The 288,358-nt window shown below is 38.9% G+C and overlaps 1 protein-coding gene and 1 long non-coding RNA gene across 5 annotated transcripts in view; one reads left to right on the top strand and one right to left on the bottom strand.

Annotated features, from left to right (window-relative positions):
* The window catches only part of LOC103350586 (uncharacterized), a 143,753-nt gene extending 32,092 nt beyond the window's left edge, over positions 1-111,661 (top strand). For both annotated transcript variants that reach the window (XR_007924709.2, XR_007924707.2), the window contains exons 2-5: positions 94,908-95,049; positions 97,771-97,942; positions 109,794-109,985; positions 110,886-111,661. This is a non-coding gene — a long non-coding RNA (uncharacterized lncRNA). The remainder of the gene's footprint in view (positions 1-94,907; positions 95,050-97,770; positions 97,943-109,793; positions 109,986-110,885) is intronic.
* A 6,326-nt stretch (positions 111,662-117,987) lies between these two features.
* SAMSN1 (SAM domain, SH3 domain and nuclear localization signals 1) lies at positions 117,988-287,862 on the bottom strand. 3 transcript variants are annotated; one of them, XM_070071919.1, is made up of 16 exons: positions 287,556-287,862; positions 279,459-279,590; positions 251,799-251,839; positions 248,647-248,684; positions 246,285-246,371; positions 236,410-236,480; positions 227,586-227,654; positions 215,234-215,360; positions 213,681-214,033; positions 155,469-155,540; positions 151,367-151,516; positions 146,669-146,798; positions 144,229-144,380; positions 141,966-142,172; positions 139,116-139,266; positions 117,988-118,873 (listed from the first exon to the last, which is right to left on the bottom strand). In XM_070071919.1, exons 1-16 carry the CDS (start codon positions 287,577-287,579, stop codon positions 118,671-118,673), a joined length of 2,007 nt encoding a protein of 668 aa, XP_069928020.1. In that variant the 5' UTR covers positions 287,580-287,862; the 3' UTR covers positions 117,988-118,670. The 3 variants fall into 3 exon arrangements, with proteins under 3 accessions (XP_069928020.1, XP_051715412.2, XP_051715413.2); XM_051859452.2 differs by lacking the exon at positions 287,556-287,862 and adding an exon at positions 283,712-283,996; XM_051859453.2 differs by lacking the exons at positions 213,681-214,033; positions 215,234-215,360; positions 227,586-227,654; ... (4 more) ...; positions 279,459-279,590; positions 287,556-287,862 and adding an exon at positions 175,688-175,876.
* Positions 287,863-288,358: the final 496 nt, after the last annotated feature.

Raw genomic sequence — 288,358 nt, 5'->3', positions numbered from 1 at the left:
TACATTAGCAAGTTACAAATATATTTCTAAGTAAATCACTGACCAAATTAAAATGAAAATATAAATTAGAAAATGTTTAGTATACAATAACAATGAGCATATTATACAATAACACTTACCATATACTAACAATATAGAAATAGGAAATTAATAGCCATAGCTGCATTTGAAAACAAAGTCAAAAAGTCAAAATGAAAAATAATAATTGAAATGTTCAACTAAAGAAATTAGAGAAAGTTATAGCAATAGAAGACAGAGAGAAGGGTATAATAAAGTTTAAAAATTAATGAAATGAAGCCGGCCCTGTGGCTCACTAGGCTAATCCTCCGCCTTGCGGCGCCAGCACACCGGGTTCTAGTCCCGGTCGGGGCACCGGATTCTGTCCCGCTTGCCCCTCTTCCAGGCCAGCTCTCTGCTGTGGCCAGGGAGTGCAGTGGAGGATGGCCCAAGTGCTTGGGCCCTGCACCCCATGGGAGACCAGGAGAAGCACCTGGCTCCTGCCATCGGATCAGCGCGGTGTGAGGGCTGCAGCGCGCCAGCCGTGGCGGCCATTGGAGGGTGAACCAACGGAAAGGAAGACCTTTCTCTCTCTCTCACCGTCCACTCTGCCTGTCCAAAAAAAAAAAAAAAAAAAAAAAAAAAATTAATGAAATGAAATAGAAAAACAAAGATCATCAAAACTCATCTACCAAGTTCTCAAATATAGGGAGGTGATTCTTTGTGCTCTGATGTCTGAAATTGTGTTCTTTCCTATCTCTCATGCTGTTTTAATTAGAAGACATTATTATAAAAGCTATTGTAATTAAAATAAAGAATGCATGCCAAATTGGAACAAGAAAGGACTGTTCAATAAATGGTGTTCTGATAAGTAGCTCTACCTCTGGAAATAAAGCTAGACACTTCACTTTCACTGTGTACAAAAATACATTCCAAGTAGGTAAGACATTAAATGCTAAAAGCAAATCTAAACATTTCAGAAGAAAATATATTTATACTATTAAAGTAGGAAGTAAGTTGCATGCTCTCCCTCCAACTACATCACCATGGTTTACTGAAGTCCAGTCTCACTTCAATCTCCAAGCCACCACAAAGCCCCCACCAAGCCGCCTCCCATTCCAGCTGTCAGCTGATGCAGCCATGTGTTGTGCTCGTATTCTTGCTGCACGTCCGCACCCTGCACACAGGTCCACAGTGTTCTCCCACTTGTAGGATTTCCAGTGTGCTTTTCCCTCCAATTCTCCCCTGGGAGCGCACTTACTATATTGTTTTTTTAAACTCTCCCTAGCCTAGCAGAGGATGCCATTCCCTAATCCACCATCTTGGAGTCCCTGGATTTTGTGATCTCATTGTTCTCTTAACACTGTATATATGAGATACATGAAATGTGTTCCCTTTATATAAATGAAAAGTTATAAAAAGACAAATCATGTATATAGTTTAAATATATGTAGTTTAAAAAAAGCTTAAAATGAAAAGACAAATGTAAAAAGGAATGATAATATGTGCAACCCATATAAATAACAAAAATATGTATCTGAACTCTATGAAAGATTAAATTAAAAAGAAAAATCTCACCATAAACAATTCAGGAAAAAATAGATCATGCACAAATAAGAAATTGTTAAAAGATGAAAATTCAAGGACGAACAAACAAAAAACAATTCAGACTTACTAGTACCTAACCAAGTGAAAATTAAGCCAAAATGAGATATCAGTGAGATGTAATTTCACATGCATTAGATGAGCAAAAGTAGTAAAGTAATACAAGTCTTGGCAAGATATCAATGTCTAGAAACTCTGAAATATTGGTGGTAGGTGCACGTACAGATATATTTCAGAGAGTGATTTGGCGATTCTAGGAAAACTGAAGAAGCAAATAGTCTACAGTCATTACTTTTATTTCTATGTTCATAATCTGGAAATATTTTCCAAAATTTCTGCCAGAAAACATGACAGAGTATAAAATGTTCACAATAGAATAAAATGCAGAAATAAACTGTTACCCAAATGGGAAATAAATATATTCTTTTTATAAAGTGTAATATAATTCCTTAATTAAAGGAAATAAGCATGTTATAAGAGTCTGTGGTTATTACAGCTCTTTTTCTCCACTGGGCTTATGTCTCATTTCCACAAAGAATGAGGAGCAGAATAAGTCTATGTAAAGCAAAGGTAGTTTATGGAAAGGAAGCAGGGAAGTTAAAACAAGAATGAGAGAACAAATTTCTTTTTTTTAACCTTTATTTTTTTTAAAACTTTTATTTAATGAATATAAATTTCCAAAGTACAGCTTATGGATTACAATGGCTTCCCCTCCCCCCATAACGTCCCTCCCACCCGCAACCCTCCCCTTTCCCACTCCCTCTCCCCTTCCATTCACATCAAGATTCATTTTCAATTCTCTTTATATACAGAAGATCAGTTTAGCATACATTAAGTAAAGATTTCAACTGTTTGCTCCCACACAGAAACATGAAGTGAAAAATACTGTTTGAGTACTAGTTATAGCATTAAATCTCAATGTACAGCACACTAAGGACAAAGATCCTACATGAGGAGTAAGTGCACAGTGACTCCTGTTGTTGACTTAACAAATTGACACTCTTGTTTATGGCATCAGTAATCACCCTAGGCTCTTGTCATGAGCTGCCAAGGCTATGGAAGCCCCCTGAGTTCACCGACTCTGATCATATTTAGACAAGGTCATAGTCAAAGTGGAAGTTCTCTCCTCCCTTCAGAGAAAGGTACCTCCTTCTCTGATGACCCATTCTTTCCACTGGGATCTCACTCGTGGAGATCTTTCATTTAGGTCCCCCCCCACAGAGTGTCTTGGCTTTCCATGCCTGAAATACTCTCATGGGCTTTTCAGCCAGATCCACATGCCTTAAGGGCTGATTCTGAGGCCAGAGTGCTGTTTAGGACATCTGCCATTCTATGGGTCTGCTGTGTATCTCACTTCCCATGTTGGATCCCTCTCCCTTTTTTATTCTATCAGCTAGTATTTTCAGACACTATTCTTGTTTATGTGATCCCTTTGGTTCTTAGTCCTATCATTATGATCAATTGTGAACTGAAATTGATCACTGGGACTAGTGAGATGGCATTGGTACATGCCACCTTGATGGGATTGAATTGGAATCCCTTGGTATGTTTCTAACTCTACCATTTGAGGTAAGTTAGCTTGAGCATGTCTAAATTGCACATCTCTTCCCTCTCTTATTCCCACTCTTATATTTAACAGTGATCACTTTTCAGTTAAGTTTCAGCACTTAAGAAGAATTGTGTATTGATTACAGTATTCAACCAAAAGTATTAAGTAGAACAAACAAAAAAAATACTAAGAGGGATAACATATCAAGTTGCTCATCAACAGTCAGGGTGAGGGCTGATCAAGTCACCATTTCTCATAGTGTTCATTTCACTTTAACAGGTTTCCTTTTTGGTGCTCAGTTAGTTGTCACCTATCAAGGAGAACAAGTGGTATTTGTCCCTTTGGGATTGGCTTATTTCACTCAGCATAATGTTTTCCAAATTCCTAACAGGGATCACTTTTCAGTTAAAATCTAAACACCTAAGAATAATTGTGTGTTAATTACAGAGTTCAACCAATGGTACTAGAACAAAAAAAAATACTAAAATGGATAAAGTATTACATTGTACATCAACCGTCAGGACAAGAGCTGATCAAGCCACTGTTTCTCATAGTGTCCATTTCATTTCAACAAGTTTCCCCTTTGGTGCTCAGTTAGTTGTCGCCGATTAGGGAGAACATATGATATTTGTCCTTTTGGGACTGGCTTAATTCACTCAGCATGATGAGAGAACAAATTTCCTTGCAACAGTGAGATGGTCCCTGAAAGAGTGAGCCCTTGAAGGCTGATTGCTTAGGAATTTTTACAGGTGGTAAAAAAAGGGGGCGGTTTTCGCGACTGGTCCAGGGGTTTTGATTGGTTAATTGGATGAAAGTTCCCACTGAGAGTGGATAGAGACAATAGAAAACACATGAGGCTTTCCTCCAAGATGCATACAGTTATACAGTTTTCATTACCTTGATAAGTTACACAGTACAGAAAAACCTTGATTGCTTGGACCAGCACATGACATCAACATCCGTCACAGAATATGGTTGCTTGACTTTCCTTGGGTACTCTTGAGACTCATCTCTAGATGCTGGGCACGGGCCTCCTTGATTCCTTTCTACCTAGCCAGGAGTCTATCTCTACCAATTCCTCCTCTGAAGAGGCAGCCCTGTGCCATTTGGGAGAAGGGCCAATGACTTCTCTGGCTACTTTGAAGAGGATAGTGGTAACCTTGAAGATAGCAGTCAGGGTTCCTCCTCCAGGGGTCTGTCCAGGGCCCCTAGTTGAAGGCCTGCATTGATGGTTCCATTTGCAGGACCTTCTGGAGTTGCATAGCCTCTAGACAAGGAGAGAGAAGCTATACAAGAAAGGAAGTGGGCGTTGCCATGAAAATGTCCCCTGAAATAAAGGGGATATTGGTAAGCCCTCACTGTGTTGCATCCAGTCAACAGTGTTAAAGCCAAGTAGAGTCTAGCCATGGTACTCTACTGTTCATGGAGGTAACAGGTGAACAAGAAGATGAAAAGAACCAGCACCCTGAATAGCAAGGCTATTCCCAGAATAACTGCAGCTTGATGATGGAGTTGAGGGATGCTGGGATTGAGCGAATGTGCATAACAGATTTATTTATCCTTTTTTTTTTTTTTTTTTTTTTTTTTTTTTAAAAAAAGGAGTTTGAGTTCTTCATTTTCTTGGCAGGAGTATTCCTTTCCTTGGAGGTGGCAAAGTCATCCTCTGGGATCTTATCTGAACTTGGTTTGGAAACCAAATCTTTCACTCAGGAATGGTGGTTCCAGGGAACCAATTTGGACATTTTTACTACACTGTTAGTAGAAAGAATTACAGTATATGGTCCCTCCAAACCCTACGGTAAAGAGGGACAGTGAGTTGGAAGGGCCTTGACTAAAAGTCTTCTTGGGTATACAAGGGCTTCCTCATCCCTTGCATTATGTCTCTGGGACATCTTCAATGGCCTGTTGGAATCTGGCAAGTGCTGTGCTAGATCTGATCATGGATGCAGTCCCACCGTTCATTAGCAGATCATTAGTTAGGAAATCATGACTACAGCTCACGCCTAATTTTGAGAGGGGTGTTTATGATATGCATTAAGGCTACGGGCAGGAGAGACAGCCAGGGAATGTGAGTCTCCTAGGACAGCTTCTTGATGTGCCTCTAGAGGATGTCATTACTTTTTTCTACTTTCCCTAATACCTGGGGCCTCCAGGCACAATGGAGATGATACTGTACAGCTAGTGTCTTAGAATCTCTCTGGGCAATGATTTTGTTGAAGGAGGGATTATTGTAACTTTGTAGGCTCTCAGGAAGTCTAAACCAAGGGACTATTTCAGAAATCACCACCTTTACTGCTTCAGCAACCTTCTCAGTTCTATAGGAAGACCTCCTGCCCAATTTGTGAAGGTATCAACCCTTACCAAGAGGTACTGGATATTTCTTGTTTTAGGCATGTGCGTAAAATACAGTTGCCAGTCCTCCCCTGGATAGCTTTCTTTTATTTGTACTCCAGGGGTAAGAAGGCTTTGATTAAACATGAAACACTTAAATATGCAAAACATAAATGTGGCACTATTTTTAACACAACAATGTATTTTAAAGTAACTAGGTAATTATTCCTCCCAATGAGGGCATTATTTTTTTTAACTTTTATTTAATGAATATAAATTTCCAAAGTACAGCTTATGGATTACAATGGCTTCCCCCCCCCACCCCCATAACTTCCCTCCCACCCGCAACCCTCCCCTTTCTTGCTCCCTCTCCCCTTCCATTCACATCAAGATTCATTTTCATTTCTCTTATATACAGAAGATCAGTTTAGTATATATTAAGTAAAGATTTCAACAGTTTGCACCCACATAGAAACACAAAGTGAAAAATACTGTTTGAGTACTAGTTATAGCATTAAATCACAATGTACAGCACATTAAGAGCCGAGATCCTAGGTGAGGAGTAAGTGCACAGTGACTCCTGTTGTTGACTTAACAATTGGACACTCTTGTTTATGGCATCAGTAATCTCCCTAGGCTCCAGTCATGAGTTGCCAAGGCTATGGAAGCCTTTTGAGTTCACCGACTCTGATCATATTTAGACAAGGTCATAGTCAAAGTGGAAGTTCTCTCCACCCTTCAGAGAAAGGTACCTCCTTCTTTGATGACCTATTCTTTCCACTGGGATCTCACTCAAAGATATCTTTCATTTAGGTTTTTTTTTTTTTTTTGCCAGAGTGCCTTGGCTTTCCATGCCTGAAATACTCTCATGGGCTTTTCAGCTGGATCTGAATGCCCTAAGGGCTGATTCTCAGGCCAGAGTGCTGTTTAGGACATCCGCCATTCTAGGAGTCTGCTGTGTATCCCACTTCCCATTTGGATCATTCTCTCCCTTTTTTGTTCTATCGGTTAGTATTTTCAGACACTATTCTTGTTTATGTGATCCCTTTGGTTCTTAGTCCTATCATTATGATCAATTGTGAACTGAGATTGATCATTGGGACTAGTGAGATGGCATTGGTACATGTCATCTTGATGGGATTGAATTGGAATCCCCTGGTATGTTTCTAACTCTACCATTTGGGGCAAGTCAGCTTGAGCATGTCCCAAATTGTACATCCCTTTCCTCTCTTATACCCACTCTTATATTTAACAGTGATCACTTTTCAGTTAAGTTTCAACACTTAAGAACAACTGTGTATTAATTACAGAATTCAACCAATAGTATTAAGTAGAACAGACAAAAACAAATACTAAGAGGGATAACTTATTAAGTTGTTCATCAACAGGGCAAGGGCTGATCAAGTCACCATTTCACATAGTGTCCATTTCACTGCAATAAGTTTCCTTTTTGGTGCTCGGTTAGTTGTCACCAAACAGGGAGAACATATGATATTTGTCCCTTTGGGACTGGCTTACTTCACTCAGCATAATGTTTTCCAGGTTCCTTCATTTTGTTGCAACTGACTGGATTTCATTGTTTTTGACTGCTGTATAGTATTCTATAGAGTACATATCCCATAATTTCTTTATCCAGTCTACTATTGATGGGCATTTAGGTTGATTCCAGGTCTTAGCTATTGTGAATTGAGCTGCAATAAACATTAAGGTGCAGACCGTTTTTTTTGTTTCCCAATTTAATTTCCTTTGGGTAAATTCCAAGGAGTGGGATGGCTGGGTTGAATGGTACGGTTATATTCAGGTTTCTGAGGAATCTCCAGACTGACTTCCATAGTGGCTTTACCAGTTTGCATCCACAGCAACAGTGGGTTAGTGTCCCTTTTCCCCCACATCCTCTCCAGTATCTGTTGTTGGTGGATTTCTGAATGTGAGCCATTCTAACCGGGGTGAGGTGAAACCTCATTGTGGTTTTGATTTGCATTTCCCTGATTGCTAGTGATCTTGAACATTTTTTCATGTGTCTGTTGGCCATTTGGATTTCCTCTTTTGAAAAATATCTATTGAGGTCCTTGGCCCATCTCTTAAGTGGGTTGTTTGTTTTGTTGTTGTGGAGTTTCTTAATCTCTTTGTAGACTCTGGTTATTAATCCTTTATCTGTAGCATAGTTTGCAAATATTTTTTCCCATTCTGTCGGTTGCCTCTTCACTTTCCTGACTGTTTCTTTTGAAGTACAGAAACTTCTCAATTTGATGCAATCCCAATAGTTAATTTTGGCTTTGATTGCCTGCACCTTCAGGGCCTTTCCCAGGAAGTCTTTGCCGATCCCAATATCTTGCAGGGTTTCTCCAATGTTCTTTAATAATTTGATGGTGTCAGGTCGTAGATTTAGATCTTTAATCCATGTTGAGTGGATTTTTGTGTAAGGTGTAAGGTAGGGGTCTTGCTTCATACTTCTGCATGTGGAAATTCAGCTTTTCCAGCACCATTTATTGAATAGACTGTCCTTGCTCCAGGAAATGGTTTTAGATCCTTGATCAAATATAAGTTGGCTATAGATGTTTGGGTTGATTTCTGGTGTTTCAATTCTGTTCCATTGGTCTATCCATCTGTTTCTGTACCAGTACCATGCTGTTTTGATTACAACTGCCCTGTAGTATGTCCTGAAATCTGGTGTTGTGATGCCTCCGGCTTTGTTTTTGTTGTACAAGATTGCTTTATCTATTCGAGGTCTCCTGCATTTTCATATGAATTTCAGCACCATTTTTTCCAGGTCTGAGAAGAATGTCTTTGGTATCTTGATCGATATCACATTGAATCTATAAATTGCTTTTGGGAGAATGGACATTTTGATGATGTTGATTCTTCCAATCCATGAGCATGGACGATTTTTCCATTTTTTGGTATCCTCTTCTATTTCTTTCTTTAAGGTTTTGTAATTCTCATGGTAGAGATCTTTAACATCCTTGGTTAAGTTTATTTCAAGGTATTTGATTGTTTTTGTAGCTATTGTGAATGGGATTGATCTTAGCAGTTCTTTCTTAGCAGTTCTTTCTCAGCCGTGGCATTGCTTGTGTATACAAAGGCTGTTGATTTTTGTGCATTGATTTTATATCCTGCTACTTTGCCAAACTCTTCTATGAGTTCCAATAGTCTCTTAGTCGAGTTCTTTGGATCCCCTAAATAAAGAATCATATCGTCTGCAAAGAGGGATAATTTGACTACTTCCTTCCCAATTTGTATTCCTTTCATTTCTTTTTCTTGCCTGATGGCTTTGGCTAAAACTTCCAGAACTATGTTGAATAGCAGTGGTGAGAGTGGGCATCCCTGTCTGGTACCAGATCTCAATGGAAATGCTTGCAACTTTTCCCCATTCAGTAGGATGGTGGCTGTGGGTTTTTCATAAATTGCTTTGATTATATTGAGGAATGTTCCTTCTATACCCAATTTGCTTAGAGTTTTCATCATGAAAGGGTGTTGAATTTTTTTTTTTTTTTTTTTTTTTTTTTTTGACAGGCAGTGTGGACAGTGAGAGAGAGAAACGTCTTCCTTTTGCCGTTGGTTCACCCTCCAATGGCCTCCAAGGTCGGCGCGCCACGCTATCCGATGGCAGGAGCCAGGCACTTATCCTGGTCTCCCATGGGGTGCAGGGCCCAAGCGCTTGGGCCATCCTCCACTGCACTCCCTGGCCACAGCAGAGAGCTGGCCTGGAAGAGGGGCAACCGGGACAGAATCCGGCACCCCGACCAGGACTAGAACCTGGTGTGCTGGCACTGCAAGGCGAAGGATTAGCATAGTGAGCCGTGGCGCCGGCCAAGGGTGTTGAATTTTATCAAAAGCTTTCTCTGCACCAATTGAGATAATCATATGGTTTTTCTTCTGCAGTCTTTTAATGTGGTCTATCACATTGATTGATTTGTGAACATTGGACCATCCCTGCATACCAGGGATAAATCCTACCTGGTCTGGGTGGATGATCTTTCTGATGTGTTGTTGTATTCAGTTGGCGAGAATTTTATTGAGGATTTTTGCGTCTATGTTCATCAGGGATATTGGTCTATAATTTTCTTTCATTTTTATTTTTATTTTTATTTTTTTTTTTATTTTTTGACAGACAGAGTGGACAGTGAGAGAGAGAGACAGAGAGAAAGGTCTTCCTTTGCCGTTGGATCACCCTCCAATGGCCGCCGCTGCAGCCGGCGCACCGCGCTGATCCGATGGCAGGAGCCAGGATCCAGGTGCTTTTCCTGGTCTCCCATGGGGTGCAGGGCCCAAGCACCTGGGCCATCCTCCACTGCACTCCCTGGCCATAGCAGAGAGCTGGCCTGGAAGAGGGGCAACCGGGACAGAATCCGGCGCCCCGACCGGGACTAGAACCCGGTGTGCCAGCGCCGCAAGGTGGAGGATTAGCCTAGTGAGCCACGGCGCCGGCTTATAATTTTCTTTCAATGTCCCATCTTTCTCTGGCTTAGGGATTAAGGTGATGCTGGCTTCATAGAAAGAATTTGGGAGGATTCCATCTTTTTCAATTGTTCTGAATAGTTTGAGAAGAATTGGAGTTAGTTCTTCTTTTAATGTCTGGTAGAATTCAGCAGTGCATCCATCTGGCCCTGGGCTTTTCTTTGTTGGGAGGGCCTTTATTACTGTTTCAATTTCTTTCTCGGTTATGGGTCTATTTAGGTTTTCTATGTCTTCCTGGTTCAATTTAGGTAGATTGCATGTGTCCAGGAATCTATCCATTTCAGATAGATTTCCCTGTTTGCTGGCATACAACTCTTTGTAGTAATTTCTGATGATTCTTTTTTATTTCTGTGGTGTCTGTTGTTACATTTCCTTTTTCATCTTTGATTTTTATTGATTTGGGTCTTTTCTTTTTTTAGTTAGTTGTGCCAATGGTGTGTCAATTTTATTTATTTTTTTCAAAGACCAGCTCTTCGCTTGGCTGATTTTTTGTAATTTTTTTTTATTCAATCCTGTTGATTTCTTCTCTGATTTTAATTATTTCTCTTCTCCTACTATATTTGGATCTGGTTTGTTGTAGTTTTTCTAGATCCTTGAGATGCGCTGAAAGCTCATTTATTTGGTGCCTTTCCAATCTCTTGATGTAGGCACCTATTGCTATAAACTTTCCTCTCAACACTGAGGGCATTATCTTTTGAGCATTCCAGGGATCCAGCTGGAAGCCTCAAGTTCAAAATACTCTGTTTAGAGCTTTAAATCTAAAGGATTAGAGGTTTAAATCTTTGGTCAAATTAAAAGTAATAATAATCCATTTAACCTGAGTATTTTAGCCAAAAGTGTTGGCCAGGTCTAATCAGAGTTATGGTAATCACTCAGACAATTAAAGGTAGGCAGATAATGCTTACTCCTCTAAGAATCAGTTATCCCAAGCAATAGATAATCAGATAATCCTGTTGTCAAGAGCTGAAAAAAGAAGTCATCAATAAAATGTAAACTGCAGAGAATGGAGAAAAATAATCTATCAGGTTGAAAGGTGTTAATGGATTAAAGTTTCTCTCTTCCTTGCTGAAGTGTGGAATCTGCACAGCAGTAGCCTGAGACATCCCCCGCCCTTTCCCTTCATGACATTTGAGACTGAGTAAAGAGGGATATGAAGGGGGGTGGGCAGGGAGGAGAGAGAGAAAGAAGTGCAGATTTTAGTCCAATACCTTAACAGGCAGACAGAGTCTGGATCTGACCAGGGAGCCTTCGGCTAACACCAGGGTGCCACCACAGCCAGAAGCCTTCGATTACTCCAGGACCTTACTCCTGTTGTGTGCATTAGGTAAATTTCCATGAAGGGAAACGGACAGATCAAGACCAACATTCCCAGCACCAAAAGTTGAAGGGGGATTAGTCAGATCTATCGCACCAAGCCCACCCTCTGTGTCTTTAAGACTGTCAGTGCTGCTAATCACTTTTAACTGGCTGGCAGAGTCCTGGTGTTTTTTTATTGATGGAGGACTATAGTGGAGATCAAAGATCTCCAAAATAAAAGGCAAAAGTGACCCATTTCACTCACCTCTCCAATGATCCTGGATAAGCTCCTAAGAAATGCTGCACGAGTCTGTGGTTATTACAGGTCATTCTCTCCGCCAGGTGTGTGTCTCACGTCCATGAAGAATGAGGAGCACGGACAGGGAAGAGTTTGTAAAACAGAGGTGTTTTATTGAAAGAAAGTGGAGACGTTAAAGCAGAAATAAAAGAAAAAGTTCCCGAGAATGCCAAGAGGGGTCCCTGAGAAGGAGACTGATTGTGTAGGAGGTTTTATACGTTATAAAAAGGGAAGTTTTCATGACTGGTCTGAGGCAGGGACAGTCTTGATTGCTTAACTGGCTGAAAGTTCCAGTGACTCAATAAAACAACAGAAAACACATGAGCTTTTCCTCCAAGACTCACAAAATTCTCATTACCTAGATTGGTTCCAGCAGCACAGAGAAACCTTGATGGTAAGGGCAAGCACATCAACGCTCTTCACAGATGGCAGTTTGACTTTTCTCAGGTTTGCAGACACACATCTCCAGATGGTAAGGGAGGGGTCCCCTGGTCCCTGTCTACCTAACCAGAAGTCTATCTCTATATCAAATATATCAACCAACATGCACATATATTCGCAAAAGCAATGTTAAGTAAAATTAATATGTAATGTCAATGATGTAAAATTTAAAACACACAAATAATTATAGTATAAATTGTTAATGTACATACACATATATAGTACAATTATGGAAAATATTCATGAGAATAATACACAGCAAAGTCGGGATAGTAGATGATGAATAGAAAGGGTTAGGATTTTTTTTTAACTTTTATTTAATGAATATAAATTTCCAAAGTACGGCTTATGGATTACAATGGCTTCCCCCCCATAACGTCCCTCCCACCCGCATCCCTCCCCTTTCCCACTCCCTCTCCCCTTCCGTTAATTTTTATTTTTAAAAATCTGTAATGAATATGTAGTATGTTCCAACTTGCATTTGTGTGAAGGATGTTATATTCTGAATGTTTCTGTACTTTCTAGCTACTTTATAATTAAAAATTTTAATTAGTCAAAAAGAAATGATGGGGCCAGCATTGTGACATAGTTGGTAAAGCCACCACCTATGATGCCAGCATCTCATACAGGTGCTGGTTTTCTGTTCCAACTGTTCTACTTCTGATCCAGCTTTCTGATAATGATCTGGGAAGAGCACCAGAGAATGGCCCAGGTTCTTGGGCCTCTGCTACCTGGATGCTACCAGGCCTCTGCTAGGAGACCCGGATGAAGCTCCTGGCTCCTGGCGTCAGCTTGGCTCAGCCCTGGCCATTGCAGCCATCTGGGAAGTGAACTAGCAGATGGGTGCTCTTTCTCTCTCTCTCATTTATTTTAAAAAAATCCTTTTTTTAGAAAAGAAATTATTATATTCTATACTTTGAATTTCCTATAAATTAACACCTTTTGGATTGATTACATACTCTAGCAGTTTTATAAAACATGAGCCATTAGAACTGTAAGAAATTTTCAGTGTCCTAAGCTATTACTTGTTTCTTGGTATTTTAATGTTAGTTTCTTGTTGAGACAATCCTGTGATGGTAAAACCTTACCAGGGAGAAGAAATTGGCTTCAAATTCCAAATTTTTATAATCCAGATGAATTGGCTTTTGTGTCTGTAAAATAATTAGTTTGGATTATATTATAGCTAAATTATATTCCCCCACAGATTAATATGTTGAATCTGTAGGCTCCAGTTCCTCAGACTTCAACTAGTCACGTTTGGAACAAGGCCTTTAAAGAGGTGATTATGTTAATTGGGGCTGTTGCGGTGGGCACTATCCCGATCTGACTAGTGTCTTTATAATAAGTGATAATTTGGACACACAAAGAAACATCAGAGATGCGCATTGCACAAAGGCTATGTGGGGACACAGTGAGAAGGCGGCCATCTCGAACCAAGGAGAGAGTCCTCAAAGGAAACCGAACCTGGGTCAGCACCTTGGTACAGCAGGTTAAGTCACTGCCCGTGTCGCTGATATCCCTTAGGAGTGCCAGTACGAGCCCCAGCTGCTATTGCTTCTGCCCCACCTCCCTGCTAATGCACCTGGGAAAGCAGTGGGCAATGAGCAAGCAATGAGCCACTGCTACGCATGTGGTAATCACAGGTAGTGTTCTTGGCTGCTGGCTTTGGCCTGGCCCAACCCTGACCCTTAGCACCATTTGGCAGTGAACCACCAGATGAAAGATCTCTCTCTCTCTCTCATGTGTGTGTGACTCTGCCTTTCAAATAAATGAATAAAGGAAACCAAACCTGCTGACATCTCTAGTCTTTAGTGCTGTGAGAAAACAAGTATAGGTTGTTAAAGCTGTTCAATATGTGGTATTTTGTTATGGCCGCCTAGCTAATTACCACACGCTGAATCACTGCTAATGTCCTGTCCAGGCTTAAAAACTTCTTTTGTTTTTAAAAGATGGCTTCTCTATTTTCTGATATCCCAAAATACATACAGATAATGCTAGTAATCTTGGGTGGTATAAAAGAGCATTTTGTGTTTTGCTTGCCTTTCTTCCTCTGCTTCTAGATACTTGCTCCAAATTGTTGGAATTCTATCAGCAAACAATATACAATACCATAGTAATATGCATGACATTTTTTTCTAACTTGGCTTTAATATATACACCTTCATTATCAGTATATTACATATTTCAACTCAGAACCATTTTTTAAGAATTAAAGGATGCAATTTATGACTTTTTTTCCAATAAGTAGTGGTGTTAAGTCTTCAAATGTCACAATTGCATATTACAATATTGATATCTTCATGTTTCCAATGCCTCGACTCTCAGAGACCTATCATTTCATACTTTTGCATAATGATTATAAATTATGATGACCTCAATGAATTTGTTTTATTATAGGTTAAATTATATAGTTGGGATATAAATATATATTGCATTACTTTCCTGATGTCACAGCAAAAGACAAAAAAACTTATGACAACCAAAACTTTTTTAGAGAAATGGTTTATTCTGAAGTCTAGGCAGAAAATATTCCAGATGAGCCTGGACCATTTTTGGTGTCAGAAAGTAAAGGGATGTCACAAAGACACCAAACCTATATGGGGATGTGTCAAAGGGATGTGGGAGCCAACCCCAAATCTCCCAATAACCAAAGCTGGAATAATTCAAGCAAGAGAAGAAAGTGAATTTATTTTTTAGAGATTTATTTATTTATGTGGATGGCAGTCTTAGGAGGAGGAGGAGGAGGAGGAGGAGGAGAGAGAGAGGGAGAGAGAGAGAGAGAGAGAATCTTCACTCCCCAAATGACTGCAACAGCTAGGACTGAGTCAGGCCAAAGCTAGGAGTCAGGAACCTCTTGTGGGTCTCCTACATGGGATCCAAGCACTTGGGCCATCTCGCTCTGTTTTCTTTTCTTTCTTTCTTTAAAAGATTTATTTATTGGGGCCAGTGCCATGGCACAGTAGGTTAATCCTCTGCCTGCTGCTCTGGCATCCCTTCTGGGCGCCGGTTCTAGTCGCAGCTGCTCCTCTTCCAATCTAGCTCTCTGCTGTGGCCTGGGAAAGCAGTGGAAGATGGCCCAAGTGCGTGGGCCCCTGCACTTATATGGGAGACGGGGAAGAAGCATCTGGCTCCTGGCTTCGGATCGGCGCAGCTCTGGCTGTTGCGGCCATGTGGGGAGTGAACCAACAGAAAGAAGACCTCTCTCTGTCTCTTCCTCTCACTGTCTGTAACTCTACTCTTTAAAAAAAGATTTTATTTATTTATTTGAAAGTCAGAGTTATACACACAAAGATCTTCCATCTGCTGGTTCACTCCCCAATTGGCCTCAACAGCTGGAGCTGCACCAATTTGAAGCCAGGAGCCAGGAGATTCTTCCCAGTCTCCCATGCGAGTGCAGGGGCCCAAGATCTTAGGCCATCATCTACTGCTTTCCCAGGCCATAGCAGAGAGCTGGATCAGAAGTGGAGCGGCTGGGAGAGGAACCAGTGCCCATATGGGATGCCGGCACTGCAGATGGTGGCTTTACCGCTATGCTACAGCGCTGGTCCCTCTGCTTTTCAATGCACATTAGCAGGGAGCTGGATTGAAAGTGGGGAAAAAGGGACTCAAATCAGTGGCCATAAAAGATGATAGCACTGCAGATTGGGGCTTTAACCCACTGAACCGTCGCACCAGCCCCAGAAAATATGTATTATTAAATAATAGCTCAAAGTATAAAGTACGTACCAATATAATAATATCAATAAATAAGTTACTAAATAAATAAATAAATTATAGGGAAGGGATAAATCTCACATGTAGGAAAATTCCAAATAGTGTTTAGATATACTCTACGCTCAAAGTGTGGGTACATTTTAAATCCTCACTCAGGTGTGGGTTGCACATAGTGACTTCCTTCCAAAGACTACAGTGTGGAAAGTAGGGCAAATTATAACTTTACAGTGAAGAAGGCTGATGAAATATAACTCACCAGAGTTCTCAAGGTCAACATCAACAGTCATAAATTGTGTTGAGAGGACCTAGCTTTGATATGCTGTGATGAAAATGCTAATTTATCTCTGTGATATTCTTCTCTCCAAAACCCAATAACTTTAATTAAAACACGAGAGAAACATCAACCACATTCAGTAGAGGGTCATCCTACAAATTACCTGCCCAAAACTTCTCTAAACTTTCAAGGATATCAAGTAAAAATGGAGCCCAAGGAACTGTTAGAGACAACAGGAGCTGAACAAGACAGACATAAAAGTTAAATGTAATGTGGCATCTTGGATGAGATCCTAGAAGAGGACATGGATATTGAACAAAAACCAAGGAAAGCTGAGCAAGTTACATACTTGAGTTAAAAAAGGTATATGTGTTGACTCATTATTTGCAACAAATATCTCATCTTAAAAATAGGAGAAATTGGGCATTGGTTAGAGGAGAACTCTGCATGGTATCTTCCCAATTTTCCTGGAGCTAAACCTGCTTAAAAATAAAATCTATTTAAAAAGAACTGAAATTAGACTTCAAATCCAGAGACTGTGACAACATTTTGAACTGAGTGCTTATAGTAATAGGAGAGAAAGGCTTAAAGACTTGAAAACTTTGTGAGAAATGCTATGGGCATATACTAATATATTTTAACTAGATTTTCAAAATAAAATTAAGTTTTTACTAAATAAATAAATAAAAAGCTCATCATGGAATCCTTTTTGAGCTTCCATACATAGCAAAACTTTTGCCTAAAATGATAAGTCTTGGTGAGATGGAATTTATTAAGGACATTTTATTTTTTTTCTCTTTTCTGCTTTGAAATTTGCCATTGCTAACAAGATCTAGTTACAGTAATTCTTCAAAGGCAGATGGGAAAGCCAGTGGAGAGATGTGCTCAATGTCACAATGCCCGTGGGAAGGAATCCAGACCCAGGCTTGGTTCCAGCTGAAGCTCCTTCCTACCACATCAGTAGTCCTCCAGAATCTTTACTGCACAAATTTATCAGTAAAATACTATAAGATGTGCCCCCAATGTGTGTTCATAAGTACATACATTAACTTTAAATCAATTTTGAGTAAATTATAAACCATACTCCACTATATTAAGATGATTGAAAGCAAATCTATCTATCTATCTATCTATCTTCTTCTACATGTTTTTTTTCTATATGCCAGTGATTTTGTATGTTCTTTGTATTCTCTTTGTAAAATACTGCTGAAGGGGCCAGCACTGTGGCGTAGTGGGTAAAGTTGCCACCTACAGTGCCAGCGTCCCATATGGGTCCCGGATATTCCACTTGTACCTGGGAAAGTAGCTGAAGTTTGTCCAAGTGTTTGGGCCCCTGCACCCACGTGGGAGATACGGAAGAAACTCCTGACTCCTGACTCCAGATCAGCTCAGTTCTGGTCACTGTGGCCATTTGGGTAGTGAACCAGTGGATGGAAGATCTCTCTCTCTCTCTCTCTGTATTCTGCCTTTCAAATAAATAAATAAATAAATCTTTAAAAAAAACACTGCTGAGTACAGGTTTCCAGGTGTTTATTGATGTGTGACAAACCATCTCAAAGCAAAAACATTTTGAGGCTTAATAAAAGCACACGTTCCGTCATTATCACCCACGGATCTGGGGTTGACTCGGCTTCTTGGGGAGGTTTGTCACTCAGAGTTTCTTGTACGGTTTCATTGATGGTGACTGGCCCAGAATCATCTCCAGGCTCGCTCAGTCATCTAACGCACCCTGATGGGGAAGGCTCAAGGAGCAGACCAGTTGGGGCTCCTCATGCATCTCCATCTAGCATCAGGGTCACTGACATTTGTTTCTGGGTCGCTCAGAGCTGTGTTATGTTCCAGGAGAAAGGGAACCAGGCTGATTCTTTTTTGTTTGTTTGTTTTTTCCTCTTTATTAACCTAGACTCAAAGTTTCTGTAGCATCACTGTTGATTCTATTATTTCAAGAATCAATAAGATCAGTACATAGCTAAGGCCTTTTGGGGGGAGGGGTGGGCCTATACACCGCTACATAATGGAAAGAAAATGGTAGAGATGTTTTAAAGCCCTCAAAACCAGAGAGTCTGAAACATGGTGCTTTTATTTTTTGAGATAAAGTCTTTACCCAAGAATCTGTTCTTTGGGAGTAAGAAACCAAGTGACGGCCGGCGCCGCGGCTCACTAGGCTAATCCTCCACCTTGCGGCGCCAGCACACCGGGTTCTACTCCCGGTCGGGGCGCCGGATTCTGTCCCGGTTGCCCCTCTTCCAGGCCAGCTCTCTGCTGTGGCCAGGGAGTGCAGTGGAGGATGGCCCAAGGCCTTGGGCCCTGCACCCCATGGGAGACCAGGAGAAGTACCTGGCTCCTGCCTTCAGATCAGCGCGGTGCGCCGGCCGCAGCGCACCAGCCGTGGCGGCCATTGGAGGGTGAACCAACGGCAAAAGGAAGACCTTTCTCTCTGTCTCTCTCTCTCACTATCCACTCTGCCTGTCAAAAAAAGAAACCAAGTGACATCCAGTCTGATTGTGGCTGTGCTCACAAATAATTCTGTCCTTTCTCTGGTCTGCAATTCATGGAGCTGGTGGGAGGGAACATGAGAGGAGAAACATTTGTATATATTTTACTTTTCAGCATTTTGGACTCTAGTGCTTTTGTCTTCCTCCTATTGATTTCACCTTTCTCATTACCAGATGTGCTGACAGTCTTTCCCACACTCAGAAGTTTCAGTATGAATAATTTTATATTAGAAGGTTTAAGGAAGAGTCTTTGGACTGTGTGATCATGGTGTTCTCCAAGTTCTTAGCAGTATAGCCAAATTTGGGAAGGGAAGAAAGAACGGAATAAAATAAGTTATAATCCCTGAGACACTAGATTCTTAGGAAAGAAAATGATACAGGATCAGGAGGCTCAATGGATACGACTGGAAGAAAGGAAATAGTGATCAGGAAGGGTAGCACTTAAGGAGGTCGACCTAGGGTGCCAAAGTGCAGAAGGAAGCAGGCTTCCTGGACCAACAATATTCTGCTGTCAATCAGCCCTGGACCATGTCAGTCACCGGCATAGTCCACTTAAGCTTTTATTTGTTTTCTCTTTCATGCATCGTGGAAGATGATGAGAATTCATAATCACTGCCAAGTTTTTTATGATGCTTGAAATTAATTTAAGGAGGGACAATTTTGTACCCAATTAGAAACAATGCTTATGTGTATATTCCCCACAAACTATTACAATAATTAGAATCATTCATACTAAAGTGTGAATGACTGATATAAAAATCAGTCTTTGAAATGACAAGTAAAGGAGAAAAAGATCACTGGGCTCTTGATGGGTGATGAGGTAGCACCAACATTTGGTTGAGAAATTGTCAGAAAGATGACCAGCTGCTTATTAATTTTTACCACAACCAACTTCAAATAATTAAAGCATTCTCTGAGATCTATGAAATTTTACATAGCTCATGCACCAGATTTTCTATCTCCGAAGTATATAGCAAAAGATACAAAGGGGAGGTGGAGGAGCCAGATACGCTGTGGACAGAAATTTTACTTCAAAAAGCACATGCGGTTGGTCAGCGACACTGGGATTGAGAAATGAGGTCTTGAGAATCATGAGAGAAGGGCTTTCAAGAGACCGGAGCCTCAGAGGGGCAACAGAACCCACAGCTTTCTCCCTCCAAAGGGCAAAACCTCCAAAACCGAACAGTTACACACCTGGGGCTTGGAACTCTTTTAAGGAAATACAGGGAGAAAAAATCCTGTCACAGTTCACATCACTTGGGGATTGACATTCTTTGCTTTATTTGTGTTTTATTTAGTGTTACTTGTGTTGGTAGAATGAATGTCAATTGGGAGGTCACTTCTTCGGTACGGGAGGAAAGCCGACACGAAGCAGCTATGTGGAAAATTCAGGAAGATTTGCCACTCACGAGTGCGTTAGCTTAGCCATTTCTTCCAGGAAGCTGCTAGGTTCGGGAACTGCCAGCGCTAAGAAAATGATTTGTAAATCATTTCTGAAATCATTCACGCTTTACCTCGGATTCTGTTACCTCCAGAATGTTCGCACTTATTAGTTCTCTTTTTATTCGCTCATAAAAAAGGGTTTCAAAAATGCCAGACTTTCTGTCTTCATTCAAATTCTACCTGTTTTCTTCTTAGCTTTGAGCCAGGCCTTTTCAGACACTGACTTAGCTTCCCGGAAAACCCAGCTGTCTCACGAGACATAGCACTTAGGTGGAGATCACCCTCTATGCTTACCCACCTCCCTGTCAGCGCTGCTCCTGGTGACCGGCAGCGCTCCCTGGGCACGGCACGCCGGCCCCGATTCCATCACAGGTGCCGTTGTGCAATGGCTTGTGCTGTGTTTCCTCGTAAGATGAGAGTACTCGTATGGATTGTAAGCCTCCCGAGGCACAATACTGAGAAGACTGACAGTGGTGAAAGCTGCAGGTGACATTTCATGGAGCCGTATCCGAAGCCCCTGCAACATTTTCCTGGGAAACTCTTGCCGCTCTTGTTAGCCAGGTGGAAGGGAAGACACTGTTCACTGTTTCTTTGTCTCGATGTGGTTTGGGGTTAACTTGAGAGAAGACGAGCTTCTCATCCTTCCTTTAAGATAAGACTACAGCTGCAAGCTTGGAAAAGACCTGGGGAATGTTTATGGCTTACTAACAAATCGACCATTCGGATGCGATGTCCAGGATGCTTAGCGGCCGGTCTCCCAGAATCATCCAGATAATCTCTTCAGGACTCCACTTCCTGTTACGAGAACCTGGCCTCTCACATTGCATCTATTTTGAAACTGACACCAAAGAGAACCAACAAGCCTGAGAATGACCATGGTAGAGAGAAGCATATGCGTTTTGCAAACAGCCGCCAGCAGCTTTGCTGAAAATCAGCAGAGTGAGAATTATGGTGGTGGGTTTACGTAACTGAGAAGATACAGGGTAGAGTAAATCTTGTTAGGACACCACGTTAAGGGCTCTGCTTGGTGAGCTTTGCTGCTTTTGGCCAATGGTTTAGTGACTCCAGTTAACAATAAAAAGCTTTCTGATCTGGAGAACCATCCAGGAAAGTAATTGTAAGGTTTCTTAAATTTTAGATTTTACAAGATAATAAAAAATATTTTGGGAGGAATAGTTGAGCTTTCTACATGCATAGTCTTTCTGCTACACTCAAAATGTCAAAATTATTCATACTATCAGTGTTTCTAATCACAAAGACCTTTTACCCATTCCTATCTCCTTTCAACTCTACTTTATTACAATCAGGTGTGTATAACACTCCAGATTTTTCATTCAACACCTTCCTTGCTGTTCTTTCGTTTTTTTGTTTTTGTTTTTTTTTTTTTTTAAAGATTTATTTACTTGTTTTGAAAGTCAGAGTTAGAGAAAGAGAGAGAGAGAGAGAGAGAGAGAGAGAGAGAGAGAGAGAGAAAATCTTCCATCTGCAGGTTCACTTGCCAGATGGCTACAAGGCCAGGGCAGGGCCTGGTCGAACCAGAGCCAGGAGCTTCCTCCAGGTCTCCCACATGGATGCAGGGGCCCGAACACTTGGGCCATCTTCTGCTGTTTTTCCAGCTGCATTAGCAGGGAGCTGTGTTGGAAGTGGAGCAGCCAGCATATGAACGGTGCCCATATGGGACGCTGACACACAGGCAGTGGTGTTACTTGCTAAGCCAAACACTGGTCCCACTTCCTCCTTATTCTCTGTAGCTTTTCCTTCTGGAAAATATGCTAGAAGGATGTGGGCCTCCTGAGAATCTTCCTGTCTCCTGATGATTCTTTTTCTCTCTTACAATTTTATCTATTCATGATGTGACCCAAGAAAATTCTCTCATCTTCCTCTTAACATCTCACTGAGTTTTCTTAAGTTGTGGCTATTCAGGCCGTACATTAAGGGGCTTTTATTCTATTTTTGTTTAATTTCATTAAACAGATACTGCTTTTTTTTCTTATAGTCTGGGATCCACATTTTCTAATATATGTTTTAATATATAATTTTAAGGAAAATTAAATTTTATTTTAAGAAATTTGCTGGTTGCTTAAGCAGTTATTTTTACTTAAGCATCAGTTCTTCTTGAATTTGTTGTTTGTTTAGTTTTTTTTTCTCCTGATGTTGAGTTTCTAAAAACACATCTACATAGCTCAAAATTTCTGCTGTCAGAATCACACTAAAAGGAAGGGTGGAGTTATATGACAGAGACTTATACTTTATAGCATTTTCAATTAGATTGAAGGAGTGGCAGTAATTGCTCAGAGACTGGTGTTCTGGTCTGAATACCTGTGCTGTCTTTCATGGGGTCATCACCCAGCTTGATCACTATCATGTTTCTCTGACCTGCAAACACTTTTCATTCCTGGAGAAAACCTCACTATAACTGGGTGACACACAGTGGTGAGGGCTGGAGATTGGCCAGTCTGAACACTCTGTAATCAGCCTATCAATGGAGCCATGTTCTACAGAAGAGTAGGACATTGCTTTTGGCATATAGTGATATATTCAGAAGCAGGCATTGCGGACCAGTGAATTAAGCTGATTCTTGGGACTCTTGCATCACATATTAGAGTCGTTTGTGTTTGAGACCCAGTTACCCCGCCTCCTATCCAGCCTCCTGCTAGTGTACCAGAGAGGCAACAGATGATGGCACAGGTATCTGTGTCTCTACCACCCACGTAGGAGACGCAGATGGAGTTCTGGGCTCCTGGTATCACTCTGACTGATCCCTGGATGTTGCAAGTGAATGAGTAGATGGAAGATTCCCTCTGTCTCTCTCAAATAAATAAACAAAGCACATTTATATATGTATATATATATATTTAATTACTTCAGGGCACACATTTTTTCATGTTATTTTTCCAATTCTTTTTAATGACTACATAGTATTTTATTCTATAACTCTATTATAATTTTGTTACTTACTCCCTAGTGGATTTCAAAGTTGTTTCTAGTATTATTGTAAACAATTTCTTTTTTAACTCAATATTCTTGCCATCCATCTCATAGAATAGATTCCTGGAAGTACAATAATTGGGTGATATTTTAACAATTTCTACTTCCATTAGTTATATAAGAGAGTGTGTTGTTTTTTCCACTGTAAATCAACCCTAATCATATTTTAATTATCAAGGTGATACATGAAGAATTTTTATTATTATTTTACATGTTTTTATTATACACTTTTTCTATATTTGTTTCTAGGGTGATTACAATTCTTGATTTTTACATTCACATTTCAAGTGATCTGCCACTTATTATATTACAGGTTGATACAAGGACCTACCTTCTTTTTTCACAGTACAACTATTTTTGTCTCAAAACTACTTATTGAATAAAAACATCCCTTCTGATGTGAAATGACAAATTTATCATTTATAGATTCTAATGATTCTTGGATCTTTTTCAGACTCCATTTTAATCCCACTGACCTATTTCTCTGTTCTTGTTTCTCTACTAGATTTTACTTTCACAATAATAATGAAATATTTAATTTAAATATCTGGCAGGCCACATATTTCTCATTACTCTTTTATAAAATATCCTAGCTTTTATGTGTACTTGTCATATTTCATTTTCTTTTGCCTAATATTTATGTATTTATTTGAAAGGCAGAGTTACAGAGAGAGGGGAGAGAGAGAGAGAGAGAGAGAGAGATCTTTCATTTGCTGGTTCACTCCCCAAATGGCTGCAACAGCCAGGACTGAGACAGGCTGACGCTAGGAGCTTTTTTCTGGGTTTCCCACATGGGTGGTAGGCTCCCAACACGTGGAAGCCTGCATTGCTTTCCCAGGTGCATTGGCAGGGAGTTGGATCAGAAGAGGAACAACTGGGACTTGAATCAGTGCCTATGTAGGTTGCTGGTGTCCCAGGTGATGACCTAACCCACTATGCCATGATGCCTGCCTCTGCTTACCATAGTTCAAGAAACAAAATGCCTCAAACTTATGTTTGAATTCTGTCACATGTATTTGGTTGTTAGGAAAGGTTTTATATCTGAATGGGGTTAAATTTTTCCATCTGAAAAAACGGTATATTTCTCTTTTTGTAAGGGTGGCTTTCTTATTCATTTCTTGTTAAATTCTCACTTAGATATTACCAAATTTTGTTGTTAATCTTAATTGGATATTTTCCTCATTTCACTTTGCAACTTTTTAAAGTTTTTTTTTTAATTTATAAGGGAAAATTTAATTTCTGTATTTTTATAGACAACCAGTTTAGAGAACCCATTAGTTCTAAAATTATTGTGGTTATTTATTTGAGATTACATAGGCATTAAATTACAATATCTACAAAACAGTTTTGTCACTTTTTTTTTCCAAAATATAATCAACCAGTGAACTCTTTTTCCATTGTATAGTTTCAACTCTCCAAACTACTGTTGACAGTCACTCATACCTGTCTTGTTCATGGATTTATTGAGGATAGACTTAGTATGTAACCTTTTCATATTTTTTGTTTCTTTGTATGTGTATATATATATATATATCAGAAATATATATCAAAATAAATAAAAACATATATAGGATGATTAGAAAATTATCTTTTTCCATGTCTATAGTGTGGTTTCAAAGTTTTATTTATTTATTTGAAAGAGTTACAAAAGGAGAGAGAGAAAGAGAGAGAGAGATCTTTCATTCACTGGTTCACTACCTAAATGGTCACCATGGGCAGAGTTGGGTCAGGCCAAAGCCAAGAGTCAAGAGCTCCATATAGGCGTCTTTCGTGGGCGAAGGGGCCCAACTACACAGATCACCCTCTGCTATCTTCCCAGGCCTCCAGCAGTGAGCTGGGTGGGGAGTGGAGCAGCCAGGACACAAATCTGCACCCACATGGGATGCAGGCATTGCAGGTAGCAGCTGTACCCACTCCGCCACAATGCCGACTCCAGAAGTAATTATTAGCTATGAATATCTGCCACATGTTTGCAAGTTTTTTCTCCCTGGGTGACTAGTAATGCATCCTACATCAGCTAAGGAAATGCATCTTGTCTAGTCTGGATGCTTTTTCTGTGTGTCTTGTATTTCTGTTATCCCAGTTGGCCTTCAGTAGAATGTCCGCTATTTCCTTTTTTATCATTATCTTTTATGCTTACATCCTTAACTGGAGTGTATAAAGTATTGAATCTTTCTCATCTGTTTCCCTTTAGAGGACTTGGTTTGGTTTGTAATCTTCCCAAATTCTCTCTGTGGCATTGTGATGCTGTGACTTTTCTTCTCTCAAGTCCGTATCTCCCATCAGGATCTGTGTTGTACTTGGTAACTATTCTCTTTGGTCCTAACAATGTCAGCAGAACCAGGGGAGGGGCAGACTATTACATCTTTTTTGAAAAGCAGGGATAAACACTTCCTGTGTGGAATCCACAATGAGAATAAATTACCCACCGTGTGGAATAATGTAAGTCACAATATTCCTGATGAGACACCATTACACAGTCTCTGAGCAGTCATGGTTTGGGTGTTACTGTTTACAACACAATAGGGGTTACATTTCCATGAGATTTTGAATAATTTGGCCATAAAATAAAAATTGTTTATTTTGTAATGTCTGACTTTCATTTGCACTGTTTACACTTCAGCATTTTATTAGTGTTGAGGGATGGCATCCAGGATATTTGCATCTTTATTTCTTCCATTCATGGAAAGAAAGGAAGAATGGAGGTGACTTGGGTGTATCAAGCAAGTTAGTTGGCCTGGGTGATTCATTAAGATTTTCAAGTTAGTTCTGTAAAAGGGGGACTTTCCGCATTCAGTTAAAGCTAGATAATTGACATGTCTCCGTGTGTTTCCCTTTGTAAAGATAGGTCCTACCAGCAAAAACTTTAATACACGATATTTTGTCCTTTGTTTGCTATGTTAAAGGAGTCTACATAAACTCAAACCTGAACGCTGAGGGCTTTTAAAATGCCAAGTAGGTCAGTTAAATTACCTCACTTGTTTTCACATGTGACATTCTTATTAGCACCTGTCCAATTCAGTGTTTATTTTTCTGGCAACAATATTCATCACTGACTCATCCTTTCTATCCCATCCTTATAATCTTGAGGGCAATTCATAATGAAGAGAAGATGATATTTAAATCGTGGGACAGATTGGCAGTCACAGAAAGGTGACAGTGTGGCTTCCTCAAACTTAGCAATTGCGATATTTGCTAGGCAAACAAATTGAGTATTATATCGACAATTATACCAAATTCAAATGCCACCGAGTCTCAGCAACAGTGCACATAGGATCACATTCAATACCCTTAGTACTGATGTTATAATTTTGATTTAGTCCCTGTAGACAGCTTTCTAGATTTTATCTTTATTCTTTCAATGAATCTCCTCATGTTATCTTTTCACTCTTAATCTAGACACAGGCCCATACTCCCTGATTAGAGTTCCAGAATTTTTTTCCTTAACACTTATAGTTTGAAAGAATACATGTGCATGATCTCACTTGATCTTACACTCTTACATAAGGGTGGACGGGAAAGAATTTCTGAGTTCCCTTTTACAGACGAAAAACAGAGTCTCAAATGACTTCAGCAGCCATCTAATTGGTTGACAAATACAGCAAATGTGACTACTCACAATAGCAGAACATGGGTGTGTTGCACAGGTCCTTTGACTCCTAGACTACTGCTCACTCAGGTACATAACTATAAGAGTTGTAGGGGCCAGTGCTGTGGCATGGAGGGAAAAGCTGTTGCCTGCGGTGCGAGCATCCTGTGTGGGTGCCGGTTCGAATCCCGGTGGCTCCACTTCCAACTCGGCTCTGGCGAGTTGGGCAGGCAGTATAAGATGGCTCAAGTCCTTGGGCCCCTGCACCTTCATGGGAGACCTGGAAGGGGCTCTTGGCCCCTGGCTTTGGATCGGCTGGGCTCTGTCGGCCATTGTATCTATCTGGGGAGTGAACCAGCTAATGGAAGACTTCTCACTCTCTCTCTCTCTCTCTCTCTCTCTCTCTCTCTCTCTGTGTCTCTGTCTCTCTGTAACTTTACCTTTCAAATAAATAAATAAATCATAAGGAAAAAGAGAAAAGCTTAGCAATTACTTTAACTGTTTCCTTATTGAGCTTAGACTAGCCCACAAAGTGTTGCTGGCAGTACTTAAGCGTAGAGGGAATGAGAGGTGGCTCCAAGATGGCGGAATAGGAATGAATATGAGACTCAGAAGTTAAGAGAAAGGAGTAAAGAAAGGAGGAGCTGCAGAAAATATCATGCAAATTATCCGTGGCCATCAGTAGTGCCACTGTCATAGATCACAAATACAAGTTTAATAATGAAATCTATCTCAGTCATTTAGTACACATCATGCCAAAGATGCCAGTGGAGATATATGTGGATATCTGCTATTTGCATAATTAATATTCCCAGTAAAGCATGTGATTTGTGTTTTTAATGATAAAATTAATCACTGCTACAACAAAACCTTCACTCTGCAATGCCCTGGACCTCAGAAATCACATCCATTTTATTCTCAGCAAGAGGTCAAGAGCCGGCCATACTCACTGTCACCAAGAGAGGTGCTTTCTCTCTAGGACTGGCTCATGCTCTGTTCTACAGCTGAGCTCTGGTCATGCAACTTCATTGCCCGATAGGCAACTTTCCTCTGTTGTCTTTCAATTGGCTATTGTTGCAACTTTGGGATCAAAAAGAAGGTCATGACTCTCATCTGGTATAATTCATGTTTTTAAAAGCATCTATTGGGGCCGACACTGTGGCGTAGCATATAAAACCGCTGCCTGCAGTACCTGCATCCCATATGGGTGCCAGTTTGAGTCCTGGCTGCTCCACTTATGATCCAGCTCCCTACTAATGCTCCTGGGAAAGCAGTGGAGGATGGCCCAAATCCTTGGGCCCCTGCACCTGCATGGGAAGTCCAGAAGAAGCTCCTGGCTCCTGGCTTCAGATGGGCCCAGCTCCGGCCATTGCGACCAACTGGGGAGTGAACCAGCTGATGGAAGACTTCTCTCCCTCTGCCTCTCCTTCTCTCTCTGTGTAACTCTGACTTTCAAATAAATAAAAATAATAAATCTTTTAAAAAAGAGCATCTATAGATTATTTAAAAGAATTGTAGTAGCCAACCTTGTGATATAATGTGTTTGGCCAGTACCTGCAATACTGGCATTTCACATGGGCTCACAACTGCCCCACTTTTGACCCAGCTCCCTGCTAATGTTCCCGGGAAAGCAGCAGCAGATGACCCAAGTTCTTGGGGTCCCTGAACCCATGTGGGAGACCAAGATGAAATGCCTGGTTCCTGGCTTCATCTTGGCCCAGGCTATTTAGGGAGTGAATCAGTGGAACCAGTGGACAGATGATTCTCTCTCTCTCTCTCTCTCTCTCTCTTCCCCCTCCTGTCTTGTTTTCTGCCTCTATAACTCTGCTTTTCAAATAAAATAAATACATCTTAGAAAAAGTAAAATACAGGGGTTTCCTAGAGGTATGTTTTAAAATCCAATAGTGGCCAGCGCCACGGCTCAATAAGGTTAATCCTCCACCTACCGGCGCCGGCACACCGGGTTCTAGTCCCGGTCGGGGCGCCGGATTCTGTCCCGGTTGCCCCTCTTCCAGGCCAGCTCTCTGCTGTGGCCAGGGAGTGCAGTGGAGGATGGCCCAGGTGCTTGGGCCCTGCACCCCATGGGAGACCAGGAGAAGCACCTGGCTCCTGCCTTCGGATCAGCGCGGTGCGCTGACCCCAGCGCGCCAGCCGTGGCAGCCATTGGAGGGTGAACCAACAGCAAAAAAGGAAGACCTTTCTCTCTGTCTCTCTCTCTCACTATCCACTCTGCCTGTCAAAAAAAAAAAAAAAAAAAATCCAATGGCAAAAGATCCAGATAATTGAGACTTTTCTCTCATTTCTGCCTGATGTTTGAATGTCTGAAGATTCTGTCCAAATAGTCCAGAATTGTCAGTTCATCTAACCCACATCTGCAGTGCTATCATTCTAGCTTTGAGGACATTAAGATTTTGGGACACGTTAGTGTAAGGGAAGAAATTATCCTTCATGTGCCATTCTAGATTCCATGACTGGCTCATTGCCACTCCCTCCTATGGCCAAGACCCAAAGTCCTGGGAACAGGAGAAACATACAATCAATTTTCATCATACTTATAATTTTGCCACTCTCAATGAAGAGTACTTGAAAAATAGCAAGGGAGTTAGCAGCCACTTTATTAAACTGGGGAAAAGGGAGACAAATTGGAATAGTATTCCTACTTTAAACCGATTCGGTTTAATTGAACACATTCTTTTTTTGAGGTAAACATCTCCAATTTTTATTAGGTTAATTTTCATTGGGTTAATTACATGCATGTGAGGTGAATAAGATAGGAAGAAGAGGCTGGGAAGAAAGCCGATGCTAGGGAATTTAGAGGAACTGTACTAGCTTGTTATTTCATCTCTATACCTCAGCATCGGGCACAATACCTGGTTCATAATCAATGTTCAACAAATCTATTGCACTGTAAATGCTAAGAAAAATAAAACATAGAACAGATCACCCGCTGCTTTAATATGAAATCTATACCCAAGTATACATTATGAGTCTTCAAAAAATTCAGAGGAAACACATATTGTGAAAAAGCTATGCACTGATTTAAATACGTTTTTGTACCCACATAAACTCATCTTTTAATTCCGTTTTCACTAAAGTTTTGAAGTATGTCTCTGTAGTACATGCAGCTACATTTTAACTTTTTTCTTTCCATTAATAGCACTTAAGTTTTTTTTTTCAAGGAAGCATGTTGTCTTTAGCCAGTGGTAGGTATTTTAGTCTTACTCATCTGTACTTTACATAAAAGAAGATATTTTCCATTTATTTAAAAATATAAAACACTATGGTCAATAGTAAAACTAAACAGTAATGGAACTGTTTCTTACAGTGCTATTAACTGGATGAACCTAAACTTCCATTACATTTAGTACTCTCATCACTAATTTTTATTGTTATTCACTTATTCCAACCAAAATTTCCTCCTTACACTTAGTTAGCATGCATTTGAAATGGATGACTGGAAGCTGGGAGCGCTTCTTGGTTCTCTATCATGCCAGGCAGCATGCAGTAAATATGCTGGGCTCCCTCCTGACTACCACTTGCAGCTAGTTCTTGGTCTCATGGATGTTTGTTTCGTATTGTTTTGGTTTGGTTTAAGATATATTTATTTAGTTGAAGGCAGAGTTACAGACAGGGAGGGAAAGGCAGAGAGAAAAAGAGAGAGAGAGAGAGAGAGAAAGAGAGAGAGAGAGAGAGAGAGAGATTTACCATCTGCTGGTTTACTCCCCAAATGGCTGCATTGAGCTGGGCTGGACCAGATCAAAGCCAGGGGTCAGGAGCTTCTTCCAGGTCTCCCACATGCATGCAGAGACCCAAGGACTTGGGCTATCTTCTTCCACTTTCCTGAGCACATCAGCAGAGAGCTGGCTAGGAAGCGGAGCCACTGGGACTGGAGCCAGCACCCATGTGGGATGCCAGCATTTCAGGGAGGAGGCTCAAGCCATTACACACAGCCGGTCCTCATTATTTTGCTTTTTTCTTTTGCTGAAGTAATTCTTTCCAGGTTTCTACTTACTTGTTTTTTCAGAATTCCCCTTTTCATCTTTTTGTACATCACAATGTAAAATAAAGTTGTTTAATTTTTTAATTAATTGACTAACTTTCATTTTACTCGAAAGGCAGAGAGACAGATACACAGAGATATCTTCCTTTTACTGCCTTACTCCACAAATGCCCACAGCAGCTAAGGCTGAGCTAGGTCAAAGCCAGAAGACCAGAGCTCCATTTAGGTCTTCCATATGGGTGTCAGGGACTCAAGTACTTGAAGCATCATTGTTGCCTCACAGCAGGTGCATCAGCAGGAAGTTAGATCGAAATCAGAGAATTTGGCATTGAACTATGCAATCCGATATGGAAAGTGGCAGTTCCAAGCAGTTACTTAACCCTTGTGCTAAATGCCAGGCCCTAAAAATAGCTTTTTTTTTTTAAATTTTAAAGTTGCTTTAATTTCTACATTTTCAATGAGTATTTCACCTTTGCTATTTATCTTTTTTACATGCAGTCATTTTTATTATAATTTTAATTAATTTTTTACCAGAGTCAGTGTGATTTGTGGATACAATTCTAAAAGCATGATATTCTCTCCCTCCCCTTTCTCCCTTCCACCCTCCTTCTTTCTCTGTTTCATTTTTTTTTTTTTTTAGTTTTTGGGAACTATTTTAAATTTACATTACAGTAAAAAGGCTTAATACTTCAACAAATAAGTTTAACAAGTAAAAAGCTAAAAGGCCCTAGACAATGCTATAAACAACAATTGAATCTAAAAATGACCATTTCACCCATATATAGTAAATTTTAAAGTAATCACAGATCACTAAAACTACGCAAGTATAACATTCTTAATCACTAGTTTGATTAAGGTACAAAACAAAGTTTTATTGATACACACGGGTTTTTCTTTTTTCAAATTTTTTTTAATTTTAACTTCCACACATAAGGAGGAACACACAGTATTTGTTTTTTTGAGTCCAGCTTATTTCATTCAACACTACGTGCTGTAATATTCATTTTGCTGCAAATGCTAGAATTTCGTTCTTTTTTTACATAGCTGAATACTATTCCATTGCGTATATATACCTCACTTTCATTATCCATTCTTCTCATGCTGAACACCTTGGTTGATTCTCAATTTTGGTTATTGTGAACTATGCTGCTGTAAACATGGTGGTGTAGGTATCTCTTTTATACATTATATTCAAGTCTTTTGGTATACACCCAATAGTGAGATTGCTGGATCATACGTCGAGTCTATTTCTTGTTTCTTTAAGAAATCTCCACACTGTTTTCCACAATGGCTGCGCTCATTTACCTTCCCACCAACAGCGTATACGTGCTCTTCTTTGTCCACATCCTCACTAGCATTTGTTACTCTCTGTGGGTGTTTTTGAAAGCTGGTAGAAATGAATAGGTACTTCTTCAGAAGAGGCAGATGATTGTAATAGTGATATTTTGTTGTATTTATAGATAAACAATCTGGTCGGGGAAACCATTGTGGAGAGATAAATGATTCATTAATCCCCATTTAATCTTTCAGCCCCTTTACTACTTCAGAAGGTGCATGGCAGTGCAAGTGTTCCCTAAACCTCTTAGGGACAATGGGACAACCTCTGGGAGTGCACTGTTCTAACACTCTTGCATTCATGGAACAACCAACAGGTAATGGCACTAAAGGCATCAAAGGTCTAACCCTTTTATGTTGTGAATTGACAAGGGACCACTTTGCTAGTTAGTAGAAAAATGTCGCTCCCCCTCTTCATGGAGGAACGACACTAAGCCCTGCCTAGGCTTCATATCCGAGTCACGGCACCAGTATGTCGCTCCCCCTCTTCATGGAGGAACGACACAGGACCCTGCGCTGTTCTTTTGTCTGCTCGGCCCTCCCCGGGTTTGCTGCTGGTTCTTCCCGGGTTGGCTGCCGTCCCTTCCACCTCCGTGGAAGGGCGGTTCCCCCTGGCCACTTTCCCCACTTCCGCGGGGGAGCGGCACACCGCCGGCCGGCTCTCTCGGGGGCTGCACAGGTGTTCCTTCAGATAGATGTTCCCCTTAGATGTTCCTGGTGCATGTTGTCTCTCTCCTCCTTTATAGTCCTCTTCCACCAATCCCAACTCTGCTACCCACACGCCGAGTACGCTGCTCTCCTCCAATCAGGAGCAGGTCCTGCTGCTTATTGGTTGAACTGGAGGCAGCTGCGTAGAAGCTGTTTCCTCCTCTCCCAGCGCCATATTGTGGGAGAGCAGATGCATAGAATAAGTCTTAATTCCAGTAACTTAGTCTAGTCCGAGTTGCTCCCCACAGAAAAACCACTAACACAAAGACTTTTTTATATCAGTAAAAAAAAAAAAAAGCCCTGCATTAAAAGCTGCCATGTAATAATATATCCTTTCAGACTAGGGAATATAGTAATTGGACAGAAAAGTTATTGAGATAATATTGTGGTATTGAACTGCATCAGGGATAGTAGTGTTGGTACACCCAAGAAGGATAATGTGAATAATAACCAATTAATTGTTGCAGGAATTTTGAAAATAAATCGATGAAAATTAGGGAGACATATTGAGGGACTCAATGTACCTGTTCAGGTTTTTTAGGAAATCCTACTGATTCCTCTGTGTTCAGGGTGAACAGATTATTTATTATTTGCCATTCTGCCTGACAAAGCCTTGAGAAATTCTCAGTTGTGAGTTACGTCTGGACTACTCAGAAGTACCTATGCATCTTTTTGCTTATTACTGAAATCTTAAATATAATAAGGCTAACAAGAGGTGGAGGATACCTCTAATAATCTCAGGGAAAATATCCTTCAAATTTTTTTTTTTCTGAGGAAATAATCAGAACACTCCAGTGATAAGGTGAAGGTCTGCCATTTTGGAAGTGTGTCCAGGAGATGTTCATTTTCCTAATCCCTGCACAGCACTTTTGGAATTTGCTTGTCCTTTTCTCAAGATGCAAATGCATTGACTTCTCTGACCTCTGTCTCCTGTCATGTTGGGAAAATGACATCTTTACAAAAGGTCAATTTTTGCTGTGTAAGAAAGCCCATTTCTCTGTCTCAGGATTATATCAAGTTATAGAATTTAGGTTACCAACATGCTTGTGTCAAGTTGGTTTATTCAAACCACAAGCAGTGTGTCCCATTACACATGCTTGGGATTACTATTTGGAGGTGAGTCCTTAATGAAACTTTTTGTTGTTTTTAATCTGTCATCTTTTCGAGTCCCTTTTTTGGCTTTTGAAAGTGACAGCCAGTCTCCTCCTGCTTGAAGTTGCCTTCAAGCTGTGGTGAAGTCATGAGCCAGTCATTCCAAATTAAATGGAAAATGACAACAGCTTTCAAGCACACATGTGCACCTAGGGGAAGAATCTGAGGTGCAGACTTAGTCGATTATTACCTCTCAATTTTTTTCACTCCAGCCTAAATATTGTCTTAGTGTCATTTGTTGTCATTATAACCAATTGCCTGAGAATGGGTACTTTATAAGGAAAGTGATATATCTAGTCGTGATTCTAATGACTAGGAAGTAAAAAAAAAGTATGATTCTGGCCTCTGGTAAAGGCGACCTCATTGCACTAAAACATGGTGGAGACATGGAAAGGGAACTGGCTGGTGAAAAGGCATCTCAGAACCTGATGTATCCTTGCTTTTTCTCAATTCATTCTTGGGAGAATCGTGAGACCTAACACACTCCTTTAACATAGCACTTTCTAGGAAATTTCAAATAATTTAAAAGTGTTTATTGTTGTATTTATGTTTATAATAACAACACCCTACACACGACGAATGCTTTCTATGTGTATTTGGCATTCATTGTCTTATTTAATCTCACTGTGATCCTGTGTGGTGGATATTTTTAAAATTATTTATTTGAGAGCCATAGTGCGCTGTGGCAGGGGGTTAGGGAGTAGAGAGACAAAGAGATCTTCCATCTCCTTGTCCATTCCCCAAATACCCACAAGAGTTGTGGCTCAGGTTGGGTCAGACCAATGCCAGGACCTCTGATCTCCATCAGGGTCTCACAGATAGGTAGTGGGGACTCAAGTAATTGGGCCATCATCTGTTGCCCTCCCAAGAGCATTAGCAGGAAGCTGGATGAGAAGCAGAGTAGCTAGGATTCAATCTGGCACTCTGAATTGGATATGGGTGTCCCAATCAGTAGCCTACATTGCTCTACAACACCCACATTGTGAATCTTCTTAAACCACACTTCTTACCAGTTCTACTTCAAGTGTACTATTCAAACAATCCACTTAGCTCCATATACTCCATATATGTACTCAATCCATTATCTATCTACATCAATCATCTGTGTACCTACCATCTATCTGTGTCATATGTACTGTCATTTTATTTACATGGCTATTTCAAGTCACCATCGTCTGTCACTCAGCCTTCAATAGTAACAACCACCCATCCAATCCACATCCACATAGTAGCCAGAATTATCTTGTAGAAACGCTTGTTGAGTCATATTTTTCCCCCATGTCTGAAAAGTGTGTGGGAGTTCACCACCATCCCCTGCCTGGTTTGACCTCACTGTCTCTTTCTCCAGTTACTATTACTACCTTCTGCCTGTTCACTCCACTTCAGGCTCACAGGGGTCTTTCATTCTAGAGCATGTGTACTTGTCTCACCTTAACATAAGCTGCTTAAACCCAACCTGTCTGAAAAACTCCCTCAGAATTTGCTTGCCTAATCCTCCTCATTTGGATCTCCTCTAAGAAATTGCTTTTCAAAGTTTTACCAACTCACTAATGTAAGCTAGGTTCTTTATGCTTTTATAGCATTATTTATATCTCTAACTCTACCTCTGACTCTCTCCGTCTCTATCTTTATTTCTGTCTCTATCTTTCATTTATCAATCCATTTTATCATCTGTGTATCATCTATCATATATATGTGTATATATATACATATATACATATGTATACATATATACATACACACACACTATCTCTTACCCACCTATATCCTGTATCATATCCACTGTCTTTTCATTTATTTTACATGAATAGAGTGTGGCTTAGGGTCTTGTTGATTAGTATTCAGACATGGACCTGTCATTTTTTTATGATAAGTTCAAAAGACTTAGCATTTAATTAAAGAAATACAACCATCTTGGTGGCACTTTTTAAGATTTGGAGATCAAAAGAAAGAACAATTTAGCATGTGATGCATGAGTTTTTTCTAATATCTTTGTCTACAAAATTCTGTGGGAATAAACTTCCTGAAATCTCTAATTGTTAGCACCCAAGACTTAAGGCCATTTTCATCTTAATTTTTATCACTACCTAAGCTCCAGTCAATGCAATGAGTGAATGACTTTATTTTTGGCATTCCAATTCCCAATTTCCTGGGGCAATACCACTTATTTCCCCCAATTCAAAATGCATAGCACTTATCTCTGGTCCAGCCTCTCCCACAGTCCTCCACCCATTCATTACGCCTTGGTCTTCACAAGACAATGCAGCCACCAGAACTGCTTAAAAATTGGGGTTACTGTCTGTTCCATTTTTGTTTGTAATCATTTGTTTAGTGTCTGTCTTCCCTTTAGAATATCAGAAACTGTCACTAATGTGTTCTTAGCTATACACCTGCACATAGTATAGTGCCTGGCTTATGAAAAACAAGAAATACATAGCTCTTGAATGGATAAAATAACTTCACAAGATTGTATTGCAGTAAATGGTAGAAGCAGAACAGAATTCCAAGATTTCAGTTAAGTTGGTCAATCATAAATCAAGTATATTAAAAGAGAGGGTGAGCATAGCGGTGAAGTGGGTAAGCTGCTATTTGAGACTCCCACATCCCATGTCAGAGAGCTGAGATTCAGATTCTGCCTCTGCTTCAAATCCACCTTCCCGCCAATGCACACTCTGGGAGGCAGCAGGTGACGGCTAAAGTACTTGAGTCCCTGCCATTGATGTACAATATTTGGATGGAATACCCGGATCCTGGCTTCAGCCTGGTCCAGTCCTGTTTTAGGCATTTGGGGAATGAGCCAGTGGATGGCAAAATCAATCTCTTTTTCATCCTATTGCTCTGCTTTTCAAATAAATGAAAGTAAATGTTTGAAAAAAATTAAAGGGAAAATTCCCCTATCCAAAGTTTTAATGAATGTACCATTCTGAACACAAATCACCTCATTTTAGCTCATCACATTAAGCATTACATCATCTCACATTACCATCATAAGAAGTACAAAAAGATGTTTTTGAGGGGACAGAACACACTCATATAACTTTATTATAGTATATTCTTACAATTTTTCTATTTGATAATTAATTTTTGTTAATCTTACTTTGCCTAATTTATAAGTTAAACTTTATCATAGGCATATGTGTACAAGAAAAAAGCATAGTTCTATATTTATAGGGAGATAATTATAGGTTGAGTAGGATTTGCCTATTCAAAACTCATTCAGATTGGGGTCCAGCATTGTGGAAGAGTGTCTTAAGTGCTGCCTGCAATTCCAGCACCCCTTTTGAACACTGTTAGGAGTCTCAGGCTGCTCCACTTCCAATCCAGCTCCCCGCTTATGAGCCTGGGAGAGCAGGGAAAGATGGACTGAATGCTTGAGTCTCTGACGCCCACGTGGGTGATGCTAATGGAGTTCCAGGTTCCTGGTTTCAGTCTAGCCAATCCCTGGCCATTTCAACCATTTGGGGAGTGAATCAGCAGATGGAAGATTCTCCTCTCTCTCTCTCTCTCTCTCTCTCTCTCTCTCCCTCTTTGCCATTCTGCCTATGAAATAAATAAAACGGCTCTTCAAAAAGTCAGCCAGATGTTTAATCTCTGTTTTCTTAATATTAATGGCTGATGGATTGAGCCTGGAGAATTGATCTAATCATGGAATCTGAGAGGTGGGTTTAGTAGGGAACTTTAAATCACTGGGGTTGTACCCTTGGAGGGTGGTTCTTGTGACAGGGTTGACTATTTGAGTTCAAGTTCTGTATAGTTGCTCTCTCTCCTTCCTCACTTACCATGTCATTCCTCCTCACCTTCCATGACCAGCCTCTATGGATGCCAGACAATAGGCCCACTAGATGCTGAACTGTAACCTTCAAACTATAAGCTGAAATAAACCTTTGCTTTTCCAAGAAATGCCTCTATAGATTCTTTATTTGTCATATGATCCATTGCTGTGCAAAATACATTTTGTGAATTCTGTATCTTGGAAACATTGCTTAAAATTCACTGATATCTAAAAGATGTGTCAGAAACCATTATGAAACTTGTAGATATGTTTTTGCTAAAAGAATACTGACCATTTATTATCCCAGCATCTGCCTCCTCTTATCACATTATCAAAATCTGGAGTGTGGAAGGACAGTCTGGGATGATAACACACAACAATCCCCAGTAAAATTTCGGTTTCAAGGAACTGAATGGCAACTCCTTGCCATAGCAAGAGAAGATTTAAAGATATGGATTTAGCCGGCGCCGTGGCTCAATAGGCTAATCCTCCACCTTGCGGCGCCGGCACACCGGGTTCTAGTCCCGGTTGGGGCGCCGGATTCTGTCCCGGTTGCCCCTCTTCCAGGCCAGCTCTCTGCTATGGCCAGGGAGTGCAGTGGAGGATGGCCCAGGTGCTTGGGCCCTGCACCCCATGGGAGACCAGGAAAAGCACCTGGCTCCTGGCTCCTGCCATCGGATCAGCGCGGTGCGCCGGTTGCAGCGGCGGCCATTGGAGGGTGAACCAACGGCAAAGGAAGACCTTTCTCTCTCTGTCTCTCTCTCTCACTGTCCACTCTGCCTGTCAAAAATAAAAAATAAAAAAAAAAAGATATGGATTTATGCAGATTCTTAGGGGCGTTGTCACATGGCCTCCAAGGTTCATCTGCAGTCTATATTAGAGGGTGAAGGAATCATTACAGTGCAATATGTGGCAGTGCTCTGGCTGAGTCACTGTGAAGAAGGATGTACCATAAGGCTCTCCGTGAATTTTCACAATGACTCATTTCATTCAGCACACAAGAGGGAGAACAGAGTCATTTTGTGAATTAGCTTTTGTTCTCAAGTTATTCATGGCAACTCAGTTATTTATTTACCTACATACTGGTAGATCAATCCAGACATCCTTTAATAAATCAAAAGCAATATAATTCTAAGTTATATTTGCCAAAGTGTTCAAAGTTTTTCTTTTGGTTGCAAACTTAATGTATGATAATTTAGAATATTTAGAAGGTACTGAAAAAGATAAAGATTATTTTTCAAAATCTGCAAACCCATCAATATACACAACTCAGATTTTGGTGTGTGGATGTATGTATGCCCATTGGCATTTCAGTTCTCACTCATTTATATTACACTATCAAAAAGTCTTGGAGTTTCCCTTTTTTATGGAACATAGAAACTTTTGAACACTAAGATGAAGGTTTCACAAGCCTGTTTTCCATGGCAAGTGCAATGCTCAATCTCTATGTTGAAAGCACCTGCACTTCTCTGAGTCTTCCATTAGATGGATGGAATTGTCATTGATTGAAGTGGTACCCTGCCCTGAAGCTGACTTTCCTAATTTAGTGATTGAGGGGGTGACAGAGAGGTTTTCCTTAGTACTTCCTTAGCAACTACCAGGCTAGTATCTAGAAAGGGGCTGTGGCAAAATAAAGTTATAATTTACTTTGGTGTCATTGAATGGTGGGGATAATTTCTAAAAGATTCATTCCCAGGTGATTTTGTCATTGTGTGAACATCATATAGGGTACTTGCTCAAACCTCAATGGTGGAGCCTACTATACACTCAGGTTATGTGGTACAGTCTATTGCTCCTAGTTTACAAACCTTCAGAGCATGCACTGTATTAAATCCTGGAGGCAATTATACCACAATAGCTATTAGTTTTGGATCTAAACATAGAAAATGTACAATAAAAATATAATACAAAAGATAAAAAAGTAGTATACCTGTGCAGAGTATTTGCCATTATCTAATGGAGTTTGCAGGACTGGAAGTTGTTCTGGCTGTTGCAGGGAGTGAGTAATGAAGGGACCCTGAAGGAGTGGACTACTGTACACTACTTCAAGCTTTATTAACACTGCAGGCTAAGACTGCATGGCAGTTATGAAAATATATCACCTTAACTAACCTTAACTTTTTTACTTTATAATTAATTTTGCTTTTAAATTAGAATCTTCTGTAAGAACACCTAGCTTAAAACACAGATTGTGCAGCTATACAATATTTTCTTTCTTTATAAGTTTCTTTCTGCTAATATATCTACTTTTAAAACTATTTTGTTAAATACCAAGACACAAATGCACACATTAGCCTAGATCTACCCAGAGTCAGAATCATCAGGATCACTGTCTTCCACCTACACATCTTGACTCACTGGAAGAACTCCAGAGGAAGCTACACACCGGGAGCAGTGATCTCTTCTAAGAACAATTATTTCAGCTGGAACAGCTCTTGAAGGTCCTGCCGAAGTCTGCTTTGCAAATACTGTTTTTTAAAAAAATTAGTTTATTTATTTGAGAGAGAGAGAGAGAGAGAGAGAGAGAGAGAGAGAATCTTCCATCTACTGGCTCATTCCCTAAATTGTCGCCACAACCAGGACTGTGCCAGGCCAAAGCTAGGAGTCAGGAGTTTCATCCAGGTCTCCCACATGGGTACAGGGGCCCAAGCACTTCGGCCATCTTCTACTGCTTTCCCAGGCACCTTAGAAGGGAGCCCGGATCAGAAGTGGAGCAGCCAGGGCACTAACTCACTCTCATATGGGATGCGGGTGTTGCAGATGGCAGCTTTACCTGTTACATCACAACACCATCCTCAGTATTTGTTTTTTAAAAGTAGAAGTACAATACTCAAAAGTAACCAAAATTATAGTAAATACATAAACCAGTAACATAGTCATTTATTATCTTTATCTAGTACTTTATACTTTGCATAATTATATGTATTACATGTTTATATGACTGGAAATGCAGATTTATTTACACTGCATCACCACAAACACATGAGATGCCATCTACAATGAAGTTAAGAATAATACAGTGTTACAATAGCTATAACATTGTGGTGTTTTTTAAGACATGTTTTATTTTAATTTTTAATTAGTTTTTAACAGATTCAATGTGATTTGTAGCTACAATTCAAAGAACATAATGATATTCCCTTCCTCATTCCCCTTTTTTCCTTACCACCCTCCTTCCTTACTCCTTTTCTTTTTTTTTAGTTTTTGAAATAACATGTTTTAAAATTATATTATGGTAAAAATAAGAAGTTTAACCAGAGACAAACAGAAAGACACTAGTTCAGTGGGAACATAGACAATGGTTATAAGCAATAATTGAATGTAAAAACGAACATTTCACAATGAATTTGAAAGTAATCGTAAATAATTAAAGCTATACTAGTATAGGGCCAGTGCCATGGCTCACTTGGCTAATCCTCCGCCTGCGGCGCTAGCACCCTGGGTTCTAGTCCCAGTTGAGGCACCGGGTACTAGTCCCCGTTGCTCCTCTTCCAGTCCAGCTCTCTGCTGTGGCCCGGGAGTGCAGTGGAGGATGGCCCAAGTGCTTGGGTCCCTGTACCCGCATGGGAGACCAGGAGGAAGCACCTGGCTCCTGGCTTTGGATTGGCGCAGCGCCAGCCTTTGCGGCCATTAGGGGAGTAAACCAATGGAAGGAAAACATTTCTCTCTGTCTCTCTCTCACTGTCTATAACTCCACCTGTCAAATAAAAAAAATAAAAAAAAAACTATACTAGTATATAACATTATCAACCATTGGTTTGACAATGGTATAAAGCAAAATTTTACAAAACTATATTTGCAGCAATGTTGATACACACGGACATTTCTTTTTGTTTGTTTTCTAAATTTTAGCTTCTACATATTAGGGAGAACATGTGGTATTTATCTTTCTGGGTCAAGCTTATTTCACTCAATATGATGTCCTTCAGCTGCCACAAATGGTAGAATTTCGTTCTTTTGTTATAGCTGAATAATATTCCACTGTATGCATATACCACGTTTTCTTTATCCATTCATCGGATGTTGAACACCTTGGTTGATTCTAAATTTTGGCTATTGTGAACAGTGCTGCTATAAACATGATGGTGGGCTGGCGCTGTGGCTCACTTGGCTAATCCTCCACCTGTGGTGCTGGCATCCCAAATGGGCGCTGGGTACTAGTCCCAGTTGCTCCTCTTCCAGTCTAGCTCTCTGCTGTGGCCCAGGAAGGCAGTGGAGGATGGCCCAAGTGCTTGGGCCCTGCACCCACATGGGAGACCAGGAAGAAGCACCTGGCTCCTGGCTTTGGATCGGCGCAGCGTGCTGTCCATAGCAGCCACTTGGGGGGTGAACCAATGGAAGGAAGACCTTTCTCTCTGTCTCTCTCACTGTCTAACTCTATCTGTCAAATAAACACACACACACACACACACACACATAATGGGGCAGGTATCTCTTTGTTACATTGTGTTCAAGTGTTATGGGTACATACCCAGTAGTGGAATTGCTGGATCATATGACAAATCTATTTCTAGTTTCTTTAAGAAACCTTCACGCTGTTTTCCATAGTGGCTGCACTAACTTACATTCCCACCAACAAGGTATAAGTGTTTCCCTTTGTCCACATCCTTATCAGCATTTGTTACTCTGTATTTTTTATTTTAGCCATTCTGATAGGGGTGAGGTGACATTGTGCTTTTCATTTTCATTTCCCTATTAGCTAGTGATGTTGAACATTTTTTTCATATATTCCTTGGCCTTTTGTATTTCTTCTTTTGACAACTGTCTATTGAAATCCTTTGCCCATTTCTCAACTGGATTGTTTTTTTTGTTTGTTTGTTTGCTTGCTTGCTTGCTTGTTGCTGAGTTTTTTAAGTTGCTGATATATTGAAGATATCAATCTTTTGTCAAATAGGAAGCTTCGAAATATTTTTTCCCATTCTACTGGATATCTCTTTACTTTATTGATCATTTGCTTGGATTGCAAAAGCTTCTGAGTTTGATGAAGTCCCATTTGTTTAGTTTAGCTTTCGTTTCCTGTGTTTTGGAGATGTTGTCCAAGAACTCTATTATATCAATGTATTGGAGTGTTTTCCCTGTTTTATTCCAGCAACTTCATAGTCTCAGGTCTTAGATTTATATTTTCAATTCATCTTTAGATGACTTTTATGTATGGTAAGAGGTATGGATCTAATTGTATTTTACTACATTTATACACAGTTTTGCCAGAGCCATCTGTTGACGTGATTATCCTTAATTCACTGTATGGTCTGAGCAATTTTGTCAAAAATCAGTTAGCTCTATCTATGTAGATTAATTTCTGAGCTCTCTGTTATCTTTCATTGATCCATGTATCATTTTTTATTTTAATTTTATGCTGTTTCAATTACTATAGCTTTGTAATATTCTTTGAAGTCCAATATTTTTCATGCTTCAGGTTGATTTTTCTTGTCCAGGATCACTTTGATAATTCTGGGTATTTTTCCATTCCATATGAATTTTAGGATTGATTTTTCTAATTCTGTAAAGAATGTCATTGATATTTTGATAGAGATTGCATTGAATCTGTAAATTGTTTTAGGTATTAAAGACATTTTAATGATATGTATTCTTCTAGCCATGAGAAAGAAATATCTTTCCACTTTTATGTGTCCGTGATTATTTCTTTCATCAATTTTTGGTAATTTTCATTGCAGGGGTCTTTCACTTTTTGGTTAAACTCATTTCTAAATATTAGATTTTTTGTGGCTATTGTGAATGGGAGGGATTTCTTTCTTGATTTATTTTTCTGTGTGTTCATTATTAACATGCAAAAAATTACTATTTTTGTGTTTATTTTGTAATCTGCATCTTTATTGAAATATCTTCGGGGCACCAGATTCTGTCCCGGTTGCCCCTCTTCCAGGCCAGCTCTCTGCTGTGGCCAGGGAGTGCAGTGGAGGATGGCTCAAGTGCTTGGGCCCTGCACCCCATGGGAGACCAGGATAAGTACCTGGCTCCTGCCATCAGATCAGCGAGGTGCGCTGGCTGCAGCACGCCAGCTGCGGCGCGCCAGCTGCGGTGGCCATTGGAGGGTGAACCAATGGCAAAAAGGAAGACCTTTATCTCTGTCTCTCTCTCTCACTGTCCACTTGGCCTGTCAAAAAATAAAAAATAATAAATAATAAGAAAAGAGAAATATCAATTTGTGTTAATTTGTTAAGTCAACAACAGGAGTCACTGTGCACTTATTCCTCATGTAGGAGCTCTGTCTTTAATGTGCTGTACATTGTGATTTAATGCTATAACTAGTACTCAAGCAGTATTTTTCACTTTGTGTTTCTATGTGGTTGCAATGTGTTGAAATCTTTACTTAGTATATGTTAAACTGATCTTCTGTATATAAAGAGAATTGAAAATGAATCTTGATATGAATGGAAGGGGAGAGGGAGCAGGAAAGGGGAGGGTTGTGGGTGGGAGGGAAGTTATGGGGGGGGGAGCCATTGTAATCCATAAGCTGTACTTTGGAAATTTATATTCATTAAATAAAAGTTAAAAAAAATAAAAAAATTTAAAAAAATAAAAAAAGAAATATCAGTTCTACCAGCTTTTTAATGGAATGTTTAGGTTTTTCCATGTGCAACATTATGTTGTCTGCAAACATGGATAATGTGACTATCTATTTTCCAATTTTGATGCCCTTTATTTCTTTCTCCGCCCTAATTTCTATTGCTAAATCTACAAATACTACATTGAATAAGACTGGCAAAAGTGGGCATCCTTGTTTTCTTGCACATCTCAGGGGAAATGCTTTCAGTTTTTCCCTATTCAGTGTGATATTCCCTGTCAGTTTATGATATATAGCCTTTGTAATTTGGAGAAATTTTCCTTGTATACCTAATTTGTGAGGGGTTGTTTATCATGAAGGATGTTGAATCTTATCAAATGCTTTCTCTGCATCTATTGAAATGACTATATATAGTTGTTTTCTTCATTGTATTGATGTGATTTATGACATTTATTGATTTGTGAATATTGAACCACCCTTGTATTTCTGGGATAAATCCCAATTGACCATGATGTATGACCTTTTTGTGTCATGTCTTTGTTTTGTTTTGATATAAAAGTAATGCTGGCCTCATAAAAAGAGTTTGGCAGAATTCCATCCTGTTCAATATTTTGGAATAGTTTGAAGAGTATTGGAGTTATTTCATCTTTGAATGTTTTGTAGAATTCAGTAGTAAAGCCATCAGCTCCTGGACTTTTCCTTGATGGAAGACTTTATATTACTGTTTTCATCTCATTTCTTGTTATGGGTCTGTTTAGGTTGTCTGTATCTTCTTGATTTAATCTTGGTAGGTTATATGAATTCAGGAACTTATCCATTTCGTTGAGGTTTTCAAGTTTATTAGCATATAATTCTTAATAGTAGTTTCTTATCATCATTTGTATTTCAGTGGGATGAAGAGTTAGACTGGTTAATGGGCAGCTAGGCTAGTCAAAAGGCAGTTAGTTCAGTTAAATGCACACAGTTTTACTAAAGCTAGACAGAATAGTAATCCCTGCCTTCTGATTAGCTGTTATTCTACTCCTCTCCTGATTGGTTAAATATAGGTTTGATTTTTAGAAAGGGGCCAATCAGAGAGAGCCACTTCACGCTTACAAAAGGCAGACACTAGTTAGCTACATTCACAGCTGCTCCATTGGAGCTCCCCTCCTGACTGCTGTAGCAAAAGGTTTCTCACTTTCAATGACTCTTGCATTGCTCATTGTTCCCGTCCATTTGGAAATTTTTCTTTGAAGTCTGACAAGAATTGAGATTGCCCTTGTCCTCATCCTCCCTCAATAGTGGGCTTGGTCGTAACATCTCCTTTTTCATCTCTAATGTTAGTTATTTGATTTTTTCTTTGTCAGTCTGGCTAGAAGTTTAACTATTTTGTTTATCTTCTCAAAAAACAACTTTTTGTTTTATTGATAAGTATTTTTTGTTTCAATTTCATTTATTTCTGCCCTGATCTTTATTTTTCTCATTTCCTGATTTTGGGTTTGGCTTGTTCTTGTATTTCTAAGTCTTCGAAGATGCATCATTAGATCTTTAATTTGAGACATTTTTCTTCTTTTAATGTAAGCACTTAATGCTATAAACATACCTCTTACTACTGCTTTTAATGTATCCCACAGGTTTTGCTATGCTGTGTTTTCATTTTCATTTATTTCAAGAAAGTTTTTTTGAATTCTTTTCTAATTGCTTCAATGAAACATTCATCATTCAGTAGCATGTTGTTTTATTTCCAAGTACTTATGAGGATTATCTTGTTCTTATTGTTGATTTCTGTTGCTCCCCGTCTTCGTGGAGGAACGACACAGGACCCTGCGCTGTTCTTTCGTCTGCTCGGCCCTTCCCGGGTTTGCTGCTGGTTCTTCCCGGGTTGGCTACCGTCCCTTCCACCTCCGTGGAAGGGCGGTTCCCCCTAGCCACTTTCCCCACTTCCGCGGGGGAGTGGCACACCGGCCGCCGGCTCTCTCGGGGGCTGCACAGGTGTTCCTTCAGATAGATGTTCCCCGTGCATGTTGTCTCTCTCCTCCTTTATAGTCCTCTTCCACCAATCCCAACTCTGCTACCCACACGCCGAGTACGCTGCTCTCCTCCCATCAGGAGCAGGTCCTGCTGTTTATTGGTTGAACTGGAGGCAGCTGAATAGAAGCTGTTTCCTCCTCTCCCAGCGCCATATTGTGGGAGAGCAGATGCATAGAATAAGTCTTAATTCCAGTAACTTAGTCTAGTCCGAGTTGCTCCCCACAGATTTCTAGTTTAATTTCTTCATGATCTGAGAAGATACATGGCATGATTTCAATCTTTTTAAATTTGTTGAGACTCAATTTGTGTCCTAATATGTGGTCTATCCTAGAAAATGTTCCAGGTGCTGATGAGAAGACAGTGTATTCTATAGCTGTTGGGTGAAATGTCCTGTAAAAGTCTGTTAGGTCCATTTGCTTGACAGTGTGTTTCAGTTCCAATATATCTTTGATTTCTGTCTGAATGATCTGTCCATTGATGAGAGTGAGGTGTTGAAGTCACCCACTATTATTGTATTGGAGTCTGTCCCTCCCTGTAGGTCTAACAGTACTTGCTGTATATATCTGTGTGGTTTTGTGTTGGGTGCATATAGTTTTACGATAGTTATGTCTTCTTGCTGAATTGAACCTTTTATCAAAAATATAATATCCTTCTTTATCTCTTTTTACAGTTTTTAAAAAGATTTATTTGTTTATTTGAAATGCAGAGTTACAGAGAGGCAGAGGCAGACAGAGAAAGAGGGAGAGAGAGAGAGAAAGAGAGTCTTCCTTATGCTGTTTTACTCCCCAAATGGCCACAAAGGCAGCAGCTGGGCTGATCTGAAACCAGGAACCTAGAGCTTCTTACAGGTTTCTCACACCGGTGCAGGGGCCCAAGGACTTGGGCCATCTTCTACTGCTTTCTCAGGCCATAGCAGAGAGCTGGATCAGAAGTAGAGCAGCCAGGACTCGAACCAGGGCATAAAGGATGCTGGCACTGCAGGAGGAAGCTATATCCATTATGCCACAGTGCCAGACCCTCAATTGTATTTTTTATTTCACTGATTGAAGAATTCATCTCCAAGATTTCTATTTGGTTCTTCTTCATGAGTTCTATCTCCTTAGTAATATTTTCATCATTTCACTCATTGATTTCCTCATTTCCTTAATCTATCTGTATTCTCTTAAATCCCATGGAGTTTCCTTACAATCATTATTTTGCTTTCTGTATCTGTCATTTCATAATTCCTTCAGTTCAGGATCCAATTCTGGAGGAATATTGGGTTTGTTTGGAGGCATCATGCTACCTTGCTTCTTCATGTGTCCTGTGATTCTATATTGATATCTGCAATTCTGGTCTATTTGTCCTTTCTTCTTTTTGCAGTAGGCTTTATTGTAAAAGAGTTTATGGTTTAGCTGGAATGCAGGGTATCACTTGACTTGTTGATTTGGCTTTGGTTCTAGGTGAGCCCAGCAGTGTAGTCTCTGCGTGATTTCTTTTGTCTTAATCACAGTCAGCTGGGTCTATATTGATACTGGTGACTAGTCTTCTGCAGTTCTTAGCTTTAGAAATGGGGCTTTGAGATGAATGTTTCCTTGGGTGCATATCTTTGGTCCACAGAGGGTTCAATGTCAGTCTTCCTTTTGAATATGATAGCCAGGGCCTTGTTCGTGGTGCTGGGGGAGACAAGGGGTGTTGCCCCTTCTCCTACTGGCAAGCTTGAGTGAAGCCAGGATTTGTGGCATCTAGGACTGTGTGATATGGATGAAGCCTTCATCAGGTCCTGCTAAGAGTCCAACTGGTGCTGCAGCTTATAATACCAACAGCCCTAGTCCTGGGACTAGAGGATGTGTAGAGAACCCTGTTCCAGTCCTACAAGGCGAGTACAAGGTGTACAGGAGATTTGATCTGGAGGTAGGTTCTTCCACTGAGTAGATTCCAATGGCACTGAGAAATTTAGACTGAATTGTTGCAGTCCTGGTGTTGCATGGTATAGTGGGGTTATTATTCAGATCTCCCAGAGTGGGGAGCAGATTTTTTTATGAGCAGCTTCTGGTGTTAGTCCCCAGAAGCTAAGGTGAATCCCCACTGCTCATGTAGAGTGTGTGAGCATAGCTCTAGCGGTAATGCCCCAAACTTCCCACAGTTGCAGGATGCAGGGGACCTGTCCATTGCCCCACACATTGCCCTGACTCTGACAATGATGCTGGTAGGAAAACAGAGGCACTGTGGGAGTTTTTACTGCCTCGTATGGCACTCTGCAAGAGTCAGGAAGGGGAAGGAAGCAAGGCGGCTTCCAGCTCCAAGCCTGGCACTTGCTCAGACCCCGGTCTGCTCCGAGTAAATGTCAGTAGGTGACCATGGAAGTCCCTCCCAGCTAAAACTGTGAATGGCAGGGCGTGCAGCTATTTCTTCCTACCTTGATGTGGTAAGATGGCAGCTCACAGCTGGCAGCTGCCTGTGCCACGTGGCTGGCTGCAGAGGTGTCTATGTATTCTCTCCTCTTTTTCCCACAGGTTCATGGTTGTTTATTTCCATGCCTTCACTGAAAATCTCTGTCAATCAAGCCCTTAGAAATGTATTCCTTCTTTGTTCTTTTCATATCTCAGAGCAGCTAAAGTTAGTGAGGTTATGTCCTATCTAGCCATCTTGGATTTCTGAGATTTATTTTTTTATTTGAAAGTCAGAGTGAAATGAGAGAGAGAGAGAGAGAGAGAGAGAGAGAGTCAGAGTCCATCCTCTGGTTCACTTCTCCTGTAGTGGGTTTTGATGGCCACCATGTCACTAAGTTTCAGGAATTGTTCAACTTCATTATAATCCCACGGAACCATTGTCCCATATGTGGTTGGTTTGTCATTGATGGAAGTGTTTTTATGCATTGTGTAATTATATTTTGCAGCCATAAGATTCTTCTTTACTCAAAATGATATACCTACCAAGAAGAACAAGAAGGTTTTTTCAACATGACTGGAACAAACAAGGGAATTTAGGCTACTGATATGAAGATGCTACTCAATTTCACAGTGCAGGCATGTAGCCTATTTCTCAAAATCTATTATTATTTTGCACACGAGGCTCATGGCAAATTCTCCTCCTTCTCTCTCAGAAAGTAGAGATAAAATAAATGCCTGTAATAATTTATAATAGACATTTATTCAAATTTAATTCTTATACCTTGATTGCATAGTTTATTGGTTTGCTTGGACTGTCATCACAAAGTGCCACCGAGTAAGTGGCTTAAACAACAGCAATGTATTTTCTCACAGTTCTGGAGGCTGAGAGTCTGAGATTTAGGTGTCTTGCAAGGTTGACTCCTGCCTGAGGCCTCTCTCCTTGGCTTATAGAAGATTATGTTCTCCCTGTATTTTTGCCTGGTCTTCCCTCTGTATGTGTTTGGGTTTTAACCTCCTCTTCCTATAAAGATTTCAGTCATATTGGTTTAGGGCCATACTAATGACCCCATTTTAAATTAATTACCTCTTTAAAGACCCTGTTTCAACATATCAGTTTTGGGGAGATAATTCAGTCTATAACTCATGGTGGTGAATTAAGGATCTGAAACAATAGCTTTTCTGACTCCAAAGACCAGCTTTTCCCATCAGACTAAAGCTGCTTGTATCATTAATTCTCTTCTCTATTGCCTTCATTCCGTCTCACTAATCAACTCCCCTTGTCCCCATCCCAAGGTGCTGCTAGTTCTAGCAAAATTTTGAAGGAATTAAAGTCCTTTCTCTCTTGAGAGGACAGAGTGAATGAGCTATAAAGACCAAAATGACAGTGAGTTAAATGTTTGAAATGTGAATTTTGAGGACTGTATAGTATGGATTATTTGCAAATAACTGCTAGCTTAATTGAAATTCTTCTTAACTATTGAGAGCTAGTTTAAGAGGAAGACAATAGAGAACCCCTTGGTCTATGGAGTCATTTCTTTTTTTTTAATATAGTCATTTCATTTGCTCTTCAGTCTAACCCTATTTTGTGGACAGATTTTTTTATTAATTTTTATTTTTTATTATTTTGCTATCATGTTAGAGAATAAGGAGTAGAAGCTCAAAGAGTTTGGGTAACTTGGCCAAGTCGTGGAACTAGGACTTCCATTTCTTTTGATTCTGAGTACAGTGATCTTTTTGCTTGTACTGGCTGCCTCCCCATTCAGCGTACCCACGGGATGCTGTGTGAAGTTCTGTAAGTAATTTGTAGATTCACCACAGGATGTGCTCTCAAAGAACTTCCTTTGTGAAAGATCAAACGGTCATACTCCTCACCCTCTTGACTCTGCCCCCACTGAAGCCCAAGGACTCACAAACGGATATGCATGCTCACATGCACAAAGTCCTATCTTGTGTAATACTGCTATGCATTTTCTGAGAGTGGGACTTAGAGGAGGACGGGCAAGTAACTGCAACACAGTGTGATTGGCAAGCTTGCAAGCACACAACTGCCCTAAAATATGTCTCCACTCATCTGCCAACATGCCATACCTTCTCCTCTCACGAGTCTAACACCTCATCTATCAGAGAGCTAGACTAAGTAGAAATATGGCTCGATTGTCTATAATTGTGCCTTCCACAAGAGAGTTGTGAAATCATTTTTGTCGGTCAAGACCAGCATACGAAGTAGAATAAAATAAAACAGAAAACATCAGACTGTCCTGCATGAAATTAAGGAAATGCTGTTTCATGCAACTTCTGTTTCTTTCTTTCTTTTTCTTTTTCTTTTGCTGTGTTCTGGAGCTCACATACTGAATTTCTATGAAAAATGTATTTCTTGATGGATGGCAGTGAAAAATGTTGAGAAAAAGTCTTTTCAAAATAACAACTCTTTATACTTTTTGATTTGAAGACAAGATGATAAAAGTTATAAAAAGTTAACTGTCAGGATAAAGACACACAAATTCCTACACCGATGTTTTGGGTACTTAGAGACAGTATGAATCTCACCCACGGAGTTCAAATTTAACGACACGGCCCACTTTCCCTGCAAAGGGAAGGATGGCCCCAGAGAATCCTCCTGGACTCTATTTTCTTTCAACGTGTAAATATTTTATTCTGAAGGCCTTTGGCATTTTAAAGCTTTAAGCTTAGCCTAAAAAGAATGAGAGAAGATGTTAGCAACATTTGTTTAATAACTTTTTACTGAATAAAATAAAGCTGGGCGTTCAACATCCTATTGCGGAGCTCTGCCAAGTTTACATTCTGAGGGAGAGCACAGAGATAATCAGCAACTAAGTAACAAATGAACAAGGTGCTTTCGGGGTGAGGTGTCATAAGGGGAATGACTGGTGCGCTGAAATAGGCATCTGGAGAGGAGGAGGGGATGGGTCATGGAAGGTTGTTTACTCTGGATTGACAGTGAAGGAGAGCTTCTCTTTTTATTAGATCGGATTGCTATACAAGTATCTGTGGTCTTGCCTCCCCTACCACATTATACCTCTCAGTGCTTTCAAGCACTCCATGAATATGCATTGATTGCTAGTTTGACTTAAGTTTTTCAGGATTGATGAAGCTGTCATGGCTGAGAGCGTAGGCTCTGGCATCAGACTGCCTGAGCTCAATCCTTGCTCTGTCCTTTACCACCGATGTGACTCTGAGCAGCTTCCTTCTTCTTGTGCATCTTGGCATTGCTTCAGGCTTCCCTCTGAAATGGGGAAGCAGCATTATTTACATGACTAGAATGGTATAAGGGTTAAGTGGGTGAATAAAGGTAACGAGACTGCACAGTACGTTTGCTGATGTCTACGCTAAAATTTAAGTGGCTTTGAAAAAACAAAACACTGTTTCATGATGTCTCGGAATTTTCTAGGTCGGAAATGTAGGCACAGATTTCAAAGGGACGATTCATTCTTCTGCTTCATCAACTGAAGTCACTTGGTGGCATTTAGCAAGCTGATGAGCTAGTTGGGAGGATCCAAGTGACTTCACTCACTTGTGTGTCCTGTGGTAGATAGACTGGAAGGCTAGAGAGGTTGACCAGATCTCCTCTTCAAGAGGGCCTCTCAGTATAATCATATTTATTATGTGAGCCCTCAGGATCCCCAAGAGTGTTCTAAGGGAGATGAAACAAGAGCTGACAGCTTGTTAGGGGCTGGGTCCAGAACTAACACAGACATATTTGACTGATCAGAGCAGAGAAACAGTAGTAAACGCCACCTTCCCATGAGAGGAATATCACAGAATTTCTACTCATCTTTACCTTGTCACACTATTCACAACACTTAGAAAGCACTAGATTAGTCTAAGCTATGATTATTATATCTTTGTTTTGCCTTTCAAAATTCTGGTTATGAGTTGCTTTCAGACTGACGTAGCAAAATCAAACATTAGCCTTGCTTTTTCTTTCTAGCACTTAAAAATAGCCATCATCAGTAGGTGGCAGTTGGAGATTTAAAAACAGGCACTTCTTACGCAAGCCATTGTGTACTAAATGTGCAAATTTAGCTCCTATGTTTACAGTGGCTTTTATCGATGTCATCTGTCATAGAGAACTTGGTTTCACTTTGTTCATGGGTAGCCCATAATCCCACTAATATGACAATACAGTTGTATGTGTTTTCCTTTCTACAGACCAAAGACTTGGAGAAAAGTTGATATCTGAGTACATTAAAATTCATAGTAAACATTAAGATTTTCTCTGATGCATATACCATTTGACTGAACCCCAGGCTATTATTTCTTTCTCTCCCCAGGACCAAAAATATCTTCAAACTAAAAGAGCAGAGAACACAAAGCCACATAAAAAGTTGGACAAGTTCACGTTTTAAAGTTTCTTGTAAAAGACTGATGCTGGCGTGACATTAATCTAAATAGACATTTCCTGTAACCACTTATGCCCTGGAAGGAGTGGGTGCCGCATTCTGATCTATCAGTTCGCCTGTCTCAATGAGTATTTATTTGTTTTGGCCAACTCTGCCTATCCTTCCATTTTATTAATTTATTTTTCCAGATTTAATGCTGTCCTGAGGTACACAAATGTTCTTTTTCGGTCTGTGAAGCTCAAGGTCAATTTAAAGGCAAGTCCCTGGAGAAGTGAGCGGTTGTGACTGGGTCATCTATTTCCCCGAATCTGTTACAGCTTTTGAGATGTATGTAAGGAGGAGAGAACAGATAAGCCAAATTGGTTTCTGAGACAAGGGGCACCTACAAATGGAATACTATTGACCATGAAAATGTAGCATAACCGTATTTATTTGGGGAAAAAATCCATTTGATCATTTTTTCCTTTGTACTGAAGCTAAATGTCTTTCTTTTATTAAAAATCTCATTAAACTATATGCCATCCTACCCCCACACCCCACCTCCCAGACCGACCACACTCTACCCAGCCTGTGCAGAATTTGTTATCTATTAAACCAATTCTGTTTTGAGGTCATTCTTCCCCACATGCTTCCCAGAATTACCACTCCCCCTCCCAAAACTGTTTTAATTTGTGTAGCAAGGCTCCTCCAGAAGGGATATTTGTTAGTGGGAGTATTGATTCGGTAATGGACTTGCAGTTCATTTGTGGTGACAAGAAGCTTGATTTTTTTTGTTGTTGTTGTTCTTGTTTAAGGATGATCAAGATATTTAGATTCCAGAGGGTAAAATTTGCAAATGAAATCACCTGATTTTACTTGTGCAGTGACTTTATCCTGTTGAAATAACACATTTGCTTTAGCTGTTTGCTGGAAATTCACACAAGCACACCTTTCAAGTGGAGTTCAGAAAGAAGTCTGTCATGTCCCACAATGCAATAGAAAAACTGCTTTCTCACAAGTGGGACGTGGATCTTCCTGGGAGACCACCAGTCTTCTCAGGGGTGACATTATTCGTGTTATCATATGGGGACTTGTACTCTTCCACACTGTCACAAGCAGAGTGTTGGGAAGGCACACGGCCTAGGAGCCCAGAAGCTCTGACTCTGATGCTCTCTTCTGCCTTCACTACTTGCTGGTGCTGAACCAAGCACTTAACCTTCCTGAGGGTAAGCAAATAGGAGGAACCATGGGGGTTATGGGTCCCCTTTTTTAAATATTTATTTATTTTAAAGGCAGAGTTAGAGAGAGAGAAAGATCTTCCATCTGCTGGTTCACTCCTCAAGTGGCTTCAATGGCCAGAGCTGGGTCAATCCAAAGCCAGGAGCCAAGAGCTCCTTCCAGGTCTGCCATGTGGGTGTGGGAGATTCTTCTGGGTCTCTCAAGCACTTTGGACCACCTTCCGCTGCTTTCCCAGGTGCATTAACAGGGAGCTGGTTCAGAAGTAGATCAGTCAGGACTCAAACCAGTGCCCATACGGGACACTGGTGTTGCAGGATGTGGCTTGATCTGTTATGCCACAATATCGGCCTCATAGGTCCCTTTCAATTACAAAAGTCAACCAAAGTTAATCAAGCTTAAAATATTTAGCTTTGCTCTAAATTTTGAATGAGCTATTAGTCTCAAAGGAAATACTTGAAACATTTTTAATACATTCCTCAATGTTGTTGATTTAAATAATTCATCTATTTCATCTTGGACTTTTGACCAAAAGCCAGTCCTATTCTGTTTATCTCTGCTGTTGAGATAGCCTGAGAACCTAGCCTTGGGAGTGAACGTGGGAAGCGTAGAGCGGATTTCTGGGCCTCCATCACCTTTACTGCACACAGCAGCATCTCCAATCAGACTGATGTTCACAGTTCTATTTCTGGGAGCAAATGCTTGGCCACAGGGTTTGTACAATTTCTCGTTTTTTCTCAACACAGCACTTTCCCAGTACATGTAAACTCTGTGTTAATTATTTTGGCTGTTAGCTGAGAAAGAAGAAAGCTCACATTTGCGAAATCCAGAATGACGGAGTGTATACAGAAGTGCTGTCTCTACAAAGTGGTTTACACTCTGCAGCTAATGCAGACTTGTGTTGCTCGCAAATATCGATTCATCATTTTTCTTTATTAGCTTACATCCTCTTGGTGGGATAATGCATTTGACTTTCCTTTTGTCTTCCCTGAGAGTGAGATGCTATAAACCTGGGCTAACCTGTCAGCAAAGGATTCCAGACATTTCTAGAAGTGGAGAGCAGATAATTAATGTTAGTCTCCTCCACTAAGAAATAAATATGAGAGAGAGGTGATACTTTTCCCCACATCCTTTAAAACCTTGTGCTATGAGTATAGGGCCACCGTGGAGAAACTGTGGAGACACCTTCCCGTTGCAAAAGTGTAATCCTCTTGTTACTTCCACAATGCTCCCTGGACACAGTTTTCTATGCCTGTTAAAGATGACCCACAGGCTTGTTCTAAGATGTACACAGAAACCAGAGACATAGAAGTGTCAAGGCAAAGAAGAGATACTAGCTGAGGTCTTTCCCACTAAGTACCTAAGGAGTATGTGTTTTTATGTACAAAGGAAAGAAATAAGCTGCCTTTTGGTGTCCCAGTTGATAAGCATAGTTTTACCAGTTATACCTTTTGGCCCCATGTATGAACATAAATTGAGTTAGCTTACACATGAAATGGAGACCTCATAAGACCAGCAACTGAAAAGTCCTGGCCCCAGGCATTATCTCCCACTGTATCCCTTTCCTTCTCACACTGCACACTGGCTCTTGCTGTTCAGTTAACATCATGGAGAAGAAGTCATTTCACAGGCCCAGAGATCACAATCTTTTTTTTTAAATATCTGTTTATTTATTTTGAAAGAGTTACAGAGAATGAGAGGAAGGCACACACACACACACAGAGCAAGAGCAACAGCAAGAGTGAGAGCATGAAAGAGCATGAGAGAGACAGAGAGAGAGAGAGAGAGAGAGAGAACAATCTTCCATCTGTTGGTTCACTCCCTAGATGGCTGTAACAGCTAATGTTGGGCCAGGTCAAAGCCAGGAGCCAGGAGTTTCATCCAGGTCTCCCACGTGGGCAGCTTGGGCACAAACACTTAGACCATCCTCTGGTACTTTTGTCAGGCCATTATCAGGGAGATGGATTGGTAGTGGAGCAGCCAGGACACTAGCTGGCACCCATGTGGGATGCCAGCGTCACAGGCAGCAAGTATAACTGCTATACCACAACATTGGTCCCAGATTACAGTAATCGTTCCAAAAAACAGAGCATGCCAAACTGAGGAACCTGTAGTCTCAATTCTAATCTCCGTTTAAGAGGATTGTATACACTCACTTCAAATAAAGACACTTCCTTGAGCTAACGGTGATAAGGAGATTTGGTAGGGAGACAGGTACCTGAGTGCCAGCAATACTTCCCACTGTGTCTCCATCACTACCACCATGAGGAATGGGGGAAGCCAGTCAAGTACCTTCACCTAAAGGACTTTGACCAAGGTCAAAGAACTTTTGTAGCTGAACTTTCAAAAATAAAACTCAATAGAGTTCTTAATTTGTCTGCATTTGCTGCACTTGTTTAGACATACCATCCCTTTGTACTAAAACAGGAAATAAGACCCAAAGCTGAAAGCAGGACATACTTATATCAGCATTTCTTTGAATTTTAAGCTCTATTTATTGACTTCCTACTGTTGAAGAGAGAAATTTTGTTCTCTTAGCACCCAATATTTCTGCTCATCAACACACATGCTCTCCACCCATGAGTATGTCAGAAAATGCATGGAAAATGGAAACTTCTGATGACTTTCCAGGGCAGTTGCATTTCATAAATGCACCCAACAGTCCAGAATGTTCTGGTTACGTATCAGTACCACTTCAGTAATAATCTCCAAGGCAAAGGTGAAATAGAATGGAGCAGACAATCCTGGGGCACCTCATCACTATAGACCAGAAGTGACGGTCACTGTTGCTCAAAGTTAAATTTCCCAAGGAAGTCACGTGTTCTTGTCTAACTGAAAGGATATTCGAATGTGGAAATCTGAGAAAAGACAAGACAATGAGGTACTAGTGATATCTACTCCCTGTGGGATTGGTGTCTCTTTTTATAAAAATTCTTTTTTTATAATTTCCTGAATATATACTACTCAATGGTTTTATTTGCTTAACTAAAATATGAGAATGATATCTCTTCTCCAGTATTTCACCAGCTCCATTCTGGACTGAGTTTTCACTATATCAATTTTAGGCTGCTTTCCTGGAATTCTTTTCAGATCTTACTTCGAGTTGATACCAAATATTCCACCTTCTTGGTTTTCATTCCTCATTGTTATGGAGCATATGCTTTATGGATTCTTGAGAAGGGGACATTGGAGGTTAACTGTTCAATAACTTGTGCTTCTAAACATGTCTTGGGAAGGCATTTAACCTGGTGGCATAGATGCTGGTTAAGATGTCATGGTCGATGTTTCATATGCAAGTGCCTGGATACCTGGCACTGGTCCCTGATTCCGACTTTCTGTTTGTACATATGCAGAAGCAGAAGGCGAATATTCAATTTATTGAGTTCCTGCCACATACATGGGAGACCTGCACTGAGTTCCCACCTCCCTAATTTGGTCCCCTGCTGAGCCCATTATAGGCATTTGGGGAGTGAGCCAGAAGATGGGAGCTTTCTCTTTCTGTCTCTCTCAATGTCTTTCTCTGTCTCTCTGCCTCTTAAATGCAACACATGAAACAAATATATTAAAATGAAAATGTCTTTTGCTTCATCTTTTTAACTAAAGAGATCTATTTTACTTTATTCTATTTTTACTTTGATATTTTGGCTAGATATACAAATTTAGTTTAGGTATAATCTTCTTACAGAATTTTATTTCTTTAATTTTACATTGCAGAAGATTTTATTTAAAAAGTGAAATGCAACCAAAAACCTCAGAATGATAAAAGACATTTTCAACATATATGACGGTAGGATAGTATGCACAATATATAAAGAATATCCAGGTGCTGGTGTTCTGAATCAGTGTGTTGAGACTGTGCTTAGGATGCCTGCATTCTACATCACAGCACCTGTTTGATTCCTGGCTCCTCCACTGCTGATCCAGCTTCCTGACAATGCAACCTGAGAGAAAGCAGATGATGGCTAGAGTTCTGGGGTCCCTGAAAACCCTGTGGGAGACCCAGATGGAGTTTTGTGCTCCTAGCTTTGACCTGGCCCAGCCCTGACCTCTGTGGGTGTTTGGGGCGTGAACCAGCAGATGAAACATCTCTCTGTTTCTCTGCCTCTCTCTGTTACTTTGCCTTCCTTTTATTTATTCTTTGAGGAATGTATTTATACATTAGATTCTGAGTTGCAGAAAATGCAGGACAATTACTACAACCCAGTGCTCATCAATTCTCACGTTAGTGCTTCACATAATTTTAAAAGGGACTATTGTTATGTTTTCTTGTAACTAATGCTTCTGTAGAGAAGTTTAAAACATTTTTATTCCAATTTTTCAGGATCATTTATTTTCCTCTGAAACTCTTATAGAATCTTTCCCTGTTTCCAGTATTTTGAAAGTTCACAATGATTAATTAATTAGTGTGACATCGCAATGACCCATTCAAATTAAATGATGCTTCAAATCAGGAAAGCTTATTGAAAAATATTTATTTTCTTCAGTAGCCTTGTAGTGTCTCCTATTTTGTGGATATTGTGTCTCCATTAGTGATTCTACAATTTTCCTGTCTTTTCTATTTTTTAACATGATTTATTTATTTTATTCAAAAGGCATAATTACAAAGAGGCAGAGGCAGAGAGAGAAAAGAGAGAGAGGGAGAGAGAGGTCTTCCATCCATGGGTTCACTCCCCAGATGGCCACAACGGCCAGAATTGTGCTGTTTTGAAGCCAGGAGCCAGGAGCTTCCTCCAGGTCTCCCACATGGGTGTTGGGGCCCAAGGACTTGGACCATCTTCCACTGTTTTCCCAGGCCATAGCAGGGAGCTGGATCGGAAGAGGAGCAGGTGGGACTCAAACCAGTGTCCTTATGGGATGCCGGCACTGTAGGCAACAGCTTACCTGCTATACCACAGCGCCAGTCCTGTCTTTTCTCTTTTAGATGGAGCTCTTAAAATATCTTTTCAAGGCCAGTATAGTGCATAGAGGGTAAAGCTACCGCCTGTTATACCAGCATTTCATTGGGGTGCCAGATCGAGTCCCACTGCTCCACTTCTGATAAAGCACCCTGCTAATTTGCCTGGGAAAGCAGCAGAAGATGGACTAAGTGGTTGGGTCACTGCCATCCATGGGGAGACCTGGGTGAACCTCCCAGCTCCTGGTTTAGAAAGAGCCAAGCTCTGGCCATTGCGGCCTTTTGGAGAGTGAACCAGTGGATGGAAGATCTCTCTTTTTTTCTCTCTCTCTGATAATTCTGCCTTTCATATAAATTGATAAATCTTTAAAATATATTGTTAACATTTTTAGTTAAGTTTTTATTTCCACTTTAATGTTTTGAATTTCAAAGGTCTCTTTCTTGTACAATGGCTATTCTTTTTGTAGAGCTGGCAATTCCTTTATTTATTTATTTGACAGGCAGAGTTAGACAGTGAGAGAGAGAAGGAGAGACAGAGAGAAAGGTCTTCCTTCCGTTGGTTCACCCCCCAAATGGCCACTACGGCTGGCACGCTGTGCCAATCCAAAGCCAGCAGCCAGGTGCTTCCTCCCAGTCTCCAATGCAGGTGCAGGGCCCAAGGACCTGGGCCATCCTCCACTGCCTTCCCGGGCCACAGCAGAGAGCTGGACTGGAAGAGGAGCAACAGGGACAGAACTGGTGCCCCAACTGGGACTAGAACCCGGGGTGCCAGCGCCGCAGGCTGAGGATTAGCCTAGTAAGCTGGGGCACCGGCCAAGCTGGCAATTCTTTCATGAATAGTTACATATTTTCTTCCCATATTCTTGCATAAGTTCTTAGTCCTTCAAGTTGTGTATTACTATTGACTTGTATGGATTTATCTTTCATGTAAGATACTTTCCTTAAATGTCTGCTAATATTTGGATATATGCTTAGATATTAATGTTAAGGACTAAAAACTGATAGTAATGCTTGTATAGTAGTGTGATTTATAAATTGTAGGTTAAATTGAAAAGGAGTCTTATCAGGCCATTCCCCTGGAGATCTCAAGTCAATATCTACATCTTTCTTTTGTGACTACCTTAGATTCTTCAGATAAAGAATCTCCTGCACAGGTGGTGTATGTCTGACTACAATATCCTTCAAGCTAGAAGGAAAAGAGAACTAGCAATTTCAATATAAATTGCATACATGTTTACTCAGTTTCCATGTTTTCAACACGGAATACTTGATTCTGAGGCCTTATGTGGGTATCTCTTAATTCAGAAATGCACTGTGGACCCCAGTAAAATCTGGTTTTCGGCACTTGTGAAAGGGGCACAGACTTTTGGCAGAGCATGTGAGAAGAAACCCAGAAGTCTAATTGCTTTTCAAATGGACGTTCAACCTGGCTTCCCATTGGTAGCTCGCATTCACTTGTCTTCTGCATGTGAATGATCTGCCCCATTCAGGAGTTTTTGGAGAGAATCTGAAAAATTGAATTATTTTTCAGATTTACTCACTTCAGGATTGGGATTTAGCTTCTGTAGTCTCTAAATAATTAACTACTCCTTCTGCTTTCCCAAATTTATGTCTATCATTTTCTATTTTTTGTGAGTTCAAATTTTGAAAGTTCTTATATCGGCACTTTACGTTTTTATTGTGAAAATGTTCATGGATGTCTGAAAGTAGTGCTGATAGTACAATAAGCCTCCTTGTGTGGGTCACTTAGCTCCAACAACTATCAACACATTGCCGATTCAGCTTCATCTACCTCTCCTCTAACCCAACTCTGCATGAGAATGTTTTAGAACAAATCTTTGACCCATATAATTTCTTTTTTTTTTTGACTTCTTTTTTTTTAAACTTTTATTTAATGAATATAAATTTCCAAAGTACGGCTTATGGATTACAATGGCTTCCCCTCCATAACGTCCCTCCCACAAGCTACCCTCCCCTTTCCCACTCCCTCTCCCCTTCCATTCACATCAAGATTCATTTTCGATTCTCTTTATATACAGAAGATCAGTTTAGCATACATTAAGTAAAGATTTCAACAGTTTGCTCCCACACAGAAACATAAAGTGAAAAATACTGTTTGAGTACTAGTTATAGCATTAAATCTCAATGTACAGCACACTAAGGACAAAGATCCTACATGAGGAGTAAGTGCACAGTGACTCCTGGTGTTGACTTAACAAATTGACACTCTTGTTTATGGCCTCAGTAATCACCCTAGGCTCTTGTCATGAGCTGCCAAGGCTATGGAAGCCCCCTGAGTTCACTGACTCTGATCATATTTAGACAAGGTTAAAGTGGAAGTTCTCTCCTCCCTTCAGAGAAAGGAACCTCCTTCTTTGATGACCCGTTCTTTCCACTGGGATCTCACTCGCCGAGATCTTTCATTTAGGTTTTTTTTTTTTCCCCCCCAGAGTGTCTTGGCTTTCCATGCCTGAAATACTCTCATGGGCTTTTCAGCCAGATCCGCATGCCTTAAGGGCTGATTCTGAGACCAGAGTGCTGTTTAGGACATCCACCATTCTATGGGTCTGCTGTGTATCTCACTTCCCATGTTGGATCATTCTCTCCCTTTTTGATTCTATCAGCTAGTATTTGCAGACACTAGTCTTGTTTATGTGATCCCTTTGGTTCTTAGTCCTATCATTATGATGAATTGTGAACAGAAATTGATCACTTGGACTAGTGAGATGGCATTGGTACATGCCACCTTGATGGGATTGAATTGGAATCCCCTGGTATGTTTCTAACTCTACCATTTGGGGCAAGCCCGATTGATCATGTCCCAAATTGCACATCTCTTCCCTCTCTTATTCCCACTCTTATATTTAACAGGGATCACTTTTCAGTTAAGTTTCAACACTTAAAATAACTGTTGGCCGGCGCCGCAGTCACTAGGCTAATCCTCTGCCTTGCGGCGCCGGCACACCGGGTTCTAGTCCTGGTCAGGGCGCCAGATTCTGTCCTGGTTGCCCCTCTTCCAGGCCGGCTCTCTGCTGTGGCCAAGGAGTGCAGTGGAGGATGGCCCAAGTACTTGGGCCCTGGACCCCATGGGAGACCAGGATAAGTACCTGGCTCCTGCCATCGGATCAGCACGGTGCACCGGCCGCAGCCACCAGCTGCCGCGGCCATTGGAGGGCGAACCAACGGCAAAGGAAGACCTTTCTCTCTGTCTCTCTCTCTCACTGTCCACTGTGCCTGTCAAAAAAAAAGAAAAAGAATAACTGTGTATTAATTACAGAATTCAACCAATAGTATTAAGTAGAACAAACAAAAAAAATACTAGGAGGGATAACGTATTAAGTTGTTCATCAACAGTCAGGGCAAGGGCTGATCAAGTCACCGTTTCTCATAGTGTCCATTTCACTTCAACAGGTTTTCTTTTTGGTGCTCGGTTAGTTGTCACTGAGCAGGGAGAACATATGATATTTGTCCCTTTGGGACTGGCTTATTTCACTCAGCATATTGTTTTCCAGATTCCTCCATTTTGTTGCAAATGACTGGATTTCATTGTTTTTTTACTGCTGTATAGTATTCTGTAGAGTACATATCCCATAATTTCTTTATCCAGTCTACTGTTGATGGGCATTTAGACTGATGAATATAATCTGAATATAACCCTACCATTCAACCCAGCCATCCCATTCCTTGGTATTTACCCAGAGGAAATTAAATTGGCAAACAAAAAGCTATCTGCACCTTAATGTTTATTGCAGCTCAATTCACAATAGCTAAGACCTGGAATCAACCTAAATGTCCCATATAATTTCATTTATAAATAATCTTCACATTAATGCAGCATAAGGATTCAGAAATATAATTGCAAAACAATATAACCAACAAAATTAATGATACATATTTAATATATTCTAATGCCCAAATCTATAACAAATTCTCCCTGATTATCACAAAAGTTGTCTGTTTCTCTTTCTTTTTTTTTAAAGATTTTTTTATTCATTTATTTGAGAGGTAGAGTTACGCACAGTGAGAGGGAGAAACATAGAGCAAGGTCTTCTGTCCATTGACTCACTCTCCAAATGGCTGCAACGGCTGGAGCTGTGCCAATCCGAAGCCAGGAGCCAGGTGCTTCTTCCCGGTCTCCCATGCAGGTGCAGTGGCCCAAGGCCTTGGTCCATCCTCTGCTGCTTTCCCAGGCCATAGCAGTGAGCTGGATCTGAAGTGGAGCAACCAGGACTAGAACCGGTCCCCATATCGGATGCTGGCACCGCCGGTGGAAGATTAACTTACTGTGCCATGGTGCCGGCCCCCTGTTTATTTTTCTTTCCTTTTTTAGTCAGACGCTTCCTTCTGTCCAATTGATTAGCAAGCAAGCATAGTTGATCAAATCATCGAACAGGAGGAAATATGATTGCTCCCTCTATATTCATATATGTGGAAAAATGGTGCTATAGATAGGCATAACTGCATGTCTATGATCACTTTATAAGTCTTAATTTAAAGGTTTAACTCTAGAACAATTATTAAAAGCCTCTCTGGTCATGTTCAAAACTATTCCAGTCTGCATGGGAAATTGGTCACTCTAGGCATAGGAGAAGGTTTTTCCAGAAGGAAGAAGACCACAGGACTCATAATCCTTTTCTTATTATTTTCGCTACATGTTTCTCTACATGTCTCACTTTCCTCCCATTCCACCTCCATATTTGGGGGAGGCATTAAATAGCCAGGGGACTCCCCTTTACGAATGCAGTGTTTTTGAAATATGGCTGAATTTCACTCCAAAACTTTGTCCTGGAAGCAGAATTCTCTGTTTACATCACTGTACTTGAGCTCTTCATCTTGGGTGCCAATGTGAGATTCGGTAACATGGGGATGCAGAAGAATCCTAGCACAGCTTATATTTTTTCTCATTATTTAACCATTGGCTTGGATAGCTCCTCACAGGCCAGCTCCGCCTCCCAAACTCTATGCCTTTTGTTCTTTGTGCGTGTTAGTGCTTGATAAACTCATCTATTTTGAGCCTTTGTCTGTATGGGCTTATATAGTTTCCTAGCCTTCTTAGGTTTCAGTGTCAATCTGTTCTCACTTGCTCTGTAATGTCTTCCAGGAATTCTTTGCTTTTCTGGTTTGTGGTAAGATACCACCTGGCTTTCAAGTGCTGTTGTGAATTAATTTTTATCATTTGTTTCTTGTATCATTAGCCAAAAAGATTTGAAGAAACAAGGAAGCTAAAGTAGAAGTGTTTGGTAAGCTACCTCAAGGGAGAGCTTCCATGCAGATTTTTCTTTGTATAGTATTCTTGAAAAATTTTCACTTTTTTTTTTTCAAATTTACTTTAAGGTAAACTTGCAGAGACAATTTTCCAGTGGAAAAATATATTAAATGAGACTACAACTGTACGTAACCACCACCTAATCTTTAACCACTGAAGTATCTCACGCATGGAAAAAGACAAGTTGTCCCCATAGGGAAAAGATTATTCTATAAGATTACAAGGAATAGTTCTACCAGAGAACTGGAGTTCTACTCTAAAAGCATTTAAATTTATATTATGTGAACAAGTTTCATGTATTCCTTATACACAGATTTAAGAGCATAATGATACTTCCTTCTCTGCTCTCCCTTCCACCCATTCTCCAACTCTCCCTCTTCTTTCCTTTCTTATTTTTTCCTTTAATTTTAACAATGGCATACTTTCAGTTTATTTTATAATCACAAGCTTAATCCTCTACTAAATAAGGAATTCAACGGGTAGTAAAGATAAAGCGGATGTAATTCAGAAAATTGCAAGCAAAAATAGCAAAAATGAGAAAGGCTGACATCACCATGTACTGAAAGGATGCAGAGCGTCTAGAACACCTTTACCGAATGGACGAAGTAAAAATTGTTAAAATTACTGGGGAAACAGGCATGACTCGGAAGCCCTATGACCCAGACGTTGTGATACTTATTCAATAGAAATACACAAAAAGGTACAACAAATGAAAGTTCATAGCAGTATGCTTTTCATCCAAACTGGGAACGACTTAATGCCCATTTATAGAAAATGGATACATAAATTATAAATAGCAATTATCTAGTATATTAGTAGATACAGATATAAATACTATGGAGCAAAAATAAATAAATAAATAATGAAAACTGCTGCTATATACAACAGAGACCAAACTCACAAAAGTTACATTGAAAAGGAGTCAAACAAGAGAGACTATGTTGTATAATATTATTTGAGAAAGTTTAAAAGGTGACAGAAGTTATCTATGACAAAAGCTGTCAGGACAGTGATAACTTTTGGGAAAGAGGAGGAGATTGAGGAATTGGAGTAAGAACAAAGAGAAACTTAAGATCCTGGCAACTTCTATTTCATGACCCAATGGGGATTTTATGGATGTGCTAACTTTTTGATAATTCATCAGTTGATGCACTGATTTGTGCAATTTTCAGTATAGACATAATACTTTAAAGAGTTTCAAAAGAATCTGAGCTGCCTAAAGTAAATAAATCTGATTATGTTGAATATACACAACCAACACGATCTCAACTTACTTTATTTCTATAAGAATAATATTAATATTCTTTATGTGTATGGTAGTCAACAATTGTTAGAGCTCTCCAAATTTTATATTTTAACCTGAGGGCATCAAATGAGGTATTCTGCAGTTAAGTTTACGCTTATCAAAAAACATGGAATAATTCTTTAGAAGGTTACCCTTTGCCATTTGTAGCAAGCAACAAGCTAGGACTGGAACACAAGGATACTGAATCTTTATTCACCTTTTTTTGAGGATTTATTTTATTTATTTGAAAGACAGATTTACAGAGAGAGGTGGAAACACAGAATGAAAAATCTTCCATCCACTGGTTCACTCACCAGATGGCCATAATGGCCAGAGCTGAGCCAATTTGAAGCCTGTAGCCAGGAACTTCTTCCTTGTCTCCCACATGGGTGCAGGGGCCAAGGACTTGGGTCTTTCTCTGCTGCTTTCCCAGGTGCAGTTGCATGGAACTGGATAGGAAGTGGAGCAGCTGGTACTGGAACTGGTGCTCATATGTGATGCCAGTGCTGGGGGCAGGGTTTTAACCCACTGAGCCACAGAGCAGGCCCATCAGCTTTTTCTTAGTATACTTGCTGGGCTGTATCCTGAGCCCCAGGACCTTGGACAGATACATTTTACATTTCATTTTCTTTTTTTTTTCAAGATTTATTTATTTATTTGAAAGTCAGAGTTACACAGAAAGAGGAGAGGCAAAGAGAGAGAGAGAGAGAGAGAGAGAGAGAGGTCTTCCATCCAATGGTTCACTCCCAATTGGTTGCAACGGCCGGAGCTGCACCGATCCGAAGCCAGGAGCCAGGAGCTTCTTCTGGGTCTCTCATGTGGGTGTAGGGGCCCAAGGACTTGGGCCATCTTCTACTGTTTTCCCGGGCCATAGCAGAGAGCTGGATTGGAAGTAGAGCAGCTGGGACTCAAAACGGCACCTATATGGGATGCCGGCGCTTCAGGACAGGGTGGTTGACCAGCTGCGCCACAGCGCCAGCCCCCCATTTCATTTTCTTAGAGTCTTTCTGTTTCACAGTTCTCCTAAGAAACCAATCTAGGTAACTTCTACTGCTTACATAAATTAATTACATTATGAAAGAAACTTTTTAGAATTATTCTCACCCATAGTGTTCATTTCACTTTATCAGCCCTCACCTTGACTGTTGATGAGCAGCTTAATATGTTATCCCTCTTAGTATTTTTTGTTTGTTTGTTCTACTTAATACTTTTGGTTGAATACTGTAATCAATACACAATTCTTCTTAAGTGCTGAAACTTAACTGAAAAGTGATTGCTGTTAAATATAAAAGTGGGAATAAGAGAGGGAAGAGATGTGCAATTCGGGACATGCTCAAGCTGACTTACCTCAAACGGTAGAGTTAGAAACATACCAGGGGATTCAAATTCAATCCCATCGAGGTGGCATGTACCAATGCCATCTCACTAGTCCCAGTGATCAATTTCTGTTCACAATTGATCCTAATGATAGGACTAAGAACCAAAGGGATCACATAAACAAGACTAGTGTCTGCAAATACTAGCTGATAGAATCAAAAAGGGAGAGAATGATCCAACATGGGAAGTGAGATACACAGCAGACCCATAGAATGGCAGATGTCCTAACAACACTCTGGCCTCAGAATCAGCCCTTAAGGCATGCGGATCTGGCTGAAAAGCCCATGAGAGTATTTCAGGCATGGAAAGCCAAGACACTCTGGGGGAAAAAAAAAACTAAATGAAAGATCTCCATGACTGAGATCCCAGTGGAAAGAATGGGTCATCAAAGAAGGAGGTACCTTTCTCTGAAGGGAGGAGAGAACTTCCACTTTGACCATGGCCTTGTCTAAAAATTATCAGAGTCAGTGAACTCAGGGGGCTTCCATAGCCTTGGCAACTCATGACAAGAGCCTAGGGTGATTACTGAGGCCATAAACAAGAGTGTCAATTTGTTAAGTCAACAACAGGAGTCACCGTTCACTTACTCATCATGTAGGATCTTTGTCCTTAGTGTGCTGTACATTGAGATCTAATGCTATAACTAGGACTCAAACAGTATTTTAGACTTTATGTTTCTGTGTGGGAGCAAACTGTTGAAATCTTTACTTAATGTATGCTAAACTGATCTTCTGTATATAAAGAGAATCGAAAATGAATCTTGATATGAATGGAAGGGGAGAGGGAGTGGATAAGGGGAGGGTTGCGGGTTGGAGGGACGTTATGGGGGGGAAGCCATTGTAATCAATATTCTGTAATTTGGAAATTTATATTCATTAAATAAAAGTTAAAAAAATTAAAAAAAAAAGAATTATTCTCACCCACAGGTGAGATCAGCACTATGGAAGTTTGATCATATATATTTGGAATACTTTGATTTTGCTAGTTTACTTTCAGCTTAGTGGCCTTAAGATCATTCTAGGCACGCTCATGTGTAGACTCAGGCTGGTTTGAGAGGAACACATCATCTGCACATGAATGTACTGATTACTCTGAATCCTACAGGTGTCCTGAATTCTTCCATGCCAAAAGCGCAAAGTGCGGGACAAGACAAGTGGAAACACATCCCACGTAAACACTGGCATCTCTAGCTATCCACCACTGGCATCTTTGGATCATGTGATAGTCTTATTTTTGTTTTTTGAAGAACCTCCCTACTGTTCATCATAATGACTGGTCAAATTTACATTACCAACAGTATATAAGAATTTCCCTTTCAGGCTTGCGCCAAGGCTCACTTGGTTAATCCTCCACCTGTGGTGCCAGCATCCCATATGGGCGTCAGGTTCTAGTCCTGGTTGCTCCTCTTCCAGTCCAGCTCTCTGCTGTGGCCTGGGAGGGCACTGGAAGGTGGCCCCAGTGCTTGGGCCCTGCACCCGCATGGGAGACTTAGAGGATGCTCCTGGCTTCTGGCTTCGGATCGGCATAGCTTTGGCCATGGCGGCCATTTGTGGGGTGAACCAATGGAAGGAAGACCTTTCTCTCTGTGTCTCTCTCTCTCACTGTCTAACTCTATCTGTCAAATAAAAAAAAAAGTTTCCCTTTCTATGTGTACTTGCCAGAATTTTTTTTTATTTTGTCTTTTTGATAAAAGTCATTTTAACTGGGGTGCTATGGCTTGGAACTTTTGACTGGGAACTTGTTCCCGAGGTTGGAGGTAATGGGAGGAAATGTGGAACCTTTAAGCACTGGAACCTAATAGGAGGTCCTCTGGTCACTCTGGGTGCTCTCAGTAGGGATTGAAGAAGTTCTTGTGTGACCCCGGGCCAGCTCTGGTGAGAGCGTTTGTATAAAATCCTGATCCAGGTCCCACTCAGCCTCTTCACTTCCCCCTTTGCCATGTAATCCTTGAACCTGTTTATGCTCCACTATTGCTGGCCACCATAAGATTATGCACCGAAAACCGGGATCCTTGCTGGATCTTAAGCCGGATTCTCTGGATTCTGAATCACCAAAATTGTGAACCAAATAAGCTTATTTTCTTAACAAAGTCAGACTAAATTGAGTGATTATAGTGATAAAAAATGGACTAATGCAAAGGATGAAATATCACATTGTAGTTTGGATTGGCATTTCCCTGATGATTAGTGATATGAAATATTCTTCAAATGTTTATTGCCCATTTGTGTATCTTTATTTATCAAAAACTGTCTATTCATCTTATTTGGTCCTTAAAAATATTTCTATTTATTTGAAAGGCAGGAAGAGAGACAGAAAGACACAGAGAAATCTTCATCTGCTGGTTAACTTTCCAAATTCCCACAAGGGACAAGGCTGGGTTAGGGCAAAACCAAGACCCTGGATCCCAATCCACATCACTGCTTCTTTCCAAGGTGCACATTGGCAGGGAGCTGGAAAAGGAAATGGACAGTGGACTTCAATCCTGGCACTCCAACATGAGATGCGGGCATCCCAAGTGGCACATTAACCACGGCACTAAACATCCACTCTCATTTCACCATTTTAAAATCAGAATATTAGTGTGTGTCCCTTGAGTTGTTTGGATTCCTTATATATCCTGGCTATATAATTGACCCATTGTCAAATTGACAGGTTATCTCTTAGCCTGCTAATTGTTTCTCTTGCTGTACAGAAGCTTCTGAGTTTGATATAATGCCATTTGTCTGTTTTTATTTCTGTTGCCTGTGCTTTTGGGTCTTATCCAAAACATGTACCTATATCAACGTCTTGAAAACATTTTCCTATTTTTTCCCTTGTAGTTTTATAGTTTTAGGTCAGATTTTCGAGTTGATTTTTGTATGGGGTATAAGGTAGAACACAAGTCTCATTCCTCTAAATATGAATATAGAATTTCTCAGTACCATTTATTAAAGACACTTTCTTTTCTCCAATTATGTTTTTGGCATTGTTGGGGAAATCTATTGACTGAACAGGTGTGGATTTATTTCTGGACTCTCAATTCTGTTCCATTTGTCTCTGTGTTGATTTTTATGCCAGCACCACACTGTTTTGAAGTCAGGTATTGTGATGCCTCCAGCCTTGTTCTTTTTGCTCAAGATTTCTTTGACTTTTTGGGGTCCTTTGTGGTTCCATATGAGTTGTTGATTGTTTTGTCTGGTTCTGTGAGGACCTCATTGGTATTCTCATGGAAATTGCTTTGAACCTCTAGACGACTTCGGATAACATGGAAAAAATTTTACCAATATTAATTATCCTAAGTCACGAAGATGGAATCTCTTTTCATATTTTGGTGTGTACCCTTTTCAGTTTCTTTTGTCAGTGATTTGTGATTTGAATAGTGGAGATTTTTCACTTCATTGGTAGAAATTTATTCTCAGATTTGTGAATGGGATTTCACTTTTCCAAATTTTTTTTCAGCAAGTTCAGTATTGACATATAGATTATTGTAGATATTTGTACAATTCTGTTGTATTTTGCAAATTTGCTGTTTGTTTAATCAGTAATAGCAGTATTTTGGTGAAGTCTTCAGGTTTTTCTGTATATAACATTGTGTCATCTAAAAACAGTGTTTGCGAATTCATTTAATTTATATGGAACCACAAAAGACCCAAATTCCTCTTTCCCACTTGGATGCCATTGTTAAAAATTTTTATTGTCTAACTGCTCTTGGTAACACCTTCAGTTATTGAAAGTGTTGCTTATGGGTGGTGTTGACCATGAGTTTGAAAGTGGATATTCTTGTTTTGTTCCAAATATCAGCTGAAATGCTTTCAGCCTCTCCCCAAGGAATATGATGTTGGAGGCAGGTGTACCCTTCATTATGTTGTTGTATGTTCCTTAGATTCTTGATTTTTGAGAGTTTTTATTGTTAACTGCTATTTAATCTTGTTAAATGCATTTTTCTGCATCTATGGAGATGATCCTACAGTTTTAGCCTTTTATTCTGTTGATAAGATATATTACATTTATTGATTTTTGTTTTTTGGAGCATCCTTGCATATTGGGCTAAATCACTTAGTCATGATGTTAATGTTTTGATGTGCTGTTAGATTTGATTTGCTGGTATTTTATCAAGAAGTTTTGCATCCATGCTTATTAGGGATACTGGGTTGCAATTTTCTTTTTTGTTGTGTTTTTTTTTCTGTTTTTTTTTTTTTAACTTTTATTTAATGAATATACATTTCCAAAGTACAGCTTATAGATTACAATGGCTTCCCCCCCATAACTTCCCTCCCACCCGCAATCCTCCCCTTTCCCGCTCCCTCTCCCCTTCCATTCACATCAAGATTCATTTTCAATTCTCTTTATATACAGAGGGTCAGTTTAGCATATATTAAGTAAAGATTTCAACAGATTGCAACCACATAGAAACACAAAGTGAAAAATACTGTTTGAGTACTAGTTATAGCATTAAATCTCAATGTACAACACACTAAGGACAGAGAACCTACATGAGGAGTAAGTGCACAGTGACTCCTGTTGTTGACTTAACAAATTGACACTCTTATGGCATCAGTAATCACCCTAGGCTCTTGTGATGAGCGGCCAAGGCTATGGAAGCCCCCTGAGTTCACTGATTCTGATCATATTTAGACAAGGCCATGGTCAAAGTGGAAGTCCTCTCCTCCCTTCAGAGAAAGGTGCCTCCTTCTTTGATGACCCATTCTTTCCACTGGGATCTCACTCGTGGAGATCTTTCATTTAGGTTTTTTGTTTTACCCAGAGTGTCTTGGCTCTCCATGCCTGAAAAACTCTCATGGGCTTTTCAGCCGGATCCGCATGCCTTAAGGGCTGATTCTGAGGCCAGAGTGCTGTTTAGGACATCTGCCACTCTATGGGTCTGCTGTGCATCTCACTTCCCATGTTGGATCGTTCTCTCCCTTTTTTATTCTATCAGCTAGTATTTGCAGACACTATTCTTGTTTATGTGATCCCTTTGGTTCTTAGTCCTATCATTAGGATCAATTGTGAACAGAAATTGATCACTGGGACTAGTGAGATGGCATTGGTACATGCCACCTCGATGGGATTGAATTTGAATCCCCTGGTATGTTTCTAACTCTACCGTTTGAGGTAAGTCAGCTTGAGCATGTCCCGAATTGCACATCTCTTCCCTCTCTTATTCCCACTCTTATATTTAACAGTGATCACTTTTCAGTTAAGTTTCAGCACTTAAGAAGAATTGTGTATTGATTACAGTATTCAACCAAAAGTATTAAGTAGAACAAAGAAAAAAAATACTAAGAGGGATAACATAATAAGCTGCTCATCAACAGTCAGGGTGAGGGCTGATCAAGTTACCGTTTCTCATGGTGTTCATTTCACTTTAACAGGTTTCCTTTTTGGTGCTCAGTTAGTTGTCACCTATCAGGGAGAACAAGTGGTATTTGTCCCTTTGGGACTGGCTTATTTCACTCAGCATAATGTTTTCCAAATTCCTAACAGGGATCACTTTTCAGTTAAAATTTAAACACCTAAGAATAATTGTGTGTTAATTACAGAGTTCAACCCATAGTACTAGAACAAAAAAAAATACTAAAATGGATAAAGTATTACATTGTACATCAACCGTCAGGACAAGAGCTGATCAAGTCACTGTTTCTCATAGTGTCCATTTTACTTCAACAAGTTTCCCCTTTGGTGCTCAGGTAGTTGTCGCCGATCAGGGAGAACATATGATAAATGTCCCTTTGAGACTGGCTTAATTCACTCAGCATGACCTTTTCCAAATTCCTCCATCTTGTTGCAAATGACCAGGTTTCATTGTTTTTGACTGCTGTATAGTATTCGATAGAGTACATGTCCCAAAATTTCTTTATCCAGTCTACTGTTGATGGGCATTTGGGTTGGTTCCAGGTCTTAGCTATTGTGAATTGAGCTGCAATAAACATTAATGTGCAGACCGCTTTTTTGTTGGCCAATTTAATTTCCTTTGGGTAAATTCCAAGGAGTGGGATGGCTGGGTTGAATGGTAGGGTTATCTTCAGGTTTCTGAGGAATCTCCAGACTGACTTCCATAGTGGCTTAACCAATTTGCATTCCCACCAACAGTGGGTTAGTGTCCCTTTTCCCCACATCCTCTCCAGCACCTGTTGTTGGTAGATCTCATTAGTCCCAGTGATCAATTTCTGTTCACAATTGATCATAATGGTAGGTCTAAGAACCAAAGGGTCACATAAACAACAATAGTGTCTGCAAATACTGGCTGATAGAATAAAAAAGGGAGAGAACGATCCAACATGGGAAGTGAGATGCACAGCAGACCCATAGAGTGGCAGATGTCCTAAACAGCACTCTGGCCTCAGAATCAGCCCTTAAGGCATGCGGATCTTGCTGAAAAGCCCATGAGAGTATTTCAAGCATGGAAAGCCAAGACACTCTGGAGGGAAAAGAAAAAAAAAAACTAAATGAAAGATCTCCGCGAGTAAGATCCCAGTGGAAAGAACAGGTGATCAAAGAAGGAGGTACCTTTCTCTGAAGGGAGGAGAGAACTTCCACTTTGACCATGGCCTTATCTAAATATGATCAGAGTCAGTGAACTCAGGGGGCTTCCATAACCTTGGCAGCTCATGACAAGTGCCTAGGGTGATTACTGATGCCATAAGCAAGAGTGTCAATTTGTTAAGTCAACAACAGGAGTCACTGTGCACTTACTCCTCATGTAGGATCTTTGTCCTTAGTGTGCTGTACATTGAGATTTAATGCTATAACTTGTACTCAAACAGTATTTTTCACTTTATGTTTCTGTGTGGGAGCAAACTGTTGAAATCTTTACTTAATGTGTGCTAAACTGATCTTCTGTATATAAAGAGAATCGAAAATGAATCTTGATATGAATGGAAGGGGAGAGGTAGTGGGAAAGGGGAGGGTTACAGGTGGGAGGGACGTTATGGGGGGTAAGCCATTGTAATCTATAAGGTGTACTTTGGAAATTTATATTCATTAAATAAAAGTTAAAAAAAAAAAAACCAACTACCTGAAAGGAGGGAGGGAGGACACAGAGAATACAAAGAGAGTTTAGAAACCTCATGGAAAAATAAGAATTAAAAATAAATTTATTTTGGTGCAAAATTTTGAAATCCATGCATAATTTTTCCATAATATGTATTTTATATGAACTTTTTAAAGACTCTTTACACATGTCCTAACTTAAGAATATGTCAGGAATACTTGCATAGGAGAAGAAGTATAAATAGAAATGAGGAGGCATCAAGGCCATTGTCACCTTTAAAAACCTGAGGTGTATATCATGCAAACAACCCTGGAATCCATGCATTGTGAATAAGGGAAGAATCATTATTTTTTCCTTTCTATTCCAACTTCCTGTTTGCTTAAACTAAATTGTTCCTCTGTGTTCCAATTTTTCCTGTAAGGTTTTCCTTTATTTTCCTCATCCATCATCATCATATGCATGATAACATTTTTTATTTAACTTCGGTTTCTGACCCTGGAAATCTCCAGGGAGGAGCTGAAAGACTATTAGGCTATAACTTAAAATTATCAAACAGTATAATTTAGCACTGGTTCGTTTTGTTTATGTTGTTCTGTTATCTAAAATTTTTTTGGAATCATGGTTTTACCAGCAGTTTTATAGTGCTTTCTGAATTTTGCAAACATGAAAGTCTTCTCAATGATAATACAATATAGTTCATAATATTCAGACTTAATGCCCATATGCCTCAGTCAGATTAATGATATAATCATGGGAATAGCACATCTCACTCTAAAATGAGTACTTGAACCTTATGTTACCCACAGCATAATTTTAACTGCTTTAATAAGGAACATTTTTCCCAATCAACATTTGCTACTCTGAAGATAAAATCATAATTTTTTGACTAAACAGTGTTTGAGCAATACAATGTTTATTCTCAAATACATATTTGAGTCTTACAATCTTTTTAGTTTCACTATGTATGTATGTATGTATTTCACTATGTATGTGTGTATGGATGGATAGATTTCTCATACTTAGCACTAGAAAAGGTAAACATGTAACTTTTTCTCCCCTCTCCCTCTATAATATATTCTACATTAGGGCATATGAAGTTAGTTAACTGTAACTTGTAAATGATGGTCATAATGACTCAAAGCATGAGAAATACAAATTACTCACTCAGTTCATTTCTATTCTGTTATAAATCAATTTTATTTTGGTATCATCTTTAGAGACTACAAAAGGAGGAGAGTGATGAAAAGTGAAACCCCCTGTGCTGTACCTACCCTGCAAAACTCTGCCAGTACTGATAGGTCCCATATTCTGATTTCTTTAGCTGTGTTCAGAATGACAAAGGGTTTTTATGCCTAATTCAAGACTGGCGTATAGAGGAAAAGAAAGGCGAGACAGCTAATTCTCATCTGTTTGAATCATAGGATAAAATCTCAGCAGGAATGATCAGTGGGGAAAATATTACACATCATTCATTAAAATTATTTTTGTTGTGAAATAATATACATTCACACAGAAAACACAAAACTATCTAAATAAGAGGGAAGAACCTTAGGAACCATAATCTCATGTCCTAGAGAAACACTGTTTTTGGTATCTGTGTAATTCCTGTGCAAATGCTCTCTTACTTACAAAGGAGTTATATCCTGTTAAACCATTGAAAATGTCTTGGATTGAAAATTCGCTTAAGATACCTAACCTACCCAACACCATAGCTTAGTAACAGAGTAGACAATAGAGTATCAGTTGCTTCCCCTCATGATCACTGGGGTGGCTGGGAGCCATAGCATTACCTAGTATTAAAAGAGTATTTTAGGGCCGGCGCCGCAGCTCAATAGGCTAATCCTCCGCCTTGCGGTGCTGGCACACCAGGTTCTAGTTCCGGTCGGGGCGCCGGATTCTGTCCCGGTTGCCCCTCTTCCAGGCCAGCCTGGAAAAAAAGTATTTTAGGGGCCGATGCTGTGGCATAGAAAGTTAAGCCTCTGCCTGCAGCCTCGACATCCCATATGGGCACTGGTTTGAGTCCCGACAGCTCCACTTCTGATCCAGCTCCCTGCAAGTGGCCTGGGAAAGCAGTGGAAGATGATCCAAGTGCTTGGGTCCCTATGTGGGAAACCCAGAGGAAGCTCCTGGCTCCTGCTCCTGGTTTCAGATCTTCCCAGCTCCTGCCATTGCGGCCATCTGGGGAGTGAACCAGTGGATGTAAAATCTCTCTCACTCTTCTCCGCATCCCCCGCCTCTGCCTCTCCGTAACTCTGCCTTTCAAATAAATATATAAATCTTAAAAAAAAGTTTTCTAAATGATATTTTATTGCACATCATTAGCTTAAGAAAAGATCTTCAACTGAATACTCTTGCATCATCCTATATTTGAATAATCCAGTCGAACTATAAGTCAGGGACTGTCTGTATACAATGTATATGTGTGCGTTTCTTATATACACATGTACACATAAATGCATACATACAAGAGTATACTGTGTTTTGTAATTGTATATATAGTGCATGTGTGTGTATAGTATTGAAAGGTACTCATCATTAATTACTATTGTATATATATATATATATGTATACTGAAAACAAACACACATGTTATCCATTTCCTTATTGCATATTTTTGGTTATTAAGCACTTGATATATGTGGGTTCTCCTCTCAGCGCTGGGGTTGCAATGTCTGCCCCAAAGAGCAGACAGCTTCTTAGAGAGAGTAAGCAGATAACTATGCAAAAATGAAAAGTTCTATAGTAGAAAATTTCCCAGGATGATATAGGAACACAGTGTAAGGAATTTAACCCATACCAGGGTATTCATGATGTCTTTTTTAAAAAGGTTACTATTTGAGCTGGTTTCTGAAAGGTGAGTAAGAATTTCAATAAAGGGAGTCAGATAAGGGAAGAGGGTTGTGGACTACTTGAAAACGTATGAAAGTAAAGAACTTTGGAAAAATTGAGAGGAGTCTCTCATCAGCAGAGAACTGGATCATAAGAGTGGAGGAATGATGAAAGATTGATGGAGAATTGATGAAAGATTGGAGCAATAGGCAGGAACAGATAATTTAAAATCAAAATAAATGTTAGACTTTTAATCAGGACATATTTGAGAGCCAGAGAAAGATTTTAAATTGGGGAATGGTATGACTAGATTTGCATTACAGAATGTTCTAACAGGCATTCTGGGGAATGAAGTGGAAGAGATCAAGTATGGAGCCATGGACTTTAGTTAGAATGCAACTGATAATGTTTCTGTGAAAGATGGGCACAAGCAAAGGCAGTGGCGATAACAGGGAAGAGGTAAACTTGAGAGGTAGCTTTTAACACTAATGTTGATGGGACTGAGTGACATCAAGTGAAGTATGAGGAAAAGGAAAGAGTTAAGAGCCTTTTTCAGATTTAGTTGGATTTGGAGTGGATGATGGAACACTGGTAGAGGATCAAGTTTTGGAAAGATGCTGATGAATTATTTTTTGAGCAGACTAGGTTTGAGATTCATGTGGCATGTTAAAAATAAGTCATTGGAAAGAAGAACTGGACTGAAAATTTAGAGTGGATAGCAAGACTAGAACTAGTGCTTTTCAACTTTGAAACTGATGAGAATCAGGAGTTAAAGAATTCTCTTGCTCAGACTGCATTACAGACCAATTAAATCAGAATCAGTGGGGCAGGACATAAGCACTGACATTTGAAAACCTCCCTAGGTGATTCCAGTGGGCATCCAAAATTGAGACCAGTAGGTTTCAAACTTCACTGCACAATAGAATTATTTGAAATGCTTTGAAAATTCTCAAAATTGTAGATCACATCCTGAAATAATTAAGTTAAAATATATTGAAATACAAGTCAATTGTTAATAGTTTTAATGCCAATATTATTGAGATAGTCACGCACTATAAAATTTATCTTTGAAAGTGTGAAATCCAAGGTCTTTAGTGTTTATGATTCATCTGAACAATTCATTTAAGTGGAATTATACAACCTATTATATCATATCTGGGTTCCTTCTTTTACTACAGTATTTTCATTCTTAATCCCTATTATGACATCAGCACTTGATTTCTTTTTATAGCCAAATGATTTTCATTGCAAGAATATGCCATTTTTTAATTCATCTATCAATGAACCTTTAGGACACTTCCACGTTTTGGGTATTATAAATAATATTACTTTTTAAAATTTATTTATTTTTATTTTTTATTTTTTTTGACAGGCAGGAATAATATTACTCTGAAACTCTTGTGCATGGAGAATTTTTTTTCAGTTTCCTTGGGTGCATATCATGTAGCAAAATTGCTGCATCATACAATAACTCTACCATTAGCACTAACGGAGCTCCTTTCATAGAATTATGCTATTTTCCAATGCAGCTGGATCATTTCAGTTCCTACTATACACAGGGTTTTAATTATTCCATGTTCTCAACAACACTGATGATCAACTGTCTTTTTGATTCTTTGCATCCCAGTTGGTGCTTATATGTTTTTGTGGTTTTTAATTGCATTTCCCTAGTGGCTACAGATATTGAGCAAGTTTCATGTACTTTTGGACCACTTATATATATTCTTCAGATAAATGTCTGTTCAAATCCTTTGCCTATTTTGAAATTTAGATTATCTTAATTTTCAGGAATTTTAAGAATATGTGTATTCTGTAGTTGTGTAGAACCCTGTGTGACTTTTTGGCCTAGTTTTATATGGTTATTGGAAGCTTATATTTATCTTCTGACTATTTGTTTAATTATTTAAGTATTCTTCCTTTTCTTTAATAACAGTATTTGTTTTAAAATACATTTGGGAAGAGATTCCAAGATGGCATGTCACTCCCCCTCTTCATGGAGGAACGACACTAAACCCTGCCTAGGATTCATATCCGAGTCACGGCACCATTATGTCGCTCCCCTTCTTCATGGAGGAACGACACAGGACCCTGCGCTGTTCTTTTGTCTGCTCGGCCCTCCCCGGGTTTGCTGCTGGTTCTTCCCGGGTTGGCTACTGACCCTTCCACCTCCGTGGAAGGGCGGTTCCCCCTGCCACTTTCCCCACTTCCGCGGGGGAGCGGCACACCGCCGGCCGGCTCTCTCGGGGGCTGCTCAGATGTTATCCAGATGTTCCCCTTAGATGTTCCTGGTGGATGTTGTCTCTCTCTCCTCCTTTATAGTCCTCTTCCACCAATCCCAACTCTGCTACCCACATGCCGAGTACGCTGCTCTCCTCCAATCAGGAGCAGGTCCTGCTGTTTATTGGTTGAACTGGAGGCAGCTGTGTAGAAGCTGTTTCCTCCTCTCCCAGCGCCATATTGTGGGAGAGCAGATGCATAGAATAAGTCTTAATTCGAGTAACAGTCTAGTCCGAGGTGCTCCCCACAATGGCAGAATAGGAGAGAGCTAGTTTAAAAAAAATATGGAGAGAATACAATCTCAGGGAAGAGCTAGGGAGAAAACTGTAGTGGAAATTCCACAGAAGGAAGAGTGGCATTGTGGATCTAAGTAGAGGGTGTGGACGGGCAGCCTGAGCATGACACGACACGGGACCCTAGCAGCTGGAGCCTCAGTGCCAGCTTTGGAGAGTGAGGTGAGACCAGAATTCAGCAGCCCAAGCCATTGGTGATATAGCTGCAGGGAGAGCTTGGTGTAAGTCTGACTAAAAATCCTGTGGGGGCAGGGTACCTGACAACCTAGAGGGAAAAAAAGGGTGAATTTCTCTCCCCCAAGCCCCCTGGCAATGGCACCCTGCAATTGTTTGAAAGAAAGCAGACATACCTAACAGCTGTGCTAGCCTGTGTCCATGCTCCTAGCAACCAAATGAGAGGAAACACCTTAGTCTGGCTGGGAGGATTGACAGGGGGCTGGACACCCACCTAGGACTGTGAGCTTCCCCAGACATCCCAACACATCAAAGGCTCTGGAGCTCAAACTGCCTCGGAGGAGAATCCATAGACCCCTGGCTTTGGGAGCATCTCTGCCTCTCTGTGGATGGGATGGACTTGCAAAGTGGAGTAGATAGTTGGTGCCCTGTGGCTGTGGGAGCATTTTGTGCTGGGACTGTGGGAAAACTGTGGCTGTATGAGAGGGTGTAGGGTGTATAGTCTCTGGGAACTCTCTGGGCAGCTCCACATGCTCAGAGCTCCCTGATTGCCTGGCATGGGTCATTGCTGTGGGATCCATGCTCACAATGAGGCCTGGATGGATCCTTTGTGTGGTTCTTAAGGCAGCACACATGAATATTGCACCCACTGGGGCTAGTGCCTTGAAAGAGAGGAGGTGAGGGTGAGACTATGCCAACAGAGCTGAACAAACTCTCCCCTCTGGTAAAAAAAAAAAAATCTACCACACTGAATCAGGGTGTTACATCCTGAGTACTCCTCTTACTCTGGAGTACTGAACAGAGTTCCCTGGCCACAGCTAGCACACACATCTGGGTATTCAATGAAAGAGCAGACACTCCACAAGGCCACAGAGGGATAGCTCAAAGATAAAAGCCATCAGAAGAAAAAAACAGTAAGTATCTCCACAAATGCCTACAAATAAAAGCAGAAATTCAAGAAACAAGAATAAGGAATATAATATGATTCCCCTAAAGGTACACAATATTTCAATACTAGAATGTGAAGATAAAGGGATTGATGAAATGCCTGGAAAGAAATTCAAGACATTAATCATAGGATTAATCAAAAGCAATCAGAAGCAAATCCACAAATTAAAGAAAACCATACATTACATGATAGAAATTTTTTCCCATGAAATTGATTTTAAAGGGAAATCAAAATGAAATGTTAGAAATAAAGAATTTAATAGATCAAATTAAAAATGCAATGTAAAGCTGAAACAATAGACTTGGTGAGGCATAAGAAAGAATATCTGAGTTAGAGGATGAATCTCTGGAAATTTTAGGTCAGACCACAAAAAGGAAGAAATTAGAAAACTTAAAAAACAGTGTTGGAGATTTATGGGGTACTATCAAACAACCCAATATATGGGATCTTATGTGTTCCTGAAGTGTGGAGAGAATGGATTAGAAGTCCTTTTTAGTGAAATAGTTACAGAAAACTTCCCCAATTTGGAGAAAGAAAGTGACATCAAAGTACAGGAAGCACATAGAACTCCTAATAGACACCACCAGAAAAGATCTTCACCATGACACACTGTAATCAAATGTTCTAAGGGAAAACATAAAGAAAATGTGCTGATGAGAAATGCCAGATTACTTTCAGAGGATCTCCATTTGAACTCACAACTGAATTCTCATCAGAAACCCTACAGGTTAGAAGAGAATGCTGAGACATCATCCAAGTCTTAAAAGAAAAAAACCCCTGACAACCTAGAATACTATATGCTGCAAAGCTCTCATTTATGAATGAAGGTGAAATAAAGACCTTCTATAACAAATGGAAATTAAAAGAATTTGTCACTTTTCATCCAGCCTTATAAAAGATGCTTAAGAAACAGAGAAATACAGTCATCACTATAAAAGAATGTGAAGGCAGAAATTCTCCCAGTAAAAGTGAAAAGGAAATCCAAAGTAAACAATAGGAATATTTATGAAAAAATGGCAAGGCCAAACCATTATTATCAATAATAACCTTGAAGGTAAATGGCCTCAAATCTCTAGTTAAAAGATACAGACTGGCCCAGTGGATTAAAAAACAAAACCATCTGTTTTCTGCTTACAAGAAACTGTCTTACCTACAAAGATACCTGCAGACTAAAAGTGAAAGGATGCAAAAAGATATTCCATGCTAACAGAAACCAAAAAAGTTCTCATGTAGCTTTGCTAATATCAGATAAAATAGACTTTAACACAAAAACTCAAAAGAGACAAAGAAGTGCAATATGTAATGATTACAGGATCAATTCAACAGGAATATGTGACTATAATAAATGTATATGTACCCACTTACAGGGCACCTGGCTACTGAAAAGAATCATTAATTGATTTAAAGGGAGACATAGACTCCAACACAATCATAATACTGGACTTCAACACCCTTCTTTCATCAATAGACGATCAACCAGAAAGAAAACCAGCAAAGAAACAACAGAGTCAATTGACACCATAGACCAAATGGACCTAACAGATATCTACAATCCCCCAGTGGCAGAATACACATTCTTCTCAGCAGTTCAGGAAACTTTCTCTAGGATCAACTACATACTAGGCCATAAAGCAAGTCAGCAAATTAAAAAACATCGAAATCATAGCATGCATCTTCTCTGACCACATGGAATGAAGCTGGAAATCAACAACTTAGAACATATGCAAACACATGGAGACTGAGCAACATGCTCCTGAATGAACAATGGCTCATAGAAGAAATCAAAAGAAAAATCAAAAAATTTCTGAAAACAAGACAACAACACAACATATTAAAACATTGGGATAGAGCAAAAGCAAAGTTAAGAGGGAAGTTTATAGTAATTGGTGCCTATATCAAGAAATTGGAAATGTACCAAATAAATGAGTTATCAATGCATCTCAAGGACCTAGAAAAATAACAACAAACCAAATCCAAAATTAATAGGAGGATAGAAACAATTAAAATTAGGGAATAAACAAAATTGAAACCAAAAAAATACAAAAATAAGTGAAATGAAGAGCTTTTTAAATTTTTTTATTTATTTATTTTTTTGACAGGCAGAGTTAGACAGTGAGAGAGAGAGACAGAGAGAAAGGTTTTCCTTCCATTGGTTCACCCCCCAAATGGCCACTATGGCCGGCGTGCTGCGCCGATCCAAAACCAGGAGCCAGGCACTTCCTCCTGCTCTCCCATGCAGGTGCATGGTCCAAGCACTTGGGCCATCCTCCACTGCACTCCAGAGATTTTTTTTTTTAAATAAGTAAAATTGATACCCCATTGGCTCTACTAATCAAAAAAAGAGATGACCCATACCAATAAAATCAGCGATGGAAAAGGATATGTAACGTAAGATACCACACAAATAAAAAGAATCACCGGGAAGTATTATCAAGAGCCATATGCCAATAAATTAGGAAACCTGGAAGAAAAGGAAAGATTCCTGGACAGATACAACTTATCAAAATTTTGCCATGAACACATAGGGAACCTAGACAGGCCAATAACCAAGATGGAGATTGAATCAGTAATGAAGACCCTCCCAACAAAGAAAAGCCCAGGACCAGATGGCTTTACTACTGAATTCTACCAGACATTTATTTTTTCTCTCCCAGAAACATTTTATTTAAGATACAGAAACTTGATGCATTTGATAAACACAACTTTAGGAGCATAGTGATTGTTCCCACCGTACCCACCCTTCAACCCACACTTGTACCCTTGTACCCTTGTACCCTTGTACCCTTGTTCTCCTTCCCTACCCTATTCTCATTCTTATTTAAAGAAGAACTAATTCCAATTCTTCTCAAGCTATTCAAAACAATTGGAATGGAGGGAATCCTCCTGCATCCCTTCAATGAAGCCAGCATGACCTTAATTCCTAACCAGAGAAAGATACAACAGAGAAAAGAGAATTATAGACCAATTTCCCTTATGAACATAGATGCAAAAATATTTAACAAAATACTAGCCAACTGAATCCAACAACACAGCTCCCAATTTCAGCTTCTTACTATTGTGCACCCTGGAAGGAGTAGTTATAGCTCAAGTAGTTGGGTCCCTGCCACCCTTGTGGGAGACCTGGGTTAAGATTCCAACTCACAGCTTTGGCCCCAGTGGCATCACTGCAGGCATTTAGGGTATGTGGCACCTGATGGCAGTGCGTGCTTTCTCTCAGCCTCCCAAATAAAGTTTTAATATTTAAAAATCTATCTTTTGACAGCCATCATTTAGTTTGTCGATTTAAATGCCTATATTTAACATCAAGTACCTGGAATTAATTCCCAATTCAGGCTCCTCATGCCAGCTCCCTGCTAAGGAAGACACTGGGCATAAAGGATTGTTCAACTAAATGGGTCCTTGCCACCTATGTAGGAGATCTGGATTGAATGTTCCTAGCTCTTGGCTTTGATCTGATGTAGCTCCCAAGATATGTAGACATTTGGGAAACAAATCAACATATAAGAGCTATATCTGTTTGTATCTCTCTCACACTACATGTCAAATAAATAAATAGCAAATTAAAAAATGTTTTGTATTTTCCTGATTACTAGAAATGTTGAGAAATTTTTCATTAGCCATTAGTATGTACTCCTTTGAGAAAACACTATTCACATCCTTTTCTGATGTTTAAATCATATTATTTGTTTTCTTGCTATTGAGTTGCTAACATCATACTCAATGGTGAAAAGTTAAAGATTTTTCTCTAAGATACAGGAGATGATTAAACACATCAGACCCTGGCAGTATATAACATTTCTATTTTTAAAATAATTTTGTTTTTAATTTTGTTACTGTTGCTGTTAAAGATTTATTTCATTTTTTTGACAGAATTACAGAGAGAGGGAGAGAGAGAGAGAGAGAGAGAGAAAGAAGAGAGACCTTATATCCACTGGTTCACTCTTCAGATAGTTGCAATGGCCAAGGCTGGTCCAGGCCAAAGTCAGATGCCAGGAACTTCTTCTGGGTCTGGACTTTCAGGGCTACTGTAATCCCATAAAATGCCTGCTTTATAAAAAACAAAAGGGGGGAATGTTAGTAAAATGGTACCATCTTATTTGTGGTGCCATCTATGCCCCGGACACCATCTTAGATCCTGGCCCCTGTCACCACATTGCACAGTAGGCTTTGATCCTAAACCTCATAGTCCAACCACCGGTGTCAGCTCCGACCCCACTAATGGAATTTGCTACCACTACTTCCCTGCCCACACCACCACCCCCCCAGCAAAGATTTAACAGGATCTGTTCCTGAACATGTCTCTCTTTCTCTCTCTTGATCTCTCTTTTTCTTTTTCACCCCTTCCCTCTGGTCTGTCAGGTTTCCCCCACCAGTAAACCTTTTCCTTTAAAAAAAAAAATAAATAAATGAATAATAAAAAAGTCCATGAACTGGAGGCCACACCCCCTTACCTCCACATGATCCGCCCACCTGTTAATCAGACTATGTAACCACTCCCATTTTGGAAGTGAATAAAAGGCTGGAGAGCACTGAGGCCCCCCACCCCCCTTCACTTGCCTGCTGCTCTTCCACCCGCGCACCCTCTTGCTTTTAAGCCTCTGGCCTGCCCCCTGGAAATGATTGGTATGGAACTCTCCATTTATTCTTTCTGACTCACTTTCCCTTAATAAAACTTTCATGTTCCTATGTATTTCTCTCACTCTCTAAGCAAATCTTAAACCTTACCATGTTACATGTCTCTCTTGAGGCAGTGCTTAGAATTCTTATCTAAGTAAATGGCAAGAGCTGAAATATTAAATTTTGGCTCAATCTAATCCATAACAACATGGCTTTAAATATAGAATATCCTAAATACTACCCCCAAAAAACTGTCAGAATTGGTAAACTCAGAAATATTGCAGAATAAAAAATTAACCTCCAAACTCAGAACATTTCTATGTACTAACAATAAACTTTCAGAAAAAGTTAAGAAAATCATATTTACAACAGCATAAAAATATTCCTTGGAATAAATTTAGCCAAGGAAGTGAAAGATGTTTACACTGAAAATAGAAAACATTGATAAAAAAAATTGAAGAAGACACAAATACATGGAAAAATATCTCATGTTCATGGATTGTAAGAGATTATATTGTAAACATGTCATCCCTAGTCAGTGTAATGTACAGAACTATGTAATCTCTATCAAAATTCCAATGGTACTTTTCATAGAAATTTTAAAAAAGTCCTAAAATTTGTATGGGACTAGAAAAGACTCCCAAATAGTCAATTCAATCTTGAGCAAAAAGAACAAAGGTGTAGGCTTCACACTCCCTTGCCTTCAACATATGTTGTAATGCTGTTGTAATCAAAACAGCATGGTACTGGTATAAAAATAGGAATCATATAAAATTGATTAGAATTGAAATACCAGAAATAAATCCAATAATTTTCAATATTTTTTGACCAAGGTGTCAAGAAACACAATAGGTGAAGAGCAATCTCTTCAATGATTGGTGTTGAGAAAGCTAGTTACTCACGTGTACAAGAATGAAATTGGACCTTATACCATTTACAAAAACCAATTTAAAATGGATAAGAGATTTCAACATAAGACCTGAAACTACAATTACTAGAGGAAAACATGGAGGAAAATTCCACAACATTGGTCTGGGAAGTGATTTCTTGGAAAGGACTACAAAAGCACAACAACACAAGCAAAAATGAACAGTCTTGAATAAAACTAGAGAGCTTCTACACAGCAGAGGATGATTAATGGAGTGAGGAAACAGCCCATGCACTGAGAGAAAATACTTGCAAATAAGGCACTGAAATCCAAAATATGTAAGGAACTCAGCAACTCAGTATACACTTATCTTTTAAATTAAATGGGAAAAAATTACAGAAAAAACATTTGCAGTTTTCTTGATATTTACCTACGCAATTGTCTTTACCAGTACTCTTATCTATTTTTCTTGAGTATTTCAGTTACTGTGTAGTGTCCCTCATTTCAACCTGAGAAATTTCATTCAATGTTTATTATAAAATAGATCTTTATAGTTTATTTTTTTAATGAAACTATACTACTTCTTCCATTTTTTATAGTATTGTTGTATATAGAATTCTTGATTGTCAGTATTTTTTAGCACACTGAACAATTCATATCACTGTTATCCAGAATACATGCTTTCTAAAGAGAAGTTCCCATCACTCTGAGGAAATTTTGCACATGATGGGTGTTTCCTTTGCTGATTACAGGGTTCTCTGTTCTTTGATTTTGACAATTACCGTTAATTGTACCTTTGCATGTATCTCATTGAGTTTATTATATGTTGAGTTTATGAAGTTTTGGGAGTGTACAGATTAATATTTTTCATAACATTTTGGAAAATCTGATCCCTATCTCTTCAAATAGTCTTTCTACTCAGTCTCTCCTCTCCTCCTTGAGCTCCCCCGGCTGTGTAAATGATGAGGGTGTGTTGCAGGTCTCTGCGGCACTGCTTATGTTTTTGAAGATTTATTTTATTTGGGGTTGACATTGTGACCCAGCAGGTAAAGCTGCCACCTGCAATGCCAGCATCCATATGGACACCAGCTGGTGTCCTGACTTCTCCACTTCTGATCCAGCTCTCTGCTAATGGCCTGGGGAAGGCAGTAGAAGATGGATCCAAGTGCTTGGGCTCCTGCCACCCACACAAGAGACCCGGATGAAGCTCTTGGCTTCAGCCTGGCCCATTGCTGGCTGTTTGGCTATCTAGGGCAGTGAGCCAGCAGTTGGAAGATCTCTCTCTGTCTCTCTCTGTCTCCCTCCCTCCTTCCCTCCCTCCTCCTCTGTGTCTCTCTTTTTTCCTGTAAGTCTGACTTTCAAAATAAATAAATAAATAAATCTTTTAAAAATTCCAAATTCATTTTATTTACTTGAAAGTCGGAGTTACAGAGACAGGAGAGATTTAGATCATTTTTTTGTTTTTTGTTTTTTTCTTTTTGGGACTCACCCTTAATAATTTAAGTAGATTCAGATTCAATGATTATGCAATTTTAAAATCAGCTATTGGATCATTCTAGTATTTTTTTATTTTAGGTTTTACACACCTTTCAAATCACAATTTTCTATTTGTATAATAGTTTTTCTTTACTAATAGTCATTACTTAGTGAGACATAATACTTTTTTTAAAGATTCACTTATTTATTATTTGAAAGGTAGAGTTACAGAGAGGCAGAGGCAGAGAGAGAGAGAGAGAGGAAGAGAAAGAGAGAGAGAGGTTTTCCATCTGCTGGTTCACTCTCCAAATGGCCACAATGGCCAGAGCTGGGCTGTTCTGAAGCCACGCATCAGGAGCTTCCTCTAGGTCTCCCACACAGGTGCAGGGGCCCCAGCATTCGGGCCATCCTCTACTGCCTTCCAAGGCTATAGCAGAGAGCTGGCTTGTAAGTGGAGCAGCCAGGACCCGAACCAGTGCCTGGATGGAATGCCGATACTGCATGTGGGGGCCTCACCCACTACACCACAGCAGCAGCTCGGGGATATAATACTTTTGACCTCTTCAAAGACAATTTCTAATGATAGTATAGGGCATAATTTCCTCTTTATTTTCATGTCAAAGCTTCTTGTATCTTGAAAACTAGATTTTTTTTTAAACCAGACATATCCGGCTCTGGAAGTCAGCTCCCTCCTAGGTTTTTATTGCTGCTGCTTTGTGTTATTATTTTGTTGCTATGGATAATTGTTACTGAGTTTCCTGGACAAAGTCGGTAGAGTCTGAACTTTTTGTCATAAATATCTCAACATCTCTGTCAGTGAACTTAAGAATTCAGCTAATGATTTCATGGAAATTTGCTTTGTTTTAATTTGAGAGGCAGTCAGGCAGAGAAACAGAGGGATGGACAGGAAGGTCCTGTTTGCTAATTCATTCCCCAGTGCCCAAAATGGTTACGGGTGGGCCTTACTGAAACCAGGAACTGGAAACTCAAACCACATCTCCCGATTTAGTGGCAGGGACTAAACTACTTGAGCCATTTACCTTCCATAGTCTGCATTAGCAGGAGCTGGGATCAGCAGCCAGAGCTGGGATTCCAACAGATACACTCTAGTTTGGGACATGGGCAGCTTGACCACTAGGCCAAATGCCCACCCTACATATACACCTTGTTCCATTTTTAGTTGATTTTTTATTGGGTGAGGAGTGTGTGTTTGTAAGTGGCTTTAAAGCTCCAGTATTCTACAGATGGATGTTTAGTTTCCCCAGCTCATTTATTAAAGAGACTCCTTTCTCTAATATTTGTTTTTGGTACTTTATCAAAGATCAGTTGGCTGTAGATATATAGATCAATTTCTGGGATCTATATTCCGTTCCATTGATCTGTGTTTCTGTTTTTTATGTCAGTACCATGCTGTTTTGCTTACAATACTTCTGTAGTATTGCTTCAGGTCTGGGATTTTGATGCTTCCTGCTTTGTTCATTTTGTTCAAGATGGCCTTGGCTATTCAAGATCTTTTGTACTTACATATACATTTTATGATTATTTTGTTTAGTTCAGTTTAGAATGATATTTTGATGAGGATTGTATTAAGTCTGTAAATTACTTTGGGTAATCTGAACATTTTAATTATATTAATTATTCCAATCCATGAACTGGGAAGCCATTCCATTTTTGTGTGTGTCTTCTTCAATTTATTTCATCAGTGTTTTTCATTTTCATTGTTGAGATCTTTCACATGTGTGGTTAAATTTACTCCAAGTTATTTCTGTTTTTTGAGGTTACTGTGAATGGGATTATTCTAATCATTTCTCTCTCAATGAGATTATTGGTGTAAGAAAATGCTATTGTTATTTTATGTTGATTTTATATCTGAGAATTGTGAATTTATTTATTAGTTCTAGTAATCTCTTAATGGAGTCTACATTTCTCCATATAGAGAATCATGTCATCCATAAACAGGAATAATGCGACATCCTCTTTTCCTTCATATATATGCCTTTTATTTCTTTCTCTGGCTAAAACTTCTTGCACTATGCTGAATAAAAGTGGTGAGAATGGACATCTTATCTGATTTTCTAGATCTCAGAGTAAATTCTTTCAACTTTTCACCATTTAATATGATGTTGATTCAATATGATGTTCATATGATGTTTAATATGATGATGGCGTTTCTTAAGCTGAGGTTTGTTCTTTCTATACCTAATTTTGTCAAGTTTTTCTTTTATTGTGAATGGATGGGAACATTTCAAAATATTGGAATGGGCAATTATTTTTTTAGATAAGCACAGGGGAAAAAAGCATAGGAAAAAAAACAAATGATATTATATTGAAGTAAAAAGTAGGTACATAGCAAAGCAAACAATCCATACAGCAGAGTGACAACTGACAGAGTGGGGGAAATATTTGCAAATTGTTCATCTGACAAATGGCTAATATGTAGAATATGTGAGAAGCAAAAAAAAAAAAAAAAAAAAAAACTCAACAACAACAATTGGAAGCAAACAATTCAATTAATGAATGGGCAAAGGATCTGAATTGTCATTTCTCAGAAGAAGAAATACAAATGATGAACAAATACATGAAAAATGCCCAGCACTACTAAGCAACCAGGAAATACAAATCAAAATCTCACTGAGGTATCATCTCCCTCTAGTTAGAATGTTTACTATCAAAAAACAAAAAAAAAAAATGACAAATACTGGAGAAGATGTAGAGAAAAGGATCCTTTTATACATTCTTGGTATGAATGAAAATTAGTACATCCACTATGATGAACAGTATGGAAGGAGCTCAAAAAACTCAAAATAGGTGTACCATAAACCTAGCTGTGCAAGTTGGGGGTATATATTCAAAGATAATGAATCAGCATATGAAAAAGATACCTGCATTCTCATATTCATTAAGCATTATTCACAATAACCAAGATACAAAGTCTACCCAGAAAGCCATCAATTGATGAGTGGATAAAGGAAACATGGGGTATATATCACATTGAAATATTATTCAGTCATAAAAAATAAAATCCTGACATTTGTAACAAAATGAATGTAACTGGAGGTCATTAAGTTAAGTATATTAAACCAGACACAAAAAGACAAAAATTATGTTTTCACTCATATATGGAAGTTTGGAAAAATTTGGTTGATCTGAACTAGATTAAGGATTATTAGAGGTTGAAAAGAGGTGGGAGCAGATAGAGGGAGATAGGATAGCAGATACCAAAACACAATCAGAGAGAAGACACAGGTTTTAGTATTCCATAGCACAGAGGAAACACTACAGTTCACAGAAGTATATTTTGTACTGTGTAAAGAGCCAAGAGAGGAGCTGGTAATCTTCAACTATAAGGAAAACATAAAGAAATGGAAAAGCTACTTAGCTGGTTTGATTGATTGGTGTAGTGTATTTGTGTTGAAATATTGCACTGTACCAAAACAATTTGCAAGTATTCAGGCTAATTTTCTAAATTAAATAAGACTAGAAGAAAATACATAGTAAAATTGTATCATTCCATAATTTTTTTAAATAAAGAGGAGTGCATTTTTAAAATGTTGTATTCTCCCAGTGTTATTTAGATGTCTATTTTGGCCTCTATGCTTGACCCTTAATGGCTTGGATTTAGGATGAGAAAAGTGACCCTCCTCCCATGGTATAGGAAAGGGATATGATCTTAGATTAAGAAATTGTATCACTAAACCAGTTCTCAATGAAACTGATAAATAATGACTGTGGTCAAGTTGAGATCTACATGAATCTGAGAAAACACATATTAAACCCACGTGCCACCATTCTGTTACTAGCTGTTAACACTGCAACCAAATTATTGGACCTATCGGAGCCTCATTTCTTCACTGAATGCTAATACTAATGATCCGAGTTTGTGGGTGGGTTGATTGGGATCTTGTCAGCTTGGCAGTAAGCAGGAGTCCCAGTCGGGCTCTTTCTTGCTGTATAGGGATTAGGAAAATAGCTATTTAATATCTCCATTTATCACCTATGAAGTAAAATGTTGGGTTATATAATCTCCATGTTCCCTTCCAGCTATAACCAAATGAGACACCAATCTGTTGGTTCAGTAAAATTCTGCAAGTTCTTTGTGATCTGGATACATACTTGGAGTAGGTCTGTGACTTAAACCATTCTGTAAAAGATAGCTTCCATTAAAACAGACATTCCAAAGTATTTACTTATAAATACATTTTAGAAGCTGCTCTGCCAAACTGACGAGCACTTTTAAATAGATAGGCTCATCCCAGGACATAGAACAGAGGGCTCATCAATGCATATTCTAGATCCTTTAGAAATGAGCTTTGTGGAGAGGCACAGCTTTGTGGAGAGGCACATCTGGCTTAAACCCAGATCCCAAAGAATGGGCTGTATGGTGGGAGCCCCTGAGTTGAGTGTTAAAAGAATTCTAAGTATTTACTACTGTCCCAGCTGCTAGTTTCAGGCGGTTGGGGAAACTTTGCAGCAGATAGGCACACAAAGCGGGGAGGCACGCTTGAGTTCCTAGCATGATCAGGTGAGAGGTAAAGAGGCAAAGCAAAAGTGAGTCATGGGAAAGGAGCCACAGAGCATAGAGAGACTGTGATTACATCAGGGACTCAGAGACACGGGAAAAGCGGCTGAGCTGGGCCACAGTGGCAAGAACAAGACAAACTGGATTTGTCTTCTCACAGACTGATTGCTTTTCCCCACTGGTGCTATCTTCTTGTTTTGTTAAATTCGCTTGATGTATGTTGGTGAAATTTTATTTGGGTAGATACAGTCAGTATATAGTTTCCTCTCCCATTCAGAACAAAAATTAAAGACTTCATCATTTTCTAATAGCAGGCTGATGCTTCAAAGATTAAGGCAGATACTCTTTCCATAGCACAGTGCTGTGACTGTAGGTCACAATAACATATATATATATATATGAAAAGATTGATTTTATTTATTTGAAAGGCAGAATTACATGAGCCACAGAGCGTATGTGTGTGTATGTGTGTGTGTGTGTGTGAGAGAGAGAGAGAGAGAGAGAGAATCTTCCATCCGCTGATTCACTCCCCAAATGTCCTCAGTGAAACACCATCCAGATCTGCCGTGTGGGTGGTAGGAGCCCAAGTACTTGGGCCATCTTCCACTGCTTTCCCAGCTGCATTAGCAGGGAACTGGATCAGAAGTGGAGCAACTGGGACAAAAACTGGTGTCCATAGGGGATACTAGTATTGCAGGCAGCAGCTTAACCTGCTATGCCACAATGCCAGCCCCAAACTATTATATATTTTATGAATTACTAGAAGAGAGAAATTCAGAGGCTCCAGAGATAAAGAAATGATCAGAGATAGAAATGCTAATTACCATGATTTGATCAGCACATACTGTATGTGTCTTGAAATATCATACTGTATTACATACATATATACTATTAAATGTTTATCAAAAATGAATGAAACTCTTAGAATGTGAAAAACATTCAAAATGTTATGGAAATATAACAGTAATTTAAAAATAGACAAAATGACTAGGAAATAAAACACTGAAAACCTGTATTGCATTCATTTCAATTGTGTTAAAAATCACTTTACACACATCTTCTAATACATCATGTCCTAAGGTTTAATTCTGTTTTCATTGTGAAAGAATTTCTATGTTGATTCTCTTTACTTTTCCAATTTATTCTCCCCAGGTGGCTGGGAACATAGATCTCAATTAAATTTTTTTTTTTTTGGACAGGAAGAGTTAGACAATGAGAGAGAGAGAGAGAGAGAGAGACAGAGACAGAGACAGAGAGAAAGGTCTTCCTTTTCCATTGGTTCACCCCCCCAAATGGCCGCATTGCGGCCGGAGTACCGCGCTGATCCCAAGCCAGGAGCAAAGTGCTTCTCCTGGTCTCCCATGGGGTGCAGGGCCCAAGCACTTGGGCCATCCTCCACTGCACTCCTGGGCCACAGCAGAGATCTGAACTGGAAGAGGAGCAACTGGGACAGAATCCGGTGCCCAGACTGGGACTAGAACCCTGGGTGCCGGTGCCACAGGCAGAGGATTAGCCTATTGAGCTGCGGCGCTGGCCTCAATTTAAAATTAAAAACAAAAAAGGTGTTTGGGCAATTCTCCTTTTAAGGCTGTTACAATTCCACACTACTTCGTGAGATAACTGGCACTGTCCAGGGTGGGCTGGGAATCTCCCGTCTACACTGCTTTCCTGGAGGCTTTGCATGCTCTCAAAAACACTTTGCTTGTGTGCGCTGTTTGGCAATCAAGCATGGCTGACATGTTACTGGATGGCCTCTTGTCTAAGTGGCCTCTTTAGATGGGAGTGTGATCACTGGGGACATTTTAGGCAGCCAGACAGCACTGTTGCCTTGGAGATCTTCCTCAGCAACCTACAAATGACACTAACATGATGAAAGATTTCTCCAAAGACAGACATTTTCAATTAGCCAAATTACTCTAGCAGGGCATAGCTCAGGAAGATTGAAGGCAGAGTTAGTTCTGTGCCAGCCGAGAAGACTGCTTTGCCAGTTGAAAGGCAAGCACATCCTGCCCCACCAGCTTGCAACGAATGCTTCTTGCAGTGCAGCAGATCTACCATGTATGTTTGATTTAAGGCCTTTGATTACCACACCTTTGTAATTATCATCAGGCAATGATAAGTCCTGGGGGGCTGGCGCCATGGCTCAGTTGGCTAATCCTCCACCTACGGCGCCGGCACCCTGGGTTCTAGTCCCGGTCTGGGCACCAGATTCTGTCCTGGTTGCTCCTCTTTCAGTCCAGCTCTCTGCTGTGGCCCGGGAAGGCAGTGGAGGATGGCCCAAGTGCTTAGGTCCTGCACCCGCATGGGAGACCAGGAGGAAGCACCTGGCTCCTTGCTTCGGATCAGTGCAGCACCAGCCGCAGCGGCCATTTGGGGGGTGAACCAACGGCAAAGGAAGACCTTTCTCTCTGTCTCTCTCTGTATCTCTCTCTCACTGTGTAACTCTGCCTGTCAAAAAAAAAAAAAAAAAAAAAGATAAGTCCTGGGGAAAAAAATGAATCCTAAATTTGAGGATCCAGAATCCTAATCAAAGTATAGAGAATGGAATGAATCTTTCTTACTGGTATTTTACTTCTTATCACCCAGTTGGTCTTGATTTGGTTAAAACCATAGCATATAGTGTTGCCAATTTTGACTTATTTTTACTTTGCTAATCAAAATGTTGTTTTACAAAGCTCTGATGGTATTCAACACACCTTATAGGAAGAATGATTTTTCTTTAAGTTGGCTGGCAGGAATCCTGTATTTCATATGAAGCTGCAAGAAATATTTCTAAAACTTTCTCTCAGAAGCGTAGTGCTGTCACAATGATTCTAAATCACAGATGTTACATTATAGATATTTTTAATTTTTGTTGCTACTTAAGATCAATGGGAGATAAAGTATTGTGACTTTACTTTTTTTTTCCTGCGTAGAAGTCATATGATACTTAGGAAACACAAATTGAGAAGATTTGTAATGGTGAACGAAGTTGCTTTTTCTTGCCAAACCCTAACTTCAATGATTAACATTTTGGAAAATACCAAAGTTTTTCCAATGTCATGTGTTCCACCTATAGCAAAAAAGCATGGAGTGAAGAAAAAAATGCTAGGGTTAATTCTAAGGATCTCAGTGAAATGTGAATTGCTCTTACTTGGAAACATGGCTGACAATGGATAAAGAGATGTCTTCCCCTCTCTAGGTCTCAGCTATCCCTACAATACGATAGCATTGGAAAAAGAGCCTCTCTTGGTCCCCTCTAATTTTGACATCTGATTCTATGAAGATGAGAGTACCACTCCCTTGAGGAATTAGAGGCATCCAAGTATCCAGTATATAATTTGGTAAGAACAGTTATTTATGAAACTTCTGTAACTAATGTTTAGGAACCCTCTTTCCTCCAAAATATCTTCCCTACCTATTTGGTATTATTGCAAATAATACAGATTTTGAAAATTTGAAATTAATAAGAGGATACATCAGTATCATTCCCAGGTTCATAAATCAGCATTAGGATGGGAATGGTTCCTTTTGGTTTGGGAATAGTGTAATTACTTACACATCTGTGTCTAATTAGCTCATTTAGCCTTTAATTCATGCCTACTTTTTATTATTGTATTACATATTCAGTTCTGACTTCCCAGCTAGATGGCAATGCTTTTCAGGTCTAAGGTCATATTTTGGAATTCTAACTTAGTATCTAACAGGTAGTCCCCAAATCAATCATTCCATAAGTTATCCATGAAGATTTCTCCTTTATTGGACAAAAAAGCCTTATAAAAATGTACAGGCTAGATGTTTCCTATTAATCACTGAAATGTAAATAATTTGTCGCAAAACTCAATGAGGGCCAGCGCCACGGCTCACTAGGCTAATCCTCTGCCTGCAGCGCCGGCACCCCGGGTTCTAGTCCTGGTTGGGGCGCTGGTTCTGTCCCGGTTGCTCCTCTTCCAGGCCAGCTCTCTGCTGTGACCCGAGAGTGCAGTGGAGGATGGCCCAGGTCCTTGGGCCCTGCACCTGCATGGGAGACTTGGAGGAAGCACCTGGCTTCTGGCTCCGGATTGGCGCAGTGCACCGGCCACAACGCGCCGGCCGTAGCGGTCACTTGGGGGGTGAACCAATGGAAAAAGGAAGACCTTTCTCTCTCTCTCTCTCTCTCTGTCTAACTCTGCCTGTCAAAAATAAATAAATAAATAAAATAAAATACAAAAAAACCTCAATGAAAATAGAATGTATAACTGAGTCATTTAGGTTAATATAGTGAAAGGAAATCCATTCTGATAGTGCGTCTGAATTTCTCTTTTGCTGACAATACTTCTACTAAGTTACATTGCATACAGTTAAATAGCTGCTTCTTCACGACTAGCTTATTCCATATATAATTTTCTACTAAGTATCTGTGTAGTGTCTTTCACTCTTTTAAAATTAGATCATGGAGAAAAACCATACAAAAATTGCACATTGGAAGCAAGAATATGTCATTTTAGAAGGCAAATATCCAAATCTCACAGCCTTTAAGGATGTGTTCCTCCCCTAACTCTGCAATTGCTTTACTCTACTGGTTTAGAACCATGACACTTCTTTTGCTAAAAGGTTAGGTTGCTATTCGCTGGTGTTTGTCCTGTCTTTCCAACTAGATTAAAGAAAGGATGAGAGAAAACACTATGTGTCTTATGTTTCTTTATTCCACACATCCGATGGAGTTTTATGTATCTAGAAAGTGTTCCATTAGTATTTTCTGGAAGGGGCAGTGCTGAATCACAACATGTTAACCTGCGGCCTGCTGTACTACTGAGCACCAGTTGGAGTCCTGGCTGCTATACTTCCAATCCAGATCCTTGCTAATGTGCCTGGGGAAGCAGGGGGAGATGGCCTAAGTACTTGAGCCCCTGCACCCATGTGGGAGACCTGGAAGAAATTACAGGCTTCTGGCTTTGCCTGGCACAGGCCTGGCTGTTGTGGCCATCTGAGGAGTGAACTAGTGGGTAGATGATCTCTGTCTCTCCTCTCTCTCTCTAATTCTACCTTTCAAAATAAATAAATAAATCTTTAAAAACTATTTTCTAGGGCAATAGATACCTTGTCTGTTGGAAGCTCACAATAAAATTAACAAATGTTATCTATTTCTGAAACTTTCTAATCCATGGAACAACCTTAATGCAGAAATAGGTATTTTGCTAGTATATTAAACTACACTAAATTGTGTTATCCAGTTTTTCAGTTATTGTCGGAAAGTTCAACCCAGGATATTAGGTAGGTGTTAGGACATTTCAAAATTTAAAATGAATGTAACGCATCTCAAATAACAAATTTATTAGATGACTAAATTTTTTCCTTTATAAAAATCGCAGTACATATTAACACATTAGGTACATTTAAAATTATTGAGCAAAGAAATTTTTATAAATAATAATGAATGTGATGTCTGATTCATACCAAGAAAACATAGTTTTAAAAAGCCATTAAAGGGGCCAGCACTGTGGCGCAGTGGGTTAAAGTCCTGACCTGAAGCGCCGGCATCCCATATGGGTGCCAGTTCTAGTCCTGGCTGCTCCTCTTCCAATCCAACTCTCTGGTGTGGCCTGGGAAAGCAGTGGGAGATGGCCCAAGTCCTTGGTCCCTGCACCCACATAGGAGACCCCGAAGAAGCTCCTGGCTCCTGGCTTTGGATCGGTGCAACTCTGCCCCGTTGCGGCCATCTGGGGAGTGAACCAGCGGATGGAAGACCTCTCTCTCTGTCTCTGCCTCTCTCTCTAACTCTGTCTTTCAAATAAATAAAATAAATCTTACAAAAAAAATTAAAATTATATCCCCTTACATTGAAGAATTTTGGGGCTTTCTTGTAAGGAAACCATCCTGGACCTCTCAAAGTACAGTAAATAAAACATTTACAGAGGTAATATAAATAGAAAAGGGCTATCCTAGATGAATCTATATAACTAAGGATCCCTGGAGTCCTTTTAAAGATTCAAAATGAAGAAGTAATTTCTCTCATTAAACTCCCTGGGTGTGAATATGATAGTTCAATATTTCATAAATATTTAATGAATTATCATTTCCTGCAGCTTATCCATGTTTGGACAATTGAAGCGTTGTTTGGAAGACGAGCCTATGTCTGGCTGTGAGGGAAGATGGCTGATGATGAATGCTTGACAATCTTCATCTTCAAGACATCTGAGTAAAAGAATTTCCTTGTTTTTCGGGATTCTTTATGACATAAACTTGAGAAAACCTGATGTAAGTGTTTTTTTTTTTTATTTTTTAATTCCTCTATGTAATGTAGGCATTAGCATCCTTTTATATTCAGATAATCTGGATCTTAGATGCTTAATAACCTGAAGCACCTATGTGCTAAGACTAGGTCTCATCCCAGATCTCACATTCCGAAGTTCATGGGCTGTCCCAACATCATGCTGATTGCCTGGGCTGCAGAAAAAGTTATTTTTCATTTTACTATCTACAGTGTAGGTAGTTCTTTGCATACTGGTTCTGGCATTGTCTCACACAGGAGCTTCCAATAACTGCCAGTCACATGATGACAATTATGCTTGATTACACAGATCCAGTAAGTACTCAATTGGTTTTTCCCATAAATGCTAACATTCCACAGCCAAAGAGAAAAGAACACTTGCCATTTTCTAAGCACACTGGCCATCTCATCTTGTCCCTGCAGAAAAAAAGGCAGGCTCAGGGATTCCTAGGACCAGTGTTGCCAGATTCTTAGTCTGAGTCCAGATTCTAAGATTTTCATTAAATACTGCCTTGAGTAATTTGAATTTCTAAAGTCTGCAAATCCTACTAGTAGATATATGAGGATTGGTGAAATTTGAGGGGATGCTTGGGAAAGGATCGTTGTTGCTGTTGATCACTGTATGTATGATAATTCATTGCCATGGGTTTTGAAATCTTCAGATAATTCTGGAATCCTCCAATAGTATGTATGAAAAAGTGCATTAAAGTTTATAAATGTACACTATGATGAGAGTGTAAACTTTCCTACTGGTTAATGCAAAGCTGTTGACTGGCACATTGTTTGATAGTCCACTGTAAAGTGGGGCTCAGCACTTTCTCAAAAGGTTGTCCAATGTCCATATGTGTCAGAATGATCCAACAAGCTTGATAACTCCTCTCAGGCCAAATCCCTGCCTCAGATTATTATACTCTCTAAGACAATAAGATATAATCTGTGTGGCACTTCACTATAGGTGAAACAGCAACCCTGAATGGTTCTGTTCCATATTCAGGGTCTTCCCCTGGAAGCTCCAATTTCAGAGTACCTTACTTCCAGCCATGTAAGTAGAGAAGTGAGGGGAGCCCACGAAAGAATAAGGAAAACGCGGTGAGGTGAGATTGTGGATCTCAAAGGACATCTTATGGGACAGGTGTTATCTTTGGGCAGAACTGGTCACATGGACTCAATCAAATGCACAAAGACTGGGAATATGCCCAGGAGGCTAATACACACAGTTTGATGAACACATAGCATTTTCTCTGCCTCATAAGCTGTGTGATTAAGGCTGAGTAGAACAGGGAAAAGCAAAATCAAGTAAGCATGACAAACTTTGATTATAAAAGAATTTTAATTGGGACCCAAGAATGCTTTTATACTTGATACAGGCCTATGAAAGGAATATATTATTATAATTTAACTTTTAGGCAGATTGTTGTCATTTTGCTATATATACAGTGTAGTCTTTGGGAAAATTCATACACAATGTATTGATAAGGAATATCTGAAGCCAGGGCTGGCTTTATGGCCACAGAAAAACCATGGTTGTGCTCTCACAAAGATCACATAAGGTTTTGTGTTATGCTATTGCTGCCTTAAAATCCTTGATAATTCTGAACAGAAGATTCAGCAATGTATTGTGCATTAGACCTTTCTAAGCATTCTGACTACTTGCCATCAAGTAGCTGGTCCTAACTGAAACTCATGGCTTATCAGTGGCTACAACTGGGGCTTCAAGGTTAAAATGAAAATAAAATCTTTATGATTCAATCCATGCTAATTGACCTTTTAAAGAGGTTACAACAGCAGAGCTTTCTTTGTGTGTGTGTGTGTGTGTGTGAAAGGGTGTGTGCATATGTGTGCCTGTGAGTATATGCCTATGTGGAAATGTGTATTTTTTAGGGCAAAGTGTATTAGGAGCAATTTGCTTTAATTTATATTCATTGGGCACCATTCCATTGTTTATTGTTAGCTACTCATGTGAAGAGTTGTTGATGTGGATAGCATAAACATTTGTTTCAGATAAATGGGTGTTTCAGTTGGGTAAGTTTTAATTAAGTAACCTTTATTGTAGAAGTAGTTGCTTTTGAAACTGTAAGAAAACTTCCATAATTTGCAAATTCTGTTCTCCAGAATATAAAGATGTTGAATATTGTCTGCACTATCCTTGAATACAATTCTCCCTATCAGTGTCTCAAATGTTTGACCACAAGAACAAAGAATACAAACCTTTACCGTGAAGCAGCTTAAATTCTGCTTCTACTACAAAATTTAGCTCCTGAATCTCACATATATGGACTCTGATTGCTGAAACTGGAAAGAAGGGAAACCAGTGTTTTTAACGTCCAGAATCATGTAGTTCTGAAATAATGTATTTGAAAATGCTGCTTCCACATGAGTTTCCTGTATCATCACTACAACATATTCCATGGGGATTTATTTACATGCACGCCAAAGAAGAACCGTGAACTCTAGCCCCTTGAGATCAGCTGCTACGTCTCACTCTTGGAAGATCTACCAGGCGCTTGGAAGATGCTGAAGAAATATTTGATGAAGAAATGAAGGAATACATGTCACTTATCCTCTGAAACCCACAGTTAGAGTTCTTATTTGTACATGTGTTGTATGAGTATGTTCAATCACCTCAATTTTTATTTCAACAGGACAGAATGCCCCTTCAATAAAATAGTGACATTATGATGACAGGAGTTAAGTGCACACTGTTTATAATCCTTCCCATACTTTTCATGTCCACGTAAGAGCATGCTTTTTTCTATCCCTATCTAGACCATAGTTGCTATAGGATTAAATAACATAATGGGAATTTGAAATCTTCTTGCAGAACAAAAACACGCTGATTTTGGCTTTATTAAGAGTGAAAGCTTTCTTAAAGGCCTAAAGTATATATTTTGTCACCCATTTTTTGTCTTTTTCTAGTTTTGCCGACATTTTTAAAATTTACATTATAGTAAAAAGGCTTAACACTTCACCAAATAAAAAGTTTAACAAGTAAAAAAGCAAAAAAAAAATAGTTTATTGGAAATGTAGACAATGGTTATAAATAAGAATCGAATGGAAAAAAATGACCATTTCATCACATACAGTACATTTTAAAGTAACCATAGATGACTAAAACTGTAATATTATAGCATTCTTAACAATTGGTTTGACAGTAGAATAAAACAAAGTTTCACAAAAGAATATATATAGCAAAACTGCAGAAATACCCAGGCCTTCCCTTCCAGTCCCTTCTCTCCCCTCCCCTCCCCTCCCCTCCCCTTTTCTTTTCTTTTTAAAAATTTTATCTCCCAAATATAAGGCAGAACATGTGCTATTCGTTGTTCTGGGCCCAGGTTATTTCATTCAACACAATGTTCTCCAATTATATCTGTTTTGCTGCAAATAGTAGAATTTTATATATATATATATATTATATATATATTTATATATATATATATATAATATATTCAGTTTTGCCAGTACCATTTGTTGAAGAGATTATCTTTATTCTGCTGTATGGTCTAACCATTTTTGTTTTAAAAAAATCAGTTGGCTGTATGTACATGGTTTAATCTCTAGTGTCTCTATTCTCTTCCATTGATCTATGTATCAGTTTTAATGTCAGTACCAAACTGTTTTAAGTACTACTTCTTCGAAGTTTTCTTTTAAATCAGGTATTGTGATGCTTCCAGCTTGATTTTTGTTTATCAGGATCACTTTGGCTATTCTGGGTCTTTTGTGTCTTTTAATGAATTTTAGGAATTTTTTCCTAATTATGTAAAGAATGTCACTATTATTTTGATGAGGTTTCATTGTAGATTGCTTTAGGTGGTGTAGACATTTTAATGGTATTGCTGCAATATATGAACAAGGAATAGCTTTCCATTTTTTTGTGTGTGCTTGATTATTTCTTTCATCAAAGATTGGTAATTTTCATTGTAGAGAACTTTCACTTCTTAGGTTAGATTTATTGTTGAATATTTGATTTTCTTTGTGTGTGATGTTGTGAATGGGATTTCTTTCTTGGTTTCTCTTTCAGTGAGTTCATCATTAGCATATAAAAAGCTACTGTTTTGCCTATGTTTATTTTGTAACCTGCAACTGAGCTGAACTAGTTCATCAATTCTTACAGCTTTTTGATGGAGTGTTTAGGTTTCTCCATGTGCAACATCATGTTAACTGCAAACATGGGTAATAAGACTTCCTGTTTCCTATTTTGATGCCCTTTATTTCTTTCTCATCATTTATATTGCTCTTGCTAAATCTTCCAGTACTATATTGAATAAGAATGGAGAAAGTAGACAGTTCCAGATCTCAGGGGAAGTGCTTTGAGCTTTTCCCCATTATGATATTAGCTGTTGGTTTGTCATATATAGCCTCTATAATTTTGAGGAATTCTTATTCTATTCCTAATTTGTCCATAATTTTTATCATGAAGTGGTGTTCAACCTTATCAAATGCTCTCTCTGAATCTGTTGAGTTGACCATAAGTTTTTGTTCTTCATTCTATTGATGTTATTTATGATAATTAGTGATTTGTGAATGCTAAACCACTCTTCAACTTCTGGGATAAATCCCATTTAATTGTCATATATGATCTTTTATGATGTAGTTTCAGATTGTATTTGCTGGTATTTTATTTAGAATATTTGCATCCATGTTCATTAAGGATACAGGTCAGTAGTTTTCTTTCCATGTCATGTCTTTGGGTTTGGTATCACAGTAATGCTGGCTTCATACAAAGAGTGTGGCAGAGAACCATCCTGTTCAATAGTTTGAATATTTTGAAAAATATTGGAGTTACTTCATTTTTTATTGTTTTTTAGAATTCAGTACTAAAATCATCAGGTCCTGGACTTTTCCTTGATGGGAAACTTGATTATTGCTTCAATCCCATTGTTTTTCATGGATCTGTTTAGGCTGTCTATATCTTTGTGACTTAATCTTGGTAGGTTATATGTATCCAGGAGTTTATCCACTTCTTTGAGGTTTTCCAATATATTAACTTTCAATCTTTTTAATTTGCTGATACTTGATTTGTGGCCTCATATGTTTTCTATCCTAGAGAAATGTTCCTTGTGCTGATGAGAAAAATGTGTATTCTGTAGCAAATGAATGAAATGTCCTGTACATGTCTGTTAGGTCCATTTGCCCAACAGTATGTTTCAACCTGAAAAATCTGTACATTGATGAGATTGGTGTTGAAGTCATCAACTGTTTAGGTTTAACAGTATTTGCTGTATATATCTGAGAAGTATTGTGTTGGGTACATATATATACTTATGATTATTATGTCTTCTTGCTGAATTGATCTTTTACCAAAATATCATGTCCTTCTTTATCTCTTTTCATAGTTTTTTGATTTAAAGTCTGTTTTATGTTACATCAGTGTAGCTACTTCTGCTAGTTTTTGGTTTCTATTTGCCTGGTATATCTTTTTCTATCCCTTCACTTTAAGTCTGTATATATATTTGTTTGTGAAGTGGACTTTCTTGTAGGCAACATATAGTGAGGCTTCAGTTTTTTAATCCATTCAGCCAAACTAAGTCTTCTTGTTGGAGAGTTTAATCCATTTACATTCAAGGTTAGTATTGATAGTTAAGAAATAAGACCTGCCATTTGTTAATTGGACAATGATTCTACCAGCTCTGTTAGTGAATTCAGTGGTTTCTGGTTTTTCTTGTTAAGTTGGTCTGATGGCGGTAAATTCTTTGTTTTTGTTTATCTGGAAAATACTTTAGTTCTCCTTTGTTTTTAAATGATAGCTTCACTAGATACAATATTCTTGGTTGGAAGTTTGTTTTTTTCTGTTTAAGACCTGGAATATATCATCTCCCTCTCTTCTGAAGGCCATATTTTCTAATCTGTCTTTATTTGTCTTCGAATTGCCTTTGTTTCTCTGTATTTCAAGTATGCTTGGATGGCTGCATAGGGAGAAGCCACACTGATCTCAGTCACAGAGCGATACCAGAAAAACAAAGGAAGAAACTCTTTTCCTGGGGTTCTGAAGGACAGAAAATGTCAGTGGAGAATGGACAAAAGAGACCAGAGAGGCCAGTGCCATGGTTCACTTGGTTAATCCTCCACCTGTGGCGTCTAGTCCGGGTTCTAGTCCTGGTTGCTCCTCTTTCAGTCCAGCTCTCTGCTATGTCCCGGGAGGGCAGTGGAGGATGGCCCAAGTGCTTGGGCCTTGCACCCCATAGCAGGCCAGGAGAAGCACCTGGCTCCTGGCTTCGGATCAGCGCAGCGTGCCGGCTGTAGTGGCCATTTGGGGGGTGAACCAACAGAGGGAAGACCTTTCTCTCTGTCTCTCTCTCTCACTGTCTAACTCTGTCAAATAAAAAAAAAATTATATATAAAAAAAGACCACAGACTCTGTGGAACAGTGAAAAGAGAGGACAGATATGCATCTGCAGGCCTCATGGTGCCAGCTACTGCTGTGTATACACAGCTGGTGCCTGGCTGGGAAGCACCATCTTCCCAGTCAAGTTGAGAGGAGGCTGCCATACCCCACCACTAGCAGCTTTGACAGAAGGAGAATTCCTTAGTCCTAACCGGCTTTGAATATGCACCCAATTCTAGGGCATCTCACTATTTAAAAGAAATGTTAATGGAGACAAAGACTCCAGAATCATAGTAATTTGGGACTTCAACACCGTACTTTCATCAATGGACAGATCAACTAGATAGAAATTTAACAAGGAAACAACAGAGCTAATTGACACAATGGACCAAATGGATGTCACTGATATCTACAGCAGTTTTCATCCCACAGTTGAAGAATGCACATTCTTCTCATCAGTGCATGACACTTTCTCTAAGATACACCTTATGCTAGGCCATAAAACAAGTCTCAGCAAATTAAAAAAAAAAAAGTCATAATCATACCTTGCGTCTTCTCTGACCACAAAGAAATGAAGCTGAAAAATAACAATTTAAGAAACCCGAGAACATAAGCAAACACTTGGTTACTGAATAACATGCTCCTGAATGAACATTGGGTCATAAAAGAAATAAAAAATTTGGGACTGGCACCGTGGCACAGTAGGTTAATCCTCCGCCTGTGGTGTCGGCATCCCATATGGGAGCCGGTTCTAGTCCAGGCTGTGCCTCTTCCAATCCAGCTCTCTGATATGGCCAGGGAAAGCAGTGGAGGATGGCCCTAGTCCTTGGGCCCCTGTACCCATGTGGGAGACCAGGAAGAAGCACCTGGCTTCTGGCTTTGGATTGGCTCAGCTCCAGCTGTTGCAGCCATTAGAGGAGTGAACCGACAGAAGGAAGATCTTTCTCTCTGTCTCTTCCTCTCACTGTCTGTAACTCTACCTCTCAAATAAAATAAACAAAATCTTAATAAATAATTCCTAGAAATGAATGAAGGTGACAACACAATATATTCAGAACTTATGGGATAGAGCCAAAGCAGTATTTAGAGGCATGTTTATAGTAATTAGAGCTTACATGAAGAAATTGGAACAGCATCATATGAATGATCTAATAATGCATCTCAAGGACTTAGGAAAACAAGAACAAACCAAAGCCAAAATTAGTAGGAGGAAAGAAATACTGAATATTATAGAATAAAGAAAATTAAAACCAAAAAATGATTTAAAAAATCAGTGAAATTAAGAGCTATTTTTTGAAAAAGGAAAAACTGATAGGCTCTTTGCCAAATTAACCAAAAAAAAAAAAAAAGGAAGAATACCCAAATCAATAAACCCAGAGATGAAAAAAGAGATGTTGCAACAGATACCACTGAAGTAAAAAGAATCATCAGAAATTACTACAAATAGCTATATGCCAATAAATTGGAAAATCTAGAAGAAATGGATAGTTTTCTGAACAAATACAGTCTACCAAATTTGAATCATGAAGACAGAAAACCTAAGATGGAGATTGAATCAGCAATAAAGACTGCCCCCCCCCCCGCCCCAAAAAGAAAAGTCTAGGACAGAATGAGTTCACTGATGAATTCTACCAAAGTTTTAAAGAACTAATTCCAAGCCTTTTCAAACTATTCTAAACACCTGAAAGAGAGGGAATCCTCCCAAACTCCTTTTATGAGGCCAAGCATCACCTTACTCCCCAAACCAGAAAAACATATAATAAGGAAGAGAACTATTAACAAATATCTCTTATGACCATAGATGCAAAAATCCTCAATAAAATGCTAGCTAGCTAATCAAACCCAACAATACTTCAGAAAGATCATTCACCTGGACCAAGTGAGATTTATCCCTGTGTTCAAGGATAGTTCAGCATTCACAAATCAATAAATGTGATACATGATATTAACAAATTGAATAATAAAATCCATATGTTATATCAATAGATGCAGAGAAAACATTTGATAAAATAGAAGATTCTTTCATGATGGAAACCATAAGCAAATTGGACATAAAATACATTTCTCAACACATTCAAGGCAATTTTGTATGACAAACTCACAACCAGCAACATATTGAATGGGGAACAGTTGGAAGCATTTCCACTAAGATCTAGACCCAGGCAAGGAGATTCACATTCACATTGCTATTCAGTATACTTCTGAAAGTTTTAGCCAGAGAAACTAAGCAAGAAGGAGAGAAACTATTTGCCAATAAAGGATTAATATCCAGAATATATATGGAACTCAAGAAACTCAACAATAACAAAACAAACAACCCAGCTAAAAAATGGACAAAGGACATGAACACGAGATTTTCAAAAGAGGAAATACAAATGGCCAACAAACACATAAAAAATGCTCAGGATCACCAGCCATCAGGGAAATGCAAATGAAAAGCACAATGAGATATCACCTCAGTGAATAGTTAGATGGTTACCTTTCAAAAATCAAAAAATAACAAATAATAGTTACGATGTGGAGAAAAAGTCCTGTAATACACTGTTGGTGGTCACATAATCTTGTATAATAATTACATAATACAGTATGGAATTTTTCAGAAACTAAAAATATATCTACCATAGGACCCAGTTATTCTACTCCTGGGACTATAGCCAAAGGAAATTAAAGCAGTGTGTTAAAGAATTACCTGCACTTCCATGTTTATAGATGCTCAATTCACACAAGCTAAAATATAGAATCAACCTAGATGCCTATCAACTTACTACTGGATAAAGAAAATGCCATACACACACACACACACACACAAATATGTATGTATATATATATATATATATATACACACATGATAGGATACTCAGACAAAAAAAGAATGAAACCCAACATTTGTGACAACATGGATGCAACTGAAGATCATTAGGGTAAGTGCAATAAACCAGACACACACAAAAAAACATATTTTTTCTTATTTGTGGCAGTAACATGTATATAGAGAAAACAAAAAATTGTATGGATGTCAGATCATTTGGTATATAGTTATAAATAGGGTTTCACTGAATCGTACTATGCAGGTGAGAATATACTTTTACTTCACATATTATTAAAAAAGAAATGGAGTCGGTGAAATAGTGAGGACTCTTGGGGTTCCAGTAATGGTTTGTTCTTGGGGTTCCAGTAATGGTTTGTTCTTAATTTAAGTGTTGGTTTTGAGAGTGATCAGATGACAAAAAACACATTGATCTATACACTTAAGTGCATTTATTGGGGTGTATACTGTTTTAATAAGATTTAAAAAAAAAAAAAAAACCACTACTTCTCTCTTTTTATGATTTCATTTAGGGTCCAATCACATAATCTGGGGGTAATTCCCTATCTTAAGATTCCAAACTCAATCACATCAGCAAAGACCCTTTACCCAAATCAAGTAAAATTTATGAGATTCCCTGATTTAGCGATTTTTGTCACTGGGGGCAATTATTCAGCCAAATAGTCGCTCTGTCCACTATTTGCATTATTGACTAAGTAGTGGGGTTTTAAGTGATGTATAATACTACAATTTTCTCCATGCTCACTGATGCAGGATTAAAGATTCTGTGTGATATGTGAGTGTTGGAGAACTATAAACTGAATAACACTCTACAGGAAAAGGTGCCAAAGAAGCAGGTCTTGGCAAGTAGGGCGCAGAGCAGGAGCTAGCTCATAACTTGGCGATAATACTTCACATAAATTAAAGTAATGTTAATTGTCTCCCTCAAAGCAAGGCCATTACGCAGCTTATTGCTCCTACCTTAAGAATTTATTTTGGTCTTTCTTGTGGTCCTACCTTTACAATGGTATTTTACTTTTTTACCCAGCGGGGATATAAACACCTCCCTGACAGATTTTTCTGATATATTTCATCTCTAAGTGTAACACGAGGAAGAAGTAACAGACCAAATGGGTCCCGACAAGCTCTGTTGCAGTCAAAGGCAAAGGGGCTTTAGCATGGCTTCAGCAGGTGGAGCTTCATTCTGAAACACAATGCCTCACAAATGCTGAGAAGGTGTGTGTGTCTACATTTCCTGGCCATGAACAACTTAGCTGTCCGTGACCTTGCCACTGACCAGGGAGGGATTTTTTACTTCACTTTCTTTCTTCATTGTATGGACTTGAGACCATCATAACTTTGAAAGAGGTGTTTCCCTCCTTAAACACATCTTTATTAATCGCTGACTGTGTGTCAGATACTGTGTGCAAAGCCCTGGCTAATACAGTTCCTTTCTTTCATTCTCTGTTAATACCGTTCCAGGAAATTTGTAAGTTTCTCAAAACGTTGCAAAGTCCTGTGCTTAGCCATTTAAAACTGAGCCAAGGTCACAGAAGGACAGCTTAGTTGGAGGGGGGTGGAAAGGAAAAAATAAGAATGCTAAGAAGTTACATAAATGTCCTCTAGCTCATTCCTGGTTCTGAGGCCTAATGTACTGTAGCAATTCATCAGTCATTCTAATAGTCTTTTAACTTCTGTCAGAAAGCCTACTAAATGCTAACATCTTAAATGTTTAATATTCTAAAACATATTTTCATTAATCATGCAAATTATCTGGGCATCCATATTTTACAATAACCTCTTTTTAGATTAAGAGGCCTAAAGCTTTGTGTGTGAAAGACCCATGTTATTGAGTGATATTGTAGGTGAAATATAACTTAGAATTCATGAATTTTGGAAGAGAAAAGTTACTAGTATGATTTCAGTATTGATGAGCTATTTCATATATATATACACTCTCCAAAAATACTATTTATTTATTTATTTTTAAATTTTTTGACAGGCAGAGTGGACAGTGAGAGAGAGAGACAGAGAGAAAGGTCTTCCTTTGCCGTTGGTTCACCCTCCAATGGCCACCGCGGCCGGCGCACCGCGCTGATCCGATGGCAGGAGCCAGGTGCTTATCCTGGTCTCCCATGGGGTGCAGGGCCCAAGCACTTGGGCCATCCTCCACGGCACTCCTGGGTCACAGCAGAGAGCTGGCCTGGAAGAGGGGCAACCGGGACAGAATCCGGTGTGCCGGCGCCACAAGGCGGAGGATTAGCCTAGTGGAGCCGCGGCGCCGGCCCAAAAATACTATTAATATCAAATATTCCTGATTAAGTAGTAAGCAGCTAAAATGTGCACTTGCTCTGTTCTATTTTGTTACATAGTTGGTAGATGACTATTAAATGTGGGTATTTGTGCGTTGTCCTGGTAGAAACGACCTGATATTTCCAAGCAAAGTAATTATGGGTTTTGTTACTGGTAAGGAAGAGAATATGTGTTCCTTGCAGTTAGGTTGGTCTGAATTATTCCATGGAAATCTCCATGTGGGCACTGGCAGTCATCCCAATTCCAGGAATTCTTAGTCACTTGGAAGGAAAACAAACACACTGTGGATGTGGACCCTGTGGAACAAATGAAGAAGGAACTGAAAGGTAGAGGAGGGACAAGGGTGCATTTTGGTGTTGGTGCACATGCTTCACTCTTTTCTCTTTTGTTCTTGAAGCTCCACGATTGTCAGCAGGGATGGAGGCTGGTCATGAAAGAGAAATACCATACTGTAGAGGTTTACAGAAACCGTTTAAATAACTATCCTGGAGTTGCGCAGCAGTGCTCACCACACCTGAAAAGTCACCTAAGTAACTGGACTCTAAGAGATGGCGATCAGTGTAGCAGCCTGGTTCTCTACGAGAAACAGGTGAGACAATCGGGTTAGCACAATTCAAGGAAGACTTATTGACAAAGGGTGGGAGTGGGTGGGGTAGAAAGCACTGAGTTAGCGAGGCATTAATGAATGCTGGCTCGAAAGGGGGGCTGTAGCTCCAGCGTGGTGAGTGAAGGGTGGGCCTTGGGAAAGCAGTGATAACCAGATTCTGAAGGAAAGTGTCGTGCAAGACATCCCCTTCAGAGGACTTTGACTAAGGGGGACAGGCAGCAGAGAGTGGCCTCCCAGAGAACACGTGCCCAACCCTCCCCCCCCACCCCACCCCCAACCCCCGCCACGCCAGGGTTCTGATAGGACTTCCCGCTCACAGAGCCCACACAAACCCTAAGGGCACGGATCCTCCATGGAGGCCACACAGCAAACCTCCCTGAGTGGATGGAGGGTTTCCCACGTGGACAGTGGGTTAGAGGGAGACACGGGGAGTGAGAAACCTGTCATTTTGGGGTGCATCCTTCTCCTTTGGTTATGCTACCAAAATCCACAACTGTCTTTTGAATGATGTTGTACTTTCTTGGAATTTAAAACTTTTTTATCATTTAATATCTTTTATTTTTTGGTGGTATTTTTCAATATTTCTGGCAGCACTGCTGTTTCATCAGTACACTGACATAAACCTCCTTAGCCTCTGTGTAATCATGTATTTTTTAAAAAAAATTGATAGCCACAGTTCAATCTGTTCACTCTTTCCCCCATACAATTTCTCAGTACAGCAGTGTGCATTTCAGTGTTTGAAAGGAACACTCAAGACCTCACTGTTTCACATGGTTTGCCTTCTGATTATATTTCTCTAGTAAAATATTTAACCATTGCTTCCTGAGTGGTGGATTCTAAGGTGCAATAAAAACCTAAAGGGAAATATATTTGTTTTTACAGGGAGAGACAGCTTTTCTCCCAGAGCGTCTTCAGTGATTGCTGCGAGAAAGAATGAGAAAAGGTTTGAAGAATAAAGAGTTGCAGAAAACCAACTTACTGTCATACATAAGCCATGCAGCCCCCAGGCATAGTACTTATGTATCTCCTTTTGTTGAGTTCTCTATTTTTTATGAATATGAATATTGAGGAAAAAACTCCCATCTGCTCTCTTTTAGCTGATTCTATCACATTTCTGAGTTGTGCATCATTATGGAGCTTCAGAGAAAGATGATCATTTACATTGCATATGGATATAAAGAAGAGAAAGAGTTGATGAATTGCAAACAAGTATCATTTATATGGACAAAATGTGCCAGAAGTGCTTTTCACCCCATTTTACTCAGCAAATGGAATGATTCCTGCCCATTCCCTTGGCCTGGTGCCCGAGAACTCTGCGAAAAACAATCCTGTTAGCTTTATGGATCAGGTTCACACTCCTACCCTGTGGGGCAGTGGTGTTCTGCCATGTACCCCGAAGGTCAAAAGAGACCACTGAAAATACTAATGCCATTTTTTTTACATTCTTGTCTCATGGCTTCTTAATTTATAATATACATCACACAGACCTACTGATATTCTGTTAGTCATTCAAATGTTGGAAGTTTGCAATGATGAAGAGGGAAGAAGGAAAGCTCCAATGATAAGTTCAGCCTCTTTTTACACTCTGATTTTCCAGAACAGATCATTTGCCTGAATGCCTACAGGCTTGATAAATATACAAATGTCTATCTACATTTAGGGAGCCTTTCAAGGGGCTTCTCTATTTCTTATATCTTAATCAGCTTCTACCCCAAAACACATAAGTGATTAGGGTCTAACATGTGTAGTAATAGCAATAGTATCCCCCATTCTCTTATTTATTCCTTCATTAATGTAGATCCACGGATATATTCAATCATTCATTCTTCAAAAATGATTACTCCTATCAGGTGTCAAGCACAAAGAATCCAAGCTAAATACTGCAGAGCCCCCTGGCTAAATGGACCAGGAGTAAACAAAGAAATATTCTGTCACCACAGTAAGGTTTTCTCTCTGAGAATTCTGTTAAAGTGGCTGACTCTCTGTCGTTGCTTCTGCCAACACAATGGTCCTGACCTTTAGACAATTTACGTCCTAAGAAATAATTACTGTAAGTTCATGCCTTCATTATGGTAGTGCATGCACTGCTTTCTTTTTATGTTCAGAGATCAGTGGGTGAAAATGAAGGCGCAGACAGAATAAAGGGAGTGGTTTTTATGTACATACTATATGCTCTGCATTGAGTGCTTTATGCACATCTGTCGCTCCCCCTCTTCATGGAGGAACGACACCAAACCCTGCCTAGGCTTCATATCCGAGTCACGGCACCATTATGTCGCTCCCCGTCTTCGTGGAGGAACGACACAGGACCCTGCGTTGTTCTTTCGTCTGCTCGGCCCTTCCCGGGTTTGCTGCTGGTTCTTCCCGGGTTGGCTACCGTCCCTTCCACCTCCGTGGAAGGGCGGTTCCCCCTGCCACTTTCCCCACTTCCGCGGGGGAGCGGCACACCGCCGGCCGGCTCTCTCGGGGGCTGCACAGGTGTTCCTTCAGATAGATGTTCCCAGTGCATGTTGTCTCTCTCCTCCTTTATAGTCCTCTTCCACCAATCCCAACTCTGCTACCCACACGCCGAGTACGCTGCTCTCCTCCAATCAGGAGCAGGTCCTGCTGTTTATTGGTTGAACTGGAGGCAGCTGTGTAGAAGCTGTTACTCCCTTCTCAGCGCCATATTGTGGGAGAGCAGATGCATAGAATAAGTCTTAATTCCAGTAACTTAGTCTAGTCCGAGTTGCTCCCAGTTGCTCCCCACACACATCATCTCCTTAATTGACACCATTTTGTAGATTAAACTTAAGAAGGGAAGCAGTGGTTAACATGCCACTTGACATGCCTGCATACCCTATCCGAGTGCCAAGATTCACGGCCTGACTCCACTTCCAATTCCAGCTTCCTGCTAATGTGTACACCCGGAGGCAGTGGATGATGGCTCAAGTGCTTGGCTTTCTACCACCCACGTGGGAGACCTGGACTGAGTTTCAGGCTCCTGGAGTGAGTCTGGCCCAGCCTTGGCTGGTGTGGGCATTTGGAGAAGTAAGCCAGTAGATGAGAGCTCTTTCTTTCTCTCCTCTCTGTCTCACTCTCCCTTTCAAATAGATCAAAATAAATAAATAAAATTTAAAAATAATAAACCTTGAAGATAAATACCTACCCAGTGTTAAACAGTTCTCAAACCAGATGGTCAACTCCATGACCTCAGTCTAGGTATTCAGTTAAACAGTGAAGAAGATCAGAGCAATTCAGCAGTCAATTAGGAGGTAGCATAGAATTAGGCTAACTTCTTTCTTATTTCTATAGCCAAAAAGCCCTAACCAAAATCAGAAGCTACTGTTCTTTTACCTGTAGTTAGTCCCTATTCATTCTCTGAACCTTCACATACTTTTAGCATAACTTCCCACTTTATGAAGAAGCACTTGAAATCGGCATGTAAATTCCTCACACAATCTTCTTTGGTGGTGAAGATTTGGAAATGTGTGCGTGCGGACTGATGGACTACCGAAAATTTCTTCACCTTATTTTTCTCAGAACTCAGACTTGCAACGGAAGTTTCTCAACATGAAATGTCATCAATTTGGTCTCACTCAGGAAGTGACAAGGCAGCTGACTGAAACCTCACTGAGGTGGCTTTTGTCTAAAACCTGAGTGTCTTTAGCTGCCTATCATATTAGAAGTTTTTAAACCTATCTAATTTCTTTACTATGCTCTTGACAATTTAGTTCCTCAAAAAGGAAAAAAAAATACATCATGGTGAAATATAATCATGTTTATGTTAAAAAAAATGGGAGAAAGCACAATTTAAAAGATATGATCTTTATTTTATAAGAAATATTTTATGAAGATTTTATTTATTTACCTAGAATAAAATTTCTCTAACCATGCCTAAGGTCACAACACATTTGAATTGGCAAATCTAGCAAATCTCTGGGATCAGATCATTTTTGCATACCAGGAAGGGTTCACAACTGTGTACAAACTAAAAGACTGACTTGGCTGTTTCCAGTGGGAAACTGGTGAAAATTATCTGGATCAAAGGACCTTACTGGCACAAGTGGTGGGTACCATGTATTGTTGAGTAAGTAAACAATCTCACTAGGTTTCAACCCAGAAACACAAAGTCAATATGATCATCAAGATGTCAATTCTCTAACTCACTCCTAGTCTTAAAGAGCTGAGAATCATGCCTGACTGGCAAGAAAAAGCAGCAAAATGCCCATTCCTTCAGCTTACTCCCAATCTTGGATGAGCTATAGTTTTACCTTTCTATTCCACTTTACTCAGCTTATATGGCCAAGAGAAATACCTATCTTCCGTCTGTGGATGCCCCTCTCCTGCACTGAGTAAGCTGAAGCTAGAGCCGCAGATATCCAGCAGGTAAAGAGAAGACAGCAGCACTCAGGTAGCCTTGCACACAGAGCGTGTCCAGCGATGGGGCCTCTTCCTGGCAACTTGAACTTCCTGGTGTATCCACTTCCCTCCTATCTCCCCTCATTGGGGGAATCCGCACTCCACTTCTGCTTCAGTCTCCTCAAGGACTCTGAAGCACATCTACTCAAAAGCGATTCCTAAGTCCTGAGTGTGTACCCCAATTCTACATTTTTAAGACTACAATTCTGGCTTAGTTTGCTCGCAGGGGATTTCCATCACTGTATAATCAACTAGTTCATTAGTGGCGTCCCTACCCAAAAGTCCCTGGAACCTCCACAAACAAACAGCACTCTTTTGAGTATCCGGAGGCAACAAGTTGATTAAATTTTTCTCTCTTTTTTTTTTAAGATTTTTATTGCTTTACTTGAAAGTCAGAGTTACACATAAAAAGAAGGAGAGGCAGAGAGAGAGAGAGAGAGAGAGGTCTTCCATCCGCTGGTTCACTCCCCAGATAGCCGCAACGGCTGGAGCTGCACTGATCTGAAGCCAAGAGCCAGGAGCTCCCTCCAGGCCTCCCACAGGGGTGCAAGGGCCCAAGGACTTGAGCCATCCTCTACTGCTTTCCCAGGCCATAGCAGAGAGCTGGATTGGAAGTGGAGCAGCCAGGACTTGAACCCGTGCCCATATGGGATGCTGGCACTGTACGTGCCGGCTTTATCTGCTACGCCACAGTGCTGACCCCTAAATTTTTCTTTTTCTTAAATAATTTTGGTCCCTAGAAGTGTTCTGTGCAAGGAACTCCTAGAATAATTTCTCATGAGTCGTCGCCATAGCAACAGTGGGGCTGTAATGGAGGTAGTATCTTGGATGTTTGAAATTGAAACACATAGAATGGAAGATGTCCTAAACAGCACTCTGGCCTCAGAATCAGCCCTTAAGGCATTCGGATCTGGCTGAAAAGCCCATGAGGGCATTTCAGGCATGGAAAGCCAAGACACTCTGGCAAAAAAAAAAAAAAAAAAAAAAAAAAAAAAAAAACAACACACACACACACACACAAAAAAAAAAACAAATGAAAGATCTCCACGAGTGACGAGTGAGATCCCAGTGGAAAGAATGGGTCATCAAAGAAGGAGGTACCTTTCTCTGAAGGGAGGAGAGAACTTCCACTTTGACCATGGCCTTGTCTAAATATGATCAGAGTCGGTCAACTCAGGGGGCTTCCATAGCCTTGGCAACTCATGACAAGAGCCTAGGGTGATTACTGAGGCCATAAACAAGAGTGTCAATTTGTTAAGTCAACACCAGGAATCACTGTGCACTTACTCCTCATGTAGGATCTCGGCTCTTAATGTGCTGTACATTGTGATTTAATGCTATAACTAGTACTCAAACAGTATTTTTCACTTTATGTTTCTGTGTGGGAGCAAACAGTTGAAATCTTTACTTAATGTATGCTAAACTGATCTTCTGTATATAAAGAGAATTGAAAATGAATCTTGATGTGAATGGAAGGGGAGAGGGAGTGGGAAAGGGGAGGGTTGCAGGTGGGAGGGAAGTTATAGAGGGGGAAAAGCCACTGTAATCCAAAAGCTGTACTTTGGAAATTTATATTCATTAAAGAAAAGTTAAAAAAAAATTAAATTGAAACACCAGCGGCTGGCGCCGTGGCTCATTTGGTTAATCCTCTGCCTGTGGCACCGGCATCCCATATGGGCGCTGGGTTCTAGTCTTGGTTGCTTCTCTTCCAGTCCATCTCTCTGCTGTGGCCTGGGAGTGCAGTGGAGGATGGCCCAAGTGCTTGGGTGCCTGCACCCGAATTGGAGACCAGGAGGAAGCACCTGGCTCCCGGCTTCGGATCAGTGCAGAGCCAGCTGTAGCGGCCATTTGGGGAGTGAACTTTCGGAAGGAAGACATTTCTCTCTCTCTCTCTCACTGTCTATTTCTCTACCTGTCAAATAAAAATAAAAAAAAAAAGAAATTGAAACACCATTTCCTGCTGTGAAAGGGGAAGAACAGAGGTAGGCATGTGTGTTTGCCTGACCTGAGTATAGCAAATGGGATTAAATCTCATGGATCTGGAAAAATATACTAGAGATTAGTATATTTTTGGAAGGTATTTACCTATAGGCTGAATATATTTTTGGAAGGTATTTACCTATAGGCTGAGTAGATGGTTTAAATATGAAGATGAAATCCGTTATATGGGAAGTAATCATCACATTCAATACACTCCAGCAAACATTTCCTCTGTGGCAGGCACTATGTTAGGTACCAGTGATTAACAAGGATAAACAAAATAATCTCTATCATGTAGGTCACAGTCTTGTGCAAGGGCACTTGTCACACAAATAGATAAAGTATAACATGACAAGCACTATAATCAATGACTTGCATGTAACCATGAAAGAAGAAACAGAGCACCAATGGGAATCATGAAAGGCTTCCCGGTGTCTTTGGTGGTGAGTTTAGAGACAGAGAAGAGAGAGGATTACAATGCAGAAAATAGCAGCAGCTACTCCAGGAAAATAAATAACATACGAAAGGTTACAAAGGAAATTGTGAATTTGGGGAGCTGCAAGCAAACTGTAATGGCAAGAGTGTAGACTTGGATGTAGATGAGAGTGATACCATGCACCTGGTAGGCAAAAAATAACTGAGAAAGACCTTATACATCTTGGAAGAAAGTTTAGATGTTATATTAAAGACAATATCCATTAAAAAAAAAACTTGAGCACGGGGTGGGTATTGTGTTATAGTATGCAAAATCACCACTTGCAATGCCTGCATCCCATATCACATCCCATATTGGATTGCCTGGATTTGAGACCTGCCTATGTTTCCAAACTAGCTTCCTGTTAATGTGCAGCCTGGGAAACAACAAATGATTGCTCAACTAGTGGGCCCTGAGTTCCTGGTTCCTGACTTTGGATTTGTCCAACTCTTCTTGTTGAGGGCATTTGGAAAGTGAACCAGCAGATGGAATCTCTCTCTCTCTCTCTCTCTCTCTCTGTGTGTGTGTGTGTGTGTGTGTGTGTGTCACTCTGCCTTTCAAATAAATCAATAAACATTAAAATTCTTCAAGTAGGGAAGTACTCGGTTTGATCTGAGGACTAGAAATATTTTTCTAGAGGCTGAGTAGAGGATGGATAGAAGGTAGAAGGTCAGGTGAAAGGCATTAAAAATTGCACCCATGAGATCATGGCATCCCAAAGCAAGATGGCAACCGGGGAAGTGGGGAGAATACCATGAATATGAAAATACTGCTAGTGGTAGGATTATAGGACTCGATTACTTATTGGACCTGTATGAGGATATAAATGAGATGAAGCAAGAAATGATTTTCTGCTTTGATGACAGCTGATTAGAGCCTACTGGTAGAGAAGTTGGGAATTTTTAAAAAAGAGAGGTAAATTTGTAGAAAAAAGTAAGAACTTGGGTGTGTTAACTTGAAGTTTCTTAGGGGTATTTAAGAAATTATATTATGTAGATCTGGGGAGATGAGTAGAAGTTGAAGTCATTTTTGAAATCTCTAACACTAAAAAACATGAAAACTGACCATAAAAATTTGTATGAAAAATTTTCTCTAAAAATTTAAATATTTAAAGAACAGTAGCCTAGATAAACAATATACACAGAGTTCTTTTTATTATTTATGGTAAGGTATATTAAAATTAAAAATATTTACACTTCAAGACAATATATGCAACTGGAAAAACTGGAAACCAGTTTTTCTAAATAAAGAGTGACAATTAGCTATAGTTTTATATTGGACAACAAAGTGAAAATTATCAACAAAAATATTTACTAAAACTCCATTATGGATAAGGATAAAATATCTCCAATATTAACCCACACTTTCCTGTAAGTACAAAAATGAGTACAGACATTATTTTGGACAGCTTAGTTCAACAGAAACACCTTCTACTACTATTCATTCAATAATAGATATCAATTCAAAACTGACAAGTATAAGAAAGTATGGGAGTTTTTTTTTGCTTATTTTTATCATTTTGTACTTGTAAAATAAAACCAAATAAAGTATATGTCACATAATCAAAAGTTTGTACTATATTTTTCTAATACAGGTAAGTAAAATATTAACACATAGCATTAAACATAAATATACATTTTATTTACAGTAATTTGGAATGTTAGAGATGTAAACTCTTACTTACTTTCATTCATATAAAACAATTTGGTTTTAGATCGTAATTACCAATATTTCTCTTTCTCTCCTACTTGATCTTTTAGCAGAAGAGTTAAAACGGGATGCATCTGTAGACAAATTGCGAGAATGTATGTTCAGACACTTGGCTCTGAGATGCTAATCTTCTGGACCATGTCAGGCAGGTTTTCAGACTCCAGATCTTCCTTGCCATTATCTGAATTTCCTGATGAGATATAGCAACCAGAGTCCCTCGGGCAATTGTCTAACTGTGACTTATTTAAGGAAATGTCTGGGCTTGAGGATAGTGGCACGGAGTCATTTTCTTGCTCTTGAATAGCTGTAAATGGAAAAGAGGGCAGGAGTTAAGGCAAAGCCAAAAATAGTTTCATGCATTTACTCTTCACTTTTAAGCATTCTTCTATTTCAGCTGTCTACTCTTGACTTCATTAAATAGAAATTTCGTCAAGTGAAATATATAATTATTTATGATAAAAGAGATATTTTCCCCCTCAAATATCCAAGCCACTATTTTCTTAGAAGAAAAAAATTGCCATTCGTTATTCACTTGAAGTTTCATGGAATACATGTGAATTCCTATGACCAATATGAATTCTCATTTTATATTAATAATAAGTTGCTAGAGAAAGGAGATTGCGCCCACAGTGTGACTGATGTCTTGTCCAAATACTCCTTAAAGTGTCATTTTTAAGCAACATGCTACTGAATGATTGAGTCACTGAAGAAATTAAAAATGAAATTAAAACTTTCTAGAAATAAATGGAAATGAAAGCACAACATAGTGAAACCTATGGGATACAGCAAAAGCAGTATTAAGAGGGAAGTTTGTACCATTAAATGCTTACATTAAAAAAAAAGAAATTTCTCAAATTAAAGATTTAATGATACATCTTAAAGACTTAGAAAAATAAGAACAAGCAAAACCCCACATCAGCAGTAGGCAAAAAATAATAAAAATCAGAGCATAATAAATGGAATTAAAACCAAAAATTGCAAAAAAAATCAACAAAACAAAAGCTATATTTTGAGAAGATAAATAAGATACATAAACCTCTGGCCAGATTAAGAAAAAAGAGAGAAACCTCAAATAAATAGAATTAGAGATGAAAAAGGAGATAGAACAACCTACACCACTGAAATACAAAGGATCATTAGACATTACTATGAAAAACTAGAAAATCTGGAAGAAATAGATAAAGTCCTGGATACATATAACCTACCAAGATTAGGTCAATAAGATATAGACAACCTAAATAGACTGACAGCAATGAAATTGAAGCAGTAATCAAAAGTCTTCCATCAAGAAAAATTCTGGAACTTGATGGCTTTACTTCTAAATACTACAAAATATTTAAAGAGGAAAATAGTTCCTATACTCTTCAACCTCTAGCAAATATTGAACAAGACTGAACTCTTGCAAACCCTTTTTAAAAATTTTATTTATGTTGTAAAAGCTTCATGTATGTCATCTGTACAGATTTAGGAGCATAGTGATACTTCCCATCCTACCCTCCTCTGCCCATGCTCCAATCTTTCTTCTTCCTTCCTCTCCCATTCCCACTCTTAATTTATACAACGGACAACTTTAAGTTTACTTAATGATCATAAGGTTAACCGTACACTAAATAAAAGAGTTCAACAAATAGTATGAAAAAAAAAAAAAAACACTTTCTATGAGGCCAAAATCAGTCTGATTTTAAAACTAAACAAAGGGTCTTTATTACTGATTCAATTTCCATCTTGGTAATGTGTTTGTTTAGGTTTTCTATGTCTTTATGGCTCAATTTAGGTAGATTGTAAGTTTTATCCAGAGCCATTAGGCAAGAAAAATAAATCAAAGGGATACAAAATGGGAAGGAAGAAGTCAAACCATCCCTCTTTGCAGATGATATGATTCTTTATTTAGGGGATCCAAAGAACTCCACCAAGAAACTATGGGAACTCACAGAAGAGTTTGATAAGGTAGCAGGATATAAAATCAATACACATAAAATAATAGCCTTTGTATACACAGATAATGCCACAGCTGAGGAAGAATTTCTAAGATCAAACCCATTTACAATAGCAAGAAAAAAATAAAATATTTTGGAATAAATTTAACCAAGGGTGTCAATCTCAATGATGAAAATTACAAAATATTAAAGAAAGAAACAGAAGATACAAAAATAAAGGAAAAATCTCCCATGTTCATGGATTGGAGGAATCAATGTCATCAAAATGACAATTCTTCCAAAAGCAATTTACAAATTCAATGCGATACCAATGAAAATACAAAAGACATTCTTCTCAGATTCAGAAAAAAAATGATGCTGAAATTCATATGGAAACATAGGAGACCTCGAATAGCTAAGGCAATATTATACAACAAAAACAAAGCTGGAGGCATGACAATACCATATTTCAAGACATATTTCAAAGCAGTTATAATCAAAAGAGCATGGCACTGGTACAAAACAGTTGGATGGACCAATGGAACAGAATAGAAACACCAGAAATGAATCCAAGCATCTACAACCAACTTATATTTGACCAAGAAGCTAAAACCAATCCCTGGAGCAAGGATAGCCTCTCCAACAAATGGTGCTGGGAAAACTGGATTTCCAAATGCAGAAGTATGAAGCAGGACCACTACCTTACACCTTACCCAAAAATCCATCTAAAAGGATTAAAGACCTAAATCTATGACCTGATACCTTCAAATTATGAGTGAACATTGGGGAAACCCTTAAAGATATTGGAACAGGCAAAGAGTTCTTAGAAAATACCCCAGAGGCATAGGCAATCAAAGCCCAAAGTAACATACAGGATTACATCAAACTGAGAAGCTTCTGTACTGCAACTTACAGAATGGGAGAAATCATTTGCAAACTATGCAATTGATAAAGAATTAATGACCAGAATATAGAATGAGATCAAGAAATTCCACAACAACAAAACAACCAACCCAGTTAAGACATGGGCAAAGGAATTAAACATACTTTTTTTTCAAAAGAGGAAATCCAAATGGCCAACAGACACATGAAAAAATGTTCAGGATCACTAGCCATCAGGGAAATGCAAATCAAAACCACAATGAGGTTTCACCTCACCCCAGTTAGAATGGCTTTCATAAAGAAATCAACAAACAACACATGCTGGCAAGGATGGGGGGGGGGGAGACTACTCTAATCCACTGTTGGTGAGAAGGCAAACTGGTAAAACCACTATGGAAGACAGTTTGGAGATACCTCAGAAATCTGAATATAGACAAACCAATGACTCAGCCATCCCACTCCTGGGAATTTACCCAAGGGAAATGGAATCAGCAAATAAAAGTGTTTTCTGCACTCCCATGTTTACAGAACTCAATTCACAATAGCTAAGACATGGATTCAACTTAAATGCCTGTCAGCTGAACACTGGATAAAAAAATTACGGGATATGTACTTTATGTAATACTACGTAGTGATAAAAAAATGAAATCCAGTCATTTGTAATAAATTAGATGAATCTGGAAAATATCACTTATTTCATTAGTGAAATAAGCCAGTCCCACAGGGACAAATACCATATGTTTTCTCTGATCTGTGATAACTAATATAGCACATACAGGAAATATGTAGAAGTTAAATTGACACTTTGAGAAGCAGTGACTTGCATAGCCCTTGTCATTACTATAGATGAACAGTTGTTTTTGTTTTCTTTATCTTGTTCATACTATTTATTAAACACTTTATTTAACATAGAGTTAAGCATATGTTTATAAAGACAATTGAAAGTAGATCTCAGTAAAAAAAAAAAAGAGTGGGAATAAGAGAGGAGGAGGTTTGTAATGGTAAAGCTGTATAGTTCTGCATATATTCCTACGGACTTACTTCTAAGGGTACAATTTAAAAACTTGCCATGGGACCCCAAAACCCATTAAGCTAGGTGGTAAAAATGACATCTTAAATGTTAAACTGAAAATATTAAGTGTTAAAGTGATTATAAAGATATGATTAAGTGTTAAAGGGATCATATAAATAAGATCAAGTGTTTGGTAATAATAATAGACTGAATTAAAAAGGAGAGAACGTTCCAACATGGGAAGCAGTCCACACAGCAGATTCATAGAATGACAATCATTTTAAATAGCACTCTGGCCTCTGAATCAGCCCTTAAGGCATTCTGGTCTGGCTGAAAAGCCCATGAGAGTATTTCAGGCATGTAAAGCCAAGACATTGTGGCAAAAAAAAAAGTCCTACATGAAGGATTTCTGTAACAGAGACCCCAATGGAAAGAAGTGGCCATCAAAGAAGGATATACTTTTCTCTGAAGGGAGGTGAGAACTTCCACTTTGTTTATGGCCTTGTCTAAATACTGACAGAGATTATGGATTCCAAAGGCTTCCACAGTCTTGGCAGCTCATGTCAAGAGCCTTGGTTGATCACTGGCATCATACATAAGAGTGTTAATTGTTAAATTAACAACATGAGTCACTGTGCACTTATTTCCCATGCAGGACTTCTGTCCTCAATGAGTTATAATGTGAGAATTAGCTGTAAAGTTGTTCTCAAACAGTTTTGTGTATGTGTGTGTGTGTATTTGTGCAAACTGTTGAAATCTTTACTTAGTATAGAGTTGATTTTCTGTGTATAAAGTTATTTGAAAATGAATCTTAATGGAGAATGGACTGGGAATTGGAGAAGGAGGAGGTTGGGTGGGAAGGCAGGTATGGTTGGAAGAATCACTATATTCCTAAAGTTATACTTATGAAATTTATACTAATTAAGTAAAAGGCTTCTTTGAGGAAAAAAAAAAAACTAAACAAAGGAGCAACACAGGGGCCAGCGCTGTGGTGCAGCAGGTTAACGCCCTGGCCTGAAGCACTGGCATCCCATATAGGCACCAGTTTGAAACCCAGCTACTCCACTTCCAATCTAGCTCTCTACTATGGCCTGGGAAAGCAATGGAAAATGGCCCAAATTCTTGGGCCCCTGCACCCACATGGGAGATCCAGAGGAAGATCTTGGCTCCTGACTTCAGATTGGTCCAGCTCTGGCCATTGAGCCAACTGGAGAGTGAACCATCGGATGGAAGCTCTCTCTCTCTCTCTCTCTCTCTCTCTACCTTGCCTCTCTCTGTGTAACTCCGACTTTCAAATAAGTAAATAAATCTTAAAAAAAGAAGCAACACAAAAAGAAAACTAGAGACCTGTATCTTTGATGAACATAGATGCAAAGATTTTCAACAAAATACTAGCAAACCAAATCCAAAGCTACATAAAAAAGATCATGCATCTCAACAAGTGGGATTTATCCCAGAGAAGCAAGAATGGTTCTGCATTCACAAATCAATAAATGTAATAAATGAAGAGCAAAACCCATATATTTTTATCAATAGATACTGAGAAAAAAATTGATCAGATTCAACACCCCTTCCCAAATTAGATACAGAAGGAACATACCTCAAAATTATAAAGGATCTTTTAATTTACATAGGATGAATAAATTTCATATATTTCATATATATAGATTTAGGAGGAAAGTGATACTTCCTGCCCTACCCTCTTCCTACCAACCCTCCTCTGACTTCCTTTCTTATTCTTTCAATTGTTACAATGACATACTTTTAGTTTATTTTATAATTATAAGCTTAACCCTCCACTAAGTAAATAATTCAATAAATACTAATAGGGAAAAAAACACTGTTCCTCAACAGTAGAGACAAGGGCTTTAAGCAATAATCAAATCACTGAATATCAGTTTCACTCATATACATTACATTATTTTGTACTGTATTAGTTACACATATCAGGGAAAACATATGATTTCATGTTTGGGGATTGGTTTATTTCACTATATGACAAACCAACATCTAATATCACCCAAAATGGGAAAAAGGTGAAAGCATTTCCCTTGAGTTGAGGATGTCAACTTTCACCACTGCTTTTCAATATAATACTGGAACTATTAGCAAGAGCAATTAGGGATTAGAAAGAAGTAAAGGGCATCAAAATTGGGAAAGAGGAAGTGAAATTATCCATGTTTGCAGATGAAATGATGTTTTACCTGAAAAACCCTAAACAATCCACCAAAAAACTGTTAGAACTGATAAACTAATTCAGTAATGTTACATGTTACAAAATAAGCATACAAACATAGCTTTTTATACACAATAATAAACTCACTAAAAGATAAAGCATAAAATTAATTCACAATTACTATAAAAATTTAAATATTTAGGAATAAAGTTAACCAAAGAAGTTAAAGATCTCTATAGTGTAAATTATCAAACATTGGTGAAACAAATTGTTAAGGATACAAAAAATGGAAGGATATTCTTTGCTCATGGATTAGAAGAATAAAAATCATTAAAATATCTATACTTCCTAAAGCAATCTATAGTTTCAATCTATAGTTTCAATGCAATCCCTATGAAAATACCAGTGACATTCTTTACAGAATTAGAAGGAACAATCATAAAATTCATACAAAATCACAGAAGATCTAGAATTGCCAAAGTTATGCTTAGAAAAAAAAACAAATCAAGTTGTATGCATCACAATACTGGACTTCAAAGTGTAATATACACTACGTCCCTCTTGAGAAGCTACCTTCTTCTGGAACCCTGTCTTGACTCCATCCCTTTTCAGCATGAAGCAGGCAGGATGTTCATCACCCAGTTTTCCTAACAGAAGTTAGGATCCATTCTTCTAGGGGAGGGAATGTGAGGAGTCAGATAGGTTAACAGGCCGTCAGGGTGGTTCTGGTGGAAACTGAGAGTGTAAAGTACTTTCTATCCCCTAAAAGTTACCTTTAGCAAGGTCAAAAGTGACTGCCCCATTCCTTAGGAATTACCAATTATACCATGAGAATAGCAAAGGAATAGTGATTCCATCCTCCTGAACTCACAGTTTATTGTGAAAATAAGTTACTTATTCCACCCTTCTGGATGGTTTGTTGTTGTTGTTGTTGTTGTTTTTTAGATGATCAAGCCTGGCAGGGAAAATACGATTGGAAAGCAGGTCTTTTGATGGGTTTTGTCCCTACATTGTAACTGGAAGTCAAGCTGATAAGTTTTTTTTTTCTTCCCAGAAATCATGCTTAAAAACCTCAGTACCATCAGCCCCTTTGGGTTTTACTTTAGGTAGAGGTTTAATCTACTATGCCACAGCCACAGCCATCATTGAGATTTTTTTAGAAAGTGGAAATAGACTTGTTTTATGAACCAGAAATCCCATTATTCAGGATATACCCAAAAAACATTACCACTTTGTTTCAAAGAAATAGCACCATGTTTATAGCAGCACTGTTCACAGTAGCCAATACATGGAATCAACAAAGATGTCCATCAAGAGATCAATGGATAAAAAAAGTGGTATATACACACACAATAAATTATTATTTAGCTATAAAAAGAATGAAATTCTACCATATGCATCAAAATGGATGAAACTGAAGGGCATATCTTGTTGAGTAAAATAATCTTGACACAGGAAGATGAATACTGTATGATCTCCCTTATGTGCGGGAGCTAAAATTTAAAAAGAAAAAAAATCAAAAAACAAAAAAGAAATACCTATGTTATCAATATTCCTGTAAATATAGTTTTGTAAAACTTTGTTTTATATCTTTGTTAAACTTATGGTTACCAATGTTATACTACTATAGTTTAAATGATCTGTGATTACTTTAAAATTTATTGTATATGGATAAAATGGTCATCTTTCCATTTGATGACTGTTTATATTCCTGGCCAAACTGATACTAAAGTAGGATCTTTTGGCTATTTATGGGTTGAACTCTTTATTTGGTGGAGAATTGAGCCCATGACTGTAGTGTAAATTAGAATATGTTATCTTAAAAAGTAGAACGAGAGAGAGAGACAGGAAGGAAGAAAGGAAAGAAAGAGGGATTAGAGAAAGAGAGAGAGAGAGAGAGAGAGAGAGAGAGAGAAAGAAAGAAAAAGAAAGAAAGAAAGAAAGAAAGAAAGAAAGAAAAGAAAAGAAAAGAAAAGAAAAGAAGGAAGGAAGGAAGGAAGGAAAGGAGATAGAGGCAGAGGAGAAATGCAGGAAGGGAAAATCATTTTATAATTGCATCAATGAATTAGATTGTTTCTGTTAAAAACTAGTAACTGTAAATAAATAAATAGTAAAAACAAATAAAATTTTAAAACTAGAAAAAGACATTTGTGCAAGCCAATTCAATAGTGATCTTTGTGAACAATTCCAGAATTCTGATAATGTGCATTCATGAAGAAAAGATCACTAAGGCAACCATGTACAGTAAGACTCAGAATTACCTGGATTACTTGTAACTTACCTAGCAAAACTGTAAGTATCTAAGATTTTCCTGTCTACATTCATCATAAAAATAGACACAAGAGACCCTGTTGCTTTTAGAGAGCAAAACACCAAAATTTTCATTGAATCTGCCTTTTGAATAGTTTGTGTTCCACATCTTTGTAGTTTTGATCAACAATCATTTATGTACATATTACTAATTCTTTGTCTATAAAAGCAGTGCTCTATTCCACAGGCATGATCTTTTAGAAGAAAAATTCAATAATGGAGCTGTAACAAGAGATTTCTGTAAAGACCCTAAGCAGACTTAAAATTAATCTTCTCTAGATTCCTGTTAGCATCAGCTTCTTCTTTGTGTAAGCAAAATTTCTTTGCCTGACCTAACATCAGTAGACAGGTGCCTCTCTGCTTAGTACTTCTGAGAAGGTATGGCTCTCTCTGCTGCCTCACAGCTGTGTTAGCGTGCCTTCCCCTTTCCCTCTAATCTCAGGGCTCTCCCACGCTACAGCCATTTGAGTAGTTCCATACTGGAAAAATTAAACACAAGCATTTAAGGTAGGAACAAAAACTCTGCCCCCACACACTTCAGGCCACCCCAGTGAGAACATGTAAATCTGAACTTCAAAATTTTGAGCAACTTGATATGTTATCCCTCTTAGTATTTTTTTTGTTTGTTCTACTTAATACCTTTGGTTGAATACTGTAATCAATACACAATTCTTCTTAAGTGCTGAAACTTAACTGAAAAGTGATCACTGTTAAATGTAAGAGTGGGAATAAGAGAGGGAAGAGATGTGCAATTTGGGACATGCTCAAGCTGACTTACCTCAAACGGTAGAGTTAGAAACATACCAGGGGATTCGAATTCAATCCCATCGAGGTGGCATGTACCAATGCCATCTCACTAGTCCAAGTGGTCAATTTCTGTTCACAATTGATCGTAATGATAGGACTAAGAACCAAAGGGATCACATAAACAAGAATAGTGTCTGCAAATACTAGCTGATAGAATCAAAAAGGGAGAGAATGATCCAACATGGGAAGTGAGATACACAGCAGAACCATAGAATGGCAGATGTCCTAAACAGCACTCTGGCCTCAGAATCAGCCCTTAAGGCATGTGGATCCGGCTGAAAAGCCCATGAGAGTATTTCAGGCATAGAAAGCCAAGACACTCTGGGGAAAAAAAAAAAAAACTAAATGAAAGATCTCTGCGAGTGAGATCCCAGTGGAAAGAATGGGTCATCAAAGAAGGAGGTACCTTTCTCTGAAGGGAGGAGAGAACTTCCACTTTGACCATGGCCTTGTCTAAATATGATCAGAGTCAGTGAACTCAGGGGGCTTCCATAGCCTTGGCAGCTCATGACTAGAGCCTAGGGTGATTACTGAGGCCATAAACAAGAGTGTCAATTTGTTAAGTCAACACCAGGAATCACTGTGCACTTACTCCTCATGTAGGATCTTTGTCCTTAGTGTGCTGTACATTGAGAGTTAATGCTATAACTAGTACTCAAACAGCATTTTTCACTTTATGTTTCTGTGTGGGAGCAAACTGTTGAAATCTTTACTTAATGCAAGCTAAACTGATCTTCTGTATATAAAGAGAAACGAAAATGAATCTTGATGTGAATGGAAGGGGAGAGGGAGTGGGAAAGGGGAGGGTTGCAGGTGGGAGGGACGTTATGGGGGGAAGCCATTGTAATCCATAAGCTGTACTTTGTAAATTTATATTCATGAAATAAAAGTTTGAAAGCAAAAAAAAATTAAAAAAAAAATTTTGGGAAGGAGAAAATTGTATAAGTCTATTCAATAGGCTAGAACTTGCTAATTAATTTATCTTTAGGAAATCCACTCTTTATCTTAAATGTCTTTTTCTGAGATCCAGATCTTGCCATTATTGATTATGCTTCACTGGGTATACAACTGTCATCAAACTTTCTCATCATCTCACTTGAGCCCTCCTGCCCCAAGGCACCATTGCATGTAATGAAGTAACTTCCTTTTAGGCTATCTAGAATGGTACTCGTTAGGCATTGTCATGGGAGAGCTCAAAAAATTATCACTTCATAAATTTTCTGCGTTCTGTGGTTTAGATAAAGAACAGTGGTTCAGAGAAACTGAAAAAAAAAAATGACCAGAATTGTTTCTTGGTCTACCCGTCGTTACAATGAATCATAGCACTTCTTTTAATCTTTCCCTCAAGGCTTTTATTTGCAACAGTAAACCACATTTATGCTATTTTTCTGAATCTTCTCCACATTTGTGGCAATTGTGTTCAACCGTGGATTTGAACATCGGGTATTCAAGAGTGGTGATGCTATAACTAGTTCTAGGTACGAGGGAGCTTCATTTTAATACCTCTTGTTATTTTTACATTTTAGCTACCTAGAAGCATTTTCTGTGTGTTAGTCATGGGTTTGGGGGCCTTACTTACTATTCTCTAGTTTTTATGAGTATCAGTCATTTACTCTTGTTTCCAAGCCCTTCTTTTATGGAAAGGCAGTACTGAAACGGGCCCTTATTCTCTGACGAATGGCATTCCGTCCTGCTTCATTTCTTCTATTTCACAGCCACTGAAATGAAATGAGCCAGCACTGTGTTCCATTACCCAAGTCTTTCTTGAAAAGGTCAGAAAAATGAGTGTTCCCGTATGTATCCCTCCATATCAGCATTGATCACCACTGACCCCCTTGGTCATGAAGGTTGTGGGAGTAAGTCCATACTTCCCCAGCTTACATTTGGGCCCATTTCCTTGGTGCATAATTAACAGAACTGAACCACTTCTCCTGATCGATACCCTTCACAAGACTTGGTATATTAAACCCTGTTTATTATCATTCTTCTGTTCCCTTCAGGTTGGCTCCCAAGTTGGGGGCTTCCTACAAGAAAGAAACCTTAGGATGAAGACCTCTTGTTTCCCAGATTAACCCTTTTTCTTTCAAAAATAGGTGTCTAGCTTCTTTTTGATCCATCGAAGCACTATACATCATCTCAAAGGGCAATTGAGGTAAACAGATAAATGAAAAACTGACTTCTTCAGAGAATATGGCATTGGTTAACATTAGCAATAAAAAATATATCTGCCTTTATTTCCTCTTGAGAAATGCTGCAGCACATTCTCTCAATGCTAGGAATCGGTTTGTTTCAAACATAGGTTACCTATGGTAGAAAGCTTTCCTTGGCATTTTTTATGGAAAAAGGAAACAGTTTCTCAGTATGGAAGTGAGGCAGCACAGTAATTCACAGAGCAGTGGTAATTTGCTAAATGATTTCCTAGTGAAAGGAAAACATGAGTATGCCTCCTCAACTGCTTCCCACCAGGCTCGCAATAATCTCGGGCAGGTGATCGGCTCGATCCCCTCTACAGTAACTACACGAAGAAGAGACAGGGCGTTGTGTTAGGTTGTGGAGATGAAAGTTTTTGTGTTTGGAGGGTCAACATTTCCTCATCTCACTGCTTTTCATCATCACACTAATGACAGAAATTGGCAGAAACCTGGGTCCTGTGCTGAAGTTCTTCCTGCTGAGAGGAAGAATTCACACTAATGCATCCACATTTTCTCCTATCATTTAGTCCTTTCATGTGGCCATGAAACAGAGGCAAGCTAACAGGCCTACATAGAAATTGAAATCGTAACCTTCGTCAGTTTTGTCCTGTGGCCCGATCGTTTGAGCTAACTAGGCAAGTAACACAGTGGAATAAAAAAAAAAAGAAAACAGTTTCCCTCCAAAATTACAGACTTCCCATAGGATATCAGAATGTATCTTTTATACTAAAATATCTATAACATGTTAGAAAAAGCAAACATAACTTATATATTACATACTTTTAATTATATAAAAAAGATACAGCCATAAATGTATTATTTACAATTAAAGTGTTCAAACTTTAGAGATTTTTCTCAGATTGTATACAGTGTTTATACTTAATTTTTAAAAAGTGAACACGTTAAAATGGCATAATTTTTCAATAAAGTCCCTGAATGGTTTTCAAATATCCTTTAAAATTCTGAGTATATTGAAGAATTGTTAAGTAACTTGAACATGGATCTCTCTCATGTTGCCAGCTAACAGCAGGCATAACAGGAACTCTAGAAAGCAGCACAGTTTTGTACTCTACATAATGAAGATAAAATACTAAAGCTAACAAGAATTATTTAGGAAAACTTTTATCTGGAAGGAATAATTTGAATATAAAATATTTCTTTTTCCTACCAAAATTGCTATGAAATTGTATGAAGCTCATGGATTAACATTTTGGGATAGTATCAATATTGAAAAACAGTGATGGTTAAAACAGACAACTATTATAATTATTCAGAAAATAATAATATTGGAATTGTGCCATTTAATTCATTAAGTCTAGGCCATCTCATTTATACTAAAAACAAGGAAAGCGTTAAGGAAACCAAAGCAGATCCCTATTCTGGGAGAAAGTTCTCGTTGTTTAAGGACTCAGATTCACATATTAGAGAATCAATGATTCAGTTTAAAAAAAAACTGATGTTTGCTTATTTTCCAGGTGTCTTTTACACAGTGCTTTCCTATGTTGACTTTATGTCAGATTTGCCTTAGGTCTGGAGCCTCTTTCTTTGGACCAAAATAAAATAATGCAGCCTAGAGGCACGAGAGAATGCCTGGCTAAAGAAAGTGTTCAGTAAACATATCATGTTGTTCATAAATAAAACATTTAGCTTAATTGAGGGAAATAAGAGCTAGAAAATATTAACTATTTAACTTTGCAGGAATTTGCATGAAGCTATCTCTCACCTATATGGCTTACCCTTTTTCTTTAGCCTGGTCCCTTCTGCAAAGAGGAAATATCAGGAGTATACATCTTAGGAAGGCTCAAAATCCAAAATTCATCTTTTTAAGTTTTTTTTTTTTAATTGTGTGTTTATTTGAGAGAGAAAGAGAGTATGTACTCCAAACCACTGGTTTATTTCTCAAATGCCTACAATGGCTAACGATGAGGCAGACCAAAGCTGGGAGCCAGGAAATTAATGCAGGTCTCCCATTTGGGTGGCAGGAACCCAATTACTTGAGTTATCACTGCTGCCTCCAAGGGTCTATATCAACAGGAAGCTGGAGTCAGGGGATAGAACTGGGTGGCAAACCCACCTATTCCAATTTAGGTATGGGCATCTTACCCATCTGGCCAAACTCTCACCGCACCCCTTTTCCCTCCCTCCCTCCCTCCCTCCCTTCCTTTCTTCCTTCCTTCCTTCCTTCCTTCATTCCTTCCTTCCTTCCTTCCTTCCTTCCTTTTGTATATGAGACTCAGAGAATGACAGAAAGAGAGCTCTTATCTGCTAGTTAACCATCCAAAGGCCTGCAATGGCCAGGACTGGACTGAGCCAAAGCCAAGAGCCAGGCATTCAATCTTGGTCTCCTGTATGGGTGGCAGGAACTCAGTTGAGTCATCACCAATGTTTCCCAGGGTTTGTACTGGCAGGAGGCCAGAGTCAGAGCCAGGCACTGAGTGTTCCAACTGCTAAGCTAAACGGTCGTCCTCAACCTCATACTTTGAGTCACTCAACCTAAAATCCAGCCATTCTCCAGGTGATTGTGCTGTATTTATTAGTCCAGAGGCACTGTCATCCGTGGAGGAAAACACAACAGATAATATGCACACTGTCAGTTATTTCCGATTTCATCTTAAGCACCTCATATTACCTAAACACTTTCCTTTTCTAATTATAATGGATATTTGTATTCACTTTTTGGAAAATGTTACTTTCTGGAAAAATATTCTGCTCTTTGGAAAAATAACAAAAAATGAAAGGCAGAAATTTATTTGTGTAAAAAATTGATTGGTTGCTGCTGATCCATTGAGGCCATGAGTGAATGCATAGTAGAAATGACTCCCTGTTCGCACACACCTATCTTTGCAGCCTGGCATCATAACCTATCCCCTAATGAGATATCATTGGGAAATAAATCTTTTCCATTTACACTCACAGCAATCATCACTTCCGCCATGCTGCGGACTTCAGGAGGGGCACTGAGTCACAGTAACTGAGCACCAATGTGTGCAGCCCCATTACGCTGCTATTCTACCCAACCACACATACGCAGACAGGCTTTGCTCCAACAAAATACTTATTCTCAGCTGAGGGATTTTCATTTTGAATTTTTTGATGATGTCCAAATGAGATAGAAAACTGTCATTATGTATTAAATGTGGCCTTGGGAAATCAATTCCATATTTCTTATAATTCATTAATTCTGTTTACCTGATGAAGGAATTAAGAACACGTCATCCCCAAAATATGCCATTCGGGCCCACTGACTATTTTGAGTTAGTGCCACTTGAAAACAGCAGTCGCAAGATCGCTCTGATCTTCCTCCTGCTTTCTAAAAGCAAGCGAGGAATTCCCATGTGAAAGATAGATGTTCTCTCTCTTCTAGAAGGAAAGTATCATTCTTATAAAGGATATGGCCACATTTTTGTAACTATTTGTCTAATTTAATAAGTGTTCAACTGCGAGTCTCTGAATCCTCATTCCCTTATAAAGCAGGAGAAATCTATACAGATCAACCATGTTAGAGTATATGTGAGGTGCAGGCAAGGCACTGGTTTTATGATCAGAAAAAAGTCTTGCATAACATTTGCCATTCCCTTCATCCTCTAGTCACCATGTATTCATTATATAAGCAGTTGCTACACATCCAGAGATGCAAAGCACAGGACATGGTAACTGAAGATTGCCATTGTTTGCCTTAGGTAATACTTACAGAGCAATGTCTAGCACACAGTCGGCACCATCAGAGCACAAGTATGGAAGTGCTCTCTATGTACAGACATTACAAAGATCCTAAGGTAAACAGGATGAAAATTGGTGAACCTTTGTTACTAGGAATTGTTCTCTGCTGACAGCATAAAAATACTTATATTTCATTTTTATGTTATATAGGATAAGTCATATGTCATAAGTAAAATATTAGGAATGCACATGGGATATTGCTTCCATCTCTATGTCTCTGCCTTTCAAATAAAAAAAGACAAAAGTAAATCTAAAGAAACTGAATTGCAGAAAGCAAAACAGCCATGACCAGAAACAGATATAAATACATAACTGTAAATACATAAAAATGCCAGAAGGTCTTCTTTATATATGTGGCCAGTTAATATATCTTTTCTTAAAAGCTGTACGTGTGTTGAATCTAGATTCAAATCATATGGCAAATGGGTTAGAAACCCCAGGTACACGTGTCAGGAGCTATGGCGCCAGGCTACCCTGGCACGCTGTTAGGCCAACTGCTGGACTGCTGCTTGGCAGAACTACAAATCTGCCTGCTGACAGCTCATGCTCCAGACTCCTGGCTGAGCCATGTCATTTGCCCTGTGTGGATTTGGGCAAGCAGACAGGCAAGAAGGCACAATTGGGAATGATTGAGCAGTGAGGGACTGCTGTGACCACAGCTGGTGCCAATGACCTGGCATACAACCCACCCTTCCCCTTCCTCCTCCTCTGGCACTGAAACTGGAGTTCGCAGGTACCTAAAATACATTGTATACAGATTCAGTAGTTTGCTTATTCTGTTACTTAATTTTTGTTTTAGTTTCAAATTTAATTATCCCTACATTTGAGGGAAAGTAAGACAGTCCCTTCACTCATTGTCCCCAAGGACAGCAGTACACAGTCTTGTAGATATAAATGTTTCTAAACGTGGCAAAGAAGGAATAAAAGAAGAATAAAGAAAATATTTACTGTAAACAGTATTCAACTATCCTGTTATTCTAAGCATTCACTTCTGAGTTAGGCAAGAGGGATTTGAAGTTGTGTTTATGGAACAACAAACATATACACACACATACTATTTTCTTTTTACTTGCTGGGAATACTTCCTCCCAGAGCAAACAAACCATTTTTAAATTCAAATGATACTGATTCTCTTATGATCACAACAAAAACTGATTCTGCTCTCCTGCTCCTTCAAGAGCTGAGTATCACCCTAATTTTTTTTTTCCCCTGGAACTTTACCTAGATTCCCAGTTGAGGGAGCCAATGACCTCCTTCTGCTCAGCTCTAATGCAAGACAGGAGAAAATTCTGAATCTGTCTGGTCTTGTTGGGATTGTAGAACCCCCAATTCATTATCCCCCTCCAGAAGTAGCCCTGTGATCTGCTCGAACACTCCTCACCAACGCTTCTATCAGCTTGTCGGAGAAGCATCCTTATATCCTGTCCAGCAGTGACCTAAAAATTTTAATCTGGTTAATATTTACAAGGTCAAAGTGGGGACACTATCTGTCTTGGACTAAGAGGAAAAGAAAACTGCTTGCTGTAAATATTGTACTGTTGTGTTGTTCCCTGTCTCATCCTCCAAGCTCTTGGTGCCCCTGGACACATAAAAGGCTCCCGTGAGAGTTGTGGTATTTCTAAATTATTTCAAAATTTTAGGTCATCCTCAAGATGTTGCCTGATTAGCTCAAGTTTTATACTGAATGATTAGCAAAGCAAAACTTTCCAAGTTCCCAAGCTGGAAAACAGCAAAACCCTAACCTAAGAATTGATTAAGCTTCCCCAACTTGACATTATTCTGTGGTTATAACAAAATGCATACATGAAGTCCTGGCAAATTTGCATAACTTATTCTTCAAAAAAATGCTGACTATTTCTAACCTATGATTGTGACATGCATTCAGTTCTAACATCTTAGTTTCCTATAACCAGATAGTCAAGGTCTTTATCATTCAATGTACATGAAGGTTGTGCATTTAATCTTCAGCATGGTTGTAGAAGATATGATTCACGGAGTAGAGAATAGATAAAAATAAGCATGCGGCAGCATGGTGCCAAATCATCAGAACTCACCATCTTATCAACAAATGGAAGTCATTCTTCTTTATTTCTTGAGCAAAGCAGTTTCATATAAGATAAATAGCTTTCAGTCAGCATAGCCTAACATGCAATATGCATCTTTTTGACATGTATATTCTCATACTACTTTAAACCCTAAGATTAAAATAAGGAAAAATCTCAGGCTTGGGTGTTGACAAGAAACACTTGTGGAATCTGCATTTTCCCCATTTTTCATCTCCTAGAAGTTATTGTGTATGAGTATGTGTGTGTGTGTGCGTGTGTGTGTATGTGTGCGTGTTTGTACAGCACTGGCTATTATTAAGTGATCAACTTCTAGTGACCTTCGGGTATCATTTTCTAAAGTTTTATGTAAGGGAATAATTTTTGAGACCTGTCCTTTTAAGTATCAAGCATTGAAAGTCACCTCATGCTATGCAAATAATTGTGGTTTGCTTTCAGAGATCAGGATATAACGGAACAAGTTTCTAATAGACTTAGGAGATACATGAGCCTGAGATAGCCACTCAGATACGCCAGTTTTAATTTTCCCATCTTGCAAAGGAAAAGTTTAGGTCAAATCTTTTTTTTTTAAGATTTATTTATTTGAAACTCAGAGTTACAGAGACAGGGGGAGTAAAAGGAAGAGAGAGATTGTCCATCTGCTGGTTCACTTCCCAGATAGCCACAATAGCCAGGGCTGGGTCATGCGAAAGCCAGGAGTCAAGAACTTCATCTGGGTCTCCCAGGTGGGTTGCAGGGACCCAACACTTGAGGTCATCTTCCCCCCACTTTTCTCAGCCATTAGCAGGGAGCTGGACCAGAAGTGGAGCAGCTGGGACATGAACAGGTGCCATATGGGATGCCGGTGTCTTAGGCAACATCACAATGCTGGCCCTGGGTCAGGTGATAATTAAAATATACCAGCACTCATATTATATCATCTATACATGGTCATTGTTTTGTTAGCATAGAAAACAGACAGGAGAAGAGGGAGGCAGTATGAAAAAAATCAAGTGGACACAAGCCTTTGGCCCTGGACCCGTGCGCCCTCTGGGGTCTTCAGCTGAACACTATTTTACCCCTGATGGCAATGGTTGCTGAGGCTTTGCCCCTTTCTCGTCACAAACTTTGTGAGAGGCAGCTAGGGTGGCCTCTCACCCTTCAGGGAGCCGTGCTGTGGCCTGGTTTTTGTTCTTACTGAAATATTAACTTCCACACTCTGAGAAGGAAAACTAAACTGAAGCCCTTGAGGAAACTAGTCAAAGAGCAGAAGGCCAGTTTTCCAATATTCATAAGCTCATAAGAGCTTTCGAGTCAACTTCCTTTGATTAACATCCCACCTCTGGGGCCATGCACTGAGGTACAGTGAGTTAAGTTGCTGCCTACACTAGCACCCCATAGGAGCACCAGTTTGAGTCCTGGCTTCTCTACTTCAGATCCAGTTCTCAGCTAATGTGCCTGAGAAGGCAGCAGCACATGACCCAAGTACTTGGGCCCTGCCACCCACATGGGAGACCCAGATGGAGTTCCAGGATCCTGGTTTCAGCCTGCTCCAACTCTGGCTCTTGCAACCACTTGGGGACGGTTGATTCATTCATTCTCTCTCTCTCTCTGCCTTTCAAAAAATAAAATAAATCTTAAAAAACGAATCCCTCCTTTGATACTGATCTAGCTATTTGATCTCTTCAAAATTCATCTCTGTGTTACTTCCTCATGTGTAAAATAGGCAAATGACCTGTATGTATTGTATGATAGAAGAAAAGCAATTATTTACAAACATTCCATGAATACTCACTGGTCTCTCTTCCTGTATTTCATGGTTGGATTAGTTTGGAAAGCATTGGCAATGACACTGAATAACATCAACACAAGAGATCTAAAGGAACTATTTCTTAGCCAAACATTGTTTAGTGAAATGACAAGATGTGAAAGAAACTCCATTTACCTGAAACATACTGCTACTTCTGTTTACAGTCATTAGTTTTGCTTTGGCTCATACTATTGAGTAAATTGGCTGTGTTTGGTCTCTGTCTGCTTCTTTGGCCCCATCCTCCTCTTTTTATAATCTCCCAGCCCCCACAATTTTAAAGAAAACATATAAAATCGGGGCCAAATGATGAAATCATTTCTGCTGGTGGTGTTACTCATGCTTGTGAGCACTCATGGAAAAACGATGAAGATCTTTGTAAACACACGACAGCATAAAAGAATAGAGTATGGAAAAGTTTCTAAAAAAGTAAAGTGATCCCTACTAGATAAAAAGCCAGCGTATAGTCCACATATGCTAGGCACCAATTTGTGGCACGTTTATGACAGGATAGCCCACAAATGGACATTCAGGAAAGCTGGGTCCTAAGAGAGGTTTCCTCTTTTCTGTTGCTTGTAGTGTTGGGAACAAGGTCATAACTTCACAGATACTGAGCTGGATTTCTAACTACAATTCACTAAGCGGGAGCTTAAATGAGTTACTTATGTTCTTGAGTTCTTATCATAATCTTAGGACAGTACTCTCCAATGTACAGAGCTGTGGGGAACACTAAACAAGATAATAAATCTAAAGACCATAGCCCAAAATGTCACTCAAAGGACATGTTCAGAAAAGGCAGTTAAAAGTGACTATTAACATTACATCTGAAAGAGGAGCATGGATTAGATTATTGAAAATCTTTTTGGTCTTTCAAATTAGACCACCCTTCCCCCACCCCCACCCTCCCACCCCCCCACCCGGTCCACTTCTTGTATTTTGCCTTACAAAACACTCCTTGCAGTCTTGGCACATCCTGAGCAAAGGTTTGGGGAGGCCTGAACAAATTTAGTTGGAAAGGTGTTCTGGATGAATAATGGCAGAAGTAAGAGCTATCTTATCTTTACAAACCTAGTTGGCGGACCTAGTATTGTGCCACAGATGAATCTGCATGTATCGTCCCACCTGCAGTTTATACTTACAAATACAGAGACCATCTCCGAAAACAAAAATTAGTGCTGAATATTTTTGCAAGCTATTGTATCATTTTGAAAGAGCACTACAAACACATACAAGATGTGACTATATGGTAATGAAATGAATTTTCCTGTGTGGTGAGAAGGCTCATTAGCTTACAGCCATGCTCTGTGTTCTTCTACAGAAGCCATGTGTGACATTTCTCACTAATGATTCAGGCTGTCACTAAATATTTGTCTCTAACTCCCTCAGTCTTTGGGAATGCAAGAATCCACTTGGGTGTAAATTAATAGCTTTGCAGAACCAAAATGAAGTACCCAAAAAAGTTCTTCCATTTTCTAGGAGTGCAATAAGGAAAACAGTTTCTATTCTTAATTGTAGATTTGATCAGAGTTGTTGTTTCCAAATTTATATGAAAATTTGTTGTTTTTTAGAAAGAATGTTTTATACTGTGTTCAGTAAACAATATTAAGATTTCGTTTTCAACGATTTTCCCGTTTCCATTAAACAGTGATTGTCCGTGAGGGAGAGGAGATGCACACACTTACTTTCTTCATCAAGAAGATTTTCAGCAGCTGATAGGAACCTCATCCTGTCTTCTGAGCTTTCAATGTTTAATTCAATGAGATGACTCTCTTTTATATCCTTTAAATCTTCCAGGGTCTCATAGCCATTAAGCAAAAGTGTTGAAGTATATTCCTATAAGGGAGAAGAAATCTATATAAGATAGTCAGACTCCAATATTTTATTTTTAGTTCTCTTTAGACTTAAAGAAAGTGCAGAAATGCATGTGGAAATCAAAGGTGCCAAGAGAGCTTTTTTCATACTTATAAGCTTACCACATATGAACTAGAGGGTATTGAAGAGAGTATATTGTTTGAGCCTCATCTTTTGGAAGGACAAATGTAAAGAAGACATAATTACCTTTAGCAAGATAATGCTAAATCATAGGTCAATTAAATAGCTGGATTATTCATCCCATGTGGCATTTTTTCACTTCTCTGTTAAACTGACAGAGCTAGCATATCCTAAAGTCTGTCAATAAAATGTCTCTCAGAGTATATTAACAGTATTACTTATGCATCTACATCTCTTGTTTGATTGCAAGAACATTTATGTTATTATCTTCTTGGGGTATATTATAAAATGAATTTAAAACAGAAATTCAACCAAAAAAGTAGTTCACAATTTTGGTTGAAAATCAGTACATAAGTCTAAGGAATCCCAGCTTTTATAGGCTTTTATTAAACATAAAAAATACCATCGTTGGTATTCTTTTCCCCAGCATGCATATTTTACCCATGTTTCGCGTCTATCTATCAGTAAATGTAAACTTGACATATATAGACTTTTGATTTCAAAGTCTGTGTGTCCTCTGTACTTTCTAACTGTATAAAAATGCAAAGAGAAGTAGAATGATTTTTCAACATCCTCAAAATTTCCTCCATTTCACTTGATCGTCATTTTAATATCTTTATTTTATTTACTAAAATTGAGTAAGAGGAAGTCTATCATTTTTATGTAATCAGAAAAAACATATTATCAACCTTTTGTTTTTTAACTAAAAAAAAAAAAAAAGGAAGGGAAGTAAGAGGAGTAACTACTCTTTTAAAAATAGTACATCCTAGAAAAACACTGCATTGTAACAGAGGACACCCAAATTCCCATTCTGACATAACCATATGACTTCCAGTTCTCCAGTAAGTCACTTCACTCCTTCGGTCTTGATTATCTAATGAATCACAGAAGAAACAAGTGGTAGAGGCAGGATTCAGACTTGTACTTCCTCTGTAGAGTATCTTATTTGGGTTACACCAATAGTAATACAAGGGTACTTAAAAATGTTCACTGAGAATGGGGGTGAGTATTTGGTCTGGGGATTAAGATGCCAGTTGGGGCATCTGCATTCCGTACTGGAGAGCCTGATTTCAAGTCCCGATTCCAGTTCTCCTCCCAATTCCAGCTTCCTACTCATATATGTCTTGGGGGATGGCAGATGATGGCCCAAGCAGTTGGATACATGTCTCCCATGTGGCAGACCTGGACTGATTTCCTGGCTCCTGGTTTCTGACTGATCCAGCCCTGGCTGTTGGCAGCAATTTACAAGTGATGGTTGTCTGCCTCCCTTACGGTCATGAAAAAAAATATAAAATAATGTTTGTGAAAAGTGGAATTTAAAGCTGTTTACTTTGGTGCAAGGAAATTTTGAAATATATACATAATTTTTTCAAAAAACACACTTCATATTATATATTTTCCATAAACTGTTCCTAAACCTTCATATTGGAAGGTTTAGGTATTGTGTCCACCAACAGGAACATACATACCTAACTCAGAGAACACAATGAAAGAAAGTTTAATTGACTATTGCCTTCATGCACTTTGAAAATCATCAAAATACTGCTGAGTTAATTTCAGAAATGGATTGCAAAGCCATAAATTGAGAGAGATTAAATATCTTATATGTACACACCATTTAACAAGGAAGATATTTCATAAAAATTTTGCTAATATACAAGAAAATAGTTGGAATTTAAATGTAGACAACACAGTTTCTTTAACACAACCATTGTGTTGTGGGGTTTAATAATCACTGCTTTCTAAAAAATAGTTTTTTTTAAAGGTTTATGTTCAGTTATTTTCTCTCAACTTGATTTTTGATCTGTGCTCTACAGAAAATACAATTTTCTTTTCATTTTTCTTTCACTTTTCTGGACTTGACATTACCCTTCGTACTCTCTTTATCATTATCATCTAGATATTTTCTGTGGGCATTTTATTCTCTTAGGTATTTTTCATTTTTCACTGCACTTTCTCAACATTAATCTCTACTGTCACTGCTAAGTACCATTAGGGTTTAGTCCAAGGGATGTTATATCAAGGCCTGTCCTTGCATAATATAAGTAATAAAGGAGAAATAAGAGCTGTTCTAGGAAAACAGATTTTCATTTGCTGTAAGTCTTGTGTTTTTTTTTTCTTTCAATTTTTCATTTGTTTATTTGAGAGTCAAAAAAAGAGAGAGAGACAAAGAGAGGGAGAGAGCACCCATCTGCCAATCCACTCCCTAAATGCTTGTAGCAGCCAGGGAGTTGAAGCAAGAAACTGGGAACTCAATCCGGGTCTTCCATGTGGATGTCAGTGACCCAAGTATTTGAGCTGCCCTCTGCTGTCTCGCAGGGAACTCACCCACAAGAATCTGAAAGTAGGAGCAGGGGTGAGGTTCAAACTCAGGCACTTGTATAATGGATACTGGCTACCCAAGCAGCATCTTAACCACCAGGCCATACGCCTGCCTCCATGGCTGGTATTTCTAACAACACTGCAGAAGCAATGATCCACTCTCCTCCATTGTTTCATGCATACACCCCTCACACCAAACAAACCACAAGTTTTCTAACCTGAAGGTGAATCCTTTCTAAGAACTCTGGCAGAGTCTCGGGCTTCCCACTTCTACTCCTTCGGTGGGCCTTGATTTTCCTGGGGGCTTCTTCTTCTTCAGAGATGACATCCACATAAATAAATTTGAAGTTTCCCACCTTGTTGTTCAGCATTCCTGTCCACATCCCCATTGGTGTTTTGCAGATAATGTCTATGATGTCTCCCTTCTAGAGGCAAAGACATGTATAAATCCTATTTTAGAGAACTGTATGAAAATAAAGATAGGAAAAGCAGAATCCCTAGAAAACCAGGATAATGACAATATTGTACTAAAGCAGTTTGTAGATAACAGAAATAAATCTTAGTATTCATTTCTTTCCCAAATTGGTCATTTTTCTGTATTTATGTTTAAGAATTAAGGCTGCCAGTTGCAAGTTATGGTCAAGAGTAGAAAATCCCATGCGTATATTTCTTTATAAAGAAAATTGATTTCTAATGTCTACATTTAAGAGTAACATTGACTCCTTTGAGACATAACTTTCTACCCCAGAGAGGATTCTAATATTTTTGCCTCTTTGCCCTCAAACAAACCATTGATTCTGCAACTAAAAAACTGTTTCCTGCAGTTTGTGAATTTGGGTTCTTTCATCTAAAACAGAAACTTTGTGATGATAGAACTCAATGTGATTGACATATTTGATCTTTCTGACTTGTGCCTATTTGCCTGTCTGGCCCTGTGAGGTGTTACTCTAGGCCTCTCGGCATTTAATTATAGAAAATCAAATCCTAGGTTAGATGGCATCAGCTCAACAGACGAGCAAATTATCCAGAAACCCCAGGAAGTTTCTAGACATGATAGTCTTTCTCTGCATCCTTGCTATTATCATTTAAAGTTCAAATGTGTGACTTGCACTTCAGTCTCAAAGACTTGAACTTAGACCTTTGAGCATCTCATAGAAATGACTAAGGAAATTACTGGGGTGAGCAATATTTTTCTCATCCTGTAGCTGAACTTATTCTGATGTGGTAGCACAGAAGGGGTAAAGAAAACAGCTGAGTCCTTTAAATGCGAAATAATTATATTAACATTCCACAACAGGGCATAAATATTACGAGTAGTCATTCAGTGTTGACCATATAGAAACAGTCATCATTTGAATCCTTTGTGGTATGACATTTTGTGATACTAAAAGGAATAAGTGAACATCTGTGAAATATTTTAGCATGAAGTCTTTCGCTATTTGTGCTGTGTAGTCAGTCCCTCCCCTGAGTGTGAGCAGGACTGTGAAAATGACAGATTTCACATTCAGGCCTATGTTATCTTATATGACAGAAAGCCTTTTGTAAAGCTAATTAATACACCAAATTAATGGATGATGAGTTCATGAAAAGGGAGATGATCTGGATGCACCTTACTTAATCAGACAGAATCTCTGAAAGATTCTGAAGCATGGCTGAGCTTCTCTTCCACTTGACCCTGGAAGAACACAACGTCATGCTGTAGAGAGGGCCTTACTGGCAGCTCGGAGGCTGAAAAGGCTTCCCCTGAATGCTCAGCAAGAAAGAAGGGAACTGCGTTCTGCCAGGAGCCCGGGAGTGTGGAAAAGGACTCAAGCCTCAGCGGGTCAAAGCCTGGCTGACAACGAGTTCAGCTTGAAGAGACTTTTAGGAAAGAAGTTAACTGAGCCATGGCTGGACTTATGTATGACAGACCATGAGATAATAACACATTGTTGGTGTTGGAAGCCTCTGAGTGTGGTAATTTGTCATTAATATTAGGAGATGAATACAGAGGATAAGAGTAGGTGGAATAAATTCAGGAGGGAACATCACTGGGAGAAACACCTGTGGTTACTCATGGCAACCACCTTAAAAATACCTGGAGTTGTCTGGCCCACTCTGTTTCTAAGACTTTGGAACTGCTGCGTCCTTCCATCTTCTCTCTTGTCTCTCTTTGGCTTCATTATGTTTACTTTAGCAAGTATGTGGAAGAGCTGGGGCCTTCCAGAACTCACGAAGCTTTCAGTTCCCAGAAAGAGGTACACAGTTCCTTCTCATCGTCCCCTGACTGAGCCTGTGCTATGTGCATCAGAGCAACTATTACTAATAGCCTGAACAGACAGGGCTCGCCCACTTCACCCTTCATGTTTTGTGTGAATTCTTGCTTTAGTTCTGCTGTTCAGAACAACAGACCCTCACTTCCCACGGCTTGTACTTCCTAAAACAGAGCATACAGCCAGCACTTGGTGAACCCTAGAGAAAGCAGAAAGGTGGCTCATTCACCTTGATTTTGAGGGAGTCGTTGTCATAGGGACTCGGCGTGAAGTCCGTGTGCACTCTGGCACGGCCACAGAATGGTCCCGAGTAGGGGCTATCCTCGTCCAGTCGAAAGCTGTCGCGATTACTTGTACCATCTGAACAGCTTGTTATTCCACCTGATGAAAGCACAGGTTAACAGTACTCATTGCAGGCCCCTAACAGTGAATCAGCCACTGGCCAAGCCAAGCATAGATAAATAATGTGACACCGTGGATGCAGCTTCCAGAGGGAGTTCTAATTGTTGGATCCCTCCACCCACCTCCCAGTCACTCTTCATCAGTGATCTGTGTCCCCTAAGTCATTTCTGACTTTTCCTTGCCAATTTGGACACTCTCCCCAATCACTAAGCCAAACACCCTCACAATTGGGGCTCTATGACCCAATCTAGGACAATGTACTAAGCACTGGACACTTGCAAAGAGGGGAGAAGGTATAGATTTAAACCTGCATAAAAGAGATGATTACTTTCACATGTCTTGGAAACAATGAATGTGATAGTTTCCCCTTTGTGCCCTGTTGTTCAGGAATGGCCAAAGCACCATACTACCAGGTTTCCTACAACTTATCAAAATTGTAGCCAGAATTCTCCCCCAGCATTCCTACTGTGCTCCAAAGGCCATTTTGAAGCAATATATCCTTGCATTAAAGGTGGCACTTATTTTTCCTGTGTGAGTGTGGGGCAGGGTGGAAGTGTATCCCAATGTCTGGAGTCCCAGGTAGAAATGATTTAAAACTAGGCTTTGAAAACAAAACCAAATCCTCGTTTTGTGGTCTTCTTCCTTTCTGATCTTGAACCTCAAGGGATACAGTTGTGACAGTCAAAGGGACCACAATGTCCTCCCTTCCACGGCCACTCCAGAATGGAGCTTTTCATGACACATTCTAGTTAATAAAATTCTCCCTGCATTCTACATCACAATTTAGAATCTTAAAACTACCAGTAGAAACGAATACTAATGAAATCTGAATTTAACACATTCAAAAATACATCCTGCAAATGTTTCTGCATAAGTTTTTTTCCCCCACAAAATAATTGTTCTACAGCCAATGGGAAAATAGATATAAAATTCAGGATATTTGAAACATCTGGTCTATGTGATCCATCTTCAAATAACAGAAGCAGTTGATTTCAAAGGAAATGGAAAATAAACTTTGCGAAATCATTTAAAAGGCTGGCAAAGATTCGGTGGATATATAATGATCTACACAGAAAAAGTCCTAAGGCACCCTGTAGTGTCAGTAGTTTCATCTAAGTGTTGTAGCAAGTAATATGACTAAATCATAAATGAGGATACCTTCTTAGAAAGAAATCAAAGTTCATTAGAAAACGTGTGTTGGCCACTCGCTAATGAGATGCTAACAACAGGAGAAGCCGGGTGTGGGATGTATGGGTAGTTTCTACCTCCTGATTCCCTTCTGTCACCTAGTTGGTGACACTCCTACCTTTTTGTATTTACAAACTTCTTCACTCTTTACCCACTAATGCTGGCCAAGACTTACAAAGTAAATGCTGGAATTGATGAAAATGCCCTGCACTTTTCAGAGCACTTCAGGATGAAAGGAAAGTTGATAAAGGGAAAAGAGTTGCAGGGAGGGAAAAAAAGGGGGCACAGACAAAGGAGGGAGGTGGAAAGGAGAAAGAGGTTAAGAGAGAACAGGATTTTACTGAGCTATTTCTAGGAATTCCAAAATGCTTTTACTCAAGATTATGTTAGTTCTCCCAAACATACATTTTTAAAGATACAGATTTAATTATCTATGATTTTTTTGAGGCCCATTCCCAAGAGCCCTGTTGGCTTTAGAGACCAAAGCTTTAAAATAGTACCTAATTCTGCCGGCGCCGTGGCTCACTAGGCTAATCCTCCGCCTAGCGGCGCCGGCACACCGGGTTCTAGTCCCGGTCGGGGCGCCGGATTCTGTCCCGGTTGCCCCTCTTCCAGGCCAGCCCTCTGCTGTGGCCAGGGAGTGCAGTGGAGGATGGCCCAGGTGCTTGGGCCCTGCACCCCATGGGAGACCAGGAAAAGCACCTGGCTCCTGGCTCCTGCCATCGGATCAGCGCGGTGCGCCGGCCGCAGCACGCCAGCCGCTGCGGCCATTGGAGGGTGAACCAACGGCAAAAGGAAGACCTTTCTCTCTGTCTCTCTCTCTCACTGTCCACTCTGCCTGTCAAAAAAAAAAAAAAAAAGTACCTAATTCTGTCTGATGTATTATGTGTCCTTTAAAAAATAATAACAGCTCCATACAGATTCTATATACCCTATATTTTCACCATGTCTATTATCAAGTAGCTAGAACCTTATTGCTAATACAATAAATAATTCCCAAAAGGGCAAATATGTTGTTTTCAATTAATTTAACCCAGATTTCACATGGGATGTCTTGCCTCTGGATCATTTAGCCTTACTTGATGAGCTTCGGCCACTGTAAAGACTATCCAAGGAGTCACTGGCTTTGAGGGAGATCTTCTCTGTGTGAGTCCCGATCACAGGGTCACTGTTCCGATATGGCAGGGTATCCTCTCCGTCTTCCTCATCCTTTAGAAAAACATGTCAGAGCTTAAGTGCAAGGAGCAGATTTCCATGGAGATATTCACTGTGTGCACTGACTGAACAAACAACTGAAAGTTTAGGAATAAAATACATAGTAATACATCAGCATAAAATATGTGGTCATTCATCTTTAACTCAATTTCTAGTAAAACATTTTACCCTATACTTGGAAACCTTCCTTAGGACATTCTTTATTGTGGAATTCAACTGAAATCATAATGGTTGATCTTTGAGAATTGGGTTGACTATCATATAAAGACTATTTTATCAGAAATGTTATACTTATTGACATCTAGGCTTCATCTCTTAGAGCAGTTTTACTTCTTCATGTTCTCCTTATCGTCTATTTACCACCATTGCTAATCCTTTGAGATCTGATACTACAAGCTTAAACTCTGCACAGTTGTTTCATGTCAGTTATTTGCACCCTACCAGATCACCAGATATGAATAAAACATGCACACTTTGCAATTCTAAAGCAAAGCTTATCTAAGAAGCTGTACAAATCTCATAGCATGCTTGCCACCTAGTCAAGTGAAAAGCAAATCTTGCATAAAATTAGAAAAGACAGACAATTTTAAAACAAATTACATTTCCTTGAAAACATCTCAGATGTTTTCCATATTTTGATAGGTTGGACAAAGCCTATGAATTTCTTACTATCCATCAGAATGTAATTCAATATTCTTCATTTTTGCGCATTTCTAAACATTGATAAAACATTGAATATCGGAATATGATATATACTCAGTTTGATTCCTGCTCTTATCCATTCCTTTATTCATCCATTCAGGCAATCACCACATATTTATAGAACACTTTCAAGTAGAAAACACTATTCTAGGAACTAGAGATATAATAATGGTCAACAAGATAACAGGGTCCTTGCTCTAATGAGTTCATCCTAATATGTTAGGCTATGTGTGTGTGTATGTAAATTATAATGTTTGGGAAGGTGTATGAAAACAAAAAAAACCAATAAATTCTATAATAGAAATAAACATGGGATATATGAGAGAATTAGCTACTAGACCCAGACTTGGAGAAGGTTGGCTAGTTTAGATGAACTAGTCTCCAGAGCTTTCTGTCATAGGTCCCTGTTCTGAACTGGGGAGCTGAACAATATGAAAATATAACTGATGTGAAGCTTTAGAGGTAGTTGTCCAAGCAGAAGGAACAACAGCAAAATAACTGAATTCAGAATTAGCTTGAGTTGTTTGGAGGAAACAGTGTAGCAAGAGAAAAGAAGGTGTTAAGTATGAATTTAGTCAGAGAAGTAAGTGGAGCCACCTTCTGAAGTGCATTATAGACCATGTATTGTGGCCAGGGAAATGCACCACTCGGATCTCTTGCTGTAGGACCTTTCTTTACTACAGTACTACCCAGTGCCTCTCAGCATTCATCAGCATATTTGCATTGAAGTCTTCCTTCCTAACAATGACCAAAATACAGGGGGAATTATCTGAAACTCTTCTAATGGCCAAAGGTTTCTCAGCACTGTATTGAAATCTGAGATTGTCCCTATCTGACCCTCTTTCTCTCTCCTTTTATGGATAAGAAACTTGCATACTGTCTAAAAAATTACCCTGCACATTTTATCTTCCTCTTCCTAATCCTTAACAGGAATTACCTCCAATAAGTGTTTGGTGTTCCTATCCCCTTCTTGAGTCTGCTTCTCAGAGGACTAGAATGAACAAACACACTATCATATGGAAATGATATGTAAAGGTATTATGAACTTTTAACCAGGGTAATGATATGCCCTTACTTCCCTTTCTCATGTTTCTTTCTAGCTTTTATGTAGAGGATCGATTTTAACTGGGAAGTAGAAGGAAAAATGCAATTGGGTGTCTATGATGGCAATCTAGGTAAGAGAGTTTCGTTACTTGATCTAAAGCAGGGACAGTTTGCATACAGAAATTAGGGATTCTAGATATGCACTGCAATGAAAACTAATGTGATATACTGATGAATCTGTGTGAAAAATGAGAGAAGAAGGACTTCAGAATATCCCTAGGGTATCTCTCTTTCTCTTTCTCACATCTAGAATTATGACAGTGTTGTCTACTCTAACTAGAAATACTGGACAGGAATTTTTTTTTGGTAGAAGTGTGGAAAATCAATATTTCAGGTTTGGATATGTTAGTTTTCAGCTAATCCGCTGGATGCATAAGAGGTTTTATCATGTAAGCAATTGGTTCTATAAGTATAGCAGATAAGTGAAGACCTCACAGATATAATTATGTAAAATAAAGTCATAAGTCTGGATGAGGTCACTTAAGAGGAGAAAGTAGATTGAGTAGTGCATCTAAGATCATGCCTCACATGCTATTTAAAAGGCGTTGAATAAAAGCAAAGTCATGGCAAGAATTACCAGACGAATGCCAGAGAAAAGGGAATGTTCTACGCGTAAGGAGATCTCCTGTGTCAAATACAATTGAAAAATAAAATAAGACCAAGGAAAAATCATCATTGGATTTAACAGCACAGATGTCACAACTGTTTTTGTAGAGCACTGGGAACGGAATTTTTCCAGCAGTAGGTTAAAAAAGATGCATAAATCTAAAATAAGATGTATAAATCAATGGAATAGACTTGGGAGCACATAAATATATCCAAATATTTGGGATCCATACATTTATGACCATATATTTATAGCCAATTGATTTCCAACCAGCATGCTGAGATGATACAATGGTCAAGTCCAGTCTTTTTAATGAATGGTATTGGGACAACTGGATACACTCATAGCAGAGAATGAAGTTGGACACCTTTCACAAACCATTTAGTAAAATTAATTCAAAACAAATCATATCCCAAAAATTAAGAGCTAAGACCATAAAACTTCAAAGAAAACATCAAAGTAAACCTTCAAGACCTGGGGTTGGGCAATAATTTCCTAGATACTGTACCAAAAACACAGGTAACAAAAGAAAAAAATAGATAAATTGGATTACAAGAAAATTATAAATATTTCTGCTGTAAATAATACTACCAAGGAAGTGAAAATAAAAATGAGTTATAGATCTCATCAAAGACTTATCAGAATGCACTTTTTTTAAGAGTTTCATTTATTTGAAAAGCAGAGTTACAGAGAGGCAGAGAGAGAGAGAGAGAGAGAGAGAGAGAGAGAGAAGGAAAGAGGTATTCTATCTGCTGGTTCACCTCCCAGATGGCCGCAACAGCCAGAGATGCACCGCTTCAAAGCCAGGAGCTTCTTCTGGGTCTCCCACATGGGTGCAAGGACCCAAGACTTAGGCCATCTTCTACTGCTTTCCCAGGCCATAGCAGAGAGTTGGATTGGAAGCAGAGCAGCTGAGACACAAACCAGCACCCATATGGGACGCTGGAAATGTAGGCAGTGGCTTTACCCGCTATGCCATTGTGCTGGCCTCTCAGAATACACTTTTGAAATATATAAAAAACATTGAAACTCAACAACAAGATGACATAAACTCAATTAAAAATGGGCAAAGGATTTGAATAAGCATTTCTTGAAATAGATGTACAAATGGTTGATGAGCTTGTAAAAATATTCTCAACATCATTAGTCATCAGGAAAATCTACTTCAAAACAACAATGAGATTCCACTTCACACCCGCTAGGACGGCTAGCACTAAAAAGACAGGCAAGACGTGGAAAAATCTGAACCCGAATTCACTGCTGGCGGTAAAGTGATGCAGCTGCTTTGGAAAATTGAACATAGAGGTATCATCTCTCCAAGAGAAATGTAAATAGGGTGATTACTGATGCCATAAGCAAGAGTGTCAATTTGTTAAGTCAAAAACAGGAGTCACTGTGCACTCACTCCTCATGTAGATCTCTGCCCTTAGTGTGCTGTACCTTGAGATTTAATGCTATAACTAGTACTCAAACAGTATTTTTCACTTTATGTTTCTGTGTGGGAGCAAACTGTTGAAATCTTTACTTAATGTATGCTAAACTGATCTTCTGTATATAAAGAGAGTCGAAAATGAATCTTGATATGAATGGAAGGGGAGAGGGAGTGGGAAAGGGGAGGGTTGCGGGTGGGAGGGATGTTATGGGGGGGAAGCCATTGTAATCCATAAGCTGTACTTTGGAATTTATATTCATTAAATAAAAGTTAAAAAAAAGAGAAATGTAAATAGATTTCCACGAATTTTGACATGCATGCAAATTTTTACAAGATTATTCATAATAGACAAAAGGTAGTAACAACCTAAATGTACATCGGTTGATGAATGGGTAAATAAAATGTACTTTACCTATGAAATAGGCTACTATTTGTCAATAAAAAGGAAATGACGTGCTGATGCTACCACACAAATGACATATGGTACTACCTGTGCTAGGTGTGTGATCATCCTGTGCTGTAGTTTCTTACGTAAAATGGGAAAATAATACTTTCTTCCACCCAACTTCTGGCATGATGACAGAGGGAGAATGTGTATGTCTAAGTACTGTTTAAAGCACTGGTTACTTCAACGGCTCTCTAGAAAAGGAATCTGTTGGATATTATAAGAAAAAAACTTAACAAAATAAATACAAATGATTAAAATAATCAACTTACTTTTTCCTCAGAAAGGACTTTGATGTACTTTTTAGCAACTTTTTTCTTCATTGTCCATGAAATTGTCCTCATTTTTTTACCCAAACCCCCTCCATTAGTTGAAGTTCTATTTTGTTCACCACTTTCATTTATAGGTTCCCCTTCATGTGTCTGGGGTAGGGTTGTTTGCAAAAGAAAAAAAATTAAAGCAATAAAAAACAATGATCAGAAAACACTGTTAGAGAGAAGATTCCAAGTTTATGGATGTCCTAGACATTCAGTGCAACAGCCTTCAATATTTCAAACAACTTAAATGTAACACACATCTGTGAAGTTACCAAGCCTAGTAACCTGTGGTACAAACTCAGAAAGTAAGACTTGTGATACTGAAGTCTCTGAGCGTCACATCCGAAATTCTTCTAGACGTTCTGGGCTACTTTTAATAGTCACACTGAAGAACCACTTTTGTCCATCTTGTTTCGGAGATGAACAAGAGAGAAGTAAAATCAGGTATAATACATGATGATATCTACATAGATGGGAAATATTTTATTGGAGAAAGGCATCTGTTAGCACTAAAAAGGCACTAACATATCCCCTTGCTTCCAATAGAATGTGAGATGTTTATGGCTACTTTTGAGTGTTGGAATTAATAAAATTAACTGAGAAATTGAAATTTTGGCAGGTGAGTATACATGCACATTTCCCACATTTTTAAGCAACATTAAACACAAACTAGTTCTATCCATTAGTAAAGATATCACCTGCTGTACTTATGAAACCTCTTATTTGTTAGGCTAATATCTCCCATGTAAATCAGAATAAAATACAGTGTTCATAGCCTGGAAGGTTCTTATAGTATAAAATAATTGGATCTAATTTAATTAATATGAGGTATTATTATGTGATAAAAATTGGATGTTATATAGAATCTATATTAAATAAAATTTCCCTACCACACATCCCTAGCTACCTCTGGGATCCTCTTTTCTCACTATATCAGTGGCTCTCAAAATATGGTGCCCAAACCAATGGCAACAACAGCACTTGAGGACAATTTGTATCTTAAGTGATTCTGAGACCCCTTTAAATTTGAAAACAACTGTAATAAGGCATCACCACTCTAGCCCCCTTGCTGTCTCTTTGTTAGATTATCACCAAGATTTGTACTTGCTTTTGTTATTTGGCTTCCCCTAGATATCCGTAAATCTCATCCTTATATTGTTCAGGTCTTAGCTCACCGTCATATGAAAGAATAGAAATTTTCTCTTGACCCCATTTCCCATGTGTCTAGACTTCTTTCATGTTCATCCTGATTAAGAGCCTCTTCAAAGCAATCAACATTATCTGACAATATATCTGTCTGTTCATTTGATTACCATCTGGATCTCCCATCAGAACGCATCCTCCAAGAGACTAGGGACTTTTTTTTGTTCTTCTGAGCTTCTAGAACAGGGCCAGTCACAAAACTGGCACTCAGTATTTTTTAAATAAATGAAACTTCATCCATAGAGTTTTGCAGTGATTTTTTTTTCTTGGAAGACATATTTGGGTTAACACATCCTTAGTACTTCAGATGTGTGAGAAATGAGCCTGAAGGGCCATCTGGTTTAACACTGCTCACCATTCCTGATAGGTGAACAGCCAGATTTTCCCTGAATATAAAAAATGATGGGAAACTTCTCTTTAGCGAACTTGTAAGATTTTAATATGGAAGTTTAGCCACATAGTTAATATCATTATTAATCAATATTATGTTTTGCCTCATATCTTACCCCAAATTGCCTATGATAAATATGAATGGACAGCCAATTTAAGCCCTCATTGCACTTTATTAATTTCTACATTCAAGGTTATAAAGGCAAAGACTCTTTGCTTAATTCAAAAGCCCTGAATAAAATATAATTTGGAAGCACGTTAAAATTTTAGAGTTAGCCTTTTTCTTTTCTCTTCTCTCAAACTTTCTCGGTTGTCGTGGTAAAGTTATTTTTCTGACTACGATAAATAAGAATGTATATTGCTTTATTAAATTTGATATGATCTTTGCCATTATCTAAGTGTCAATTAAGGAGTAGGAATATTTTCCTACTCCTATTTTTTTATCATTATTAACAGAGGGTTCAAAGGAATGATGTCTACAGATTTTGAATTTTAACATTTTTCTATGTTGCTCTCAATAGCCTGAGTCACATTTCTAGTGATATAGTTATTTGGGGTGGTGACTGTCTCCACCTCTAGACTCTGGCTTTGTGAAGTAAGAATTTTTCACCCATTGTTACAACCACACTTCCAGAGTACCTAATGGAAATCCTGTCATAGGGTGGATGTTTGTTGAATGAATGACAAATGAATGCTACATTTTTAAAAAATGTGCAAACGACTTTATTAGCCCTAAGCTTTCTTAAATTACTAGGCTAGCTGTCACAAAACGAACCTGAATGAAACTGACCTGCTTTCATAGGTTAACTCCAGAATTACAAACTAAATGTCAGTAGAAAGCAACTGTGTATGATTATGGAGAGTTAAACATTTAAAGTTCTTTCTCTCCTATCCCTCATCCCCTCTGAGTGTGCAAGTAAAACACTTTATTACTTAAAATTATGTAAATGTTGATAGACCATATGGTTATAATAAACTCATTCAGAAGCATATATAAATATATAGATGAGCAAAAAGAGATAATATAAATTGATAAAGGGAATATATTACATATACATACATCTACACAGATATAATAAAGGAAATATTTATAAACTAATAATAAATGTCATTTTATTTTCATTGCTTTTGTCCAGTATATCCATTACTGAAATTAAAATATTTTAAATATTATAGGTAGATATATCTAAAGATAAACATAAGATTTAACACCTACAGAGGCTAAAAAGACACCATTATCTAACTGAATCAAGTTCAGTGATAAACAAGTACAGCATTTTCAGGTTTCTCAATATACATTTCTCCTCTGTACTATTTTAAATAACTGCTGTACCTCTCATGTGACCTAACACAAGTGTCCCCTGCTTAGTTAGCAAAACAGAATGGCATACTGGAGTTAGTGAAGAGGTTGAGTTGTGCCTTTGTCATTTATTAACTCTAATTCAGTTTCACTCAATGAAGCAAGCATATTTCTTCAACATAGAAATACAAATAGTTCCTATGGCTCAGGTAGGCAACTTTATTTTTTTTTTTTAAGATTTATTTACTTATTGGAGAGGCAAAGCTACAAAGAGAGAGAAGGAGATACATAAGGGTCTTCTATCTACTGGTTCACCACCCAAATGGCCACAACAGCTGTAGCTGGGCAGATCCAAAGCCAGGAGCCAGGAGCCAGGAGCTTCTTCTGGGTCTCCTACATGGCTGCAGGGGCCCAAGCACTTGGACCATCTTCCACTGCTTTCCCAGGCCATCAACAGGGAGATGTGTCGGAAGTGGAGCAGCTGGGACTTGAACAAGCACCTACACGGGATGCCGGCGCGGCAGGCAGAGGTTTAACTCACTAAGCCATAGTGTTGGTCCCTAAGCAAAGTATTTAACATTGTGCTTGCTTCATGGTAAGTGATCAATTAAACATTGATATTATTGATATTATTATTATACAATTATTAACAATTTTATGGGAAGATCTTCTTAAGCTACTTCTAAAGTGTTCATGGCAAACGCATGTGCAATGACTACCAATGAGACATTGCAGTGTTTGTTGAAGCCTAGGAGATTCAGTAGTCATATTCTTTCCTTAACACATTTATAAATAAGTCACTCCATCATTTCCTAATTTCTAGCAACTGCACCTAATGTAAAATCATATACTACATACACAGGCATTGTTTAATGGTATAAATACTCAAGCAATTTTGAATTGCTGTTGCTTTGAATTGTAACTATTGTTTGAAGTTCATGATCTACCTTTCCAAACAAGTTTCCAGTTCAGCTTCTTGTTTTTTTCACTCCCAGCATGATACAAGTTACTAATAATTGTTTTTTCATTTATCACCAAAATAGTTGCAAGGCTATGATTTGAATATGTATTCATTTTTCTTATTGTACTTTTAAAAGTGATACTGTATTCATAAGGTTCTTAATGTGTTTGCATGGCATTCATAGACGAGAATAAAATACTAACCTCAGTTGAATTATTTGGCTTTGATACAGAATTATGCCGGAAACGATCAAAATTCCCAAAACTGCTGCTACGCTATAATATAGAAAAAGAAAAAGAAAAGAAATGAAACTTAAGGTTTGTGATTTTAATTGCTAAAAATAGTAAGTGCATTAGATTTTTGTTTCATAATCAGCATTGTTTGCAAATACAATCTTTAAAAAATCTCATGTCTGGACTATGCACAAGCATTGAAGATATAAACATTATTAACATTTTTATATTAACAGTTGATAAAATATCTTTTACAGTGTTAAGCCCCTTGAAGAAAATCTTTGTTTAACTAGTTTTAGTTTGTGGTATTACTTTTTCTTTTGGTATTATTAGTTAAAGAAATCATGGTGAGTGTTCAAATTAACAGATTGATGCTATTTTATTATTATGTAAACTTAACTTTACAGGAAGTTTTTCTTAAATTGAATTTAAATTGGTCATTGCTTAATGTACACGTATCAATTTTCAATGAAATTTTCAGAGACAATTCTTATCTGAGCCTTCTTGAAATGAGATAACCTCTGGTTTATTTCCAGGAATTAATGCAGGTAGTCCTAACCAACCATCCAAAAAATGAATAACAACTACAACAAAACAAACAGCAAGCATCTGGGCAGAATCCCCATTATGCCTTATAAAGATCAAGTTTGTTAAAAAAAATAATGAACACAAATGGATTTCCTCTTATTAACTTGATAATCTGAGATTCTCTCCTGGTTGTCAGTAGGGAATGCACACAACTAGACATTAAAAATTGAAATCAACTTAGGCATGCACAGTGTATGATTGTGAATAAAACTGAAATTTACCACACTTAACATGGAATTACAATGAGAATTCTGGGTCAGTTTCATTCACTGGTTTTGAGAAAAGCTCAAAATGTTAATAGAAGACTGTCCCCTTGGATATTTTTGCTTATAAAGCTAAATTATTATTCTTACACAATTCATTCTAAGCAGATCATTATAAGTAACTTCTAATATGCTACAAAGCAAACGATTCTCTTAAATATAATTTCAAAATTCTTTGGCCACTGAGTCAAGAAAAGATATTTCTTCACCATATTTAATTTTATACTTTCTTTGGGAAGTGAATACCCCCTGTGTTTTTTGTGTATTCATAAATCTCAAGAATAGTCTTAGCTAAAAGGACATACTTCAAGCTTCATATTTCTTATTCCAAATGTATCATGTTTTAAAAATAAGCTTGCGCTACTGAAATTAACCTAGTAATTTGAAAAATTCAGAACAGAAGTCAGTAATCTGTCAGATCTTGTTTTGTGCTTTCAGAACTCACAGCCCCTTACAGTTGAAGTCCGTTTCAAAGACTCCCAGGCCTTAGAAGCACTCCTGCACCCATGTCTTCCCAGAAGCTATCTTAAAGCTCCTAGCTTCCCTATTAAATGAGCTGAAATAAAAAGATCCTGACATGTGAGAAGGGTTTAGCCTGATAGACGTGTGACATAGGGTATGGCCCCCAAGGACTGTGGCCCTGTTAGACACAATTAACGCCTTGGGCTGACTTGGCGCCCCTGCTGAACAAGGCCTTCAGCTTGTGGCAAGAGAAGAGGGAGAGAAGTGCTGAAACAGAGAAGCAGACTGAAAAATATCAGGTCTTTTCGTCTAGTGACTTCCCAGAGCATTAATCACTGCACCTTGCCCAGTAAACATCTCCGTGAGGCCATCGTTGCTCCAGGGATGACAGAGTGGAATTCAGCATATTACGGTCCTCTTCCCGACAATCTGAACACAGGGAAAGCTGTTCCTCTTGTATGTATTTAACATGTTCTTATAACCGACTAGAGCCTGTGCCTAGGTCAGTTTTGTAGCCTATATCCAACCTGCCCACTGCACACTGAATATTAATGAGGATTACAGTGTGATTTGCACTACTGGATAATGAGAATAGATTCGCTTCAGTATTTCTGTGCACTATCATCTTCCATTAAATAATCAATAGTTACCATCTTTTAAAATTAATTCTCCCCCATTATATCAATAAAGAAATGCAGATTCAGTTGCAGCGGTTTAAGGATATAGGACTATTACTTTGAGCTTTGTCAGTCATCTCTTTGCTAATCACTCAACAGCTTATAAGACATAGGAATGTATCAATCCATGCCAAGACACCCTTAAAAAGCAAATGGAAGTATTTAAAAGGACAATTAAAAATTTCATTATTCTCTGGTCTAAAAGTTAGTGACTTTTTTGAGATGTGTTCAAAATGTATGGGTTATGGATTATGATGAAAAGGGGCTAATGTCTAGTATGAAGTGTGGACAATGAGCAAATTTATAATATCTACTCCTGTCAAGTTTTCTAACGTAAATGTGAATCATGTGGAAGCAAAGCCTGCTTCCTAGATAATAGCCCTTAATAAGTTAGAATGTGTTTGAAGATTGATAATTTTCCATTTTATAATCCTGATTGGACTTACCAAATATTATCTTATAGCAGAAGCCCTGATCAACACAGAATTATTATATAAACAAATAGCTATCAATAGGAATTTTAGCTTAAATTAAAATGGTTATATATATATATATATATATTTGACAGGCAGAGTTAGACAGTAAGAGAGAGAGAAACAGAGAGCAAGGTCTTCCTTCCATTGGTTCACCCCACAAATGGCCGCTATGGCTGGCGCACTGCACCGATCTGAAGCCAGGAGCCAGGTGCTTCTTCCTGGTCTCCCATGCGGGTGCAGGGCCCAAGCACTTGTACCATCCTCCACTGTACTCCTGGGCCACAGCAGAGAGCTGGACTGGAAGAGGAGCAACCGGGACAGAATCCGGCGCCCCAATGGGGACTAGAACCCCGGGTGCTGGTGCCGCAGGTGCAGGATTAGCCAAGAAAGCCGCAGGATTAGCCAAGTAAGCCACAGCGCCGGCTGGTAATATATATTTTAAATAATTGTTTGTTGACAGATTGTATTCTTTCTTTATACCTTGTATAAATATATATATAGTCCTTATTTGTGCAGTTAGAAATGGACTTGTAAAGTGGCACACCAATAACAGAGAAACCTGAAAATATCTACAAATATTACATATACATTTTCCCCTTGTCCTAGCAATTCCACTTCTAGATGTCTGTATCAGACATATACTTGGATATGAATTGATTTACATACCCATATTCATTGTAACACTTTTATGGTATCACAAATCTGTAAACCTCAATGTTTATTTAGAGGGTACTGAATGGGTAATACATGATCAATCTACACAATGGAAATTTGTATCTAAAAAGATAAAAATGCGTTTTTGTAATGCAAATGGAATGATTTTGTATATAGTGTAAATGAAAAAGCAACATGGACAACAATGTACATAGTAGCCACCATTTCTAAGTGTACAACTATGTGTATTTTAATACAGGCAGGTAAATATTGTTTTCCCTCCTAGAGATATAAAGCAAAATAAACAAAGAGAAGATGACAGGAAAGAAAAAAGACTTCCCAGAATACACCCTGCTTTGTATATTTGATGTCTAAACCATGTAAATATTTCACATATATATAAATAAAATGAAATCAAAATACGAAATGGTCCCTAAAAAATCAAAATCAAAATTAATGAACATAATTCCATATGGAATTGGTGGCTTGAGAGATGTTATTTTAAGTTTATTAAAAACACAGTAAGTTGACTGTCAATACATAGTAGGATATATCCCAAGAACAAACAATGACAAGTCAAATATTAACTTGTTCAGTAATCATATTATTATTAATTATGTATATACACATGATATGACAATGAAATTAAGTAATGATGTTAATGATATTGGAATCAAGATTTTCAGTATATGATGAAAGCAATTTAAAATATAACATCAAATGCTTAAATAAAGCCATGCAATCTCAAAGCTCAATTGAAAACATCAATAAGAATTCATGATATATATTCTGTTAAAAATATGTGTCTACTGAAATGATCTGGAACAATGACAAACAGAGTATCATGACACTCCTGGTACCAATAGTAGATGTGAAACACATTTGTACTGAAACGCATCAGGTCTCCACTGAGGCTTGGGACAGGAAATAAAAAAATGTGTACAGAAATAATGTCATATCATTAAATAATAAGCTTTGAAAACAACTCGGAGACCCTATTGAAAATATTCTCACTGGAGTATATTCTCACTGGAGTATATATATTTATGATCTCATACTTTTATTAAGGAATCAATTTGTCAAAATATCATAATAGTTTTTAGGCCATAGTTATTTGGATATATAGGCAGTGAAGGATATAATAAAGTTTTGTTTTCTAAATTCATTTCAGCACAACTTTCTGATGAAAAGGTCCATCTGCAATTCCCATGATGCAAATCACCTTCTTTGACACAGTCTACTAGGCTTCTACAAAAATAATGCTAAGTACCACTCAGTCGTTTGAACATGTGTGTATGTGTGTTACCACACAACGCAAGGAAGAATGTAAGAATTTGAGGGTTCTCTTTTATTCATCATACCCTTTTCCTTTTGTTTGACAGCTGTCATTACTAGAGTGCCTTTTCATGATGTGCAGTTGGCAAGGTTCTTAGAAATAATCTAATCCTTCTCAATGAGGTTGATGTTGTAGGAAGCAGGACTTGCAAAGAAAACAAAAGTCCTCTTTGAATATTCTCCACTGATGCACTCTCATACAAATCATATTATTAGAGAGTTTTGATGCTTTTTTTTTTCAAAGAAATTTGCTGTCTGAGCAGAAACAAAAGTGGAAAAATTAGCTCAACAGAAAGAATGGAACTAACTAGTTTTGCTAGGACAATGAGCAGCCTGCAATGACCACCGTGAAAGAGAACTAGGACATATCTTTTTAAAAATGTGAATCAACCTTATGACCAAAACCAGAAGAACTTGACCTTTATTTTTTTTAACTTTTGAGGTCTTCAAATAAAATCTCATTTTTAGGATGACTTAATATTTTGGATAAGGCACTGGTGGAAAAATTTCACAGTTTATTTCAAAGAAAAAATTTGCATATATGAGTCAGACATCTGCAGTATTTTGAAATGTACTGGCAAGTTTAAAATTACACACACTTTGCCAGTGAGTTCTCACATCTTCTAAATATTGCACATAGAATGTTGGTTAGTAATACACTCTTGAAGATCAGAGTTCTGTTTCAGAACACACTTGTATATATATTCATTTATAATCAAATGCTAAATCTCAATAAACATGTCAGCCTTTATCCAAAAAGCATTCGAGGATTTAATTGTTCTCACTACTTCAGGTGCTGAGTCCTTTTTGAAGAGCATGAAACAAATGTGATTCACCTAAAATAATCTGTGAGGATTGCCTCAGTGTCAAATCATTTCACTGTCATGTGGTGCCAACAAAAGCTGGTTGTGTGGTATGTCAGGGGACCGACTGCTAGAAGACTCCCAGAACTGTAAAACCTTGCCTTCAGTGCTGCACTTGACCTTGGATAAAGGCAGACCAAAGCTCCAACATGTATCAGTGCTCTAAATATTTTGAAGACACATCTGAACTCAAAGAACAAAAGTAGTCTTCATCTGTCTGGTTCAGTGTCTTTTCTGTCAGTATCAAAATATCTAAAAGACAGTACAGATTCTGACTTCATCATAGGTTTTTCTTTTTAAATTTTGTCAGCATTTCTGCACCAAAGCTTTGTTTTCAGGAGTTGATATGCCACTAAAATGGTTTCTGCAAATTAAAATGGTCTCAAAGAGGACTCAAAGGGAGGGAAGAAACTAAAAGTAAAAGAGGAAACAATACAGAATGATCCCATAACCTGGAAACCTGGTTATTCAAATGAGCTTATTAAATGTAACAAAACAAATCTTACAAGTAAAAAAGGCTCAAATGTTTAAAATGATCAATGATACCTCTGCATACATTTTTAACTGAAATTTAATGAATATAAATTTCCAAAGTACAGAATATTTATTACAATGACTTCCCCCCCATAACGTCCCTCCAACCCGCAACCCTCCCCTTATCCACTCCCTCTCCCCTTCCATTCATGTCAAGATTCATTTTCGATTCTCTTTATATACAGAAGATCAGTTTAGCATAGATTAAGTCAAGATTTCAACAGTTTGCTCCCACACAGAAACATAAAGTGAAAAATACTGTTTGAGTACTAGTTATAGCATTAAATCTCAATGTACAGCACACTAAGGACAAAGATCCTACATGAGGAATAAGTGCACAGTGACTCCCGTTGTTGACTTAACAAATTGACACTCTTGTTTATGGCCTCAGTAATCACCCTAGGCTCTTGTCATGAGCTGCCAAGGCTATGGAAGCCCCCTGGGTTCACTGACTCTGATCATTTTTAGACAAGGCCATGGTCAAAGTGGAAGTTCTCTCCTCCCTTCAGAGAAAGGTACCTCCTTCTTTGATGACCTGTTCTTTCCACTGGGATCTCACTTGTGGAGATCTTTCATTTAGGTTTTTTTTTTTTTCCCCAGAGTGTCTTGGCTTTCCATGCCTGAAATACTCTCATGGGCATTTCAGCCAGATCCGCATGCCTTAAGGGCTGATTCTGAGGCCAGAGTGCTGTTAGGACATTTGCCATTCTATGGGTCTGCTGTGTATCTCACTTCCCATGTTGGATCATTCTCTCCCTTTTTGATTCTATCAGCTAGTATTTGCAGACACTATTCTTGTTTATGTGATCCCTTTGGTTCTTAGTCCTATCATTAGGATCAATTGTGAACAGAAATTGATCACTGGGACTAGTGAGATGGCATTGGTACATTCCACCTCGATGGGATTGAATTCGAATCCCCTGGTATGTTTCTAACTCTACTGTTTGAGGTAAGTCTGCATACATTAAATACAACTTTATCTCTTTACTTCCTTTGCATCCACAGACTGAAAGTCATACTACACTTTCAGAAACTGAATAGAAGTTATGAGACTGTATTTTAGTCAAGATTATGTCTTAAGTAACATTTTAATATATCTTAAATATCTTTTTCAAGTAGAAAAGCATAATGTGGCAGAAGTTCAGTCACTTGATATCACCAGTTCTTTAAAATCTTGCCGAATAAAGATAAATAAAAATCTTTTAAAAATACGATCATGGTCACACTACCCTGAACTGCTTAACTTCTTGTTTTCACTAGTGTAAAAGCTTCCAGACAGTGGGACTGGGAATGGGAGAGGGAGGTGGAGGAGGAGTGGGAGGGCCGGAATGGTGGGAAAAATCACTATATTCCTAAAGTTGTACTTATGAAATGTGTAAGTTTGTATTCCTTAAATACAAGGTTTCTTTGGGGGGAAAAAACCTTCTATTTGACCCCCTCACTCCTATATTATTGTTTTATTGCCTACTTCCTATTCATTCTTTCTCTCTTTCTTAGCTATTGAATTCATAAGCAAGTACACAAAACGGTTCCTCATTATCCTTATGGAATATGTATTATGCCACCACTCCCTGCAAATCTTTACAAATTTCTCCAGGGTCCCATTTATACAGCTGCTCTAGCCCATAGTCACTGTCTGCTTGGGTTTGGCCTGGAAGACAGGTGTGTCAACAAGAGGACTTCTGTGCACATGTCCTGGTGACCGTGGGTATAGGTTTTGGTTCTACCACCTGCACTGTTGGAGACTTATATTTGCTCACCGCTCTTTAGGGAGTCTGGACACAGAATGCAAACTGTAATGCACCATAAAAACATACCCCCCAGCCTCCACATCTATTCAATTCAATTATGCAAATATTTATTGTAAGTATTTTTTCATTACATACACTAAAACATATGCCAATTCCTGAGCCAATGCAATAACTGTCAGCTCTTACCCCCAAAGTCTTACCTCTCTAATCATCTAATATCACACTTCTAGATTAACCTCTCTAAAGCACCAAGTCTCATATTGCATTCTCCTTCTCAAAATGTAAAGCTTGCATCATTGTGGTGGTTATTGCAAGCTTACTGTGTGCCAAGTACTGTGCAATGCCATGTACTTTTAATATCTTTAAATAAGCATAACCTGAAAGTAAGAATTAATGTTGTAGTTTAGAGATGAGAACTGAAGTTCAGACTGTTTAAGTAACTCTTCTTCAGTCAATAAAATAAAGCTTAAATTCAGTTTGTGGCACATTGTTGATGTCCACGGTATCAGGCAATGCCAGTCAATCTGATTTAGCAGAACTTCTGACACTTCTTGCAGACCAGCATGGACTCATCCGTATATGTCTCTAAGCTGTTGCTCACACTGTTTTGCTTTCAAAGAATGTTAGTCCATTCTTCAGGGTCAGGATCAAGTGCTACCTTCCATCCTCACTTCTCTGTGAAACTATTTGCTGATGCCAATTAAGTGTGTGTTGAATGCCCCTCCCCTAAATGCTATAGCACTTCCAAGGAAAAATCCTATGGTTGGGAGGCTTGGGGAAAAGCATAGTAGCTGACATGATTCACATTACTCTTCAAGTTCAATGTCAAAATTATACATTTCATGGTTAGCCAAAAAAAAAAAAAAGCAGATTATAATTTAATCACATTGCAATCGATAAAGATAACTTTCTAATGTTTAATGAAAGATCATAGGCTTTGTGTTATGTAGTTCAGAGTAAACACGCTGCAGCTTCTATGGCTAAATTTTGTACTGGGGTAAAGGCTGTATGAATAAGAGAAGAATTTACGCTGGAGTAATGTGTACTCTGTTGGTGTCCTTTACTAAATAATTTCACATCATGAGAATTAAACAGAGCCATAGTCAAGTAAAAGGTATGCAACTCTATAGAAGCAATTCCTATAAGCAGACTCTATACACAAAATAAATGAAATTACAATATATAGTAAATGTCACATTGGAAATTTATATTTATTTAGTTACAAATACTTGTTTGTACTATTTCATACATTAATGTCATTTTATGTTCACATGCACATACCTATATCATTTATAGTTAGTCTACAGAATGACCAATTGAAATGATCACAGATTTTTTAAGTGAAATTAGCTGAAATCAATACAATTTCAATTGGCTTAGCCATCTTAAAAAATCAGTTGAAGGAGCTTACTTGTATAGTTTTTAACTGAAACTCTCCTTAGAAATCAAAAATTAAAAAATGTTGATTGCTAAAAGTATCAAAAAGCAACAAAATGGTGGTACAACACATTATACAAGTATGTAAAAAGGGTAACTGGATGACAAAATTGCATCTAGTATCTGATATGACTCTCTTCCACACTTTCAAGGGAGTGAGTGAAAGAAATACAGTTGCTAGTGAACATAATAAATTTCTAGTCACTAGAAAAGTGTTTCGTATTTGGTACAGATATATTACACGAGGATTTTCCATTGTCTCATTGTCTGGACGAACTATGACTCTAAACCAAAATTGACAAGAAATTTTCAATACTTGCTCTGGAATGGATGAAAGTTCCATGGAGAGCATTGTTCAGAAAGATTTTGAAGTCACCTTCAGGCTTAGCCTTAGAGATTTACCATGTCTACAATAATTCCAGAACATAATGGATATTTGGGGGAAGGTGGTAAGAGAGGAATGAGCAACTATATACAGTATGTATTTCATGCATTTGCCACCCCCACTCAAAGATAAGTAGCTTCGGGGCCAGCTTTGTGGCACAGCAGGCAAAGCCACTACCTGTGACACTGGCATCTCATATGGACACCGGTTACTGTCCCGGCTACTCCACTTCCCATCCAGCTCCCTGCTCATGGTCTGGGAAAGCTGCAGAGGATGGTCCAAGTCAAGTGCTTGGGCCCCTGCACTCATGTGGGAGACTCCTGGCTTCAGCCTGGCCCAGCTCTGGCTGTTGTGGCTGTCTAGGGAGTGAAGCAGCAGATGAAAGATTCTCTCTCTTTCCCTCTCTCTCCATTAGTCTGCCTTTCAAATAAATAAACAATTCTAAAAAAAAAAAAAAAAAAAAAAAAAAAAAAAAAAAAAAAAAAGCTTACTTGAGCATATTTCACATTACTGATGCTGTTTTCTAGGCACCTTAAAACAGGCAAGACAATACCAAGAATGGATGATTTAAGTTTCCAGTTACAATTATCATTTTTATATAAATGTAGAAATTAACTTTCCATTGAATATTTTTTTCATATTTATTAACAAATATTAAGTGATATTTAAATGGTCACATATCAACTACAGTAATCCTATAAGCTTCAAAAACAAACAATTCTGCATAAATGATGCTCTTGTGTAGGATATGGCTAAAGCAGAAAAGGTAATGTTGATGCTTATGAGAAAAGAAGCCAAATATTATTCAGAAGAATATAATTGAAACACTGATGACAACACGTCTTACTACATTAACTATAATCTTATCCATCAGCTTTTTTTAAAGATTTTATTTATTTATTTGACAGGTAGAGTTACAGACAGTGAGAGAGAGAGAGAGAGAGAGAGAGACAGAGAGAGAGGTCTTTCTTCCATTGGTTCACTCCCCAAATGGCCGCAATGGCCGCAATGACCGGAGCTGCGCCGATCCGAAGCCAGGAGCCAGGTGTCTCCTCCTGGTCTCCCATGTGGGTGCAGGGGCCCAAGGACCCAGGCCATCCTCTGCTGCTTTCCCAGGCCATAGCAGACAGCCAGACTGGAAGAGGAGCAACTGGGACTAGAACCAGCGCCCATATAGGATACCGGTGCTGCAGGCGGAGGATTAATCTAGCACACCACTGCACCAGCCCCAGCCATCAGTTTTCTTAACAAGCGCCTAGTTCACCTATTTGTAACACCCATTAATGGAATTTTATCATATGTATTTTATATGTTATTATTAACCCAATAGGCAAAGTTGTACAGGATAAAAGACAAACTATGTCTAATCAGTTTATCACCAATGGTGTTAAAAAAAAAAAAAAGAGTAATGCAATTATTGATCATAGTAGCTAAAGCTCTCCTTAGGATATACACATATACACATCCAGTGTTGAAGTGCCTAGGTTCAGGTCTCTTCTCCACTTCTGATTCCAGCTACCTGCTAATTTATACCCTGAGAGGCAGCAGGAGATGGATCAAGTGGGTGCATCCCTCTCACCCATATGGGGGTGAGTTTTAAGTTCTTGGTGTTAGCCTGATCCAGCCCTGGCTGTTGTAGGTATATGTGGCATGGAGCAATGGGTAGAAGATCTCTGATCCTGTCTCTCTCCTTTTCAAATAAAATGAAAGTGCATAAATAAAAATTTATAAGATCATTAAACAAAAATCATTGAAAAAATCAAGTAACATTATCAGCTAAGTTCAATTGAATGATACTGCTCATGATTTTGATGCTAGCCTTTTCTTCTTTTCAATAATCAAAGAGAGAAAGAATTTTGAAAATTTTTCATTAAATAACACAATGGAAGAATAGATAGTGATTTTTTTTCACATTTTAAATACTTGAATACGTTGACTCAAACATTAGGTCTCTGAAAGTGTATCTAACAAATTTCCCAGTCACATGTTAATATCACTGCGTCCTATCATTCCAGTTTTAAAAATAAAATTATCTCTAAGGGGCCAAGTCTAAAGTACCCATTACTTTGAAATCATGATTAAATAAAGGTGTGAAAATTAATATGGAAAATAGATCCATTAATAAACTTTCCCATCATGTTCTCTGGAACAAAAACTCCCTGTAACTGTCATTAGTCTTACATACCCTCTGCATCCCCTTGGTCCCTGGGGATGGAAGAACCTTGTTTTAAAGGTCTCCCTAAGGCATATTTTAGTCATACAGTGATCTCCTTGAACACAAGTAACGACAAACAATAAGCTAATTCTCAAAAAGTTGTTTTTGAGTCATTTTTACTACTTTTAAATGAGTGTGTTTGATGCATGATTTTGGTCGCCCTGATTAATGGTCACCGCCAACCCCAGCTTCTGGGGTTGTAAAGTTTCTGTGAGCTTCCCTCCAGCAGAGCCCGGCCATTAATCCAGTAGCATATGTCAGCTCAGCAGAGCAAGGTCACTCTTCTGCTTCAAGGGGAACCTTTTTAGAAATAATAAAACTGACAGAAAGTTCTTTTTTGCATGCTTTATGCTACCTGAGGTTGAGTGCCGCAGTTAATATCATAAAGCTTATAAACATTCCCACCGCAGGCAGCACCACTGCCACTGCTCTTAGGAATTTAAACGTTTTTTTCTTAGTAAGAACAGACGTGTTTATGTGGGGCAAATATATGATATGTAAACGCAAACAGGCAAAGAATGGGTGGGAAAAATTGTAGTAAGTTCATGTGAGGATATTTGGAAGTGACGATTTGAGTCTACACTTCCTTCATTGTCAGTTACATTTACTTCCCTTTCAAAAAACTTGGATTTGGCCAAAGGAATATTTTCATATATTAGGAGGTTAATAGTGGTGTTGAAATATAATAACTATGGTAGAAATGAACTTAGTTTTTGATAAACCTTTGACCTACAATGTAATGTCCAACGAGTATAGCACATTTGTCTTTGAAAGAACTGCATTTTTAAAGTTTCCTTGCTAATGACTTATATACTGAAATATTCATAATCTTAATACAATTTCAATTTTATAGATGTTCTATGTTAAGTAACTCAAACCAATAATCAACAAACAAAAGAAAAATGATGGCTATGTGACAACCAACAATAGAAAGAAAATATAAACATTAAAATGAATATGTTTAATTGTATAGTATGTTGATTTTATTTAATTTTTAAAAATCATTTGAATCACCAAACTAGGTAAAGTATTGAGGAAAAATACTCCAAAAGTTCAATTTCCTCTCTTAAACCAATTAGCTATACTGGTACCTCATCTCTATTATCAAATAAGATGTGATAGAAGCTCAATGTATCTCGAATCTTATTCCTAGAATTTCAGCTGCAAATATTATGAAAAACATAGAAAAGAAACTTCCTATTTACTTCTTTTTTTTTTTTTTTTTATGTAGAGCTTCTTCTGCAAGAGAGGCCAGTTGTCAGCTCAGGCCAGTCATTTCAGGAAGTCAATATTTCGATCAGATCTCTATTCCCAATGTTAGTCTCACTTGCAGAAGTACAGAATCTTCATTTCATGGAAATAAACAACCTCAGGGCGACTGACTGATAAAGCAAACTGATAAGATACCAAGAATGGCAATACCCAGTCTTCATTTGCTGTGATAAATTCATCTGTCAAGAAGAATGCTTATTCCTGTTGACTGATCAAATAATTATCTCCCCTGGAAGAAGCAAGCACTACATGAGGCTGCAGATCATTGCTGGAAGTTTGATTAATGTAGTGGAATCATAATAAAGTCAACGAGGTAGTATCAGCCCTAGAGACCACAGCGATTGCGATAGCCTGGTCTGTACCTCTCACCCATGTGAACAAGTCTGCTGAGCCAGGTGGGATTTTGCTTAAGCTACTGTTCATTGTTCTGCTGACACCAGGGCAAATGTCAACTCTCCCATACGCTTACAGGCTCCTTGTAGAGCACCATCCTTTTGCTAAGCTCTTTGATCCCTTCAGCCAGATTACAGTACAGTGATTACTGTTCTGTTTCACTACCTCCAATTCTAGAAACAGGTACTTTATTTAGATGTTGGTGTTGCTCAGATCCTTATCAGTGACCCATTTACAAACTATCTTCTGAAGCAAGTTACTTCTATAAATGACTAGTATTACCCATTAGTCATCCCACATGCATTGTAAGTATGCTGAGAAATCACTACGATTGTGTGTACTAGAAATGGTTTTTTGAAGGAAGCCAACGTGTAATAGAGAGTACACGAAGAATGAAACTTAGACAAACTGGGAGAAACTCTTGAATTCGCAACATAAATCCCAGATGTGCAAAGAGGAATAAGACATACCCTCAGATCATGATGGTGATCTAGCTGGGAGGACACAGTTTGGTACACTGGCAACAGGAAGAGTGGAGGCATGAAACAAGTAGTATAAAATTAGAAGATGGAGAGAATAAGCCTGTAGTATAGGCTGGTAAAATTACATGTGGTAATTAACTGAATTTTCTCTCATTAACCCTATGGTACAAGCTTTAATATTCCCTCCTTTCAGGTCTACCACCCTGAGGTTCAAAAGATGTTTAATCAACTGTTCCAAGTCCCCTGGATTGGAAATAGGAAAACATGACCCTCAAAACTTCTTTCTGACTTTAGTTCTTGTTGCCCCTCGTATGTTGGATGGTCCCCAAGTACACTGCTTTTGCATAATTTGTGGAGACTTTCTTGAAGGTTTCTGGTCCATTCGGTATTCAAACAGATAGGATTTCATGTGTTGGAAAAAATATGCAAATGCATCCTAGACTAAGGGATGGTAGGTATGGGTGGGGGGTGTCAAAGCATCAGGAACATGGGCTTCCCTACACCATCTAATCCAGATTTGGTAATTGGACCAAATACAAGCAGTTTTATAAAATATGTCAGATCATTCTAACATAGCACTCCTCAGTGGGGTAGAACAGATGTTTTATTTTCATTGGATGGGAGCCTAGTGGGATGTAGCAGAGGTGTAACTGGATGGGAGAAGGCAGAATAAGAAAAAAGACTGGAGAAAGTAGATAAAAGGGAGGCACTGCAGTGAAGATCTCAGGTCAGATTTGGGGCTGGAAGCCTTTGGGCATGTGGCAACTGGAACTAGAGAGGGAACTGGGGTAATTAAAAGGAAAGAATTAAAGAAAATCAAATCCTCATTTTCGATGAGTAGGAGATCATGGACTGTTACAAGCTGAATGAGCTGTCAAAATCATGTGATGGAACTCTAACCTCCAGCACCTCAGAACATGACTTTATTTGCAAATAAGGCCTTTCAAAAGATAATTAAGTTAAACATGCAGCCACTAGGATGAACCCCAACCCAGTTCTGCTGGTGTCCTAATACAATGATTCTAAGACCCCAAAATGGATACACCAGAGGCGAGTATGCAGAGGCAGAATCAGCAAGTAGACAACTACGTGCAAGCTGAAGACAGGCACTGAGCAGATCATGACCCTCAGAGGAAACCAGCCCTGACAGCGTTTTTACCTTTGCCTCCCAACTTCTGCAAATGTGAGAAAATACATTTTTGTTTACCTTCCAATTTCCAGAAATGTGGGAACATACGTTTATGCTGTGTAAGCCACCTAGTCTGTGGTATTTTGTTACAGCAGCTCTGGCAAACTAATACAGACTAGGTGAAAACTTCCAAAGCTCTTCCCATGGATGGGGGGAAAGGAATTAACTGCAGTAATGAATGACTCTGGCTAAGCAAGAATAACTTCATCTACCACCAAAGAGTGCTTAAGAACTTGTACCGTTATCAATCAATTCTCAATGGATGACTGATTAGCTAAGAAACTAATATGAATGTTTTGTTTCTAAGAGTTCACCAAAGTCCTCAAATCTAGAAAGGAGGAGGAATGAATCAGTTTGGTAATGCTAAATTTGGAAATGTACGTAGTGTAGTACAGATTTTACTCCTCTTTCTAAAAATGCACACAATTTTCTAGGAAAAAGGAGTCATTTAGCTGCAAAAGCAAGATAAGGGGAGATTCAGGAGATAAGGGATGGTTAAAGTTATTTTTTAACCAATCTGGCACATTGATAGTCCAAAGAGCCACTTCATACTCTTTCTATAGGGTATAATGTATAAATTTCCAATCTGAAGAGAAGCAACTCTTCCACCATTCTCTGCCATTTATCTCTTGCCTTTCAGCATACTGCTGGACACTTTTCAAGTATAGTCAACTGTTTGGCCCTAAACCTTTTAATACTTGCTTGGGATAAACTTGAGTACCTACCCATTCATATTCTATAAAGCCCTAGAAAAGAGAAAAGAATCAGGTAGTGATGGTGAGGGGAAGGACAGACTTCAAAAAAGAAATCTCAAATCAGTTTCTTGTTACTAGTTAGGATACCTTGGGCAAAATATTTCACATCTAATGGATGTCTTTGTTTCCTGCAAACAGAAGAAAAAATTAATGCCTATCTAAGAGATGTGGAGAAGATTACATAAAATAGTAGACAGAAATCCCTTTTGCAAGTGCTTGGCTTCAAGTTAAGCATCAGTGCATGTGAGAACTTCTCTTACCTGGTAAGATAAGAGTTAAAATATATCTTAACGGTTTTGATACAAAAAACAATGAAGAAAGCTCTTTAATGCCACAACTATGTGTCATCCTTGTCTAGGAGCATAAATTTGCACAGCGGGCAGTGCAGTGAAAACAGCGCATAATCAACTCATCACCTCTCATCATTGCTAGGATCAAATGCAAATGGAAAAGACTGCCACTTCAGTCATTGCTAGTGAAAATTAGCATCTGTGACACTAATGGTGTCTCATTTAGTATGCACTTTAGATTAAAAAGAATGGGAGAAAAAAAAGCTATTTCAAGAACTGCCATTATTTGAATGTTTCCCTTTAAAATGATGGTGGTACATGAATCTCTTAGAGTAAAAAAAAAATACTAAGTTAAAATTTATTAATAGATCATTACTTGTGGTCAAGCAAAGGTCAAGTTGTTCTAATCATAGTCACCAAGTTTCATTTTTTAGGTCTATTCATTTGTATTTTCAAAATTTCTAAAATTCTCTAACCTGGAACAATGGTCTACTTTTATGTAACAGTAAGCTTCCCTTGGTATTCATGCATAACATTTGGTATATTGGAATTATTGTTAAAATACATCTTTAAAAAGAATTACAGTTGTATTTACACACATGCACACATACTTCACTATATACATTCCAGGAAATTGTTACCAAAAATAATGAAGGCACAAACACTAGTAATATTTCATACTTGAACTGGTATGTAGTTAGTATACAGAGTAGAATCAAGAAGCTTCACTCATTTTATTTTGTATTGTATTGTATTGTATTTTTTGACAGCAGAGTTAGACAGTGAGAGAGAGAGAGACAGAGAGCAAGGTCTTCCTTCCATTGGTTCACCCCCAAAATGGCTGCTACGGCCGGCGCGCTGAGACGATCTGAAGCCAGGAGTCAGGTGCTTCCTCCTGGTCTCCCATGCAGGTGCAGTGCCCAAGCACTTGGGCCATCCTCCACTGCCTTCCCGGGCCACAGCAGAGAGCTGGACTGGAAGAGGAGCAACCAGGACAGAATCCGGCACCCCAACAGGGACTAGAACCCGGTGTGCTGGCACCGCAGGCGGAGGATTAGCCTAGTGAGCCGTGGTGCCAGCCTCACTCATTTTATACATATTTATTGAATGTCTTCTACATGGAAGATATTATTCTAGATGCAAAGGAAGATGTATGGTTTTACTTACTTCAATATTAGGGATTTTTTTTTAACAATTTGAATATCTGAGTATGAGTAAATTTTTTTTTAATTTATTAGATGTACTTCCTGCATTTCGTTTCATTTACTCTTTCTTTACTTTTCAAAGTAAAGAGGCTTTTAATAATATGGTTTGCCTAGTATCCTTAATTTTTGGCTGACAAGACAAAAATAGAAATTACACTTACTGTTCTATTATTTTTTAATAATGTCAGTATGATCATACAAGGTAACTTCCAATTGAAGGAATTGAAAGAGTTTGTACAAAGATTTTTGAAATTCAGCCAAACTTTTTTCATAGTATTTATTCTAATGAAGATTTTGAAGACCCATATCCATAGATTTTGAAGATTTTTTGCAACAAAATAAGCTTCTTTCAGAATTTCACTTTCCATGAACTTCTCGAAGTGTTCTAGCATGTCACATCACAGTTTTCTTTTTCTTTTCTATCTTTTTTTTTTTTTTTTTTTTTTTTTTTAGCAGTAAGCATGCTACCTAAGTTTAATGAAAAGAAGTAACAAAGAGAGTACACTTGAAAGGCCAGCAGGCCTCTCAGTAGAGTGGAAAGCCTAGTCTGCAGTCAAACTGGAGATTTTATGGATGTGGGTCTAATTTTTCACCAATATACCCTAGTGCTAGGTAAGTAACCTTCTAGCTGTCTTAGAAACTTCATTTGTGAAATTAAATAAGAGTGATCATCTCACAGAGGTGTTAAAAATATTAATTAAATGAGTATACAATAGAAATCAAAGATCAATTACTGTATGTTATACTAAAGAATGCTTTTAACCTTCTCATATCTCCAGGACCTACTTGAAAATACTAATAATAATGTCCTCCATTTATTTCCTTTTCAAATGAAAAGTTCTATTGTTTGTATTGAGGTAACATGATGCTTTTGAATGAGTACTAGGTAACCTGAAACAGAAACATGGGACTTAATATGAACTAGATAATTATATTTCCCTCAACTTTTAAACGTTGTCACTTTTTATTTATTTTAACATTTACAATGGAAAACAAACAGGTACCAGGAATTTTGAGAACGGAGTACAAGCCCCTACGTTTCCTCCAGGAGATGAAGGGATTTCCAATTCTCATCCTATCGCCATTTTTGCAGTGATGTTCATAGTATACATCTCTGCCATCCCCAATGAATTCCACTCTCTATTCATAAATTATGCAAAGAAAATTACTGAGCAAAGAAATATAAACCAAGATGAAAGAGGAGTTTTTCTAATATACAATTCCAATAATTGGAAAACTATCATTTCTATATTAAACAGAAAGAAACCAGTTGAAAGCAAATATGTGAAAACACACCAGTGTACACACAGTCACATATTTCTCTAAATTCAAATAGAATGAAGCCATTTCTCTAAATATAGTGGAAAATTCATAAAACAAAAGTGAGTATGTTTCCACTGTGAATATTTTCTCTGATATATTTTGTTCCCAGATGTGTATTTTATCAAGTATGTTTTTAATTTCATGAGTAAATAAGTCAATAAAATAAACAATACTGTACTCACATTACAGTAACTCCTGTTAAGTCAAAATGCAATGCTACATTCAAAGCATCATGCTTAAAATAGTTTAATGACATAAAGATGACAGTATCTCACTATATAACACAGTCTGCATTGTTTTTCTAACTTTAACTTTTAAATACTTCAAGGAAAACCACTGTTTCTTATAGTTTTGTGATGCCCTCACAATGTATTCTTGTCAACCAAATAATTTGTTGACTTTAGTCAAGTAAGTTTTATACCAAATTTTCTTAAATGGAAGCAAAAGTGCTTTTTGTACTCTTTAAAGACTGTTATTGTGAATTTTTATTGTATTAGGAGAAAAGACAGAAGTCATATCTTACCAGCTGTATTTTTAACTAAAGATACTAGTCTGTCCTTTATCAGATCCTTGTTGTCAGAAAGAATTAATATTGAAACTCATTTATGCTCAATTTCCAAAGATTGCAAATCATTTTCAGTTTCTTTCAGACAAGTATCATGGAATCTTCCAAACATTTTAAAAATATTGAACACTCTTCAATGACACATTAATTCAGAAGGTCAGAATCAATCCCCAAACCTTTTATCTAAAAGCAGGTGCCCAACAAATAAAGACCAAAAATGGACAATAAATCAATCCCTTAAAAAGACTTCTGGAATCCGCTATTATTTATCTCAAAAACACATTAAAATTTTATTTACCTAAGAAAATCAAGAAATATAGAAACATTGAGGAAATTTCTGATACCAGTATTTCACAAATAATTTCTTTTATGTGACTAATGATCTAATTTGCAGTTCTACAACAGAATCTAATCAGTGTTATACCATGATCGACTTTTTTTAAAAAGCGATGAATTCTGTCAAGACAAGGAACAGAATACTGTCCCATATATTACCAGTTTCTCAAATTTGTATGGCATTTTGCTGCTTCTCAAAACATAGCTCAATCTTCCTTCCAGTACAGTTTCAAGGGAGAAAGTAGGAAAAATATATCCCCATACCAAAGGATGTTTTAATATTCAAAAATTACAAAGATTTTTAACAAAAATATTTCTACTTTATGACTTTCTCATAACTAAATGTATTATATAGAACTAAACTCTTAACAGATAAATTTCAAACAGACATACATTAACAAATTCATAGTCATTAAGAATATACACAAAGATTTCATTATATCAATCTCTCTAATAGAGATCACCAAATTGATTTCCATGAAGTTTGGTAATCTGAACTCAAATTTCAGTTCCAGAAGTAAGTGAACAAATATGCCCTTGGAGACAAAAGTTACAGAGCGTAATTTTTACATCTTGCTTTACAATTTCATTTCTTCCATATTTGCTACCGATCACAACAGTGATCACAATAAGTGTGTGTGTATGTGTGTGTATGTGTTTGTGTGTGTGCAGTTGTTTGTTTTCCATTAAATAGGTCTGGTTTTCTTTGATTCTGTATGGGATTATGAGATTACCTTACCTTCGGTTTTTGATGCTTTTCCTTCTCTGAAACATTGGATGGTTTTCTCTTCAGCATTTTGAATTCAGACTACTCCTAGTGAGCGCGCTTTCGGTTGTTAGAGAAACAACTGAAAACCGTCAGCAGTGTGCAGTCTGTGATGCACAGCATCAGATAAGTTTGAGCCCAGTGACCTGCCACTTCCTCCTCTGGTCAGGATATGACTTCACCATCTAGAAGGGTAAAGGAGGCTTTTTTTTTTTTTTTAACGTAATTCTGTGGTAACTCTTCATTGCTCTGTCCCTGCCATACTGTCTGAGATACGTTTCCAAATCTCACACTCAGACAGGCCTGCAGTTAGTATAAGGGCCACACAATTTCAAAACACAGCTCATTTTTTTTCAATTTTTATTAAAAAATGGGAATTGCCACACATTCTATGTGTAAAGGGAAGAGAATATCTGAGGCAATACATGAAATAAAACTCGAGGTGTTGACTTTTTATCATTTAAAAAAGAGGAAGACAGTACTCAGTGTAGTCAGTTTTACATTTCTAAATAAATATTTTTAGAAGCTAAAATAAGCCAGATTTTAAAGAGTATGAATCCTACTGAAATCATGCATGCAAATACTAAAAATAGCATATGGAAGACATTCATTCTAAATATAGACGAGAAGGTTACTTCAAAAGTAGACGACTATGCATATTATAATTTTAAAACATTTTGCCAAATTGGAAAGCCCTGATTTAATAAAGAAATCAATTAACAGAACCCACAATTAACCAGATGTCTTTCTGCTACAAACTATAATGTCACGTACTGATAATTGCTGTTCCAGCGATGACCTCATGAACCAATGGTCCCTTTAAGTGAAGTATCCCGAGTATTTATTTAATAGGCTTGGGATACAGCTAAAATGACTTAGAAAGACATTTTTCATCAAACCCAAGGTTTTTATTGTGTCAAAACCAAGCTACCCAAAAGTAAAAACAAAAGTTCAAGCTTTCCTGTGAAATGGGGATTTACCCAAAGGGAGACTGGCAGATTATTTGAAAATCTGTTTCTATTCAAACAGACTTAAGAAAATTAACCTAGATTTTTGTTCTAAATCCCATGGTTCAAAGGCCGTTCTACCATATTTTTAATCAGTAGTTTGTTTAATTAGAAATAAACTAGTCTATTTCTCAATCTTCCCTCATACTTCTACATTCCTCTTCCTGATGTCAATTCTGGTGTTCAAATCCCACTACTTCATTTAACAAATATTAAATTGAATGCATATTATGTGCTAGTTGACAATATATCAAGCCAATTGACCACAAATACAAAATGCACATACACAAAAAAATACACAAATACAAAAAAATGTTATTTTTGTTTTATACTAGAAAGGAATATACTAGCCAAGGTTATGGTAAATATATTTTTTTCTATCAGATATTAAAAGAATTATATTTTGTAGAGTTATAAGACTGGTACTTTCAAAATACTGACACAGAGGATAACAATGGAAAAACTTGGAACACAGTGGATGGTTCATTCCTTAGTGATAGGCTTGCATTCAGACTTTTTGTTTGGGCTTAACACAGTAGCCTTGAGGCCAGGATTGTGACATAGTGGGTTAAGCCATCACCTGTGATGTCAGCATCTGATATGGGTGTCAGTTCATGTCTTGGCTGCTCTGCATCCCATCCAGCTTCCTGTTAATGGCCTGGGAAAACTGCCACCTATGTGGGAGACAGGATGAAGCTCCTGGCTCCTGGCTTTGGCTTGGCCCAATCCCAGCCTTTGTGGTCATCTGGGGAATGAACCAGCAGATGGAAGATTGTCTCTCTCTCACTCTCTCTCTCTCTCTCTCTCTCTCTTCTCTCTCTCTCTCTCTCCCTCCCTCTCTCTGTGTAACTCTGATTTTCAAATAAATAAATAAATAAATCTTTTAAAAATACAGTTGCCTATTTTTAAAAATTATTATTAATTGGAAAGGGAGAGAGACAGCAAAATCCCACCTACTGGTTCATTCTCCAAATGCCCTCAACATTCAGGAATGGGCTGGGACCAAAGGCAGGAACAGGGAAGTCAATCCAGGTGTCCCACACCTCCCACAATAGGTGGCAGGATCCCAATTCCCTAAGACATCACTGCTTCCTCCCAAGGATCTGCTTTTAACAGAAAGCTCAAGTCAGGAGCAAGAACTGGGTATCACACGCAGGTACCCTGATATAGAATGCAGGTGCCTTAACCAACATGGTGACCACTAACTATATCACATTTCCCAGAAAATATTTTATTCCATCTCTTAAGTAACTGAAAGTCATAAAAATATATATTTCTAAGCTGAAACACTTGTACTCTCTGTACCTCTGGTTTTTTCATCTATGACTTGAAATTTAATTCAGTTGTGGACTTCAGCCAATAAAACAGGAATGATTACGCTTGTGTTTATTTCATGATAAATTTGTGTTGATAATGAAAGAAAATACCAAGAAAAGTGTCTACTTATTATGGATCCTTCATTTCAGTAATGCTGTATGTCAACAAAATACTTGAGTATCCTAAAGGGGGATGAGATTTCAAACAACTATTTTCGAGGTGATATTTTCCATAGTTCTATTTCTACTACAATTATAACTAAAGAACAGAGAATACCCGTATTCTTGGTGTCCATGGTTGGACTGAAGGAAGTTTTAAAAGTGTTACACTCAAACAATTTTTATAAAATCTTGGTTTGTGATCTCTGGAAATTATATCATCATTAGCACTATAAGAAATATTTAAAATGTAAATTAAAATGAATAGTTTCCTTCAAAGTTACATACCCTAGGACTGATTTTCCAATGTGCCTTGTACTCAAGAAAACGAGAATTACAGAACAGATCAGAGGATTAAAAAACAGATATGACATTTGACATCCTAGTACAATGCAATCTTGTTAAACTCCTTGATCCACAAAAAACAGCTCAGATAACAAGGTGGTTAGTATTTTTTTTCTGTACTAACTTCTACTTGTTTGTGGGATTCTAAGGACATTGAGATATTTGGTAAGTGATGCAGAATGATCCAGCAAGTTAAAAAGTCAAAGGCAGACAGTGCAAGGAAGGAGTAGAGAGCGAGTATTGGGCACACATAACCACCAATCATGAATAAACCAGCAGGCCACATGTTGCTTAAGACGGGTTCTGAAACCAGGAAATTGCAAAAGCACAATATCTCCGTGCTCTTTACACATTACCTTAACAGCCTTGTAACCCAGGCAAGATGAAACAGGGCTGGCACTTTGTGGCATACCTATCTATTACTCTCTCTGCGTCACGAAGGTTGAGTCAAAATTTTAACGAAATTGCACACAAATGACAGAGATTGAAATGTGCTTTATGGGAAAGTGAAGTGAGCCATAAAAGAAAAATTTTAGCAACACAACATATATAGGGAAGTTCACTAAGTTCATGAAAAAAAATGGAATTAAAGATGAGTTTACTTGGGTGCTCCAAATTTTTGAAATTCATGCATAGGTTTTTCGTTCTTTCTTTTTTTAAAATTTATTTTATTTATTTGAAAAACAGAGTTATATAGGGAGAGGGAGAGGGATAGAGAGAGAGACAGAGATGGAGGGAGAGAGGGAGGGAGAGAGAGAGAGAGAGAGATGGAGGGAGAGAGGGAGAGAGAGGTCTCCCATCTGCTGGTTCACTCCTCAAAAAGGGCTGGGTCAGACCAAAGCCAGGAGCCAGGAGCTTCTTCTGGGTCTGCCATGTGGGTTCAGGGGCCCAGGGACTGGGCCATCCTCCTCTGCTTTCCCAGGCACATTAGCACAGAGCTGGACTGACGGTGGAGCAGCAAGGACTTAAGCTGTCGCCCATATGAGATGCAGGTGTCGCAGGGAGCAGCTTTACCGGCTCCGGCACAACGCCAGTCCTGCATAGTTTTTTTCATAGTACTCATTTTCATGATTTTTTAAGACTCCTCAAAAAAAATTCACAAACTAATCATCTTTTAATTATATTTTCTACAAACTTTTTGAATCCCTGGGTATTTATTTGGAAAGTTGCAAAAACATGATTTATCGAATTCAAATCCTAAGTCTCAGAAAGGTGGAGCTCACGGCAAATTCTGATAACCTTGATTCTGAGGCATTGATTGCTTGAGAACTTCCATCTACAAGTCTTTACATCTACCATCAAGTGGAATAACAAATCTGAAGTAATGCTTTCATTAATCTTAGTCTACATTTTATTATACAGTATTTACGTGTATTCGGTGGCTCAAGGGGGCTAAACCAAACGTTTAAAATGATCTAGGTTCTCTGTCATTGTCTTAATGGTTAACCCTTCTCCAAAATGTGGACTGACTTACAGTCAATCTTACACCTCCACATACTACTGAACACCCAGTGTCAAGAACTATTTTAGTAACAATAGCCTAAAATACTCCTGACAATTCATCGAATGTGTTGTTGGAGAAGAAAAGCACAGAAATGGTTTCTAAGAACTTGTAAATAAAGCAAATAAGGTTATTATCATGGAGCCCAGCTCTGAAATAATTATTGATTGTAAGATAGAATAGTCATCTCATAGAAGAATGGATTGTACTCCATTCAAATCTGCAGAATTGATAAAGAAAAGGAGTCAATTGTAAAAACAAATGAACCATGATAATTCCACTCTTCTTTCTGGCCTCTCCTAACAGGTTTCTCTACAGTGGGAAAGGGAAAATGTTTAGAAAGTTCAGTAAAAAATACTGGGCCAGTTGATGGCTTTGTGGAAGTGGAGATCCCCTGCTATATCACTCAAACCCTACACATGGAAACTCAGGATTTCCCGAAGCAAACAGACATAAATATAGACAACTGACGTTCTATTCAGTTCCCTTTTCAGTAATTCAGATGATGATTTGAAAGCCATATGCAGAGATACGCTACTTTAGTTATCTTGCTTGTTCTTATCTGGTAAACAAAGCATTTCTTTGGGTTGGGGGATTTATAGAGGAATGAGGGGAAGGACATTCCCTCATGCTTACTGAAGGCGAGAGGGGAGGGGAGACAGTACCTTCCCTGTGGACCTTTACATTTCATAGCTCTGAAGTTATTTCCCCATGTTGTCTCAGCAGTCTCTATTCACAGATCCTTCTCTGTAAGGGACTCACCTACTTTCCCAGCTCTGGAAGGCCTTTCTAGTATTTTTTTAATTAATTCATTTTTTTAGGAATGCAAATTTCATAAGTACAACTTTTGGAATATAGTGATTTTTCCCTCTATATCCACCCTCCCACAGATACTCCCACCCCTCCCCCTCCTCCCTTTTCAGTCCCATTCTCCATTAAGATTCATTCTCAACTTTATACACAGAAGACCAACTCCATACTAAGTAAAGATTTCAACAATTTGCACACACACACATACAAAAACTGAGAACTAGTTTTACAGTTAACTCTCATAATACAACTCATTGAGGACAGAGGTACTGCATGGGGAGTTTGTGTACAGTGACTCATGTGTTAACAATTAACACTCTTTACATATGACGTCAGTGACCATTCAAGGCTCTTGACATGAACTGCCAAGTCTATGGAAGCCTTTTGAATCCACAAACTCCATCAGTACTTAGACAAGGCCATCAGCAAATTGGAAGTTTTCTCCTCCCTTTAGATAAAAGTACATCTTTCTTTGATGGCCACTTCTTTCTGCTGGGATCTCACTTGCAGAGATCCTTTATGTAGAACATTTTTTGGCAAAAATATTCTAATATCTTACTGGTTAAAAATGCTCTCAGTCTCAAACTTCCACTTTGACTACGACCTTGTCTAAATATGATCAGAGTTGGTGAACTCAAAAGGCTTCCATAGCCTTGGCGACTCATGACAAGAGCCTAGGGTGATTACTGACGCCAAAAACAAGAGTGTCAATTTGTTAAGTCAACAACAGGAGTCACTGTGCACTTACTCCTCATGTAGGATCTCTGCCCTTAATGTGCTGTACATTGTGATTTAATGCTATAACTAGTACTCAAACAGCATTTTTCACTTTATGTTTCTGTGTGGGAGCAAACTGTTGAAATATTTATGTAATGCATGCTAAACTGATCTTCTGTATATAAAGAGAGTCGAAAATGAATCTTGATGTGAATGGAAGGGGGGAGGGAGAGGGAAAGGGGAGGGTTGCGGGTGGGAGGGACGTTATGGGGGGGGAGCCATTGTAATCCATAAGCTGTACTTTGGAAATTTATATTCATTAAATAAAAGTTAAAAAAAATTCTCTCAGTCTCCTCCCAGCTTCTCCTGGCAACCTGCTTTAGCAAATGATGAACTCCACTTGCAAAGGAGAAGTTTGGAGTAGAAGAAAAATTCTGAATCTATGAGCAGGGACTGGTGACAAGATGGGGGCCACGGAGGTTTGTTTTTCCCACAGAGCCCAAAGCAAAGTATGTCTATCACAAAAATTAATTTTCTTCCAAGGGTCTGTATAATCTACTTGAGGAATTAGTATCCAAGATATCATATATCCATATGATATGGTGCCTTGTCTGAGTTTCACTGCAGAGTTCCTATATATTCACTAACAGTAATGGAGTAATGTCCAAACCACTTGTCCTAAATGATTGGGAAAGCAGGGCTGAATCTCAATTTATTGTTTCTTGCATAGATAAAGAACACAAGTGAATATTGGCAGTGCCCCCTTTATGTGGGTGGGTTAAAGAATAAGAGAACCTCAGTAGAGTTGGAGTATCAGTTCATCTGACAAGAGATATCACTGTGTGGAGATGGACACATTCAACAATTTTAGCTGGATTTCAGTAAAAAAAAATGCATTTAACTACCTTCCTTTGTCTCTATTTTTAACCTTTAGAAGTTAATAATGATTTAGCTTATTCTAATGAGGGTTAAACTCCTTGGGTTGGTATTTCTACAGAAGAATTAACATTCACATGGATGCTGAGTCCCTGAAGCTCTGTGATTGCCATTTCTCATAAATTTTAGAATGGCCATGGTGATTAGAATATGTTCACAAGAATCTACCCTTTCTGTGCTCAAAATACTGTGTTTCTGAGAGATGGTTGCTGCTGGGCAAGTCATGGATATTTTGAGAAGTTTCTTAGATCCTGATATAGCAACACTATTTCCTCCTTCGAATTTCTAAGGAGGTAAGGCAGCATTTTCTTGGTTGTACAAGAAATGAGAGCAGAGAATTGAAGCAAATGAAAAGAAATAATGATCTAAGATGAGTAAGGAGCCCAAACATACAGCATGGAACTGTCTTGAAAGAGAGAAAGAATTTCGTAGGTTGCTTCAAGGCATGAAAAAAAAAATGCTTGAAAATGCAATGTAAGAGAAGATTGAGCAAAACAAAAAGTAAGGGAGGACCAGTTCATAAGTGACCAAAAAAATTAGGTAAGTTATTACTTGCATGATTATTATGTAAACAATGTTATTTTTAGCTGAATCAAACAGTGTTGGGTCCTTTATGGTTCCTATGTGGTCCATAGCTAAAATTAATAATTTCATTTTTTTGTGGCTGTCTCCCTTTGCATTGTTGTTAATATTTCCCAAAATAAATGCTCTAACAAATCTGTCAAGTGATTTGGGTTTTTTTTAATGCTGTTTATTTATTTATTCATCTACTTAAAAACCAGAATCTGCCATTTGCTCTGATGTCCTAGGAAATTATTTGGCCTTTGCATAAGATTGCATAATAGTAATATGCTGAAAGACATTGTTACAGCTATCAATGAGACACTATTATAAAGTTAGTAGAAAAAGGCCTGATGCATACCAAACACAGAAAATAACTAAATAAGCACATGAATATGTTCTCATCTCGCTGAGATTATTATCACTTTTAGAATTTTTCTCCTGTTCCCTTCATTGTCTTTGTTTCCTTCTAATTTCATTCTTTTTTTTTTTATTTCTCTCTTTCCTCTTTGAAGCTGTAATCAAACTCCTAGTGATTGCTGACTGTCGATTCATTACTTATACTACAAAAATCCCATCTGGAAACTATGTGTAAGTGGGTGGGTTTGTCAGGTGATCAGGCAGTGGGGCAGCCCTTCCGTTGGAAGATCCACACATGGCAGTTTCTAGAACCATTTGAGCATTGCATGTAAGACTTTTCCCTTATAGCCTGCAGGTGCTGAGGCTTTGGGGGCCCTGAGGTGCACACCAGCTCACTGTACTGGAAGTGCTGAGACTACCCCTTGCTATAATCGTCCATTCGCCTTTCATCCTCTGAGACATAAGCTGACGTCTTTTCTCCAATCCGTCCTCCACAATTCTTTGATTCTGCAGGTTTAGTAAATCTCATCCATGATATTGAAGGAACATTTAGTTTGGCCAACTAAATTTGTATTGTCTGGCATCTCTCTTCCTTCACTTTGTCCTTTAAAACCTTTGCTTATCTTCATTTTACTTTGCAAACTCAGAGTTACAGAAAACATGTAACTAATTACGTGAAATTGATCCCTGTCGCCACCACCTACCTTTACCTTAAAATTTTTGAGATTGGCAGCATAGGACATGACTGCTGACGTGGGATAGAGAAAAGAGGACGTACACATGAAGCTTTTCCATGGAAGTCCATTCTAATAAGTGATTGTGCTCTCGCCACAATTTCATATTCTTCTCATAAGCACAGAAATATAAATAGTATCCTGTGAAATATCCTGTCGAACACTTTCTCTATTCACTATTTATGGACAGTATAAAAATAACAATCAAAATTTCATGTTTTAAAAAAATCATCAAAATAATTTTAAGGTAAAGATACAACTCAGTACAACCTGCATCTTACCTCACCCGACTGAAAAGAAATTCTGTGTCCAGTACAACGCCACAGAACATACTGAATTAAATTTTGCATACTTTTTTTTTATTAACTTAAGTCTGAATATAGTGTACTTCATTTGTGGTATTCCAATTACCTGCAAATTCACATGTCACTTCCCAGAAGCAAAAGAGGAAGGCAGATTGTACTGATCAATAGACCATGATTTCCTGTCTGTATCTTCTGAAGAAAATATAATTAGAGAAGAAATGCCAAGGAGATATATTTGAGCTTCCTTTCCTTAGAAAAGCTATTCTGAAACAGGAAGACCAAGATCATTTCTACTTCCTATCTGCTTCTCTCATAAGAATAATTTATAGCAGATTCAAGAGTGACAAGGATATTTTTCCAACTTTATCATTTGAACTGTGTTAATACTGTAAAGCTATAGGAAATGGTAATAGGATAGTCTATTTATTAAAATAATCAAAACCTCTGGATGATCTCAAGGCCTCAACTGTGACTACTCTATAATTGCCAGATAAAATATGTGAATATCAGTTTAATTACAAATGAATAAAATAGAATTCTGGTGGGTATTTTTAATGTAAAAGTATTGACCACGGCAAAATCAAATTTAATGATGGCATATAGGCATACGTGTGTGCACATAAGTTACACGCATATATACAGGTGAGGTGTATATGTGTATGTACACACATCTTAGGACAAGCTTTATTTCAATGGAAATTCACCTGTTCCTTTTAACAAGAAAGGTAACATCAGAGTTTCTTGAAAGACTGAGTCTAACATACCTAGCCATAGGCTGCCCTACCGGACTCAACATGCACAAAGTGAGGCTTTTACATGTACCACAAAGCCACCATGAAGCAGGGTTCAGGGAACTCTTCTACATTCAAATTTTAAAGCATTTGTATGTGTCATTTCTGGGAAGCAAAAAAAAAAAAAAAAAATCAAGTGATCATTTACAGGATTTTATAAGTACTCATATGTTACCTGCAACTCAGTTCTGATTTTCTCTCTAATAAGAACACCTTTCTACAACTTTTGCAGTCATGCTTGAGAGAAATAAAAGAAAATTATGTTTTTTTTTTCATCCACCAAATAGTATGAGGAATCAAATAGCCAAGCTGACTGCTATGCCCAGTAGACCAAGAGAACAAACTGATTCACTGAAAACCCATACCTAATTTAAGAGAAGCAGATTGTTCCTTCCAGGGCAAGGAATTCTAGCTGCCTGAAGTGTCCCCTCCATCCCACAGCCGTCCGCTGAGAAAACCTGGCTGGGGTCTGCTTGTCCTGGTGCTACACATCCACTGGGCGCCTTGCTGTGAGAAGAACAGGGGGACTTGGGAGGACTGGTGTAGATGTGAACGCAGACAAATTACAGTAATTGAGTTCAACATCTGTCCTCGCCGACTCTCGGTTCCCACATTGGTAAAAGGGGAAAATCATATTGCCTCTTGGGACTATTATTGGAATTAAAGGATAATGTACCTAAAATACATGACACAAATAGGTCTTAACAAATGCTAATTCCATCCCCTCTCTTTTTAGAAGCATGAAATCCCTAGGCATTCAAACCCCACCCTTATTCTAGGATGCGGTCACACTTCCTGATACCATGTTCAACCTCTGATTTCCAAAACCTGTACCTAGGTCATTGCTACTTTAATCTGCTGTCCTCTCTGTCACATGCTACAATGACATTTGAATATGCTCTTTATCCCATCTATCAGCTGGGGGAAATTTCTACAGGGGAACTCAGTTCTGCTTTCACTTAGATTGGGCGATAGGCATTTTCTGTGTGTGATAACATTTTTAATTTACTTTAAAATCACAGGCTTAGTCCTCCACTAAATAAAAGAGTCCAACAAGCAAAAAGACAGATCCCTCTTCTGCCAGGAATATAAAGGCTATAAATAACAATCAAATCCCATGATGTTAACTTCACTGTATACCTTAAGTTTTGTTTGTTTGTTTGGTTTTTTTTTTTTTTTTGGTACTCTATGTATTAGCTACCACAAATCAAAGAAAACATGTGGTTTTTGTCTTTTGGGGCCTGGTTGACTTCACTAAGCATAATGGCCTCTAGCTACATTCATTTTTGGTTCAAAAGGCAGAATTTCATTCTTTTTTAGCACAGAAAATCAATTTCGTAGTCTTTTCCAAGCCCATAAAAGCCTGAACATGTCTACCCTTGCCCACCTATCCCACTCCTCTCCTTCCTTTCTCTGCTCTGCTCATGCTGGACCTCTCTCTCTGCTAGTCAGTTCTCTTCTGTCCTGGGCTCTGCTCAAGTGCTTCCTTCTGCTTGAAGTGCTGTCCCCTTCATTTTGACATGGCTGGCTCTTTGTCATCCTTAAGGCATCGGTCTTCATGTCTCCTCCACAGAGGGGGCCTTCTTAAATACATTAGAGGTGCTTGGTAGGTTTTGCTCTTTGACTAGCTTTGTTGATTGGTGGGTTGGTTTTGGTTACCTGGGAAGTAGAAGCCGAGTCTGCAGCAAACACCAGCACAGAGAAGAGCTCAGAAGGTGTTTGCTGAATGGATCATAAACTCCACTTTACAAGAGTACACTTCTGGTCACTTCCTTGGATTGACAAGCATCAGGATTAAAATCTTAGACTCCATAACTTCCAAGAGAAAAAAGGATTATAGCAGGTAGGATAAACAGCTATTAGAAAACAGCAAAAATTTATGAAAATTTGAAAGTACACAAACTACAAAATAATTTAAAATATGCTTTCTCCCTTAAAAATCCATAAAATGTATAAAAATACCTTCCAAATGATAATAATTATCTATCATTGATATAATATTTTTCCCAAATCAATACATTTTAACATAATTTTTATATTAATAGCTTTAACATGATGTACTCCCTCTGGTTTTATGCATATGGGAAACCGATTATTTGAATTTTCTTTTCTACCAACTTAGCTCCTGATTCCACAACTTCAAATTCTGAACCCACAAGCTTTCATGCAAAAGTATTCACTGAGATAAATGAAATTATCTCCTGGGTCACTGAAAGAAATTATATTGGTACCATTTCAGCTAAGACGCTGGCCATATAATTCTAAGAATATTAGAGTTTGATTTGATTGTGCCAACTTTTGTTGTGGTGCTGATATTTTAGAAAACTGACATATTTACTTCAAAAGAAAAAAGTTTTCTTTATAAGATAATAAATGCTCAAGGGGAAAAACACAGACTTCTATTTTTCTAGTTCATGGTGCAAACAGAAAGTCTGTCATATGGTTCATGCAAAGTCAATTTCTGAATTTCTGAATTTCAGCCATCAAAGGTCATCCCCTCTGAGAGCAATCAGTGCGTGAATACCTTGTCATATCACCACCTTGGAAACTACAGACATCTGTTGTTGGTCTTTCAGCCAGTCAGCCGGGTCACCTGCTCAGGAATTCTAACACATTGAGGCTCCTTTCCTATGGATGACCAATGCTTTGCAATGGTGAGAACCACCTGGCAGAATCCCTCCTTTAAGCAGACAGAGATAAGACTGGTGTCCATAAAGAAAAGGGAAACTTGGACACCCACATGCACAATAGGAAGGATGAAGAAATGCAGAGTGGGAGCTGGGCGTGTGAAGACTGAAGCAAGGCTTGGAGTTAGGCCACCACAGATCAAGGAACACCTGTGGCTACCATAAATTGGGAGTGAGAAAGGATTCTCCCCTTGAAGCTTTAAAGAAATTATGGCCTTGCCAACCCCTTGATTTTGGACTAGCAGCCTCCAGAATTGTGAGACAATAATATCCTTTAAGCCAATCAGCTTATGTCTACCATAAGAAATAAATACACTATGAGAAATCGTATTGATTTAAATGTAATGAGAGTATACATTTGTATGGGTTGAGGAGCTATTGAAGACCTGTTGCTGAATTAAGACAGCAGCATGATTACATTTGTATGTTAGATAAAATGCACTGGCTAAAGTGGAGCACACGTTAGAGATAATATAAGGAGAGAAGTAGTACCTTTCCAACAATTTGCAAAATTTCCAAAGCTTGTTAACTCCTATATTTCTTCAATATCTCCTAATAAGTGAAGCAAGTAGAGATAAAGACTCCATTCTCATTCTCTTAGTTCAGCCCAAAGTGTTATATTAGAGCTCTCCTGTCTGTGTAAGCTTCCATAGATAAAGAAAGGACATTCTTTCAAAGAAAATCCTGTCAAACCCTCTCATTTAGTGATGGGAATGCTTTTTTTTTTTTTTTTTTTTTTTGACAGGCAGAGTGGACAGTGAGAGAGAGAGACAGAGAGAAAGGTCTTCCTTGGCCGTTGGGTCAACCTCCAATGGTCGCCACGGCCAGAGCGCTGCGGCTGGCGCACTGCGCTGATCCGATGGCAGGAGCCAGGTGCTTTTCCTGGTCTCCCATGGGGTGCAGAGCCCAAGCACTTGGGCCATCCTCCACTGCACTCCCAGGCCACAGCAGAGAGCTGGCCTGGAAGAGGGGCAACCGGGACAGAATCCGGTGCCCCGACCGGGACTAGAACCTGGTGTGCCAGCGCTGCAAGGTGGAGGATTAGCCTAGTGAGCCGCAGCGCCGGTTGGGAATGTTCTAATCAAAAAATGGCAGTGCCAATACTATGACATGGACCCTTAAAATTATTTTGATATTGATATTTTAATCTTGATAAAAAGATAATGCAGTTGAAAATGCATACTCTAGAAATAATATTAGTTTTCCAGCAGCAAGTCACTTGAGTTACCAGAATTGTTCTCCTTGATCTTTATCCTATAGGAGGAACTTACTTACAACCATATCTTGAAATGTTTATTCTTATGTATGTAAAATCTTAAGATCAATATTTAGGATACCAGAGGACAGCTGTTATATCCATTAGGCGTATCTCCTCCAAATGCCATGGACCATGGTGAGAATTGGTAGCTTTGATGGAAGCAAAGGACTTATTTTCTAATTTGCATAAGTGGCATTCAAACCTATGATGCTCCTAGGGCTATGTACTCTTTGGTTATTTCCAATTTTGAATAGTTTAATTAGATCCCATTATAAATACAGAAGACTTGAGTATGGTTTCAGTATTTCAAGCAACAGGAATTCACACACGCAGACATACACACTTTAAAAGTGGTGTATCTTTACAAAAGTGACAGAATTCCCCTGAGAGCAAGAAGTCACTGTTAAAGCATTCTGATTCACATTTATAATTTTATCATAACTTCCTGAGACACATGTTGTACTTGCACATATGACTAAATAGTTTAATGAATATAAGGCATGCATCAATATATTTCATTTTGCTTACTGGAATACCTTAAGTAACAAAGTACTATTAAAACATTAATTTTATGACACAACAAAAACATAAAGCATGTGTTTCTAATTGAACTCTTTAAGGAGAAATTTAGCATGATCTCCCTCTATTTTATATTTTGAATATATCAAGTTTATAAATTAATGATCTTATATAGCTTAGATTCTTTCAAATAGGTAAATATTTTATATATGCAATATAGTATTCAGATGTGTCATTTGCAATGATAAGTAAAATCACAAAATTTATGAGAGAAAGACTCAGAGAAAAGATAAAGAAAGCAAGTTAGCTGAATGTGGCACTGGGCCTAGAACCCAAGTAGCCATTTGTGGTATGAATGTTGTACTATAGGGTAGTCAGGAGACCTTCTCCCAGGGAGAAAGCTTTGGGCACAAAAACACCTGAGGTTTACTGAATCTTTAAAAAAAAGGTATTTTATAAGAAAAAGGAAGTGTTAAACAGTATTGATAATGGTTTTTTACCATGCAAATGGCATGTCCTCAAGAAAAGAACAGACATAAAATATTTGGGAGGAGCTTACTCTCTGGAACTGACATTGGTCTCAGTGTCAATAGTAGTAGAGTTGCATAAATAGGAAAAGAATGTTTAAGGATTTAGGCACAATTAATAGTAGATAAAATGAATCTCAAATATGTTATAACTACATGAATTGGCAAAGTTGAGTGTGCTTACTGTTGGTATTCATTAAGTTTTTTCATTATCTATTAACAAAGCCATTTTTTGTTCCCTGGTATGTTCCTAGTACTGGAAAATACCTCTTTTTAAAATAGTCTTTTTACATGCACTACATGAATTTTACAGGGAGTCATATATAGTTCTGAACTCACGCAGCTGATTTCAAATCAAGTCATCAGATGCTTCTTGAGATTCAAGGGGATATTTTGCAGGGGAGGCCAAGAAGAAAAATGAAGTTTAAAGAGGGTCACTTAAAATCAACCTGAGGGGCTGGCACTGTGGCCTGCCCAGGGAAACTGCCTCCTGTGACGCCAGTATCCCATGGTTTGAGTCCCAGCTGCTCTACTTCCAACCCAACTCCCCGATAATGGCCTGGGAAAAGCAGCAGAAGAGGGCCTATGTCCATGGGCCCTCGCCACTCAGACCAGAGATTGAAGAAGCTCCTGGCTTCTGGTTTCAGCCAGGCCCAGCCCTGCAGATGAAGCTATCTGAGGTGTGAACTAGCGGATGGATGATTCTCTTTCTCTCTCTCTCTGTTACCCTGACTTTCAAATAAATAAATCTTAAAAAATAACATGAGAAGGGAAATTGTAGCATGCACAAGTTTACAAGACAGCTCACAGCTTCAAAGGGATGGAAAAGCAACTGGGGAAGTAATTGAAATGAGTAGGGGTGGGGTGGGGGGAACAAAAGGAACACGCCAGGGAGCATGAAGAGCCAAGAAGGAGAGAAGCACATTTGGGGTGGTTTTCATCATACAAAAGTCCTCGATGTGTTCTGGGCTCCTCAGGACAGCCACGGGGGCTGCGGAGGGTGAACACTGGCCCTGTGGGATTGGCTGTATGTGACAGGCCACGCGAGAGGCTAAGAAGATTGGACACAAAGCTCCGTGATGGTCTGGAACAGACGCGGCGAAGTGCAGCATACAGAAAATACACAGAGCAGGTTACAAGTCAGAAGCTGAGTGTGGTGAAAGTGGAATCAGGCGTTAAAAAGTTACAAGACCAACTCTGGGATGGTCAAATAGAAGAGCTGAAGAGGACCTAAGTCTGGCCAGACAAGTGATGCAGTGGCAACAAGGGGAGCTGCGAGCACGAGACCCTCCCGCCAACCTGCGGAAATGGCAAGATAATCATCATTATGTGATGTTGGTTGATTGATGGGAAATTGATGTAATGAAACGTTCTGTTATTTTTAAAAATATTTCCATTCTTATAATCAAGAAAATTGATACAGGATGTATTTAGCAGACTACTAAAATCAGTTATTATACTAATAGAGCCTTGTGAATGAGTTTTTGACTTGCAACGTATTTACCCAAATATTTCAAAGATGGTACTTTTTTGAACTGAGAGGTTGTGGGCAGATTTGAAAGTTAATTGGAGGGCCGGCGCCGCGGCTCACTAGGCTAATCCTCCGCCTTGCGGTGCCGGCACACCGGGTTCTAGTCCCGGTTGAGGCGCCGGATTCTGTCCCGGTTGCCCCTCTTCCAGGCCAGCTCTCTGCTGTGGCCAGGGAGTGCAGTGGAGGATGGCCCAAGTACTTGGGCCCTGCACCCCATGGGAGACCAGGATAAGTACCTGGCTCCTGCCATTGGATCAGCGCGGTGCGCCGGCCACAGCAGCCATTGGAGGGTGAACCAACGGCAAAGGAAGACCTTTCTCTCTGTCTCTCTCTCTCACTGTCCACTCTGCCTGTCAAAAAAAAAAAAAAAAAAGAAAGTTAATTGGAAAAATTCCCGTTAGTCTTCAGTACAGAGGCCATAATCAAAAGGTTTCAGTAAAGTAGCTTCAGTAAAATCCTCAATACATCATTTAATTTTTTTGTTATCCAGAAAAGTCTGGAGGAAAGATACTTAGCTATTATTGTGTAAACCAATTTTCAGGTCACTGATAGAAGTAAAGCCATAGGAGTGAATACGTTTAATTGTGAGAAAACAGTAATATTTGGTTGTAAAATAGTATATTTTGGTTAATCTGTTCATCTGTTTAGTTGTGATCTGATGTTTATAAAATAAAATATAAATATATAAATATATTGATTACCACATGAAAGAAGTCCTCATTCTCTATGGATAATGTTGGTACTAACAAGAGGAGCCATGCAGGGAAGTGTAGAAACAGAGTTAAAGGTCCCAAGCAAATGAGTGAGGTACAAAAGTCCACTCCCTTTACACATGAAGCTATAGCTGCCTCGCTGGTTTGGAAACAAGGCCTTCCAAAACACATATTTGCTTTCTTTCAACACCATCCTGGGCTACGATCTCATATAGCAGTCTTCCAAAAGTGCATGGTAGATATACGTTGTGAAAGCAAGCAGCATGCATGGATTTCAAATGGTTTTTTAGCACCAAAATAAACTTGCTTCTGAAGTCATTTTCCATACACCTTTTGAAGTACCATTACAGAGGGAAGAGAGCCAAGCACTGCCACATAAAATATATCTCATGCTATCCCCTAAACATGGGTCATCTCCATCAAAACTCATACTAAGGCTTCATCCTGCACTGCGAAATTGTTGAGAAGTGGCGCCTGTGGGAGGCGGTGGAGCCCTCATGAATGGATTCTTGCCTTTCTTGCATAAGTGAGCTCTCCCCTTGCAGGACAACAATAGGTCACTGTGACTCTGGGTTTTTACAGCAGGAATCCACCCACCATGTCCGCTCCTTCCCACACACCCATTTTCCCTTCTCTTTTTTCCACTGGGCGGTGACTGTCTCCAGAAGCCAAGCAGATGCCGGCACCATGCTTTTGCGCTTGCCAGTCCCCAGAATCTTTAACCAAAATAAACCTCTTTTCTTTATAAATTATCAGCTCAGGTATTTTGTTGTCACAACACAAAGTGAATGAAGACATTTCACCACTCGAACAACAGACCCTGGATGAAGGTTATATTTTTCTCATGGCATAGAAGAAGTGACCAAGGACAACAGGCAGTATGACCATGTGTGGCATGTGTTCTAAATTGAAACTCAACATCTCTTCCTTGAGTCCAATAATCTTAGGGGGAGGTAGGGAGAATGTTGTGGTGCAGTTGGTTAAGCTGCTACAAGGAAGCAGCAGAGGAAACTGCAAGGGCTTGAGTCCCTGCCACTCAGGAGGGAGGCCTGGATGAAGCTCCTGGCTCCTGGCTTCAGCCTGGTCCAATACTGCTATTGCAGTCATTTGGGGAGTGAACAAATGGTAGTAATGGTTGGAAGAGTCTCTCTCTCTCTCTCTCTCTCTGCCTTTGAAATACATAAATAAATAAATAATTCTTCAAGGAAAAAAAGCTAGTGGTCTTTCCCTTGTAATAGGCTGCATAAATTTTTAAACATCAGAGTGAATTGAGTGCTAGCCACACTGAAAAATGAAGAGATTCTCTCCAGATACAGAAGTTTAAAATTTTAGGTAATTATTTGGTATGCTTAAGAAGGTAAACCACTGTACTTAATCTCTTTGCTAATGGGATGGGTGGGGCATATGCTAGGCAATGAAAGGAACAGGAAAATACTACCGATTGTATATATCCAATTACAAACTAGAGGACTTCAAAAAATTCACAAAAAGATGGAACTGAAACATAATGTAGGGGCCAGCGCTGTGGCGTAATTAGTAAAGATACTGCCTGCAATGCCAGCATCCCATATGGGCTCCAGTTCAACTCCTGGCTGCTCCACTTCTGATCCAGCTCTCTGCTAATGTGCCTGGGAAAGCAGTGCAGATGGCTCAGGTACTTAGGTCCCTGCACCCACGTGCTCCTGGCTCCTGGCTCCTGGATTTGGTCTGGCCCAGTCCTGCCCATTGCAGCCATTTAAGGAGTGAACTAGCAGATAAAAGAACTCTGTCTCCCTTTCTCTGTTTCTTGCAAATAAATAAAATAAATCTTTCAAAAAAATGTGAATTTTCCAGGAACATTTTAAAGCACTGCAGTCTATACTATCTTTCTAGCTAGCTGTGTTTTATTACTATGTTAGGTTCAAACAAAATCTTACCTTTCTAACAAATTGCCCAGATACAAAGACCAAGTTTATGCTCTGATTGACAACTCATTGGCAATGACCATATTTGCACTGCAGTTCCTTTGGTTCAATTTAAACACATTTTCTTTTAGTCAAGGGAAACTCTTCTCCTTATCTGAACTGAATTAATGCACAATAAATATAGCTTTCAAATTTACTAATTGCATTGAGTGAGGATATCCAAGAGTTGCATGACTGTCAGGAAAAGCATATTACAGAAGCTAAGCACTCAGTTTCAAAAACCTTTTAACATAAGCATTTCAGAATCATTAGTTTTGTTCCCATTTAACACCAGTGATTTTCAATTCCCACAATTCTATTCTGACATTTAAAGGAATACTTTTTTAATAAAAATAACTAATACATCCTCTACAACTACCATAGTATAATGCCACCTAAAAGTTACTGTTTTTTTTTTTTTTTTACAAAGATTATGGCAAAGAAGGTTGGTAATGGTAATGAAACTTGTTTGCATTTCTTTTTGAGGTATGTTAGTGTTATCCATTACAAAGAAACACCACAGCAAGATCTCTTTCAAATCTATCAGCACACCTCAATCATTTTAGAATTTAGAGACTGTAACCAAACAATACAGGAAACTCTTAGTCAACTAAATGGGCTTCATTATTAGCAAACAGGGCATTTCTTTGACCCTGGGACAGATGGGATGACTTTCACTCCTGGGGATTGGGTTGAATGCTGTGCTAGGGGCCTTAGGCCAGGCTGCAGTGGTATTGACAGAGGGCTTCATAGCTTCTAGAGCCATGGGAAGGCAATGCACCAAATCTCCATGACAGGGAGGAGTTGTCAGAAGAGAGGATTGAAAGTGACAGTGGTGAAAATGGAAGAGTTACCCATAAATTGGAGGACAGTGCAACAGTTTATCAGGTAAATGGTTTTTAAGCAAGTTTGGATGTTAAGCTTGAAAAAAAAAATGACCTACTTAGGAAAAGCAGCTTCTGCACAGATACCAAAAAAAATTATGATTATGTTACAATCACAGGAGATATTTGTATTCAGAAACATTTTGTAAAATCTGGAAGGGATGTGGTGAGTAGCTTGGTAGTTTGTTGTGCACTTTGGGGATTTTTCTACTCCATGGTTTATAAAAAGTCCCAAAGACTCTCTGATGGGATTTTTAACCAGCTCAGTTGGAAAGCACAAAACTACTCTGGGGATTTATCAGCTGCACCCACTGGAGGCTTTGTGCACTTTTTCAGTTAAACATAAAGGTCATAAGTATGGAACATTACCAAGGGTCACTCAGTGCACACCTGGTGTCCCTTTCCTTTTGTGTTCTCTGTGTGACATCCCTACAGGGCTGTGTCTGACAAGAATGGAATTCAGAAGACCTTGACCGAAATCCCAGTTTAGCTACTTGACCTTGGACAACTTCCTCAATCCTTGTAGCCCTGTGACCTCATTTGGAAAATTGAACTACCTACTTTAGAGACTCCTTGTGCCTTTTAGGTTTAATGTGAAAACAATATACATATGAGAGATTCTCAAAAAGGCTTCTTGGCTAGGTGGAGGTGAAACTGAAAAATAAGGAAATAATGAAATGATGAATTGCATTCCTGTCTTCAGAGGTTATTAAACTCTGGTGAGCTTGTAAAAGAGCATCCATCGTGGCAATTCTGATTCAGTGAGTCTGGAGGAGGCAAGCATTAGCAATGTTTTGGGTGATTCTGACGTAGTTGGTTCATGGAATCGTACATTTAGAAATACAGCTTTAGAATATAATGTTCCAGCGAAATTGTGAAACAGAGATTGTTTTACTTGGAATCATCAGATGTGCGGTAATTCTTTCTCCCAATGTCACTTTTCTCCCTCAAACCTTCAAGTTTATAAAGACCTCTTACTCTGAACTAGAATTAAGTCTCCTAAGCCTACCTCGTAAACAGAACTATATCAATATTTCACATCTGTGCAGCACTGAGTTCTTGGAAGTGTACAAGGGCAAAGGGAAAACACTACACACTATTTTCTGCCTGATTATCTTAAAATTGGGCACTCAAACATGTTCACCATTTTGCCTTGTAGGGTGCTGAGTCCGGTAATATTTTCATGGAAAAATTGTTCTCCTCAGATGACTTAATATATTCCATAACTAATATGTATTCCTCTATGAAGTCCATTCCAGAAAATTTACTCATGGAAAAGATCCACATGGTCCTATAGTGCTATCCACTAATTTTACAGCTAAAGAAAGCATAGCTAATACCAATGGACTACCCTTCAATCCAGAAAATTCACAGAGGAAGGTGATTCCCCAATGCAAGGTAGCCTGATTGAGAACTAACTGTATGCTTAGAAAGATTCTCCACTGAACCAACCTGTGCTCTCCAGTGTGAGGAAGGAAGCCAACATCTTAAATCATAATAGTAATCCCTTCATGTAAATAAATGCAGGGCACTTAAGTTAACGTCCTTTAGCATACTGTATACATGCCATAGGAAAGCAGAATCACAAACTCATTTCACTAAGTCATACATACCTTCAGTGAAACAAAGTTGCCCAGAGTTCTTTCTACTTTAGGTATTGAAAGTTCAGCATTAACGCCATTTTATTATGAAGTAGATGAAGTTTGTAACTGTAAAGCTGTATAGTTCTGCATACATTCCTACAGACTTACTTCTAAGGGTACAGTTTAAAAACTTGCCATGGGACTCCAAAGCTGGGTGGTAAAAACAGCATTTGAAGTGTTAAAGTGATCACATAGATAGGATTAAGTGTCTTGTAATAATGGATAAAATTAAAAAAGGAGTGATGGTCCAACATGGGAAGCAGTCCATACTGCAGACTCATAAAAGACAATCGTTTAAGTAGCACTCTGACCTCAGAATCAGCACTTTAGGCACTCTGGTCTGGCTGAGAAACCTGTGAGAGCGTTTCAGGCATAGAAAGCTAAGACACTGTGGCAAAAAATGTCCTACATGAAGGACTTCTGTAGATGAGACACCAGTGGAAAGAAGTGGTCATCAAAGAAGGAGGTACTTTTATCTGAAGGGAAGAAAGAACTTCCACTTTGGCTATGGCCTTGTCTAAATACTGACAGAGCTGTTGGATTCAAAAGGGCTTCCATAGCCTAGGTAGCTCTTGTCAAGAGCCTCGAGTAATCACTGATGTCATACATAAGAGTGTTAATTGTTAATTAACAACAGGAGTCACTATGCACTAACTTCCTATGCAGGACCTCTGTCCTCAAAGAGTTGTATTATGATAGTTAACAGTAAAACTTGTTCTCAAAGATTTATTTCATTTCATTTTAGTGTATTAAGTGGAAGATTTTTTTTTTTCTGACAGGCAGAGTGGACAGTGAGAGAGAGAGACAGAGAGAAAGGTCTTCCTTTTCCATTGGTTCACCCTCCAATGGCTGCTGCAGCCAGCCCACTGTGGCCGGCACACTGCACTGATCCGAAGCCAGGAGCCAGGTGCTTCTCCTGGTCTCCCATGCAGGTGCAGGGCCCAAGCACTTGGGCCATCCTCCACTGCACTCCCGGGCCACAGCAGAGAGCTGGACCGGAAGAAGAGCAACCGGGACAGAATCCGGCGCCCCGACAGGGACTAGAACGCGGGGTGCCGGCACCGCAGGCGGAGGATTAGCCTATTAAGCCACAGCACCGGCCAAGTGGAAGATATTCTTATGTCTCTTAAGTTTTAGTTATACCTAAGTGTCCAACTCCATTGCTTGTTTTCTTAGGTGCTTCCTTAATTAATGATAAAACTCATTCTCAAGGACTTACTTTCTTCTAATGTATTAAGTGGAGGCTATTCTTATGTCTCATAAGTTATGGTTATGTCTAAGTGCTCACAAAAGATGTATCAGTCTTGGGTGCTTCTTTAAAGATAATTAAGTTTCTAAAAAAAAAAGTGAAATTAACTTTGAGATGCAATGACTTTGAACAGCCCTTGTCTCTACTGTTGAGGAACACTTTTTTTGTGTGTGTGCAAAATGTTGAACCCTTTACTTAGTATAGAGTCGGTCTTCTGTGTATAAAGTTAATTGAAAATGGATCTTAGTGGAGGCTGGGACAGGGAATGGGAGAGAGAGGAGGAGGAGGGGTGGGAGTGTGGGTGGGAGGGCAGGTATGGTGGGAAGAATCACTATATTCCTAAAGTTGTACTTATGAAATAAAAAAAATTACTTATGGGGGCTGGCACTGTGGCATAGTGGGTGGAGCCGCTGCTTGCAGTGCTGGCATTCCATGTGAGCGCTGGTTCCGGTTCTAGCAGCTCTACTTCTGATCCAGCTCCCTGCTAATATGCCTGGGAAGGCAGCAGATGATGGCCCAAGTGCTTGGTCCAAGTGCTTCCTCCCACCCAGAGGAAGCTTCAGTCTCCTGGCTTTGGATTGGACTAGCTCTGGCCATTGAGGCCACTGAGGGAGTAAAGCAATGGATGGAAGGTCTTCTCTCTCTCTTTTTATCTGCCTTTCAAATAAATAAATAAATCTTTAAAAAATACAATTTAAAAAATGTATATTTATTTGTTTGAAATGCAGAGTTGCAGAGGGAAGGGAGAGAGAGAGGAGAGAGGGAGGTCTTACATCCACTGGTTCACTCCCAGGAAGTGGCCAGGGCTGGGATGGGCTAAAATTGGGAGCCTGGAACTCCTCCTGGGCTCCCACATGGTTGGCAGGGGCCTGGAGACTTGGGCCATCTTGTACTGCTTTCCCAGGCACACTACAGAAAGTGGAACAGCCAGCGTCCATGTGGCCTGCTGTGCCACAGTGCCAGCCTCTAAACTTTGTTATTAATTCTGTATTAAGCGGATTCCTTTGAACTTTCTATATACAACATGCTGTTATCTAGAAACAGAGATTATTTTTCAAACTGAATTTTTAAAAAGATAGATTTATTTACTTATTTATGTATTTTAAAGGCAGTTATATATTGAGAGACAGAGAGAAAAGGAGATCTTCCATCCACTGGTTCATTTCCTAAACAGTCACAATGGTTGGGGCTGGGCTAAGCTAGGAGCCAAGAACTCCATCCAGGTCTCCCCTGTGGGTGGCAGGGGGCCAGGTACTTGGACCACCTCCTACAGCCTTTCCAGGTGTGTCGGCAGGGAGCTGGATCAGAAGCAGAGCAGCCAGGACTCAAACCAGCGCTCATAAGGGATGCCAGCGTCGCAGGCAGAGAGGTTAACCTGTCGTACCACAACACTGATGTTTACCCAACTTAGATGTTTTTTATTTTATTTTCTTTCCTAGCTGTCCGTGCTAGAAGATCCAGTCCAATGTTGAATAAAATTGTTGACAGAAAAAAAAAAATTCTGACAGAAAAAAAAAAGTTTCCTCGGAGATTCTCTAGGCAGGTATTTGGTTGAGCAGTTAAGACACCAGGTGAGTTTCTCTCCTCTATATCAGGGTGCCAGGGTTCAACTTTTGGCTCTGTTCTTAATTCCAGCTTCTGAAAATCGCATGCCCTGGGGAGCAACAGGCAATGGCTCAGTAGCTGGGTTCCTGCAGCTCTTGGGGGAGACCTATATTGAGTTCCCAGCTCCTGGCTTCAGTCCAGAAGAGTCTTGCCTTTGTGGGCATTTGGGGAGTGAACCAGAGATGGCAGTTTTCTCTCTTTCTACATCTCTCTGCATCTCAAACAAATAGAATATTTTTTGAAAAAATATTTTAAATATTTTATTTTAAAATAAATGTGAGAGCTCCTCTCTCACTTTCTATAACACAATAAATACATGAATTTTGGGTAACTGCTGCTTCAGGTTATTTCCCTGTTTTGCTCCCACATATACAAACATTTACAACTGAGAATATTTTAAATCTGAATCCTCATCCATTTCTTTGATAGATTCTGCTTGCACTTTACAGAGTTTGTGCTCTTAACCCGAGCCCACACACCAGCAATGCTCCATAGAATCCTCGCCTCAAATTCTCTGCTGTAATCCTATAATGCTTTGAAAGTTATTGATTCTGCAAGTGTGAATAATTATCTTATCAACAAATAGCATACATGAAAAAGGGAACTGGCCAAAGAAACCCAAAGAATATTGTTTTAACTGGAAGTTGTACCATTAACTGCTACTACTACTATGGTATTCCTGTTATGGCTTTTTGCGATATATTTATCACTGTGTGGGAACAGTTTAATCTACTCCACACAGAGAGCAGTAGGAGCTCTCAGTGGCCTCAAAATATGATGGCCCTTGCCACAAATAACTGATCTAAATTTCTTGCAGGTGGCAGGTCTAACTTTTTTTTCTAAAAGGAAATAACCCTTCTCTAAAAGTCAAATTTGTTTTTAAAGCTGTGGTGTCTTTAACCACTTCTTTTTCCAGTTTTTCAGTTGACACCTTGTCATGACCTACGGTGGGTTGCATCAATCATTCTGGGTTCTTGCAGAAAATATGTTGTGGTGGTTGACGATCACATGCAAGAAACTAAGTGCCCTTTGCGGGTGACTGCGCAGGTACCTCTGATTTCTTGCCAGATCATTCAGAATGCCGCAAATCCATTAAATCTCTCCACAGGGAGGAAAAAAATTCCCGCATCTTAGAGAGAGAATTTATGAGTTCATTTCAATCACCACAAATGAAAACAAGCCTTAATATGCATTAGGGATTTTACAGCTACCATATGCATTATCTGTTCAGAAGCACATCTGAAAGGCCAATTTTCCTTGGAAACTCCAAGCCACTTTTTGTAGAAACAATGGCCTATGTCCAAGAGGAATCAGTGGAGGCGAATGGAAATGATTCTTCCATTAAATCACGGTGGTCACTCTGAGCTCCTGGGTTTTAAAAATTAAAGACTAGGTTTGGAATGTGCAATCATGCTACTGTTTCACTTCTCTGCTGCTTTCTGTTACCAAAGGTTCTAAAGTGAATGAAGCTTATTGGTTGACATCATAAAAGATGTCTTGAGGCCGGCGCCGGGGCTCAATAGGCTAATCCTCCACCTAGCGGCACCAGCACACCAGGTTCTAGTCCCGGTTGAGGCGCCGGATTCTGTCCCGGTTGCCCCTCTTCCAGGCCAGCTCTCTGCTGTGGCCCGGGAGTGCAGTGGAGGATGGCCCAAGTGCTTGGGCCCTGCACCCCATGGGAGACCAGGAGAAGCACCTGGCTCCTGCCTTTGGATCAGCGCCGTGCGCCAGCCGCAGCGTGCCAGCCATGGCGGCCACTGGAGGGTGAACCAACGGCAAAAGGAAGACCTTTCTCTCTGTCTCTCTCTCTCAATATCCACTATGCCTGTAAAAAAAAAAAAAAGTATTGAAATTTACATATCATTCATTTGAAGAAATGCATGCATTGTTTGAGATATAAGCCTAAGAGCTAAGGAGTTTTTCATGGGTCTCCAATTTTTTACCACCTTTGGTCAATCACCATTATCTTTCATTATTTTTTCCCTTCCAAACTATTCTCTCATTGTATGCAGAATGACTTTGTCAAATTCCAACTTAAGCATGTCATTTCACACCCTCAACAAACAAGGAGCACAAAAACTCATCCTTGGCTTACAATACTTTTTCATAGCTTCTCATTGCTTTTAGGGGATGAAAAACAAAACTTAGGTAACCAATAAGGTTGTATCAGCTTTCTCGGGCTTATGTTTTTTTTTAAAAAAAGTTTTATTTATTTATTTGAGGGGTAGAGTTACAGACAGAGGGAGGGATAGACAGAGAGAAAGTTCTTTCACCTACTGGTTCGCTACCCAAATGGCCCCAACAGCCAATCCAAAGCCAGGAGCCAGGAGCTTGTTCCGGGCCTCCCATGCAGGTGCAGGAACCCAAGCACTTGGGCCATCTTCTGCTGCTTTCCCAGGCCACAGGCAGAAAGCTGTATTGGAAGAGGAGCAGGCAGGACTTGAACCGGTGCCCATATGGGACGCCACGATGCAGGCAGAGGTTTAGCCTAATACGCCACAGTATGGCCCCTTGGCCTTGTTTTATCACATCATCTTGCCTTCTCTCTCTTTGCCATTTGACCATTACTGACTCTCTTAATTTTGGATGAGTTAACTCCTACTCTTCATCACATTTGAACTCAATCATCATTTCCAGTGTAAGCATTTCCCAACTCCTTGATTAGGTCAAGTCTGCCAGAACAGTCCCTGAGAGAACCAATTAGCAATCATAGCTCTTATCAAAGCTGCCATTTCGGAAAGCTGCTGTTTATTTGATTATTTCTATTTTTGCCTCTCAGTAGACTATGAGGTCTACAATGTCACTTGCTATCCAACATTTCATGTTCCTTGTTTGGAACAATGCATATATTCCAAACCAAAGTGTTGGGTAAATCAATGGATAAATGGATACTTTATTTTAAGGCTTCTTGTGCCCTTCCTAAAACTCCCTTCTGTGAGTGAAATGTGGGCTTCAGGTTAGATTGGACTTGAGGTAAGCTGCAAAAAGGCCATATTTCTAATCCCATTATTCATCATCATGGTTGTATTTAATAGTAGGAACTATGAGATACATAAAGATCTTACACTGAATATTCATAAGGGTTTTTAGAGTGAATTCAACTCCTTGCTTTACAATTTCTGAGGAAGGAGAGGAACATGAATTCTTGCCTTCATTTTTCATTCTTTTCTGAAAATGATGGTTATGCCTGAGAGTTATATTCTGACTTTGAAATAAAATCTCTTGAAATGTATATGCAATGTGGCTGGGATAAAATATATGAGAGAAGTTTTAAAAAGCTAAAATCATCTTACATATTCAAGACACTGTTAATACAGCGATAATTTAGGAGGTCAGAAAAGGATAATAGTGAGCCCAGCACACACACGCGCGTCTATCTTCCTTCAGCCTGCATGCCCCCAGAGACTCACAGGGAACTCCCAGAAATCTACAAGCCAGGTCTCACCCGACTCATGGTACATTTGAACAAGATTGTTCTGGATTCTTTATTTCCAGAAAGAAACTGATAAAACTATATGAAATAATCTTAAAAAGTAGTGAAAAGGTTAATGTACATTCATTGCAACATTATCTCATATGATACAGAATTGCTAAGAATTGTTGATGTTGACTTCCTAATGGCAGGTCTGTGTCTTAGCCATTTTTGGCCTCCAATGCTCAGGACATACCTGATAAAGCATAGACATTATGCTTCTGTTCACTGGAAGAAAGATAATTATAAATTGCAAATTTAGTAATACTTGTCATTGAAAATAACAACTCTTTTTAAATTAAGTTCCAACAGTGTTGTGATGTATAGCTAAATACTTTACCTACATTATCAAGGTTCATTCTTATAAGAAAGCCACAGGAAATCTTCATTCTTTCCAAATAGTATGTAAGAAACTGAAATTTAGAGAAATCAAGTAACTTAGCAGTCACACATACAGAAGTGATAAAACTGAAGTTGAAGGCCAGGCTTCTCAGTTGTAACACTCATGGGTTTCCACCATGGGCTGCTTGTTTTTTACTGCCGTGTTTATCTGTCTGTTGAAAAACTTAAAGACAAGTTACTGATAGGGAATGTCTGGACTAAATGTTAGGAGGTTATGTGAAGCAGAAGTTCTGTTGGCACCTGCAGCCGGATCTCAAATAATTCACTTAATCTTCATGTGCCCCAATTTCTTCATCTGTAGTATGCCAATAATGTTTTGCCTAATTTATAGAGCATTAGGATAAATCTGAGAAAAGTTACAGTGCACCTTCAGGACAAGGGCTCTTTTTAGTAAGCTATTAACCCCCTGCCTTGAATAAGTGTGTTTATATGCATCATTTCATTTTTACACTGCAAGTTAGGAACTGGTGTTGCCAGTTTTACAAATGAGAAAACTAAGGTTAAGCTACTTACGCAATCTCAAAAGTCACCAAGCCACTACCCTTGCAGAAAATGTTTGAACTCTCAGATTTTGTCTTAAAAATATTTTTGCCACCACCTACTATTACATTGCATAAGTTAGTTCCTTAACTTCTTTGCACTTTTTATTTCTGCTATGAAAGCAGGGATAGTAGGAGGCTGGAGCTGTGGCATAGTAGGTTAAGCTTCCATCTGCAGTACCAGTATCCCATACGGACACTGGTTCAAGTCCTAGCTGCTCTTCTTCTGATCCAGCTCTCTGCTTGTGGCCTTCCCTGAGAAGGCAGTGGAAGACAGCCCAAGTCCTTGGGCCCCTGCACCCATGTGGGAGATCCAGAAGAAGCTCCTGGATCCTAACTTTGGATTGGTTCAGCTCCAGCCATTGCAGCCATTTGAGGAATGAAACAGCGGATAGAAGATCTTTCTTTCTATGTCTCCCACTCTCACTTCCTGTAACTCTGCCTCTCAAATAAATATTTTTAAAAAAATAAATAAAAAATAAAATGGGTTAATAATATCACTTTACTGAATCACAATTCCATTAAAGAGAACAGAAAATATAGTCAAGGGCTGAGACCTAAGTGCATGGAGGAAAGAGTTGCACCTATCAGTTCACATCATCAAAACAAACTCAAAGTCATGGACCACCTAAGGGGGCACTGTGTGTGTGTGCGTGTGTGTGTGTGTGTGTGTGTGTCTACAGTGGATTATAGTGGCAAAAGCTGATATCACACTCTAGCCTAGCATTCTTAATACAGCGTAGCTCCAGATCTTCTGCTTCTTACTACAAACTTAAACAACAATTCACCAACCCATTTTTCAAAGTGGAGATGAGTCCTCTGGACTGTAATAAAGAAAAACTTAGAGTTTTTTTTTTTTTTTTTTTGGACAGGCAGAGTGGACAGTGAGAGAGAGAGACAGAGAGAAAGGTCTTCCTTTGCTGTTGGTTCACCCTCCAATGGCCGCCGCGGCCAGCGCGCTGTGGCCGGCGCACCGCGCTGATCCGATGGCAGGAGCCAGGATCCAGGTGCTTTTCCTGGTCTCCCATGGGGTGCAGGGCCCAAGCACTTGGGCCATCCTCCACTGCACTCCCTGGCCATAGCAGAGAGCTGGCCTGGAAGAGGGGCAACCGGGACAGAATCCGGCGCCCCGACCGGGACTAGAACCCGGTGTGCCGGCGCCGCAAGGTGGAGGATTAGCCTAGTGAGCCGCGGCGCCGGCCCCGAGAGAGATTTTTTTAAAGAAGGCTTTCTTTGGGTGCCGGGAGCCTTAGAAACTGCCAAAAAGGAAAATGTAGACATTTTGGTTCATGAAGACTTTTTAGGACCCTATGTGAACTCACTGCAGAGTTACTCGTTCTGTCATGTTGCTTGAGTTACAGCTGATGCATCTAGACTTGAGGAGAGAGGAAGTAGTAGGGACAGAGGAAGTGTAGTCAATCAGAGGGGAAAAAACCCTGAACCTAAAATAGCTTATGTAAAGAAAGAGAATGGAGACACAAGGTTAAGAAGGGGTTATGTGGAGAGTAAGAAATGAGCTGCTTTGAAGAGGCAAAAAGCAACCTCTACGTACTCATCTCTTTAGGCACAAGGAACTCACCCTCCTCGGTGTATTCCCTAGTCCAACTGTTGAAGACTAAAGTGGCCTTAAAGTTCTCCTTCATTCTCCACCGAGGAGGCAGAAGCCCTTGGGCATTAAGCAACTTGACCCAAGAGATCGGACAGGAACAGAGCTGAGCTCATGGCTGACTCTTGAATTTGGCCTGGGCTTTTGGGAATGCATGGCACAGCCTCAGACACACTTCGCCACACGTGCAAGCTACTTTAGTGGCTTTAGCTGACTTAGCAGTATTTGAACTATGAACTTACTTTTTTGTCACAGGAATAAAAAAGTGGCAAACCTCAGAGTGCTCATCAAGGCTTTTAATACTCAGACTTCTGTCCTCCCAAAGGTTCATGCTCAGTTTTGGTGATTCACTTAATTCTTTTGAATCGTGCAAGAGAGTTATGCTGTAATAGGGAACTTCAGTTTCTCCATAGCCAATGGGCATAATTAGGCTCCTTTCAGACTGACACTCATTGTCTTCCTCCTCATTTTCCAGGAGTCAATTGAAGCAACGCTAGGTTTCTTGTGGGAAGCCAAGATGCAGTTATAATCGAATACCATGCATCCTATTTCATATTATGGAAACTGTCGCTCCCCCTCTTCGTGGAGGAACGACACAGGACCCTGCGCTGTTCTTTCGTCTGCTCGGCCCTCCCCGGGTTTGCTGCTGGTTCTTCCCGGGTTGGCTACTATCCCTTCCACCTCCGTGGAAGGGCAGTTCCCCCTGGCCACATTCCCCACTTCCGCAGGGGAGCGGCACACCGCCGGCCGGCTCTTCTCGGGGGCTGCACAGGTGTTCCCCTTAGATGTTCCTCATAGATGTTCCTCATAGATGTTCCTGGTACATGCCGTCTCTCTCCTCCTTTATAGTCCTCCTCCGCCAATCCCAACTCGGCTGCCCACACGCCGAGTACGCTGCTCTCCTCCAATCAGGAGCAAGTCCTACAGTTTATTAGTTGAACTGGAGGCAGCTGTGCGGAAGCTGTTTACTTCTCTCCCAGCGCCATATTGTGGGAGAGCAGATGCATAGAATAAGTCCTAATTCGAGTAACTTAGTCCGGATTGCTCCCCACAGAAACTATTCTAAAAGACAAATATTTTATGATGGCTTTTGAAAGATTTTGTTATGGAAAGTACCAATTCTCCTTATATTGATGTGCTTGAGTAAACAGAGTGAAAAACACAGCTAGAGAAAATGGCAAAACTCTTCGGATAATTCACAAGGAAAAGAGTCTTGTTTTTACAACAGTTCCAGCACTATGCCACAGGTCTATTATTCTCATTATTATGCATGAGGGTTCTGTAATTAGGAAAAAAAACAAACATCAACTCAAATAATTAGATTGCTTTGAGTGCTACATTGCTGTGCCTTGAAAGTCTAATTTAATAATAGCTCTATTTATCTTGGACTCCTAGAAAAATATGCTTACAGAGCAATTACAATTTTTCCTTTAAACTTTATTTTTATTATAAAAGACTTTACTAGGGAAGACATTTAAAAATTTTACACACATCTACAGTCTACTCTTTTCAAACCCAACCTAAGGAATTTCCATAAACCTGACAACTTCTACTATTATAAGAGCTCATATTTTAAGTGTTTCTTCTATAAACTATTTTTTGATGTAAAATATGTTTATGGGTCTGGCCAAATTTTTTCCAGCCTTAGTTTATATTCAACTATTGTGATGTGTTTTCCATTCTAGTAAAAATTTTTACTAAATGAATTATGATAATTTGTTCTTCTTTTTTCCTTTTAATAACAGCCCATAAACTGTCCTTACAACCATGAGATGGCACATTGCCCACCTCTTCTGTATCCCTGACCAACACATACTACTAAGCTTGCAAGTTCTTAGACGAAGTGACTTGGGAGTCACTTGACATGAATTTGTTAAATGAGTGAATGGATGAGTGAGTGAATAAACCCTTACAGATTTTTCTGTATTCAGATTTTTCTCTTGGATAAATGTAGGTTCCCCTTCCATCAAACATTATATTGCTATAATTAAAATTTGTCATATAAAATATTTGTAATTAATCATGTGTCCTTGTTCATTAGAGAACCACAATTATTTCTAAAATCTAGATTCTCAAGTTCATCCATTTCATTGTAGGCTGTAGTGAATATAGATATCCTTGGTAATTTTGTATCATCATTTTCCTTTCAAAATTCTCAATCCAGGATATCCTTTCCTATGAATTCCTTTTCACTGGTTGTCCAAATCTATTTGTTGAAACATTTTCTCTTTCCACCCTATAATAATTCCAACATAAGTTAAGTTTAAGCTGTTCCAACAAATGATCTTTCTTGTCTTAAAATTGAAACACAAAGATATTAAGGAATTTAACATGATGGTTGATAGCCTCCCTTTGCAGGGGTAGGAAGATGTGGGAGCATTTTAGTACAGCTTATTACTTACTGGCCCTCATCACTGGAGAAACAGAGGCCTTATCGTGGGAGCCTAGCCTTGCTAACATGCAAGGAAAATGGGAACAGAGTGTGTGAAATTGGTTGTGTCCTTTTATCTAAATCATGTCCCCCCTTACTCTCTTTTTACGGATCCTCTCCATCTTAGTTCTTTTTCACATAATTTTTTTTCTTCAAAGTGCATGCCATGGGTTTTTTTTCTCAATCACCATTTTAAACTTCAGTGCCATTCAGCAAACAAGAAGAGAATAAATACAGGCTAATACGGGGAAATAGTAAAAAGATAAGAAGTAGGAAAAACAGTTGTGCTAGGTAAGAAGGTAGTACTCATTTTGCCTGCGACAAAGGACGTGTGTGAGAGACTGGGAGGATCTGCTTAGAAGGCAGACTAGGTGGGGATGGTCTTTTGGCCCGGTGGTTGTAACATCAGCTGGGCCTTCTGTGTTCAATACGGGAGTACCTGCATTTGAGTTCTGTCTGCTTCCTACTAATGCACATCCTGGAGGGCAGTAGGTGATGGCTCAAGTGGTTGGGTCCTTGCCAATCATGCAGGAGACCCAGACTGGGTTCCCAGTTTCAGTCCCAGCAGTTTCAGAATTTGGGGGAGTAAACCAGTAGATGGGAACACATCTCTCTCCTCTCTCTCTCTCTCTCTCTCTCTCTGTGTCTCTCTTACCACCAGGGAGCTGTACATTGTTAGATTTTATAATCAGGATTATCAGTCAGGTAGGATTTGTCAGACTAGTCAATAAGTTAGTTTGTTAATAGTACCTTATGTCAATTGAAGGGGAAAGAGACAGTTCACAGGTGCTGGAAGAGAGTGGCAACATGCATAACAGAAAGACAAAGAAAGCACAAAGGGCTCGTGCTGGCTCTGTCACCTCAATCCCACTCACCACTAGTTTTCCTGGGCAGTGCTAAAACTCTTACACTACTTAGCAGTCAGACTGCATACCCCAACTTTGGCATGTTGATAATTACAATGCACTGCTCCCCATCTGAACTGAAAGATTGTTAAATCTTTTGCTCCTTTGCTTCTTGGTTAGCATTAGCACACATCCTGTTCCTCCCACTGAAACAGTTGCACAAAGAATTTTTCCATTATCCACACTTTCCTTTTGGCACCATTTTGATGAGTTGGTGTCATATTGCAGCAAGACTTTTTTATCTTTTTTTCTTAGATGCTGTTAAGTGGAGCCTTGATGATTTTCTCATCTTGGGATGTTGTATGTAAACACTCATTTGTCTTTGATTTGTGTTATGTGAGTCTGTCACTTACTATTAACATTTTTCTATCTATCCTACCTTTGATTATTCTCAATGTAGGTCTCCCTTTTGTCCTTTCAGGCTGTTGATTTTGCTTCTTCTTCAAAGATTTTGTTACTGTTACTTTTTGAACATATCACTCAATTTTATAAAATATCTCAAAATAATTTAGACATCTTAGGGGAGGAGATAATTTTTGCTCCCTTTTTCCTGTTTGGATTTTCACTCATTAATATTATAATATGTGTATACTTCTTACAAATCTGAAAATACGTTGCTTATCATCACAATATTACATTAAGAGATAGTTTCAACTCCTTTGCAACATATGCTTTTTTCTTACCTTGATGCTCTGCCAAGCCTGTAGCTCACATTCATTCTTTTCCCTCTTTTTGTTAAGAAGTTTCAAGCTCTTTGCATGCAGGGCATCGCGAGTAGCCTTCAGTCACTCTTTTTGTAAACTGATTCTAAACACTTAGCTTCAAAATTATTTTTGGCCACCTCCATTGTTACCTTTCTCAAGATGAATCTAAAATCTCCTCTCAAAGCACTTAGCTCAGATATTATTAAATATCCACGTTCTTAATTTCTCCCTTTACGTTTCTCTGGTGGAGTAAACACTTTTATAAATCTGATCTTCCACTTCTCTCAATTTATGTCAATTCCATAATCATACATCTTTCCCTATTCCCCAAGTCCCCCAGACCTAACAAACAACTCAACTGCACATTAAATCTCTATGTCTTATTCTGCTGTTGACTTCTGGGAAGGACCCTTCACAAAGAACACATTTCCCTGTCTGATTTAGTTGGCTTATGGTATCTCAATTCAATAAAGTGCTGCTTTCCACTCTGGCTTCTTTGATTTGGGTATAAATGTTACCTATTAAGACCGAATCATGGTACCACTTCATTTAATCTTCTTAATATCCCAGACTGGCAGATAATGATAAGATTGCTTTACAACTGGATATTTGGGGGTATGCAAAGAGTCACTCTCAGGGAAGGGAAGCAAAGGAGTAAGGACTAAAACCAACGTACAGAATCAGAATTAATGGGAGAAAGAAGGTAAAAAAAGTGAAGAGTTCGCTCCTGCACACTCTGCTGGTCATACTGCAGGGGGTTTAACTCATTGGTACTAACTCTGAGAGTGCAAGTCTGCTATGGGCTGAGCACAGCACCATGCCTCGGTGAATCAGGACTTCCTGCATGGCTAGTCAATGTCGTTCATCTCAGAACTCTGATCTGATTTAGGACCAGACACACTGGAATCTACTTTGTCCGAAATTTCTCAAGTCAAGGAGAATCGACCGTCCTTGTGGATTAGATTCATTTCTTGTGAAATGACGAGCTCCATCATATCTGCATATACGATACAGTTTTTTTTTAAAAATATGGTCACACTTTACCCTTTAAAATTGGAAAAAATGTCACCTCTGAGCACCTGTCATTAATAGTAACACTCATTTCAGAAGAACATCTTTTCCCTTAACCCTATGTGCCTTCCTCTGCAATGTCTATAGAATGGAAGTCAAATAACACCCCTCCCCAAAAGAAAACCTTCGAAATTACTGAAGGAAAAAATACTGCCTATGCTAAAATGAAATGATATTTTTCACTTATTATTGTAAAATATATTTGTAGAATATAAAATAATAATTTGCACTCATCCAGCTTCTTTCCTTCTAGTGACTCAAATCCCAGAGTATAAGTGATCTCATTAAGTTTACCAAACCAATTTAACTCTAACACGCTCTCGAACCTTCTCTCCAAACCCGCTGAGGCTTTCCTGTCACAAACGCTGAACATTATCATCTGAAATTCTGAGTAGGCTACAGGTGTTTGACCTTCCACTGATAAAACTCATTTAATCAGTTATGTACTAAAATAGACAAAGCTACCTAACTAAAGAAAAAGAAACACATGACTATTGGGTATTTCCCTAAATTTGCACACACATTCACAAGCCATCACATGCACACAGTAACTGATTTTATGTACAACTGGATTAATTAGACTGAGAAAAGGTTTGGTGATCAGAACAATCAGAAAAATTAGATTATATGTTATCTAGAAATATGGAACAAATTCCACTGGTATTTGAAACTCATGCATTTAGACAATAATGCTTCTGAAATATTGAATAATGTCCTTTGCATTCTAGGGACTATGGAGAACACAAAGATAAGTTACTTAGAGGAATTAAGCAAATGCATCACTAATTACAGCACACAATATAGTTTGGTAAGCTCCATGAAGACAGGGAAGTGAATATATTGCTTAGCTCTGTATTCCCACTGCCTAATACTGTGACGGTATATATATCAATATATATAATATTGTGACTCTATATACAATAATGTAACTATATATAATATTTTGACTATATATAATATTGTGACTATATGTATCAGATGCAAATATGCATTTAAGGAGTACATAATGAAAAATAATGCCTTCAATCATCTAGAAGCTCAAAGGGAGTAGATATTGCTTCTATTGTATGTGATTCAACAAGGCTTTGAAGCTATGGCTCTGGGTTGCAGGAATCGTTCTAAGGAGAATAATATCCCCGCAGAGGCCATTGTGCCACACAAAGATGCAGGCAGAGAAGAGCAGGGCAGCTGTTAGGAGAAAATCCTTCAGGGTGGCAGTCCAGTATAGGAAACACATAAAGAAAAAGCAGTGAGTAGAAAAGGTTGAAAAGATTAGATTGAGGCCGGACTGCTGAAATCCAGGAATGCCAAACGAAGGAGGCCAAATTTTATTCTGGAAGGAAGCACTGAATATATCAGATTAGAATTATATTCACTAGCTTTCTTGCTTGTCAAGTAGTCAACTTCCTTTCCCTTACTTCTGAATCTGTCCAAGTTGTCAGAAGTGGGTCCTAATTACATTGCCAGCTACTCTCTAAGAAGATGCTCCAAGAGGGAGCCTGCAAGGTCCAGGTTCCCCAGAGAGAAGAGGGCTGGCAAGCTGGAGAAACATTCTCCAAGATATTAATGGAGGGCAGTTTCACTAGCTCCAAGTCTGTTCACAGATACTGTAATATTTAACATGCTACTCTGAACACAAACTACTTTAGCTTTTGTTATCAAAGACTCAATACATTAATTTTAAAAGATGAAAAGTACTCCAAGAGAGAATGAAAATCTTCAGAGGCCTCTAATGCATGCTAAAATACAGCCCCTGTCTAATGGGAGATTATTTTTAGAGCAAAATAGCAAAGAACAGGCTTCCTGGACATACAGTTGTTCCATTCATTCACTGTATACACAAATGGCCATGTGCTATAGAGAAATTATAAAACAAGCTGCAACTTAAAGGACTCTACTAAAGTTGAAATGAAGTTAGACATTTCAAGGTCTTGAAGGAGCTCAAATATCTCACAAGGTTCATGGTACCCTTTCTATTTTACAGTCCAGAAAATTAGGATTAAACAGGTAAAAAAAATTTCCATAGCAAAAAAAGTAGCAGAACAAAGGATCCAAATTCAAATTTGTCTGAGTCCATGGTCCATATTCTTTCTCTTGCACCATTTAGTTTAGAATTTAGCTTAGTACATAGAAAACTCTGTAAGACATGAGCATTGGGTAAAAAAGCAAGACATCCAGTGTGATAATTTGTAAGTTCTGGATCTTGGCTCCAGCTCTTGTTAGCGATCTGCTTCCTATCTGTCACTAACATTTGCTCTGCCTCAGTTTCTTGAAATGTAAAACAGATGGGAAATCATAGTAGACTATCAAAACCTTTACTTTTAGGGTTGTTGTGAGATTTAATTAATGATAATTATTGTAACATTCTCAGGAGAGTGGCAAGCCCAAAGAAAAGGCTCATTAAAATTAGTTTTTAACTGTCAATTACACTTCATTACAATAGGAATAATTTAGACAATTCAGCACTCATTTTCTTGACCTAAACCAACATTCAAAGCCTTCCTTCAATTAAAAAAAAATCTGTAGAATATCATGCAGTAGTTTATTTGTATACCAAGGAATACATCCAGTATAATCTAGGTAAAAGTCACTGGAGCTACTCTGGTTTTTGGCAAGAATTCTAGCTGGTAATTTTCCTGAAACTGATACACTTGACTGATTCCCGCCATTTGTTATCTGTTTCTTTCCTGCCAGTACAAGATATGATGATACATTTCTGTAGTTTCCAAACTTACCCATGAATGGAGAAGATCCACATCCGTGAAAGAAGACTTGAGATGTGAGTGGTGAGTACACAATGAGCAATCACCCCAGGTTCCAACTTGGGCCAGTTGGAAATCAACACAAGTCCAGAGTGGGTTTTCTGGCAAAGGCTTCCAGCTGTTCCACATCTGGATGTCACTTTCATAGTGAGATAACATATCTTCCAAGAGGTGTCCATGTGTAGTGCTGGATCTTTTCAGTGATGCAGAAAAAGAATCCTGTCTAATCATTAATTCTTTCTTCCCCTTTGTACTAACATTACTCACTTTCTTTTCTTGGGGTTTTGTTAATCTCACACAAGAGATCAATGTGTCATCTTCATCTTCTACATAACAAAGAAAAATAAAGTAAATGTTAAGACTGCCTAATAATTCTTTGCATGTGGGAATTCTGAACACTATATTTTTATATACTAAAGGTGAATGAATAGCAGGATAAACCATAGGTCATTCAATTTTACAAAATAATTTTAATAGCATTAATTAAAGAGTAAATGATTTTGTTACAATAAATTTTTTGTTTTGAAAAACTCATATTTGTTTCAACTTTTTGAAACCATGTTATTGGCTAGAGTAGAATGGAAGTCGCATGCAAATAAGCATCCTAAAAGACACTCAAAAAATTACAACTTAAAAAAAATCTCATATCTTATAATCATAATATTATGTATTTTATTCTTAAATATTTTTAATTTTTTTGAGGCCATGTATTTTAGGGAACATCCTAAAGAAGCACATGAAAGTCTGCCCTCCTCAAAAGAGTGAAATCTCACTGGATATGGACTACAATCCTACTGACATTTTAAAATTTTCTATTTTCATATCAATCTGCAAATGGATTTATACATGCAGTGTATCTCATCGTGAAGTATTTTGGAAAAGCAAGAATAGACTGAGAAAGATAAATTAAAAAGCATATCTTTAATACCATAAAGTGGACTAGTGAGATCTATATTTACCCAATGTGGTGAAGGGTCTAATCAAATTTCAGGCATAGCACTTTATAAAACAGTTACTGAAAACACAAATATATATCACCCATGGTAAACTGCTCTATATTATTGGATTTCTTTACACACAAATGTTTAACTGATATAAACAAAATATATGATTAATAGGACATTATTGTAAATTACTAACAAATTAAATTGCAAGTCATAGGTATATCAATTTGCTGCACTCACATCAAGATTAAAAATATCATTTTCTATGCCCAACCAATGGAAACAGAGGGCATTTCTGATCCTTATTTTCTGACACAACCTCATCTTTCACTCTCTCTCCCACTCTATCAGACTCAGTCCTGGCCCTGAAGGGAAAGAGAAATGGGGCTAGGCACACGAACAGGACGAAATGAAAATTTGGGAATAAGAAAAGGGTATCTGTTTCAAAATACCTTGGCAATTAAAAAAAAAACTTAGCATTTAATGAGTATTTTAAAATATTATCAAGATGGACTTTGTTAATTTATGCTTCCCCAGTTCTCCCTCAAAGAAATTTTAGTTGCGGATGGAACTCTTACTTACGGAGACTTATTAGTGTCGGTTTCACTTCATCCGAATTCTGTTCCCTGGATTTCTTGGTCCAAACCAGTTTCTGTAGTCGCTTTAATGTTCCCATTGATTCCACGAGGTCACCATCTGATTTTATCATCTAGCACAAACATCGCTCAAGGTAAACACAAATTATTCTTCACAAAACATTAGATACAAAATCCGTCAAGATCACAAATGCGAGAAAATTCATCTTGGGACCTTAAAATCCGAATGTAAGCAATAATTTGAAGGCACAACACATTTGGGGGGGGGGGTTCGAAATGCAAAACTTGTTACAGCTGGCCAGTCACACCCCAAAGCAGGGTGGTTATGTACCATGTTTGTCCTATTCCCTTCCAGCTGCAGCAAAATGCTTCAAAATCAGAGCCATCTCGAAATTACCGACCTCTGCCCAGCGTGCAATCATGGAAAGGAGCGGGAGCTTTGCCGCGTAATATAGATGGAACAAGAACGTAAAGTCAACGCTTGCGAGGATTAATGGGAAAAGCATGATCCACCAGCCAATAGCAGAAAACACAGAATTTAAATCTTCTTCCTTTAAAAGTTCTGGGAAAAATCGCATTTTTGTTTCAAGTATGAAAGTTTTTCAATAATATTCATATACCTTTATTAGGCAGCCTCTTCCTTTCTAAATGAGTGAAACAAAATACAGCCACAGCATACTGCGTGATGTTTTAGTACACCATTGTCACTGTGTACCATAGCAAAATAGAGGTAAACAGAGATCTCACGGTTAACTGATGCCTCTTAAGGTTTCTTTAAAAATATAAAAATATTGGGGCCGGCGCTGTGATATAGCAAGTAAAGCTGCCACCTGCGGTGCCAGTATCCCATATGGGTGCCAGTTCAAGTCCTGGCTGCTGCACTTCTGATCCAGCTCTTTGCTATGGCCTAGGAAAGCAGTAGAAGATGGCCCAAGTCCTTGGGTCCCTGCACCCATGTTGGAGACCTGGAGGAAGCTCCTGGCTCCTGCCTTCTGATTGGTGCAGCTCCAGCCATTGCAGCAACCTGGGAGGTGAACCAGCGGATGGAAGACCTCTTTCTCTCTCTGCCTCTCCTCTCTCTGTATAACTCTGACTTTCAAGTAAATAAATAAATCTTTTATATATATATATATATTACACTAGTTTAGCATTGATGAATTTGTATTTACACTGCTTTTATTTATCGTTTTTGGCATACATCATATTTGACAAACTTCAGAAGATTTTAAAACTTTATACTTTGTGTGCCTAGTTTTGTATGAATTGGTAAACTAGTTGCATTCTTTTGCTTTAACCAGATGTGAAGTAATATATAGAGGACCATTTCATTTTCACTCAAATAGCCTGGACTCAGAATTACTTCTTTCCCTGCTTTTGTCACTTTCTTTCCATTCAACAGCCAATAAGTGATATCCAAGCAGAAACTGGAATTTTCAGAAAGCCAACTATTTGCCTCCTCATTAATGTCTGAAAGAGACATAGTTCTAATAGTGCTTCCCAGGGCTTTGAGAGAAATTATCAGCCTAAAAAATGTTTGGAAGTAAAGGACCTCTGGTGTGCAAACATTTCCAATCTTTCACGTTCAGCCTTTAGTTCTGTTCCTTAAGAGTGACTTGAGCAACCAATATAAACTCATTGTTCTGGCTCTGCATAATAGCGCCTAAGTAGGAAATGTGACATTTTGTCAGAGTAAGCCATATTTGTTTGCAATAAATAAAAGAGAAAATGTTGAAATCATTTTAATCTTTCACGGAAACTGTGATGAGACAGTGTCAGAGATGCAAAAAATCTTCCCTCTCTTTCCAAAAGTCAACCAATTTCTGTTGCCATTTATCTTTTTAATTATTTTCGCAGCATTTCTTTTTGATGCTTCCTGTTACTCGGTTTTACAGACCCCTTAGAAATCACAAAGAGCTATTTTCTAATCCTTAGCCCCTTGGAGAAATAATAAGCTGACATTGCACAACCATTTGTCCTCTGCTGTGTCTCTTGCCTCACAGCAACCTCCTGGTAGAGCCAACGCCTAATTGCTCTATTGAAATACTGGCATAGAAAAATAGCCTGTTCTCTCTCCTTTCTTCAAGAAAAAGACTTCCACTTGATTTGAATAAGGGTGTTATATACCAAAGAAACGGAACTTCATTAATGATTTATCTCTAGGAAAAACAGGGACATTTGGAAGGAGTCTGAAGTCATATTAGTGAAATATCATTGTCCAGAGCATGTAAAACAAAACTGACCCTACATTACTTTGCTTATACTCTATTGTACCTTTTTTGAAAGGCAGATAGAGTTTCCACCTGCTGGTTTATTCCCCAAATGTCCACAATGATTGCAATCAGGATAGGCTGAAGCAGGGAGCCAGAAATTCAGTCTTATTCTCTACATGGATGGCAGGAACCTAATCTCTCCAGCCATCTCCATAACATTAGCAGGAAACTGGAGTCTGGGGCTGGACTCAGGAATTGAAACCAGACACTTCAATTTTGGATTTTGGTGTCTTAACCATTAGTCCACAACTCTCTCATATTCTTTTTGTTTATTTATTAAAAGGCAAAGAAAAAGAGAAAGAAAGGCAGAGACAGAGACAGATATAGAGAGATCTTCCATCTGTTAATTCACTCCACAAATGTTTATGACAGCCGAAGATGGGCCAGGCCAAAGTCAAGAGACCAAGAACTCAATCCTGGTTTCATACATGGTTGGCAGGGCCCCAAGTGCTTTGAATCGTCACTTGCCAACTCCAGAGATATACATTAGCAGGACTTTGGAAGCAGAAGCACAATTGGGATTCAAATCCAGGCATTCCAATATGCGATATGAGTATTCCAGTATTGATAGCTGCTATGCCAAATGCCCATGTCCTGTTGTGCCTTTTTAATGTACAATATTGTTAATTTTTAAAAAATCTTTATTAACTCACTCATCTTTGGGTTACCAGACATTGCCTATTGTATTTCATTCATTTTTTTAAAATCCTGTGCACCTAAGATAGTGCATGGCTTAATAAATGTTTGCTGAATATAAATGCACTTCTAATTTTATTCATATATTTATATATAATTTTACATACAAAATTTTGATATTGAACTGGCCACTTTCTAATAGCTAGGTAATTGTGGATAACCTCTTCTTGCTATTAGGTACTATATATCTGAAGGTTGAAAGTTAGAGTTAGTATTATTATAAGAGATAGAGAATCAATAAGACTACTCATTAAGGATAAATCCTCTAGAATATTTTCAAAATGAAAACCTTATTCATATCAATCTCATCTGTTATCATATAATATTTTACTGGATGTGGCTGAAATTATAATGATGTGCCTTTATTTTCCAGGTGTATTCTGAGAAGACTGATCTGCAAATTAATATTTGCATTCAATCAATAAATAAACTTTTGTTGAGTACCTATTATATGCCAAGCCCTATTCCACATTCTGGGATATTACATTAAGCAGGTGAGATGAGATCATTGCTTTCAGAGTTTGCACTCTACAGAAAGGTGATAGACCATAAAGCAATAACCAAGTATATAAGCAAGAGGATGTGAGGTAAGAAGTGCTAGGCTGGCGCTGGGTATTGGCACATTAATTAAGATGCCATTCTGGGGGGCTAGTGCTGTAGCACAGTAGGTTAAGCCTCTGCCTGCAGGGACAACAACCCATATGAGTGCCAGCTCATGTCCCAGCTGCTCCATTTCTGATATAGCTTCTTACTAATGACCTGGGAAAGCAGCAGAAGATGGCCCAGGTGCATGGGCCCCAGCACCCACATGGGAGACCCAGATAAAACCCTGGCTCCTGGCTTTGGATTGGCCCAACTGCTGCCATTGCAGCCATGTGGGGAGTGAATCAGCAGATGGAAGACCTCACTCTCTCCATTGTAACTCTGCCTCTCAAATAAATAAACCTTTTTTAAAAATGCCATTTTGGGATTCCCTTATCTCATAACAGAATGCCTGGGTTCCAGTCCTGGTTCTACTTCCAATTCCAGCAGGTGACGTCTCAAGCTGTTGAGTCTTATTGCTCACTGGGGAGACCTGGATTGAATTATCAACGCTTGGCTTCTGCCTGTGCCAGCCTCAGCCCAGTGTTGTGTGAACCAGCAGATGAGAGATTTCTCTTTCTCTCTCTCTCTCTCTTGTATCTTTGCTTTTTAAAATATATTTTTAAGTGCTAAGAATTAGTATGTGACAATAATGGAAAGGTTTTACTACTTTATGTACTTAGTATAGGCTTCTATGGAGGTTTTTTAAATTTTTTAAAATTTATTTATTTGACAGGCGGAGTGACAGAGAAAGATATAGAAAGAGATTTTCCATCTTCTGGTTCACTCCCTCAAATGGCCACACCAGATGGCATTAGGCTGAAGCCAGGAGCAGGGAATTCCATCTAGATTGCCAATGTGGCTGGCAGGAACTCAACTTCTTGAGTCTTCATCCACTGATTTCCAAGTTCATTGGCAGGGAACTGGATCAGATACAGAGTAGCTGGGACTTGAACTGACACTCCCATATAGAATGCGAGCATCCTAGGTTGGGGCTTTACCCACTGCTGCAATGCTGGTCCCTCAAGAGATACTAAAACTGAGGTCTGAATAATATGAGGGAGCCAAACAAGTGAAGATTTTTAGCTGATTCTGGATTGAGCACCCAGATTAAGATTTTTTTGAATGACAGAAAAAGGCCAGTTAGAGAATACGGGAAAGAAAAGTTCTACAAGAGGACACAGTTTGTGCAAAGTTTTTTTTTTTTTTTTTTTTTTTTTTGACAGGCAGAGTTAGAGAGAGAGACAGAGAGAAAGGTCTTCCTTTTCCTTTGGTTCACCCCCCAAATGGCCACTACAGCCAGTGTGCTACACTGATCCGAAGCCAGAAGCCAAGTGCTTCCTCCTGGTTTCCCATGTGGGTGCAGGGCCCAAGCACTTGGGCCATCCTCCACTGCCTTCCCAGGCCATAGCAGAGAGCTGGACTGGAATAGGAGCAACCAGGACAGAATTCAGCACCCCAACCGGGACTAAAACCCGGGGTGCTGGCGCTGCAGGTGGAGGATTAGCCAAGTGAGCTGCGGCGTCGGCCGCAAAGGTTCTAAAGCTAGAATTCCTAGAATAATTCTTTCCATGACCGGGGGAGAAGGACATGAAGTGAAGTATGAAATGAAGCCAAACATTAACAGGGGTCCCTCCAGGAAGATTCTGTAGAGCAGGTTGAAGAGTACGTACTATCTAATCAGGGGAGTACTACAACTCTGTATTTTCATTCGTCTTCTGTCCAGCTTTTATCATCTTCTTTTCCAATGGACCAATGGACTCTTTTTTTTTTTTTTTGGACAGGCAGAGTGGACAGTGAGAGAGAGAGAGACAGAGAGAAAGGTCTTCCTTTGCCGTTGGTTCACTCTCCAATGGCTGCCGCAGCCAGCACACTGCGGCCGGCACACTGCGCTGATCTGAAGCCAGGAGCCAGGTGCTTCCTCCTGGTCTCCCATGGGGTGCAGGGCCCAAGCACTTTGGCCATCCTCCACTGCACTCCCTGGCCACAGCAGAGAGCTGGCCTGGAAGAGGGGCAACCGGGACAGAATCCGGCGCCCCGACCGGGACTAGAACCCGGTATGCCGGGGCCGCAAGGTGGAGGATTAGCCTAGTGAGCCGGCCCCAATGGACTCTTTCCAATAGCATTCAAACATGCTTTGAGTTTATTCATTTCTAAATCACCACTTCTTGTTTTACTATCTTTCCTGCCAGACATGACCTCCAAAAAGTCATGTATTTATGCCTCCTCTAATTTCCTGTCAATTCACCCCACCTCATCTACTCATCAACCAGCTTTTGTCTCCCCTCTCCCATCCACATTGCTTTTGTGATCCAATAAACCATTCATTTACAACCTGATATTCAGCAGTGTTGACCCTAATGACCTTTTAGAAATACTTTGCTTTCTTCATTTTGGTGGCACCATTGTTTTGGTGCTTTTGTTTTTTTGTTCATTCCTTCTCTAACTCTGTATGCTGACACCCTCCTTTGCTTTAAATAAATGCTCCAACTACTTTAGCTCTGATCATTTGGTCAATATCATCATCATGCTTGTTGCATGTGCATGCAATGCATTCACACATGTATGCACACATGATTTTGAATGCCCTGTACGTGTATATGATGACGACTCCCAGTTTCTTTCTTTCTCTGGGCTTTTCCTCAGAGATTCAGACTCACATGTCTAGCCATTTATTTCAAGTGGTTTAGAAACATGATCAAGACTGATCTCTAGACATCGCCCTTAAACATGACCCTTATCCAACCTTCTTCAAGACTGTGAATGCCATCTTCACCCATCCAATTGGACATTCCATACATCAGTGGTCTATTCTTATTCTACCTCCAAACTGTTTTTTGAATCTGGTTCATTTTTTCCATCTCCATTGTTACCACTCTAATTTTCTGTAATTGAGACTATTGTCAAGTCTCTAATTTATTTTTCTTTTCACGTTCTGTATTTCTTCCTGTCCTTTTTGAAAGTTATAACTCTCCATCAGAATGGTAATTATATATGAATGTAAATATAAGTTTCCTATTTCTGCATTCACTACTATGTACATGGTATATCTTTTATATGTTAAAATCTATAAATGTAATATTTTAGTTCATTTTGTTCACATTTCCTTCTTTAAATAATGTAAAAATTTGCTAGAAATGCTAGGTTAAATACATTTCATTTTCTGACACTTTGCTTTACTATTAGTATTATAGAATAATTTTTGGCAAATGGTATCAATGAATTATTGAACTGGATTAGTTCTGTAATCATATTTTACAAGCTGGAATGGAATTATTGGACATCTAGTCAACCAGTCCATTTAAAAAATGAGAAAACCCAGAAAGGGTAAGTGGCTTACCCAAAGAAAGATAATTTATTAATAATAGAGTTAGAATTAGAATCAAGTGCTCTGACATTTAATCCAGTGTTCATTTGTTCTTATAGGAGTTTTAGAAATCTCCACAATTACTGCTTTTCTTATATTGACAGCCAAATTAAGATCAACAAACATGGGGTTTTATTTGTAATTTAAATATAGTTTTCAGTAAAGAGATAAGGATAACGAGGATACTTTCAGATATATAGACCTACAACTTAAAAACATTGTGTATATTAAATTATATGTGTTTGTCAAATATTTCCTAAAAGGGCATTTAAATCTCTTCTGATTAGATTCCTTTCTTACAGAGGAGAAATAATAGCATTCTAAGAGAGTATGTGAGTTCAAATCATCTATTTGTCAGAATATTAGGACCCTTCCTTCACTAATGATAAGGAAGCTGGAAAAGCGTGACAAAACTTAAGTAAAAAAAAATCCCCTTGTTATTTCTTTTGTTTTTAATTTATGATTTAGAAAAAATTTCTCTCTAATGTCATCTTTAACAAATATTCAAACAGAAAATCCTGATCGCTTGATTTCTATATTACACAATTTTGTCAACAGAAGAAGTGGAGCTTTAAAAAAAATGAATATTTTTGTTTATTTTTAAAGGCCAGTCATAATGAAGACCCTGAAATAACGCTTCAGGTAGTTTCATGTGCTTCATGCTGATGATATTCCCCAAAGCTTCCCAGTCCTATGGCTCTTCTCTTGCTATTAAAATGTCCTAATCATGGGTTGGCATTGTAGCTCAGTAGGTAAAGCCATCACCTTCAAATACCAGCATCCTATAAGGATAGCAGTTTGACTCCTGGCTGTTCCACTTCTGATCCAGCTCCCTGATAATGCTCCTGGAAAGAAGCAGAGGGCAGCCCAAGTACTTGGGCCCCTGCATTCATGTGAGAGACCAGGAAGAAGCTACTGGCTCCTGGCTTTGACCTAGCTCAGCCTCAGCCATTGCAACAATTTGGAGAGTAAACGAGCAGATAGAAGATCAATCTCTCTTTCTTTCTCTCTGCCCCTCTCTCTATAAGTCTGTTTTTCAAATAAACAAAATAAATCTTTTAAAAAATTTTCCCCCAGTATGCATAGCTTTAGAAACTATTTTTATGCTCACAATATCTCAAGTGAAAACTCAAAATGTAAATGTGTATAAAATCATAAACACCACTGAAGTGGATTTTTCCTTCATTATATATTCTTTATTTCTAAGATTTCTACATTAAAATGTATTACTTTTATAATTGGGGAGATGCTGTAATTTAAAAAATGTATTTAGAATGCAATTTTCAATAATGAAATATGTCAACAAACACAGAACTATCCAATTTTTCTACTTTGAATTTGTTCCCAGTCACTTGAAACCAAAGGTAGCTAGTGATTGAATACAAAAAAAAAGCCATTTGTATGACAAAAACAAAAATAAAGAAAGAATTAAATGGTGAATATTAAACCTCCAAACTCATATCTCCATTCATCACAAAAATGATGAATCTCTATTCATGACCCAAAACGTACTTTTAAAAGATAATTAGAAAAGTCACAATGATAAATTAACACTTACTTACTCAATGAACAATAATAAAACCAAAAAGATTATGAACTGGAATCGATCAATGGAAACACATGAAAACAAACATATTCCATTCCAAAGGTTTGTTTTATTTCTTTCTTATAACTACAAAAACTAAAAAGACAATGTAAAAATCATTCATTTATTCAAACAAAATACTGGTTGAAGAAATAATTACAGGTGGTGGGAAAACTGTCAGGTTGATATTAGATATTCACATATGACTATAATTACAAAAATTGTTATTTTTTCCATGATAGAAACACATTAAACTAAGATAGGATGAGCACTTAAAATAGAAATAGACACAGTAAGAAAAGTCATGGAATGAATAATGAAATCCCAATATGCTTTATGAGCCATTTACTTAGTCATTCTATATGCATTTACTGAGCATCTACTCTGTGAGAGATGCAAAACAGATTGAGACATTTTGTATGGGAGTGATCTTCATTACTTAATTTCAGTGCTAACAAAAATAGCTATCGGTTTCACTGTTTCTTTGTTCCACTAGGTGAGCTTTTTGGGGCACCAGCATTGTTTTGTGTATCTCAGTGCCTTCTCTTAGTGTAAATATATTTCAACTAAACTGTTGGCCAAAAAGATACCTGGAAGAAGATGCTAATGGCTATCCTAGGCAAAGCACAAATAAATTCTGATGTTTATCCCCAGAAAAGAAGTATTTCATCACTTGGGGTTGGGGGAGTGAAATGTGCTGAGCTAGAGGATTCGCGGGATTTGAACAAGGAGGCAGAGCAGTTTACCATCTCTAACAAAGTTCTTTATGTAGCTTTCTATCCTGCTATGTACACACAGATTACTTGTTCAAGTCCTATCACAAGTTTCAATCTTATTCTCCTTTCTCTCAGGCAGTTTTCGAGGTGTTTAGTCCTGGTCTTAGAACAATGTGCCCTCCTGGGAATACAGGAAGGAAAGGGATATTTCGGAAGCCCTACAAGCTCCATTTTCCATGGCAAAAGGAAGTTGCAACTGCATGGCCATCTCTACAGACTTCTGTAGAGGGAGCCAAGACTGCTATTTGCTCATTGACCCCCAGGTTGAGGTCAGTCCTTTAATATGGTGACACTGTCAACCCAGCTGAAAGCTGACAAGAATATACAAATCAGAAATGCAAATGGGGGCTATGCTAGTTTAAGGGAAAAAGTCACAGATGCAACATTTTCTTTGCTTCCTGCTCTGAAAATCTGAAGAAGTTTCTAGAACTGTTCATAAGAACATGTTTCTTTTTCGGTACACTTCCTAGCCAGCCAAAAAATGTGGATAATAGAAAACTTGAGAGCCACTATATAAATTAATTAGTTTTTGTTTGGTATCTATTAGGTTCCTAGCAATAGGAAGAACTGTGGGTACTGGAAATGACGTTAAAGAGCAACTTTTCTTTTTATAAATTACAATATAATTTACAGTACTGAAAAATAAGACATGTCAGGAAAACTTTTAAGAATCAGCCTGGTCTACTGATAGAAGTCGGTTCTGCTTTGATGCCCTGCTCTGTGACTAGCCATGTGAATTTGAGCAAGTCACTTCACATCTTTGCATCTCAGCCTGTATGTCTAAAAAATAAGGAGTGGATCCTAGGAATCAGTTGCTCCTCAAATAAGCTTAGAGACATTAGATAAGTATCCTCTTTTGTTACTTTAGATACTCTCCTGAACATAACAAAAGTATAAAGGGAAAAAATGAGAATGAGCTATTCTTAATCAAAACTATTGGTTTTTAAAGAAATCTCTACCCTAACCCCTAACGTAAAAAATGAAGAATTGGGGCCAGAATGGTGGCACAATGCTTTAACCCACTGCTTGTGACACCAACATTCCATATCGGAGGGCTGATTAGAGTCCTGGCTGGTCCACTTCCAATCCAGATTCACACAGATGCACATGAGAAGACAAGGGTACACAGCCCAAGTAGTTGGACTCCAGCCACCCACGTGTGAGACCAGGATGGAGTTTCTGGCCCCCTGGCTCCTGGTTTCAGCCTGGCTGTTGTGGCCATTTAAGGAGTGAGCCAGTAGATGGAAGACCTCTCTTTCTGTCTTTGTCTCTTTGTCATTATGCCTTTTAAATAAATAAATAAACATATCTTTTTAAAAAAATGATGAAATTGAGACACAGAAATGTAAATATAGTGGCATAAGAATACAGCCAGTGGTATCTCTGGGCCTCTTGATCCCGTTTTCTTTTATTTTTTTTTGTTTTATTTATTATTATTTATGTATTTGAGAGAGAGAGGTTGAGAGAGCCACAAGCACACACACATACACACACACAGAGAGAGAGAGAGAGAGAGAGAAGGAGAGAATATCTCACCTACTGGTTCACTTTCCAAATGCCTGTAATGGTTGACAGTAGGCCAGGGCCAAAATCAGGAGCCTAGAACTCAAAGTCTTCCATGTGAGTAACAGGAACCCAATTGCTAGAGCCACCACCATTGCCTCTCTGCATCTATATTAGCAGGAAGCTGGAGTCAGTAGTCAGAACTAGGAATCAAACCCAGGACTTCAATGTGGGATCCAGATGTCTTAATACTAGTCTAAATACCTTCTCCTCTTGCATCGATTTCATTTTTTAAGGAGCTATTTTATTTATTTGAAAGGAAGAATTACTGAGAGAGGAAGTGACAGGGAAAGATAGAGAGAAAGAATGATCTTCTATCCTCTGGAAAGCCAGGAGCCAGGAACCTTATCTGGGTCTCCCACATGGGTGCAGGGGCCTAAGGACATGGGCCATCTTCCACTGCTTTCGAAGGTACATTAGCAAGGAGCTGGATTGGAAGTGGAGCAGCTGGGACTGGAACCAGTGCCCATGTGGGATGCTGGCATTACAGTTTGTGGCTTAACCTGTTACGCCACAATGCCAGCTCCCTGCATCTAGTTCTAATTAAAATATTTTCTAGTCCACCTAAATATATAGTTTTATCTTCATCATTGATTTTTTCTTTCTCCTCTCATCTCTTTGATATTTAACTAGTTATTAAAAACTCAAAAAGCATAAAAAGTAGGGCAGAGTTCAATAATATTTCAGGGAACAGAAGTCATATTTAAATAGTACCTTTCCATCACCCCTTCTTACCTAGCAGACTTATCATCATTTAGACAAAAAAAAAAAAAAGACTACAGTTGAGAAGAAAACTGTTATAGTAGAAACTTGGATGTTAATAACATGTCAATTATCTTGGGGGAGAGAGGGCTATGAATAAAGATGTTTTGAAACTATTCTATTCATTCCTACATAAAGAAACATGATTTGTTGAAGGTAGTTATTTGGCACAAAATCTGTATTACAAATACATTTTGGGGAACAATAATCAAATCAGTAACACAATTTAGCTTGCAGTGTTCCCTCAATCCTTTTGGAACAAGAACTATAAATAGGACTTCCAGTCTATTCAAGTCCATAATGCTATAATTCTTGTACATGAATGGCCTGGAAATTTGCCAGACCTTCTAAAACATGTCCTTTCTGTGAACCTGTTTAGCAACGTCTCAACAAGCAAAAAAGCCAGTTGATATGATGTGAGGATTTTAATATCATAAGAGAGACTTGGCACACAAAGAACATATCCTTTTTAATGCTACAAAATCTTCCCTATCATAGGAGGAATTGCTAAACTTTAGGGAAAAACATTTTACATAACCACCTGTCCTTTGAAGGACTTGCTTTATTTTTTTTTTTTTAGGTCAGAAAACTTCCTGATAAGGACAAACCTTGCTTTACATTCCACCTGGTAGCTGAAACTAAGGTAGTAAAGAACCATAGAAAACAGTGTTTATTAAAATTATGGGAAACGGAAAACTCACTTAAATAAGAATATCTGGGGGGGGGGGATTTCTCACCTCTTCCTCTGCAGGAGGGTTAATGTGTCTTTGATGGCGAGATGGATTCCAACATTCTGATGTCACTCTCTTTTGCATAAGGAAAGGAAAAGAAGACAAACAAGACAACTGATGTTAACATTTTACACAAAGGAAAGCTCCCAAAATAATTAGGAAGGGAATCATTGTCTATCTGTTGTCTCAATTATACTAATTATCCTTTATCAAAATACTCATAGAAGGATGAGTGTTTCATCAGTGGTTTCATTTGCATATGCATACATATAAAGACGAATACAGAATATTTGAGCCTAAATATATAATGTGGTTACTTACATATATGTGTATTTATACATACATGGAAACAGATAAACATATGTACATACATGGCATGTGAATATATATACATTAGAATCACTCCTGATGCCTCACTTACTACAATCTCAAGCCATGGTCTAACTTCCAGAAGAGGGTTGGTGTACAAAGAGTTTGAATCAGGAAATGGTTTTATGAAGCAGTCCACTATGTAATCTCTTGGTGTTCTACAGTATTGGGTATATAACACACATCCACTTTTGGAAATCTTACATTGTTTAAATTCAAACCAAATACACATTTGGAATATTCTGAGTCACAGTGATGTGGTAATGATTAGACAGATCGTGAGCTGGAAGCCCCACCTCCTTCGTTTTGTGTTGTCATGTTCATCTATATGTCAATCAGAGGACCCATCCCCGAGAAGTACCTCCTCTTACCTGGGACATGGGGGTGGTACCACATAAACACTTCCGTTTTTTTTAAGCACATGAAAAGCTAGGGAGAATAGAAGCTCTCTCCTCCATGTGGACTCATTCTTTGGCCCCATTCTCCCTAAATAAAGCCCTAATGGGTCTGTGAATTTTCCTCACTTTGTAAATAAAGTTTATCATACTGCATCCCATGTTTGGGCCTATATTTAGAATTCTTCCATATGCAAAAGGCGAGAACCTGGAAAATTAGGTTAGGCCCTAACCCACCCAGCCCATAACAACAGCATTTTTTAATTATATTTTGTACTTGTCAGTGTAAGGTTCTTACTGTATGATTCTTGCTGTCAGCTTCCACTTCTTTTGAAAAATTCACATACATGGTATCAAACACAGTTTCTACTTAGGGCAGCTCTAAAAGGTAGCAAAGGATATGTGATAGAGTTTACGGTAAGAGACGAGGGTACTTTAGCCTGACTGTTGGGGACCAATCTAAATTTACTTGTTGGAATTGAATTCATAGTCTAATCATATTATGAAGTGAGGTTTTGGGGGAACATGACTATGTCATGAGGGCTCTACTCTCCTGAATGGAGCCTCTTATAACACATGTGGATGTATTGAGATGGTTCCATATTTTTTTTTGGTTAAAAATTTACTTATTTATTTAATTGAAAGGAAGAGTTATAGAGAAGCAGAGGCAGGGAGAGAGGTCTTCCATCCACTGGTTCTCTCCCCAGATGGCCACAAAGACCAGAGCTGCGCCAATCAGAAGTCAGGAGTCAGGAGCTTCTTCCAGGTCTCCTACATGGGTGCAGGGGCCCAGGGATTTGGGCCATCTTCCAGTGCTTTCTCAGGCCACAGCAGACAGCTGGATTGGAAGTGGAGCAGGATTGGAAGTGAAGCAGCTGGGACTCGAACCATCTCTCATATGGGATGCAGGAGGAGGCTTTACCCGATACACCACAGCGCCACCCCGGCTCCACCTTTGAAGTAAAGAAGCAAGCCCTAACCAGACACCAAATCTGCTGGTGTCTTGATCTTGGCCCTAGCTTCCAGAACCATAAGCAATATAGTTCTGTCATTTGTAAATTAAGGCAGATGAAGATATTTTGTTGCAGCAGCCTGAATGTGCTAACATGAAGATTTCAAATCTTACCTGAGAGGGTGTCTACAACCATTTAAAGGGAATTCAGAGAGGGGAAGACAGGAATGTTCACTGAACATCTAAGGACTAGACTACTCCACGCAGGGCTTCATTTCGTGTTTATCACAGTTAGAAGGTTTTTTTTTTATCACCATTTCACAGCTCAGAAAATTGTAGCACAGCGAGTGTAAGCAAAAAGTCCAAAGTCATACAAAGATAATGCAAATTCGGTGACTATAAAGTCCAGATCCAAGCATAAGTCTTAAGTTCTAGCCCACAAACTGCAAACAAGGAACAAGAAGCCAGAAACAAACAAACAAACAAAATGATGGAGTAATTGAAGTGAATAAAGCAAATGCTATGGATGCAGTTTTCTCTGGTCACTGGTTGTAACCTGTGGCTTCCTGCAGAGCTGGGCCTACACCACTGGGATTGTTTTTAAGGATAACACTTCATACCTGGTGATAGGCACAGTGAAAGGTACCAGAATATGTGTACCAGCTCTTGGCTGAATTCATTTTTAAAATGAATAACGATAGTCCTAAAGAACACCAAGAATAATTCTTCTTAACCTTTTAAAGTGACCAAAAGGGAAAATACTCATTTTTGGAATTGGAATTTGATAAGAAGACATAGTTCATTCATAAAATTCCTTTGTTAAAATGAGGTATTTCCTCCTCCTTGAAAACAAGTTAAGGGGCTGGAGCTGTGGCATAGCAGGTAAAGCTGCTGCCTGCAGTGCTGGGATCCCATATGGGCACCGGTTCAAGTTCTGCCTGTTCCACCTCTGATCCAGCTCTCTGCTATGGCCTGGGTTAGCAGTAGAAGATGGCTCAAGTGCTGGGCCCCTCCACCCATGTGGGGGACCCGGAAGAAGTTCCTGGCTCCTGGCTTCGGATCAGCGCAGTTCTAGCCATTGCGGACAATTGGGGAGTGAACCAGTGGATGGAAGACCTCTCTCTCCCTTCTCTTTCTCTGCATCTGTAACTATGCCTTTCAAATAAATAAAAAAAAAACTTTTAAAAAAAGAAAAGTTAAAATGGAGCATTGTTTAAATTCATTTCTTTGTTTTTCAAGAGAAAGTGGATTTATTATACATTTCAGCATAACTTTGGACATCAATTTGAGGAATCTAGTGTATTTTTTACTCCATTTCACCAGAAACAAAAGATGTGGATTTGGTATGAATCTATTTTGGGTTCCTTTAACAGCAACTAAAGCCACTCTTTAAAATCTACTGCTTTTGTTTGCTTCTTTTTGAGAGGCAGAAAGACAGAGAGAGCTCTCATCTGCAAGTTCACTCCTCAGATGCCCATAATCTAGGAACCAAGAATTCAATCCAGCTCTCCCACATGGGTGGCGTGGACCCAGCCACTTTGGCCATCACCCATTGCATCCTAAGGTGCACATCACCAGCAGGAACAAGGGCAGAACCAGGTCTCCAAGCTCAGCACTATGATGTGGGAAGCAAGTGTCTCAACTGCACCAACTGCCCACCCAGAAATCTTCTACTCCTCAAGAGAAGAGTAAAAAATATAATCCCCTATTCTATCTGTAAAATGAGTTGTAATCACAGCACCAGCACTGGGACATGGTGGATTAAGCTGCAGCCTGCAATGCCAGCATCTTGTATGAGCGCCAGTTCAAGTGCTGGCTGTCTCACTTATGATCGAACTCCCTGCTATTGTGCCTGGGAAATGAGTGGAAGATGGCCCAAGGGTGTGGGCCCCTGCCACCCACATGGGAGACCCAGATGGAGTCCCAGGCTCCTGGCATCAGCCTGGCCCAGCCTTGCTGTTGCAGCCATTTGGGAGTGAACCAGTAGACAGAAGATCTCTTTCTCTCTCTCCCCCTCACTCTCTGTAACTCTGCCTTTCAAATAAACAAATAAATCATAAAGAAAGAAAACGATTTATAATATTGCTCTTGGAAAACATCTCCATCTTTATCCTCAAGATATTAGTAGTTATCTCTGGTGGTTTTAAAATATGTTTACAAATTCTTCTATACAATTCAAGAGCTGCACAAAGCTAGACTGAGTCACTTGTTGCTAACAAGTAGAATAAGATGGAATTGATGGTGTTTGACTTCTGAGGTGGGTTTTCAAAGGACATTATTTTCTCCCCTGGCTCTGGGTCTTGGATCACTCACTCTGGGGGGAATAAATGCTATGTAATAAGGACCCCCAAACAGCCCCACGGACGCCAGTATTGCAAGGACCAGTGCCTCCGATCAACCCTACCAAGGCACTGAAGCCTCCAGCCTACTGTCATGACTGGCAGTTGAAAAGAAATTCTCTAGCCCTAGTTAAAACTGTAGATGACATCTTGATTGTAATCACACAAGACTCTGAACTAGAAATACCAATCCCATACTCCCGAACTAACAAAACCGTTAGGTAATATATTTTAGTTTTTTAAGCCTCTACATTTCCAGGTAATTTGCTGTGCATCAATAGATACTTAATATAATAGAGTTATATAATGGATAAGAAATAACATGAAATAAGAAACATGGACCAACACACAATATTGGGGCCAGTGTGGCATAGTGGGTAAAGCCATTGCCTGCAATGCAGGCATCCCATATGGATGCCAGTTCCTTTCTTGGCTGCTCCACTTCTGTTGCAGCTCTCTGCTCATGGCCTGGAAAAACAGCAGAAGATGTCCCAAGTTTTAGGGGCCCTGCCATCCATGCGGAAGACCTGGATGAAGCTCCTGGCTCCTGGCTTAGGTCTGGCCCAGGTCTGACCATTGTTGTCACCTGGGGAGTGAATCAGTGAATGTCTCTCCGTCTCTCTAACTCTGACTTTAAAACAAACAAATAAAACTTTATAAGAGACAGCGGGCTCAATGCATGCTTTTTTTTAAAAAAATACACAGTATCTATTGCATGACAATTTTATCATACCTAAACTATCCTTGGTTTGACTCTAGCAGGCACTATGTGAACAATCTGTCATTTTGGCCTTTTCTTCTTTTCTGCATGATGGATTGTTCACATCTCGGTTTAGAGCCATCTCAAATTTGTCTGATGAAACCCAGTGAGGGGCTTGCCTTTTCTGCTTGTTAACGGGATCCCAGTACAACCTCAGTGACCCAGTTTCATGACCTCAGTTAAGCTCACAAAAAAAGCAGTACGACTTCGGTCCATGTTACACACCATTTCTCGACCATGGTGTGCTGCATCGGATACAGCTTTAAGTCTGCAAATACCTAACAGTCCCTACATACGTATTTTTAATTAAATCCTCAGCAAGCCTTTTTCTCCCTTAAGAAGCTCAGGGAAGAAATGTTTTATTTCAGTCCCGGGTAGGGGTGCTTGACAATGCTCAATATCCCAGCCCTGGACGTAATAGATGTGATCGCTTTTTTCTATCATGAATATGAATGCTGCTCTGAAGCCTGAATGTAGCTGGAGAATTTACGTGAGAAATGAGGCATACAACATTTCTGAAAATATATTAGCCTAAAGTCCGTATTCCTGCATACTTTAGACCTTTTCCAACAAGCTACAAAATATTTGAGCCGTCAAATGAATGCTTCCAGAGAAGAACAAACAAGAACAAAGTCTCAAAAATAAGGGCTGGGAGTCAGGTGTTGACAAGATGTTCTTCGTAGTCGGTGTAGTGTTCACAGGAGTAATTGACTGCTCTCGCTCCAAAGCCTCCCCAGCAGTACCGCTCCTGCACGCCTGGTTCTCCAGCAGGGTTATCCCAGGCCAACTTGGAAGAAACAGGCGGGGAGCTCAGTCAGTACTGAAGAAAGTATTCTGCGAACATCCCCCTGCACCTGCCACTTGATTCCTCCGAGACTAAGGGCTTCCTTATCATTTTGAGAATATACTGAAAACATGTCTGCTTGAGTCTTTTCTGATTGAGAATTCAGTTTATGTTTAAATCTTCCATCCTGAGTGACTTTAGTGACCAAAATACATCTTGTTGGCAAGATCCTATGATAATTATAAGTAGAAAAATATTTTACGTTCTTTGTCCTTTATTCCATATAATCAGCAAAATGACTACATAAAAAATACCTTTAGTCCTTTCTACTTTTACATGTTTTTTTTTATTCTATAATGACAAATATTCCCACAACGAGGAAGAAAAAAAAAAAACTATTTGACTTTTCCTAGACTGTTCCTAGACTGTTCTTTTCCAAGTTGAGACCTGAGCCTAATTTGGACTTGCCAAGTACAAATGCATAGAACGTCACATCTGTGGACAGATGCCCACCAATTCTCCTGATTTCAAAGATGTTCATGGTTTGTATACTGAGTATCATCCAGAGATACACAAAAAAAGGGAGGGGGAGTAGCAGTGATTTGGCATAGTGATTAAAGACACTATTGGGATGTTTGCATCTCACATTGGAGTGGCTGGGTTCGAGTCCTTGCTCCACTCCTAGTTCCGGCTTCCAGGTAACGTGCACCCTGGGAGGTAACAGGTGATGGCTTAAGTAGTTGAGTTATGGCCAACCATGTGAGAGATGTGGGTTGAGTTCCCAGCTCTGAGCTTCAGTCTGTCTCAGCCTTGGCTGTTGCAAGCATTTGAGTAGTGAACCAACATATGAGAACTCTATCCATCTTTCTGTCTCTCTGCCTTACAGATAAATTAAACAATTTTTTAGATACAAATCCCAGGCCCCAGTCATAACAAATTTTAACAAATACTCCATGTGAGTCTGCTATAGACACTCTTTAAGGTACCCTTGGAGAAACACTATTCTGATAGTCATTTACTCAGGAATGACAGGCCAAGGTCTGCGGCAAAGTCTACTCTCCTATAAGCTCACCCACAGACTGGTATCCCTCCTCACATTTGCTTCTCCATCCAAGAATGCTCTCCTTCCTCCCCCATCTCTTGGATATGAGGAATTAATAAGCTAATACACTGCGTAATCCTCTTTGTTAAACCAACATATTCTGACATATAGATAAATGTTGCTTATTTAAATTCAATTGCATGCTTAGTATGAATAAGAACGAAGTTGGATAAGACTGATCCCTACACCCAAATGAGGATTTCCAAATGGCTCTGCCTTATCTGTTACTGGATGTAAACCCACCGGCCCTCAGTGATGAGCTACATCAGACTAGAACAGTTACCACAGAGAAGCACCATTCTTGAACCAATAAACACATCTAGAAGGAGTGGTATGAGAGTAAAGATTTATCTCTAATTGTTTTCTTCTACGAACGATCTGCATCTTTTTCTTCTTTCTAAGAGATGTTTCTATTTTTCGAGTAAAAGCCTAAACAAAGATTCCTCTCGGCACAAGGCATGCCTGGGGAGTCTTCTGTAAACCAGCTGTGACTCTCCTCTGGCTATCAGACACTTTCACTTAGATATTATATCTGAGGCCTCATCTGAGTTGAGGAAAATGAGACTGCCTATGTCAAGAGAGACTCTGCCAGCTGTGCTTGCGAAAGTGCCATTAAGAACTTGCCTAGCATAAGCTGACGGGGGAGGGGAATGGGGGCAAGAAAGAGGACTAACAGCAACAGCTGAATTCTCTTAAGCTTCATCTAAATGCCAACCATGAAGCCAAGTGCTTTAATGAAGTATTTCTCTTACTCCTCAAGACAGTCCTGAGATGCTGTTTTTTTTTAACCTTTAAAGATTTTTTTTAAAAAATTTATTTATTTGAAAGGCCGAGTGACACAGAGAGAGGAAGAGACCGAGAGTGAGATCCTCCTTCTGCTGGTTCACTGCCCAAATGGCTGCAATAGCTGGGGCTATGCCAGGCGGAAGCCAGAAGCCTGGAGCTTCTTCCAGTTATCCCACCTGTGTACAGAAGCCCAAGCACTTGGGCCATCTTTTTCCTTTTTTTCAGACACATTAATAGGGAGCTGGATCAGAAGTGGAATGGCCAGGACTCAAACCCGTGCCCATATGGGATGCCAGCATTGCAGGCAGCAGCTTAACCTACTACACCAAAACATTGGCCCAAAGATACTGGTTCTTTACAGGTCAGTTTTGTAGATGATGGAAACTGAGACAGAAAGAGTTTATTTAAATTGTCCAAGATCAGAGATTTACCAAGAGCCGAACCAAGATACAAATCACGAATTGCAGGGAGAATTCACTGGACAACAGGTGCTCAGGCAATGTGTTAGCAAACTTTGGGAGAGGAGAGTCCTATCATTCTGGCAACATCAAAACATCCAGCAGAAATGATAGCTGGTCAGAAGCTAGACAATTGTCTCATTCACTGGGGGACCTCTGTCAACCTCAGAAATCAGAGTGCATTCACGGATGCTGGTCTTTCTCTCTCCAAATCAACTCTTCTTAATTCATGTGCTACTTTGCCTCTGCTTATTGATAATATGCAAAGGAAATTCTAATTTTCCAATAAAACCTGAGAATGAAGGAAGAGAACCTTGTAGCCAGCAGAAAAATACCAGTCTGACGCCTGATTTGGTCCCATTGATTCATATACATTTGGTTGTTACGGAATGAATAGCAATTTTCTATCTGTTAACTAGTGTTACATTATTCTTGCTAGGGAGGCCCAAGAATTCTTAATTACTCAAACTCCTGGGCTAATGAGTGCAATACTTCAAAGAGATAGATCAGAAATCACAGTAAACCCATATTTTTTTTATATCAAATGTAAAAACACAAGGAACATGACCCATTCTGAAGGCTGCTAGATGGATCTAGGCACTCAGCATAGGTCTTGTCACAGAACATCCCAATATATCAATGTGGGAGGTCCAGAAGTACCTATCAAAAAGCTGTAGAGCGTGATGTTTTGCATAGTTAAGATGATTATCTCAGGTCATCATTTGATTTTTCCACTTATATTCCAATTCATAGAGACACAGCATATCAGTTACAAAACTTACAACAACTAAATTCAAAATAGCGACAAGGCTACCCATCCAAACACCCTACACCGCATCTGGAGCATTTCAGAGCTTAATAACAGGGGTTGATTATTCACATTACCTGGTAGGAAGTTCCTTGTAGTGTTTTTCCTTGAAGGGTACATATGTTATTACTCAAAATTTCATTGAGATCTATGAGAAGAGATAAATGTTACATAGAGAAAAGTTATAGAATTTAGAAAGTTCAGGTAGAATTTGATATTTATGTCTATTTAATAGACTAATTAGTTTATTAAGGCATTATGTTGCCTAGATAATAAATATCTATTTTCTTAAGGCTATGCTATATTTTATAAGAAACACATTAACATAAAATACAAATTTAAGGAAGTAAAACGCAAGAATGCCACTAACCAGCCACATAAAATCTTGTTGGGACTCAGTTTCCTTCTTCATAACAAAGAATAGTATTCCAGAAAAAATAATACTTCTACCTGTAAGATGCTATGATTCTATGCAGTTATCACCTCATCTGTTTTTGTTAAACTAAGATTTCCACCCGTGGCATTTTGAGCTTCATTAGCTTAGGTCTGCTCAGCATGAATTATTTATGTCAAAATGGTTCTATGCATGCTTTAGTAAAAGCTTTGGAATGCAGCATCCTTTTGCTTGCAGCTAAATGAAACCTTTACAAAAGTAGCTGCACTTCCCTTTCAGTCCCTGTAGAAAGGGCTTCATTTATTTAAATCTGAAATATACTGGATGTTCAAAGAGGACAAGACTCAATGGGTCACTGAATCTCTGGATCTTATTTCCCAGGTGAGGATCCTGAGATACACAGAAATCAGCTGACTGTCAGGCCAGTGACTCTTCCTTTCACCTTCACTCCTTTTTCATTGCAACCACTGCTTCAATTTTCTGCTGTTCCTTATTCTCATGTTCTGGGAGGAAAGGAGGAACAGAGTAGGTCTACCCACTATGCATAGTGAAAAGGATCAGGGTGGTTTGTACATAGCAATAAATCATGAGAATGTGCATGAACTACCTTGTGGATCACAAGTATTGGGGTTGTGAATGTACCATCCAGAATAAAATACCAAGACTCTGACTGCCCTTCAGATGCACATACACACACACAAAATGAGATAGAATAAAAACCAAACTTTACAGCTGATCAGCTTCTAGGTGTTTCTAATTGAGATGCTTCTGCCCATATTAATTTCAAAGCACTATAATCTCAGTGAGAACACTCCTAAAGAATTGAAGGATCTCAAGATTCATTTGTATGAAGCACAGGAACTCTGAGTATTCTCATTCAGTTCAGAAAGTTTTTCTGTAAATTAAAGGGCACTCCAGAAAATTCATAAAAATGGAATTAAATGCAAAGTTTATTTTAATTAAAAGGTATGAGAGTCATGCATGGTTTACTCATAGTATGTGTTTTTTTCCTATTATATAATTACTTTTAATTTTATTTAAGGTATACAAACTTCATGATTTCATATATACAAATTTAGGAAATAAAGTGATACTTCCCTCACTACCCTCCCACTTCCTATGCTTCCACCCTCTTCCTCCTCCACCTTCTCATCTCACTATTAAAAGATCTATTTTCAGTTTACTTTATATTCACAAGATTATCCCTAAACTAAATAAAGAGTTCAACAAATAGCATGAAGAAAAAAAAAAACACTGTTTCTCATTAGTAGAGATGAGGGCTATCAACAATCATCAAATCTTGAAATGTTCATTTCACTCCAATACATTTTAGGTACTATACCACTTACCACAGATCAGGGAAAACATATGGAATTTGTCTTTTTAGAAATGGCTTATTTCACGAAGTATAATGGTTTCCAGTTGTGTCCATTTTGTTGCAAAAGACAGGATTTCATATTTTTTAACTGCTGAGTAGTATTCCATAGGATATAATACTATAAATTTCTATCAGTCATGAGTTAAAGGGCATTTGGGTTGATTCCATATCTTAGCTATTGTGAATTGAGCAGCAGTGAACATGGGGTACAGATAATTCTTTCATATGCTGATTTCTTTTTGATTGGGTAAATTCCCATACGTGGGATGGCTGGATCATAAGGTAGATCTATTTTCAGATTTCTGAGGTATTTCCATAATGTCTTCCACAGTGGTTGTACAAGTTTACAATCCCACCAACAGTGGATTAGGGTACCTTTTTCCCCACACCCTCAAGAGCATCTGTTGTTTGTTGATTTCTGTATGACAGCCATTCTGAATGGAGTGAGGTGAAACCTCATCGTGGTTTTGATTTGCATTTCCCTGAGCATTTTTTTCAAGTGTCTGTTGGCCTTTTGAATTTCATCTTTTGAAAAATGCCTATCCAAGTCCTTTGCTCATTTCTTAAATGGATTGTTTGTTTTTCTGTTGTTTAGTTTTCTGAGCTCTTTATAGATTCTAGGTATTAACCCTTTATCAGTTGCATAGTTTGCAAATATTTTCTCCCATTCTATCAGTTGCCTCTTCACTTTGTTGAGTATTTCTTTTGCAGTGCAGAAGTTTCTCAGCTTGATGTAATCCCATTTGTCAAATTTGGCTTTGATTGCCTATGGTTCTGGGGTCTTTTCCAAGAAATCTTTGCCTATGCCAATGTGTTATAGAATTTCTCTAATAATTTGATGGTTTCAGATAATAGGTTTAGGTCCTTGAGCATTTGGAGTGGATTATTTATAAGATATAAATTAGGGGCCTTGTTTCATATTTGCACATGCAGAGATCCAAATTTCCCAGCAGCATTTGTTGAAGAGACTATACCTGCTTCAGGGATTGATTTAGTTCCCTTGACAAAGATAAGTTGGTTGTAGATCAACATGGGTTGATTTTTGAAGTTTCTATTCTGTTCCATAGCTCTACAAATCTATTTCTGTGCCAGTACCAAGCTGTTTTGATTATAACTGCCCTGTAATATGTCTTGAAAACTAACTAGTATTTGTGAAGCCATTGGCTTTGTTTTTGTTGCATAAGATTTCTTTAGCTATTTGGAGTTTCTTGTGTTTCCATACCAATTTCAGCATCATTTTTTCTATATATGAGAGGAATGTCCTTGGTATTTTGATTGGTATCTCATAGAATCTGTAAATTGCTTTTGGCAGTATGGACATTTTGACGATATTGATTCTACCAATCCATGAACATGGAAGATTTGTCCATTGTCTGTGTATACAAAGGCTATTGATTTTTGTATGTTGATTTTATATCCTGCCACTTAATCAAACTCTTTTATCAGTTTCAATGGTCTCTTGGTGGAGTCTGTTGTTTCTGGTATATATGGAATCGTGTCATCTGCAAATACAGATATATGATATCCTCCTCCCCAATTTGTATCCCTTTGATTTCTTGTTCTTGCCTAATGGCTCTGGCTAAAACTTCTAGTATATTGAATAGCAATGGTGAAGAGTGGGCATCCTTGTTGGGTTCCAGTTCTTTTAGGGAATGCTTCAAATTTTTCCCATTCAATAAGATGGTGGCTGTGGGTTTGTCATAAATTACCATGATTGTGTTGAGGAATGTTCCTTCTATATCCAATTTGCATAAGGTTTTCATCATGAAAGGATGTTGTATTTTATTAAATGCTTTCTCGGCATCTATTGCAATAATTATGTGCTTTTTGTTATTCAGTTTGTTAATATAATGTATCACATTATTGATTTGTGAATGCTGATGTACCCTGCATACCCAGGATAAATCCCTCTGGGTCTGGGTGAGTGATCTTTCTGATGTGCTGTTGGATTTGATTAGCTATTATGTTGTCGAAGATTTTTGCATCTATGTAGATAAGGGATATTGGTCTATAGTTCTCTTTCTCTGTTATGTCTTTTTCTGGTTTAGGAATTAAGGTGATTCAGGCTTCCTAGAAGGAGTTTGGGAATATTCTTTCCCTTTACATTGTACTGAATAGCTTTGGAAGAATTGGAATTAGCTCTTTTTTAAATGTCTGGTAGAATTCAGCAGCGAAGCTACCTGGTCCTGAGCTTTTGTTTGTTCAAGGGTCTTAATTACTTATTCAATCTCCATTTGTCTGTCCCTTTCCCTTTCAGTTTGCATGTATCTTCGTTGATTAGGTATGTTTCTTGCAGGCAGAAAATAGATGGGTCTTTTTTTTAAACCACTTTGCCAGTCTGTATCTTTTAATTGGAGAATTTAAGTCATTTATATTCAAGGTTATTATTGATAAGTACTGACTTTGCCCTACCATTTTTCTTTAAATATTCCTATTGTTTGCTTTGGATTTCCTTCGTATTTTACTGGGAGATTTTCTGTCTTCACATTCTTTCACCTTTCTGTGATTTATATCTTTCTGTGATTATGTGTGTAGATGTGTAAGCAAATTTTGTAAGGCTGGACAAGTGCTGACAAATTCTCTCAATTTCTGTTTGCTATGGAAGGTCTTTATTTTACTTTCATTCATAAAAGAGAGATTTGGAGGGTACAGTATTCTGGGTCGAGTTTTTTTCTCTTAAGAGTTGGACTATGTCACTCCATTCTTTCCCAGCCTGTAAGGTTTTTGATGAGACATCAGCTATGAGTCTAATCGGAGATCCTCTGAAAGTAATCTGGTGTTTCTCTTATATACATTTTAAAACCTTTTCTTTATATTTTATGGTTGAATGTCAACTACAATGTGTCATGGTGAAGATCTTTTCTGATCATGTCTATTAGTAGATCTATGAGCACTGTGTACTTGAATGTTCATTTCTTAGGGAAGTTTTTGTAATTATTTCAATAAAAAGGCCTTATAATACATTCTCTCTTTCCATACCTTCAGGAGCTCCTAAGACCCCTACACTGGGTCATTTGATAGTTTCCCAGAAATTTCCAACACTGTTTTCATTTTTTCTAATTTCTTCTTATTTCTTTGGTCTAATTGAAAAATTTCCAAAGATTTGTCTTCTAGCTCAGATATTTTTTCTTCTGTCTCACGAAGTCTGTTTTTAAGTCTTTCCACTGTATCTTTTATTTGACATGTTCAATTATTCATTTCTAATATTTCATTTTGATATCTCTCCAAAATCTCAATTTCATGGGATAATTTTTCACCCATATTGTGTATGGATTTCTTTAATGGATTTGTTTCTGAGTAATCCTATGATTGCTATAATTATTGAGCAATCCTATGATTAATCTTAAATTCTATTTCAGGCATTTCATCAATTTCTTCAACTTCACATTCTAATGCTGAAATGTTCTTTTGTTCCTTTGGGGGCATCATGTTGTCTTCCTTATTCTTGAATTTCTGCATTTATTTTTGGGCATTTGTGGATGTACTTGTTGTTTTTTTTCCTCTGATGGCTTTTATCTTAGGACTATGACTCTATGGCTTAGTAGAGTGTCTGCCCTTTCTGTGAATACCCAGAGGCATGTGGTGAGTGTGACTAGCATCTCTGATAAGAGTTTCAGGGTGGCTTGAGTATCCAGTGTGACACCCAAGCTGGGCATGGTATAGTTCTTCTTGTTAGCAGGAAGGAGGGTATGATCAGCTATGTTGGCTTAATCACATCCTCACTTCCTCTCTTCCAAGGTGATCAATGCCCAGGTGTTAGCCGACAGTGGGCGCAATACTCAACTGCACTGCTGCATGAACCACACAAAGGATCTGTGCAATCCTCAAGGTTAGCACTGATCCCACTGCAATGAGTCATCTCAGGCAACCAGGGGGCTTTGAGCATGTGTAGCCACATACAGTGATTGCCCAGAAACCCAGCTATACCCTGCCTACTCCCATGCAGTCAGAGTTACCACTGTCTCACCACACAGGGCTCCCATAGTCATGGAGTGCAGAGGATCCACTCTGCCCTGGTAGCCTGTCCCATTCATGAAGAGCCAGAGATGTTTCTGGAGCCAGCTGTCTATGGATGCTCCGCCTAGGTTGTTTGATCCCCAGAATCTGTAATACGTTGAGAGGCTGGGGCACCTCATATTAATATGTGGGTACCCAGCACCCTGTCAATCCTTCCAGCCAGACTCAAAGCCATTGGGAAATACAGATTTTTCCCTCTGGTAAAATCTCTGGATCACATGTGTACCCAAAAGCTGCCTGCCACAGCCCTTACTCATTTCACTATGGTACCTTCTCCCTGCTGGTTGCTAGGAGTGCACAAGAGCTTTTGCAGCTGGTATTGATGTCAGAATGGCTCCTTTTCCCAACCCATTGCCGGGTGCATGCACCTGAGTTGCTGCTGCCACTACTGCTCTCAAGATGGCCTCTTACCCCCCCAGTTCCTGGTGTGTGCTTAAGAGCTGCAGCAACAGCTACTTATGTACAAAATGGTACCCGCCCTCTCTCAGCTGGTTTTTAGTTGCCATTGTGGAGGGATATATATAGAGAAAAATGTGCCCCTTTTTTCCACTGGATTTTCAGGTACCCTGTCCCACTTCGGACCCAGGCCAGAAGCAGTGACAGTGTAGTTCACCAGGCTCTCCCCCCAGCTACATCACCAGTGACAAGGGCTGCTGCAGTCTGATGTCACCTCTCCAAAGCTGGCACTTTCTCCAGGTCTCGGCTGCTGGGGTTGTGTTTTATGTCTGTTCTCACTGCTACACATCTGCACCTTCCACACAGATCTGTGGTGCCCTTCTTCCTTATACAGAGTTTTCATGCAGTTTTTCTAACACTCCCCTGAGAATGTACTTCCTCCACTTTTTGTTTTGTTTTGTTTTCTTTTCTTTTGTTTTTCCCTAACTTAAAGCAGTACTCACTTTTCCTATTCTGCCATCTTGGAATTCTACATTTTTGTTTTTTACAGATGCAATCTGTTTTAATAGCAGAGATGTAGGTATAGATAATTTTTTTTTTCTTAAAAGAAACCAGTCCAGCTCTCTGCTGTGGCCTGGGAATGCAATGGAGGATGGCCCAGGTCCTTGGGCCCTGCACCCGCATAGGAGACCAGGAGGAAGCACCTGGCTCCTGGCTTCAGATCGGCACAGCGTGCTGGCCGCAATGCGCTGGCCATAATGCGCCAGCTGTGGCAGCCACTTGGGGGTGAACCAACGGAAAAAGGAAGACCTTTCTCTGTCTCTGTCTCTCTCTCTCACTATCTAACTCTGCCTGTCAAAAAAAAAAAAAAAAAAAAAAGAACTGGACTAGAAAAACTAAAATATTTAGGCTTTTGGAACCCAACTTGTTCTGATAAATTGTTTTGTGTTAACCAATAGCCACAATCTTGTTGTTGATCTATGTGAATATCTTTATAAATTAAAACATCATCATCCATCAATTTTCACTAAATATAGTCTAGCAAAGATTTTTCATCAGGCTTAAATGCTACTAATATGGGTCATGTAGAAAAACCATTTTTATATTGAAATTGAGGGAAATATCTGTGTGTGTGTGTGTGTGTGTGTGTGTTTGAGTTTGTAACATATTCTTTGGAAGTTGATATCACTCCTACTACTTGTATTTCCTAAGTATTTTCTTTTATTGAGACTGTCTTTACAATTTTATCATTAGTGCCCATTAAAATCATGGACTGTGGATGATAGCAATGATGCACTTTCCCATCTTCATCTCAATAAACTCCAGAGATGGCTTGCCTATGCACAGGCACAGTAAACCACTTTTAAGTAATGATGCAATTAACAGCTAAAAAGTAACATTTGAAAATGAGAGAGAAATATTATGGGTTGATAAGGATGGCACTAATTACTTAGAAATATTCTGAGCCTTCCAAATGGAGCCACTACTCCCATAAAATTTGAGTCAACTTGTAGTTCTGCCTCACTCCCTGAACTATTTCTTTCAATTTATATTGGCACTAACAGCCTTGGTCTCAGGCCATCAAATTTTTCTAGCATGGCATTAATCCCTAGGAAATGTCCTGTGACTCAACTGCTACTGCTAAAATGTCAGCTGAACTTCTTGAATACGAACTCACACATACACACACAGAGACATGCCAAACATACATTGTCATTTAAGAAGCTGAGAAATATCAGAGCTGAGAAATATTCTGTAAAGTTGTTCATTTTCCCTTCTCTGACAAAGTACACTTCATCAATCAGAAACACGTCACTTAAGGTCAAGATCCTTTGCTACTTTGTCAGCAAACCTTTAACAGGATTACCTGCTTAAATTAAAACAAACAAAACACAAAGGAATCATTTCATAGAAAGGCAGTTTTAGAAAATAGAAACTATATATATATATATTTAAATTTATTTGACAGGTAGAGTTACGGACAGTGAGAGAGAGAGACAAAGGTCTTCCTTCTGTTGGTTCACTCCACAAATGGTCGCTACGGCCAGCATTGCGCCAATCCGAAGCCAGGAGCCAGGTGCTTCCTCCCAGTCTCCCATGCGGGTACAGGGCCCAAGCACTTTGCCATCCTTTCCCAGGCCACAGTAGAGAGCTGGACTGGAAGAGGAGGAACCGGGACTAGAACCTGGCGCCCATACGGGATGCTGGCGCCACAGGCGAAGGATTAACCAAGTGAGCCATGGTGCCGGCCCAGAAAATTTAAGGAGATTTATAGAAAAATTTATAATTAAAAATAATCTAAAATACAGTTATACATTATTTATCATAGATCAATATACAGTAGTGTTATCGGAGTGATCAGTGATGAATGGAGTCATAGATGGATAAACAGACAGACAGATAAGTGGATGAATGACTGACAGAGCATCTGGATGAATATAGCTGGTATCTATGGATGAAGGCAGTCAAATTAAAACATAACGATTTTAAAACTTTCCCTTTAGGTAAAAGAAAATGTTTCAAATAAGCCTGAAATGTTTCACTTATTTATTACACATAAAATTTTAAATATTTTAAAACCCAATTAAAATTATTAATGAAAATTAAAATAGTTCAAAAGAAAATGTTTATTTTCATAAATAATTGCTTTTGAAATCTAAGCTTTGTAAACAAATGCAAAATTTAATTAGAATGTGTAATCACACTTTTAAATTTAACTATGAAACTATGTTAAAATTTCCTCTGTCCAACAATATTAAAAAATCTTTTTCATTTAAACATTATTGATAAACTCCTAAACTATCAATAACTAATATCATTACTTCTTGTCCCAAGAACCTTGTGGAGAAAACACCAAGCAAATCAGTTTCTCAAGCTGTTGTTCATCTCTGAAATCTGAAAACTTTCTGTTTTATTCATTATCTTTCCAAAGTAAGTTTAATTAAGAAGTTATTTATTATTAATAAATTTTTAAGCCTCATTGCTAATTTGCTCTTCCCAGGAATTTTTAAATTATAAAAATAATGTAATTTTGTGTTGATAATAAAATTTATTTCTCCTAAATTATTTTAGTAAATCAAAATATAACAACTATTTATATATCGATGTTACCTTTCCAGGGTTTTTCTATGTGCTGATTTTTATGTATTTTAAAATTCTTTGGCTGGTGCCGCGACTCACTTGGCTAATCCTCTGCCTGTGGCACCGGCACCCCGGGTTCTAGTCCCAGTTGGGGCGCCAGATTCTGTCCCGGTTGCTCCTCTTCCAGTCCAGCTCTCTGCTGTGGCCTGGGAGGGCAGTGGAGGATGGCCCAAATGCTTGGGCCCTGCACCTGCATAGGAGACCAGGAGGAAGCACCTGACTCCTGGCTTCGGATCGGCGCAGTGCCAGCCGTAGCGGCCATTTGGGGGGTGAACCAATGGAAGGAAGACCTTTCTCTCTGTCTCTCTGTATCTCTCTCTCACTGTCTAACTCTGCCTGTCAAAAAAAAAATTCTTTGGTCATTAAAGACATTCAAATACTATTTGCTATTGATTCTTCACTTTTTACCTCAACAGGCAACTTAATTATATTTCAACTTCCTTTTCCTGTGTGTATGTGTGTGCTTGATTTATTATGATATATTCCATTCTACCTTGTTTTTTCCTTTTTAAGTAGACCACAATGCCCTGTTTATTTTAAATGGTGAAAGATGTAAATTTTTCTTACCTGCCCTTTAAACTACTTTGAGAAAATGCAGAGTCAGCTAAACTAAATTTAGCAATTACCTTTTAGCTGACAGGGCCTTTTGATGTGGGAATCATTTTCAGGCTTGCTGGGTTCCTGCCAGATTATGTCATTCACAGTTTTTCCTTCTAAAGTAAAGCAGAGGATTGGTTAGCATAATTCACAGCTACATTTAAAATCAAAACAAATTCAGCACCTGATTGCAACTTGGTAAATGAGATTTTACAAGTGCTCTGTGGCCTGTTCTGGGGAATTCTGGTCCCCGATGGCCAATCCCTAACGGCCTATGCACTAACATAAGCACCTGTGCATACATGGTAGCCTGCTGTCACCAAATGTCTTCTGATAAATTATGATTACACTATTCTTAGGAGTTTTCTTGAATTCGTTATCATTTATTTTATGCATAAATTAACGTGTCTCTGTCTTCCCAACTTCAATCATTTTTAAGGCAATCTTAGAGGGAATATTGAGCTGTGGTAGCTCTAGGAAAATGTTAAGATTCTTGAATGAAAGGACTCTAATTTGCCTTGGCTTCCCAACAGTTAGAGTATTAGGGCCTGGACATGGGAAGAAATGACTGCATTAAAAGAAAAATTGGAATCCTTCCTAATCTGCTTATCAATGATTAATCATTCTACATGTTGTACATCCATAACGCAGATTTGAAACAGGGCAGACAAAGTGTACCACGGAGAGAAGCTCCAGTTTCTGTATTAAAGTCCCTATTTTCTCTTATATATTGACTATGGAAAAGGCAGTTGGTTCTCAAAAATTGCTAGGATAGAAGCATTTGTGGTCATATATGCACAAATGGAAAAGACTGCTATCAGAATAGATCTAGATGGAAAAGATAAATTTGCCCTACTTCCTTTTATTTAAGAATATGCATTATTCAAATCAGGCCTGTTATTCAAAATAGTTGATATTTAGGGCTCTCAGGACCCTGAATAAGGAGATAGGAGTCAGCCTCTGGAGATGCCATTGTCAAAGGGATATCAACCTGAATAAAACACGATCTCCTTAGAAGATGTATTCATTGTGCATTATCATCTTGGTCATAATGAGGTCTTTAGATCCTACTTGGAAATTGGTTTTGAAAAGAGAAAAAAAATGAGCTCTCCTAATCTCTGTTGAAGAAAAGCAAAGGAGAAAGTATACACACAAATTTGACCACTGAATAAAACAATGAATTATTGACTATATAATACAAAAGTTTTGCCACTGTGAATGCTTGGTAATTACTGATTCCCTATAGTATGTAAAAGAAAGAGAAAGATAACCCATTAACTTTCTAAATATTATTAATAGAATTAAAATGATACAAACTACTTGCCTTTATTTTTGCTATGATATTATAACCACTGAAGAGCAAATCTGCTGTGTACAATGCTAAGAAAGAGTCTTTCAAAATAAAACCATTTTCTGTTTCTTTTTTAATGACATCCACATTCATAGATCTGAAAAAAATCTCTAAAAAGCCACCTTGCCATGGACCAGCTAAGCTACATGTGGAAAGCTAGAAGATAATCAGCCAATAGGCCAGCAAAGAGAATTTTTCTTTTTAAATAAAAGAGGAAATTATTTTAAATATATTAATGATTTCTTTGTCTTGGCCATTTAAAATTAAAATGGAGGCACATTTCTCTTTAAAATTTCTTCTATAGGGCTCAGTGCTGTGGTCTAGCTGGTTAAGCCACTGTCTGCAGCACCAGCATCCCATAGGGGCGCCAGTTAGGGTCTCAACTGCTCAACTTTGATGTGTCTGGGAAAGCAGCGAAGGATGACCTTAGTGCTTGGGTCCCTGAGCCCATGTAAAAGACCCAGAAGAAGCAGCTGGCTTTGGCCTAGACCAGCTCTAGCCCACTCTGTCTCTCCTTCTCTTGTTGTAACTCTGACATCAAATAAATAAATACATCTCTTTTATTTTTTAATTGCTCTATAGAATTCAAAGATAATGCAACATGACATTCATTAATCAACTGTGGTTGCTATATGGTGGTAACAAAAGAAAGGAACTTTTAAAAAAGATGTATTTATTTATTTGAAAGATGGACAGGCAGAGAGAATGCTGGATCAGCAGAGGAATACATCCTGCATCATTCCCAAATATCTGCAATAGCCAGGGCTGGACCAGGCTGAAGCCAGGTGCCAGGAACTCCATCTCCTATGTGGGTTTCCCACATGGGTGTCAGGAACTCAAGCCCTTGGGTTACCATCTGCTGCCTCCCAGGTGCACCAGCAGGCGGCTGGATCAGATCAGAAGCAGAGCAACCAGGACTCGAACCTGGCACTCCAACATGGGATGAGGGAACTCCAAGTGGCAGCCCAATCTCCTGCCCTGGAAAAGAACTTTTAGGAAATAATGCATCATTTACTCAAGAAATCTTATGAATAACTTACCAAATATTTTATTTTCAGAACTACATCTTCGGAATGACCTAGAAGAACAAAATAGAAAGAGATATTTAAGTCCAGATTTAATAAGATAGATTATAATCAAGCAGAAATTAAAATGTGTGCAAAGCCTTTGAGAGCAGGAATAAATTCTGCATCAAACTAAGGTCACCCCATGGTCTTGAATTACCTGATCTTATGTGGTAAACTACAGCTAACACAATTACAACCTTGGTCTGGAAATTTCCATGCAATATAAAAAAATGAATATTCATAGAACCTGAAAATGAAAAGAGTAGGCATTTCTAGCTGAATATATCTCAAAATAACCAAAGTATTAGTGGGGGAAGTTCTTTTCCAAACCCAGTCATTCCTTGCTTTTGTCAGGGGATTGGTTCAGGGAACTCCCTCTCGCCCAACTTGAAAATCTGATAGCAATGGAGTCCTTTATACAAATGGCAGAGTATTTGCATATAACCTATGCACATCCTTCTGCATGTTTTAAACCAAAGCTAGCTTATTTATAATACCTGAAAATGCTGTACAAACAGTTATACTATATTTAGCGAATAATGACAACACAAAAATCTGCAAGTGCTCAGTACAGACACAGTATGTTTTCAAATATGTTTGATCGATGGTTGGTTGAATCCATAGATACTGAACTGTGGATACAGAGGGGAATAGTAATTCTGTTTAATAAATAAATAATGATACAAGTTAATACAGCTCTTACATAGTCTCTAATAAAACAATAGAAAGAAATAATCACCAATTACTGTAGAGCTTTTAGTTGAAAGTTATGTGGTCAACTTTATTCTGGATGAATCACTATGATACCACTGGAACCTACTGAGCAATATCACTGTCAGAAAAATAGGGGTTCGCAGACATGTGGATTACAGTGCGATGTAACAGAGAGTATGCTATCGCTTAAGACCTACTTTTAAAAGTATACATAAAGCGTCAATCCTGAAACTCGTTTTAGCTAAAAATTTTCAGAAAATAAAGTACAGAAGAATCTGACTTTTAGAAATATTAGAATGATTCAATCGGCTTAATTAAAAATTATAGGAAATTCCTAAGGACACGTAACCCAGTTTCTTTTACAAATAAATGGAGAAACTTATAAATTAGGAGACATGAACTGAATGCATTGCATAGAACTTGTTTGGCTCCTGATTCAGACATCCCAACTCTAAAAAAGCACTTCAGGCTATCTGAGATATTTTAACCCTGTCTATTTGCCAGTATTATGCCATTTCTCTTATTTTGTTCTAGTGCAATAGAGATATTGTTGTTATGCTTTAAAAAACACAGGTCTTTTTTTATAATGATATTTGCTGCAGCATGAAATTATGTGCCTGAAATTTGCTTTATAAAAACCCAACCCAGTGGTGGTGGGGGTGCAAGAAGTAGAATGGCTAGAGATGAAATCAGATTAGCTATAGATGGATACTCAGGATTGGCAATGTGAGTTCATCATCATTTCTTCTTTGCAATAGGACTGAAAATGTCCATAATGGAATGTGTAGAACTCAAACAGAGGATGAGACTATGCATGCCTGACCCGGTGAATCTGTGAATCAGTTCAGCAGTGGGGTTACACACATAGGCTGCACATATTAACTTACTTTGTTATGTTAGCTTATGTCTTTGCCACTATGGATATACAATAGTCATGAAAGTAAAGCTAATTCCCCTTTTTTTATAAGGTCAGAGTTTTAAGCAGAAACCTGCATATATAAATTTGCTTTTTCTCTTAGCCATTTTTGTTTTTTAACATAAATAACAGCTTCATTTAATGGAATGTTTCTCTTTAATTTAAAAGCTTATAAAATAATTAAATTATATGAAATTATAACTATGAGATAATTTTAAGTAAAATAAACTTGAAAATAGGACCTTTGTTTAAAAATCGCCTACATATGCTTATTTGTACAAAATACTAAGCATATAACAAGACTCTTCTCCTCTCCCAAATAAGCTGTTTATAACAAAAAGGTGAGGTAGGTAATTAACAATGTGAAATGCTATTCCCCTCAGTAGAGTTGTGAACAAAAAAAGCTGAAGAATTCAAAGGAGTCTTCAGTTTTATTTTAAGCAGTTGAGATCCTGAGAGCACCTCAATTGATTTGGTTCCTTTTGGATATCCCACCAGCATGAAGCACTCTCCCTTTAATTCATTCTCCTTCTTCCCCTCCATATTTTGGGGATCCTCAGATCTGTGGAAATACCAGGTAATCCACTGCTTGCAAGTTCACTATAGTATTTGACTTGGAAGAGGTGTATTATTTATCCTTGCACAGAATAAACATCTACATAGGTGGATTGATAAGATTGAGACCAGCCCTGCCAAAATCCCTTCTTTATTCAAACTCATGCTTAAAGTGTTATAGTTTAAGCAGTTAAATTTGTCTAGAATACAACTACCATTGCCTGGTAGGCAACCTAAGCTATTAATCACCCAATTACCTACTTAAAATGGAAGGCTTTTATTTCCTTAGTGGGGTAAAAGCTTTGAGGTGGACAGGTAGGAAAGAATAAGAAAGCAGAAAGCAAAGATTGTTCAGAGAGAGGACAATGTGAGAGATTTTCACATAGTTGACAATTTGGTTTCAGACCAGTCTAGGGTATAAGGAAGCCATTCTTCTGTATCACCAGCAAGCAATCTGGAAATTTCCCCCCACAAACCAACGTCCTGCCCCTATGATTTCCTGCTTGCAGCTTAAAATTCCATTAACTTAAGCAACATGTGCATGTCACGTCCTCTGGTAGCTACACGTGCTGACTGTAAAGCCAGGCCTGACCTGACTAACCCACACCTCCCCGCGAACATTTTTATTTGGATTTGAGACTTCAGAAGATTAATAGGTTCTGCTAGGAACGAGGCTCCCCTTTTAATCTGAGCCTAGTTTAAACACATTTCTTCTTCTTCTGAAAATTTAATTTTTGCATCCTTGGGTAAACAAATGTCACAACACAGGTTTCCAATGCATCAGCATAAACAGGAAAATGTCACAGGGTAATACACAACGAGGTTTGTACATAGCAGTTTTTTTTTTTTTTAACCCTCTGGCAGGACGCTTGCCACAATATGCATGTTCAACATTATAAAACTAAGAGAACATGAAGTTTACTGGGTAAATTTGACTTACTTTCTCCTGTTCGGTTTTGCATTCTCGAAATTAGAAGTTTCCTGTAAAATAAAATAATGTGAAATTAAGTAAAGCTAAACCAAGAAATCAAAATGAGAATTACAGCAGAGTTATTCTTAGCATTTAACCCAAGGGAAGTGCATTTGCCTTTTTCCTAGTGAAAAGAATAGGGTTTTCCCCCATGTGGTTCTATTAATGTATCACAGCATCTTAACGCAAGTCTTTTGTTTATTTCTCCTTTTGTGTATAACTTTGAGAAAGTTAAGATGTGTCCTTTTAAAAATAGGTTTTATGCCTTATTCGAAGCCCTTGACAGTTTTATTTTTTAAAAAGTCTTTTGAACAAAATATTTGCAATTAAATCCTTACAACTTCAACTTTCTATTCCCCATCAATACACCAAAAACCAAAGGAGAACTACACATCAGAGCATTTAATTATATCATATAATACTTTCTTTTCCAAAAGATGGAAAATAGTTGTTATGTTGACATGCGTCTGTGATTCATCTGACTTTTTTTTTTTTTTTTGAGAGGAGGGGGAAGAGAGAGAGAGAGAGAGAGAGAGAGAGAGATACTGAATGTTGTATAAAATTCCATAGACTTTTGGGAAAAGAATATGCCACATCTTTCACCATCCTTGAAAAAGCTTAAACCGCCCAAGGCACTTTTTTTTAAGGATTTATTTACTTGAAAGGCAGAATGAAAGAGAATAGAAAAGATAGCAAGAGATCATCCATCTTCTGATTCAATCCCCAAATGCCTGCAATAGGCAGAGCTGGGTCAGGTAGAGGACAGGAGCCAAGAACTCAAACAAAATCTCCTGTGTGGATGACACCATTATCTGCTGCCTCCCAGGAGTGTTAGCAGGAAGCTGGATTGGGAGTGTTGAGTAGCTGGACTCATATAAGCACTCTGATGTGAAATGTAGGCATAGCCCACTGCACCACAATGCCCACACCACCTTGGTATCTTTAAAAATCCTTTAGATTCTCTCTTTATCTGCTCCTTTATTTAAAAGACACTTCCTGAACAGCTACTACATGATAAACAATGGATCATGTTCTGGAAGGATTTAAATGAAATGGTAGGAATGTGAATACAATACATGCTCAAGGAGGGAAACTTGAAATCTGTTTTCTTAGTTGTTGGATGAGCTTTACCAAAACCTGTAACACTGGAAAAAATCAGTCCTTGAACTTGAGAAACAAGTTCTGCCAAATTTGAAATGTCTGTGAATCACCCAGAGGAAATTATCTGAGTGTGGGAGAGGGATAAAGATGTGGGAGTAAGAACCAAGTCGTGGGACAAGCACTGTGGCACGTTCACACCCTGCCACCCAAGTAGGGGACCAAGATGGAGTTACAGACTTCTGGCTTTGTCCTGGCCCAGTACCAGCTGTTGTGCCATTTGGGGAATGAACCAGTGGTTGGAAAAAGATTCTCTCTCTCTCCCTCTGTAACTTGCCTTTCAAAGAAATAAGTCTTAAACAAATGAAAACCAAGCCCTGAGGTGACCAGCAAACAGGCCTTCAAGCAATTTATGATCAGACTGACCACTCCTTCAATCCTCCATACTTTGTCTACCCAATGTCTTTTGATGAAATTACCAATGTCTTGATCCAGATATCTTCAAACCTCATCCCAGGCTATTTTCCTCACACTGTCATTTAACTAGCTTTGTGTTGGTCATCAAGACAGAGCATGGCTGTCCACCTTTTGTTTTTCCTATTTTATGTATTTAGAATCTTCTAGAAAGGCAAAAACTTCAGGGTCCCACAACCTGTGCATTCTGAGAAAATTATGTCCCAATAGTTACAACCTGTTATCCTGAGTCTCATTAATTTGTAATAAGGGTTTAGATAAACTTGCCAAGATTACAGTTATTGGATTCTTCAAAATAGATTCTCTCTCTTGTGAGAACAGAGAGAAGGGGTCCAGTCTAGAGTTAGTCCATAATAAAAGTAGATTTTCAAGAAGCTAGATAGGAAACATTAGATACCCTTTGTATTTTTATCATTTGGATCATAGCACTTTAAAACGTTATTTATTTTATTTATTTGATAGATAGAGGGTTTGGGAGCTCCTATCTGCTGGTTCACTTCACAAATGACTGAGAGTTGTGAAGTCAAACCAGGTCTTCCACATGGGTAGGAGGAATCCATCACTAGAGAGCTGAGCTGACTTGAACTTGAGTTCTCAGATACAGAATGTGGGCGCCCAATGTGCATCTAAACCACTGTACCAAATATTCACCCTCTACTCACAGTATGTTTCAGTCAACTTCTCAATATCTCATTATCTTTGCTATGTTATCAAACAGATGAGCTCCAAATGGTTCACAAGATATATGTGCACTAACGGAGTTATGGAATTACTGAGAGAACGTGCCATTTAAGCAGTCTCCTGCTTCAAACTTGGGCAAAACTTCGTTAATGCTTATAGACTGATGTTAGTCCCACAGAGCAAGTTAAATACTTGTGACTGCTGATTGTGGTGAAAGGGACACAGTTAGCTTCTGCACTGAGGTTAAAAAACACCTGCACTAAGACCACAGATAGAGATTAGTTATTTTTAGGACATATCACAGCATTCTCTAAGAACTATCTACTTTGTTCTGATTTACTGGAATCAGGATAATCTAATTGTTTGCTGTCATGAATCAGTTTAAATTCAGGGTCTTTTGTTAAAAATTTTTTTCTTATAATGAACATTTTAGAAAATTTTTTGAGCTGAAACTGTCTTTTTAGCCCCTGCAATGGTGAAAGAGTTAATGTAGTTCTCCTTAGGCAATCTACTTCCTACAAATTTAGGGAGAGTCAAGCACATTAAATGTGGGTCTGAAGTGTGATTATACCAGGAAAAGGGATTACTTAAACAGGGCAACATAGACTTAATTAGAATCACAGGTCTGTTCCCTGGGTGTTGCCTAGTTGTAGATTGCCACTGAACTGGTTAAGCAATTTTTAGTACTGCTTGTACCAGTCTCAAAACAGCTGTGGAAAATATAAACTGCTTTCATTTCTGATTTCTGCTTACATAAGCAGACCGTCACATACTTGGAGTTTAGACTTTGGGTTCTTCATTCCTAGAGGGGAAAGTCAAAGAAAGACTACATACAGCTTCATTTTTAGAACTACAGCTGTGTGTGTGTGTGTGTGTGTGTGTGTGAGAGAGAGAGAGAGAAAGAGAGAGAGAGAGAGAGATTCTGAACTCTAAAAGGAAGGTACTTCTTCAGAGAGTCAGCAAAATCATTCTGTCTAGTCCACTAATTTGACATTTGCTATAAATACCAGGTAAAATTTACTCCTAAAATTTATTTCATTATCCCCTAAATAAGTGCTAATCATCGGTCTTACCTTCCATTCACTAGGGAATCTGTGACTTAATTTAATTTTTATGACTGGCATTTGTTAAGAAAATTAAAGAATGAAATGTAGGCAAGCAACTATGCACTGGCTGCTAGAAACTTAAGAATCTGTCCACTGTATGTTATTTTTAAGGTGAATGAAAGTAGGCTCCAGGAGCAAAGTATTTCCACATAACTATGAATCTAGGTCAAATAAAAGTACATGTAAATGAAGAGAAGACGCCACTTAAAGAAGAGATGCATCTTAGACATCAAATGCCGCATTTCTATTTTCATGTGCTGGGTACAGATGACTGTCCTTTGGGGCTGAGGCTCATGTGTGCGTGTTTCTTGCAGTATTGGTTTTTAAATCACTCAAATCACAAAGTCAAAAGAAAAAGGAAGTGAATATGTTAGGAGTTGTTGTTGCCTGGCTAATGGAAATGTGGAAGTTGTTTCTTCACCAGAGAAAAATGACTGACTGTAATTGATGGTGTAAATCCCATGGTGAGTTTTTAACACTGTGGAATTAACGCGATCTACCTTTGATTTGCAATTGCATAAACTGAGGCTCAAAATGATAACTGACTTATGTATTGTCATGCATTATAATGCTTTATTTTATTAAATATACATTGCTTTTTTGCTCTAATATATTCCTTTGGAATTATACAATTCATTCATTCCTACTTTTACAATTAATTAAAAATAATTATTGAGCATCTACTATATAATCAGACACTGTTATAAGGGAGAAAAGATTTCTTCTCTTACCCATTATACAAGGTTCAAGGTTGAAACTCCTAAACAAAGCCAGATTAACAAGAGAAAAGCATATAAATTTACTTAATAAAAATTTTATGTGGCACAAGAGCCTTCAGAAATGAAGACCCAATGACCTAGGAAAAATTGTGTATTTTTATGAACTGTTGTGCAGACGAATGATTGGAGCACAAGAGGATATGACCTAGTGGTCATAAACTGGGAGGAATTTAACCGGGTTTTTTGTTCAGATTCTTCTTGACCTCTCTGTGTGACATTCCTTTCCTCCAGGTACAAGGCAGGATACTTGTCACCTGAGGGTCTTCAAGAGATCAGGGGAGAAGTTCAGAGAGTGACCTCCTTGGGTTTTATGGCCTGCTACAGGAATGAAGGACCAAGGGTATTTTTTAATTATTAACCTGTAATACACACGCATGTTATAGGATACAGCATGACATTTCAACACATATAAAGCATAAATTGATCAAATGTGGCAATTAGCCTTTCTATTTGTTCGATTTTTCTTTATGCTTGTAGACTACTAGCTCCCTTCTTCCAGCTCATTTTACATTTTATAATATATTATTGTGGATGGCAGTTAGAACACGGGAAATTCTAATGCCTATGGTTTGCTTCTGGAGAGCAAAAGGCAAAGGGAGTTCCAGTTTCCTGCTCCTCCCACAGCAGGAAAGAGGAGGCAGAAGAACAGAGCCAACTTCCTCATTCTGTGTGGTTTTTTTCTCAGTTTCTTTCAGCCTAAGAAACTCAGCATGTCAAGGTTCCATATTCTGAGGTAGGGTTCCCTGCACATTTTCAGGTACAAAGAAACTCAAGCAGTCTTTCAATTTTCTGATTCCAGAGTCCTATTGGATTTATTAACTTTGAAATGTAAATGAGCTAACCTTCATAAAATCCTTACCTGGTGCCAAATACATTAAAGATCCTTATGGATGATGTGGCTTCTCATTATGTGAAGTACTCATTAATAGTTATGAAGAATTCTAATATTGAAGTAAGAATTGAACATAAACATAGACTCCTATGTATACATGTATTCATACATATAACTTTCCATTCAAATAAGTAACTCACTTCTTATTTTGTTCATTTTTTTCTCTTGCAAAAATGAAGATTATTCACTTGTTTGACTAAAATGATTTTTATTAATATTGAAATCCACTGATTCCAACAATAGCACATCCAAACTGAATGCGTGTGTTTCTGGGCATTTTTTAGCTTTTTATGCTCAACAAAGTTCCTACAGATATTTGAAAGGGGCATAGCAGTTAACAGAAATTCCTTTAAAGAATTCTAATAGACGTTTTTCAAAGAGAATGATTATACTCCTTAAAAGTTAAAAAACAAAAGCAGATGGATTTGGCATGTAAAGCTACTAAAGAGATGAAAAACTATATATCCAGCTCTGTCCACAATACAAAGGAGAGATTTATATGGTGGTATAACTAATGATCAAAGAGGTAGAAGAGTTCTACCACCCATTAGCCCCTCTGCCTTGCCTTTATACCTGATTGCAGAAGTGTGGGAAAAAAATGTCATGTCAGAGAAGTCTCCTGAGTTATAGACCAGATCACATGGCAAAGGGGAGTGCTGATAAATAAACATAGTTGAGTTCACCTGGTTAAAGGAAATCTATTAAGAATGGCAAGTCTTGAATCCTTTCCCTATCCTAATTGATTGATTTTAGACATTTACAGAACAATAATGACAGAAAAACCATGAAGAATCAAGCACCGTTCTAAATACTTGATGTGTAATAAGTCATTTGATCCCACAACGACCCTGTGAAGGTGATACTGCTACAGTACTTGCCGTTTATAAATGAGTAAACACAGGCAGGGGGGAGTAGTTATTCTTGTCTAAGTCCATAAAACTAGTTAAGTGGTAAAACTGTGATCATATGGGGGTGTTTTCACTTCTTCACAATAGTATGTCTATACTGACAACATAGATTCAAAGTCCACTTCTCATCTAACGATTTCAAAAATAAGCCCTCCTTGCCCCAAGTGAGATCAGCTATGAAAATGCAGAGAAAATGCAACATCATATGTCCCCAAAAACCAACAACTCAGAAAGCACACTCTTCTAGAAGCATTAACGCTGATAATTGAGTACTATTTGAAGACAAGGGTGTAGACTGCATATTGATGTGTTTGAAAAGCATTACTCTTTCTGTGACTGCTATCATCATTATCAAAGAATGTCCAGTAATTTATGACCAAGCATTTAATTAAAAGTGGTCACTGGAGGAACTAATGAATTCAGATGAAAGTCTGTACATTAGAGGTCCCAGTATATCACTATAATACTTTTATGGTTCTCAGAGAAAACAGATTTCATCCTCTCATAAGAATGTAACCAAGATGAAAAAGCAATGGTCAGCTCATTTGGATGGGAAAAATGGACTTTCTCACCAGCATGAGAGATAACAACCCTATACACCTAATGAACTCTGATTTCCCTGGCAGGGTGGAATACAGCATGGCCCCTCAGCTCAGGGCAGATTGTAGCTGCAGTACCTAGACAACATACACAGTGACCATATCTAATCCATCAGGGATAGAGCTCTAAATTGCCTGTGAATTTTACCATCTGTCCATTGGTGTGCCAAGTGAGCTTTCTATTAATCCTGAAGTAACAAACTCTGCTCACAGCACTATAAACATCTAGGATGGCGAAACAGGTCATCTAGGAAATGGTTATTTGCATCATAAAGGAGTCTTCCTTTTCAAAAAAATTTCATTCTAGATTTCTTGAAACAGAGTTCATGTACATAAACTTAAAGGCATGTGATTTAAGAAATTATTTCTGCACAAGATTTTAGAAAGGAAAAGAACAATTACTAAGTTCCATGTTTCCTGCCACTTACTTATTTTTTAGATCCTCATAGCCCCAATGGAACATGAGAAAGCCAAACACCCTTGGAAGATGAGTGCTAGGAAATAAGATGGGCAAAAATACCAAATTTCATCTTTACAACGGAAAAGCACTGAACCAGCACTTGAGAATCTGGCTTGCTTTCCAAGGGCTGCTACTAAACTGGATAATGTCCAATGACTCTCTCTGAGCCTCAGACAGGCCTCCACATCTACAGAAATGAAGTTGATGAACAAGAGCTGTAAAGCCTCTTCCAGTAGAAATGTTCCACGGTGCCTGATCTATCCAAAGTCAGTAGAGATGACAAAAGCTTTTAAGAGAAATTGAAAGCAGGAATGTGCTCTTTCTGCTTTACAGCTTTTTCTTTAAAGCATGATTAAAGAGATACCATGGCTTTCATTAGATTCAATTAGTAATTGTATCATAAGCCTGGGAAGTAAAAAAGAGAATAGGGCATAATTAACCTTAATCTATTGATTTCATTTTATTTTAACATAAGTCTCTATTTATGGGAGGAAACTAATTAAAACCACCAGAAAGTGTCCACAAATGAATTGGTGGCAGAAGAATAGCTGTATGTGATTGTAGATACAATGGGAAAAATTAAAAATGAAAGAAAATTGCAGTCTTTCTAATGAGCGTAATCCGTTTTATATGTGGGCTTGTTATGAGTCATTTGACAATCTAGAAATGCAGAAAAGGATCACACGCGCTGTTTTGACACTGACTCCTCTCGTTCATAATTTCATGAAGACCTAACTGATGGGATGCCATTGTTAATCTCATTGTCTCTCCTTAGTGTCTATGTTATTAATAGCTCTGTCAATGCTGGTGCTAATACAGAGACAGAACAAAAAACTCCCAATGTTAACAGTTTGGAGCCAACTAAGAAATGCGGTTAAGTGGTTAGAATACCAACCTGCAAGTCACCTATCCTGATTTACTCACCTATTCTAAGATGATACGCCACACTTCCATGTGTCTGTTTATTCATTTTTAACAAATTAAACTCTAAGCTTTTAAAGGCCTTTTGTGAAAGGTCCTAGGACACTGGGAAGTGATAATGTATTAGACACCTTTCACCATTTTCAACCTTAGTTTACATTTTAAAGTCATTGGTCACAACACTGGCAACACAAATGGCTCCATTCCCAATCCAATTCCCTGCTAATGGCCTGGGAAAGCAGCAGTATATGGCCTAAGTGTCTGGATCCCTGACACCCACAAGAGAGACCTGTGAGAGGCTTCTGGCTCCTGACTTTGGCCTGCTCCACTCCTGGCCAAGTCTTGGCCATTGCAGCCATCTGAGGAGTGAACCAGCCGATGAAGATTCTCTCTCTCCCTCTCTCTCTCTTTCTCTAACTCTTTAAAAAATAAAATTGCTAAGAAAATAAATATAGTTCAGCCTAAATCTCACCATTTCCTTGGCACGTCCATCTTTAAACTATAAACCACAGCAGGGTTAAAACTATTGGTGATAATTTACTTTATGTCAGTCACCAATGTTAATACTGTGAAATACATCAAAATTTCTAGTCCTACAGGATGACGAAGAGGTAACAAATAGTTTTTTCATTTTATAGAAGGAATCAGGGCTTAAAGAGTTTAAGGAATTTGTCTAAGATCACATAGCTGACAACTCTCAAAGCTGAACTTTTTGTTTGCTTCCTCAAATTTTGTGCTCCCAATTAAAACATTATGTTATTTTTTGGAATTTCTTCTGAGAATTCTTATTGAGGTTAAGTTTGATACTCATAATTACAAAATTTCTTAAATTATTCTCTAGGCCAGCGCCGCGGCTCACAAGGCTAATCCTCCACCTTGCGGCGCCGGCACACCGGGTTCTAGTCCTGATCGGGGTGCTGGATTCTGTCCCGGTTGCCCCTCTTCCAGGCCAGCTCTCTGCTGTGGCCAGGGAGTGCAGTGGAGGATGGCCCAAGTGCTTGGGCCCTGCACCCCATGGGAGACCAGGATAAGTACCTGGCTCCTGCCATCAGATCAGCGCGGTGCGCCGGCCGCAGCACGCTGGCTGCGGCGGCCATTGGAGGGTGAACCAACAGCAAAGGAAGACCTTTCTCTCTGTCTCTCTCTCTCTCACTGTCCACTCTACCTGTCAAAAAAAAAAATTATTCTCTAGATACTTTGGACATACGAGGGTATTTCAAAAAGTTCATGGGGAACAGAATTCAAAGTTTATATTGTTGTATAACATGTTGTGAAATCTATGTATGTTTGTTTGTTTATTTATTTATTTATTTATTTATTTTTGACAGGCAGAGTGAGACAGAGAGAGACAGAGAGAAAGGTCTTCCTTCCGTTGGTTCACCCCCCAAATGGCTGCTATGGCCAGAGCTATGCCGATCTGAAGCCAAGATCCAGGAGCTTTCTCCTGGTCTCCCATGGGGTGCAGGGGCCCAAGCACCTGGGCCATCCTCCACTGCCTTCCCGGGCCACAGCAGAGAGCTGGACTGGAAGAGGAGCAACCAGGACTAGAACCTGGTACCCATATGGGATGCCGCTGCTGCAGGCAGAGGATTAACCAAGTGAGCCATGGTGCTGGCCCTATGTATAGTTTTTTACAGTACACATTTTCCATTAAGTTTATTCCATGAATCTTTCAATGATTAATTTCAAAAATTTTGCACCAAAATAAATTTTTAAATTAACTGCATTCTTCATGAAATTTCTGAATGACTCTGATACAGGTTAAGTATCTTTTTTCCAAAATGCTTAGAATCAAGTGCTTCTGATTTCAAAATTTTTCACAGTTTGGTATACTTTCATAGAATTGGACAGTTGAGCTTACTTAATCCAAAATATGATATGCTCTAAAATATGAAATATTTTGGGTGTCATGTGGGTGCTCAAAAAGTTTCAGATTTTGGATTTTTGGCATTTTGGTTTAAGGATCCTTAGCCTGCATATATTCCTTGGTGAAGTGGACATCTGTCATTCATTGATCATATCGATGTGTAGAAGAAGGAGGAGGAAGAGGGAAAGGGGAAGACAGACAGGAAAGAAAGCAGGAAGGCAGGGAGGCAAGGCAAGGAGGAAGGGAAGGTATACTTCTAACTTCCTTCACCAACAGAATAAAATACGTTGCTCAAGTCCCATCCATCGAATGACTGATAAAACTAAATAACATGGTGTGGGCAGCCATTTTTTTTTCCTTTATTTTTTATAGAAAGATCTTCCTTCTGTTGGTTCACCCCCCAAATGGTCGCTACGGCCAGAGCTATGCCAATCTGAAGCCAGGAGTCAGGTGCTTCCTCCTGGTCTCCCATGCAGGTACAGGGCCCAAGCACTTGAGCCATCCTCCACTGACTTCCCGGGCCACAGCAGAGAGCTGGACTGGAAGAGGAGCAGCCAGGACTAGGACCCGGCACCCATATGGGATGCCGGAGCCACAGGCAGAGGATTAACAAAGCGAGCCAGGGCGCCGGCCCCAGGCACCCATTTTTAATGCCACAAAAATCAGCAGACAGGAGCCTGCTACCGTGGTGGGGTAGCTTCTCATCTGACCACTTGCTAATTGTGGAAGAAGCTGCAGCTCTCTTGGGTGGAGGGTTTTACAGTGTGTTTCATGGAGTAACATCTGTAAGCTCAGAAAAGCAGCAATTCTGGCTCTCTCTAACCTATAATATATTCTTTTCTGCTTCAATTAGCTAGCATGGGTTTGGTTATCTGCAAATAACTGATCAATTTTACATCATATTAATTTTAGTTACTGTACCAGTTACCTACTCTGTACAACAAAATTACTCCAAAATTCAGTGTTTAATACAGACATTTGCAATCTTACAATCTCTGTGGGTCAAGAATACAGACATGATTTAGAGAGGTCTTCTGTCTATTTCAAAGTCTCTGACAGAGTTACAATCAAGTTGTTGGCCCAAAGAACTGAGGTCTCATCTGAAGTTTCAGCTGGGGGAAGAATGTTTGTCCAAGCCTGATTGTTGAAAGCTTTCTGTTTTTTTAAGGCTGTTTACTAAACACCTCACTTCTTTGCTCTCTGTAGACTGAAAACTGCTTTCAGTTCTTTATAGCATGAGCTCCTTTAACGGGGGGGGGGGGGGGGAGCCTTGTGTTTTGTGTTATCATAGCATGCAAACAAGGAGGGCAAGAGAGACTCCACTTGTAAGTCTTTTGTCATCTAATCACGATGTGACTTCCTGTCATTTTGCCATATTTTATTGTAATCAAGACACATGCCAACAGTGAGAATTAATCAATAACATAAACATAAAAGGTGGATGTGGTGGTTAATTTTATGTGTCAATATGGTTAAACTGCAGCACCCAGATATTTGACAAAACTCATCTAGATGTTACTGTCCAGGTATTTTTAAGATGAATTTACCACTTATATCATTAGGCTTTGAATGAAGCAGATCACCCTTCACAATTTTGTTGGCCCTCACTCAATTAGTTGCTAAGGCCTTAAAACAAAAAGAATGTGCCAAAAACAAAAAAAAAAAAGAAGAGGGAATTTTGTCTCCATTCTAAGGGAATTCTGTCTCCATACTACCATCAGCAAATGGCTTATGAATCCTTCCCTGGACCTCCAGCCTGTCCTACAAATTGTGGACGTGCTAGAACTCTTTTGGACTCTCTCTCTCTCTTTCTGCAGAGAGCGAGAAATATAGAGAGAAATAGAGATAGAGATATATAACTTATTCCTTTGTTTCTCCACACAACTTAGCATAATGAAATTCACTGGAGTCCATTTTAGAATTCTGCCCTTAATGTACCAAAAGGAAAATAATAGTGTTCAATGTTAGACAACCCTTCCCCTTTCAAAAAAAAAAAAAAAAAAACCTTTAAATACATTCATGGAACCATTTCACACCAGCAAGGGATGTTATTCTAACCTGAGATTTTACAGATGTGGAAACTTAGCTGCAGATTCAATGCCATGCAGAAACGAAGCCAGGGCAAGAACTCAGTTTTGTTTCCTAACACTCTCACTATTATCCAGCAAATCATCTTAAGTTCAAGTCTGAGAATTGCACTTGGTGGCTTTCAGACTGAAAATAGTGAAGGAAAATCTTCTTGGACAAATGAGGCATGTCAGTTCTTCCCTCATGTTCTTCCTACAGTGGGTAATTGTTCTGTACTGATGCCCCCTGTACTCCAACCAAGATTCATTAATGACCAGTGGAGAGCAAATCCAAGTCAGCTGGCTGGGGTCCCGAATGCTGCCACTGGCCATGGAGCAGAGCAAGACTAACTGGCCATAAGGGGATTAACCCTTGACTTTGGTCTCATTAGTACTGAGCTATAACCAACTCTTACAAACACATTGTATTGTTTGTTCTGAAAACTATGCTTAATCTGCTATATTGCTCTCTCCTTAACATCTGGTAACTGGGAACAATTTAAATAATTTCTCTAGTGCTTTTTATTAGTGCATAATGTTGATGGGTATATAAAACATCAAACTTGCATTTTAAAAAATATTGACGTTTAAAAAACTCTAAAACATAAAAGTAAGTGAACAAGCATTGGTATGATAGATTTTCTTGTTTACAGCTGTCTATACGTTGTGGGAAATCTAAGGCTCAATGGTCAAACACTGCACTAAACCTAAGTATTTGAGGCAATTTGTGGAGATTAAAATCTTAGGTTTCCTAATGCACATCAACAATGAATACTGTTGCTTCTTCTCGTCCATCCAGGTAAAAGTCAATGCTTTTAGGTAAGAAGTGGTAATTGCAAATGTTTAGCTGTTATTTTTAGACGACACCGCAGCTCAAGTAAGAGTTTGACTTAAAGTCATTTAATCAAAGATATTAAATCAAAAGATCACTCCGCCCATGGGAAGGTTTGCAGGGGAAAGGAACTGATCATTAACATGTACTCTATCAGGTTTTCAAAGTGTGTTATCACCTTTGTGTGTTATTACATTTGATTCCCCACAACAAACCAGGAGACAGACATTTTTATCCTTACTCTATGCTCAGCAAATTTAGGGTTAGAGGTTAGTGAAGTTCAATAATATTTCCAGGGACTCAAAATTTCCAGCCTATGAACGTCATTGTCCATCTCAAGTTCTTTCACTGTCTTTTAGGTATCAGATTCTATTTAGCACATATATTAAAAGGTTGAGTTCTTTCTCCTACCAATTTTCTTTCCTCCACATTTTGGCTGTCATATAAACCTGTTCTCCCATTCACCTCTCTCTTAATATCTCTTATTCTGCTCTAAATGTACATGCACATCCCACACACCCTTAAATTTAGCAGAGAAACAAAAACAAACAAACAAACAAAACAAAACAAAACAAAACAAAAACCATAAGTCTTGTATTTGGGAAGCCGAACTCTAGCCTTGACCCTGTTTCTTATTTAAGACATCTTACTTTCTTCACTGGTATATATGCATGCCCTAAAATCTTACCTGTTTATAATGCATATTATTAAATGTTTATTATCAAGTATTGTTACACCTTAACCTATGTTCTTTCTAAGAGTACAGAGTTAAATCCTTCTCATCAAGTATTTTTATATTTTCACATCTATACTCCCTTGAAGAACTTATATTACCTGGTTATTTTGATGCTCCAAGACCACTTGGAATTTCAAGACTTAATTCTACGATGTTCGTTAGGGAAAATGCCAATGGCCCCATGTTGCCATAGAGTACTTGATATCTGGCTCATGCAACTTTGGAACTAAATTTCGTTGGTTTTTTTTTTTTTTTTTTTTTTTTTTTTTTTTTTTTTTTTTTTTTTAAGGGAAAGAGTTTACTGGGGAAAACCCAACAGACTGGAAGGAAGGGGCGAAGAAGGAAGAGGGAGAGAGAGCGCATAACAGAGACAGAGACAGAGGTCAGGAGATGGAGAGAAAGAGAGAGAGAGAGAGAAAGAGAGAGAAAGAGAGAGAGAGACGTGTTCAGGAGCAGGTCCTTTTAAAACTTTGCAGGGGGCGTGGGCAGGGAAGTAGGAGCAGCGAATCCCGTTAGGATGTGGGTAGGGCTGACACTGGTGGTTGAGCCAAGTGGCCACCTGGCTTCCAGCAAGGGCAGAGGGGGCTAGAGCCTAGGATGATGTCAGGATGTAGATAGCGCCATAGATAAGACTGCGCCATTTTAGTAACATTCCCCCCTTTTGTTTTGTATAAAGCAGGAGTTGTTTGGGATTACATTAGTCCCGAAAGTCCAGGAGGGGTGGAGGGGTGATGATCTGCTTTAGAGCTACTTCCTGCTGACATGGGGCAGTGAGGTACTCTTTGCTGGCCTGGGGCAATGTCTCAAGCCGCTGTCTCCTGGGTGGGGAGCATATCCCTGTAGCAGCATTTGGTTGACCGCCTGGTTGCTGAAGGCCTTGGTTCATGCAACTAAATTTCCACTCAGGTTAAGTGAATTTTAATTTAGAAACAGAAGTTGGGTAAAAAATACATAACTTTTGTTGTTTCCTGGGAATTGATTTCCCTTTTACAATGGAAATTTTAGCATCTGAATTGAGATGTGTTGTTAAGTATAAAATTAACACCAGATTTGAAAGTCTCAGTTTAAAATGAAGCAAGAATATAAACTATTAATTTTATATTAAATACCAATTTAAATAATAGTTTATATTTAGTTTAAATATATTAAAACCCATTTTACTGTTTCTCCTTTTAAGAATTTTAATGGGGCTACTAAAGTGTCTAAATTAAATATATGGGTCAAGTTGTTTTAGATTTCTAATGGACAGGGCTGCCATAGTTGCGTTTTTCCAATGTAGTGTGTCTATAGTGAGGGTTGAACATTTATTTGTGCTTTCAGATGATTCTAAAGTCCAGCTGTTGTTGAAAACTGCCAAAAGTGATACCAAGATTTTTGTCTAGCAATTCCTTTGTAGTATATTCTCTCCTTTTTGATTATGCAATGAGAATACTAAATACTTTAAGGGGCCTTTTGTCATTCTTCTCCATCTTAACTGAAACAAATGGCAAGTCCTCATTTATTAACATTTTAAAATACCCCAAAACTGCAGGGGAGTTGTTCTATCCAACCCACTTTATTTTTTAATTAATTAATTTATTTATTTGAGAGGCAGAGACAGAAGACAGAGAGACTATTGCAATCAGCTGCCTCACTCCTCAAACGTCCACAATGGCTGAGCAAGGAACAAACAGCATCCAGGAGCTAGGAACTCAAACCAGTGAGTGGCAGGAAGTCAGCTAGTTAAACCTTCACTGCAGCCTCCCAGGGCTTACATTAGCAGGAGCACACAAATACATGAAGTGGGAATCTTGAATGGTGTCTTAACCACTAGATCAAATGCCCACAGCCAATTCATTTTACTTTTTTTTTTTTTTTTTTGGACAGGCAGAGTGGACAGTGAGAGAGAGAGACAGAGAGAAAGGTCTTCCTTTGCTGATGGTTCACCCTCCAATGGCCACCGTGGTCGGCGCGCTGCGGCCAGCGCACCACACTGATCCAATGGCAGGAGCCAGGTACCTATCCTGGTCCCCCATGGGGTGCAGGGCCCAAGCACTTGGGACATCCTCCACTGCACTCCCTGGCCACAGCAGAGAGCTGGCCTGGAAGAGGGGCAACCGGGACAGAATCCAGCGCCCTGACCAGGACTAGAACCCGGTGTGCTGGCGCCACAAGGCGGAGGATTAGCCTAGTGAGCCGCGGCGCCAGCCCAATTCATTTTAAATATCAGCATAAAACTATGAGCCTAGGGTAGGTATATTACAGGTTATTTTGGCTTGAAATGGGGGAGAGACACTTTAAGATAGCACCCTCTGTACCCACTGTACAGTTCCAGTGGTGAGAGGGCACTGTTCTTTATTGAGCAGATAACAATTACAACAATTATAATAAGAAGGATTGAAAGGCACTTACTAGACTCACACTGAACATCTCACTTCCCTTCTAGGATGTCATCTGTGCAAACTCTGGCAGCCTATAAACCACATTCCACAAGTTTCACCAGAGCCTGGCAAACGGGTATGATTTAATTTGGCAGAACATAGGTATTCACATAAAATTCGGAAGGGGGATTATGAAAGCGAAGCCATCCCTAGTAGTCACGTTAAACAAAAACTAAGAATGGGATGGGAGAGGGAGTGGGAGATGGGATGGTTGTGGGTGGGATGGTGGTTATGGGGGGAAAAACCACTATAATTCAAAAGTTGTACTTTGGAAATTTATATTTATTAAATAAAAGTTGAAAAAAAATAAAAATTAAGTGGAATTTTGTTGAACCTATTATGTCTCAAATATTACTATTTCAGCACATAAATAATCTGCAATTACTGATGACCTACTTACACTCCTTTTTCATATGAAGCCTTAAAAAATATGGCATCTCGGGGCCGCTGCCATGGCTCACTTGGTTAATCCTCCACCTGTGGCACCGTCATCCCATATGGGTGCCGGGTTCTAGTCCTGGCTGCTCCTCTTCCAGTCCAGCTCTCCGCTGTGGCCCGGGGAGGTAGTGGAGGATGGCCCAAGTGCTTGGGCTCCTACCCCCACATAGGAGACTGGGAGGAGGCACCTGGCTCCTGGCTTCGGATCAGTGCAGCGCCGGCCATAGCGGCTATTTGGGGGGTGAATCAACGGAAGGAAGACCTTTCTCTGTCTCTCTCTCTCATTGTCTATAACTCTACCTGTCAAATAAATTTAAAAATATGGCACCTATTTTGTCCTTATGGCCCATCTGCCTTTGGATTAGATGCTTTTCAACTACCCAGTAGCCACCTGTGGCTGCATGGTGCAGCTCCAATCTTGGGGTTAACACACTTTTTCTGTGAAAAGCCAGACACTTTATATTGTAAGCAAAATACAGTTTCCACTGCATTCTATTTTCCCTTGTTTTGGTTTTAGAACAAACTTATTAAAACAGAAGAGCCATTCTTAGTTCATGGGCATTGCAAGCATAATACAGGCCGCCTTAAGCAGTACTTTGCCACTGTCGTTGCTACAGCATGACACATCTGCCCTTCCGGTGGTTCCTTAATTTTTTAATCCTTCCTGCTTCCATGAGCAAGAGTAAACTTCGTTCTCCACAATGAAACGTGGCAAATTTATGCAAAGGCTGACTCTTCTCATTCTATAGCAAAATGAAATGGAGTTTAAGAGACTTCAAGCAACAGTCCAAGGCCCTGAAGCTTGCCAGTAGAAGAACTAGAATGAGAATTCAGAGCTGCTCAACTCCAAAGCTCATGCTTTTTGAACCCGCATCATTGCTTCTCCATTATTATTAAGACTTTGTAATGAACCTTCACTAATCCATTCATTTAGCTTACAAATATTTATTGAATGACCACTATGTGCAAGATCTAAATAGGAACACTGCCACTGCCCCACATTTAAGCTCCTTTTTGAAAAGGCTCATCTCTCTTATCAATTTAATTTATGAGACACAAAATGAAGTGGAAAATTGACAATTATTTGCTTACTTCAATCAATATAGATAGTAAGCCAGATGATTCAGGCTTGATCCAGTTAACCCCAAATTGGCATAGTTACAAATATTTTATGTCCTCACTCTTTCTCATTTAATATATTTTATTAGCTTCAGACTTAATAAAGAGATAGTAAAATAGGTATAGACTCAAGTAGGTATGTTCTACATTTAAAATGACAACAAACTAGTCAGTCCTTAGTAGCCTACTATGTCATTTTATTTTTTTTTCCAGCACATTTATTTAATTGCGTGATTATTTACTCCATAGGACCTTTGCTCTCTATTTTTGACAGTAAATCCTCCAAAAATCCATGAGTTCACTAATCTACTGCAAGTGGGTCACGTATTATTCCTCTTTTAAAGTGTAATGAAGTTTTATATTTTGCATGGCTTCCTCTCTGGGCCAGCTCTACAAAGCAAACCCCTCCTAGAACTGCAATTAAAATGCAAGGTGGATATTTGCTATGTTTCTTGTTTAAAACCCAAGATAGAATCATTTCCCCTCAATACCACCACTACCTTGATTTGTAATGGATCATCCCCTTTGAGATGCTAGATAATTTTATGTGAATCTATGGAATGCTCTACCATGCTTTGAACAGTGTTTTCTGAGAAATAACATTCTTAATAAATATATCTAAATAAAATATCTCATAAAGAAAATTGTAAAGCCAAATATTTTTCTCTTATTTTTTCTTTTCATTCATGTAACAAATGAGAATATTTTAAGCATGAGCTATAATTTTGACGGTGGCAATTAGATGCACTGTCATGTTCATTCTAAATATTTTGGGAGAAGATCTCTTCTCTGGGAAGATCACAGATGCACTTGGATTTGACCACAGAGAGCTCAAGGCATAACTCCATTTATTGTTAGAGGTGCTTTCATTATTTCTAGAGAAGTAGTTCAAACAGAATAAGTTTCTCTGATAATGTCAAGACGGATTCAACGCATCTTTTTCTTAAATTAGGGAAGGGGAAAGGAAGATTAAATACCAAATGGGAAAAAAATCTATTCTTCAGAAATTAGAGGATGTCAGAAAAACTCTAAATCACAAGAGACTAAGATGACTAACAATTTCAAATATTTTAAATTATTATTGTTTTTGTACTGACTTATCCAAGCTATTTTAAGTCTTATGCTGGTGCCAGGGCTGTGGTGCAGCAGGTTAAGCTACCACATGTTATGCCACCATCCCATTTCAGATTGCTGGTTCAAGTGCTGGTGGCTCAGCTTCCATTCCAGCTCCCTACTGGTGCATCTCGGAAAGCACCAGGAGATGGCTCAAATTCTTGAGCTCCTGCTACCAAGGGAGAGACCAGGATGGAGTTCCAGGATTTTGGCTTTAGTCTGGATGAGCCCAGGCTGTTGCAGTCATTTGGAAGTAAACCAGTGGATGGGATATTTCTTTCTGTCTCTGTCTCTGTCACTCTGCCTTCAAATAAATAAATATAAGAATAAATAAGAAGACATACATCTACTAGGAATATAATAAATATCAATAATAATTTGATAGGATTAGTTTAATAAAACAAATGCTAGAATCAACAGTTGATGCAGTATGTATATATGCTTGCCACATGTTTATATAGGCATATACTTTTTTTTACGTTTGTGGGGAGCAACTCGGACTAGACTAAGTTACTGGAATTAAGACTTATTCTATGCATCTGCTCTCCCACAATATGGCGCTGAGAAGGGAGAAACAGCTTCTACACAGCTGCCTCCAGTTCAACCAATAAACTGTAGGACCTACTCCTGATTGGAGGAGAGCAGCGTACTCGGTGTGTGGGTAGCAGAGTTGGGATTGGTGGAAGAGGACTATAAAGGAGGAGAGAGACAACATGCACCAGGAACATCTAGGGGGAACATCTATCTGAAGGAACACCTGTGCAGCCCCCAAGAGAGCCAGCCGGCAGTGTGCCGCTCCCCCGCGGAAGTGGGGAATGTGGCAGGGGGAACCGCCCTTCCACGGAGGTGGAAGGGTCGGCAGCCAACCCGGGAAGAACCAGCAGCAAACCCGGGAAGGGCCGAGCAGACAAAAGAACAGTGCAGGGTCCTGTGTCGTTTCTCCACGAAGAGGGGGAGCGACATAATGGTGCCGTGACTCGGATATGAAGCCTAGGCAGGGCTTAGTGTCGTTCCTCCACGAAGAGGGGGAGCGACATGATGGTGCCGTGACTCGGATTAGGAAACCTAGGAGGGAAGAAGCAGGAAAATACCGGAGAGAGAGACTAGAAGAGCCTAGGGGAAAGCCGGACGGAAAAGGTGCCGGAAGAAGCTATTGAAAGCCTAGGCATAGACTCGGATACGGACTGTGGGAAAGAAGTTAGGATTTAAAGTGAAAGCAAGAAGAAACTTAGACTCAGATACGGACTGCAGGTTGAAAGTGAAAGTGAAACCTATAAGAAACTTAGACTTGGATACGGACTGTGGGGAGAGGCCAGGAGAAATGAGGGAGGAATATTGTTGGAAGAAAACTTAGGGAAACATACCGGGTAGAGAAAAATGTTAGGGAGGATGAAGCCACGAGTGCAGGCTGAGGCAGAGATGGAAGCCATCTTGGAATTCTTCAAGTCAGCCCAGGGAGCAAAAGGCAAAAATCTGGAACCAGAGGCAGAGACGTGGGCCGCCAGGTTGGAATTCGCCAGGTTAGTCTGGGGAACTTGGACTGAATACCGGTGGTGGCGGAAACGTGAGCTGTGCTGTGTGACTCGTGGAAGCCGCCGTGTGCAGAGAGAGCGCGGGGCGTGAATAGATAGGGAACGCGGGGCTGGCGCGAAGGCCGTGGTGTGGGCACGAAGTGCGTGGAGACCGCGGAGTGTGCGCGCGAAGCCGAGCCGTGCAGAGCCGGGAGCCCGCCGCAGGGCGGGCGCCGGGAAGCCGCGCAGATGAGAGAAGCAGCTGAAGTGGCTCAGAGCCGGGAAGCCGCGGAGAAGCAGCTTCGGGGCGGGTGCCGGGAAGCCGCAGGGATAAGAGAAACAGAAGTATAGAAGTAAAATGAGAGAAATAGGAATGCTGGTAGATAGAAGTAAAATAGGAGAAATAGGAATGCCCGGAGATAGAGAAAAATAAGGCCTCCCCTCAACATGGCAATGAGAGAGCTTGGATTCGGTCTGCCTGATTAGGGAGGTGGTGAGCACCTGCGGGCGGCTAGCAGCTTATGCGCCGCAGGTCACCGAAGACAGGCACGAATTAACATCAATAAGTCTCCCCACAATACCGCAATGAGAAGGCTTGGATTCGGTCTGCCTGATTAGACAATAAGTACCTGCTGGCGGCTAGCAGCTTACCCGCTGCAGGTCACCGAAGACAGGCACGTTATCAACACCAATAAGTCTCCCCACAATATGGCAATGAGAAGGCTTGGATTCGGTTTGCCTGATTGGTAGGGCTTGTAAGCACCTGCAAGCAGTTCTAGCAGAGTAGAGCATGTGCTGCAGGGCACCGAACACAGGCACGCATCAGCGCCTAAAAACCTCCTCACAACATGGCGAAGAGAGGACCCGGATTCGGTTTGCCTGATTGGTAGGGCTTGTAAGCACCTGTGGGCAACTCTAGCAAGCAGAGCAGAGTGTGTGCCGCAGGGCACTGAAGACAGGCGCGTATCAACGCCAAAAAATAAAAAGAAAGGGGGATCTGTAGGGAGCAACTCGGACTAGACTAAGTTACTGGAATTAAGACTTATTCTATGCATCTGCTCTCCCACAATATGGCGCTGAGAAGGGAGAAACAGCTTCTACACAGCTGCCTCCAGTTCAACCAATAAACTGTAGGACCTACTCCTGATTGGAGGAGAGCAGCGTACTCGGCGTGTGGGTAGCAGAGTTGGGATTGGTGGAAGAGGACTATAAAGGAGGAGAGAGACAACATGCACCAGGAACATCTAGGGGGAACATCTATCTGAAGGAACACCTGTGCAGCCCCCAAGAGAGCCAGCCGGCAGTGTGCTGCTCCCCCGCGGAAGTGGGGAATGTGGCAGGGGGAACCGCCCTTCCACGGAGGTGGAAGGGTCGGCAGCCAACCCGGGAAGAACCAGCAGCAAACCCGGGAAGGGCCGAGCAGACAAAAGAACAGCGCAGGGTCCTGTGTCGTTCCTCCACGAAGACGGGGAGCGACAACGTTTTACTTGTTTATTTGAAAGGCAGAGTTACAGAGGGGAAGAGGCAGAGGCAGAGGCAGAGAGAGACGGGTCTTCTATCCTCTGGTTCATTCCCCAAATGGCCACAATGCCCAGAGCTGGGACTACTGGAAGCCAGGAGCCTGGCGCTTCTTGCAGGTCTCCCACATTTGTACAGAGACCCAAGGACTTTGGCCATCCTCTACTGCTTTCAAAGGTCATAGCAGGGAGCTGGATCAAAGTGGAGCAGCCAGGACATTACTGGGTGCCCATATGGGATTCCAGAACTGCAGGCAGCAGCTTTATCCACTAAGCCACACTGCCAGCCCAGCATATACTTTTAATTAAATAGTGAGACATTATACACACATATTTATAGGGAGAGAAGCAGCAATTATATCATGTTTTTATTATTCTCATCTAGTTTTGTAAGATAAGCAATGTTTGAAAAAATTCTAGTTGACTGATGGCCATGAACTTGTTTACCGTTAATGCATACTTAGTAAACTAACACATTTAAGTACATATCTTCAAGATCTTCAGCCGATTCAATTTTGATTTTCTATTATAGGGTAAAATGCCTACAGACATTTTTGCAATGTCAATTGGCAGCCTCCTTGCGAATGGCATCTTTCACATTAATGTGCAAAGTATTTCATCGCCTCCTTTTCTGTGTATCTTGGTCAACTTCAGTGTTTAAGGATATTGAAAAGGCTCAGAGAACTGAGGGACGAGTTTCTGTTGCATTTATATAGGTTTGCATTGTTTTGACCTTACTGAGACTTAATACTGAACTTCACCTGCTAGGAAACAAACCTGCTATAAGCTATGTAAAGAATTTTTAATCAATCAAAAGACAAAATAGGTAGATGTGAGCCGTGTATAAAACTCCAACATGCTTTGTTGTAAGCCTTTCTCTAAAGTAAAAAGATTGGAAATTGAATTCTGGCTTATCCTCTTTTTAACTGGGAAACTTATTTAACCTTTCTCAACATTTATAAACCTCTCAGAAGTTATTATGAGAATAAACATGAATAATTTCATATGCACACATCACCTAATGCAGAACCTTACAAAAGGAGGCCCTGAATAAATCATATTTTGGAAAAGTGTAGTTAGAAGGTGTGAAGGGGCACCAAAGTCTTCAAGTATAGGAATATTCTTTTTGTGTAGCAAATATATGCTGCTTTGTATTATCTTATACCACAATTGATCAGAATAATTTTATTAGTATGGGAACAATTTAAGTACAGCACAATTACCTAAGGACAGCTGCTACTGTTAAACAGCTACCATATCAGTGTTCCTACACATAGAGAACTGTCTGTCTTTAGTAATTTTAAAGATAATTCAGCAAAATGATTTTTTTAATCTTTTATTTAATGAATATAAATTTCCAAAGTACGACTTATGGATTACAATGGCTTCCCCCCCATACCGTCCCTCCCACCCACAACCCTCCCCTTTCCCACTCCCTCTCCCCTTCCATTCACATCAAGATTCATTTTCGATTATCTTAATATACAGAAGATCAGCTTAGTATACATTAAGTAAGGATTTCAACAGTTTGCTCCCACACAGAAACATAAAGTGAAAAATAATAGATGATTTTTTTTAAATGATGATGAAATCAGATCAGACCTATTGTCATGTTTAATCCCAGTGAGAGTCAAGTTGGGAATTGATAATTTCTTTCTTTCTTTCTTTCTTTTTTTTTTTTTTTACAGAAGATCAGTTTAGTATACATTAAGTAAAGATTTCAACTGTTTGCACCCCCATAGAAACACAAAGCGAAATATACTGTTTGAGTACTCATTATAGCATTAAGTCTCAATGTACAGCACATTAAGGACAGAGATCCTACATAAGGAGTAAGTGCACAGTGACTCCTGTTGTTGACTTTACAAACTGACACTCCTGTTTATGGCATCAGTAATCTCCCTATGCACCAGTCATGACTTTCCAAGGCTATGGAAGCCTTTTGAGTTCACCGACTCTTATCTTGTTTAGACAAGGTCATAGTCAAAGTGGAGGTTCTCTCCTCCCTTCAGAGAAAGGTACCTCCTTTGAAGACCTGTTCTTTCCACTGGGATCTCACTCACGGAGATCTTTTTGCCAGAGTGTCTTGGCTTTCCATGCCTGAAATACTCTCATGGGCTTTTCAGCCAGATCCGAGTGCCTTTAGGGCTGATTCTGAGGCCAGAGTGCTATTTAGGACATCTGCCATTCTATGAGTCTGCTGAGTATCTCACTGCCCATGTTGGATCACTCTCCCCTTTATTTATTCTATTGGTTAGTGTTAGCAGGTACTAGACTTGTTTATGTGCTCCCTTTGACTCTTAGTCCTTTCATTATGATCAATTGTGAACTGAAATTGATCACTTGGAATAGTGAGATGGCATTGGTACATGCCACCTTGATGGGATTGAATTGGAATCCCCTGGTACGTTTCTAACTCTACCAATTGGGGCAAGTCAGCTTGAGCATGTCCCAAATTATACATCTCTTCCCTCTCTTATTCCCACTCTTATGTTTAACAGGGATCACATTTCAGTTAATTTTCAACACTTAAGAATAACTGTGTGATAATTACAGAATTAATCACTCATATTAAGTAGAACAGACAAAAAGACTACTAAGAGGGATAATGTATTAAGTTGTTCATTAACAGTCAGGGCTATGCTGATCAAGTCACCGTTTCTCATAGTGTCCATTTCACTTCAGGAGGTTTCCTTTTTGGTGTTCAGTCAGTTGTCACCGATCAGGGAGAACATATGGTATTTGTCCCTTTGGGACTGGCTTACTTCACGCAGCATGATGTTTTCCAGATTCCTCCATTTTGTTGCAAATGACTGGATTTCGTTGTTTCTTACTGCGGTATAGTATTCTAAAGAATACATATCCCATAATTTCTTTATCCAGTCTACCGTTGATGGGCATTTAGGTTGGTTCCAGGTCTTGGCTATTGTGAATTGTGCTGCAATAAACATTAGGGTGCAGACCGCTTTTTTGTTTGTCAATTTAAACTCCTTTGGGTAAATTCCAAGGAGTGGGATGGCTGGCTCGAACGGTAGGGTTATCTTCAGGTTTCTGAGGAATCTCCAGACTGACTTCCATAGTGGCTTGACCAGTTTGCATTTCCACCAACAGTGGGTTAGTGTCCCTTTTTCCCCACATCCTCGCCAGCATCTGTGTTGGTAGATTTCTGAATGTGAGCCATTCTAACCGGGGTGAGGTGAAACCTCATTGTGGTTTTGATTTGCATTTCCCTGATTGCTAGCGACCTTGAACATTTTTTCATGTGCCTGTTGGCCATTTGGATTTCCTCTTTTGAAAAATGTCTATTGAAGTCCTTGGCCCATCTCTTAAGTGGGTTGTTTGTTTTGTTGTTGTGGAGTTTCTTGATCTCTTTGTAGATTCTGGTTATTAACCCTTTATCTGTTGCATAGTTTGCAAATATTTTTTCCCATTCTGTCGGTTGTCTCTTCACTCTCCTGACTGTTTCTTTTGCAGTACAGAAACTTCTCAATTTGATGCAATCCCAATAGTTGATTTTGGCTTTGACTGCCTGTGCCTCCCGGGTCTTTTCCAGAAATTCTTTGCCTGTGCCAATATCTTGAAGGGTTTCTCCAATGTTCTCTAATAACTTAATGGTGTCAGGACGTAGATTTAGGTCTTTAATCCACGTTGAGTGGATTTTTGTGTAAGGTGTAAGGTAGGGGTCTTGCTTCATGCTTCTGTACGTGGAAATCCAGTTTTCCCAGCACCATTTATTGAATAGACTGTCCTTGCTCCAGGAATTGGTTTTAGATCCTTGATCAAATATAAGTTGGCCGTAGATGTCTGGGTTGATTTCTGGTGTTTCAATTCTGTTCCATTGGTCTATCCATCTGTTTCTGTACCAGTACCATGCTGTTTTGATTACAACTGCCCTGTAGTATGTCCTGAAATCTGGTATTGTGATGCCTCCAGCTTTGTTTTTGTTGTACAAGATTGCTTTAGCTATTCGAGGTCTCTTGTGCCTCCATATGAATTTCAGCATCATTTTTTCTAGATCTGAGAAGAATGTCTTTGGTATCTTGATCGGTATCACATTGAATCTATAAATGGCTTTTGGGAGAATGGACATTTTGATGATGTTGATTCTTCCAATCCATGAGCATGGAAGATTTTTCCATTTTTTGGTATCCTCTTCTATTTCTTTCTTTAAGATTTTGTAATTCTCATCGTAGAGATCTTTAATGTCCTTGGTTAAGTTTATTCCAAGGTATTTGATTGTTTTTGTAGCTACTGTGAATGGGATTGATCTTAGCAGTTCTTTCTCAGTCATGGCGTTGCTTGTGTATACAAAGGCTGTTGATTTTTGTGCATCGATTTTATATCCCAGCAAAATGATTTTTACTTATAGTCTTTTAAATTTTTTTAAAGTGAATGAATTTCATGTGTTTCGTACATACAGATTTAGGAGCAGAGTGAAACTGCCCACCCTACACTCCCTCCTGCCCATGCTCCCCCCACCACCAACACCTCCTTCTTACTTTTTTATTCTTTCTTTCAACAACCTAAGTACAGTTTTTTGCAACAGTCTAAGTCCAGTTTATTTTATGGTCATAAGATTAACCCAACACTAAGTAAAGAATTCAACAAATAGTAAGAAGGAAAAAACCAGGAGTCAAGGCTGTGGCATAGTAAGTTAAGCCTCCACCTGCAGCGCCAGCATCCCACATGGGCACTGGTTTGTGTCCCAGCTGCTCCTCTTTTGACCCCATCTCTCTGCCATGGGTTGGGAAAGCAGTAGAAAATGGTCCAAGTGCTCTGGCAGTTTTGGCCATTTGGGGAGTCAATCAGTGGATGAAAGAACTTTTTCTCTGCCTTTCCCTCTCTCTGTCTGTAATTCTACCTCTCAAATAAAAAAATATTTTAAAAAGAAAAAAAAAAAACACTGTTCTTCAACAGTAGAGACAGGGACTATAAATAGTCATGAATCAAAAATGTCAATTTGCTCATAAACAGTATATTTTAGATACTCTGTTAGTTACCACAGCTCAGGGAAATCATACACTATTTTTTGGGGGGGGGTTGGCTTATTTCACTAAGTATAATGGTTTTTCACTTATATTCTGATAACATTTTGTAAGGTGATGGTATACATTTGTAACATTAAGACAATATTTAAAAAGTGATTGGCGAATAGCTTTGAAAGCAGTCAAGTGGATGCTGGAGCTGGACTTGAGATAATTGATGGGTAAACATTCAAATGTTGCCCACTTGTGGTTAACCATTGGTAGCTTGATATAGGCCATGGTGAGAATATTTACACCAAGGAAATTGACAAATGCTACAGATCCAGATCTTCCAACTTCAGGCATGCAGTCATGGCTTTCCAGAAACTACTGAGATGGAAACATCTGCTTAAATGCCAGTTTTAACGTTAATGGATTAAAAAGATTTGTTCATTTATTTGAAAGGCAGTTACTGAGAGAGAGGGACAGAGAGACAGAGAGACAGAGGGAAGAGAGATTTCATTGGCTCATTAATGACACAAATGGACACGATAGGCAGGCAGGGACCAGGCTGAAGCTAAAAGTCAAGAACTCCACCCAATTCTCCCGAGTAACTGGTAGGTATCCAAGTACTTAGGGCAAGATCCACTACCATCCCAGGTGCATTAGAATTAAGCTGGGTTGAAAACAGATCAGCTGGGATTTGAACTGACACTGCAATATCTGAATACCAGTATTGTGAGTGGTGGCTTAACCCACTGCAAAAAACATCAGTCCAGAGGGTACAACCTTTAAGAAATGACCTTGCTTTTCTCTTGAGATTTCTTCATCTAAGAAACTGAATAATTACTTCTACAGCCAACGTTTCTGTATCTTAGATATCTTAGGTTGCTTTGAGGACTCAGTTAACTTACACAATCATCCAATATATATTCAATAAATGGTAGTCCATATTAATAAGCCAACATCATGAAGGAGACAATGATTAAGAGAAAAGCAGGAACGAGAAAGAAATTAAGAACCATATAACAGCAGTGAAATTTTGCTGTATTGACAACTATCATTAATGAAGTGTTTGTAAATACATAATACGGAAGATCCATTCAACTCAAGGGTTGGCTTCACCTACCATGAAGAGATTATTGTGTGCTTGTCCACTGTCTCCACAGGATGAGATAGGAGAATCAGGTCTACCAAAGGTGCTTTCTTGAGTAGCCCGTTGCTCTGGGACGGGCTCATATAAGCTATCCATAGACCCCTCCTGTAACAGAGATATTTGTAAGTCAAAGAATAAGAGAATAATATGTCAAAGAATAAGAGAATAATAATTTTCCTTGAGAAGCTACCTAAATTATCTATATACCTTTATATACTACAACATTTGAAATCCTAGACATAGAGATTAAAAGTTGAGGGTAACAATGAGCAAGATAGTAAAGAAAGACCTTCTCATCGCTTACATAGAGTCAAGAATTCAAAGGGGGAGGTATATAGAAAATGAAGCAATTCCTCAAGAGGCATAAGGAAGACATTAAATTCAAAGCACAAAATTAGGCCCATTTAAGATGCCAATAAACCATGCTGGGCATAGGTTTTAGTCACATGTATATCTACCATGTCCTTGTATAAGAAACACAATCTGCTGTACTTATGCACTTTCTCATTCTCTCACTCTCGTTCTTGCTCTCTCTCTGGCTCTGGCTCTTGCTGTTTTAGTTTATTAATTTATCTGAAGGCAGAGAGACAGAGATATTCCATCTGCTGAAGTCACTCCCCAAATGCCTGCAGCAGCCAAGGCTGGGCTGAGCTGAAACCAAGAGCCTGGGATTCAATCCAGGGCTGCACATGGGTGACAGTGACCCAAACACTGTAGCTATCACCTGCTGTCTCATTCTTGCATATTAGCAAAAAGCTGGAATCAGAAGCTTTCTCCAAGGTAAAACAGTAGTTTTATTCACCTTACAGAGGAACCCAAAGGATACAATGAACACAATGCATTGTAGGAAACAGCAAAAAGTACTTCATTTTCCAAGAACAGTCAAGGCATTAATAGTAACTTTAGATATTAGTGAAATAATAGTTTGTTTTTTTCTTTTTAAAAAGATTTATTAATTTATTTGAAAGGCACAGTTACAGAGAGAAAGAGGCAGAGAAAGGAAGAGAGATCTTCCATCCACTGGTTCACTCCCCAGATGGCCACAGCGCCAGGAGCTTCTTCCAGGTTTCCCATATGGGAGCAGGGGCCAAGGACTTGGGCCATCTTATACTGTCCTCCCAGGCCATAGCAGAGAGCTGGATCGGAAGTGGAGCAGCCGGACTGGAACTGGTGCCCATATCAGATGTCAGCACTGCAGGCAGTTGCTTTACCTGCTATGCCATGCGTTGGCCCCTTGTTTTTATGCTCCTATGGAAGAATGAATTCTAAAATGCATGAATGTGGATTTCAAACCATGGCAAACTACATTGTAATTCTTCCTTGTATTTGTGAAGCAAAGGTATTAACTAAATTGACTTTCTTTTTAGAAATTGGTTTAATTATGACATCATCTGCAGTAGTCTAAAAAGAAAGAGATACTTTATATATTGCAAATTTCTAGCTATTATTATTTATAATGCTGATAATGACATTGTCAACATAAAGATCTTCTGGATTATGAAAAAATTATGTACAATTTTTAAAACTTAGCACTTGGGTGAGCATTTGGCCTAGCAGTTAAGACATGTACCACATTAGAGTACTTGGGTTCAAGTCCTGGCTCTGATTCTCAATTCCAGATCCTGCTAATGTAGAACCTAGCAGGGAGCAGTGATGGTTTAAGTAACTGGGTCACTGAACCCATGTGGGGGACCTGGACTGAGTTCCCAGCTATTGGGTTTGGCTTAACATAATCCCAGTCATTGTGGGTATTTGAGAAGTGAAGCAGACAATGGGTGTTCTGTGTGTGTGTGTGTGTGTGTGTGTATGTCTATGCCTCTCAAATAATATAATAATAATACTTTTTAAATGCAGTACTGATTTTGAATATGTTCTCATCCTAAAATATGTATTTTATGAACATATAAGGAAAAATTGAATGCATTGTCTATGTTGAGATCTTTCAGCCAATATGCTTTGCAGTTTACTATCTTAAGTACCCTCTGTTCTAACCACATGGCAAATTATTGGGAAAGCGATAAAGAGTTTAAGACATGGGTGTTGTAAAATACATAACATATATGGAAACCCAGACCCTAACAGAAACACAAAGTAGTGAGTATGACTAAAACTTTGAGCCTGCCAATCCCCTGTCCAAAACCAAGCAGCATTAACTAAATCTTAAGTCCTACTGGGAAGCACAGAACAGAAGCCCTCCATGTAAGGCACACTCCATACTGACATCTGGGGGCTGCAGCAGCACACACAGCAAAGGAAGCTGAAAAATCTGCTGCCAATATTTGCTGAAGCTCTTACTGATAAGAAGCTGAGAACCAGAAAACCAACTTCAACAACAGCCAGCAGGGGTTCAGTGTTTGCATCAGTAATACATCCAGGGGCCGGCGCTGTGGCACAGCGGGTTAAAGCCCCGGCCTGAAGTGATGGCATCCCATATGCCCAATGGTTCTAGTCCTAGCTGCTCCACTTTCAATCCAGCTCTCTGCTATGGCCTAGGAAAGCAGTAGAAGCTGGCCCAAGTCCTTGGGCCCCTGCACCCATGTGGGAGACTCGATAGACGCTCCTGGCTCTTGTCTTCAGATCGGCACAGCTCTGGCTGTTGCGGCCATCTGGGGAGTGCACCAGCAGAAGGAAGACCTCTGTCTCTGTCTCTACCTCTCTCTGTAACTCTGTCTTTCGAATAAATAAAATAAATAAATCTTAAAAAAAAATGCATCCTTACATCCCTCTGAGTGAGGTCTCTGGACCTAAACTGGGGTCTCAGAAAGACCTGAAATTTATGTCTCAAAAGTCAATGGAGAAAGGCAGAGAAGCCAGGAAGAGGGAGAGATTGAGGCAGAGAGAGAGGGATCACTCAAAAGTAGCCAAAACACACAAAGAAATTAAATTGTGAGAATGAAGGACAACTGAATTGACAATCGGAAAATAAGACCAATCCATTCCAGATGAAATTAAAACCATAAAATCCATGGAAAAATAATTAAAGAAAGAGAATTTATCATCTATACAGAGCTAAACGAAAAAGTGACATCCAGTTAAAAATGCATTATGATGTAACCAAAACAGAGAGGAATGAACAGGAACCATGCAATGGGCACGAAAGTAAACAACTGAATTCTTAAAAATGAATAATGTAATCATGGGAATTTATATTAAAAGTTGGGATGCACTCCAGACTTCCCAGTGGAGGATTAGATCATGTGGACGAGCTCACCCAGGGTGCAGCGTAGAAAGCAAGTGAAACACACCCATAAAGTATAGCAGGCAGATTAGGAGACAGCCACATAGGACTAATAAAAATCCTAGATAGATAAAATGATGGGATTTTCTTGTTGATATTTGAAAACAAAAGATTAATTTTACTTACTAGCATAATTCCAAAAATCCTAAATTCAAGATTAACAAAATTAAATGTAAATAAATACATCATTTCCAATCCATGTTTAACACGGGTATATAAGGATTTTTTTAAAGATATATTTATTTATTTGAATGGGAGAGTTTATAGAGAGAGAAAGAGACACAGAGAGATTTTCCACCCACAGGTTCACTCCCAACAATTCCGCCATGGCTGAAGTTGGGCCTGTCCAAAGCCAGGAGTCAGGGGCTTCTTCTGGATCTACCACATGGTTGCAGGGGCTTAAGGACTTGGGCCATCTTCCACTGCTTTCCCAGGCCATTAGCAGTGAGCTGAACTGGAAGTGGGGCAACCGTACTTGAAGTGGCATACTTCTAGGATGCCAGTGTTGCAGGCAGCGGCTTTACCCAAGCTATTCCACGATGCCAGGCATGATAACATAGATATTCAAAGGAAAGTATATCTCAAGAAATATTCTAAGGCCGGTGCCGTGGCTCACTAGGCTAATCCTCCGCCTTGCGGCACCGGCACACCGGGTTCTAGTCCTGGTCAGGACACCGGATTCTGTCCCGGTTGCCCCTCTTCCAGGCCAGCTCTCTGCTGTGGCCTGGGAAGGCAGTGGAGGATGGCCCAGGTCCTTGGGCCCTGCACCCCATGGGAGACCAGGAGAAGCACCTGGCTCCTGCCGTCGGATCAGCTCGGTGAGCTGGCCACAGCGCGCCAGCCACGGCGGCCATTGGAGGGTGAACCAACGGCAAAAGGAAGACCTTTCTCTCTGTTTCTCTCTCACTGTCCACTCTGCCTGTCAAAAAAAAAAAAATCAAATAAATAAAAAAATAAATAAATATTCTAAGGTATTTGAGAAATTTACCATTTACCCATGACAGAACCGTAGCAAACTGCAAGCAGACAGGCATTACTTAACCTCTTTAGGGTTATCTCTTAAAATCTTCAGGAGGATTCACAAATGTTAGGAATGAGACTAGAATGCCAGCCATCATAGCATTCTTATTTGTTAGGGTCATAAAGACAGAGAGAAGTTGAGACTAGCAAAACTGCTGAAAAAAAGAGGAAAATGTATATATTATTTGCATAGAAAATCACAGACCTCCAGGACTTTTTAAAGTCGCAGAATTAGTTATTTGTAATAACAATTATAATTATCTAAAATCTATCTACAAATGGGCAAAAACAAACTAGGAAAATAATTTGTGTATGGCAGCCAAAATTCTTAGATACCCTAGCAGTTGAATTTGACAAATTATGTGTGAGAATGTTTATGGAGTCAATTATTATTAAAGGCCATGAAATAACTGCATAAATGATGGGGCCTATGCTGTGCTCAGCAGTTAAGCCTCTGTGTGTGAAGCAGGTGTCCACATAGGCACCAGTTAGTCTCATCTATTCCACTTCCCATCCAACTCCCTGCTAATGTTCCTGGAAAAGCAGGAGAGGATGGCCCAAGTGCTTGGGCCCCTGCCACCCATGTCAGAGACCTGGATAAAGCTCCAGGCTCCCAACTTTGGCCTGGCTGAGTCCTGGCCACTGTGATCATTTAGGGAGTAAACCAGCAGATAGAAGGTGTATCTCTCTCTCTCTCTCTTTCCTCTTTCTCTGTAACTCTGCCTTTAAAAAAAAATATATTTTATTTATTTGAAAGACAGAGTTAGAGAGAGAGGTAGAGACAGAGAGAGAGGTCTTCCATCCACTGGTTCACTTCCCAGATGACTGCAACAGCTGGAGTTGCACTGGTCCAAAGCCAGGAGCCAGGAGCTTCTTCCGGGTGTCCCATGCAGGTGCAGGGGATCAAGGACTTGGGCCATCTTCTACTGCTTTCCCAGGCCATAACAGAGAGCTGGATCAGAAGAGGAACAGCGAAGACTAGAACCAGCACCCATATGGGATGCCAGTGCTTCAGGGCAGGGCGTTAACCCGCTGTACCACAGCACCGACACTGTAACTCTGCCTTTAAAATAAATGAATAAGTCTTTTAAAAAATAATTGAATAAATGAAAAACTACATATGTTTGTGGACAGTAGAGTTCAATACCATAATGAAATCAATTTCCCTAAAATTATATAAAATTCAAATCTATTTTAATCAAAATGCCACCAAAGATTTTCATATACTTTGACAATGTTTCTAAATTTATGTAAAAGAACAAGAACATTAAAACCAAATTTTGAAGAACAAAGAGAATTCTTTGAATGAAATATCTATTTGGCATTACAATTATCTTCATAGATATTTTAAACAGAAATATGGATAAACCAATGGCATATAATAGATAATCCAAATAGAGAGGAAAGCATTTCAAGTCACTGAAGAAATGGTGCAGGGATAATTGATTTGTAACCTCAGGGGTCACAAAGTCATGTTCAACTCAATAACTATGTGATGAGCTCAACAGGAAAATCACCTTGCTTCAAATGAGCAAGCTTTCTAAAAGCTTCCTCACTAGGTAAAACTCTAAGAAAGATTATGGAGTCAGAGTGGCGTATATAAAAGGGGTTCCCTGCCTTTTCTAAAGGTAGCCCCTCATTGCAAGTTTATAGATCCAAAATAATAGCAATCACCTTTAATGGATTATTTATAGTCTCCTTAATTCAGAGTACGAAATTCATTAAGTTTCTGCCTTTATACTTCTCTTAAAAATCCCATTTACCCAAAGATTTACAATTCCCCCCCATACTTAAATAAGACGATGTTTAACTCTTTCATTCTTTACTCAGCGGTAATCTTTATGTGTTATTTAATGTTCAAATCATTGCTCCTCCGAGATTTAAAGGTCTATCTAACCTATCTATCTGTGTGTGTGTGTGTGTGCGTGTAGTTTTAAATTCTGTAATCTGTCTTTCCTCTAAATCAGTGGTTTTTATTGTCTTTTCTTAAATTCAGCATCCCATATGTTCACATTTCTACAGGCACAGATAAAATATGTTTTGTATTACGCATAAATTCTTGGTGAAAGCTGTACCACCACCTCTTTTTCACAGTTCATAACAGCACAGTAGGGTGTCACAGCATCCTGGACGAGAACCCATGCGCTAAATGATTTTACTTATTTATGCCAAAAGAAGGAAGAAAAATAACCGAAATGGTTTTGATTTTTTTTCTTAAGTACATTGTGTACATATTCTTACTAAAGCAATTAATTTTAATGATACACAAATTTTGGAATCCTGGAACAAAATATTCCCAATGTTCAGAATGGTTTAGTCTAATCAAATATGTTATGGAGCAAATAATTTCTTAAGAACAACTTTAAGAGATAGAAAAGAGTCACAGTTTCATTGATCCATGATCCAGGACTTAGAAGCAAGCTTTTTAAAGTATGCGCTCCCTTTCCTATATTACAGAGAAAGACAATCGTGCTCATTATATGGTTATATGTCTTTAGCAGCAGGATTACAAACGTATGCCATGCTATGCTATGCTATGCTATGCTGAACCATGTTGTTATAAAACATTAGCATACTGATTATACTACCATCCAAAGTGATTTCAGAACACAATTGTCCTTTGTTACACTGCCTATTTCCATGGGAAGTATATTCATATAAACCACACTCATATAAACCATATAGGCCTTTTAGAATAACTAGAAAAGAATGCACCATAACACTTAAATCACCTGAAATGGAATTTCTCCAGTCAGATTGATACGGCACAAAGCAAAGTTGAGGCCTGGAAGTTATTTTGTAAATTGGACTATATAAGCAACTCAAACTCGATGATTCAGTCTTCCACAACTCACAATGGCATTTTACTTTTCAAGATGCTCTAAGATTAAATCCCCTATCTGGGCTTAAAATGCCTCCTGTTTAGGTATTGTAACGCACGACAGTACCATCCCTAGCACTTATGGTAATCTTATTTGCAATTTGGAAAGAAAACAAACATCAAAAGTAGAGCATTTTATTTTCCCAGATGAGAGGGATCTCCCATCAACAGCTTGAAAACCCAGTGAATAGACATGATGTCCTGCTGTAAGCAGAGATAGAAATGAATAAAATTATTTTTAAAATCCATTTTAAGCATTGGCAGATGTGCACAATTGCAGGTTAGAATTATAAACTATATCCAGATCTATGAGTACCTGATAACTTTCCCTGATCTACTTCAGGCTAAAGGGAAAAAAAATAAATAATTTTGAAAAAAGAATCTGGGAGGTGTATATATCCTTGAGTGAGCGCATCTTCAGGACTGGATTAATCTATTGTACCCTTATATATACAGTGCTATGTAACTCAGAAAACTGCCTCCATGGAAGTTTAACCAAGCCAACAGGGAAAGGAATTCATTACTCAAACAATAAGGGAAAAAAACTTGATTTCTGGATGTCTAAAAGCAAGGCAAGTAACTCAAATGCAGCATATTTGGCATACTTTTTCTCATAGTCATAACAAACAGAAGAAGATAGTTCCTCAGAAACCAACATTCACAGAAGATCGTGCTTTAAAATTAGGCATCAGAAACGTTAAACAGCCAGTAATTATTGTACATGATTGAATTTTTAAAAATTCCTTGTGTCTCAATAAATTTGGATCAATGCTTTAAAGTAAGTGTCCTTTCTATTCTTCCATGTGAACTGTCTTATGAGATGCTAAATATGTTAATGTTATCATACTGGAAGTTTAAGACACATTCATTTCTTTAATTGACACAATAGAATAAAATTGAAAACATAAATGGCGCATGTAAAGGAACTTACCAGTGAGAAGCAGAAAAGATTCATTTTGGTCAGCTTCAGTCACTCGCTGCTGTGCTTCAAACAATACGATTGCCACTGGTAGCTCTCTCGCTTGCCTTCACAGCTGTTTGGACAGTACTCATGGGAGATTATTACAAAGTCAAATCCCTGACATAATCCGGGGGATTCAGAGACCATTACCAAATGACATAGGTCTTTATTGAACAAATAATTTCCTAAATTAATAAAGAATCTTGACTAATAAAATGAAAGAATTAGACTTACCATGGTCTGTGTAAACAGTTTTAAAGGTGACAGTGATACTCCTAAAATAAGGAGGAAAACTGTAGTGAAAACTATAGGCTGACTTAATTAGAAATATGAAGCAAACCAATATAAAATTATCTAATTTCTCCAATCCCTCACCAACAATTGCTATTCTCTGGGTTGTATTATTTTGTTTTTTTTTTATACTAGCTATCCACATGGCTGTGAACTCAGTTCTTATGATTTTTATTTGTATTGGCTTAATGATTAGTGATGTATTTATTGGTCATTTTTATAACTTCTATGGATAAATGTTTATGGATGCCATTTTTCATTTTATCAAGTTATATGTTATTTTGTAGATTTGTTGCAGTTTTTAAATATATCTTGTTGTTCAATCTCTTGTCAGATATATAATTTGTAAATGTGTTCTATTATTGAGTTCCCTTTTCATTCTTTTGATACACAGAAGTTTTTAATTTTGAAGAAGTCTAATGTATCCAGTTTTATTTTTGTTGCCTATAATTTTGATATCATATCCAAGAAGTCATTGCCAA

The sequence above is a fragment of the Oryctolagus cuniculus genome, chromosome 4 (genome assembly GCF_964237555.1).
Source record: "Oryctolagus cuniculus chromosome 4, mOryCun1.1, whole genome shotgun sequence".
Taxonomy (NCBI): domain Eukaryota; kingdom Metazoa; phylum Chordata; class Mammalia; order Lagomorpha; family Leporidae; genus Oryctolagus; species Oryctolagus cuniculus.
Note: the sequence above shows the minus strand (reverse complement) of the source record. Positions and strands in the feature narration are given on the sequence as shown.

What these genes read in the sequence shown, in the direction of transcription:
- SAMSN1 (XM_070071919.1), bottom strand. Translation starts at nt 287,579, where the DNA reads ATGAATCTTTTCTGCTTCTCACTG. An exon ending in ATCTTTTCTGCTTCTCACTG is followed by an intron (nt 279,591 to 287,555) that starts GTAAGTTCCTTT and finishes TCTCTGTTACAG; the next exon opens with GAGGGGTCTATGGATAGCTT. An exon ending in TAGAAAGGATTCACCTTCAG is followed by an intron (nt 139,267 to 141,965) that starts GTTAGAAAACTT and finishes TCTCCCTTATAG; the next exon opens with GAATATACTTCAACACTTTT.